Source organism: Cavia porcellus, unplaced genomic scaffold (assembly GCF_034190915.1).
Source record: "Cavia porcellus strain 051 isolate PalLab524CR breed Dunkin Hartley unplaced genomic scaffold, mCavPor4.1 scaffold_1, whole genome shotgun sequence".
NCBI classification, from domain to species: Eukaryota; Metazoa; Chordata; class Mammalia; order Rodentia; family Caviidae; genus Cavia; species Cavia porcellus.
Genome location: NW_026947484.1, coordinates 154,104,025 through 154,392,382, shown reverse-complemented (window position 1 = coordinate 154,392,382; position 288,358 = coordinate 154,104,025). Strand labels below are relative to the sequence as shown.

Below are 288,358 nucleotides of genomic sequence, written 5' to 3'. Positions count from 1 at the left end.
AAAACACAGTAGAAATCTCACTTGGTTTTGGCAACATTCATAATATTTTCACAAACAAAATATTTTTATTTCTGACTTTATTTTTCCCTCTCCCGCCCCACAGCCACCCATTTTGGTGGCTGGTTCCAGTCACATAGCAATTTCCCAACAGCACGTAAGTTATGAGGTGGCGACTTTCTATGCCAATACAGCCATGGAGACTAACTGTGAAGTGAAGTCTACCATTGCCCTTCTGATTCCACATGCATCTCCCCCAACCACTACTCCGAGTTGTAGAACATTGTACAAGATGAACCAAGGTGGCTCCCTTTCCTTGCTATCCGATCCAGGCTCCCCAAATTCAGTATACCAGTCCATGCACCAGGCAGTTTGCAGACTTAACAGATGGGCTAAGGCAATTCCCAAGAAGAGTTACAGATCTAGAAAAGAGCAAGAGGTTCACTGCCTTGGACTTTCTTGAGTGTTGAAGGGCAAGTTCCTTACCCTATTGGCTTTGGGTGCTATGATAGTTCCTCAAAGGTTTAATAAGGGGACCACTTCCCCTGAACCCTTTTGGTTTCCTCCACTATTTACCAGGGCTCGCTGCCACCATGGTAGCTAGCTCCTCTTTCAAAGGCCACCTTTCTGAAGTCTTGCAGTACTAATCTCTGTCTTCTCCAGAACACCACCCCTCCCACTCCCATGCCCTCCTCAACCTTACCTCATACATCAAGTTCCAAGTCAAATTCTTCCCACCACATGTGTAAACCAAATGGGCAAATGGGCTTTTAGGCTTCTAAGCCTCACTACTTATCAGAGAAAAGATGGGACCCCCCCAAGAAGACAGGCCTGAATCCTCTAATTGAGTCTTTCCTATACCTCCCCATTAGAATAGTAGTCCTAGCAGTGATCTGAACTGACACAGGTTCATCAAGCATTTTACTCCAAGGCAGGAGCTCTGTCCCTCCCCATTCCCCAGTGTGTAGAGATCTCATACTTAACTGACATAGAGACCATGGAGCCAAGAAATGAGTTGACAGTGGGGGGGATAAAAGAGACTGTCAAACACTGAATTCCTTTATTACTATTCAATGCTAAAGGGACAAAGCATAAAAGTTACAAAAGTTACATCCAAACAAAATATATTTGAAGGTCTAGGTCAGCCCACTGACCCCAGATTTTGAATTCTGATCTAAATCTAAATTGTACAAAATGGATTTCTTTATTCAACATTCAGGGCATATGTCCTAGAGTCGGAAGCCATTGGGGTAACCATGGGCTTCAGAAAGCATTGCTGTTTCTCCAGGAGGAGAATCCACCTGAATTATAAAAGAGTTATGTCGGCACTGATGGGGGCCCTCTCTGTCTCCCCGCTCAGCCCACCACATCTATCTTCACCTCTGCATTTTCTGTCAAGCTGCCTCTTACCCACAAAGACCTCATCTTCCTTTGTCTAACTCCTTCTCTATCTCCTTCGAGATCCTCCTACTTTTTCCAGAATATCTTCTCTCCCACCCTACGCATTTCTTCCCACATTTTCTTGTATTTACTGGTTTATGGAACCTTTCATAGTTGCAACTATCACCACTAGGCACACTGATTGATTAGGAACAATTCCAAAACAGGTGATATTTTTGGTTAGTGAGGTTGTATAGCAAGATGACTCTGTTTAACAGGGGTCGGGGTAGTGAAAATTTGATACCATGCAATAGCATCGAAATTCAATTCCCAGATATATATATCACAGAAAAATGATCTCTCATATATGCAAGGAGCTATAGATAAGAATGAGCATAACTGTTGTTCTTACACCATCATCAGAAAAAATGGATAATTAAACTGTGTTAAGTAAAGTGAGTTCATAGAATGAGCTGCTATGCAATAATTAAAATGAACGTATTAAACCTAGGTGTACTAATGGGTGAGTCTCACAAATAGTCAAAAAGAAAAAATCAAGCCATAGAAAAGATGATAAATTTTATATAAAGTGTTAAATATGTTTAAAAACTGTAGCTGGTTTAGGAACCCATGCAGATATAGTAAGTTGTATTAGTTTGCTAAGGCTGCTATAATAAGAAAAAATTATTGTCTCACAGTAATCAAGGCTGGAAATCTCAGATCAGCATGTGAGCAGCATCAGTTCTTTCTGAGAAATTTGTTCCTTGGTTCGGCACTAGGTTTGGGTACTGTGTTGGTCATTTCATGCTCATTCACTTGTGGGTACTTTACCTGCATCTCTGCCCCATCGTCACCTGCCTTCATCATCACCGTGTGCCTCTTTCTCTCTCTCTCTCTCTCTCTCTCTCTCTCTCTCTCTCTCTCTCTCTCTGTTCCTCCCAAAATTTTTCATTTTTACAAGCACACAGCCATATTGGAGTGGGCCCATGTCAATGATCTCTTCTTAGCTTGATTATTTGCCACCACCTTAGTTTCAGTAAGGTCATATGCACAGTACTGGGGTTAGAATTTAAACACCTTTACGGTGCATAAATGAGTTCCCAGTGTAAATATGTAAGGAAACATGGCTTCTGTGGGTACAGCTCTGGGAGAAGGCACTTGTCTTACATTTTCAGGGCCCCAGCTTTGATCTCCAGCATTTCAAAACAAAAACAGAAGAAAAAACAAAAAGGAGGTTAATGACAAATGCCAAATTAAGGAAAGTAGCTCCTTTCTGTGAGTGGAAAGAATGTGTTCAGGATGAGGTTAGCAGGGATTTCAACTGCCATGGGAACATTTTATTTTTAAAACATCATGAAGACATAAGTGTTGTTTATATTATTCTTTACAGTTATTTTGTAAGTCTAAAGTACTTCATACTAATTATAAAAACATACTTCCTGATAATCAAAATGTATTACACTGTAAAATGTCTGAGGGCAGGGCCACTGTATCACAGGCTTAGCACAATGCTTGGCACCGATAGGCATTTAACAAACGCTCATATCATGAGTGAGCTGGATCTGGTCATGGTTGCAATACTGAGTGTGTAACCATCAGAGTCAAGACCTTAATTCAAGCCCTCTAACCTTTCCGTGTCTCCACCTCTCTTTCTTCATGTGTAGAAGGAAAACAGGGACTTCAGAAACACAAAGAGTCAATGACTCTTTGCCTTTGTCATCTGATGCTCAATGATCGCAGGAGAGATACTCATTCACTCACAGAGCTGATCATCTTTACTCACAGATCCACGATTCATTTAGAGGCCAAGATATTAGCACATGAAGATCCATGGCTAGTGGAATTCCAGTGCTGCTGCTAAAAGACTCTGGCTTGGGTGCAGCTTGGCTACCTTGAAGAATGAAGGTGACCACGTCTTCCCTATAACAAAAGCTTCTAAATAATGACCTGGAAAAGCTGTGCTGTAGCACACCACTAGGAACGAGGGACCTAACGAATGTGTTCAACTCCCAATTATTTCTCCTTACTCGGGAATTGCATCTCTATGCACAGAATTAAGTTTTCTCCTCGAGTTTATACTGTATCTCTTTCCCTCTCATGGGGGTTGATCAGAGATAAGCCTCAACCTGAAGCTAACCAGTCAGACATGGCCAAGGGACTGTAACTGAGAATTGTCACTCTCTGCAGCTGAATGCAATTTTAAACGTGAATTCAGGTGCTTTTACGGGGAGAATAGGGAGACATTTCAACTCATGGGCAGTATATACCTAAAGCCTAGAAAAAAGCCCCTCCCAAAAAGAAAAGGAAAATCATGAGAAGATGAGAGAGCAGGAAAGGAAAGATCCGAGACTTTCTGGTGCCTACTCTAAATCCTTCGCAAGGCTCACTTGTTTTTCTGCCCTTGGGTTCTGAGAAAGATCCCCATATCCTTAAACATCCATTTGAGCTGAGAGGGGTCAAATTAATTCCTGTTATGTGTAACCAAGAGACTTAACTAATACAGCTTTGCAGATGGCAGAAACAGAACACAAAGGAGAACAGAACTGGATCTCGCAGCTAACAGATGGCAGGGACGATGTCCCGTCCCATTCTTTCAACCTCACCCACTTGCTACCTTCCATCCTACTCAGCAGACAAATTTTCATGTTTTTTTCCTTTTCAATTCAGAATGAGAAACAAATGAAACGAATCCTTCTGAATTATTAGTCTAAGCCAAATGGAGCTGGACAACCGCCAGCTACCCCCTCAGCCACCTTCAAGCAGCTGCTCCCAGAGCTAAATGGGAACAGCTAAGCCAGTAGGAATTCTGCTTTGGAAGCATGCAGAAGCTTTCCCTGGAGCCAGTGGACACTGAGGGACCCAGGAGGCTTGGAAAGGACTTTAGAGCTGGGAAGTTCAAATGACAAGGTAGGAAGTGGGGAAAGTACAAACAATCACCAACTACCTTTTTCAAGCTTGTTAAAGGCTATGTAGGTCACTGCTGAATGAGTGAGGCAGTGACAGTTTGCAACTAAGAGGGGAAATAAAAGAGGATGAATTCATTTGTTAGTACGTGTCTGTGTCTCCCAGTTGCCCTGGACTGGCTATGTATCTTACATAAGCAGCAGTATCTTCAAGGAGTCGCACGGAGCTGGATTGGGTCTGCACCGTGAGTAGGTGTGAGCATGACTTCTTAACTTGGTACCACCAGTACGCAGTCTCACAGCTGGTTCAGAGTTGGTACTTAACACATGCATGATGAATGCGATTGAACTGAACTGAATGTGCTATGGAGATCATCAGTATCAGTGTCACAGTTTGGAAATGTCCTCTTAATTATCACAACCCAGGTGAATATTAATACAAGGTGATATTGACATATGAAAAACCAGAACGCTGCTTCTCTATTCAACATATTCAAAAGGTTGTCTCCTACAACAGAACATGCCTGGACAAAGAAGGCCTAAAGCTTCCAGATTAAAAAGACACAGAGCTTGTACTTCTGGTCAATTCAGTGAAACATTCCTTACACAACTGGGGTGGGGTTCTCCACTATGTAAGTCACCCATGTTCCTTTCCACACTGCCCCCCACCTACCTGCATCAAAAGGTTTCATCACCTAAGAAGATGCAAGAGCTCAGAGGCAGAGCATTTGCCTGGCATGTGCAAGGCCCTCAAATGATCCCTAGTACCACACACACTTACAAGGAGTTGGTGGGTGTCCCAGAGTGATTGAAACATGAGGGGAGTGCCCCATTAGGATAGTTCAAAGCCACACTTCTGATGGACAAACCATCAATAGCAGGTGGCCTGGAAGTCATCACCACAATGACCCCACCAGCCCCCACCAAAGGCTTAGCTGGTAGATGCTTTACATAATGAGTCTGGCGTCCATGAGGCACCATTCCACCTGAGAGACAATAGTCTCTTGTGGCCCTCTCCATTCCCCTACTGAAGCAATCTTAGTGGAAATCCTTGCCCAGCTTGTTCCTTAAGTTCAAATTCTATTTTATCTTATTTATTTATTCATATACTTCTTTATTTTTATTTACTTTTCCAGTGCTGGGAATCAAAACCATGGCTTTGTGCATGCCAGGCAAGCATCCTATCACTGAGCTATTTCACCAAGCTTCCATTTTATACTTCTCTCCAGTCTCTTTTTCAATAAGGCATTCTGGCATGATTTTAGGTCCCTCATCCTTCAGAACTGTCCTTGGGCATCACAATGCCTTCCTTCCCTCCACCACATACACGTGCATGCACACACACACACACACACACACACACACACACACACATCCTAGGAAGTGAACCCAGAGCCTCACAGTTGGCTGTTTTTGGTACCAGGGATCGAACTTACGACCTTGCACTTGCCAGGCAAGCACTTATGCCATTGAGCTAAATCCCTGGCCCCTCTCTTTGCATTTCTGCTACAAAAATTCTCACCCTTTTCAAGGCAGTGTGGATGCCTCCAACAGCATAAGGAACATTCCAAGAAAATGCTGAAGACAGAAGTGTACTGTCCTTGACATTACCTTCATGTGCCACCTTAATAGGAAGCAGGAGACTTCTTACAAAATCTTTTGGAGGAAAAAACCTTAGTAATATTATTCTTAAAGATTGTTCATAAAGAAAATCCTGAACAGACACGTAAAGAGGAAATTTAAAAGGCTAATAGTTGCAGCCAAAGTTTTGTAACCAAGATCTGAATTCCCTGAATCTTGGCTCTCCTCTGAACTTCTGATGTACAAAGAATCCCAGGGGAGACATCAGAAAATGCGAATTCTTAGCCACTATCTGGAATTTTGCTCCAAGTTTTGACTTCCCAGATCTTTTACCCTGGTGAACTAAGCTAGTTGTGATAACTGTAAGAATGCTTTGGTGTTTCAGGGTAAAATCAAGGCTAGAGTCCTTCCCTTCAACTTGGGGTCCCCTTTGATTCTTCAGTCTTCTAAAAGATGATGAGTCTGATACTTAGGTGTCCTCCAACATTAGTGCTAAAAAAGATGAAAGGGAAAAGAATGTAAAGAAGAAAACCAAGGAGGGAAAAGAAGAAAAAGCCAGTCTTTAGCCCTTTCTCTCTCCTCCAACTCAGCTGCATCTCAATCAGAGAAATACCATTGTGCTAAATGTCTATGTTGTTCTTTATCTAATTAAAGTTTTTGTTTGTTTGTTTCTCACTATCCACTAACCACACGTACTCAGTTAAATTTAAATTTCAACTCAATTCCTACTTGGGGAATGACTTCTTTACCATTGTGTGCAATCTTGGAGTGCTGTCAGAAAGAAATCCATCTTCCTCTAGATAAGTAGAAAACCAACTGGATCAATCAGACCGTCCTTCTAACCTGAGACTGACAGGTGGGCCAGCCCAAACACAGTCTTTTGAAACAGTTTTCTTCCAGCTAGGATACTCCCAGACTGTCCTTTGCTTGCTGGGCCTGAATCACTAGCACTTTTAATTTCTGCCTTTTCTCAACTTGTTTCTCACCCTTTCCTTCACTTCTGAAGGTACCCTGCATCTTCCCCAAACAAAACAAAGCAAAAGAGCTCAAAGTAACTTAGTTAAATTAGACAAGTTGATTTTATTTTCATTAAACCAAAAAAAAAAAAAATTCAGCCAGTGGCTCTAAGGAACCAGTTACTTCTTTGCATACATTATGCACTTCACCACCACCATCCCACCCAGGGATGGCCACATAATTTGTGGGTACTTAGGAACAGAAGAAAATGCAGGACACTGCACACAAAACAGGGGAAAGTGTTAGAATACTAAATATAAATTATTTTCCTTTCTTCCATGATGCTCTCGGCACTCATCAAGGAATTTGTTTCTCTTTTAGTGTTCCAAGTAAAACAAATTGCAATATTAAACTATTATTGTAAATTTTACCATTTACATTTATTGTGCAATACCTGTTCTAAATGTGTCTATCAAAACTGATATGTATGATTTCCAAAATTATGCAACTCTTATTTCATACCTCATGTATGCATGTATGCATTTTATTCTTATCAGAATAATGAAAACACTGCACAAGTCTGAACTTTTTGTTTCACTTCTTGGTACATGAACATTCCACATGTGACTTATTGAGAATATGAAAGAAGTAAAAAGAATAGAATTATAGAAATTTTCCCTTTCATATCCTCATTATCTGCATAAGCTTCAGGGAAGTAAAAAGACTATGATACGTGCCCTTGGTTGTTCACATTTCTTAGAACATGTTTGTATTTCTTCTGTATTCAAAGCAAGTTCTGGTGAGAATTGGATATGATTTATTCAGTTGTAAACACATCTCAGCTGACTTTGTTGGCTTTGAAATTCACTTAATTTCCACACTCGTAATTTGTACCATGGTATTTTTTTCCTCATGGGGCATTAGGAAGGCTGTATGAGGTGGTAATTACAACAGCAAACACACGTTACATTTACTTGCTCTGCTCACACACCTATCCACATATCCCGTTGGCCTTTACTTAGAAAAACACACATTCAATGATAAAATTATTGAGAATTTCAGGAAAGTGACAGCAGCACTATCAAACTAGGACCTGTGCAGCTCCATGAGTCGGATACCATAAACTCGGTTTAATATTGCAACATGCAGCTAAACCACTAGCAGTAGAAATACCTACCTTCCCATCAATTTCTGTCCTGAATCCCTTTGATCTGTGGACACCTCATAGCAAGAAGACATCCTTGTGTGATAATTTACTCCAGTACCCTTGTTGTAGGTCAAGCAGAATAAAAGGAGACTGAGTTGTGGGTAAAAATTTTCTGGTTTATCTATTTAGGTGAGTTTCAGAAACATCTGTATAAACCACTTAAGAAGAATGGGGAGAAAAAAATCCCTGAACATTCTTAGTTTTCAAATAGAGGCAGATTTTTACATGTCTAAAAAGGTCCCAATAGTCTTCCTGCTACTAGAAAAGTGACAAACATTACAGGAAACACCCTCCGTGAGAATCCCAGACAGAGACTAACCTTCTTCCCTGCCAAAGCCTCGGCTCTGTTCACTGGCGGCAATTGAGATGCTCTTAACATGCATTGAAATCACATGGTCTTGACTTGTAAGTGCCCTCTGAGGTCACTGGTCATTAAACCTATCATTTGTAGGTGAGATAAAGTGGTTTTCCTAAGGTCACGGCATCAGTTAATAGCACCCAGCAAAGGCCTTAATTCTTAACATTTATTCTCACCATTAGCCACAGCTTTCTTTCTCCTGAAGATAAAAATTATGCGATTTTATTTATACCATGTTCTTTAAATGACAAAGTTTCTACTGATATAGAGAACAAATTAGTGATCAGTATTACAGTTATAAAAGAATATTCATTGGGGAACACTGGCAGGGTGGTCAGGGTCTCCCTGTATTACATTTTACAACTGCATGTGAGTCTATAATTACCTCAAAATTAGAAGTTTAATTTGAAAACTATTAATAAGACACAGAATTTAACTTCACTCACTTAAGAGAAAATAAGAAAAGTCAAACACCACCCTGATCTAATTAAATATTGATGCAAACCATGTTCTTTTACATGAGTGATTTGAGGTTTACCTGTACCTTAATTTCCATGCTAGACCAGATTTTTCATATCATCCTCATTATTAAACTTTATCCCTCAAAGCTCTTTAGCTTTGTAAGATGTCTGCCAATATATTTCCAAGCGGGAGGAAGCTGTAGGCCTAGGATGCACCCAGTAGAAGCCACATCACTGCCACTAGTGACCAAAGACCAAGAATGTTTGCATTTCTCAGAACCCAGAGAAATTATAAACATTAGGCAGCACATCTAGACAGCATTGTTTTATCTCTTCATGGTATTTCCATGCAGGAGAAGAGATATTTTTAAAAAACAATGTTGAATACAAAACCACCTAACAAGTTTATTAAGACCATTTGGGACCATTAGAACCCATCCTGCAAGAGGAGAGAAATTAGAGTGTTCCAGGTTATCGACCTGTTAGTCCATTTTCCTTTGCTGTAAGAAAATATCTGAGGCTATGTAGCGTACAGGAAAAATAGCTGTTTAGTTCACAGCTTTAATGGCTGTGTCAAGAGCAGGCAGACCCATTTGTTAGGCCTCTGTTATCTTTATTTGCCTCATGGAAAATGGCATGATGGTGTTACACATGCAAGGAGGATCCCTTAGCTAGAAAGAAAGCGAGAGAGCTGAGTCCCAGTGACCTAGTTACCCTGCATTAAGTCCTGGCTCCACCACTCTCCAACATCACCTCACTGAGGAGCAGGCTCCCAACACATAAACTCACTGGGGACACACTCATGCCATAGCAGCCAGTTTCATCTCAAATTGAATGAATCGTTAGGAGGCTGCCACTTGGCCCTGAATTGAGTAGGTTGAACTCAGCTATCTGTATCAACTGCCATCACTGAAGAATTATTCATTTCTTGATCAGATAGTTCCTCCATAATAGCATTTTAGAATGTAACTTTAAAGAAAGAGAGAAAGAATGGAGACATTAAAATTCACAAAAAGAATAATGAATTGACTTCAAAGGAAGCTCTTTGTTCTACAGAATTCCCAGTGGGTCAACGTTGATTGCATTTGGAGGTAAAGCTAAAGTGAACTCACTAAGAACCAAAATGTATTCAAGGGTGGATGTGAGCTGCCTATTCACAGACATGACTGCTTTATAAACAATCACGGAGCAGAACTAACACAGGCTAATAGAATCACTAGGATCATGAGTACCTAAACAAAAGATACCAGTGTGCCATTCAGACATGCATCCTCATTCTGCTGTTGGTCTAGCATTTGAGACAAAAATCAAGATAGTATGGAAATTTGGACTTAAGAAAAGAAATTTCTTCTAAAAGGAAAATGAAGCAAAACATGTGTTTCATTTATTTATCTACTCATTCCTTTCTTTCCAGCTACTTTACACAAGCACTAATGCTAAGTAATGAGGCTACAGGTGTGAAGAGTAACAATAGCCAACAAAATTTATGGAGTTTATATGGATATCAGACACTATTAACACAAACACTAAATCATGCAGTTTTGCTGTATGCTTCGGAGGTGGGTAATTACTATCATCTTCCTGCCTCCGGAGAAGGAACTTTTCCTTTCACAAAGATAAGTGTCCCGAAACTGGAATTTCAACATAGTAATCTCAGTTTCAGAGCCCAATTCTTAATGACTATACTTACGTAGACATTGACTGATACAGCCTCAGCTTCATGGACCTTTTCAGGTAATTGAGGGAGAAAGATAATAAATAAATAATGTTAATGACTATTAAGAGGGAACAAAAACCAAAAATGATCCAAAGGGAAATGATTCTCTCTCATTCTCTTTTCCCAGAGTAGCTTACTCTTCTTCTTTGGCAAAACTCCTTTAGTTTCATGTTTGTTTGGATTTTTTATTTGTTTGTTTGTTTGTTTCTCATTGATTAAGCTAAGTACCAAGCAGGAACTCTCCTTGTATTGAACATAGGACACACCAGCATGATATACCTGGAAATTTGCAAATTCTCCATAAGGAAAAATGATCTCTGGTTCATGGTAGATAATAAAGGTATAAGACATGCCTAGAAATCAGGTATCAATTTCTTAGCTGCTTTTCATGGGCATTGGGAAAATTCTTGCTGTCAGTATTTTATAATTTCCTGCTGCTGATAGCTCCCGGAAAACAATTCTATTAATGTGAGGATTCTAGAGGACAACATGAAAGGAGAATTAAATGTTTTCATATTATAAAAAACCTTCACGGACGAGCTGATGGTTAGAGTTCAATCTTTGACGCTCACTGTGGCCCTGGAAGCCTAATTAACGCTGGCTTGCAATCAAGGCTATTCTTCGGCCTCCACTTCCTCTAAGGCCTGCACACAGTACTTCTGACCCTGCTTCCTGTTTTCAAGTTCCTACAATAGATCTTTTCTAAAATGTCTCCTTTTCCCTTATGAGAATGAAACTAGTGCTATTAGCTCTCTCCCCCACTGCTTTTCTTTACATATGCTTTTCTTTTTTTTTTATTTCTAGGGTTCTCTCTGGAATGAAAGTACTTTTTCTATTTTGCAAAGGCTTCCTTTCACACCAGAAAAATTGGAGTTTGGTGCTAAGTAAAGTGGAAGCCCTCTGACAGGGAGATGATTGGAAAGCACTTTGCTCAGAATTCTAATCTCCTGCCCCACTGTGAGCCCAGGATTATTCCCCAGAACACGTTCCAGGGGCCCTGTAGGAAAGCAGAAGGACATTGGCCTTCCAAAGCCGTCCCTTTCTGGATATGACCTTGCATAAGTTTGCTGAACCCTTTGAGCCTCAGTTTCATCATCTAGAAGATAGAGATACTGATGTCTACTTTGTAAACTTAAAGATTTAGTGGCTATAAAACAATGTCTGCTACAAGCTGCCTATTTTTCTTCTTTTCTGGGGAGTTAGGTGTCAAGGTCAGGGCATGGGTAATCAGCCAATCAGAGGAAGACACAAGAGTACATTATAAAATGCTGAGATCAGAGAGTCTAGAAAACAGTGACCACAAAGAAAGCCCAACCACAGCACCCAGGCAAGACTGGGGTCCTGTCAGACAGACCTGGGCTTAACCCAGTCTCTTCTACTTACATATTTCCTTCTCTTGTAGTTTAGGGGAAAGGATTCTGATTCACAGAGTCATTGCGAGGATTAAATTGGGTAACATTTGCAAAGTGCTTAACCTAGAGCATGGCACACAGTAAGCTTTCAGTAACATAACTATTCTTATTACTATTGGTAGCAATTAGGTGTCATTTTTACCATAAGTGCATTTCTAAATCTTCTCAACCTTTGATTTTCCTCCCTGTAAAATGAGGTGCGTTGAGTCGCCTTACATGGCTACTGTAAGAATTGAGACAACCCACTTAAAAATCTATGGAAACATACTGGACACCTATGGGGTAATCAATAACTGTTTCTCTCCTGCCCACTGTGATATTCACTCCAATAGCTGGAACATACCTTCTTGACTTTATGAAAATGTATTTCCATGAATGAATATTGTTACTTGCACGTATTTCTCGTAAGTTCTCTTTGTATATCTTTTTCCAATTCTATAGCTCATAGCAACTCTTATTTTTTCTGTAATTCTCAGAACTGGCCATTGGGTGGCATGAGTGTAGGTGACCTAGAACTTGTACCTGAATTTTCCCAGAGGTGACCCTTCCCAAAACCATCTCTATCACATACTCCACGCTTCCACTCTTGGTGATTTATTTCACTATGTTCTCAGACAGAAGTATATTTTATTACATTAGTTGCAGTGGGTTTTGTCAAAAAAAGACTCTCTTTGTCAAAAAAAATTTTTGACAAGAAAACTCAGGAATCTAGAAGGAACTGGATGCTGGAATAAAGCCAGGATATAAACAAAGAAATTTTGCAAGGAAAAGCAGAAGAAGGGATGGTTCTCACAGAATTCACACGTCTTATTTTCACAGCATTTAAAAAATGGACCAAGATCTTCCAGAAATAGCTTCTGTACTTCCTTCCTCCCTTCTGTCTTTTGCATTGTCTCTCCCCTCCTCCCCTCTGCTTTCCTCTATACCTCCTTCCTTTTCTGATTGATATTTATTTTTGGCTACTTAAACATCTATATCTGACATCTCTCTTTCTACTCACAGTGTTTCAAACCATTTCCTTTCCCCTTTCTCAGCTTCAGGGACTGTTTTTACTGCCTTTCCCATCTCTGTGCTGATACAGCACATTCCCCCCCCCTTCCCACTTATATCAAATACTATGCAGAAAATTCATCCTGTTCAGTGTCAAATGCCAGGTCCACTTCAGAGAGGCCTTATTGTTGTTCTGGGTAGATTGTATTTTTACTTTTTCCTGCCATAACCTCTCACCAGTACACACACACACACACACATTACCTGGCCAGTAAATCAAGAAATTGTCTATCCTCCTGACACTTTAGAGCTGTGTGGAAATAGTAGGTGGTGAAAGCTGAATCATTTCAGAGTGAATTAGTGCCCAAAAGCTAGGAAAAATGGAAGCTTATCTGATCAGATTTTTTTCCTTGAAATTTATCCCATCTTTTGCATTTGTAAAGTGAATGAATAATTTGGTGAGAAACAGATTTCTCAGAAGGTTTGCATAGTCTCCAACTTCTCTGTAAGCTGAATTTTTAACTAAGACAGTGTTTCCTTCTGGCAGTTGGAGAAATTCAGATCCAGGGAAGCAGAATGGACTCACAACGGGAGGATGCGTAATGGAAGGTAACACATCCACTCTCAAAAATACTAGGTAGTGACCTTCATTTGAGTCTTATGTAAATCTAATACGTAGAACACAGTCTGCTCTGGCTTTTATTGGACTGAGGATCTAACATGTAATCAAAGACCAAAATTATTGGAGAATCCACCTAGAAAAACACCCCACAGCCTAACCTCAAACATGTAACTCTTTGGAGGCACCAGTAGTGAGGCACGTTGGTGTTTAATAATTGTGTTCCTGAGTCTCTGTAAGCCTACTAGTCCTAATCTCTTTGAAGAAAGGCTTTTGTGATACTAGTATTCCCTGCCTGGAGCACACATCATGGCCTTAGTAGATGCTCTTAGATAAATGAGCTGAGCAGATGTTAACTAAAGCACTGGTAATGAGTGACACAGTGATTGAACTGGTCTGTTCCACTGTGTGACCTCAGCCTAACTGAACACAAATCTAGATTCAGTTTAAAGTCAGAAACGTTGGCCAAGGAACACTTGCCTTTCACCCAGCATATCTTCCTTTTATTTTATTTTTTTGTTTTGCAACAGTGCTCTGCATGTTCATTTATTTGGCTGGTTGCATTTCTGAATTGTGTGTGCCATGCAGTGTCACCTGACTGTGAGTTGAGACAGTCAATTTACCTGTAACCAGAAAGGTCTTAGGAAGCAGTCACATAGCACTGAAATGGTTTTGTCCTGCCCAGCAGCTCCATTGCTCCCTGGAAAAGTTGCCTTTCTAAGACTGAGACATGGCTGTTGTCTGTAGCACTGTCTCTCATGGACACTTGGAGTGGAAATCAGGAGTCGTGGCTTTTATTTCTGCCTCTGCCCACACTTGGTTTTGAGATCAGAACTGTGAAAACTGGACTTGTCCAGTGACATTTGAATCTGTATTTTCGCGTGTGCTTGCTATCTCATTTTTCCCACAATGCAGTTTTTCAGATGAGTTGTTTTTACCCTTGATCTACAAATTCTATCAAGAGCACACGTTTGTTGAGTGCTAGCCAGGGGCCTGGCCTTGTTTCATGTGTGATGAAGGTTAATGTAAGTGGAGGCTCAAAGAGGTTTTATAGTAAGGCTACTCGCCTAGAAATTTCCTCCAGCAATCACAATCTAGATATTTTCAGACAAGCAACTGAAAACAACAAAAAAGAGGGACAGACTATAAAATGCCTTTTAAAGACACTTAAGAACTAACAACACCCTGGGAATGACTCAGTCACAATCTAAAATGAGCTGGGCACCCACAGAAGAAAACCCAGCACTCAAACTACTTCTGCCCTGAGCACAGTTACTGATTTGGAAGAAACTACTGCAAAATTAAGTTGTGGTTCTTGTGGCTTTGAAAGATGGGAGAGGAAATAACACTTCAAGCATGCGTGGTTACGTAGTCTGAAAACTCTTCCACATTAACAGGGAGCCCTAAAGAGCTTCAAGACTGATCCTGAAGTAAGTTAATGCTTGCTGGACTTGCAGTCCTGTACTTATAGCAGCTCAGAGTCAAGGGATCCCCCCAAACACAAACTCTGCTTAGTGCTCTCCAAGATTAGTGTTGCCCCCAAACTCAAGCAGAGATCAACAAAAGTCCCTTTTGGAGAAAAGATATCATTAACCTAAATCACCAGTAACTTACATGAGTATTTTTTAAAGATAGTATTGAGCTCACAAATGTAACCAGGCAGTAAGGAAACATGATATTATAAGCAAAGTGAACAGGAAAAAATGAAAAACAAACAAAAAAACTAAAAACAGAAATAGACTCTGCATTTCATTTTTTTAAGGGCTGAGGTTCAAGACTAGGGCCTCCCAGCTTCCCCAGGGCTCAGACTCACTACCTTAGGGTGGGGTTCACTGAGTCAAGGTTTTGGGAGATGGGAGGAGCCAGCAGAGATGCAGAAGCAAGATGACAGCAGCTAGTAAAGGCTGAAACTGGAGCTTAGTCCTGCTGGAGAACTCTGAGACCAAGAGAAACACCAGCCTCAGATTTATTTGTCTTCAGGAGAAAATAGCAGAGACAAAGCTATGCACAGAGGATGTTAACTGACCAGCATTTCAGGGCCGTGGATGTAAATCACTTGAGATGCAGATACCGGCCTAAGAGGCTGGGCCAGCAGGCAGTAAGTGGTAAGGACAGAGGCAGTAGGGGTGGGGCAAATAGAGTTAGTCTCTATGTCAGGAGGCGTTGACATGTGTCAGTCATCAGACATAGACAATAAAGTCATGCACTTTGCTTTGGACATGTGAAAGGCATGCTGCAAGAAATAAGAAACAATGAACAGACAAATGTAAGTTATCATAAATGAAATTAAGAATTCAGTTGCTGCATTTAAACCATGTTAGACTGAGCTGAAGAAGGAACTGAAAAACTTGAGAAAAGTCAAAAGATAGCACAGAGATGCCAAAAATAGACCAAAAAAAGGTAAAACCCATAAGAGAGACTACGAGGTTATCTAACGCACATTGGAATCCTATTCCCAGAAGGTGAGGAGAGAAATAATGGGATGGGAATGATTTTTGAAATGGCAATGGCACTGATTTTCCCTACGAGAGGAATCAAACTCCAGGCTTATAGCTCTGCCTACGCGTCATCCTTGTGTTTGGAAGAGACCTAAGGCTTCATCACAGCCTCCTGCATTGTCTGACCTTCACTTTTCTTCTCGTTCACTTACTCCTATTGTCTTATTTGCCCCATAAAAAGTTGGTAGCATCTCTAGGCCTCGGAACAGTGATGAGCTAACTTCCCAGTCTCCTACAGAAAGAAGGGAGTGAAGAACTTAGTGTGTGACTCTCAGAGCTCATTCCAAAGTCAAGGGATTGGTGCCATAGTGCTGCCCCTTTTAAATAGTGCCATGGGGAATACAGGGCAGGAAGGAACTGACACTGCCACTGGGTGCTTGAAAGCCTTCATAGGGAGAGGAGACCTCACCTGCATCACACAGAGTCTGAAGGGATGGGTAGTCAGCCTAATGAGGTCCCATGGATTTCCCAGGCAGAAGGAGATGTGTGCAAGCATCAGCACGTCCAGGGGACGTCCAAGGGCAGGGAGGCCACTAATGTGGCTGGAGGTTGGGTTACGTGGCAGATGAGGAGAGGAAGCCTACTGAAAAATCAATATGGCACTTCAGCGGACTGGGCACCTGTGTAAGGACTTAGTGTTAGTTCTAGTAATGCTCAGACTAGAGTCCATGGTCTCCACGGAAGAGGAAGTGAGAAACACTCTTGGAATGCAAAATTTCTCAAAGAAACTTGTTTTTCATTTTTTGATGTTGATGAGAAAGATGTTAAACAAACAAACAAACGAAAAAAAAACCCAAGAACCCTAGATGGAAGACACATATGCTCTGGATTATTTAATTGTTATCATATTTAGTGTCTGTGGTCCCCTGAGGTGACTGTGGATCAGTACGGGTGTTGTATACCCAGTAGATTTCATTCTGTGAAGAAATGAGCTCACTACAAAGCAGCCCAGAGTGCTAGGGCCCACACTAGCACAGACATTTTATGCTTCATTTTTAAAAACCATTCAAATCTGATTTTAAAGAAATAATTCTATGTGGTCCAAACAAAATACTACATGACCAGTTTATAACCCTGACCTCAAGAGACAGTGTTCAACTTCTAATGGGTTAGTAAGTGTACTTGATTATATGAGATTAGAATGACACTTTCAAATGGCAAGATGACAATTGTCCTACACTGAATTTGTTATATTCACATGGAATTACTTTACCAGTTATAATGACAAAACCTTTCTTTCTTGCAGTAATGGAAATAAAAATATATTTTATTAGAATGTGATTTTTGTTCCTTACAGTAGACAATAAATTGAGACTCTAATGCAAAATCACGGAAAGAATATTGTGCAGAGCAATTTGCCCTCCCTCAGTATTGCTGGCTTATACAAAATGAACTAAGACAAATTTATTAAGTTAAATGCTTTGTTTATGCCAAGTAAAGGCCAAATAATATCCTGGGACACTATATAAAGGGGGCTTCTTAGGGGAGCTGTGTAAATTTTCTTCTCAGTTTCAGATGTAAAGGAAACAATGACAAAAAATGTGATTTGTGGCCAAGCGATTTCAACGTGGTCTGAGGTGGTCACTTCCTCTGGCTCTGGGCCAAGGCTTTTGATATTTTACAACATGTGTAAGAAAAAAAGTAACTTGAAATATTATTATCCTGTTCACAAATCCAATAATAATTAGATTAAGTAATCATTTAATGCAGATTTGAGCATGCTATGACGATAACCTTATCTTCAAGTGAACAAGGTAGCTTCACAGGGACTGACAGACAGCTCATTAAAACTGGCAGATGATGATTAGACTGCAGGCAGAATTAGGGTACATGGGTGGTCTGAACATCCCAAAGTAGTAAATAAAATTTTGATGTTTCTCAAGAACATTATGTACAGCGTTCTTAAGTATGCAGCACTGACCTCTTTACCTTCTTTAGTATTTTAAATTTAAGATACACCAAGAGATTAAAGATAGAAATTAGAAGCATAGGAAGCTCAGCTTTGTCTTTCTGTTACTGATCTTTCAAATTAAAATAATGTTGTCCGTTGGTATTTTACTGGTTCCATAGTTTTGTTTATATTTATTGCAAGCAGTCCTGCACCACGTAATGTTTCCCTCAACATCAGATTCCTATAACACAGTGGTCCCCTAAGACCAGGTCAGCTAGTGGCATAGATGTCTTAGTGTGTGGTCTGTGACACTGGCATGATAATGCAGTTCCCTTGGGGTGCATACCTCAGACTGTGTGTGCCGATCACTAAACAACACGATTGCACTGACTTTTATATGTAGCTTTGTATATTATCTATGAAGAATACAATTGTTATACATAGTCATACAACTTCCTTTTTATTTAAAAGGGCAACATGGTTATCAGCTCCTTGTGCTGATTTAAAAGCAGAGTGTGGGTGATCTGGGTTTTATTTTGCATTTACCTTCAGAGAGTGTGCGAAGGTCAAGATGCAGACAGGTAAGCTCAGAGGCAGGGAGGCAGGGTCCATTAGGATGTTATTATATTAACTCACTTGGGAGGAAAGGAGGAATAATTATCCAGAGGCCACTTTAGGACTTGAGGAGGGGCTTGGAAAGTAGACTTCCGGTTGGTCCATTGGGACTAAGCCCCTAGTATGTACAATGAATTGAGATACATATTTCCAGGACACACGACAAGGGTTATAGAGTAGGCTTTATTGAAGAAGAAAATAACACACAAACAGGGTTAAAAGAAGTCAAGAAAGCCAAAGGTCCCCAGACCTTATTATTACCCTCCATTGAATTATGCTGGACACACCTATCCATTTGGAGTTTGTGTTCTAGTGGAAGGATGCTCCAAGCCAGCTGCGAGCCTATCTTTTTAGAAGATAAGCTTGAAAAAACAAACTCAGCATTGGAGAAATGCATAGGGTGCCTGGGTTGAGACTGTCTGAGTTAAAAGTGCCAGCACTTTTGGTACTGGTCTGAAATTCTGGCTCTTTAGAATCTGGAAATCTGAAAAATAGTGACCTAAGAGAAGGGAGGAAGCCACCTGGCCCCTGGGACTTGACCCCTGGGATCTGGGTGAGGAAGATTCTCCAGCTCGGGCTATCTTGCTGCTCAGATGATGGTGATGGGGGTGTTTCCAGCATCACTTTTTCACAATTCTTCTTATTGGATGAATAACTGAAAAGTTCTTCTATGGATATAATTAACCAGACCTGACTATTAATGGGACTTGAGCATGTATGTGAGACTAAGAAAGAAGAGGCATGAGTTACTCTGAGGATTACACCTTGGCTAATTTAGTGTGTGATGATTTTATTAATGGAAATAAAGGGTGAGGAGAATGAATAGGCTTTATGGGGGGAGGGAGATGTGGCATTCAAATTTGGGTAGAATCTGAGGTGTTCATTTGAAAGAAAGGCCAAGGGATACTGATTTGGAAGTCAGATTGATTGGTTAAAACTCATTGGGAGGTAAATGACAGTAATGTTGTTTTCCCTAGATTCAAAGCACAGAGAGAGGCATGTGAACCCTTAAAAGGCAATTTCACCACAGTGGATCAGCTGTGGAGTGAGAATGAGGCTGGGCATGGAAAGAGAAAAAATACAATTAATATTTCAGATCTTGGAAAAAGTATGATTTTAGAAGCCAAGGAGCTGTCAACCAAGTGAACCACTTAGACAATGTGAGAATTTTCAGGAAAGTGGTGAAAGCATAGTTTGCCGTTGCACGAGATACAGCTGAGTTGGAAAGAACGAGTTCTTAGAGAGTTTGCCAGGGAAGAGGAGACAACAAGGGACGCTGGGCTCGGAACCAAAAGGGAGGGAAACGTACTATTTATTTACTGTAAAACAGGTTAAAGAAATGCCTTTAGGCTTTAGGGTTCATGTTTTGCAAAAAATATGCAAGACTGTTGGGCCATATCTGCCTACCTTAACTGTTTCTTGTGATCATTTGTTCTTGAAGGTGATTACCAAAGAAGATGTGAAGCATGAGGTAGTTCATCAAAATAATTTATTTTAATACCTTCTGCTGCTTTCTTTGCCCTCCTTTGAAGCCTTCCCACTCCTCCAATTCCCAAAACCATGGGAAACTCCAGTCTCATCACTTGGATACTCACGCCTTATGCCCTGTATGATCTGGTCCCCACGCAGATTCAAACATCCAGGTAGCACACGTTACTTACAGACTCCTGTAAGCAGTCTATCATGGGAGAGGAACAAGCATTCGTAATACAGCGTGGTGTGGGCTGTCATGGGCAGGAGCCCAGGAACTACTTTTTGCCAAAAGCCTTCTCACATACCGAGGCTCCCAGGCTGGGTTAGGTGCCCTGGGATGGCAGAGCACGGCATACCTGATGCACAAATTGTAATCAAATGTACCAATCTATGACTGGCACGTCTTCTCTCTAATCACTCCCTTCTGAAATATGATAAATATTTGACAAATCGCTGAATCAATACAAATCGCTTGACAAGTGAATTATGTGTTCTAGAACTTTTTAGGATGGGGGAGAAGGATGCCACAACATCTTTGAAAACTTTATTTATCTTTCTGATCTTCTCTAGCTCTGTCTGTGGCTATTGATTGCTAACCTCCCTTAACACAACAAAATCCTATAACTCTATTTGACTCTGTGTCTCTGAAAACATAGAAGATTTGGTTGTTGAAGCATGCCTTCCATGGTAGGATCTGATGAATTAACTCATTTGACGTTCCACCAATATTTATCAAGGATTTATTCTGTACAAATACATGTCCGTAGTGCAAGGATCAACCACGCAGGTGAAGGTCTTATTCTCTTGGAGATCATGAGCTAAGGGGGAAAAGAGTGAAGAGTAAGCTCATATGTAAATGTGATTTGGCATTAAAGCTATAAAAAAAGATAAAATGATACAGCAAGAGAAATTAACACAGAAAGCTTCCTTTAGAAACTCACCTCCTGAATTTGAGAAAACCCTTTGACAAGAAGGTCCACGTATCCGAGTTTGCCAACAGAGGAGGAAGACCCTGCCGATGAGGTCAGTGAACTAGATAGTAGGTGTTATACTTGTGGGCCAGCCTAAAGAAAATTATTGAAGGGATTTGAATAAGAAAGCAATGCAGTCATATTTACTTTAAAGGATTGCTTGCATTTGACACAGGAAATGGATGTGTAGGAACAAAAGGGAATGTGAGAGACCAATAAGAAGCTATTGGTTAGGAATCTGAGTTTGGTTGCTCATCATGAAAAGCTCTAGAGAACAATGGAAGAACAGAAAGTTAGGAACAGAAAGCTCTCTCCTCTTATATAAGCAAAAGTCTGGAAGCTTTGGAGATGCTTGGGCTTGCTGGGACTGAGGTTTCTTTGGCTGTCTGAGTCACTCTCCCATGAGTAGTCAGTAGACAAAGCATCTGTGAGCCCATCACATCCCAGGAAGGAGGAAAAGAGAAGCTTTCAGGACCAAAATATCTGTCCTTTCCCATTTTGAATGCCTTTTCCCAGAGTTCCACACAACAATTTTCACTCACAGTTCACTACCCAGAAAGATGGGACCTGGCAATTTGTAGTGCAAGAAAAATTAGGACACGTGGATTTTTCTTTTATAAATGGATCTGTAACCAACTCAGACAAAATAGAAAGGTAAGCATGGTTTGCTTGCATGGAGGATAGCTGTGCTGTGTTAACAGAAGTGTTCTTGGGGGGATTTACTGGGAATCGAATTCAGTACCTTGTACTTTCCACACAGGCTCTTTGCCGCTGAACTAAATCCCCAGCTCTGTTCTTTATAAATTTACTCACAGGAAGAGAAATGTGCTTACACATAAAAGTGCTAAAGAGTAGTTTAGAAAATACCATAAAGTGACTCACTTTAAAACCATTCCTCTTTCTTCTAACTTGTTTTCTTGAACTGGATTCTTTTGCAGCTAGAATAATGGCTTATCATCTGGTTTACACCTATTATACAAAATGACTCCCATTTTGCCATTACTCACATTTTGGGTGCAGAAATCAGCAATGGGAAGTGTCATTATCTATATACATAGAGACAGATACAGGCTGACCAACTTTTCCAGCAAGCAAATAGCAGAGATGTATGGACCCCTGGTACTGCCAGAGTCCTGTATTTTCCATCTTAAACTTAGTAAGTGCCAAAGTGTCCCGGAGTGGCTGATTATTTTTCTGTATGTTGCTTCTAGCTGTGTTGTTCACAGTTATGAAATATTCAAAACTAATTCTCTAGCTCTGCTATAGTTTGAGTTCACCAATTTATGTAATTACTATTGTAATGCTACAAATGGCTAGAGTACATTCAATTGTCTGCAACTAACGATCCTGATCAATATAAGAAATACTACCTATGGCACAGTATATATGCAGTTTCTTATATTGCCATGGCTACATGTATTTATAGAATCTGATAAATACATGTGATTTTATTAAAGGCTATGCAGCAGCTACCTAGTTAACTCTCTTCTTGTTATCACAAAGATGCCTCAAATTCCACATCAGACAAACAACACTTTTGCTATTCTACATTGTTTTTGTGTCTTTGGGTTAAACAATCCAGGAACTGGGGAGGATTTATAGACATTTCCCTCCATGCACATGTCTATTCCACAATCAAGTTCTTCTTCCTCCTAAATACTTCTGAGTTTTTCACCCTTTTCTACACTTCCACCACCTCTGAATCTTCATTTGAACTACCGTGGTATTGCTCCTGAACTACTAAATTAATCACTTCACTAATCCCATTGTAACTTGCTTGGACTTGCTCTGGTCTTGACAATTTTTCCACAGTTTTCAATGTGCAGTATCATCATGTTCTCAAATGGTAAAAGTCTTCAAGGGCTTTGCATTGTTCTTGGGATAAAGACAAGCTCACCCAAAAGTCCCTGCATACCCTGGCTCTTGCCCTGCTTTCCGGGCACCTGTTACCCTGCCACTGGCTGTCCCTCTGCCTTCATACTTGACACACGCAAGTCCTCACACACCAGCTCCTCCTCTGGTGCCCTCTTTCCCTGAGGAACTTGTATACACCCTTCAGGTCTCAGCCTAAGCACTTCTTACTTGACTAGGATCAGAAAATCATCCATTTTTAGTGTTTAGTACAGCAGCAATTTATTTTTTCTTCTTCTTTTTTTTTTCTTTCTGAGACAGACTCTCACTATGTGGTTCAGGATGACCTTGGGATCACTTTGTAACCCAGTCTAGCCTCAAACTCGCAGCAATCCTCCTGCCTCAGCCTCCTGAGTGCTGGGATTACAGGAGTGCGCCACCACACCCAGCTGTGAATTTTAGTTTATTACTTAATTATTAGTTAGATCTACTAAACACTTAGGTTCTATGTAAAAAAAAAAAAAAAAAAGCAGAAGCTGCAAAGCAGGCATTATCCCCAGATTTACAGATCGATCCCATGAATAGTTCAAAGCATAGTGGGAATTCAAGGCTGGAACTGTCTGAATCCAGAGCCTGAATCCCCCAATCTGGCCATGCTGATTTCCCCCCCAACAATGAAACAGAGGGTGAGAGAGAGCACTCTGTGAAAAATATTACTCAGGGCTGGGTGTTATGTTATTATCATTCAGGTTGGAAGCACGAACAAAGTGCAGTACTGCAGAAAGGGCTCACATTCAGTATAAGATGCCAAATAAGGAAGGGAAATCCCTGCCATCCCTCCCTCTGCTCAGCACCATGCTGTCAAACACCTTCGTGTTTTGCACTAGGTACTTTATTAGGTGTCTGTGATAGCAACCATTTTAACACAATGCATCTCGGTTATTACTGTCTCTTCAGCAATTCTGTAATAGATACAGAGTTCTGGTCCAAACCAGATAAACTAAAACCCGAGTCACATCACCCCATCTCAAAAAGCAGTAAAAAGTCATCAAGGACTGATGTTAGAGACCAAGAGCTAAAGGTGGGGAGGGTGAGTACAGACGGAGCCCACGCATCATCTCCTCCCTGCGCTTTTGACCAACTCCAGCCGATGACTTTGACCTGTTGCTGGGAGCTGGCAGTCTCCAGGTAAATGCACTGTCTACTCCCTCTAGCAGAATATAACAGGAGGGAAAACATGGCATTTCTTAGGGTCTCAAGCGGACCCCACACCTGAAGACAATGTAATCTGTTGCCAAGAACGTTAGAGACTCTTCATACATAAAGCTGTCATGGCTCAATGATGACCAGAGACTTCAGTCCTTCATGTCAAAAGAGGCCAGGAAAGAAACAAAATCAGGACGGTTTTTCCAAGACACACTACATGGCTAAAATACCTTGTAAGTGTCGATAGATGATGCAAAGAATGCTCTGTGTACCATCTTTTTAAAAAATCATATTTATTATTTTTCTATTGATGATTCAAAAGAAAAGAGTATAAGAAGTAGAAAAGATGTCAAGTAAACATCACTCAGGAATGATGAACTCTGAAAATTTCTGACCAGACAGATTTACTTCCAGTTTTTATATGACTATCTTCACGCAGCTGTTAACAGTCTAAATGTATGATTTTGTATTTTTGTAAAATACAATGTTTTCATTTTACCGTATCATTAAAAATTCTTTTTAAATATAATTTAAAAGCCCAGTAGTTCATTACAGAGATGTACATATTTTACTTAACCCTAACCGTAATGTAGGGTTCTATTTCTTCTATTAAGTACCATCATTATTAACATTTTTGTTGTTAAGTATTTGCCTATATATGTCATTATTTCCTTAGGCTATATTCCATCAAGGAAACTTTTGCATAATAAGATATGAAGAATAAGGTTTTTAATATAAGTTTCCAAATTGCTTTCTACTGGCACATGAATTTATTTCATAATATCTTCATTGGTTCAAAATACCAGCAATTAAAAATCTTTAATATTCCAAAAAATATTAATAGTTTTATTGTAATTTAATTTTCTTTTATTATGAGTGAGATAAATTGGGATAATGTATTCATTATTAATATTTCTTCTTTTATAAAATGCATTCACATACACTTTGTGTTCATTCTCTATTGAATGGTGTTCATTTTCTCTAACACGTACGTCCCTTATGTATGTATTTTTATTATTTTTAACTCATTGATGCTTATTGAACAAGCAAAGGTGAATGCAGTCTTCAGAGAAAGGCAGGAAATACTGAAACAAAGCCAAGTATAGCTCTTTCTCTTTGTCATTTTGGAGCCCTGTTTGATATCAGTTTTCCTCTGGTGGATTTCCATCAATAACCAAAATACTAGCCCTGGAAGACATAGAGACACATGCCTGTTATCCCAGCACCTAGGAGCCTGAGGCAGAAGGATCCCCCAAGAGTTTGAGGCCAGTCTGAGGTACAAAGTGAGTTCAAGCCAGCCTCAACTACATAGTGAGACCCTGTCTCAAACAAAAGCAAAAGACGAACAAACAAACAAAAACTGGTGTCTAACTGATTCCCCCATGGGAATGTAAAAGACTAAGTTCTAAAAATCACAAAGTTTGCTGAAATCAATAGATTTTGGCAATATATTTGACTTTAATTCACATCAATTACTACTAATATTTTAGAAGATGCCAAAAAGATCATGAAAATTGAAGAGACTAAACATGATTATGTTCTATTCAATCTATGACCAGTGATCTTTAGGTAACCAGGACTCCAACAAAGTAGACATTATTTTTTTTTTCAGAAGGAGAGGAGACTTTCAAAGACTCTTATGGACTGGAGGAAATTACAGAATTTGCTTTAAAAGATAAAATTCCCTATCTAGGTAGTAATCAGTTATGAGTCTTAACACAAAACAGATCAATGGGTAAAAATAATAAGAGGAGAAAACTTGAGGAATGCCTTTCATGATGCTTTATATTGCTAGGATGGTCAGTTACTAGACAAAATAAATTTCCAGGAGATGAACAGTAGAAAATACTCCAAATACACAGAAAACAATAAAAAAATCAAATATAATCAGTGGCCTAGAAGATAGATATGAGGGTGTTTTCTATCTCTAGTTTATTGCCTTTATAATTCTTTCAGTAATTCAATAATTGCTTACAATGTACAATTAGCTAAAACAATAAAGCTATGGGAAAAAATCTTAGATTATTAGCAAGTTGAACAAAGTTAAAATAAGGAGGAAAATTATACCATGAGAGCTATAACTAATATATACAGTCATGTATAAAGAGTAAAGTTTCAGTAGCATCTCTGTTAACACACACGAGAAAGGAGACATGCATTAGTGATAAGGTAACTTCTCTGAAGTTTTCAGAAGGAATAGCCAAGCCAGACCTCGACCCAGACACCATTTGCTGCTTTAGTTGTCTAGAAGATTCCTTCACCTCTGAGCTTCGGCTGACTCATGTTGAAAGGGGTTAGTGATACATCCTCTTGCAGGATAACTAAGAAAACCAAGGAAAAGCTAGGAATCACACTTAGCATATGATGATACAAAGCAGATGTTTAGTTGGTGGATCCATGTTCAATTTTTATTATTATCACTGTGATATGAACATAACACTATTTGACCCAACATGGTGAATCTGCCCAATATTCCCTGACTTCCAGAGGGAAACCCAAGATAAGTACCTAGCAGCTAGCACAAGCCTAGTGTGTCTGGTAACCATGAATGCTCACTGTCAGCCAAGCACCAGCCCAAGTACTCTTTGAAGAGTAAAACTGGAAGCAGCATCCCTATTAGCAAACATGAAAAATTGCATCATCTTATTTCTCAAGCCATCATCTGAAATCCTTTATGAGCTCGCTTATCAGTGTCAGATAGAGACCATGATCCTTAGTGTAAAAACTTGGACAAGACTAGGGAGGTTGGGGAATGGAATTTAACCAAAGTATGTCTGACTTCTTAGCTGTGCTCAGAAGCACTTAGGACTCTGATGCATGAAATTTGGATGAAGAACTAAATACAAAATGCAATGGGAACATCCCCAGAGCTAGTGGTACCACCAAGAGAAACCTGAGTTTTATCCCTGGTGAATTCAGAGTCCCAGCTAAGAGACAGGAGAACCTGGGACTTCTAATGCACTTTAATTCATTCTTTTGATAAACATTTTTCACTGCTTAAGAGAAAGAAGCACCTGAAATCTGGTTCCTCAATCCAGGATTCAGCTGTCAAATGGAACTTCTGACAAGAGCTAGGATACACACCACAATGCTAAAAGAATTTATTTGGAAGACAATGCAGTGACCTAACTGAGAAGGTTTTAAATTATGATGTGGGCAAAGGACAGCAAAATAAGACCACCAAGCCATAGCCAACAGAAGATGCACAACAAAGAAAGCTGCTCCCTTGACGGCAGAGCTGACAATTGTCAAGGCAAGACTGTGAAAAGCGGATCAGTCACAGGTCTTACCACACCACCCAGGGAGGTGGTGCCTGGCACCAGGAAAGACAAGCAAATGAAGACCAGAGGGAGCTGAGTGCACGGTCTAGCAAGGGAACCATAAGGAACTCGATACAGCTAGGAGCCAGATTGTATACAGGGAGAGATGGAAAGGTATCTCTCCTAACATGTTTGAGTTTTATCTTAGAAAGCAAGAGGCGATACTGTCAGATTTTATGCAGGGCGATGATATGACCAATTCTGTGTTTTTCTATGGAGTCCAAATGGAGAAAGACCTTGATGGTCGGAGCAGCAGTTCAGAGGCGTGAAGTAATTAAGCAAGAAAACATGGTGACCTAAATGCAAGACCAGGCAGGGGAACTGAAGCAAGGAGCTGATTCATGAGCTGTCTAGGAAACAGAAGCTCGAGACCTGGTTTGCGTGGGAGGTAGGACAGTGAAGCATTGCAAATGACTCTGCGTGCTTGGAACATCTGCACTGGGTGCTTTTCTCTCGCTGCATCTCAGTTAAAAACTCATTTCATCGGAGAAATAGTCTCTGATCACTCTCCTCAATTCCTCAATTTCTATCCCGTAGCCCTGTTACTATTTTTCATCACAACAGTCTCAGTGTGGAATTATCCACCAATTAGTTCTTTAGTGGTGTCTGTCTCGCTTCTCCCATAAATCCAGGGAGGAGGGAAACTGTCTGCAGTTTTTATCGCTACAGGGGCAGATGTATCCCGGGGACTTGTGTTAGTGCCAATGACTGAATTAGAAAATAAAAACTAAGTAAGAGATTTTTGTGGGAATGAAGGAGAAAGGTGAGGCGTTCTGCTTTGGAATTGAGCAGTTTTAGGAGTTGTAGAAATTACACATGGGAACATCCATCGGGCCAAGGTCATGTTAGCTGTGAAACTCAGGACAGAGTTGTGCACTAGAATGCAGATTTATAAGCCAAGTATATAAAACAGCAGTGGAACCATTCTTGTGACAAGCTGCTGTGTGAAGTCATCAATCCAAGAGGGGAAGTGGAGGCGTGGTTATGCCTTGTGCCCTGAAGTGGACCTGAAATTCCAAGAGAAAATGATGTTTGTTACTCTTCACCAGATGGAGAGGTTTTCTAACAAGCCAAAGAAACTGTGACACCCACCAGAGCAAAGAAAACTTTTTTCTAGTTAGGACGAAATCACAGTCTAGGCAAACAGCGCTTCTGAATGTGGATGAAGAGTACCTAAGAATAAATCAGTAAGTGCTTGCCTAGCATGTGCAAAGACCTGGGTTCAAGCCCCAGCACTGTCTAAAATTAAAAGAAGAGACAAATAAAAATGAGAGTAACCAAGAAGACAACAGAATGGACAGGAAAGGGCCTACTTCAACTCCTACTAAGCGAGATAAATTTCAATGTGGGAAGGAATACTTCAGGTGACCAGAGGAGGAAGGCTGAGTGTAGATTCCTGGGTGTTATGTTAAAAACTTTGTGTGCTTACCATCCGTCATCCCAGAAAAACTACTTTAGCTCTCTTGGCCTCACTTTTCTCATATATAAAATGGAAAGCATAACAATAGTCCCCCGTAAGATAGTAGGAAAGGTGCCATGAAATGTCAGTAATGCACATAGCACAGTTCTTTGGATAGGCAAAGGCCTGCAATACGCTGATTGCCCTTATCACAACTTCTGGTAGATCATGATGCAAAATATGCAGATTCTTCAGGAAAAAACTGTCCTGTAGTAGAGACAACTGCCAATGGAAAGCTCTCATCTGTCAGCTTCTGCAGAGACAGCCAGGCCCTAAGCCACCTTTGCCTGGATGTATCTCTCCAGCATCCAATGGCAGATCCACATGGGACCTAAAAACCCAGCTCCTTCATCCCAACTCACCCCAAGTTTGTACCACTCTGAAGGCTCGCCCCCATTTAGGAATTCCCCTTAGGGTCAGCTCAACCTCCTCTGTGACTGTATTCTAGTTCAACTTCTCCCTCGGCTCTACCAGGGCTCCTTCCACAGTTGCAAACATCCAGATATGTACAGATCACGCACATCAACCTTCACCTCAGAATCTGCTTCCCAGGAAACCAAACCTGAAATACTTGGTGCTGGGAAAGCTAGGAGGAAGAAGTATCAGAACAGGATCTTGGAGCCTTGTCATCCACCACCTGCTAGTGATGAGAACCCAGTTACTGGGGGCAGCGGGTATAGCACAGATAGCGGCTGGTATCTGATGTGATTGCTAAAATTTTCACCAAGGGCAAATTGAGAAAATACAGAAGGTAAAGCATTGGCTGGGTGATATACTGAGTTTTAGAGAGCTAGGGAAGAAATAATAGCTACAAATAGAATGAAATCAGGTGGCTAAACCAATTGCTAAGCCTAATTGACCTCAAGAAAAAGATAAGGAGAGGCTAGGGATACTTATTCACCAGTTAAACAGTTAGTATGAAAGCCAGAGGATTTGTTTTGAAGGATATAAAGGTAGTCTTATCTCTTACACTAAGAAGGCAGAGAAATCTGAGGGCAAAACCAAGGACTTCATTGGAAGAGAAGTCAGGCTCCAATGAAAGTTAATTGTGCAACCAAGGAAGATTTGCTGTGCCCTACTCAGACAATGGCTGATAGATAACATGACCCTAGATGAGGACATCCAGGTTTACACATCTGAAAATATTGAACCCCAGATTCCCTGAGCCTATAGCTACAGCCCAGTCTCTAGGAACCAGCAGGCCTGCTTGGCTTAAAGATGAGGAGAGGCCACTGCGTTTCCCACCAACATTTCCTCCACCATCACTTGCAAATAACTGTGGTACACTGCAGCATAACATGTTGGGCTTGATATGGAGGAAAGGGAGCATAACCCAAAAGCTGGAAGGTACAGAAGGGACATAAGAGCAGGGCCTGGGAGTGTGCACACAGGACTTGGTTCCAAGGATGCTTGGCCAGTAGGGTTGAACACACTGTCTGCTAGAGAAGGAAGAGCTGCTGAGTTTGGGAGCCTTCTCCCAGGATGCCATATTTAACACTCTGGCGAGGATTTTGGGAGATGATGTGAGAATGCTACTAGATTAACACCTAGAAGATGGTAAAATGATGATCCACACAAAGAGAGCTAAAATAACTATGACAGATGGTAAAATAAAAAAGCAGGAGACTCAAAGGAGTGGGCTGAAATAAAGTGGGTATACTATATAAGGCCGAACAAATAGCTATGACAGCAGTTCACACCACCAATGTAGTAGGGGAGGCTCTGTGAGATGGGTAGTAGTGTCACTTAGAAGTGAGTTGTGTGGCCCTCCTCCACAGCTCAGGGCTGACAAGTGTACACTGGATCACAGCACTTGGCTCACAAATAGCATGGGTATGACAGGACCCTGCAACATTACAGGGCAGGTAAGTTTGAGTATGGTGAATGACCAAGATGGAAAGTCCAGCAGGGGCACTGGCCCATGCAGGATACAGAGATGGTGAATTGTGCATTGCACTCTGGAGAGAAAAATACATGGGCATCCAAAAAGTGGTGTTCATCATGTCAAAGAAAGTTACATAATCAAAGAAATCAAGGGTACATGAAGTAAAGAGAATAGTCACCTCTACAAAATATCGCAATTCCTTGCCTCCTTTAAAGGTCTGTCATAATTTATGTCAGTGGCCTCCAAGCCTCATGCAGTTATGCATTTATGATTGGTTCATTGTCTAGCTCTTGAATTGGTGGTGAGTGCTACACCTGCCTAGGGCTGGAGCCAGGATATGATGTAAGGGCAGGGAGAAGGTATGTCTCTCTCTCTTGCTGGTTTCTACCTTGCTGTTTGCAGCTACCATGAACTCAGTCTAGCTCCATAGCAGGCAGGATGAGCATATCTTGTCCAAATATAATATCAGGCTTCTGGTTAGTTTTAAAATCTAAAATTTTGCTCACACCTTCTCTGCACATGCTACCCTCCCAGCGTCTCATGTGCTTACCAACTCAAAAGTTCTTTAGACACTTTAGAGTTTCCATGGAGATTCTATTACACAGACATGGTCAATTCAATCATTGGCCATTAATGACTGTACTTAAACTCTGCTCTTCTCCCATCCTGAAGTATGGGAGTAAGATTGAAAATTCCCATCCTCAACTACACACCTGATTTCTTTAGCAGCATCTTTGGCCAGAAACTAGGGAGAAGCACGCCAAGAGTCACTTCATTAGCATAAACTCAGTTAGGGTTTTAAAAAAGTCTATTATCAATAACAAAAGATGTTCCTCTGTCCCCTAATATTCAGCTAATTATGAGAGCTCTAGGATCCCTCATGATCCACTCCTGGTGAAGGGAAAGACTCCCAATCAAGGATAAAAACAACTATTTTTTTATTATATCACAATGTAACACCCCCAAGGAGACCCTCAATCCCTTACTTTAGTAATCAAACACTGAAGAAAAGCTACTACCCAAATGCTGAGAGGACTCTTGGACACCGGATCTGTGTTGACACTGATATCTGGAGAACCAAGGCAGCACTGTAGTCAACCATTAGCACAAAGAAATAGAAGTACCAGACAATAAATGTATCCCGGACTGGGCTCAAGTCACAGTGGGTCTTTTAAGTTCATAGCCTACCTGACATTTATTTCCTCTGTCCCCAAATGCATAATTAGCATGAACTGCCTAGTCTTTGGCTTAACTGATATGAGGAAGGCTTAGCCTATAGGGAAAAGCTAGCATAGGAGGACAGCCAAGGGCAAGCCTCTGAAATTGCTGCACACTCTAAGTCCAAGATAGGAAATTTAAAATAACATCATATCTCAAGAAGAACAGTGGAAATCAGTGCCACTTCTAGACCTAAAGGATGTAAGGCTAATGATCTCCATCATTACCGCATTTAATTCACAAGTCTGGCCTTCAGAATGAAGCAGATGGATCCTGGAGGAAGACAGTACAATAGACTTCTGAAAACTCAAACAGTAGGAGCTTCAATGGCAGCTGCTATGCTAAATATATTATCTAAACTGGAAGAGAGTAACACAGCCTCAGATATATGCCATAGCAGCTATTGATCTGGAAATGAATTCTTTTCTACCCCTATCAGAGAAAGAGGATCAGAAGTAACTGCACTCACTTGAACAGACAGAAATACATATCTGTAGTCTTGTCCTCCTAAGACTTTGTGGAAAAGATAGACCACAAGACATCAAATGATCCCATGGCCAGAACTACACATCAGGACATGAGTTCTCTCAGATTCACCAGCTCATAAAATTGGGTGGGCCCAGCAGCAAGCATCTTAAATTAGAAGTGGTACAGCCAGGATGAGCAGGAGCGATTCCTGTGTACACAAACAAGCCACACGGGAAAGTAGGACAGACCCACACATCAGCAGCCACTTTTCTCCCTTATCTGCTCTTCAGCATCTCTGGAAGATCCCTCTTGATCCACTCCTGGTGATGGAAAAGACTCCCAACCTTGGTTCACAGCTAGGCCAGCTAGCTCAGTACAGGAATAAAGTCTGAAAATGCAAAAGGGCACAGTATGCCCTTTCTGAGGGTTGTCCCTGATAGACGGTCATGAATGAAAATCCTCTCTGGCAGCACATTGGCCAGTGCAATGGGTCAAACAATTTGTGCTAAAAGCAGAGGGCTGCAGGTGAGAATATAGGCAAATGCATGGATGCTGGTGTATTGCTTGGCTGGCGAGATGAGTCCTGAGAGGAGGAAGACACGATTGTCAGGAATGAGGAGATCCAGATGGGATTTGAGCAGTGATTTGAGCTGGTTATAAACCACCGAGGTGATAGTGTAGCTCGCTCTCTGCACAATCTGCTCTGCCCTTCTTGTCTGTACTTGTTGAACCAAAAAAGCAACCTAATAAGTCACATCTCAGAGTCTGCTCCTGAGGGAAACCAGTCCTCAAAAATTACCTCAAGCTTTGAAATCATAGCTCTGCTCTCTACTGAATTCCCAGTGCCTAGTTCTGTCCAACACAAACAAAGATTCTTAATAAATATTTGTTGAACAAATGATTGAACCTCAAGAAGGTTGATTCGATAGCCCCCCAACACACACACACACACACACACACGCACACACACACACACACACACCCATACACACACACACACACACACACACACACACACACACACACACACGCAGTCCCTACAGAGTCACCTCAGAGCTCTTGCCAAATGTAACTTCTTGCTTCCTTTGCTCTACTGCATGTTCAGTAGCCTGAGCAGGGCATAAGAGTCTCATTCTTGCTTTATTTTGTCAGGCCCAAACTCTCAAAACTGAAACTACACATACACATGCATAGACAGACACACTTCAACAGACACACCAAAACATGCATTTTAGCATGCAGTTTGAACAGCCAGATTGTTAATAATTTGTAAAGTCATCTATAACATAACAATATCATAAAAAAGTTATTGAACTCCTATTCTTAGTAAATTGTCTTAGAAAACAATATTTCGTAGATTTTGGCTGGAGGTTGAGTCCAGAGCCTTCACACTGAACTACATCCTCAGCCTTCCTAAATTTTTTAAAATTTTGAAATAGGTAGGGTATCAATAAATTTGCAAGTTACCCACACTGGGTTTGAACTTGCAATCCTCTTGGCTCAGTCTCCTAGAGCATTGGGATGATAGCCATGCACCACTATGCCCAGCTTACATAATTAATTTTTAAAATTATTTTTGTTAAGTATTTACTGACTTATAAAATTTTCATAAAGACTCCAGAGCAATACATCAATTCAGTTTAATATGTCCTACACATTGTAAAGAGAGAGCATTTTAGTTTCAAATATTAAAAATAGTAGTAACATAAAATTTTTTAAGATACACATAGTGCTTGTTGGAAGAGTAGCTCCAGAGGAAAAGCTGGAAGGCACCATGGAAATATCCTTGGTGAGGTGGAATGTCATGCACAAGAGTGCCCTTCCCAAGATGCAAGAAACTAAGTACAGGCCGTGGTCAGGTTCACTCCCCGCATCATCTCTGCTCTTCTGCCTGCCCACACAGAGAACCAACTCAGAGTTCTGTTTGGACTATAGCTGGTGGGATAACAAAAAGTCTAATTTTTATTGAAATAATTTCCTATATAGATTTCCTATATAGAGACAAGATGGGGTCTACATTTTTACACAACTCCATAGAACTGTGTGATCCAATCCAGGTACAGGAAGTACTGGTGCTCCTCACAGCATCTGGGCTCCGCTGGGAGTGGTGGCAGCAGCCTGTCCTCCTTTTCCAATATGTGACCGAGCTATGGGAACCTTAAGGAAATGGGCTTTTAGTAATTAATCACACATAGTGGGTTGCATTCTTATATCCCTATATGCAATATATATATATATAATTTTTTTTGGTCTGAATGTTTGCTAAAATTCTAAACTAATGCTTATTGCTGGTCCATTTCTTTTTTAAATATTTGATTGTGTTTATTGTATTATACAAATAATGATTTGCACTATGAAAAAAATCAGGAGTAAAATTCCCCTTCCGGTCCTCATCCAATCTCTATGTCATCGTTATGAACAGGTAATATGGGGAAGTAGTTACATAAATATTTTATGTGCATTCATTTTTATGTCACTGTGATTATAAAAAGCATCTCAGTGTTCATGCCTTTTCAATCTTTGGCTAGATTGTCTGTATCTTGAATTTATTTTTTCAGTAAATTTTCGTTTCTGATCTTTTCCTTTTCCCAGTGTTGCCTTGGTACCTATATGAGATGCGCATATGTCTCTGTCTCTTGATTTAACAATTTCATATTAAACCCTGGCCTCATGCTTCTCCAAACCCCTACTACATAACTTCTTCACTTTTGCCAGTTGTACTATTATTTTTTAATTGTCAAGTGTAAGATCGATTACAAAGCTCGCTAGGCCTTTCTTTCTTGCTGTGACTTTCTAATAGCAGAGCTCTTTTTCTGGATTCTTACGAATGGCTTGATTTCTTCATAGACTGTAATCAAATATTTGAGCATACTTTTTGATCTTTATTCATAATTAAGTTGGATTAGTACAAATTCTTGGCTTACCTTTTATTCTATCTTTCTATACCTCTAAAAATATTCATATAGTATCTCCAACTAGACCCAAGTTGATATTTCCTTCCTGAATACCATTTACTCTTTCTTCTTGGATAGCAATGGAGAACTTTATTTCCTTTATGGTCATTGCTTCAGCCAATCTTGCTTTGGTGTTATTTATTTTTCTTTTTTTAATGTCTTTTTTTTCTTTCGATGGTGGTGCTGTTTCTGAAACAAACTTATGTGACATTGTAACACACTCTCCTAGAGATCAGAAGACCCAGGCTCTAAAATTTAATACGAATGAGTGGTCTGGATAAGTCACTGAAACTCTAAGACTCAATCTCACTATAGTATTGTAGAGTAGACATTATAGTATCTCCAAGGAGTCTTTTAGGCTCCAAAGCCAATGATGTGCATTCAGATTCACGGCCTTATGCAATATTTATTAAGCTACTGCAACCTATGATATGCTGAGAGTATTAACAAGAACTTAAGTTCATTACAGTGAAGAAAAGAGAATAGATACGGGCATCTCCTTAGCTCTTCCTCCTGGCTTCTTATTCAGTGAATTACATTTCACATAAATAGACATTTGTATGCGGGATGCTGTAAAAGGTAAGGGAGAAAAAGTAGGAGAAGAAACTCAGACTCAGGCTTTATTCCTACGGCCAAGGCCCACGGGTGCTCAGAGGCATCACACAGAATGCAAAGAGCACGGGGCTATGAGTGTGAAATTCTGGGTTCTGATTTTAATAATTAACAGCTTCATTGAAGGGAGCTGGGAAATAAAATCAAGTAAACTGAAGTTTTAGTACTGGCTTTTCTATTTCCTGTGTGAAGTTAGGTAAATTACAAAGCTTCTCTGAGGCTCGCATTTCTCCATATGTAAGATAACAAGAATTATTCCAACTTTCTAGTGATGTTGTGAGTACTAAATGAAGCATATTTATTTGAATGGATGTTTAGTTCTCTACTTCCCAGCCTCTCATTCTCTGAGCTCTCTTCCCATTTTAACATTCTATGAGTCTAATTCTAATTAAAATTGAGATAATATAGTGTATTATTCATTTCCCCCTTTTTCTCTGTAATGTTTTTGTAAAGCACTTGCTATTATAGCTTGGAAATAGTATTTTTCTATTACTTGGAAGTTTCATTTTTAATGAAATATTTGCTGAAAATCCATTTATAGTCCCTAATTAGGCATGACAGATGGATGTCCCTGAGATCACCACTGAGTAATTACAAAATAGATACCATAAAAATGCATAAAGAAGAAAACTGCCCGATAGCAGCCAATTCTTCTCATTCCCCTACCTAGCAGTTTCATTAGATTTGTGGAATTCTCTGAGGTCAAAAAGAAATTAGATGCGTGAACAAGAAACTTGACATTTTATTTCTAAACAATCCATCCACAGAATCTGAATTTGACATGAAATCGTGCTCAATTAAAGAAAAGAACAAGTTAAATATGGCATTTTGCAAACAATAAACAGGTGTTGGTGCATCTACTGTATTCCAGTTCTGTTAGAAGAGCAAAAGAGAAATAAAATATATGCTTAACTGCTTTAACTATTTTAATTTTGTTTCCTGAAGCCATGCATCATCTGGCTAGGTGATTGATGATATCATTTAAATTCCATTCTCAAAAAAATTAGTCCATTAGTTTGCAAATAAAATTGTCATATTTTCCATTTACAAAAAGAAAAGGTAGATGAGTAAATTAAAAGTCTGGCATCCTCCCTTAGGGAACTCACAGTAAGTCTTTTTAAAATGATGAGCACTGGGGCTGAATCACCCTTGAGGTGGAGAGCAATCAACACTTTGCCCTTGCAGTGAGTCAGCCTCAGTCTCTTCATCTGTAAAGTGGGACAAAAGCAAAACTCAAAGAAATCCAAAAGATTTTGAGAGAGCATTGTAAAGAAAACTGCCTTATTAAGAATTATTAACTGATAATTATGATAAAATTATGGCAGCCTGAATGTTCTCTCAAAGCTTCATATAGATGGAAACGTGGGCTTCTAGAGTTTGTGAATGACTCATGGTCCAGTGCTGGAATTATAGGGTGTGAGTGCTACACCCAAGTGGGCGAGGCCTGCGTACAATATAAGGGGACAAAAAGAGTCTTCTCTCCATGCTTCTTGCCTTTTGCTCTTGTTTCCTATGCTGTTTTCTACCACCATGAATTGTTGCCCTCTGCCATGTGCCACTCTGCCTTGGAGGCAGCTGATTGTGGACTGAAACCTCCACAAACTGTGAGCTTTCCTTTCTTCATTTTGGGTGTCAAGTATTTTGTCCCAGCAATGAGAGAAATGTAACCAAGACAGTTTTTCATTTCGTGACAACCCACATTGAGAATAACTTTATATCTTCTCTCTCCTGGTATGTAGGGGGAAGCATGAATTTTGAGACTATAATGATTTTAGCCTCCAAGGTACAGCCTTAGTAATTATCTATCAAACCAAATCAACACATCTTTGCTGAGGCTGTCGTGTGCAGCACATTGCTTTAGGTCTATAAGAAAAGGAGGAACCTAGGGGTTTGTTAACATAGGGACATTATGAAGCAGACTCAAACTGAGCAAAGTGTGCCTTCGGCACAGATGGAACTAAACAATTGAGGAATTTTTGCAAGGACTTCATTCCTAGTCCTTTCTTTCACGTATTCCAAGCCCCTGTGCCAGGTATCTCTTCTGGAGCTGCAGACCCATCTCCAGGCTTGACCATCTAGTTCTCTGTCCCCAAAGCTGACCTGTCTGCATGGATCTGCAGACTTCTTTGCCCTGATTGAGTTCAGTCAATGAGGAGACCAGAGCGGGAGGTAAGTGAACATAGGGTGTTTCCCGGCCCCAGCTGAAGGACACAGCTTCTGCTGTGAGAAGAATTGCTCCTAGCTCTATTCTTACTAGTTAAGACAGTATTTTGGTGTCATATGACCCTCTATTGTTTTCCTACACCCTGTGAGTCTTGTCAACAATCACTTTAGTAGATTTCCTCAGATTACTCAGTTTGCATGTTCTCTATTCGCTGGTCAGTCCGTCAACTGCCTCTTACTTCCAATTCCAGACACAAGTCCACCTCCACTCACCCACTCCCAACGTCCTTATGTGAAAAGAAATATTTCTCCTCTACCCTCTTGGAGTCTCTAGCTGGTCTCAAGAGTTAAACCAACATAAGGCAGAGTCACAAGAGAAGAGCATACAAGCTTCAGTTGCTTTTTATGTGGACATGAGAGTCTGCATAAGAAAAAATGAACACCCAAAGAAGTAGAGCTGAATACTTATTATGTACTAGGTCAGACAAAGAGTAGTAAGCAGTGAAAGCAGGAAAGGCAAAAGGGCTTGGGTCAAGGTAACTGATGTTGGGGAAGTGACTAGGAAGACAAGGGCTCATTTAGGAAGGTTTGTTTGGAAGGATTTGTCTTGGCTTCACCATCTCACCCTGGGTGACAGAATGTTTCTTTCCTTCTGAGAGAAGGAGGGTGCTTTCAGAGGGGAGGTTCACGTCCTTCTTTCATGAAGAAGCAGGACGCCCTGGATGTCCTTCTTGCATCTGTCATTTTGTCAAGTGTCTTTAACTAAAATAGTCAGTTTACCAGAGTGGCATCTTTGAGCGTGATTTGCTCTAGACTACATCAAGTCTGCTTTAGTGCCTCTGCTCCAGGGGACTCAGGAGTTTGCAAATGTCTGAGAATATACTATAGCCTCTCAAGAGTCTATGAATACCATTCAGAAAAGCATTGGTTTACAGTATTCCACCCACATTCCTCAACAGGAGAGCTACGGCGAACTCTTTTTCTATTTAAAGGAATTTGACCTTTTTTAGAAAGAAAGCAAAGTAATGATTGTATATTTTTGTTGTTTTGCTTTTACAACATTACATATTTTTAAATCTCAATAGTCTATGAGACCTTACATTTTAGCACTAAAAATATAGCATTTAATCTAGTGCTTTCATTTGTTAAATGAATAAACTGTGATTTAGAGAAGTTCAGTGATTTACGCAGTGCCATTTTGCTCTTATTGATCAAGGCTACAATCTGCTTCCTGAGTTCTAATCTAATGCTATTTTCTGCCCAACACCTGCCAGCTTACACTTCTCTTACAGAGAAAATAATGAGCAAATGATGTGTGCCTGAATAGGAAGGCTTTTTAAAGGCTATGCTCCTCAAAGCAGAGGAGAAATTATAGATTTATGAGACATTAGGGCTGAGAGACACTTTCAGAGCTTATAGATGGGGAATCGGAGGCCTAGGAAAGATCAATGCCTGTCCCCTGCGCTCCCATATTTCCTGGAGTCCTACCCCAGCACGTTCTTTATCACTTTCAGAACCTCTAAGGGGACCCTGAATAATTTGATAACCAGTGTGTCCCCATAAATCTGTCATCGTCCTGGACGCTCTGATTTTCAGGCTCAAAGAGAAGCACAGGAGGCAGACACAGATTTGAAAAAGCAAACGAGGATATGGAATTGACAGCTTCACAAGAGCTGACCTGTAAGGTGAAATACGGGATAGTTAACAGTTCCCTGTCTACCCGCTTAACGGCAGCTGACAAAATCCTCTAAAACGGGTCATCACTGACCAGTGAGCCCATGAAGGTGAGGTCCCTGGCGGTGCAGGGGTCCATCAGCATGCACTCTGGCGTTCGTGCCTGCGACAGGCATTGTCACCAGGGCAACGCACTCAGGACAAAGTTTTCAGTCACCAGCAGAAGTAGCCGCCATTCAGTCCTCAGGGACACTTTCCTGGTGTCCAGAGACGTTGCTATCAGCACTGAGCAGGCATCGTTTTTCATCTTACCAGAGATATTAAACAAGCACGGTAAATTCACATAGGTGAACCTACATGTACAGGCCCTAAAAAGCACGGTGTGCAGGTTGGATTCTTGGAGGAATGCTCTTTCTTTGAGCAAGTTGCCAATAACTTTGTCCCATTGTTAACATCTTTACTGAGGAAGGCCAGGAAATCGAGGTCCTGTGGTTCCCACTATGTTACCATCAGCTCTAATTTTCTTCTTCTGCCATCGTCAGTGGCTATGCTGGGATTTGGACAGAGCACCTTGAATTATGTGCTTAGATGAATGACCCTTTCCAGACACTGTGAGGCACTCAGTCCTGGAATTTAGCCATCATCCTTTTCTCACTTCGGGTACAGAAAGGCCTTTTTGTTTCAGTCATGTTAGATCGACTCTGCTACATCAAGAGATGAGGGGTGTGAAATGTCTCCATGTCACTTTTGATCACCTGGTATTCTATTTTTGCATCACGTGCTATGCCCACCCTTCTGTTCTAACTGACTCTGTTTTGCTTAGTCACATTTGTTTTTATTCTCTTCAAAAAAGTAGTAAGAATCGTGAGAGTAATAAAACCCTAAAAGTCTAATTGTTACTGTAAAAAAGAGAGGAAAGTAAGGTGGACTAAGGGATATAACCGCAGGTATGTTCGAGAGTGTAGGATGGACAACCATATAACTGAGCTTTTGTTGGATCATTGAACGGAACTGTCTCCAATTTCACTGTATGAATGTTCACTTTATATGCTTTAATTTAGTGATATGGACAACTGTTTCTGGGAAGATAATGTATAGCCTGTTAACTGGTGATTTCGTACTGTATATATTTTTTTCTAGAAATACTGTATTATTTGTACCCTTTTACTGCATTGTTTTTTTATGTCCTTTCTTTTTTTTTCTTCTCTCTTTAAATAAAAAAAAAGAAAAAGAAAATGAACTAAGACCAAAAAAAAAAAAAAAAGAAATGTCTCCATGTCAGAGATGCTATTGAGGAAATTCACAGGTTATAAAGATAGATTGGGTGATCCCCAAGGCCCCTCCCCCAATCCTCTAATCTTCTGGTTTCAAAGTATATTTTTGTTTCTGTTATTTGCAAATCAAGTACGCCTCAATAGCTATATTATAATTGAATACTTCACTGAAAGTAACCTAGATCTCCTCGGCTTCACCTTCAAACTTTTCTGCTCCTTTCCCCACTCTATTCTCCGTTGCTGTGATGCTCAGACTTACCTGGTCAAAATGGGGCTGGGGATTTAGCTTAGCGGCATAAGCGCCTGCCTTGCAAGCAGGCGGTCCCTGGTACGGATAAAAAGTGAAAAAAAAAAAAAAAAAAAAAAAAGTTGGTCCTCCAGGGCTGCAGGGTTTTTCCCAGGCTTTGCCTCCTGTGTGAGTCTCCCAGACTGACAACTAGCAAGAGAAGGGCCCAGACAGCAGGCCAAGCAGACAACCAGAAAGCTTGACCCTGATTAATGCACAGTGGGATCTTTGATTCTGGATTTTAGGTCTGAATCCTGATACAACTCAGTCTCACTGACTAACTTCTCTGAAAATCAAAGCTCTTTCTGTCAAGCTGAGTAGTAGTATTCATCCACATTCGCCTGGAAGAGACGACAGAGGTAACACGTGGGATTGTGCTCATGTTGGCCAAAACCTGGTGGTTAGCTTCAGCTGCAGCCATGCGTTTGGGAGGCAGATGACGAAATTTACCTACTTCATCATCGTTTCTGCCACCCCCTCCTTTGCGATGGATCAATGATTATGTGTTCCCATCAGTTACACAAAGTCAATACAATGCACAACAAGATTGGTAATAAGAGCGGAGGGGTTCTAATCAGATTCATCATTAACATCTTTATAATCACCTAGCTTTGCTTGCTTTTTCTGCCTAGTTCTATAACACCATCCAATTTCATATTTATTTAATATTATACCCATATTAGACCTGACAATGTAACACGCAGTGTTTTCTCTGTGTTTCTAGCTTCTTAAGTTGTACATAAACCATATCATGGCAGGAACTTCATCATTTCTGTTTATTACAGTATCGTGAATATCTAGAACAATGGCTGTAGCATCATAGACAGTAAATTACCAATGAATGAATATGAATGAATGAAACAAATATGAATGAATGAATGAAATGAAGCAATATGAATGAATGAATGAAATGAAGCAATATGAATGAATGAATGAAATGAAAGAATATGAATGAATGAACATGAAGGGATGAACGAAAGGAAGGGGGAAGGAAGGAAGGAAGGAAGGAAGGAAGGAAGGAAGGAAGGAAGGAAGGAAGGAAGGAAGGAAGGATAAGCAGCAAACCTTGATGGCTAGCTTCATCCTCAGGTATGAAGAAAAATCTCTGCTCCTCCCTTTAGCTGATCCTAGCTGCCCCCCACCATGTCCACAGCAGAGTGGGGTTCAGCCTTTATTCCTATGGAGGGGGACTGTCACCCATATGGTCTGGAGCCTTCTACAGTGACAGCATCACAGAGCAGACACCACAGCCAGGCTACCATTTCCCCATGCTGACACCCACAGAAACATCCTCTCTGGTCACGACTGTCACTTCTCCTAGTCCACCAGATTTCTGCAGGGTCCGTGACTCCTTCCCTGCTGTTTTCAGGACACTCTGGGTCACCCAGGAATCCTGTGGCCACTCCCACCCCACAGGGGATCTAGGGGTTCTGAGTTTCTAAGTCCTGTCTGCCGTACTCCTTGGGCTCTCTTCTTCTCGGGCCTGAGGACTGCAGGGCCGTGTGAGGAGAGGACAGAACTCAGGGTCGCCCTAGGTCGGACCTCACGTCCCTGAGGGTCCCTAGTGGCCCCTCCTCCCTGACCCAGGCTGGACCTGCCGTACAGCACACTCAAAGTTTCTTCGTCGTGACTCCGGGGTGTCATCTCTCCAACCTGTCCTAACCCCAGGAGAGATGGCTCCTCCGTTCTTGCTGGGGCGGTCTGGGGATCCTCTGAGTCCAAAGTCAGGAAAGCATTTTCCCCTCCTCTTCTCCACATACTCCCTTCTCTCTTTAGAGCCAGCAAACTCTGACTGGTTTAGCTGGTGAAATATAGGAAACACATGAAGGAATAAAAGGAAATAGGAGACAACATGTGTTAGTATTTCCAAGGTATCATGTCTCACACTCTCACACTCGCCCCTGAGTCAAGAAATGAGAGAAGCAGACCGATTTAGGCCGGAGCTGGGGCCCTCCTACTAAACTCGCCCGGGGCGGCTCACCCTGTCTCTCACAGACTCCTTACGCAGCTCCCTGTCGCTGGGGCCCCTCCAGGCAGGCTCTTAAGCCTCTTAGGAGTTTGGTGTTGCTGCCTCCAAGGAGCCTTCCTCATTCCTCTAATAGAAAGCCACCAGTCCCTGTTGGTGTCCCTCGATGTGTTCGGATACATGAGTTCAATCAAGGTAGGTTGGAAGCTGCAGAAAAATCTAAAAAACAGTATTTTAGCCAAAAAATGCTTATTTCCTCTTTCCTTGGTTACTTTTCTCTCATTGCTGATACAAAACACCTGACACCCAAAATTAGGGAAGAAAAGATTTAGCTTACAGTTTTTGGAGGTTTCTGTGCATAATCAGCTGGTTCCAAGGCAGGGTGGCATAGCACTAGGGCAACACTTCAAGGCAGCAGCCAGAGCTAAAGGGGGGAACAAGCCTCTTCTCCTCTCTTGTATTGTACCCAGGCCACCCTCCCTCCAGGGCAGGTGTGGCACTCACAAGATCTCTGTGCCCTCCTCTTGCACAGGATGAGAATATTTACAAAGTAAGGATCTTGGCTCCCTGCTGAGTCTCTCAGTATAATTTCTAAACTTCTCAAGTTGACACAATGTATCAACCATAAAATCTCTCTAGTAATAGTAAAATTTGAACATAAGAAGCTCGGCTGGTGGCTGACTACTTCATCACCAGCAATCTGGACTTGGTGGCTATGCTAAGCAGCTACAATATTCTCTCTTTATGAGACTTCTCACCTCAATTGAAGGTAGCTGCTCAAGCTCCAGCTATCATATCCACATTCCAGATATGAGAAGAAAAAAGAAGCAATAAATACATGTTCACTGACGTTCAAGAAACATTCTAGATTTTAAGCAAAGAATTTATGCCCATTCTGGGGACTATAAAATTGATGCAATTCCATGTTTAGCTGTATAATGCAATTGAGAAAATAGTATTTTAGCCTAAGGACAGTGTTTTCACAAAAATTAAGGGCTCTTATTTATAAGAAAAAAGATAAGATAGAAAATGTAATTCATCTAGCATTCTTCTACTCCCTTTATGAAATTGTTACCACTGTTACTGTACCTGCTTACCCATGTTCTCAACCAGAAAATTCTTCAACAACAGAAAAAAAACTATCAGTTTCACCTTTGTCTCCCAGATTCTAGCACCAGATTCTAGGGCCTAACTGGGGTGACACTCAGTGTGTTTTTCAATGCAGGAGAATTTAAAATACCTAAAATGTACCAAGTACTTGATATATAATCACTAGTTCTTAGTTAAAATATAATACAAAAAACCAAAAATGTAGCTTAAAAGAACCTATCTTCATTATATTTAAGACAAGCTACAAAACAGGATCAGCAATACCAAGTCATTTACACAGTATTTCATGTCCCATGAGTGGCAGAGGTTGGAGTTGAGGAGGGCAGTGTCTGACGCCCAAGTCACCCTCTTTCCATTCAGTGGCGCCCCACGCCACTGCTGCCGCTGCCAGGGGTCCCATCCACATCACAGTGGTGAGGGCTGGAGGGTTGGCACGTGGTTTTCAAACCTTGGTTTGTTGACTGTGCCTGAGCACTCCAGTGGGCAAAAGGACTGGTACAAGCAGTGCCCTCCAGATTTTGAAGGTGAAAACTGGGGCATCCCTTTCATTTGCCACAAAACCCTTCCCAGTTGGAGCTCACACATCACCGCCTGCTCCAGTCATTCCTTCCCTCCATCTCCAGCCCTACCCCGAGGACTGTCTGAGAAGACCGTGTTCTCCTCTGCCTTGGTGACTTCATTTTCTTGGAGTTTTGTTCATCCCAGTATCTTGAGAAGGGTTCTGTACTTAGACCAAGATTCCCACTTGTAGATTCCCATTGTAGAGTCCAAGATTTCTGCCTCACTTGATGAGACTTACGATTTCAATCTACCATGGGCCCCAAAAGTCTTATGGGCTCAAAGGTGGGGCTTTGGGGATGGGATGGGATCACAGAGGTGGGAGGGTCATTGGTAAATTAACCAACTGGTGCATTTATGACTAAATGTGTTCTTAGGAGGTGGGGCCAGGGGGGCCAGTTGGGGCAGATGGATCACTGAGCGTGACTGTGAATTTTTTCTCTCTTGCTCTGCCTCTTCCATTCTCTGTTCTGTTTCCTGGCTGATGTGGGTTGAACAGCTTTTCTCCCCAAGACTATTACTGCCTTGGCACCAGCTGACCATGGACTGAAGCCTCTGAAACCGTGAGCTAAATAAACTTTCTCCATGTTAGGCTGTACATGTCTGGTATTTGGTCCCATCGAAAAAAAGTTGACTGGTACACAGTCTCTGATTAATGACCTTGGTTCTCATTTTTGTGGACACAAACTCAAAAGGAAGGCCCCCTACAATCTCCTGCTCTGATTTGACAGTGCCCTAATTAAAATAGCTTATGATTCAAAATCTATCCCCCCCCCAGTTCACTAATTTGTTACATTCTATTTCCATTATTGTAGTACAAACTACTTCCAAACTATGTAACCACACAATTTTATCTTTAGGAGTCCTCTAACCAAATATGTTTATATGCTAAGTAATTAAACTAATAAAACTCTCAATAAAGTTTGATATCCATCTATATTACACATCACAACACATGATGTTGGCTCTCAAATGGAGAAATTCTTAAATGGGTTTAGCCTATGACTATATAACTAGAATCAGTCACAGATCAAGCAGAGTGTAAGGTATTTCAAGGAAAGGACAATGGTATATCTCCAATGTCCCTTTCTCTGGTACTCGCTCTCCTGTGCCTCAGCTGAACTGTCACTTATGTCTCAGGATGGTCCATATGGGCTCTCAAAGTCTCCAGCCAATGATCACACCCAGCTGTGAATGCTCTTTGCCTTCTCTATAAAACAATCTTTTCAAGAAATCAGTTACATTTAAGAAAAGGATTTTGGCTGATCAAGGGCAGACATTTCTCCTTCCCTTCAAGGAGTGTTTCTGAAGGTCTGGCCATCACTTCATTTTTAAATAAAATTAGAGGTCATTGTTTTGGACTAGACCTCCAACAGACCAGACTAAAAATCAAATGGAGCCTCACATATTACAGTTCCATGTCACTAAACCAAGCTAAATTGTTATCTGATCTTGCTAGAAATCAAGAAGAGATGATAGCCGAATTTCCCAAACAGACCAGTTTCAGTCCGCAGGACCATAACATTCCCTCTGCTTCAAGCTCTACATAAACAATGGTAATCAGGAGTGAACAGGCCAATGCTTTCCTGCCCTTCTCTTTTCCCACTCCTGCCTTACAGAGAGAACAACGCTGAAATGACCAAACCCTCTCTGCTCTGTTTCTACTCACCTCATCCTACTGAAACCCGTGTTCTACTTTATGGACTACAGGGTCATCGGATTCGAAAACTACAAAGAAAGCCAATTAAGATATTGAAACTAACTTGCAGTTTTGTCATTGGATATCAGGAAGCCTTTCATCACAGCCAAAGAGGACAAGTGCAAGTCCTGCAGTGTTTCCTGGAGATGGGCTGGGACACAAATTCCAGGAGCCTCAAGGGCCCGGGACCCTGGATGCATGTGAAAAGCCTACATTGCAAAAGAGTATAGCCAGGTGTGGTGGTGCATGCCTGTAATCCTAGGACTCAGGAAACTGAAGCAGAAGAATCGTTTGCAAGGTGGAGATCAGCCTGAGCTACAAAGTGAGTTCAAGACCAGCCCAAAGAGCAAAGTGAGACCCTGTCTCAAAAAAAAGACCATAAATTCATAAAAATGATTATAACTAAATTTAATAGATGTACATTCCATGCCTACTACACACTAGCCACAGCAGTTTTAGGGACGAGGGAGGCAGACTAAGTACCACATTGCCCTCCCTCACACGCTGTGTAAACTGCAGAGGGAGATCGTGGTACACACAGCCTTGTCACACTGTGGTGTGCATTCTAATAGGGGCAGAAGACAATTTTATGAATCGGGAAATAATACAAACACAAACACAAACAGAAGAACGGCCAATATTTGTGAGGGCTTAGTGTGAGCTGTAAGTGTATTAGCGTGTTTGTTCCTCCCCGCGCTAACCTATCAGCTTGACATCCTGAACGAGGGAAGGCCACTGGGATGAGCAGAAAGGAGAAGCAAATGCTGCCTCCAGGCACTGTGAAAGTCTTTGTGGAAAAAGTAACATTTGTTGGAATCATCAAATCTGGTTTCTGGTACAGTCTCCAGGAGGCAGCAATGCAACTTCATAATAAAGTCACTGCTAGAAATTACATACTGGGGGATTTCCAGTGAAATTGCTAATGGGGAAACTGCCTGAATTAGATGACTAAATATGTTGTTCAGGGTCATTAAAATTGTATTATGCATATGCTGAGTCGGGATTGGCTAAAACAGCCCAGAAAGCTACTAATCTGATCACTAGACCATGCCCAGTAAATTTGCTCAGGGATGAGTCTGAGTTAAAAGTATAAATCCAGCTATAAATAAGGAAATAATTGGACTTTCTCAATCGGTTGATGACAGTCTGGGGCAAGCTGGAAACTTTTAAAAAATTTATTTCTCATAAAGCATTTCATATTTTCAAAAAGCATATCTATAGTGAATAGTGGAGATATAAAAATAACTAAATAAACATTCATGTGCCCAGAGCCAGCTTAGATCATAGGAAATTACTAATTTCATAAAGAAATTGAAATCCTTCTCCATTTTTTATTTCCCTCCTTCCACCAAGAATTATGGGTCATAGAAATCATTTTATTACATATGTATGTAGCCCAGAAATATAAAGTGATCACTTTTGTATATTTGAAATTGACTTAAAGTGTAATCATACTCTGCATATTTTTCTGTAATTTGCTTCCTTCACATTTTCAGTTCTTATCCATGCTGAAGCATTTAACTGTATTTGATCATCTTCACTACAGTGGAGCATGCAACTTATTATGGAGCCTCCCCTCGACAGACATTTAGCTGGATACTTAAGTAAACAAAGAATGTACATTTGAATACACTGTGCACAGAACCAGGAAGTTCTTGACCATGTACATCTATGAATGAAATTACCAGATAATAAAATATGCTTTTCTTCACATTAAAAAAAAATATCATCTGGGTATAAAATAGTGAGTAGTTAAGGCTGGAAAAGAGAAAGGGAGGCAGAGAGAGATTGGGCAATGGATACCGACCATTTACAGAAGTAATAAATTCTAGTGTGCTACCTCACAGCAGGGGTCTACAATTTGCAATAACTTCACAGGAGCTTTAAGAGCTCTGAACACCAAGTAAAGATAATGAGTCTGAAACATTACGTACTCTACTTTGGTCTATAAATATCATTTTCATGCATTGAGGAATCACTCTGTCTCCCAACCATGCATGATTCTTTTATGTTGATCACCATGTCTTAACAATATCTAAAAAGAAATGCTAATATGTACTGACATGATTACTACAGATTGTATAAATATATTGAACTATCACACTGTGTCCAATCAATTTATACAGCTAAAATAATAAATAATAATATTAGATAATTTTCCAAAGTACTAGTACATTGATATTCCCATGAGTCTGTCTCACATTCTCACTAAAGTAAGTGATGTTCAACTTTATCAGTCTGAAGAGAATAAGATGGTGAATCATTGTCATTGTAATTTGTTTTTTTTCTCTGATTAGTAATTAAACTGAATATTTTCTTCACACATTTAGGAGCATTAGAGTTTCTCATTTTATGAGATATGTTTTCATGTTTTGTGCTCCTATGTATATTAGGTCTTCTACCTATACAATTTTGATGTCATCTCTGAATACTCAGTTTTGTTTATATCCATTCATGATAACTTCAAATTCTTTTTCTTGTCCTACACCAATGGCTGGAGCCTCTAACCCGGTACAATGTTGAGTAAAATTAACAACTGACTTAAAAAATTGAAATGTTTCAAAGACGTTCTTACACAGGAACCTTGTTAGCATTCTCTGACTCATTGTAAGTATATATGCCCCCAAAGGAAGACACAGCTAAATTCTTCTCTCCTGGGTGGCAATGGAGCCTCCTAGATAGACAGGCAGGGACTTAAGGGGATGATTATACAGGTGAGCACTGCTTTCTGAAAAGAGAGAGATTGATACCAGACAATCAAAATTATGGTGTCTTTGACCAGCAACTTTTCTTAGCGTCAACCATATGATTCACCTTGCTACAACCACCTTGAAGAAGGAGCAGCGTCTCTGTCACACAACGAGCAGGAGGGTCCAGCCAAACAGATGATGGATCTTCCCAAAGACCAAATTTGCATCTGGTGTAAACACATTTGGTTATCTTGCAAGCCCTAGACGTGTCATCTGTATTGCCTAAGTAACCAAATCAGTGGGTCTTGGAGAACACAACAGTCTCTTACCTTCTTCTAAATCTCCATGAGATAACTCAGAACCGGTGCAGGCAGGAGCAGGTTTTGGTTCATGCTGCTCTTTCCTGGCAGATGAGAGTAAAGTTGAGCATTTCAGCTTCACTCCAGGAGCCACATAGTTTATGGCATAAACTGGAACACTTCTGAGAGTAGGCAGGGCTGCTGAATAGACCGAAGCCTAAATACAGGTGTAACCTGGAACCACTCTGAGAAAAACAGAGCATGTAGGCACGCCAACTAAAAGACTCCCATAAACGCCATTGCTTCTCCGGCTCTTCTCCCAGATGTTTCTTCCTGTCCTGTTTCATCCTCGACTCTAATATTTTTCAGTTCTATTGTATGAGGGATGCACCTAATCACTGTCTAACCTACCAGTCCACTTGGGAACTGTAAAACACCAAATGTGGTATCCCTTAAGTACTTCATGCAAACTGATTTCACAGAACCTCTGACTGACCTCACATGCTGCTTCACATCCTTGTAATGCTGCAGAGGATGAGGCTCTAAGCTTCTCATCTGCACTTTTCTTCCCAGCTTACACTCCCCAGAATTCCTGTTACCATGGAGGGCAAACGTTCCTTAAATATACATGCACACTATAAAATAAAACATAAGCGATGGTTTTGTCACTGAGCGAGGAAGCTTGCTACAAACAGCCCCACATCAATATGCTCTTTGGTTCTGCTTTTCATGCTTCATCGGTGACACTCGGGAAAGCATTTCAGTTGTTTTCAAAGAACATTTAAGTGGGTTTCCAGCTTATTCCGCCAACACGACAGGCCTGCTGAGCTGCTCGTCTCCCAACGCCTCTGCTGCAAGCCAACATCCTTCTGCACTGGAGTTATCACTTATTAATTGCATTTTAATTGGTCTCCACTACTGCCAGCTAACAAGAGGAGGTGACCATCAAATGTGATAGATGTGAGACTGAAAGAGAGGGGAGCAGGGGTGACAGAGAAGCTGCCAATTGGAGAACTGGCTTATCTGAAAAAGGTAATAAAATGTCCACAAACCACATTTCCTGATACTGTAAATGGTCTCCTGATGGCCTCCACTTTTATACTTGTGTAAAATTATAATATTTCTCTGCCAAGAAGAATGAATCCAGAGAACTACAAAACTAGCACTGGCTCTGATCTTTTACAGATATATGGAAAACAACAAAATCACTAATGAGAAAATGGCAATATTAATATACAGTAAATTCCTACTAGGTACCCAGTAGTTATCATGTCAGGAGCTTAATATTTATTATTTTAGTTTAATCCTCAGGACCTGTGATGTAGGTACTATTGTTATTTCCATTTCATAGGTAGAAACTGAGTAACTGGCTTGAAGTCATAGAGTGGTAAAGCTAGAAATTACTTCCTGGTGCCTTGGTATATAGTCTTGCTTGTGCAGTCTACCGTGTACAGTAGAAGGTATGTGGTATACAGTATATGTGGAGTGTCAACCAACTGATTCTTCAGAACCTTTTGTCACCTTACTCTGCAAACTCACACAGCATACCATGCTTTATGTCTGGTAAGCTAGAAATTTATGTTATGGTTTATATCTAGATGTGCCCCAAATCTGATGTGATCATAGGTAGGACCTTGGGGAGGTGAGTTGACCATGGAACAGAATGATACTCATCAGCAAATTAGTCCTCAGATGAGTTTAAAGCTGATTGTGATATTAGGAGCCAAAGCTTGATTGGAGGAAGAGAGTCAAGGGTCTGTCTCCCTCCTTCCCCCTTGATCCCTCTCTCTGCTTCACTGGCATATCATGAGCTGTTTCTTTTCTGTGATGCCCTTCTGCCTTGGAACCCACTGACTATGGACTGAAACCTCTGCAAACTGTGTCCCAAAACAAACCTCCCTTTCTAAAGAAATTGTGCATGGGTATATTGTCCCACTAATGGTGAAACTAAGACAACTTATTTAATCATTCAAATATCCATCCCTTGACCAAATACAGACTGGTATAACTATGCAAGGAAGGGAACTTTGCTTTCAGACTATTGTAACACAGCAAGATTTCAAAAGTGAAGTTATAGTTAACCTGTGTTTCCTAAAAGTGCAGATAGGAATATTTCTAAGTAGAGGAAATAAAATGTATACAACACAGAGGGAAAGCACAAAGATTGCTGAGGAAACACGGTGGCTTGATTGTATATAGTGCAATGTGCCATTTTAGGAAATTCATTTGGAAAGATAGTTCAGGGCCAGATCACAGAAGTTATCAGACTAAGTCAGGCAGTCATGCATACCTCAGAGTGGCTCCTAGTGCCTTAGGGCTATGGATCGTGGTGTCATGGTAGTGATTCTCTTCCCCAATGGAACATTAAATGATGGCTCATTACAGGCATTCATAAAAATACTAAACATATAAAGGAATGAAAAGCTAGTCTTCTCCAGGCGATATGTTTTATTAAAATCTAGATGAAAACCATAAGGAAATACATTCAAATGATGTAGTTGAGTATCATAAGAAGATAGAGACGAATGTAAGGAGTTTGTAGTACTTCACTAGAAGCCCTAAAATTGTGGCCAGGGATTTAGCTCAGTGGCATAAGTATCTGCCTTGGAAGTGTGAGTTTGTGAGTTTGATCCTCAGTACCACAAAAGAAAAAAAGACAGCAGCCAGAAATCCTAAAATTGTGTGAATTAATGATGACTAACAATTTACATGCTTGAGCTGTGTGCCAGTCAATAAACTTAGTGTCACATTTAACATCTTATTGTTCCTCCACAAGCTCTATAAATGCACAAAATTATTATGGCTAATGTCCATTCACAGGTACTGTTGAGTCATTAATAATCTTTCTCACATTCAATTAAAATTAATGTGTAGAGTTTACATAAGCTTCTAAATTTGCATGCAACTAAACCTGGCCTAATCTCAGGCTGAAACATTCTGTGTGGATTACAGTAGCTAAAACTCATACCTCATAAGAAGAAGTTGTTGTGAGGGAACCCTTAGTATTGCCCTGATTGACCAGGGTTTGCAAGAGGCATTTTTCCTGCTTTTCCAGTCTGGTTCCTTTAGTCTCATTGTTTTTACTTTAATTTTTATGGGTTAAATTCCAAAATTGGCAATGACTGGTTTGGGCCTATAACGTTTCAATAATAGCACTGAAAACTTAATGGTAAGTTTCATTATTTCATTCTTCTCCAATTTTTGGTCAGTCTAGAATATTTTTATCCTGGACAGTAAGAACACATTAGGTGAACTGAATAATCTTCTGATATACAGGTGTAGGACTCATGAAAGAATGAAAGGAAAGAAAGGAAAGAAGGAGGAAGGGAGGAAAGGGTGGAGGGGGAAGAGAGGTAAAGAGGGTTCTCTAGAAGACGGTTAGTAAATAATTACTGTCCATTCCACTTTCTCCTTCCACATCTGCCATCTCTGATCAGTGGTGGATTTCCTTCCCACGGTCTCAGAAACCTTCCTTACCTAGCATTCCAGGTAGTACATGAGCAATCATTTTAAATCCTATTTGTAATCTCTATCCTATAGCTATTACTTGAAACATTGATTGGAAATTTTTGCATCATATTTATTTTTTAGAAATTATTGTTTTCCCAGTAACTTTGGCACTGTCTAACATAACCAACATCACCACTAATATAGAGCCATGTTTGGGGATCAGGCTGACAGCTTCCTGCATGATCTATCTCACAATAAGCACATGAGGCAAGTACAACCAACCTTCAATTTGTGGTAGTTTCACAGTGTAATTCTTAGAGGTCAATCACATTCTGAAACTATTTACTCCACTGTAGTCCTCAGACTCTATCAGCTAAAGGCACACTGGCAGTTGGGCAAAAGAAGGAATTCCTAGCAGAACAATGCAGAAAGACTTTAGATACACTATGTTTTAAAAGTCCTGAAGAAATATGAATGCAGATGCAATCAATAAAGAATATTTGTAAAGGTAAGATGCTAATGTACTAGAAATGTCTCAAGGCTGATAGCATTAGAGGTGAAATTAAGCCTCAAGAAAGAATACAAAAGCAAAAATATTCTTAACTGGGGTGCATTACATCATCACATTTTATTTCCACAACTATCTGGGAAGTGATTATTATTAGCACCTATTACAAAGAAGAAAAATAAAATTCAGTGAGACTATGTTTTCCTTCAAAGTCTCCTCATTAGAAACCAGCATTTAATTTGGGCCACTTGAATTCAAAGCCTGCTTCCACTGTGAGCAACGAACTGGTGCCGTTCCTAAATGATTTTTGACTGAGCTTAGAAAGCAATGATATTAACATTTATAATCACTGGGTCCTGTGGCTTGAGACTGGCTACAGTCTGTGACAGACTGCAGAGCAAGATCTAAATAATCTTTATGGTTAGACGAAGAAAAAAAGAACAATCCACACACTTGAACATTGGCTTTCATTTTAATTAAATATTTCTTCTGTTAGAGCAAATTCTTATCCTTTCTCACCAAAGTGTAGGTGCCAAGGGCTGTCATCATTCATTTTACCCCATTGTGTTGTCATCAGACAAATAACGCTAGTGATTATTTCTGCTCAAGTCTTGCCAGGAAAATGCATCAGAAAATGTCAACCCACCATTTCTCATCCTAAAGACAACAGCATTAAATAAGAACAGAAATTCACACAGGTGCATCCATCTGTGCTACGCATAAAACCACACAATCTCCAGGATGAATTATTTCAGCCTATGAGCTCCTCGCATCAAATGGCCAAGTTTGCAAAACTATTAATGTCTTGGGTGTTTATCTCTTCTCTTAGGTAAAGTCTGAATTCAGAATCTGGACACTAAAGGGTTTCAGTGGCTCTGGTTTTCCTGGCATGTTGGAAGGAACCTGAGTTTAGAGCCTGCACTCTTATTTTCGTGCTTCGCTGACTGCTGCTCTCTCCTACTAATCCACTCACCACTGGCAAGTTCCCAGCTCTTATATGCTTCCTTGTCTCTCCTTAGAGTAGCAACATAAACCAAACCCATTGACATCTCTTTTAGCTAATGTCGCACACATTCCAGAGATGTAAGAAGCCCATAAAGGACAGGATTGGGAATCTGTTTGTCTGGGAGCTCACTGTGTCTTAATTTTTTTTAATTGAGAGCAAATGTCATTCTCTTCACAAAATATTTCTCTAAATGAAGTAGAACTTACACATTAATTAAAAGCCTTCATTTGTTCCCCCAAGAAAGCAAATTAAAATATAGTTGCTTGTGTACTTATTTAGAGAGTGAGCTCTATTTTCTCTTCACCTCTTATCCCCTGTGTAAATAAATAATTTTGCTAATTATTTTTGCTATCACAAGAGCAATACATGCTTCTCTAGAAATGTTTTGCTAAAAACAAAAAATTAAATAGACCACAGTCTGCTATCTAAAAGTAAATGCTGATTGCATTCAATGTAAATGTCCCTCTCCTTTCATCATGGAATGAATTAATACCTAGATGATGAATTCACTGGAGGTGGGCAAAGGAAGCTATATTGCAGTAACTGGAACAAAAAGAGGATTTATAATGAGGATGCTTGGATGTCCCTGAACTCATCAGTGACGATGCATCAGGCCTCAGAAACAGGCTAAGGCACAGCGGGTACTGGGAAGAGCTGCCCCTGCATCCTTTACCTCTGTTCTTTCATCTTGAGACAGAAAATATCTAGTACCAACGTCTTATGATGTTAAATCCCCTCTATTCAGCGTAACAGCCAGGTGGAGACTGTATGAGGTATAATCAAAGATAGGACAGATGTTTACAGTTTTTAAATTTATTACAGTAAAATACATTTTACCCTTAGAATACTCCCCCTCAGTTCAAGCATACTTTGACATAAATTTGAAGTGGGCTGTTTAAACTACTTTAGTGATAAACACATTTTCTCTTTGCTATATTAAATTCTTTATTAGGTGTATGAGGTATGATCAAAAATATGGTGAGTATCTAAATTTTAAACGCTTATTATGGTAAAGACACATTCCTATTAATCCCCTCCTTGTTTCCTACACACTTCTCCCACCATTCTTGCCACCTTCTGGAGCAGTTCTGAAGTCGTCTTTTGTAAATGTCTTTAATTATGGCTATCATGGCTTCACGGATGTCCTGATCCAGTTCAAAACACCTCTTATGGTCATTTTGACTGTGGGGAAGAAGTAAAAGTCACATGGTGACAGAAGATGGATGAGACACCCAGTAATGTTTTTACAACCCTGCCTTTCCATGGGATGGCACTTGGTAGCAGCGTTCACTGAACTTTTGACTACATCACATGCAGACACTCATGAAAGAGGACTTTCAGAGCTGCTTCAGAAAGTGACAAAGATGGTGGGATACATGTGTTTGAAGAGTAGGGGAGTATTCTGAGCAGGGTCAACAACAATGTGTCTTTTACTTTAGTAAGGTTTTTAAATTTCCACATTCACTTTACTGGTTGATCACCACTTATACATTCTTGGTCACAATCTCAAAGCCCCGAGGAAAGAAAGTGCATGTATGAGTGTGTTCTACAAACACAGCTTTTCTGCTGTTAACTGTGCATTTGGGCTGAAGAATAACCACACAGAGACATGAGACACCGTGAGTCAGGGAGAGAGCAATGCACACCCACTAGTGTGCTTCCTACTTTTACTTTGCAAAAGTGAAATAAATTATGCATACAGCTTTATATTGTCCCCCTTTGCTTAAAACACAATGGCTAGTGTTCAGATAGGTTTCCTTTGTTCCCTCTTTACTTCTGGTAGAGATGACATTTTCTCAGCATATTTATTTCCTAATGTAGTTTTTCTAACCTCTTAATTACTTGCTAGTAAAAGTATATAGAAAATAAAGCTTGAGTTAGCACCTCCCCACCCAAAATTAAACTGGAGGAAATAAGAGCAAATATATATATATATATATATATATATATATATATACACACACACACACAATATCTGTGTATATATATATATATGTCTTAGTGTGAAATATGTTTTCTTCATATTATAAATTATGACTAAAATATAAAATTATAGAAAGTAACATTGGGAAACACTGAGTTTATGTAAAGTCTCCCGTTAAAATAGTCCCAGGATGGTTAATGAAAAGGTTAGCTTGCTTCCACACCTCTAACTTTTATATACATTGGGTTTTATGTCTTAAATAATGACACAAAATTTCTGATGAAGATTTTTTTGTGATGGCTTTTACATCCTTCTTAGTCACCATCATGAGAAACTTTGTTTGAACAGGCAGGCAATAAAAAAATGGAAATACAATAATTCAATAGAATACAATAATTCAAAAATGTACACGTTAAAATTATGTTTAAAGAAAAGAACAGCTCTTCCTTTTTCACCAATTACTGCTATATTGAAATTTCTTGTGACAATGTAAATGGATTTCAAATCCATTTAAATTTGCTCATGGTTGATAATTCTAAAACAATGAAAATGCTCTTATTTTCAGAATGAGTTCAGATTCTAAGAAAGACCATCCTGAAGCTAGCTAACTGGTCACTATGAAGGCACCAGGCTCTCCACCTTTCCCAGAGCCCCAAATGAGGCAGTAGCCCCACAACCCTGGTGCTGGGGCCAGATGGGGGTCTCCTGCCATGCCTGTAAGCCAGTTACACGTAGCAGCCTTGTGAGTTGAGGAAGCCCAGGGGTTACAGCCCTGAGTTCGCTTTCTTTATCTCAGACAGCGAAGCCTTCACTATAACCTCTTCTATATTCAAGAGTGTGGGAGTGTGCATGGGGTGAGAGGAGAGTTACCATTGCCCAAAACAAAAGGATTTCAATATTAGTGCTCATCTTTCGATCTTTTCAAACAAGAAGATGTGTATATTTCTATCAACATCAAGAATCAAACACATACACCCTCCCTAGCCCTTGGCTTCTGTTTAACTCATCTAACAATTTAGATCTCAGTTTTTTTTTATTACATTATGTACCTTCTCTTTCTCTGTATTTCTGACATTTGCAGTAAGTTTCATAACTACATTAGCAACAGTAATCTAAATTTAATGCTATTTTGCTGGTTCTGTCTTTTACTACATTTTTTTTGATAAATCTTCCCAAGTTTTAAATTCTTTATTATGATTAATTTCTTGGCTCAGTGGAGCACTTATTCAAATAATTTTTTCAAGAAGGATACACAAATTGTATACTTTCTGAAATCCTGCACAATGGAGATTGTTTTTCTTCCACCCTTCTACATGAAGATAAATGTGGGTAGAACTCAGATTCTAAAAGCATAAAATTTTGCCCCTTGAAATGATACAGACAATAGGATATTATTTCCTGCTTCCTGAAGAGTTTTGACGTCAACTGGATTATCTTTCTTTATACTAAATCCATTTATATTTCTTCAATCTATAATTACTTTAGAAGATTTAGAAATCACTGAAATTTTAAAACCATGCCTTGAAATATCCATTTTAATTATTTTAATTCTAAGATTCTAGTTTTCACCCACTTAAGAATATTTTTCTTTTACTATTTCTCTGAGTATTTCTTCCCTATATTGCATCCTCTCCTAAAGGTGTTTGCATTATAATTCATCAGACCCCAAAGATCACTCCCCATTTCTCCTTAATCATTGTTTCCACTCTTCTATCCTTTCTTTAGTATCTTGAGATAAATTATCAAGTTTATTTCTCATTCTTTAATTTAGTTTTCTACTGTGTTTCATTCACTGCCTGCTTCCTCTATTGCATAAATTCAAAATTTATGATTTTCACATCCAAGAAATATTTTTGGCTTTCAGCTTCTTTTTTAGGATTGCCTGTGCCTGCATTGTAAATGCAATACTATTGAAACTACAAAAGAGAGATTATCTGAGAGGTTATTCTGTTCTTCTCATGATTTACAGGGTAAAGTTGCCTGATCTGACTCACTGTTTCTTTTGTGATCTTTGTTTGTCATTTTGTAAAGGGACAGATGTGTTTGCCCAGCATGAAGAGTTCAGCCATATTGGTCCCTGATATAATAGTTCAGCTTCAAGACAACTAGAAAAGGAGAAAATGTACACTGAGTATAATTTCACTTGCCCGCAAAAATCCGGAGAAAACTGTAACTCCAGGATAGTCACCCCAAGGAGGCTTTTCTCTCTGTCAGTGACTCTGGTTCTTTTCCATATGAGTGAGCAGCCAAAAAGCAAGCCACAGCTCCTGCTTCCCATCTGTGATTGGCACAACTACCTTCATCAAGAGACTGCACAGTTTAAACAGTTGATCCAATTACAGATCCTGAGTGGGTACTGGGGTGTCAGTTTCCTTTATCAATGTACAGGGTGAGTACTTACTTTCTGGTCACAGTGTGACAGCGGAGTGAGTGAAAGTGTGTAAGGCTGGAGGAGACTGCTCCTGTGTGGTCAGCATGTTACAGTCCGCTGTTTCCATGTTGGTCATACTCTTGCAAGTCCAGTTCCAGTTCCTTTCCTTGTACGTTGTTATAGTTTTCGTCTAGAACATCCCCAAAGGCTCTTGTGTTGAAGACTTGATCCCCAGCTGCAGCACTATTGTGAAGTAGTGGAAACTAGCAGTTAGTGCCAAGTTGTAAGAAGCAGATCATGGGTCATGTGTGTCTCAAAGGATACATTGGGATCCTGGGATTTTCCTTTCTTTCTATTTTGGTTCATGGTCAGTGTGAGGTAAGCAATTTTCTCTACCATGCACTTCCTGATGTAATGTTCTGTTGTGCCAGAGGCACACAAAACATGGCCAAGATACTATGGACTGAAACCTCTGAAACTGTAAGCCAAAATAAATCTTTCTTTCTTTAAATTGTTTATCTCAATATTTTGATCACAGCAGCAGAAATCTAACAAGGAAGTAGAATGAATAAAGATCTCACACACACACACACACACACACACACACACACACACACCACATGTGGAGTCCTCTTTGCATACACAAATGGTGCTGTGGACTCCTGCATGTCTTCTTCTCTTGCACCCCCATATGGGCTTTGCCTCCACCCACAGCATTTTCAAAGCTAGGCAGCATTGCCTTCAGTCTGCACTTACAATAGCTTCCAGTTACATTAATCTTCTCTTTCCGGTGAAAATTTGCAAAACACCAAGTTTTTATCGCATTCTGAAAGTACCTAGAACTGAGGCAGATCTTAATTTAGGCCTGTCGAATGAATGATTATCCATAGCATCAACACTCTTTAATTCTAAAATTCTCATGTTTATAGTGTGAGGAGGTGACCTAATGTCACCTCCAGAATGTCAAAGCTTACTGAAAACAGTTTTATCACAGTTGGCAGCAGCTGACACCAATCAAAGTCCAATTAGTCGATGAGAATGTCAGAGAAATGATTTCAGACTCCTTCAGTGCTGGGAACTGGAAAGGCAATCGGTCACTTGTATTAGACAAAAGGCTTGGAAATTTACCTAACATTTTTTTTTTAAAGAGTTGGAACACCTAAATGAACATATCATAATCAAAGGTAGCTGCTGAAATCTGTTCAAAGGCTTTTAAGGCTTTAACACCAAGCTAACTTTAATCAACATCTTTAGATAAGACAGAGATAAGCAGGTCACTTTGGACCATTTAGAAATGCAGTGCGAGGTTTAAAACTGAGAGGAAAGAGGCAGAATACCTGATCTAAATATTTCCCCTTACTCCAATGTTTCAGAGGTCCAAATATCTCTCTGCATCATGCCCTGGTGCAGTTTCTGGAATGAGTTCAAAAGAATATTGATTTGGAAAACAGAATGAGAATTCATTTTGGAGCAACCAAAGTAATCCTTCTTTAATGAATTAAAAACATGGTGCTTCCAAAATCAAAACAAATTTCAAAATAGCAAGAGTCAAACTATATAAGCAAATCCATGAGCTTTGGTGGGCAAGGGAAAGAGGATTTGAAGTACAAGAAAATAAAAACAGCAATTTAGGCCTTCATGAGGTCCCATCCTGGTGGATTTGATTAAATGTGGTACAAACAGCAATTGGTCAGGTAAGTTCAAAGTCATAGCTGTTCTTGACAGTTGGTCTAGCAATGCCTTAAAGGAGGTCATACCCTAGAGAAAATAAAGCTGTATATACTCTACTCTAATGAAGACTAGTAAACTCGTCATGCTAAACTACTGAGATTTGGAGATGTGTTTATTACTTCAGGGTACTTTAGCTGTACCAGTTAGCTTTCAATAATTTTTTTCCATCAAACACAAAAGCCAGAAAATATGGGTGGTTTATAACACTATTAGATGTTCTCACCACATCAGATGTAAACTGACTGGCTTTTATTCCAGGATTCAGGGTGAAGAGGCAGCTAGAGTTCCGTCCTTATGTGAGTGGCAAGACAGCTGGCGGAACCAGCCTCTAAACCTTGTCTTCAGAGGTGCCACATAGCACTTACGTTCCCATTTCATTGCTCAAAGCAAGGTACATAGCTTAGTCTTAGCACAGTGCCCCAGAGACCTGTAATCCTTTCACAGGCAAGGGCGCAAATGACTGGAAACAAAAATACATTCTATGTGGCATTGAGCTTGTGGCAAAATGTTGAGAACATGAGAAATGAAGTTGGTGAAATAGAGATCTACATTTAGTGAAGCCATCTTCTGAGATACGTCATGTGCCTTCTGGGCAGGCATCTTAAAAGACAGAGTTGAAAAATTGAAATTCAGAAGTCTATGTTTTTGTTATTGGTGGTTTTGCAATATTGCCTCATGAAAGAATTGAGCAATTTCTAATAGAAATGAAATGATTAGAGAATTAGTGTGAGGTCTTCCAAGACCAGAATAACAGAGTTCTCTCAGTCCCAAAGGATAGATGTGGAAAAAGAGTGTTGAGTACTATGCAAATTAAGGGAAATCTGGTCACCTTTGGTGCTGGACTGCCTACTGCCTTAAGCATGGGGTCACCTACCTGGGGACATTTACATGAAAGACAAAGGTCTATCTTCTTTCAGCTGCCTGGTTTGGGAGGGTCTGTCTGCTACAGCAGCTTATCCTGTGCCCTGACCAGCACATACCATCAAGTCACTCTAAATACCACTGCTTCCAATTTGGATGAGTATAGTAGAGTTCACAGAGCCCTGAACAACAATCTGCTCTTATTTGATGTCTGATCTAAAATAATTTCTTGTTCATTTACCCTTTGTAATTCCCCAAAGAAAGATTCTTACCTATTTCCTACTATGAAGAGTCAGTCATAGGAAACACCAAGGAATTTAAAGGCAAGTTTGATGTTGCATGGAAAATTATAATCTCACACAGAATTTACACTGAATTTGACGATCAGAGAAAATGCAAAGTCAAATTTAGGTACTGACATTCTCACCAATTCAGTTCAATTCTTCAAATATTTATTGCAAACCATACAGAGAGAGCTGTGCCATTTTTTTCTTATTTTAATATATTTTGTTCTTAAATTTTTTCAAATTGGTTGATTTTTATTAGTATGTGTTTATGATGCAGAATACATGCATTATTCATGAATAATGGACACATAAATATACCCTGTCTTGATCCTTTTTTTCCCCTTAACCCTCCCTTTCATCTTCCCCATCACCAGGTCCCTTTCCTATCTCCACAGAGTCTTGCTTCCTGCTTCCTGTCATCAAATATCTTACTCTTTAAATTAGTTATACTTTGTTTTCTTGTGTACTATAAGGGAAACCATGCTATTTAAGTTTCTGTATCTGATTTATTTCTCCTATTATTATAGTCTTAAAGCACATACATTTCTTCAAATAACTGAAAATTATTCCTCTTTATGGCTGAGTAGCATTCCATTGTGTGTATTTGCTACATTTTTTTATCCATTCATCTATTGATGGGCATGTTGGTCACTTCCAAGATTTACCTATTATGAACTCTGCTATTTTAAGCACATGCATGCATATATGGTTGTGATATGCTGTCTTTAACTTTCTCAGGATGATACCCCGAACAGAAGTATATGTTAAATGTAAAATTGACTAAGAGAAACATCAGCACACCTATGACTATGCCACAGAGCAGTAAGTGCTATCCCAGCACAAAGTAAACAGGGTGCTGTCGAGTTCAGCTGTAGGTGCTTATCTCAATTAGAGGCAAGGGCAGGATTTGCAGAGGAGATATACTAGAGTCTTTGAGGAAAAAATGAGGGAATTGGCCTGGAAAATAGGGAGAGATATATAATAGTGTCTCCATCAGACAGAGCTTTGGGAGCTAAGTATATGAAGGAGAAATCTCTGCCCTCACCCCAGAGTCTCCAGTAGTTTTTTCTGGATTTATCACTTTGTGAGTACCAGGCCATGAGATTCTGCAAGCTACTTCTTGTGCTCACCTTTCTTTCCCTGGGAACCATGCCAGAATGCTAGCCTTATACCATGGCCTAAGAAGTTGCTAATGGCTTAATATTCTTTCTATTACATGCTGATTGACAAGTCTTTGTAATGTTTTACTATCCATTTTTGTTCAGCGGTATGTTTTCAAGGTTGTCTGCAAATCAGCCTTGAAAGACAAAAATGGTGTCTCCCACCTGGTTGAAAATATTTGTTTCCTGACCCAGGATAATAGCATTAGATAATAGTATCTCTCTCCAGGGCAGAGGTTGAGCATGTTAACCAGAAGCCTGTTTAAAGATAAGTATTTCTGATTACACCTCAGAGGTGGCCCAGCTGGAAGACAGTGAGTTTGCATCTGGGCCTCCTGCATTGCATCCCAGAGGGCGGCCATCTGCAAGAATGTAAGACCAATGGGAACCAAGAGACCCAGGACAATAGCCTGGCACACAAAGGCACACACATCTCTGGAGGGCAAAGTACACAGCAAGGCCAATAACGTGGAAGCATCTGAAGCAGCAGTGAGGAGACAGTATTGCACCCTGGAGAACTTCACTGACAAAAGACAAGTCCCATCTCTACATTACAGTGACCAACGTTGGCTCCATATGCAGCACATCTCTGGGAAGCAACATGGACATTATCACAGCACTGTAAACACCAGAAGAAGGTGGGTTCTTGGGATAGCTATAAAGGACCAGCTACATCTGGAGGACATCCCGGAGGTATGCTAGTGGTAGAGCTGTGTATCATGGGGGTTGGCGGGCATCAACATAGAAGGTAAAATAAAAGAAAAAAGAGAAGGTGGAGAATGGCCAGACATAAGAGGGGTGCAGCCCTAGACCCTCAGACCATGCAGGACAGGCCTAGAACCCAACAAGAAGGATGAAGTTGGAAGTCAAACACTGGAACTTTCTGAAATGATAACAACAGAAGTGAAAAAAAATGGAAAAGGCTATAGAGGAATGATCTCTCAGGTACAAAAAGAAAGGATGCAAAAAATCAAAGATATTAGAGAAGACACAAAAGAACAGATGAGTTTAGAAAAAGATGGAGACAAAAAATGTGCAACATAGTAGAGAAATGGAATCCATGAAACATACAAATAGAGATCCAGGAGATTAAAATTGCCAATGCAGGTGTATTCAAGAGATTAAACAAAGGAAAGGATAGAATTTCAGATCTTGAAGACAAAATTGCAGTTAGTGATCATGAAAAGAAAAATACCTTAAAAATAGCAAGAGACCATGAGAAATCGATCCAACAGCTACAAAATGAAGCAAAGAAGAATAACACAAAATTGACTGGGATCAATGAGAAAGCTGGAGACAGCACAAGTGCTTTGATAATCATAAATATATATTCACCTAATACAGGAGCACCTAACTATATAAGACAGTTATTGGCAGACATGGAAAATCAAATGAGCAATAACACAGTTGTAAAGGGAGACCTCAATCTCCCATTGTCACAGAGAGACAGATCAACTAGACAGAAAATTAACGAAGAAATATCAGATCTGGACCAAACCTGTAAAGAAATGGAGTTAACAGGAAGAAGCTGTGCCCCAAGGCCACACCACCATTGGAGGAACATCAGTGAACCACCACTCTATGCCTCCCAACCACTCCAGGAACCTCAGATTAGAGGAAATCAGGTGCCTGGTCCAAGTGCCTACCGCCAGCCAGTGCAGGAGCACCTGGGACATAGCAATGGCTGATTCAGAACATATGAAAATGTCAAGACAAAGGAGCAAAATACAATCTCAGACCTGCAGCCCACACAGAGCAAGTTCAGGAGACACAGACATAGTAGAAATTAGAGATCAGATACCTGAAATTTCTGAAAAGATAGTAACTGATGTAAAGAAGCAACTCAGTTCTCGTACTGATTGGTTAATTTTACATGCCCATGTCTGATGGCCTGGACAGCTATTTTAAAGATAACAAGAGGCATCATGGTAGTCATTGTTAATTTCTTATTATCTTGTTTTGAAGCTCTGTATCATTTTCAGTTTGGTTTGGTTTTATTCTACTTTGTTTGGTTTGATTTTATTATGTCTGATGGCATGGAGTTATTTTAAAGATACATTATGTAGCCATCGTTCACTTCCTATTATCTTGTTTTGAAGTCCTGTATCACCATTCATTGTTTTATTTTGATTTGCTTTATTCTGTTTTATTTTGTTTGGTTTCATTCTCTTTAAAATAAAATTTTTAAGAAAAGAAAAGAAGATATTTCCTCATCTTTGATGCAAAACCATCACCTAGGCCTCTTCCATATCTTCTTGGTGGGACTGAGGAGCCCAGGAAGCCAGCGCTACTTGGCTTAACGATTGTAAAGTCCCTTGTCTCTGAGCCAGGAGTCTCGTGATTCCTGCTGTCCTCTATGAAGTTGTAACTAGCTAATCTGTCAGCTTGCAAGTGAGTAACATTTCAGGATCTTCACAGTTCTGGACAACCAAGATATATTTTCACTCTGGAATAAGAAACAGTCCCCTAAATTGAGGGAATGAATCTGAAATGAAGAATTTCAAACAGCAGGTGGACATAAATAAGTATTTTTTTAAGCAATAAGTTCCTGCATGGTGTCCCCATGTTGTCCAGCTCTGTGTTAGGACAGCCCTGGCTGAGTCCTTGGAAGCTTGCTCAACCACTGAACTAAAGGACTGGGAAAACAGGGATGAACAGAGCCCTTAGATGACTACTGGTACTTCTCCATGTGTTACAGTAAAAAACCCCAGAAGCCTAGCAATTTCAGATGTGAGGGAACAACCCTGCTCATGCCGTCAAACATATTTCAGCAGCATGGTGCCCACTTCCAGCCTGTGAAAAAGCAGAAAATGAGCACAGAAAAAGCAAGCACATTTCTCAAGCACAAAGGAAACTAACAGGAAACTAATTCCCTTCTACTTAGACCCCTCTGGGGGGACTTGGACGTACTTAGCTGTCTTTAGCAGGGTTGCTTGTATCTATGTGCCCCATAAGATGTGGCAGAGCTGAACTAGGGCTCTATAAATGCAGAGAGGAGGGGAACGAGAACACTGGGAGCAAGTTAGCTATCTCTTTCATGAGCTAAAACACAATAACCCACCCTACTGTGCATCCTTGCACTAAATCCAAGGACTAAAACTGGTCTGGTTGAGTCCATTCCTATGAAGTCCAGCCACTATGTAGGTCCTCAGTAGATACCTCTTTCTCCTTCTAGATGCACTGATTGTGACAGAACCCAGAAGTGTCCATGGTAGGCCCAGGGAGAGGGTCAGAGCTGGTAGATGCCCATGTAGACATGAAAATCTCACCAACCAAATGAATTCAGCAAAGAGCAGTCAATATCATTCATTTTAGAGGGTTAGAGATGTCTGTCTCACAGCATTTCCTTAGACTAAAAAGCCACCAGTGGGGGAGGTGTCAGGGAGGGCAGGACTAATATCCCCTTCCAGTCCATGTGAGCCTGCATGGGGGAGGACAATGAAAAAGGGAAGATGAGGGAAAAATCTTTTCCTAGACTCAGGTTGTTCCCAAATAAAACAGATCAGTGATGTCCACTTAAGACTGACCTGTTTTCTCTCTCCGTGAACTACCTAAATAATTCAACAACATATTTTCTTGCTTGGTGCAAAGGAGGAAGTTAACGAGATGCCAAGTAACATTTTACTCTGCATGTGAAAGAATTTTGAAATGACTTGCAAAATTAGTTTGGCTCTCAGGAGGAATTCAAAGCCAAGTTTGAAAAAAGAGACCAAAGAATCCTCCGTCCACTTAACAATAGCAACACACTCCACTACAGGAAAACCAAGCTAGAAAGCAAGTATCTTCTCCATCAGCAATTCCCAGCCTGGAGAAAAGACATCCCTAGGGTGTCCCCTTCCCCAGGGAGTGCACCCACTATCGGAATCTGAAATCTGCCAATTGCTCAGTGTGCTCTTAACCCATGCCACTTTGGTGGTTTGCAGGGGCTGTCAATTCTGAAGGGACTCTGCCCTCTGTGCCTTCCTTGCCATCTGTATTCTTGGCTGTACATTTCTCTTTGCCTTGATTCTTCCACATGCTGATCACACAGCATCATCCTTCCTCTGAGTCTTTCTAGTGTCTTCTCACAGTCAAAAATAGTAGCTGTCACTGCTTTCCCCACTGAGATGCACAAAAGGAACGTAATTTAGATGCACAAACTCACCCAGTGTTGACTTAAGTCCACTTCCCACAAGTTATGGAAAAGAAGTGCAAACAGCATCACAGATATTTGTCAGGGAATCTTTATTTATTTGTAGGTTTGAAAGGAAGCAGATTCTAGGATGGGGTCATAGGGAGGGAGTCAAGGGGTGCAGGAGAGAGGGAACCTCTCATTGAAAAGACTAGGTTTCCCTCATTGTATGCTCTTGGTACTTTTGCCCACAGTCAACTTTAGATGCATGAATTTGTTTCTGGTAACTCTATTCTATTCCATTGGTCTGTGTGTCTGGTTTTTATGCCAATACAATACTGTTTTGATTACTACAGTTTGTAATATATTTTGATATCAGAAAATGTGAACTCCACAGCTTCGCTCTTGTTCAACATTGTTATGACTGTTTATGGTCTTTTGTGGACCTATATGATTTGAGAAATTGGTTTTTTTCTATATTTCTAGATAATATCATTGCAATTTTAAAAGGATCTCATAAAGTCTATAGATCACTTTGGGTAGTATGAATATTTTAATTATGTCTTCCAGTCCATGTACATAGTATGCCTTTACTTGTATATATGTCTTCTTTAATTTCCTTCATCAATATTTAATAAATTTCAGCATATAAATTTCATTCAACTTGGGGCCGGGGATTAAGCTCAGTGGCATAAGCCCCTGCCTTGCAAGCAGGCCATCGTGAGTTTAATCCCTGGTACCGATAAAAAACGAAAGAGACAAAAAAAATTTTTCATTCAACTTTTTGCTAAGATTATTCCTTATTTTCACTTTTGTGTTAATATTATGAACAAAATTGCTTTCTGCATTTTCTCCAGATCATTTGTTGTTAGAAAGTCAAGTGATTTCTATACATTTTGATTTTGTAAGCTGTAACTTTATTGAATTAATTTATTAGTACTACTAATTTTTGACTCTTCAAGGTTTTTTACATATATGGCCTATGAGTGTCCATCTGAACACAGTGATGTTTACCTGTTCTTTCTTATGTGTGTGCACTTGTGTTGTGTTTTTGTGTCTAATTCTTCTGACCAGGGCTTCTAACAGTACTATGTTGAATATAAATGCTGTGGACAGTCATCCTCAATCAAGACTGTGCTATGAAGTTTTCATGAATGTGTAAAATTTCCTACTTTCTTACTTTTTTGGGAGGGTTTCATTCTGTTTTGTTTGGTAAGTGCAATCAGAATGATTTCAGTCTTTTTTAATGTGTCATTTGTTTTATAACCTAATATATAACCCATCCTGGAAGATGTTCCTTGTGGCTTAACAAAAATACATGTTATTTTGCTTTGGGGTGGAAATGTCTGTATATGTCTCTTAGTCCATCTGGTTTGCAGTGTCGTACAGATACGTTGTTTCTGGCCAGTATTCTCTCTAAATGGTCTATCTATTTTTGGTGTGGGGGACGGGAGTTTTCTGCTCTGACTGTATTTCTGCCTGTTGCTCACATCAAGTTTATCAATGTTACCTTTACATATGTTGATGCTTTGATGTTGTGTGGGTATATATTTATAAGTGTCCTACCATTCTGTTCTATTGACACAAAATATAATGACTTTGACATGAAAAATAGTTATTTTGTTTAAAGACTATTTTATCTTGTATTAATATAGTTATTCTTGTTCTCTTTTGGTTGCCATTTCTAAGGAATAACCTATTTTATTCCTTCACTTTCAGCCTACCTATGTCCTTCAAACACTTCATGTGGTTCTCTAGTAGGCATCAGTAGTAACAATTATGTTCTTATCCACTCAGTCACTTTGTGTCTTCGGATTAGGTAATTTAATCTATTTACATACAAAGTAATTGTTGATAAATAGAGACTTATTCTTGCCATCTTATTAGTTACTTTCTATTTTGTGGTTTCTTTTTTCCTCTCATATCTTCCTTTGTAGTTTGATGATATTTCTTGTAGTAGTATGATTCAATTTTTTTCTCTGTATTATGTATTTGTCAGTGATTTTGCCCTTATGGTTACCATGAGGAAAACAGACAACATCATATAGTTACAATCGTTCATTACAACTTAACTCTAAACACATATAGAAATTCCACACTGATGCTTCTCTCCCGTCTACACTTTATGCTGGTGATGTCACACTAAACTTCTTTTTATGCTGTGCCCTTCTTGTGGGCTCTAGATCTCCAGTTGGACTCGTGGGAGGCATTGTCATGAACTCTGGGTCTTCATCTGGACTCATGCAGGATATTGCTGTGGGATTCAGGCTCTTGGCTGAATATTCTATGTCTTTAGTGCTGTGGATAGATTTCCTGCATTTTCTTGTGTTCTCTGGATGACCATCATAAAACAATATTAAAAACTCCATGTCCTGATTCTAATTGTTCTCTGCACAACCCCTGACTACAACAGAAAGCTTTGAGGTACACAATATTATTAGTTGGCGGGGCTTCTTTGCCCTATCATCACTTTGAATATACCTCCCAGTTCTCTCCCAGTCTGCAAGTTTTCTGTGGAGAAATCTGATAGCCTTATGGAGGTTCCCTTTGTACCAATTACATTTTCAAATGAGCACATCTTATTATTTTTTTATTTTATTTTTTGATCACATCTTAAAAGTAATAGGTTATTGCCAGAATGAGGACAGCCACACCCAAGCCTCTCTCTGTGAGTCAGTGCTATTCATGGACTGTGGAGGGAGATAGAGAACCAGGCCTCGCCAGGTAGTGATCCCAGCCTGGAAACCATAACATTTTCATTGTTTCGTGGGTTGGGTTTTATTCTCTTTTGTTTTGTTTGATTATGTTAAATCTGATGGCATGAGCAGCTGTTTAAAAGACACAGACACATTATGATAGCCGTTTTGGATTTATTATTAGCTTATTTTGAAGTCCTTTATTACATTCACCTTTTTGTTTTGTTTTTTCTAATCTATTCTGTTGTTTGATTTTTACTATGTCTGAAGGTATCTGCAGATTATTTTGATGACAACAAAAGGCATTATGGTAATTATAATGTGATTTTGTAAGGTTTTGAAGTCCTTATCACTTATACTCGTTTATCTTGATTGGTTTTATTCTGCTTTATTTTCCTTGGTTTTATCCTGTTTAAAATAAATAAGTTAAATGAACATATTATTACTGCTAATTTCACCTCATTCTTTTTTACCTCTTGAAATGCAGTTAGAAAATTTCAAATACATAAGCATATGAAAGGAAAATATATATGATATCTTAACACAAGAATCTTGAGTTGGAACACAATTCTAGAGTTTAAGAAGATAAATTAGATAATTAACTTCAACCTGGCATGACACCTGTTTGTTTTATCGTCACAGAATTCACCCTGTTCTTGCTGTTAATTCATTCATTCATTTATTTAAGCATCTCTTAAAGTATGGGGTTCTTAGTACAATGCTAAGAAAATAAAAAGATTATCCCTATGGTTGAGGGCTTCCCAATTTATGATAAAGTGAGTCTGTATGGTAAAGGGATGTTTTGGGATTTCTGTTGTGGTTGCTGCTGTTGGGTTGTTTGTTTGTTAAGACAGCATCTTGCTGTGTAGTCCAGGATGGCTTTGAACTCAGTATGTAGCCCAGGCTGACCTTGAACTCATATCCTCCTGCCTCAGCCTCTGGAGTACTGGGATTACAGGTATGTGTGCCACCACACCCAGCTGTGTGTTAAATTTTATACCAAAGGTATGTTCTGGGGACAGGACACTGCAGAACAAATCATGTGCATTGAATGTTTTTCCATTGTCCTTCAAGCTGTCCTCCTCCATGGTGGTTAGTGCTCCCAAGAAGTAGACCTTATGGATACTTCAACTGCCTCACTTTCTGTTTCCAGACTGCATTCAGGCTCAGAGGCAGAGGGTGCAGAGATACCGAGGACAGGATATTCATCCCCCACTTTCTCCTTAGCACATAGCTGCAGGTTGTAAAACAGACGATGTTTCCCATTAGGTGAGCCTCTTACAAGGCACTGTCTCCTCCTCCCCACTGGGATAGGGGTGGTAATGGTTCCCAGATACTGCCAGCCCTGGGGCTTCTCACTGTGTTTGTGGGTTCTCCTTAATTCTATCTACACGTTGGCAAGGAAACCCTTAACCCCTATGCTAAACTCTCCTTAAATTTCTCAAAAAATAGATAAGTACATGTATTGAAAAAAGTCATCCTACAAAGTACAAGGTCAGTAGCATTTAAAACCATCATGGATATAAAAAAAGACAGACAAAGAATTGTACCAGATTGAAAGAGACTGAAAATAGAAGACTAGAGACCCAGTCCCTCACTCTTTGTTTGTCCAGTGTTTCCTCAGAACCAGACTCTTACACGCACTCCTTGTAAGCACAGTATATCACTGAAGTAAATTCTATATGATGTGTATCATTATAATACTTGCATATTGTTACATACCATTATATTTTTTTATAAATATATACATGACTTATGACAGGATGTAAGGTAAGATTGCTAAGATGCTCATTATTGGAAAACCTAGGGGAAGATAAATTGGAAAATATTTGCATTCTTCCATCAATTCATGTAAGTTTGTATTTTTAAAAATAAATAATAAGTGTTTCCATGAAAATGAAAAATAGGAAGTAACGAGGGAAGTAAAACTCAGAAACAGCGTAACAATCCACTGCCACTACAATCATCAGGGTCACCTAAGTACTAGCGACTCACTGTGCTCTGGGATTGAGACAGGATGGATGGCAATTTGTGTGCAATTCTTGAAGCAGCGGTTAAAATTCCATTCCATTCTCTCCCATTCAGGAAAGCAAATCAGAATGCAAGTAGACAAGGCAGATTTATAGAAAGGACAGCTTGAATCTGCTCTAATTTATAAAAGAAGCAATGTGCCTATAAACCTTGACATTTCAACTAATATTAGTATCAAATCGTGCCATGACAGGGAAACACGTTAACCACTTCACAGGTGAGGGCTGCGGACTTATACTAGTTGATCCCTACACTGTAATGATAAGACCACTTTAAATTCTTCTCAGAATACAACATTGTGGTAATTTCATAGATTTGTTTTCAATCTATAGACCAGGTTTGGGCACATGTAAATGTTACAGGCTTTGGTTTTTAGGCTATGCAATCACTAGGGATCCATAGGCTAACTATTGGGAACCACTAAATAAGAATAAAACCCCTCACTTAATTGATTTTCTAACTTGGGGTCATTCAGACGTATTGAGCTGTGTGAAACCATCATGGCTTTTCTTGCATCTTCCTTATACCTGGAGTACTTGATTCTTCTTTTCCTGTCTTGCTTGCAAAGTTTTTCCATTCCAATTTAGGTAGAGTGGTTAGATTCCAAGTTTCTGATTAATACACACAACACAACATGAAATAAATGTTCTGGCAGGAAATTGGATGGCTCACAAGACTGAAGGAATATTAGCAGAACCAAGTTCAGAAGCGGCAAGAACAAGAGCAGTTGCTGAGGCACTGGTGGAGAAGCCAGTCATGGTGCTGTCATCTTGGGCAGGAATCCACTTCAGCCAGATTTGGTTTCCATCTTGGCATCAGCTGTGCAAGCTCTCCAGGCTTGCGAAGGAGAGTCTGGTTGGTCTATGACTCATGGACTGTGTCACAAACCCACTCATTGACTAAAGGAGGCAGAGTCCCTCAGTTGAGAGTGACATCTGGCATGACACACTGGGACAGAAGTCATTGTTCAGAAGAAAACCAAGAAAAATGAATTCTAAGCAGCAAGAAAACTAACAAAACTTAACTGTAGAATCTTACGGCTTAATTAATACCTTTATCATGTAAAATAATAATACCATGCCAAGCTAAAACTGTATTTAGTCTCCTAAAAGGAAGAACGCATCATTGTAATGTGATTTGATTTTTGATTGGTTCCTGTGCCTCACTCAGCCTGTATCCTAAAATTGGGCTAGACCAAACTTCTTATCTTCCTGAGAAGAGTTAATGTAAGTGTCAGGTTAGAGTGACTGCCTTACAATTCTTTCTAATTTGATTAATCCAGTGCACAAAACATATTCCATGCATAATATTGATGTATTTTCTGCATAACTAATAATTTAAAACACAGCCTTTTATTTCCTAGGTACTAAAAGACCAAAAAAAAACATATTAATTTTTCACTAACTCTATAGTAGCACAATATTTAAAGTATTGGGTTCCACTTTTGATGTTAGGATAGAGCTTTACTATGGATGGATGGATAGATGGATGGATGGATGTGTGGATAGATGGATGAGTGTGTGGATGGATGAATGAGTGGGTGGCTGGGTGGGTGGATGGATAGATAGATGGGTAGGTGGGCTGATGGATGGATGGGTTAATAGATGGGTTGATGAATGGATGGGTGGATGGATGGATGGACTGATGGGTGAGTGGGTGGGTGGATGGATAGATGGATGAGTGGGTGGGATGATGGATGGATGGATGGATGGATGGATGGATGGATGGATGGATGAGTGGGTGGAATTATGGATGAATGGATGGGTTGATAGATGGGTAGGTGGATGGATGGATGGGTTGATGGATATAAGGAAGTATGAATCAGAGCTACAAACCTACAGTTTCTTGCTTTAACCATTAATTGAATCATTGTGGTTCTTTGCCCATTTCCTTAAAGCAGATTTTCATTGTCTAGGGATTTAAACACCTGACAGATACATCTATGAAGGGTGGTAAGAGTTAAGGTTCCATGAACACTTTCTGCCTCCATTCTTACTTTTTACATTTCTCACTGCAGTCAAGGTCAGTCAGCCAAGCTGAAATAGAACTTCTTTTTGTGTGACTGACCAATGGCATAAAGAATCGGCAAGAGCAAAACAGCAACAGCAGTTCCTCATTCAAAGGCATAATTAGTGTCTCCTGGTAGAAACAGAACGCAGAGTCATGGGAACAAGTAGCACAAATGTTGCTAAGGTATTAGATATAATCGTACGACATAGCTCTCCCCTCTACCTATATGCTCAGATGTCTGTATCTTACTCAGGGAAAGTAGAAGGAGGAAAACAGACTACATACTGATTTCGGGTCCACAGCAATAAACAGAGAACTCTGACTTCAGAGAAAGTTGGCATCAACTACGAACAGCAGTCATCTTGGTTCCACTCCTCTGTTTTAGAAGAGGATCTGGCCCCAGATATGGAGGTTTGTGTTGGCAACAGTGAGTTCCCTTGCATCATCCTTTGCCCTTTTTTCTTCTAGGAGGTGCCTTTCTTGGTCCCCCACTGCATACCATCATGACACTGCACTAAGCTCGGGTATGCCCAGATTTGTCCAGGGGCATGAGATAGGGTGAAAAAATCCAAATCCTCTTATCGATACTATGATATATGTTTTCTTGTTATTTCAATTTTACACTTGAAGAAACAGAGAAAAGCTAAATAACTTGTATCTGGTCAGACAGTTTGTGACAGGGTCAGAATGTGCACCAATTGTCCGGTTCCAGGGTGCAGTCTGCATCACTGGACCTCTCCCTAGAAAAATCAGATGACTCCAGCAATGCCAGAAACAGGACACTGGTCTTCTGATTACTGGCTTATCGCTCTGTTCTCCCTGCTACACTACTTGCAAGCTGCATAGGTGCTGGAAAGAGAACACCAAGGATTTATAATCCCCAGGAAAGGCAAAGTAAACATTCTTTACACAACCACTGAAAGTACTAAACACATCACGTTGTTTATCTTACAAAGATGAAATGTGAAACCTCATTAATTTTTAAGTAGCATAGATTTAGTAGCATAGATTTTCACAAAACAGAAGTAAACTAAAATCATTGTCACCATCCTCCTCCTCCTCCTTCTCCTTTGGCTATCCCTACTGTCTTGCAAATAAACTGTAACATCCTCAAGCTGGTAAACTTCATAAACTGGCCAAGCCTCCAGGACACTCACTTCCTGTTTGGTCTCTTTATTCATATTGCATTCTTACCACAGAGCCCACACATATTTAACACATCCTTTTTTTTTCACATACCTAAACATTTGCACAAGTTGAACCACCTGCCCTGCAGGCCTTTTACCATCTGGTTTAGGTCCCTCTTTCTGGTTGCCCGAGCCTCACTTGGTTGTATTTGCTAAACTTTTTGTTTTGCATATTTTTATACTTTGACATCTTGAGCTTTGCAGTGCTGAGGGTTAGGTAATTCCTAGAGACGGCCAACAACTCCAGAGGAAGCACACATTTGGTCAGCCAACTCAACAAACCAGAGCCCATCCACTCCCAGATACCTCCTGTATTAGCTTGCGTCCATCTACCATAATTACCCAGTCCCAGCCACCAAACAACCAGGGACAGCCCTCATGCTCCAGAACGCACTACAATTACTCAAACTATCCTGTCCTAAACCCACTTACCCTGCCTCTCCCAACCATAGCACAGGCTCTGACTCATAGTGTCCCTTCCACACACACTCTGCCACCTCCTGACCAGCCCTGCTCCTTTCCCAGGTGGCCCCCAGAGCACAGCACGCCCCTGCTTTGGAGATTTCAGAGCATAACAAAGCATCATGTCAAACATCATCTCAAGCATTCTTAGTCTCATTGTACCTAAATAATAACAAAAGCTACACTGTAAAACCTGTGAGTTGATTGCTCCTGGTTCTTTGTCCCCACCAACCCATGAACACCCCACCAGGCTACACTCCTCACAGCGCCCTTCCTGGAACCATCTCTGCTGACAGCCTCAGGGACTCTCACCTTTGTGTGATCAGCTCCTGGCCTGACCATTTCCTGAGTGTGCCCTCTCACTGAATGCTTGAGAGAAAGACAATCAATTAATTAATTGATCCAGAAGTTGCCACATGTGAAAACACTTCAGTGCGAATCTCATCGCTCCTTAATTGGCCCTTCCACCCACAGCACATGTAAATCCAGCCCCCCAGATCACCCGTGCAAAGCCAAAGCTCTCTTCATCAGTCTACACAACTAGTTAACGTAAGCATGAAGCAACACAAGCACAGCGCATCAGCGAATGCCCAAACTGAAGATAAGTTTTCCAACCAGAAGATATGATTAGGTTACAAAAAAATGTGTGTGCAAGAAGTTCTGAGCGCAAGTGTGGAATGGAGCTTTATTGCCTCAATTTTATACTATTCATCCCACCCCATGAATCTGAGGGTTCATAAATTCTATTTGATGATAACTTACAAAAGGAAAAAATGACCTCCATATATTTAAGTCCTTGATGTATAACAATGCATAAATTGTGAACCATCACACAGTATTTCATGCCAGCTACCACATTCTTCGGGAAGAATGGAAATCACATGTCACTGCAGGCGTGCTCGGGGTCTGGGCCAGGTGTGACCTGAGTCACTGAGGCCAGGCCTCATGAGACTCCAGCAAGGGAGGAGCCATGGCAGCACTGTCCTTCAGAGAGGCCCTGTGAAACAAGAGCCCAGCTTCCTGCCGGACTTGAAAGGGGACAACCATTCATATGAGGAGTCAGCCATGGGGAGGGGGATTCTGAAGGGAGCAAATCAAACACCAGGTGCCTTGGGTAAAAGATAGAAGATTCCAGAGTGTAGAAAGACACATGGGGAAAGATGGCAGTAGCTGGCTTAAGGAGGTGCAGCAAGGAAGAAGCTGTCCAGACTGCACATGGGATGGGGGGTGGTACAAGGGACAAGACCAAGACAGAGGGGGTGAACGCACGTAGGGCTGAACTTCTGCTTTGGTATTTCAGGCCAGTGCAAGAACCATGTCCGATTCCTACTTTGCATTCCATCAACATTTGTTGAATGACTCAACAAACGAATTAACCATTTTCAAACAGTTTAACATGTTATTTTAGGATAAACGGTAATACTAAACCCTCTGAATGTGGTATTGTACCCACCTTTGGATCTCATAAAAGCAGATCCTAGACACACGCTGTTATGCTCCTGGTCATTGTCCTAAAAGACGCTGGAGTTTATTTGTGGAATGACAGGCAAAGAAGTATCTAGTCCATCATAGGAAGCGCAACACATGACATGCCAGATAGAGATCCATCAGCCTGTCTTCATTTTCTGTTCTTTGCTTTTCTCTGCTGGCCTTAAAAAGGCCAGTGGCTTATGCATGGTGTTTGTCTCCCAAGGGGCTGCTTCAGTGGTCACTCCAGAGGTATCCAAAGAAAACTGGGCTTCCCACTTCTGTGCATACCAGAGCTGCACTAATTTGCATTCACAGGTAAGAGCTTCCAGGTAAGATTTTATGGCAATGGCGATGATAATTTATAAGACTTTTGTGAAGTTTATGATGTGCTGAGATCCCAATACCAGCACTACCATTTAGAAACTATGCAACTTGGAAAAGCTACTACACCTGTGTGTCAGTTTCTTTATGTGTCAAAGGAAGAAAATAATGTCACCTAACTAAAAGGACTGTTACGAAAATGGGTGCTTTGGCTAAGGTTATGTTGTCACAGGTTTGGTCCCCAACATGGTGTTCTTCCCAAGTGAGTTCTTACAAGAGCACGATGTTATTAAAGCCTAAACCTGACCTGAGTCTCTCCCTCTGGTCTCCTGTTTTGAGATACAAACTTTCTCACGGGCTTCCACTGTGGTGGCACCAGCTACCATCAACCATGAAGGCCTCACCAGGGCCCAGCCCATGTCAGCACCTTGTATTTGAATCTCCAGTATTGTGAGCTGAACAGGCCTCTTTTCTTTATAAAGTTAGCCTGCTTTGGGTATTTTGTTAAAGAAACAAAAACAAGCTAGTACAACTAAGTAAAGGAAAAATGCTACACATATATGGGATACACTTACATGATCTCATTGGATGTTTATATGCCGCCCTCCCAGGAAGGCTGCATGACTATTGCATAGCAGAGAGAAAGGAATGCACAGAGATTCAGTACCTTGTTCAAGGTCACTGTTGACAGGTGGCAGAGCTGGGATTGAGTCACAAATCTGGCCAACAAAGGAGCCTGTATCCTTAACCTTACACAGAGGTGAAGTAGAGGTTCCAAGATAAAAGAGAATGTGAAAATCACCAATTTAGGACTTCCAATGAGAAGACAGGATTCAAACTGACTTTTAAAAAAAAATTGTCCTGTAAAAATTTAACATTTCAATGCTACTTTAATGAAATCATCTGTTTTAAGTGAAATATGCAATATGTTCAAGTAAAAGTAAGAAGACATGAGAATGATAAAAATCAACATGGGGTGAGAGGCAGAAAGATGCCCGTGTATCGAGCAGGCCTTTTAGATTAACCAAAGTAAGGAAAAGATGGCCAAGAGGTCACTCAATTCATTTTGAAATCTCTAAGGGGTCCCCAGTTGCAGCTGCTCCCCTGTATCACACACTACATGAAGAGCAGAGTGCAGTCTTCCTCCCGCTATGTGGCCAGCACACCCTGTGGCTCCTTGGTCCTCCAGGGGACGGGATGCTTTACCTCATGGGTCCTCATTCAGCTTTCCCTTGCTACACGGAGCCCTGCAGCAAGGCTTCTGTAATTTTTGGAGGGAAAAATTTTCTCTTCTGGGAGGCAGAGGTATTGATTCCTGGTTTTCTTTCACTATTTTACTTTGAGACCTTATAAATATAAAAAGGGGGGTGGTTTAAGGGTTAAAACTTGCCCCAGCTCCCCCTAGGGGAGTTTGGTGGTCTTCCTTTGTAGTCACTGATCTACCCCCCCCAACTTTCCCTTCAGGTAGGGTCAGGAGCATGCGTGTGTTGTTTAACTAATGTCTTTTCTCTCCTGTCTGTCTCCCCTGTTCCCTATCTGGATAATGTTAAAGTAATATCATAATAGAACTAAATAATAATGGACATTGTTTAGTGATCCTGGGCTCTGAGCTGAGTCAATAACTAGCGAGACACAGTTGGTGCCCTGGGGAAGTGAACGCATTGTTTTGGCATTATTCCCGACTACTCTGCCCCGGGTGTATAAACCCCAGCTGAGATTCATGAAGTCACCTTGCTGAGCTGCCCTGCAGTTCAGGAATCCTGGAGGGGAGGCAGAGGACATGAGTTCCAGTCCTTTCAAAACTGTTGTCTGTGTGACTCTGGGCAAGTTGCTTAGTTCTCTCAGCCCTTAGGTCAACAAAATTAACATGGCCCTGACACAGCCATTCACTTCTCCCAGTTTACTAAGCACCTACTGTTTTCTAGGTGCAGGTGACTCATACAATGGAGATCAGGCAACAGGTGTTTCAGGGAATCAGCAATAAGGAAAAGAAGAGGGACTGTACAACCCATGTGTCCCTCTGGAAGAGCAGCTGTGTGACAGGAGGAGCTGGCCATTCATAAGCGCCGCATAGCTTCTCCTTGTGCTGCTTCTCAAGGTTATGGGGAGGTTCAAGTGGCTAAATGAACTTGAATCTTTTGAAGACTCTGAGGAGCAATTTCCATGTGCAGCAGATGGGGCGTACCCACCCACGTTCCTGTGCCTTTGCCACCTTGGCAGAGAGGGCAAAATCAGCTTATCTGGAGAGGGGAACGCTCCAGCCTGTGCGTGCCAAGGAGTCAGAGCCCTCAACCCATCCACCTCACCACCGTCTCGCCCCACAGGAGGAGTCACTGAGCCCAAATTCTGCATTGGCTGCCAGGATGTTTTCCAGCAGAACTCATCTCTGGTTGTTTCAGCCACCACTCACTTGTTAACACCCCAACACACTATTTGCTGGCACCTTTCCCTTCCTGTGCCTCTCCCTTCTCCCCCTGCCCTGAGAAATTTCCCTCATCTGTGAAATGAACACTTCCCAAGGTCCACTGCTGAGAGAACTCAGACCAAGACAAGGCTTACACCATTTTTATTATTATTCTACGGCATGCTTAAATGTGGCCAGAATGCTCCGCACTATTTTGCATGGGAAAAGCAATGCTTTCTCTTTATAAATCCACTTATGAAAAGTTAGGATTTGATCCACATTAGCCATCCTAGCATAACAGCTAAGAATTTTCTGAATCTATCCCAGCCAACCGTGCTATGGCCAAAGTCTTATCTCTCACTAAAATTTCCGCAGCAGTCACTTAGCTGCTCTTTGGCTCCACTCTTTCCCTCCACAAATTCATACTTGTCTCGCTCCATCTCCAACGACATCTACCTTGAAAATCACTCTGAGCTGACTACTTCCTGCCCAAGTAACACTTGTATGCACACTTGTAAAGACTCTGGCTACTTATAACATTCTCCTTCTACCTACTGGGAAATTGTAGTAATGTTCTGAAATGTGCAAAGAAAATCCTTGTTGGTTATTCTCAGAGAAAATGAAAAACTACACATGAGCTGTGCACTTCTATGATAAGTGACACTTGGATGTGTATCTTCGTGTATTGTACCCAACAACTGTAACATCTGGTTCTTATAACTCCTTGTCTTGTTCACCATATCCTGTTCCCCAAGCTTACCTTGAGGTCCATGAGATTTCACCTAGCATAGTGGGCTGGCGGTGGGTTTGTCCTCTGCAGCCGGACCTTACTCCACTCTGCAGCCCCAGGATCTAGGAGACAGCTGGGTCAGAGAATTTTGAAAAGAATGGAATATGGAATGTGGAGGTTGTCAGCATACCTCATCAAGTCTTGGTCTGTCACTTTTCAGCCCTGCAACCTTGGACAAAGGGCCTCACGTCCCTCCTTCTCATTCTCCTTGTTGGTGGGATGGAGATGACACCATTACCCACCTCAGTCATCCTGAGGGCTGAATTCGCTGTGGCTCATACGGAGCACACTGCCTGACAACAGGAACAAACACAGAGAAACTACTTTCTCACTCTAAGCTCAGTAAATATTTGAATGATGACTGCATCTCCTTGCTACCCCACAGGCTGTCCCCTGTGCAAAATTAGCCTTACACAGATCCATCTGTATACCCAGAAGAGTGATGGGCACTTTACAGAATCAGTACACATCGGGTACATAGCACTCTGCTGGAGAAGTTAGACCATCAACCTGTTAGGATCAGAGTGCTGAGAACAGCAATCAGTGGCTCTTCCTGATCACTAGGAGTTACGTGTCTGAAGCAGGCCACATTTGGTCTGAGTCCAAACTGTGCTTGAAGCATAAGTAAGGAGCCTTATTTTCACTGAGAGGTTCAGGAAGCCAGGCTGATGGGAGGAGTAAGGCAGAGATGTGAAGGAACAGGAGACAGAGGGACTTCTTCAAAGACTGAAAGAGTGGCTGTAAATACTATAAATCCAAAGACCTGTATTTATGACTTGTTCCAAGAACAGCTGTTGGCAGGTCAGGGGGTGAGCTTAAAAGAGAAAGCTGAGCCATGCTTGGGAAGGACCCTAGGTGCTAAGCAAGGATTTCTTACTGTATCTGAAAAGCTATAGAAGTCTTGAAAAGCAAAGGATTGTAAATGAATAACTGTAATCCCAGAACTCTGGGAGGCTGAGGCAGAAGGGTGGCAAGTGTAAGCCCAGCCTGGACAACTACTGACTTCAAATGTCCTATTTCAGAGTAAAAAATAAAGAGTTGGTGTAGCTTTGTGCAAAGATCCTAGGTTCAATTCCTAATACTGCCAAAAAAAAATTTTTTTTAATCTTGTCAACTGCTGACAAGAATATGCAGAAACTTAAACTCATTTACTGTTGGTGTGGCTATAAAATAGCACAAACAGTTTGCAAAACCATCTGCTACTTTCTTCTGAAGTTAATCATACACCTATCATATGGCCCAGCCATTCCACTCCACTTGTAGGTATTCACACAAGAAAAACAACAAAACGAGAGCACACAGCTACAAACAAACAAACAAAAAAAAACTCTATGCAAGAATCTTCTTAGTAGTTTTATTTATAGCAGCTTCAAACTGGAAACCATTCAAATGTTCATAAACCAGAGAATGGGTTGAAAAGTGTGCTCTATCCACTCAATGGAATAGCACTCAATAAAAAGGAACAAGCTATTCGTATATTCAACAACAGAAAAAGAAATATCATGCTAAGTGAAAGAAGTGATACTAAAAGGTATACATGCATGGTACCACCTACATTAAGTTCTGTGTAAGCAAGGCTGGTCTATATTTATAAAAACTAGCATAATATTTCCTTACTTGCTTTTTTGGGTGAGGATGGTATATCTACAAGGCAGTAGGAGGGTGCTTTCCAGGCTACCAGAAATGAGCTATGTCTTGATAAAGATGTTGGTTAACAGATGTATGATTCTGTCAGAGCTCATGAAATTGCACACCAAATATTATGCATTTTATTATATGTATGTATTTTGAAAGATTAAAGTAGCATAAAAAGCACATCATGGATTTTAACGAAGCTGTAATTTAGTGTTGAGTAAAAGAAACTGATTGTGGGACTCGTACAAAGCTTGTATTCATTTGTGTTTTTAAAAAGATTAAACACAACGGTATCATTACTATCTTGGGTGACTCTCTGACTTGAAGTTCATTCTTTTGCGAAATAGAGATAGAGATAGCACCTAACTCAGGGGCTGTTGTAGGGAATAAATGAGTTAATACACATAAATCTCTGAGAATAATGCTGGCACATAGTAAGGAGTAGATAAACGCTAGTGATTAATATTATCATCCTCAATTTTGTGCTGGGTTTAGTATATATAGACAGTAATAAGACATAGTCCCAGTTCCAGAAAATTTATAGTTTAGAAGGGAGGATCAACAATAAATAGAAAAATAAATGTGACTAAATATGCTTTATATGATAATAGAATTTGAAAAGTGCTTGGAGAACATAAATGACTAACTGCCTTGGCTCGCAAAATCCATTCAAAATGAAAATAATCAGCCACCTAAATCATATCAAGTTCAGATCGTCACTTACTGTTATCCTGAACTGAAGCTACTATTCATTTTCTTGGCATCTGAAATTGGAGCATCCGGGCCTCAGGTCTATGACTTCTCCTTTTCTGTGCACTGACTTGTTTCTGAGCAGTCACATCCAGACCTCCTTGTGATGCCAGTTCTGTACCCAAGCTCAACACTGTCTCTGAGCAGCAACTTCCAGATACCTCAGGCTGAGCAGATCCTCTCACCACACACCTGCTTCCCCTCCCCGCCCCACCCCGAGGAAATTCAGCCACCTCCTCCCAGTTGCCTGATCCAAAAGTCTTGCACTTTGGCCCACCTCTTCTCTTCTAGTAGCTCATGCCCATCAGCAAGTCCTCAGATCAGTCCTTTACAAAAGCAAGATGACTGTTCTCATCTAGCCTATTGCAGTGGCCTAACTGCACTCCCTTTTCCACTCTTGCTCCACCAAAAGCTGATCTTAGCACAGCGTTCAGGAAACCTTGCTGTATTAGTCAGGGTTTTTCTAAAGAAACAGATACAACGCAGGATACACAGAGGTATAAGAAAAGACAAAATTGGCTTATGATGGTCAGCTAGAGAGTGGGGTAAGGAAGCGTGCAGAGCGTATCTGCTAGCCGGAGGCAGAAGGCTTCAATCCAAGATCGGGAATTCACTGCAGTGTCCCGTGAAAGCCTGCACCAGCAGCTGATGGGTCTGGGAATGAAGACTGAAGAGTCTATGCCAGAAGTCTAAAGGATCCAAGGCAGAAGCTGGAGTCTGCTGCCTTGGAAGATGACATCCAAATCAGAGATGATGACTAGAGCTCTTCTGAAGAATAGAGCCTCATCCGGCCTTCCTCCTTCCCTTTTAGACTGTCCAGGCAATGAGCCTCCCTAGGGTGGGTCTTCGGGTGTAGAATTGCTAAGCCAATTTAAACTTCTCAATGTCTCAAATTGACACAATCAATTAACCATTACACTTGCCAAAACATTAAGAACCTGTGGTGATCTTCACCTACATCAAACCTGACGTTTCCTTTACACTGTCTGCTTCACGGCCCACAGGTCCTAAGCCTTCTACTCTTCTCTGGCTTTATCTACTGCAGGAACACCAACCTCTTTCCTGTCCCTTCAACATGTCCAGCATGCTTTTTCTTCCCTAGTGGTCTCTGTATGAGCCATTTCCCTTGCATGGAATGCCCTTCCTCCAGATAATTTCATGGCCCTCTCCATCATTCACATTTCTGCTCAGTTGTCACCATCCTAGCTAAAACAATAAACACACGCACCCCACTCTGTAACTACTTCTGTGTTTTTGTTTAAAATTCTATTTTATCAGGCTTTGCCCTTACTTGAAGGTCAGCCTCACAAGGCAGTGTCATGTGTCTCTGACATTCCTAGTGGCTAAAATAGTGCCTGGCATATAGTAGATGTAGAATTCTTACTTGTCAAATGAATGAATGGACAACTACTTTTATTAGTCAGCTTTCTATCACTGTAACAAAATGCCCAAGACAGCTGACTTCATCAAAGAACAGGTTTATTTAGCTCACAGTCATGGAGGTAGAATGATCTGTTGCCTGCACAGGGCTCAGTTCTGGTGAGAACTTCATGGAGAATGGCAGACAGCTGAGTGTGTTAGGAGGCTAAGCCAGGAAGTAGAGAGAGTTTGGATCCAGCATTCTCATGCAATCTTGTTTGTCTCTTGAATTGCTGACCTAGCAGTTTCATGGAAACATTTTTAAGGATCTACTCCAGTTTCGTAAGTGTCTGCCATTAAGCTTCACCTACTATGTGTCCATGCCATCTTCTGGAACCACTATCCTGGAGTCCAAATTGCCTACATATCTGCCTTTGGACAGACACAAACCATATCCACACTGCAGCACTATTAGCTTATACAAAATTTCAGTTTACAAAGCATTCACATATACAATATTAAACTCTAACAGTTTGTGGGACAGGCTTTGTTATCTCCATTTTATAGAGAAGCTAACAGTCTGCTGAATATATTTTAAGTCTCTTGCTCAAGGTCATACAGCTACGGGATATAAAGATCAAGCCTACAAGTGTTTTGCCTGCAAGCCCAGCTTATTAATCACAACCATAAAATACTATTAACAACCTGTAAGTATCACTGTAGACACAGGTAGTATCTCACTTAACATTCCTACCAATGCTTTGAGGTAGGTGTTACTTTGCAAGTGAGGAAATTATACACAGCTAAGTTAAGATATCCAAGAGGTAATAAGTGGTAAGATTAGAATCAGTGTATATGTACCCCATTTCCAGGGACTTAATCTATGGCTGAGTCTCACCTCTGAAATGCCAACTGAAGGGCACAAATCAAGTGGATCTGCTATTATTTTATTTCATGCTTTCACTACATTTCGCAGAACTTTCTTCTTTTTCTTTAAAGCCACCAGGTGAAAAGCAAGTGGATCTTAAAGTGAGTTTACATTGTGTTGTTTTCTGCTTTCCTTCCATCTGTGAGATGTGTGAAGAGTTTATTTCTGATTAGAAGTCACATGGGATTCAGGCAGGGCTCGAGAACTGCCAGCAGTCTGCCTTTTTTCCTCCTCTAGTGGCTTCATGCTGTCTGTGGCCATGTGCATGGGCCAGTTTCCACCTGCCCCCTCAGCACCCCACCATAGGCTTTGTTTGATAAGTTCTCACTTCATTTTATCACATAACCTACATTGTAGAACACTCAATTTCTCTTCCATTCCTTTTTTTTTTTTTTTCAAAAACAAGAATCCATTTGATTGGATGTGATAGCACGAAGCAGAAATGTGGCAAAATTTTAAATGGTGAGAAATCCAGCTCCATTACCTGGGTTTTGAGAAGCAATTTGTGATTCGTGGACTCACTTTGTATTGAACTGTGCAAAGTAGAAACTAAAAATACTTCATTGACCTGTCTTCCTCTCTGCTCGTGTCCAAGTCAATCAGGGATTTGTGAATGTTACATACTTTCTGCTCTTTTTGGCTATTCAAATTACTAACTTAAAGATGTGTACGAAGAGACAGAAATAATGGATGGATACCTTTGAAATCTTAGACCCCTCAGACTGTAAATAAGCAAGAAGTCAAAAGTAGGAAAACAAATCAGACCTGTCTTGGTTCATGACGCTTATCTGGGAATAGACTGGGAACTCCTTGTAGGGCTCTAGTGACACGGGTATCCCCAGTGCCTGCTAGAGAGTCACTCAACAGGGTAAGTGATTAATAGAAAAAGTGCATGGGTCCGGGATATAACTCAGCTGAACCGCACCTGCCTGGTAAACATGAAGTCGTGAGTTTGATTCCTAGTGCCAGCAGCAACAAAACTACAGTAGGTGCTTCATAAATATTTGTTGAATATATAACGTTCTGTCATTTATTGTCTGTTCATGAATTTGTCTCAACACACACAATACACACACACACACACACACACACACACACACACACAAGGTTCTGTTTCTGTGCCCTTACAGGAAAAATGTCTGTTTTATTAATCTCTATGTCTAACTATGCCTAATACAGAACCATCTAATAATGGACAATCACTAAATGATCAGATTGGATTAACTTCTGTTCCTTGTTTTATTTATCTTCCCCCATTCTACCCTGTCCACTTGGTTCTCAAGCTGGGTGCCTAAAATAGTTCCATTAATCAAATCAAGTCTTTGAAAGCCAGAGACAACTTGAAGTCATTTCCACAAAGCTCAGAATTAAATGTTTACATTTACCCTGGCCATCTCATCTCTTTGCAGCTAGCTCACTACTTTCCCAGGAGGGAAAAAAGCATAAGCTTAATGAATCTGGTCAGACATATCTCAGAGCAGATGTCCAACATGCCACCATGAGCTTAAGTCATAAATATGATGGCTCTGTTTGGGATGGCAGAATATATTAGAAGTGTTTATCGGTCACTGGGCAACTTGCTAGATAGAGTGAAAACAATTCAGAAAAACGCAGGCGCTGCCTCTAGTAGCATCTCAGAAAGAGCCCTGGAGAAATACAGATAATCTGCTCCCAATGATTCATCAAGTTGGTCCTTCGTTTCATTAATTCAAGTGTCAAGTGCAACCATACAATAAAGAATTGTCAAGACCCGATAAGATTCTCCTCGGCTGCTGCTTTTCCTGCCCTAACAACTGGTTCTATTCATGCCTAAAGCACAAATTGAATAAATAGCTTCAAGGCTGGCAATGTTGGGCACTGTTTCCAATTTTTTGTTTTTCCTTGAAAAGCTGAATCACATGGGTTTCTTGCCCTCTCCAGAAAGCCTTGAACTGATATTCATTATTGAGCTAATCATTTTCACTTTCTTAATATAAAGTATGGAAGGATGCTTCATAAGTTAAAAATAGTTCCTGTTGTATTGCCAGTCCAGCAATAGATTAGTGAAGATTAAAAAAGAATCGTGATGCCTTTTTTGGCCTTGAGGAAGCTCTTATTGTGCCCATGGTTCAGTTGTCCTGTTGATTGTTTCTATCTTAATGTAATCTTCAGCATCACACTGCTACAGGTGTAGAGGTAATACATTAAGACAACTATTTCCACTGAGCGACTGCACAAGAAATATGTTTTTAACTAAATTAAACATTTAACAAATGCCATTTGTAATTAAATGCATGCAAGACAGTATCCTTAAAATAGGCTATGGGTGTGTATTACCCAACACTGAACAGTGGTTATGTTTTTTTAATTTTAATCAAAGTTCTGAATGTGAAGTTGTATGCCTCCGGTGCAGTAGACCAACATAAAGAAAGCCGCTGAAGGCCTCACAGTGCTTCTGAAATAAGCCATGAGCAGTTTTCTCTGTAGGAGCCACAAACTCTCCGTTGAAATTAAAAAGAATCTACAAGTCCAGTTTGTCCCTTGGCTGTGATATGATGAATGCTTTCAGAAACTCTAAAATCCTTTAGATGAACCCCAGGAACCTCTTAGGCTAAGTAGAAATGCAAATTGTCCTCTCTGAGGCAATTGGCAAGTTAAATAATTTAAATGAAATATTCTGATCTAAGATTGCATGAAAAATAACCCAGTTTGGAGAAAGTAAATTAAGGGGAAGAGGAAAACAGGAAGTTCCTACTCCAAAACTGCAATGATATTTTAGGAAAAATAATTTTATGATCGATTTCTCCAGAACATGAACACAAATGCCACGTCTCTAAGTAGGTTTATGGACATCTGAGGGGTTCCCTTGTTTTTATCAAAAATCACAACCCAGAAATCTTAGTATCCAGATAATCAAATGGCTATCACAAGCAGGATCCAGTTGGGCTTTCCTCCCTTTTTGCATGATGACTTCATAAAAGATAAAAACAAAGCTCTCCAACCCAGAAGTGGAAACATTGGCATGAAACTTCCTCTCAGAAATTTCACTCCGTGGAAGGGATTATTATTTGGGGGCGGGGAGGGGGATGCAGAGGTCTTTAGGACCCAGCAGGCGGCGGCAGGCGGCGGTGGTGTAGATCGCTGAGAGACTACGAGGGTCCGGTTCAGTTTTAATTCTGTCTCTAATCTCTGCTACGGCGGCGCTTCCCGGGTCCCGCGGCTCCCGCGCCCGCTCCGCCGGCCAGCGACCGGGCCACCACCCTCACAGCCCCCGCTGCCCTCTCACCCACCATGGAAACCCTCCAAGAAAAAGTGGCTCCGGAAGCGCGTGCCTGAGGATTCCGCACAAAAGAGGTGCCCAAAATGAAGACCCTGGTGGTGAGTCAGTTGGTGCAACTCCACTGGGCACAGGGGAGGACCCCTGGGCTCATCGGCCCGGGGGAGCTCCGAGGGGTGTACAGCCCTGAGCCTGGAGGTCGCCAGCTACAAAGGGACAACTTTTCAGCTGCTGCGCGTCCCCTCGCGATCCCCAGCTCTGCCTGGCTGGGAATCCTGGATTGGCGTTCAGGTTGCCTAGGCTCCTGGATCTCCAGTGAGGGGTTCAAGGGACCAGGGAACAGGTGGAGGATCCGGTAGACTGCTCCGGGGGAAGGGGGTGCCCCAAAGCAGCAGCCTGGCTAACTAAGAAGGGGAAGAGCGGGTAACCTTTGCAGACTTTCTCGGTTTCCTAGTTGTATTACAAACTTGCGAGGGTCGCCAGGTTAGAGCCAGGGGGCTAGCGGCGAGCGAGGGTGGCGCTTCCAGCTGCGCGGCTAGGCGGAGGCCCCCTCCTGAAGTGCGCGCCTACCCCTGCCCTCTGCGGGGCGCGCTCGCCCTGTCACCCCCACCTCCACTCCCCTGGGGCACTGCGCGCCCCCTACCCTCTCCCGCGCGGTCCGGGCTGCAGCGGTGGGCGAGGGCGACGCGGCGCGGAGAGCCTCCCCTGCCCGACGCGCGGAACCGAGCCACCCTGGCCGGGCACCTGAGCGCCGCGCCCGTGTCTCCGCCGCCGCCGGGCGCGCTCTTCCTCGTCCAGCTCAGCCGCTCTTTGCTCTCTCCCGCCCGCCCGCCCGCAGCGCCATGGTCTGGCAGTGTGTTTAGCGCTCACCACCATGTGCACCAGCTTGTTGCTCGTGTACAGCAGCCTCGGCGGCCAGAAGGAGCAGCCCGCGCCACCGCAACCCCCGGCGCCGGCGACCGGCAGCGCGCAGCCCGCGGCGGACAGCAGCCCCCAGCCGCGCCTCGCGGCCCCAGCGGCACCGCGGCAGCTGGACGGGTATCTCGGCGTGGCCGACCACCAGGTGACAGCCCGGGGCCCCGTGCACCTGCGCCCTTCCTTTTCCCCTGGCCGGGAGGCGCGCGAGTAGGTGCAGCACGCGGACTGGAAGGGGGAGTGGACCGGCAGGGGTTAGGGATGGGGGTGGGAGAGAGCAGGAATTGCTGTTCGAAAGGGGTTCCTGTTTGGAGAGGGGGCAAAGTTTTTAGGGATAGGCACCAAGTAAGTGGACCCCCAAAGCCCAATTCGTTGATAGCAGCTGACCCTGCAACTGGAATCTTTTGAGCCCCAGAATTGCAGCTGAAGAAGGTGGAGGTCCGGTTGCTTAAGCCTTGGGTTTGGCAGCCAAGTCGCGCCCTGGAGGCCGGGAAGCCCGGATAGCTTGGCGACCGGCACCACGGTTCTCCGACCCAGAGCAGGAGGATGAGAAGCAGCCAGCCCGGCCCTGCACAGCCCCGCAGGTTCGCCGGCCTCCGGGCTCTGTGTGATGGCTCTGGGCTGAATTCCCTCGGCCTCGGGGAGCGAAGCCCAGGCAAACTCGGAAGGCTGGAGGCGCAAACTCAGCTTCCATTGGCTTGAAAGCCTGTTTTCCTCTGCCTTCCGGGAAGCAACCGTATGGCGTGGCTAATAATTAATAAGATGAATTTTTAAAAATTGAGTCTCCTTTCCCTGGAATATTAAATCCCTGATTTCAGTGTATGAAGCCTCTGGGAGAATCCTAATCAGGTTTCCTGATTCTGAAGATATTTTAGTGCAGTTTAAATGTATCTCTCATTATTTGAAGCTGCTAATAAGCTTTTATTAAAACACACTTCCACTCTATTGGCTCTGAGAAGCGAGAGGATTTGTTGAGCTCCCCCAATTGCTTTCCTTTTTATTTTACTTAATTTTATGGTTGTGGATCAAAGTAATATTTTGCAATTTCACCTTGTGTGTGAGAAGACCACTATTTGAGGCATGAAAAAGACAAACTTTGTTGGCAATCAAAATATTGCCACTTACTATGCAATGCATAATGCTAGGATTTGGGGAGGTACCAAAGAATTTAAGGTAGAACCCAGCCTTTTGAGATCTCTGAATTTCTGGGGGATAACAAGACATCATGAAGTGGATATAAAAAGATAAACTGATACATGCAATGTATATGAATTATTCGTCATAAACAGTGAAAATAAGGTGTAGAGAGGAAAAAGACACTCTCTGGGCAGCAAGGAAAGTTTCCCTGGAAAGATAAAACTTGCACTGGGAAGGTTTCAGGGAAACAGAAAGGAGGGGGCTGTGTCCTCCAGGGCAGCTTTGGAAGTTGGGTGGAGGATGTATGCAAGACTATGGAGGTGTGGCCCTGGTTTATACACCAGGGAGGCTGACATCAATTTCATCCCCTCTGCCTAGCAACTTGTTTGCCTGGCTGGCTTAGCGCCTTGCATTCTGGGAGCTGAACAACTTGTTTGTGCTGGCCTCTCAACCCCGTTCTAGAGCCTGGCCTTGCTTTAGTGCTGCAAGCTGGGGCGATTTGATTAGGGAGTGAGCTTGGTGCTGGGGCAATGGCCAGAGCAGAGAGTTAAAGGTTTTACTATTCCACCTTCAGTTTTCTTCCTTACCTCCAGTTGTTGATTGATGACATTGGATCTACATGTGAGGGGACCAATAAGAAGGGCTGAAGTTCTAGGAAAGTTTAGAAATCTTGCTATGGATGGATGTAGTGTTTATATATACCTGGGGGTCTTATGAATATTTTGAACTTGTGAATTTCCCTGGCTATTGTTAGTGGAAATGGCTACCTAACACTCGGGAAGCTATGATTAATAGGGATGTCAAAAGATCAATTTACTGAAAGCTCCAATCTGCTTTTGGGAAGATACTCTTAATATATTTTCCTTCAAATATTCTATTGTTGGACAGAGACTAGCTAAGAATATTGATAGTTTAAGACAAGGCATAATGACCTCCCGTTTATTTTCAAAATGATGTTTATTTGCACAGATATGTTTGATTCCATTGTCAATGTATTAGTGCCTTGAATAATTAAAATAAGGAGGCAGCTCTTGCCTATATTGGAGGAAAGGTTGAATCTTCACATAAAAAAACGAAGTAATCTACAGTAAAAGGGTTTTATAAGCTATGAAGTACTATGTGAATGATAAATACTGTATGAAAGCCCTTGGGACTCCTGTCAGGGGATCTTCTTTGTAGATAATTATCAGTGTCAATGAAGTTCTTTCACAAAGAAAAAAAAAATTAACATCTCACAGAATTCCATCTGCACCCCAAGCCAAAGAGCAAATGTAAATCTTAAAATTTGTACCTTCTCTTCATGGAACATCCAGCAGTCTGGCAGGACTAAACATTTTGTAAACTAGAGAGAAAAATGCAGTCTGACCTTTGTTACTGCTGTTCAGCTGACTGGAGACTGGGCAGTCCATTTCAGATGGTCACCAAGAGGTGCATGTGTGAAATGTTTGCGTCCTCTCAAAAAGCTGCTACTCAATTAGGCTTTGTTTGAGATCTTCCTGTATAGTCTTGCTTAGACAGAGGTGGAAAATATTGCTGGGAATCCTCCCCCATTAACATAAAGGAGGTTAAGAAGTGGAAACATTTGTATTCTTATTGCCAGATGATACTCAAGATTGTTTTTTTCTCCCGTATCAGGCCTGAGAAAAATTACAGGCTAGGCTCAACGTGATGACCATGAAGCCATATGCTGCTGCATATTGAATCAGAATTTCAACAGACTTTTTATTTGCCACTGATTTACAGAATCTGGAGAGAGTTGCAGATAACATTTAGAATACGGTTCACATCTCCATTGCTGGAGGTCCCAAAGACTACTAAATATGTAGTGTTATGTTCAGTTACACGATAGTATTAATATAACTCCAAGATTAAATTCAACAGGTGGTCCTAATCCCCAGCACTTGAATTTCACAAATTACAGCCCTGTCTGCAGTGATGGTCTCTTCTCATGTGACTGCAGACTAATTTAATGTTGAGATTCAATCGCTATGTCTTTTGAATGACAGGCTGCAGGTCAAGTCAGTGATGAGCAGTGTGTGTTGAAGCTTCAAATGCCCCTTTCCATGGTCACATTGCCTACTGCTGCTTTCGCAGTGGATGTGGGCTACAGTAGTGACTCCAGTGTGGGCAAACTGAAGGTCACTCACAGTTGTTTGTGCTAATAAAGGCATTTCATTTTCTGGTAGTCTTTATCTTTTTCCCAAGCCCTCTTTGCAGATCTTGGCCCACAAATGATCCACCAACTCACCTTTCCCTACAGCTAGAGTATCTGCATTCTGTCCTTAGACACCTGGTGTCTATTTTTGCAAGCCAGTGATTTCTAACCAGATTGGCCAGACCACAAAGAGGAGACCAGTTTTCATGGTGATGGAAAACTTCTGCATTTAAGATACAGTTTAATGTGTGAACCAGCTAAAACACACACATGCATACTGAGTCAAGCAACCTTCAGAGGGAAGCAACTTGCATTAGAGAGGAAGGGACCATGGAATGCATGTTAGTTTCCAGTCTGGATCTGGTGGGTGTAGATAAAGTTGTCTGACATCTGGTGCGCCTTGTGAAATGAAACTGTGAGCAGATTTCCATTACAGTGGACAGACCCTTATCACAGAAGGCCCATTGTCACCTGGGCTGCCCTTTCCTGGATGGCCTACGAACAGACAGTGAGTGATTGCTATGCAGCTATCTCTTCACTTCAGGAGTAGCCCCCAGGGATAGACTTTACCCATGCCAACGACATGGTGGTCCTTGGTTCTTTCCTTCTTTAGGCATTCAGTTATTCATACAAATTAAAGCTGTTTCTGTGGAATAGTACTATTACTATTAATTTGTGGATGTCCAGTGGAAATCAGCCAAGTTAGTATGAGAACTGAAAAATAACCCAAAGGCAAAATAAAGGGAGACTTTGTGTAATTTATTTTGAAATTGTATTCATCCTTTAGAAAAGAATATACAGTCTCACAAACAAGTTTCCACCAAATGCTTATTATACCCTATTTGATGATATGTGAGTAACCCAGTGAATGATAAATCATTTGGTTCTCAAGGAAATCCAAAGAGGACTCATTTTCAGCCCTCAGGTGCTATAAAATATCTGCCAATGCTGATAAAACCCTGTTAGGACAAAGAGGTAAGCAAAAGGAAGCATAAAATGAGCTACTTTTTTGTGGATAAGGAGTTGCGATCATTAGGTTATTTCTAACAGTGTCTGTATATTGTATTTTCCTGGAAAGCTCTTCCTCCAAGGTCTTTGCATGATTAGTTCATTCTGGTTGTTCAGGACCGTGTGGTCCTTAGATTACCTGTCAATTGATGGATCAGTTCTTTAGTTCCCTCCTCAGTAGTCATTCTCTGTCTTATTCACCTGATTTGCCTTTCCCTGCAGCACATTATAATATCTGAAATAATCTTCAACTTTACTTGTCTGTTGTTTACCTTCCCTCAACTCGAATCTAAATGCTGTGTCAGTGAAGTCTATATTTTGCCAACTAGTTTAGCTCGAGGGCCTAGAATACTACCTGACACTTAGTGGGTAAACATTTGTTTTTTGAAAGAAAGAAGAATGTGAGGTTGGAGAGAAGGATAGAGCTGTTTCACCTTGTGTCAAGTTATTTATCCACAAAAAGTCGGTTCAATTCCAAGACCTTGTGATGTCTTACTTTTTCTAAAATTGTTTTGCCAAAAAAGAGCAGTGATAATAATAGTAGAGAGAAGGAGGGGGAAATGATTGAAAACATTAAAATCTTTGGGAATGAAACATGGAATCTGCATTTCAACAAGCTTCCTTTGACTCTTGTGCACGTTAATATTTGGGAATCACTGAAATTTTTTGTTTGCAAGCAGTGGTTGTATAGCCAATTCACTTGAAGTTTTTGAGCTAATAAACCCTTAGTAAATATGCATGAAAGACCTAACACTTTCAGAACTTGGCAATTCTGGAGAAAAAACACAATTCCTAGCCTCAAAGAAACTTTGATGTAATTAGAAAGAAAAGACAACGCAAGAAAAGTAAAATAATAAAGCAAGTGCTGAATAATAAGAAACCCAGGAAACAATAAATCAAGGCCGACACTAAAAAGGAGACATTTCTGTGATCTTTGTCCAACTATGAAGTGAATTAAACACTATTATTACTTTAGAAGTTTGTAAAGCTTTCGAACTAGAATTCCATTAATTTTTTTTTTAGCTCTGTGTGTGTGACTTCCAGTTAATAAGTAATAAACAGCCAGAATATCAAAGTGGTTTGACTTTTAATTTTAAAGTATTAAGTTCCTTTATGATTTTCCTTTGGTATGATATAGGATCTCCTGAACTTTTATGATAGACTAACCTGGTTTCATTGTCTTCCTAACTTGATAACCTGTACATCTACGATGAAAGTGAATGTGTTTTTCACCACACAGAGTATTTGCAATCATATCTGACCCAGAAATGATGCTTACTGCAGAGATGAGTTTCTATGACCTCTAGGGTCAAGTGGCAGTGCACTATAATTCCTGTCCTGCATATATTGAGATAAAGGAAGATAAAAAAAGACTTTGACCAGTTAAAACACTTCATTAATCGGTAAGGATTACTATATACTCTTTCAGAAGCTGGGTAGGGTCTTGGATCACAGACAAATAATGAATACATATTTCTTAGTGCTAATACCCTACCTTTGCATTTGTTCCACCAAAGAGTTCCCTTGGGAGTCAGTGAATTTGTGATCAAATAATTGCTAAAACTGGGTGGAAGGGAGGCTCATTTATGAAAAGCGTTCAGTTTCTTTTCAACACATACATTTTAGTCTTAAACGCTTAGTCTGTGCCTAAGACAAATAAATACTTTTCTTACATCTGCATTCAATGTGATTTCCCAAATAAAAATCACAGAGATGCATGTTTTCGGCTTAGACAGCCTATCCACAGGGAAGCCTTCCCTGACATGTAACCCAGGTTAGATCTGAGCTGTACGTTTTGTCTTCATAGCTGGAATCCCATGATAATACTTATTCTGGCTTACTGTTATTTCTTGTCTAAAATAGTCTGCCTTTTCTGCTAGACAGCCAGCTTTTAGAGCTGGGGATATGTTTTTTTCCTCTCTTTTTTTCATTGTATGCCCAGGATTTACCATAATGCCCGCATCTTCAATAAATATTTGTCAAATGAATCAGTATCATCTATATAAGATTTGTTTCTTCTAAAGGAAGCCCACATCAAGAATTTCTGACCATGTGGGTTACTGAAAAGAAATAGTAGCTACACATCATAAATATCAATTTCTCCTTCCACAATTTGTAGTTCTATAACTAATTCATTTCTACCTTCTTGCTCTAATCAGATCTCTTAACACATACTCAGAATCTGTGAGCTACACGAGAAACTTAAAAATCATCAAAAGGAATTCACAAGTGGTCGTATGATTTGCCCAAGGTCACGAGTTAGTGACAGATCTGGGAATAAAATATGAGTCTCTGAGGTGATGTCATTAGCATAAGGAAAATTCAGAGCCAGTAACTTCTAAGTAGTGACTCAACATTATTTGGACTGAATTTATTAAAATGAAGAACTTAGGCCTCCCCAGTTATTGGAAAGAAATAAATATTTAAACATCTTATTATGCTGAAATGAATATGAGAATGTGCCTCTAGATAGTTAGAAAGCGACTTCCACCAATGACTAACTTCGCAGTGCTACTCAAAAAGGAGCATAAAATGCATGGGACTAATGTAATTGGAACAATTTGCAAATCAAAGTAGGCATTGCCTTTAAAAAGTCCATCAAGCCAAAGGGGGTGTCATGTTTAATTATTTCAGGAAATGTCACGACCAGACCACTCATTTAGCTGAATTACCTTTTCCATGGTGGGAAGAAAACATCACCAGGAGACGCTGTGAACCGTTCTGCCGTTCTGCAGTTAGCACTGACTCCCTCTCCATTCTTAGATGGAAAATTTACTCAGAATTACTGGTGGCCGATAAGAAACCATTTTGCCTGTGGTAGAGAATATTAACCTTGATATTTGCAGCTCACATGAAATGGAAACACTACATTTTCTCTTTTCTTGGTTAAGGAGATTGTGTAGTTCCTGGGAATTTGGGACACCTTCTCTAGCATCTGAAATGCATTTAAACAGTTGTCTTTATGAGGAAGCATATTCTGGAAATCTAATTGCAAACATGGAACACCTACACTGACTGACCATCAGAGATCAGGTTATGCTCCTTGAGTGCGTCCAGCGGCTTCCCATTGCCAAGAGGATGAGGGTCAACAGAGCCTGCCTGGACCTCACCTCCCACTACTCCCATTAGCGCTGGTTCTAGCACCCTGAGAGCAAAGCTTTCTGTCTCACAGGGTACCTCTTTTCCTTTGTTTCACAAGAACTAACTCACTGAAACCTGGTTCAGGTGTTCCTTCTAAAGCTTTTATAGGTCCAGCCTCCATGCAGAGTAGATCTGACATTTACTTAGGCCACCCCTGCATCTATCAGCCAGTCACATTGGCTGAGTCTCTGTGTGTTAGAAATGCACCAAGGGGCATGTGACAAAAGATTTCATCCCTGCCTATGACAAACCAGTAAGGAAATAAATATACTCATGCATTACTCAACCACAAGGATGCATTCTGAGAAATGCATCACTAGACCATTTTGTCATCCCATAAACATAGTATGTACTTAAACCTGTGTTACTCTGACATCATTCGGACAAAGCCTAGTGAGACTGTTACCATATATGGGTCTGTTGATCAAAATGTTATTATGCTGCACATAACTATATTATAATAGCTATACCTTGGAAAGTGCTAAAATTTTCTTTGTACACTATGTACACCTCCGTTCATGTAACACTGCGGTTATTTGTCCTCTGCTTGACTCCATGAGGAGATTACCTTCTTGAGCCAAGGACATGACTTGTTCGTCTTGGTATCTTCAGATCTAGAGCTGGTTTTCGTGTGTGCAGAGCTCAGTGAACTTTGCTGAATATTGGGTTGGCAGAGTCCTGTTGTGATTATGTACAATATGAAGAGATCTGAGCAAATCTATCTAGTAGACTCATTAATCATAAGAAAAGATGGGAATGATAATGAGAGCAGAAGGAATTCATATATGCCGTGTGCCTATCTTTAGTTTATGTTTCCCCTTTAAATACAGAGCAGCATTGGATGACCCTCCCAGAATGGTTGATCAGCTGTGGAGATGCAGTGATGCATATTTCAGAACAGTATAGTATCACAGGAGACAGGCAGGTGCTCACACTTTTTCCTTGTGAACTCCTTGGTAAATGACATACCTTTTAGACCTGAAGTGATCTGAAGAGAAGGTTAAATGGTATTTATTCATTTCTTCATTTACTAAATAATACTGTGTTCATACTGTATATCCAATGCATTAATTTGCTTTTTGTTGCTGATGCAAAATACCCCAAATGCATAGTGATGAAAGTGTTCTTAAGTGATGAAAAGTGTTCTTTAGCTAACAAGTTCTGAGTCCATGGTCAGTCCATGGTCTATTGGTTCCAAAACAGAAACATGGCAAGAGGGCATGATAGAATGGAGCTTATCTCATGGCAAGTGGAAGTTGTAGAGGGGGGAAAAGAGCGAGGAAGGAAGGAACCAAGGACAATGGTATACCCTTCCAAGTTACACCTGGAGTGGCCCACCTTCTCCAACGTGGTCCCACCACCTAATGACACATTTCAGCTAAGATCTCATCAGTGATTAGCCCAGTGATGAAGTTACTGCCACTATAGTCTAAAGCTCTAAAGGTCTTACCTCAAAGTACATGAACCTTTTGGGGGACATTTTAAGTCAAATCTCAGCCTTGTGTCCCAGAGTCCACTGACTGATTGCCCCTATTTGAAACTTATATTTATTGGAAGTGATGGAGAAACAGACATCAAATTACAGTGCAGTGCAGATAAGAATATTTACATGCTATGGAGGTTGGATGTTGTCCTGAAAATTTTAAGAAAGCTTTGAAAGAGTAAATTAGAAGAGTATCTCTATTAGATGGGAGTTTCCATAGATCATCCTGGCTTTGGCATGGCGTGAGTTGGAGTAGCTCCAGTTTAGAGGAAAACAAACCACATAGTAAACTCTTGTGATCTTGAGTAGTGGTGTCAGGAGATGCATCTGGTTGTCAGGAGATTCAGAGACCTAAGATTTCTGCCCCCTCTGGTTTCTGGGATGGCCACCCCACTGTGTCTGTGCAGAGCTGAAATGCAGCTTCTCTAACAGCAGAAGGTTTGTGGTTGAAGATTGCTCTCAGTACTGGGTGACAAGAGTGTGAGGCTGATCCCAGATGGCACTTCAGCTTTGTCTAATTTCAAACCTTGCTGTGCATCTTAATACCACATCATGACTTGAGCAAAGCAGGAAACAGTGGTGTTATGGTTAGGACTCAAGCAAGCTGTTCGTGGAGACATTGTCATGCATGATGGTGACAACAGGAATTAAGTGTTCTACCTGCAACAGAGCTAGTAGGATGTGGAATAAATGTGCTGGCAGGGACTTTATTATGTAACAGCTCTACAGTGGGGTGGGCAGACTTTATTCTAGGCTAATCTTGTCAAGGGAGACTTTGTTCCATGATAAATCTTACCAGGTACAGATCTGCTGGAATTTAGCGGAGAAAGTGGTTTCCTCTCTCTTCATTTCCACATAGCTATAGAAAGAGCAATTCCCATTCTTTTAAATCACTTAAGTTTGTTAACAACTTTAAGGAAAGCTTCCATTCCACTTGCCTCAGAAGGAAATTGGCTATAAAGTAATGTAAAATTTGTCAAGAGGGAACCTGGCTCCTAATTCACTCAAAAGTATTTGACTGGGAACAAAAAAAATGTACATAGTATATCTAAATGAACTTTAAGTTTATGGGATGCATATTTGGAGTTATTGGTGGTACCACACTTGCCACATGGCTGTCAGGGACGTATCCAAGTTGTCTCTCATTACCTGACGTGGCGTCTGCTTCCACTCTACTGAAAATCATAAGAGCGCATGCACTTCATTCTTATTCCACTGTGTAAGCTTTGAAGGATGAAAGTGTGGAAAGTGAGCATTTGCCAATTACGTCCCGGAACACAGAGGTAGGGAAATGGAAGATAGGAATTTATGTGGTCCCCACTCCCAATGCTCCAGCCACATGGGGACAGCTCTGCAAGGTCCCCTAATGAATCTTGCTTATTGCTTTTATTAACAAATGTGGGTGCTTTGGGACCCAGCTGAAGATGCAATGGGTTTTTACTCTCAAAGTTCAGAAATCAGTGTCAGAGAAAGATACCACAATGAACAAGGTATCCTGACAGAATGAGCTTGTAGTAGTGAAGGGATTATTTTTTAAGTTTATTTTATACGGCTATTACAGAATTTAAAATTTATAAAGGACAGAAATTTATTTCTGACTGTTCTTGAGGCTGGGAGTCAAGATCCACCCAGCCCACTGAGCCTTGGTGACTGGTGAGGGCTGCATCTGGAAGGGAGCGGAGGAAGTTTCCGGACAGAGCTGAAGGCATCGGGCTCCTTTGTGTGGTCCTCTGATCCCATTCATGGGGGAGCGTCCCACAAGACCTGCCTCTCACAAAGTCTCGACCTCTTAACACTCTCACATGGGCAGCACCCAAAGTTTGGAGGAGACACATCCAAGCCGCAGCAGGGAAAGATACTGTAATTAGACCTAGGACCAAGAATAAGACCCAGAGTGAGAAATTATTGCACCAGTTGGTGAAGTTGTCAGTGGCACTCGTTCATCAGACAGAGGTGAAACGCTGATTGGGTTCCCGAAAGGTAGCTGAGGCCGAATTGTCACGGGCTCTGTAACTGTCTGTGAAGAGGTCATAGTGGACATCATAACATTTGAATATGTTTGATGCCCAGGTGATAATAGAATCACAGTGTACAGAAGAATCAGTGAAAAATAAGTTGCTCTGATTAGGACTCAAGGCAGCAGGGGAAGAGCAGCTACTGGGCCCATGTCTGGTAGTGCTCACCATCACGCTGGTCCCTGATGAGCACACCAGGCCACTGAGGAGACATAAACCTTGACATGGACCGTTCTCTGCTCAGGGACCATTTGCAGCCCACAGAGCAGCCAAACCTTTGGCAGGATGGAAGGATAGAATGGGGCCAGATGTTCCTTTATGTGTTTTCTGGGGTTCAGTGCCACTGTATAAACTCCAGAACTCATCAGTATTCCCTGCGGACTCTGCCTGTGGGCCACCTCAGTGAGCTCCCGATGAGAAAGGATGAGAAAGCTTGGCTGCCTTCCTCTCACCTCAGCAGATCAAAAAGGAAGTGAGGACCAAGACAGCCAGAGTGTGCTGGCTTTGAAAAGTAAACATCACCTCTTTCCTAACTGTAGCTGTGCAAGTACTCATTGTCTTCTTCAAATGACAAAAGGGAAAAGTAAAAATGAGTCTTTATAAATCTCCACTGGAACATAGTCACTATTGATACCTCTTTAGAGGTCTGCACATAGATCAAGATACACACAGACACACAGAGACATTTAAAAATAAAGAGGTGCCTGCTACTGTACCGACTGTATTCCTTAGTCTAAAAATTTCTAAAATTTTTGAAAAATACAAAAAATAATAGAAGAGGAAAAATATTCCCATTATTTTATCAGTCTGGCTTTGTTTTTGTGTTGTGCCACATTGAATTATTTTAAACCATGACGTGAACATACTACATTTGTCTGTTTGTTTGTTTTGGTACAAAGAGATTGAACCCATAACTTTTGGCTTGCCGTTGAGCTATATCCCTGGTAAGACTTTGTCTGTTTTATTTTCATCTTGATGATATTAAAGTAGCCATTAAGTTTTCCACAAACACTAGTTTGGTTTGTACTTTTTTTTTTTCCACTTCATAGTTGTCTGTTTTTTGAGTTTGGTATAAACCAGGGCTGGACCCTTATAACTTTCAGAGTCTATGCAAGAGCACAAATGGAATCCTGTGTATATATCATCCTTGTTTTATGCAGTGATTGTGCCTTCATTTAGGAAAGAGTCATTTTGAAGGTTTTTTTTTTAATGTATTCAGTTATGGATTTGATCACAATAATTCTCTTGCTCATTTATATTTCTGAGTAAATAATTTTCATTACACAAAAATGTGTAATCTGCTGCTCAAGAATTTTTGTGGGTGTCACTGGACAGATATCTGCTGGGTTTCATTACTGCTAGTTTTGTTGTTTATATCTTTGTTTTATTCCCCATTATTTCCAGTATTTAAAGATGTAAGCAGATAGTTTGTTTGTCCTTTTTTTCTCAAACATTTCCCCTAAGATTTCTTTTTCCAAGTTCTGTTTTACCAGTCTCAGATTCTAGTCATTCTGTTCTCATTCCTGAGAGACACTGAAGCAGTGACTGCATTTTCAGGAGCACAGAGCCCACAAACCACAGCATCTGAACACAGGAGACACGGGCTCAGGACTCTGGGAACACTTTTTTCTGGAGCATGAGCCATACCAAACACAGCAGCAGAGGTGTCTGATTGCAGATGGTTCTGGGACAGAATGACACAAGTGCTTTCCCTCGTAGTCTTTAATAAAATTCATGTGTTTGCAATATGCTGAATGTGGAGCTCATGACAATGCAAATCTGAGAGTTAACAATTCTGCCAAGGTTGTGAGTGATGCTGCCGTGCCAGACTTTGCACGGTATTCTAATTCTCAGAGCACAAACAAGGACCTCTCTGACCTGATATGAACAGTAATAACTTGTGTGTTCCCTATGAATAGTACATAGCTGGAATTTACACTGAATTTACATTAGTACAGCAATCATTTTCTTTGAAGAGTGATATTTATGTCATTTATATTTATTGTGATTTTTGCTATGTATAACTAATATAGTGGGGAGGTTTCCTGTCTTTTAAACATTTCTGTATTTTATACTGATTTTTGTTTTTCCTTGAAATACCTGGGTTTGAACCCAGATAGCACTGACCTACGTCCAGCTTTTTAAATTTTATTTTGAGACAGTCTGGCTTGAAATCCTCCTGCCTTAGCCTTTTGAGTAAGTGGGATTATAGGTGTGCGTCACCATACCCATCTTGCTTTCTTTTGTTCAATCTACTTTTCCTCTTTCCTCTGACTCTACCCATCACTTTCCCATTTTTTCCATTTTTTTAAAAACCTATACTGGTTTAGAAATTAAGATTTTGACTTCTATTTTGTTAATACCACTCTAGAAATTTGAACATTCATACCTACAAAAGTCTTAATGTTTCAAATTTATTTTTAAATTCATAAATATGATTGTACATGCCTATTAGGAACAATATAGTACATTAATCTTTTTATGTTGTTAAATAGCTAAATCAAGCTAATTAACATGTATAATCTCATATCATTTTGAAGTAAGAACACATGCAACCTACTCTGCAATTTTTAAGTACATAAGATATTGATATTAGTTATGTCATTGTGTTGTATAATCTCTTAAATTTATTATTATTATTATTATTATTATTATTATTATTATTATTATTATGGTAGTGGGTATCGAACTCATGACCTCACACTTACCTGGCAAGTTCTTGAGATTTGAGCTAAATCCCCGGTTCCTTAAATTTATTCTTGTACAAGTTTTATATTTTTACCATCATCTCTCCATCTTCCCTTCTCCCAAACTACCTCAGCTTCTGGTAAACACCATTCTATTCTCTACTTTGTGAATTCAAATTTTTAGATTCTACTTTTAAGTGAGTTTATTATTTTCTTTATCCTCCTTCAGATAAATTGAGTATCTTAGCACTCAAACTCTGACCAACCTGAACAGTAATCTGATATTGCCATTTAATAGTAGCATTTTGTATCAAACCTAACAAATTGGATATTGGCATTATTATTGCTGTCTCACCAAGATAGATAGTATTATTAGAGGTTTACTTGAATGTTGCTTATTTCTTTGGTATGGTTTTAGTTTATCTAAACTTTTTTATTGTTCACATCATTTATTTTCTGAGTATTTTAAAACCATTGCTTTTTTCTGTTATCGATACTGAATTGCTTTATACTATGCTAACTGGAATAAATTTTTAGTATAACAAATTATTTTCTAAGTACATTGTCTCTTATTCTATCCTTTATTGTGTTGTATCTGTGTCTATTTTGTTATATATTCTGCTGTTTCCTATAGTTCACTAATTTTATGTTTAGCTGTGTCTAATATACTATTTAACTCAGTCAGTCATCAATATTTTTCCTATGCATTTTATTTTAATAATTCTATTTATAATTTCTTGATTTTTTGAAATTGCTTTGATCTTCCATGTTGTCCTCTTACATATATTTTATTTTTGTACCTGACAACTTCATTATTTTAAGTCATCGCAGATTTAAGTACACTTTTTGTTTCTGTCTTGATTTTGTCCAAAGGAACTTTCTCCCATGTATTTTATTTGTGTGTGTATGCGTGCTTATTGTTACTCTATACTCCTCTGGACTATGTCTTAGGAAATTTTAGTGACCTAAAATTTATTCCTCCTAAGAAAGATTGCATTAATTATTCCTAATGGCTATTACTCCTCCTGCCTCCTGCCTAACTAAGCCCTTCCATTCTAAAATAAGCTCAGATCCTCTGCACAGTTCAGTTGCATGACTGTAACCCATGAAGCTACATGGTTTGAGGAATTCTAAGTTTTATGTGGGCAGGAAAGCATTTTTCCTTCTTCATAGAAAAGCACAGAAAAATTTTCCTTTTACTTTGTGTTGGCTGGATTTTCTTTTTCTAGTTTGCTTTTGCCTTGATTTATAAACCTTTGTGACTTTCCAGATCTCTTATGATTTAGGCTCAAAATTATACCTCTCATCAATCCACTGATTTATTTATTTGTTTGTTTGTTTTTTGGTGTGGTGCTGGGAATAAACCCAGAGCCTTGTGCATACAAGGCAAGAGCACTATCACTGAGCCATAGCCACAGCCCCATCCATTGGCTCTTGAAACACAAAGCCCTAAATTAAAGGATCAGCAGTTACTCTTAGATCAGCAGTTGTCTAAAGATTTGTACTCCAAGGTTTTTTTTTTTTTAATATCAGGGATCTTCCTTAATTGTCAACTCGCATAATTAAATATTTAAATATTTTCTGTTACATTTAAGAATTCTTTAATGTGATCACTTAAATCCAATATTGTAGATTTAAAAATACTACTCTAGACTGATAAATGATTTTATGGTCAACTTGAAAATGGAGAAAAGTAAAAGAATCAAATAAAAATCTTTAGGAATTTTTATAAGCTAGAGATAGTATAATTATTGTGATAAATGAAAATTTTTCTTGAGGTCTTTTTTCTTTCTATATTTATGTATATATATAAGATCACATCATGTATCTATTCTCTATATATTATATACATATATATGTCAATTTAAGTATCAATAAAAGATACTCACAAGTGAGAAGGTGGAGAATTTATAGGCAGTTTGGCAGCAAATAAGTGTTTCCAAATGGAAATGTCAAATCTCAGGTCAACATATACATTTTAAATGTAGTAATAATTAACTTTTTATTTTTAAAAATAAACTGCCATTATTCAGACCTCTATTTGTGTAAATGCCAGTTTTTGTGTGGGACACATGTTTTTATTTTTCTTGAATGTATACCAAAGACTACAGCTTCTAGGTCATATGGTAACACAGTTACTTAGTCTTTTAAGGAACTGCCCAATGATTTTCCAAAGAGGATGTACCATTTGCAGTCTCATCAGCATTATGTTAAAATTCATCTGTATCCTTGTCAACACATTATCATATCTTTTGCTCTTTTAACTATACCAGTGTCTTGTGGCTTTGATTTCCATACCCCTGTTAAAGACTGACATTGCCACTGGCCACTTAATATACGTTTTCTGGAGAAATGTCTATTTAGATCCTTAGCTCGTTTTAATTGAATTATTAGTATTTTCATTGTTGAGTTGTGTTTTTATATTCTACCAGTCCTATGACTTGCGAATTGTTTTCTTGTATTCTGTGAATTGACTTGTCTTTGTTTTGACAGTGTTTTTGAAGCAGTAAGATTTTTTTTAACTTTCCTGATTATGATTTATCTAATGTTTTTCACTTGTGTATAGTTAAAATAAATATGACCTAGTCAAAGATTGTGAAGAATTCCTCTTACATTTTCTTCTAAGAGTTTTATAGTTTTGGCTCCAACATTTAGGTCTGTGATCCAGTTTAGATGAATTCTGTCAAAAATGTGGCACAGAGATTCCACTTCATCTCTTGCATGTGGCAATCTGGTTGTCCCAGCCTCCTTGTTAAAAAGACTATTCTCTCCCCTCTTCATTTGTCTTTGAATTGAGAGAGAGAGACAGAGACAGAGACAGAGACAGAGAGACAGAGAGAGAGAGAGAGACAGAGAAACAGAGGGAGAAAGACAGAGAGAGAGAAAGACTGTTTTTACCCAAGAATTGTACAGCATTACAAATTTAAAGCATGTGTAAACAATGCTTAACACTAGCCATAGAAAAGAAAAATCAGGAGTCCAAAGAGCTTATAATGATGCCTGTGCATCTGAAAATTTGTTTGCTTCATGTAGATTAAGAATAGGTCTACTTTTCACCTATTGAGTAACAAGCTAAAAATTGCAAAATATCTTGTCTCTTAAAGCTCATATTCACAGCAACCTTGATTTCACAAGTTGTACATGACAGGTTCGAATAAAAGCATTCCCGTGAGAGTGTTACTAGGGACAGAGAAAAAGACCACAGTTTTGTTCCTGCTGCTGTATTTAGGGCTTGCTTTTTGATGCTGCTGTTTCAAAAGATTGCATTTTGCAATGAGCAGAAGCACGTCATGATAGATCTTAAATAGACAGGGCCGGGCGAGTTTACAATTGTTTTCCCCTTTCAGCCGCTGATTCTCCATTTACCCTGAAGGCATTCACCAGTACTTGTGAACAGTGAAGATGAATATGATTCCTAATACCTATCTTTGTGAATACAGCCTCCTTAGATACGGATATGAATAAGAACAGAACTAAAACATTGAACAAAACCTTCCATTCAATTCTAGAGACATCTAAATGTATTTTAAGTATCTCACCTAAATTAATCCCACTCCTAAGTAAAACGCTACATATTTGAGGTGGAGCAAAGAAAACTTTTTGGCCACATCACACATGAGTATTTTTATAGAAGGTGAGACACTTGTAGCTGATACAAAAGAAATATTGGAAAGAAAGGAAAAATTCCCTGTACCGGGAGTCCTTTAAGCAATAAAGGAACCACTTAAATTACACATATAAAACCTGCACAAGAAATCAAAGCTATTTAAAAAATGTTGGTATCTCAATGTGTCTGGTTGTACAAAGAAAGAGGATTAAGCATGCAGTTTAGTAGCTAGTGCCTCTAGCAGCTTCTTGGGCAGCTTCCCCACGCGAATCAATGCTTGTCCCTTGATCTCGTCACGTGTTTGTCCTCACCAACAAACATGTGCTGGAATGTCCAGATTTATGACTTTATCCCCAAGTAGCTGAGGTTCCTAGACAGCAAGACTTTCTTTTAATATCATTTATACATTCACTCTATAATTTATACCCACAGTCTTGGCAGGCATAAGGAATTTAGCAGTAAGAAAATCATGTAGCGCCTACCCTCCGGATTCTGTAAGTGAAGATCCAGTGCTTAGAAGATAGCTTGGCATATAGCAAATGATTTTCTAAAAGTGTATTAAGAGGGAAGGAAAGAAGAGGAGGGAAGGACAGAGAAATGGACAGACTTGGCTTCCGTCCTTCATACCAGAGTAAGATGGAAGTAGCACATTAAGCCATAGAAATGGTACAGAAGACTCAAGAGGAGATGAATTAAAGAATGTGTCAGAAAAGGAAAATCATAGTAGTGAAGTGCGCGAGTGTTGACTTTGGTGTAGACCATATTTAAATATTAGATCTGCTAATCACAAGTCATAGTGTTGGGTAATTCACTTAATTATTTGTGACCCTTAATTCCCTCTGTAATGTAGACAAAGTAAGAGTAGATGCTTTGTTAGATTATTGAGATGATTTAATATGGAAATAATTGTTATAAACTCTTGTCATACACTACCCAGTAAATAACTCCTGAAATAGCCATTAATAGAAGATACAACCTGAAATGTGACTGTGATACCAAATGCAAACATTTTCAAATCTATCCAGTGTAGTGTGATTCAACACTTTTTTCCCTTATTTTGAAATAGATGCAAGAGAATACTTTCATGGAAAGTCAAAGAAGGAGGAGATAGATAATATTACATAGATATAGATGGGTGTACGGATAGAGAGATGATAGATAGACAGACAGGTAGTACTCTTTGCCTTTCTAAAATCTCAAATCTCTAAAGATTATCTCTGACATTCCTAGAAACATGAACCAAAACTGGATCAACAGAAAACATACTGACTCTACTTTGGCACTGCCTGAAGTTTGCTGACTGACCCAGTCATGTCAGACAACCCAGTTTTTCATGGATTGGGTGTACACTTTCTGTCTACCCACTGTGGATGCAGGGTGCAGGAGCCTAAGAGGTTCACATGGGGAACAGTGACAAAACCCAGCCAACTGTAGGTAATGATACCAGGTGACTTGGCAGTTCAGAGCACAAGAGCAATGCAGGGGAATCTTCAGGCAAGGAAACTTTGTATCCAGCTATGCCCAATGAGCCTTCCCTGTGAACTTGATGGGCACTCCGTTGTCACCTGTCACTCAGTAATCGAGGTCACATGGAGGGAGAAAATACTCTTTCTTGCATGATGTCATCTTTCAGCAGTGCAGCTGCATGCGTAAAGATAGTGGCTGCTCCAAGAATGAATCCGATTTCTTTAAAATGTTACCTAATTCCTTGCAGGTGCTAGGTCTGTAATAAAGGTTGGTGTGGGACCAGCATTGAGATTTGCTTGGGGTATAAACACTTATACAAGTATGTGTTGGTGTTTTTATGACAACCATTAGTAATAAGCATTACTGGAGATTCTTAACTATGCTTATTAGAGGCCACAGGGGGTCAACATACTAGACATATTTATTTCTCAAAGAGGCCTTTGGTGTTCGCCCAGAATTAGAATACACTTTTGCAAAAGAAAATGCTTATCAAATCTGCCATATAGAGAAAACCAATCATTTCTTTGTAGAATTTTAAAAAATTCCCTTCATATCTAGTTGAAACAGTTGAACATACATTGAACAAAATTAAAGGAGAAAAGTGGTCATTCTCATTTCAAAGTGAACAAACACAAATATAATTAGCACTTGCATTATGATTTCATTTTTATACTTTCCAAATAGGAATAACTTGCCTTAAGTATGTTTCTTATTTCTTCAAGTAGTTTTTAAAAATGACATGTAGATACATTTACTGCTAATGAATATTTTCATAGTTTAATTGGTTTGTTAAGAATTTTTTGAATATATAACTAGCACAGATAATGAATTTCTTGTGAACAGTGATATGGGTTGATGTTTGCACAGAATATCAGTATTGTAGCCAATGAGATAATACTTAGAGTTGGCACATTGTTAGCCTCATTAGATGTCAGTGATGCCCTCACTTCAGTGTCTTACAAACTTCCTCATTAGTCTTGAATAAGAAAATATTCTATTTTAGAGCATGGAAGTAGAAGAAATGGAATATTTAGAGTAATTATTAATCTCAACATCCTCTTTGATGAAAATATATATAATTGGTGAATTTTATACATTCAGCCTAGGCCCACAAAATATTTTCAAAACAGAAAGAATCATGGATTCACATGATAGATTTTACTTTCTTAGTTCTCTTTGGTAAAATATAAGGTCTTTCTCTATATTGAGACATACTGGTCAGCCTCTTCGGATTCTGCCCATTTAGGATTTGAAGGAGCCTGGTTACTTCTGCGGGCTCCCTGTGCCTTCCCAGCACCTGCCACAAGAGGGAGGCATGGAGACGGTCTCCAGCCCGGGGACTGGCGGATGGATGGTCTGGAAAATGGTTTTTGTATATGGAGTAATTGAGTCAGGGTAGGTGATGCATGTTCTTGTAGTATCATTTTGGTGTTTTTCTTACAAGTCCTCAAACACTATACCTAGTAAATTTAAGAATATGCTGTGGTACACTTTAGAAACTGAATCAAATAACTAGAAACAAGAACAAGGCATGTTGAGAATACAGTGTTTTTTTTTGGATGAGAAATTCTGTGTTCCTGGCTATGAGTGAGTTTTCTACTTGGAGAAAGGCACCATTTCATTGGTCGTCTGACTTATCTAACATTGTGTTGATCCTTTGCCTAGAGTATAAACAAATAAAATATTGTTTAGGCTTTTTGAGAGTTTCCAAAATATCTTTATTAATTTGAATTTTACTTTTTCAGCTTAATTTAGCTGATTTTAAATTTATGTTAGGTGTATTCATGAGGTACCCACGTAAAGTGGAATACACAAATGGAACCCGTTTCTATTAGCAAATATCACACACTTTGATTTTGTTTCACTGTATCAGTTGTACAGTCAGCTGCGAATGTACAGTGTGTCACTTTGGCCCTGAATTCTTTTGCAGATAACAATTATGAGTTAGGTAGAAAATGCTATCTTTTCATCTCCAGAAAATTAATGTAAAATGATACAGTGAGGTAATCAGTTTCCTTCTTATTGTGACTACGTTTCTTTAAAAATAAAAAAGGTAGCTTCTGGGAGAACATGGCGGACAGAGAGCAGCAGCTATGGAGGCTCTCTGAAAGAATCAGCTTGGAATTCAGGAATGGTGCGGAGTAAGGAGTCGTGAGCAGGTGGAAATATGCCCTGCTGACCCAAGAACAAACTGGGCTGAGAGAAACCAACTTGGAGTCCAATCCTGGTGCTATAACAGGAACAGAAAAGCCTCAGTGTGGAAGCTGGAGCCCGTGGCATTGGAAGCCGCGATTTGGGTTTCCCGCCATGCGGTGGCTGTGTCTACATTGGCTTGGCAGGGAGAGAGACGTGCGGAAGCTCTGAGAACGGGAATCGGTGAACAGAGTTGAGAGCGGGACGGGCGGGGAGCTGTGCATTGACTTGCAGTGAGGTGAGTGAGAGAAACTGAAACTCTTCCATGGTTTGGGAGACTCCAACAGAGGACATTCTGGGACTGGGCAGACTTGCGGGAGCAGGGCGCTACGGTGACTTCAGCCACGTAGCTCCCTCTCAAGTGGGATTGGTGAGAAGTGCCTAGCCTACGTGATACTGCTGGCTGAGACCCAGTGGGCTAGCACAACCCAGATCCCAGAGCCTGAGGGTGACCTGGAGGGGCAGGCCCCGCATAGGCTGCCTGATCTGCAACTTCCTGGTGTGCTGCAGTGGGCAGGAACACCTAGCCGGTGCAATTCAATCAGACTGTGGCTGACAGGGAAGGAAGCTGGGCCTCCTATATATGCTTGCATATATAAGGAACAAAGAATATGGGAAGAGGGAGCAACAAGAAAGGCCCTTTGGCCCCCAATCCTGAGAAACAGGCAATAGCGGACACCACACCAATAGACATAAAGCGCCATCTAGAGAGCCTCATAGATCAGTTCAGGAATGAAGTTATTAATGACCTGAAGCTAGAAATAAGCAGAATAGTTAGAGAAATGTTAAGCACCACCCAAGAAAAAACAGATGGTGGAATGGAAGAACAGAAAAAGAGGGGAGAATTGTTTGATGGAGAAAATAGAGAAAGCACAGAATACGTGAAGCAGGTTCAAAGAGACTACCAGGAAACTAAAAACTCTATCGAAAACTGGCATAATAGCTTGAAAGAAACTAAGGACAGACTATCTGAATTGGAGGGTAGATTTGTAATACGGGAGAATGAAATGAAAAACTTCTTAAAAGTAACAAAGAAACAAACAGCAATAATACAAAGACTAGAAGATGATAAGAGGATCCATAACTTAAGAATTAAGAACATAAAAGAAGAAGTAGGGACACAAACAAATGAACTACAAAAGCTACTCACAGAAATAATCCAGGAGAATTTTCCTAATTTAGCAAAAGGCAAAGATACTCAGTTGTATGAAGCATACAGGACCCCAGCCACCTACAACCCAAACAGAGCAACACCTAGGCATATAATAATTAAAATTCCAGAAATACAATACAAGAACAGAATATTAAAAGCTGTCAAAGACAAGAAACAGACCACTTACAAGGGAACACCCATCAGAATTACAGCAGATTTCTCTGCACAAACCATCAAATCACGTAGAGTGTGGGGGGAAATAATTCAAGCTTTGAAAGATAATAATCTCCAGCCAAGATTGATATATCCTGCACAACTATCCCTGGAAATTGATGGAAAAACAAGGTGCTTCCAGGATAAAGAGGAACTAGGGGAATATGCAACCACCAATTCAACTCTACAGAGAATACTGCAGGATATTCTAAAAAAGAAAAATACAAAGAATCCAGAAATAGTAGCAGAGAGGCCACAATGAATGGAGCAGAAAACAAAATGAAGAAGACGAACTGACAACTAATGACAGAAAAAGAGCTCAACAGAAATGAGGCAGAGAAGATTGGATGATAGGAACAGCTATTTTGGAGAAAATGACATCTTAATAGGTAATACTGATTTAGTATCATCTTGTTTTGAAGTCTCATCAAGCTTTTGTTCTTCTGTCTCCATTGGTCTAAACAGGTTGTATCTTATTGGATTTTATTATGTATGATAGTATAAACAAAAACTTTTAAAGACAAGGAGATTATACAGAAACCATTGTTCATTTTCTGTTAGTTGATACTAAATACCCTGTAATGCTGTCATTCTCTTAAATGGTTTTACATTGTTTTGATATATTTGATGCTACAGTATACGAAGTTATACTCAAAGATTTCAAGGAAAGAGACAATATGGTAACTACTTTTATGTCAGGATTATCTTGTGGTGAAACACTATTCTGCTTAAATGATTATGTTTTGATCTGCGCTGTTTTGCTGTTATGCCCTCTTTTATCTCAATCTCCACTTCATTATTTACTTTTTTATTTTTATCCTTTTAATTAAGGGAAAAATAAATAAAAAATAGCAGGATATATTATAGTAACCCACTTTGACTTTCTATTATCTTGATTTAAAGCCCTGTATTACTCTCACCATCTTGTTTTTGACTGATGTCCCCCTATTCTGTTTTGCTTGATAGTACCAGATTCGAAAGTTTAAGCAACAGCTGTGAAGATAGTGAGATTCATTATAACGCCCATTCTCACTGACTATTATCTACTTTTGAAGACCTATAATGTCTCCAATGTTTTGGTTTTGTCGGTTTTGTTCTTTACTGTTTTGTTCAATTTTATTATAACTGATGATATAGGCTATTCTATTAGGATAGCGGGAGGCATTATGGTAACCATTGCTGATCACCTTGTATTATGCTTTTACATTATCTATTATGTCCACCCTTTTGATTTGATTGACTCTGTTCTGTTATGTTACATTTGGTTCTACTCCCTTCCAAAAAAGTAATAAGAACTGTGGGAGCAACAAAACCCAAAATGTGTAATTGTCATTGTACAAAAGAGAGGAAAAGAAAGTGCTCTAAACGTTATAACTGCATGTATATATAAGCGTATAAGATAGATAATGATATCACTGAGTTTTGTTGGATCATTGACCAGAACTGTTTGCAGTCTCACTGTTGGAATGTCCACTTTACAAGCTTTAATTTTGTGACTTGAACAATTATTTCTAAGATGACAATATGTAATCCATTAACTAGTGATTTCCTACTGTTTATTTTTTTCTGTAAATCTGTATAACTTGTACCCTTTCTCTGCTTTTTTTTATCCTTAAATAAAATTTTAAAAAAATAAAAATAAAAAAGGTAGACACTGGCTTATAAAGAAAGTCTTAAAAGATACTCTAAAAATGAGCTTAACAAGGTTATAGGATGCAAGCTCACTCTACAAAAATCAGTTATATTTCTATAAACTTGCAGTGAACAACTTGAAAATGAAATGAAGGAAACAATTTGATTTATAATAGTATCAAAAAGAATAAAAAATTCAGGGATAAATATAACAAAAGCACAAAATTTATATTTTGAAAGCTAGAAAATATTACAGAAATAAGTTCTAAATATGCATAAATAGGAAAACCACCCTATATTCATGAGTCAGAAGACTTCATAATATCAGCATGCTAGCACTCCTCAAATTCATCTATATAATTTGATATAATAGCTTTCAAGAATCAGTGCTGTCTTCTTTATACAAATTGACAAGTGGACCTCAAAATGATATTGGATTAAGAATAAGGGTGAGTTCAAAATAGTCAAAATAATCTTGAAGAAGAATACTGTTTGGGGCTTCCAAATTTCAGCACTGTCTACTTTTAAAATTTGTAACAAAGTGACAGAAATCAGGATGTGTTACAACACAGAGATAGATACAGAGATCAACAGTATAGAATTTTGATTTTAGAAATAAACATGTAACTGTGGCCAACTGATCTAAATAAGAGGGCCAAGACTATTCTTTATTTTTTTAATATTTTTATTTTTAGAAAATAAAATCAAACAAAATAAAATAGAATAAAGCCAATCAAATAAAAACAGTGAAAGTAATACAAGACTTCAAAACAAGATAATAGGAAATCAACAGTGGGTCATATAATACCTCTTTTATCTTCAAAATAGCTGTCCATACCATCAGATATATTAAATTCATATCAAATAAAACAGAAGAAAACCCAGTGAAACAAAACAGTGAAAGTAATACAGGATTTCAATACAAGATACAGAAAATCAATAATTCCTAACATAATACATCTTGTTATCTTTGAAATAACTACCCATGCCATCAGATATAATAAAATCAAAACAAACAAAACAGAATTAGATCAATCAGTACAAAATAATGAAAACAATACAGGATTTTAAAACAAAATAATAAGGAATTAACAATGGCTATCACCTTCCCTTTTTAGATGTTTCCTCCCCTTAGACTTTCCCAGTATCTGTTCTACATTTTGGATCCCACTGGTGCCCTCAGTTTTTTATACTAGGGAGGTAACACGATGTTCACCCATGTGAACCATTTCGCCTGACTGCAAGTTGCATCCATTTATCTACGAGTGCCTCATGATTTTCCTTCCTTATAGCTGAGTAGTTTTTCATTGTATAAAAATGCCGTATCTTTGTTACCCATTCTGTGATTGATGGGCAAGCTTCCCCTACCTTTTTCTGGTTCACTGTCATGTGGAGCATTGTTTTCTCTCCTTTGACTTTCAATCTATAAATCTTTCAAATTAATGTGTTTCTTATATGCTGCATATTGATGGATCTCATTTCTTGATCCACTCTGCCTGTGTTTCTTTTTGTTGATGAATCAAGACCATCTACATTATTGGTTATGGCCAACATGCACTAGTTCATCTCTGACATACTTTTTTCCTGCCTTCTTTTTTGACTCCCTACTTTGCTCTTTCATTCAATTCTCTGCCCCATTCAGTGATCCCACTTTGCTGCTGTTCCTGGGACCATGGTCATTTTTAGTTCTCTCTACAATATCCTTCCTCTTTATAGGATTGGTTTGGGGGTCATGCATTCCTTTGGTGGTTCTTTGTCATGGAAGTATCTTATTTCTTCATCAATTTTGAAAGATAGTTTTGCAGGGTACATCAATCTGGGTTAGAAGGGTTTTTTTTTTTTTTCAAGACTTGAAATACTTCACTCTAAGCTCTTCTTCACTTGATGGTTTTTGTTGAAAAGTGTGTTGTGATTCTGATGTGTTTTCCTTTATAGCTAACCTGTTTCTTAACAGCCTTTAATAGTCTGTACTTGTACTGAATTTCTGGGATCTTGATTATTATACGTCTGGGTATAGATTTATTTTGTTTATGGTTAGTTGGAGTTTTATATGCTTCACTTATCTGTATGTCAGGTCCTTTTCCTATGCTTTGGAAGTTCTCTGCTATTACTTTTGTAAATAGTCTCATCATGTCATTTGTGTTGATTCCTGCTTTTTCACTGATGTCTATCTCTCTTAAATTATGTTTCTTTACGTCATTTTGCAGTCATTGAATTGGTATTTCCTGGCTCCTTGTTATTTTTAAGGGATCGTTCCTTTCTTGTCACTAACTACCATCCTGTTTTCAAGGCCTGAAAGTCTATCTTCAGTTTCTTTAGAGCAGTTTTGCCAGCTTTCAATGGAGCTTTTCATTTCCTAGCTATCTCTCTGAATGTGTTTCATGCATTCCAATTCTTTTCTATACTGTTCATTCAAGATTTTGCTCATTCTCCTATGCTCCTCTTTTTTTTAAATCTATGGCTTCTTTAGCTCAGCAACACTTTCATCATTATGTTTGTCATTTCTTCTTTCCCTGAGTTACTATATCTGATCTGATTTTTTTTTTTTTTTTTGCAGCCTCATGTAGTAGTTTCTTTGCTTCTGTTGCAATCCTCCCAGAAATTTCAGGTGTGTGACTTCCGCTTTCTCCCATGTGTAAGTCTCTTGGGGTTGTTCTGTTTGGGCTGGAGGCCAGAGACTGTCTTTTGCTCCTTTGTCTTGACATTCTCCTGGGTTCCTCTCAATGAGTAGGTTGTGGGGTCCCAGGTGCTTCCCAAGTTGGATACCCAGCCACAGTGTAGAGAGATAGGTCAGGCACCTGGGTTTCCCCAGGAAGCAGTGGGGTGTGGACTGAGCATCTCCAGATGCTCAGGGCTTCTCCAAGGTACAGCAGGCTGGTTTTCCTGGCTTACACTGGCTACACACAGGATGGAGTCCAGTGTGCATGTGGAGACTGGGCTGCCAAGGCTATTCTTGAAAGAATAATCTTTTCCATAGATGATGCTAAAATGCTACATATCCACATGGAAAAGAATGAAACTATACCCTTATCTCATGTCATGTAAAAAAATGGATCAAGGATATGAATGTAAAGTATACATAGATATAAAAAAAACTCTATGAAGAAAACTTCAGGGTAAATCTACATGGCCTGTGATTTGGCAGTAGATTCTTTGGTATAACACAAAAAGTATGAGCAGCAAAAGAATTAATAAATTGACTTTTCATCAAAGTCACATTTTTTTCTATGTTTTAAACACTAGTACCAAGAAAGTAAAAATACAGTCTACACAATGAGAGAAATTACTTGCAAATCATATATCTGATACATGACATGTATGTAAAATATGTAAAAGCTCTTGTATAACTCAGTAATGATGAAAAACAATTTGAAAGTAAGAATCAGAATAAACATTTCTGCAGAAAGGCATACAAATAAACTGTAAGTACATCAGGAGATTGTTAATATCATTAGCAATCAGAAGAGTGCACCTCAGGACCACAGTGGCTACTGCTTCACACTCCCTAGGATGGCTGAGTTCAGAAAAACAGAACAGTGAGTGCTGGAAAGTATGCAAACAAATCTGATCTAGGTGGAGCAGGTGTGACATCCCTGTGCCAATATCAAGTAAAACAGAGGAGGAAGAGAAGCAGAAGGTAGAGGGAAGGAGGATGGGGGAAGGGAGAGGAAGGGAGGGAAGAAAAGGAGGGTAAGAGGGAAATGGGAAAGAAATAGCAGGGAAGGAGAAAGTTAGAGAGGGAGACAGACAGAAAGACAGAAGAAAGGAAAAATATTAGATCCTTTATGCACTACTAATAAAAAGTGGTACCCCTCTCTGAAAACTGTTGCAGTTCCTCAAATGATTACTCCTACAGTTATCGTTTGTCCCAGAAATTCCATTCCTGGTATATACCAATATAATGAAAAAATAGAAAATAAAAAACAAACACCATGCTTATAGTGGGATTACATCTATTAGTTGTATATGAGTAAACAGTGACATGTGCACACAATTTATAAAAGGAATGATATACTATTAGATTTTACAATATGAACGAATTATGAAACCAGGAGACCATTATGCTAATTTTAAAAAATGGTCACAAAACCCCCACAAATTATATGATCCCATTTGTATGAAATGTCTAGAGGAGACTCCATAGACACAGGAAGTAGATTAGTGACTACTCAGGCCTGGTGGGTGATGAGTATGCAGAAGAGTGATAAAATCTAAAATTGACTTTGGTGACAGATTCATGTTATCTCTGAACTTACAAACAATTCCATGGTGCATTGCAATGGGTGAATTGTATGCTATGGGAATTAAATCTCCATAAATCTGTTATAAAAATCAAACAAAACAGCAATGTGATACTCTTAATTGTCTTAGACTCAGACACCCCTTTGTGAAGGAGTCCCCCCTGCAAGTAGGCAGAGGGTAATTTTTATGGCAAAAGATGAGTAAATGCCAGGCAGTAAAAAGAGTAAACGTCTACTGAACATAGCCTTGATGTCATCAGGAACATTGGCCGTTATAGAAAGGTAATGTTAGAGTCTCCAGCAGGAAGAGGATGGGGAATGAGGGAGTGAGAAAGGGAGAAGAGGAAGAAAAAGCAAAGGAGAAGATTGGGTCCCTCATGCACTACTAATAGAAGTGTAAAATGGTACCCTACTCTGAAAACCAGCAGCAGTTCCTCCAGTGGTTAGTTACGGATGCTGTTAGAACCATCCGTGTGTTCCATTGGAAATCGTGTAAAAATGTCCATAGCAACACCAGTTCTTAGCCCAGTATCCATCAGTGTTTGAACAAATGCACTGTGCCACACTCAAAATTGAATCCTGTATGACAACAATAATGAATAAACTTCAAAACTTAATATCAAATGAAAAGAGCCATTCACGAAAATACAAACTATGATCTGAAGCTCAGAAATAGACTAAATGGATCTGCTGTGAGAAGGTGGGTTAGTGTTTCTTCTTGGGGGGGTTGTGGGTGCAGGTCTTGATGGGAGAGGGTATATTATGTGCTCACTTGCTGAAAATTCACTTACACATCTTTGCATGATAAAAGGGGAAAAGCAAAGAAATTCATTTACTCTCTGAGGAGATAAGCAGCCAATTGTGTTTATCTCCAATCAGGGTTAGAGATGACCATTTACAATCTGAGTCAGTTATGGGGCGTTTCCTAGGTACGGGAAGAATGGTTCCCCTTACAGCTCAGCCATGTCTCCAGCGGTTCTCCATGATGTCAGGTTAATGATGGTCGTGGTCATCCCTTGCCACTTTGCCATCAGGCCACTCTGAGTTTCTCTCTTTCACATTTAGATGGAGAAGAAAGGTTTAAGCATGGGTACTAATGTGACAGGGAATCAAGTATATCTCCTGTGGATACATGACCAAATCAGAATCTAATCGCTTTTTTGCTTGTTTGTTATTGAGAATTGTTAATTACTGAAAATTGTTCTTCACACTGTGACTGACAGAAGGGCTCTTTCCTTGAATTCTGTGAAAATACTAAAAAAATTCTGTGCCTTGATAATGAATAAAAATAAGTTTTCCACTTGGAAAGATAAAACTTTGTATTGCAGAGTTATTTGCATAGAATAAAACTCAGTTTCTGAAGTCAGTTTTTTACAAATTGGGGTTCATGGGCAGGTTATCAAGAAAGTCTTCCCAGCAAAGGAAGTAGGATGTGTTCCAGTTGATTTGATGCATACAGCAAAATTTGGGCAAGGAGAGTGATACGTTCATCTCTTCCATTTGCTGCAGTTTTTCCCTGCAACACAGCAGTTCTTTGAGCTAGTGTCAAGACTGAGAAAGATGCTGTTATAGACTGGTGCTCTCATCAGGACCGAGTTCGATGACCTAATTGCATGAAAGAAAACAAAGTGATCCAATCTCAAGCATATTCATCATTCTGGGGATAGAAAAACCCTAATGAGTCCTTCCTTTTCCGGTGTCTTTCTTGAGGAAGAGCAAATGACTTTTAAGTTCTCACATAACAACAACAAATTTTTAGATAATATTTTAAAAACTGGACACTTTCTTTTCTACGGGGCAGTAATACAGCCAAGTTAAAATCCTTTCAAGATGGAGAATGTTGCAAGATTAGTGACATGACCTCGAAACAAAGAGGGCTTTCCAAAACCTTCCAAAATAAAGCCACTTGGTTTCTTACAATGTTGTTTGTTGATAGAATGTCTCTAAAATTACTTCTTCCTTGGGAAAAATAAAGTGGTGATGTTTCATTACTGTTGGATAAGATGAAGAGTTTGAATTGAGAAAGGCAGTTAAAATAATACCTGAACTTTTAAACTTCCTAGTTGGATAATTATTCTTGAAAGTATGTAGAAGATGGGAGATGAGAATTAATGCCACTTAAAATGTTGAATTCTGCAGGAACACCATCATTAAATGCAGTACTTCCCTCATAATTTTTTGATAGTTGAATACAGACATGACAAGAATTATAAGAAGACACTGATGATTGATAAGAGAATATAAACAGGAATTCTCTTAAGAAGCAAGGTGTGTGTTTGGAAGTTTGACTCGTCTCTTTTGGCATAGCAGTATACATGATTGACACAAGATGACTAACGTATGTTAGACACCTTCATTCCTCCACTTGACTCCTTCAACGTTCTCCTAGCTAGTTTTCTTGTGACCATCTTACCTTAAGCCCTTTAATCCAGTATCAGCAAGGGATCTTTTTAAAATTCAACTTTCATCATATTATTTCTCTACCTGTTATGGCTTAGGTCTAGCTGTCCCCACAAAGCCAGTAAGCACTCATAGGTGGGACCTTAGAGAGGTGGCTGGATTTAGGATGGTGCTTCTGAGATTAAGGTTAAGTGTAATCCCCACACTACATGTAGATGGCACCAATCAGTAAGATTGTAGGCTGGGTAGAATATAAAGGACAGAAAGAAGGCTAGTTTGCTGCTGCTGCTTGCTGCGTCATTGCCTTCTGCCTGCCATGCAATGAGATGTTTCTCTTCTGTGATTCCCTTCTGCCATGCCACCCTGCCTTGGAGCCAGCTGGCTATGGACTAAAGCCTCTACAAACTGTGAGCTGAATGAAACCTTTCTTGCCTTTATCCTTATGGGTTTCGGGTATTTTGTCCAAGCAATGAGAAAAGTAACTAAGACACTACCTAGCCCATTCACTGGGTTTCTATTGTTTTAGGATAAAACCTTCAGCATGGCTTTTATGATCTATATGTGAAGTTGAGGTCAAATCAGGTGAGGTTACTGAAAAAATTTAAAATCCTTTAGAAGACACAAAATGTTTTGAACCAAGACAGATGAAAGATACTATGAGGTAACCTTAGGAATAAGCAAAACTGTACCTTTTGCAGGCTCAAGCATACGAAAGTGTAAACCTTTTTATTTGAGGAGAGGTCCCCTGTACCCCCTACTCAAGGAGAGCCACTAAGGGAATTGTTTTCCCAGGATTCACTTCACTGTGGTCAGCTATCAGAGCACTCAGAGACTGCTGCAGCCATGGGCCAGGGGTCCTGACTACTGATTGAGCTGATTACAGACCTTGCACCATCCACCCAGTGGTGGTGGTTCAGGCTTGTAGAGTGCAAGAGTTGTGGGGTTATGGAGGCTTCTACCCAGATTTCAAGGGTGGGCCTCAGAGGCCAGGCAGTATACCACTGACAGGCAGGTGTAGGAAGCTGTGAGAATGAAATCAAAGATGCGATGGAGACCCAAGGAATTTGCTGGAGAAGCCATAAGCAGTGAGTAAAGTCAGCCCACGCAGACTGCAGTCAGCAAAGGAGTAGGGATGTTATAACCCAAGAACCCTGGAAATGTTTTCTTATCACTATGTCCCCTGGAGGTTAGACATGGAACTACAGGACTTAATGTTTGCTTTCCAGGGTTTTGGTCTTTTTTATCCTGTTCTTTTGTTTCCTCATATTCCTCATTTTGAGATGGGAATTTTTATCCTGTGTACCATTATGTACTGGGATTATGTAACTTGCATGTTTTAAAATTTTCATGAGTTCATAGCAAAGAATTTGCCTTGAATCTCAAAGGGCAGCAATGCTGTAAGCTTTGAGAGTTTGGGAAGGCATCAGAACACTTTTTGGTTGTACACAGGCTATAGATATTCCTTGTTTGATGACTTAACTGTTAAGATTTATGAGTGAGGTGTGCTATTTAGATTTACAGCCAACTGCTTGGACTTAGAATTCATCTTTTTTTCTGAACAGTTCTGTACATTTTGTTTATGGAGTCTCTATCTTTTTTACAAAGAATACCTTACTTGTCTAGTACTGTAATTTTTGCTGATCATACTGTATACTACTATAGTTTTATGTTTTGTTACACAGTATATTATAGTACTACATAAATAGTTATGCAAATAAAAGCAAAATCATCAAGTTGGAGTTCCCTTTGACCATTTCTTTTTTTTAAACATTGTAATGTACATACTATATACACCTCATATGACAGCTAGTTCATTTAACAACCTAGTCACAGTAAGAGGGCTCAGTCATTCAGCATTGTTGTTTGTAGCTATCTTGTTAGGAGGAACTATGTCCTTGTGTTTAACTGGAGATTCAATATGGTTTAAGGAGACATGTTTGGGTATCAAACTGATCAGGAGTGAGATGTATCACTTAAGCTTATCAACTGGATTGTCCTTAGAGCTGCATAGGGGATTATGCACACTCTCGGGTATGTTTGCGTGGGTCATGGGGGCATGGTCTTGGGGTCTGTATCTAGTCCTTGGCTTCTTGCTGTGTGGTGCTGTTCCCTTGCCCTGTGTCCTGGCCATCATAAATTAGCACCTTGCTCCACCCCACCCTTCTGCTATGACGTCTTTGCCATGCAACCAGTCAGGCATGGTCCGAACACATGAAACTCTAAGCCAAAATAAACCTCTCCTCCCTGAAATTGTGTGTCAGGTATTCTGGCCCCATAATGGGAAAGCTAACTGATACCTGGTTACTGTGCACTTCATCTACCTGAAGCTTGCTCTTTAGTAAGTGTGAGAAGGGAGATTCCATAATCAGAACCTTGGGAACAAATGCTTGTACAAAATTCTTGCCTGTTTCCCTCTAGCTGTACCCTTGGGTTACCTTAGTTCTGAAATCATCCCAACTCCCTACTTTGTACATTGTCTGTATTTTCATTGACTGTGAAAGTTAAAACATCAATTTAGTGTATGCCACATTTCTATTACAGTGAACTCAAACTATTTCTAGCAGGCAAGACCACCTGCAGGAGCTCTGAAAGGGCTTATTTCCCAAATGCACAAGTAAGCCAAACCCTTTTAATGCCTAGATTTTCTTCTGTTTGTGCTACTTTCTGCTCATTACTTCTTCATTCTCATGCATTGCTCCAAGCAAACCAAATTTCTCTTGAATTGTTTTTGCCACACTTTGTTTTGGTCTGTCTGGTCTGTATTTTAGTGTTGACATTTTATATTGGCAATAACATAATACCACAGAGCTGATTGAGTTTTAAATAAAATAAATTCATTTAGGCTTCATGTTCCAGAGATCTAAGGTCGAGAGCCTGCATCTGGCACAACCCCAGTGTGGTGGAGGCAATCATATGGCCTGGGACACAGAGCAGACCACGTGTTGAGATCTGGCTCCCTCTATAAAGCCACTAGTGCTCAGTCACCGGGGCTTTTCCTATGAGCTTTCCCAATCCCAATCACCTCCTGAAAGACCCCACTTCTAAACACTGTGCCTGGTTGAAGTTTCCTTTCCCTTAATACTTCACAACAAGTATAAACCCCAACATTCAAATCATATCCAGTTGCTATAACAAAATATCATAAACAGGGTATGTTATAAATAACAAATTCATTTTTCACAGTTCTGGAGCCTGAGAAGTCCAAGATCAAGGTGTCGGTAGATTTCAGTGTCTGATAAGGATCTTTTCAGTGTAACCTCACAGGGGAGAAGGGGCTCAGGATCTCTGTTGGACTGCTTTTATAAAGACAGTAATCCAGTCCTCTGGCAAAGGCACCACTTACTAAAACTGGGTTTCAACAAATGAATTGGGCAGGAACAAGATGCTTTGGCCATAGTGTTACAGACAACTGAGCTAGATAGAAATACTATAAGCAGTCAGACAGGGCAGCCCGGGGCAGGAGCCAGTGCAGGAGCCCAGAAAACCTTGCAACTGTGGGAGAGACAGGCACCAGCTATGAGCCAGCCCTCAAGACAAAAGATCAAACCAATAGACCCACATCCTAAGGACTGATATTCTAAATAGGTCTCTATCACCCTGAGAAAACCTGGAGTCAACATCCCAGTCCTTCCTACAGGAAGAGTCACTGCTCTAAGCATGCCTGCTTGCTACATGACTGGCTTCCCTGTTTTTCCCCCATTTAATCAATTTTACCACAGTAATTAACACTTAACGGTTAACCGTAGTTCTGTCCCACCTTTGCCCACCTTGCGAGTTCCCATGCTTTCCTCACTTTGGACCCGTCTCACCTTGTGGTTTTGCTCCATAAAAGTCCCTAAAAAGTCAGAGTCTTTGGCAACCCATTGGAGACTCTTTGGTCTGTCTCTCCGGCAGAAGCTTTGTTTTCTTTCAATAAATATATGCTGCTCTTAACCTCTATTGTTCTTACAATTCATTCTTTGATTTTAGAGAACGTGAACTTGTACCTGAGCATCTACTAAGTTGAGAGTTTCACTCCCCTACGTCAATAGCATGCTCTTTCCCGACGAGGGTAGCACAGCAGTTTCCCTCCACACGCTGCGATCTTACCCCTCCTCTTTGCTTGGCTACTTCATAACATCTGCATAGATCTCTTTCTCTGGCACATCTGGCTCAGAGACTTCCTCTTGCCTCTGATCCCCTTTCATGTAGCCCCCGATGGGCCCCGTAGCTGTGTACTGAGCGCTCTGAGCCCCAAATCTGAAGGGCGCTTCTTTTCTTTATCCATTCTTGCATCTCCCAGTCTGCTCTAGCACGTAACCCAGTGCCAGTACTTCATACTTCTCTGTTCCTGAGTGAATGCCTAGATTACTCTTCTGATCACGTCATCAGTGAATTAACAAATTTACAATTTTGTGCCATTCATTAGTGCTCTAAGAAACTGAAATTTTATTTTCTGAAATGACACGTTAATTTTATTTCTTAAGGAATGGGCTTTATCTGGTAGTGTAGAGCATCACCACACAGTGTGTGCTGGAACTGCGGTGTGCTGTATGGTACAATAACAAAAAACCTAATGCTGCCTTAAGAAAGTATCCAAAACAGCTTTATTTCTTACTAAAACTCTTCAGGTCTCTCTGCACTTTCCATTTTATACTGAATCTTTGTTGTTACTTGTAAGACATCAAGGGCTAAGACACCAAGTAGGGAACAAGTCGTGTCTGTGTTTGTACCCTCACAACCTCATTTCTGGTGCAGAATTGAGAGTCAGTCATTAAATGCTTCAACTATGCCAATTTGCATGATGGTTCAACAACTTTGTACTCTCTGATAACTCTCTCCATACTCACGCTGTCCAACCCTCAAGTTTCTGTATCTGTGAAATGGAGATTCTGCTACTAGAAAAGTTCATTTCACAAGGTGGTCCTGAAGTATTGTGTAAAATCAGCACAGTATATTAAAACTACAAATACAATAAAATGAACAAATATCTGAGTTTCTTTGTCAACTGAGTTTCTTTCCAGTATGTCAGGTTGGTAATTAGCAAATTGTGGCCTCAAATCTAACAACATAATTGCAAAAAGAAATAAAAGAGGCAAACTTTATATGAATGAAACTTGCATGAAATACAAGACAAAGTAAGAAATTGGACTATAAATAAAATACAATATGTAACAATTTATGGGGGAACCAAATGTTGTACAATTTGTCCTACGGATATTTGTTCCTAGAAGGAAAATAAATCCTACAAACAAATTCTCACACTGTAGTCCTTGAAAGTGGGAGGTACACTTGAAGACAACTTACAGAAAACAGGATGAGAAAATCATAACAAATCCTGCTCTTCCATAATTAAAAATCTATACGGGTGTTTGTGTTTAGTTATCTTAGTAATTTTCCTTCCTCTTTGAAATAATAAGAATTTACCATGGGAAAATGTGCCATAGTCATAATATGTTTAGGACAGTCATGTTGCTAAACATTCATGTTATTCAACCAGGAGGAAAATTTGAAAGAAAAACTTTTTAGGACTTCAGTTTCCCAGTAAAGCATCATTCAATTTGCTAAGACTAAAGTGTTTTCCTAGATTGTTTACTGTTTTATGGCTGGGTTCATCTTAAAGCATTTTCTTCTCTCCTACTGTTTTGTTTGATGATTTTCATATCTTTTAGTATTCTCTTAATGGAAATTTGTAGTTTTTTTCAATTGTTGCCTATTCCTCTGTGATTATTGTAATTGCATCTTATTATATAATTTGTGTAAATATATGCAATCATAGAATTAGTACATGCGGGTGGTGATAATGCAGTGTCACAATTGCACTGGTTAAAGATGTATAATTTTTTCAATCTTTGAAAAAAATTTAAAAATGGAAATGTAGTCATTTCAGGAGAATTTTAGCTGTCTAAATTGATTGCCTAGAGAATTCAACCAAACTATTTTAATTATATATAGATAAGAGGTTTTGTTTTGTGCCTCTTTCTATAACTACCAGTTCAATCCCTGGCAAAATGCTCTTAAAATTCCAATAAAACATAAAATATTGAAGATCATATGTTCCTAATTATACTTTTACTATGGGTTGTTCAAAGTGAAAGTTTGAAAGAACATTTATTAACCCCGTAAATTGGGCATACATTAGCAATATTGATGCCTATACTTAAAAAGTTACAGATGTTAATGATGAAACATAAAGACATAGATATCTAGATAGTTGAGATTTATGTGTTTTCCAAAACCCCTGTGCCTATAAAATCTGACCACACACTAGGTAAATGATGTATTGAAGAAGGAATAGCATGAAGTTCAGTGCCCACTAGAATCCTGGCTGATTGAAACCAGGCCTTAATCAAGCTAATCCTCGTACTAGGGAATTCCATGTGCACCAAGAGTCTATGGAGCCCCATTCATCTTTAATTAAAGAACTGCTGTAACTGTGAGAAGGCCCTAGGTGCTTCCTGGGAAAGCAGAGGCTGGTATGCATCTGTTAAGATTTTCAGCACGTTTGTAAGACTTCCCCGATGATAATAACAGTCATTTTGTGCATTTGAGAATTTGGAAGGTGAACATCGTTTCTACCAAGGAAAAAGCAAGACTGATGCAGTGATCTGCATAAAAACAAAAATCAACTCACAGAAGCGTTTGTGGAGAACAGCTCTGCACCCATTCACACCGTATACTGTGTGTGGAGGAGAAAAGTATCCTTTACCTTTGAACCAAGAAGAGAATTTAAATTTTGATGGAAAGCATTCCCTTCCCATGTTCTGTGTATCTCTGAGACACGGAGTTTGCAGATGGGAAGCTGGGACAGACAGCATGGAAAGAAGGGACAAGACTGAGCCGGCCCCATACAGATGTGCACAGCTGTTCCACTTTGTCTCTAACAATTCATCCCTTGTTCAGCATCTTAAAACAGCCTTGCATTACCAGAGAGGCTCTCTGTCTTGTTTTCTCTTTTATTCTGTTAAAAAAAGAAAAAAGCAACTTTATGCCCTATTCAAACACCATACAGTGGTCACAGGGACTGGAATTAAAAAACTTTCATGATAAGGAATGTTCTCTTCCACTTGTGATCGCAGTGCAAATTTTATTTTTCAGTGAATGGAAGTTTCCTGAAACATCAAGATTTTGGTAGCCACTGGAAAGCGAATGATTCATGGTAAGAATTGCCTTGTGTGACAGTGGAATCTGAAATGTCTCACGATCTGTGTTTGGCAGGCGTTAGCCCCAGTCAGGCCAGCAATGTAGATTCTTACCAGAATCGAGCAGATTTTTGGTTTAGGCCAAAGGCAGGGGTTCCTTCTTACCAGACATCTCATTCCATTGGGATCTTCAGCTAATCACCAGTAATCCACTTACACTGGGAAGGGTAATCTGCTGTGTCAGTCTGTTAACTCTGATGATGTATCAGTTGGAGTTCACTAGAAGAACAGATTTAATATGTGTTATGCAGAGGATTTACAAGGTAGGCTTGTAATGGCCACCCCCAAAGTCAGGTGGGGAAGAATGCAAAATGGCTGCCTGTGCACTAGAGAGTTGAGGGACCCAGCCAAGGCCTGGAGCCCACCGCATAGTTCTGTGTGAGTCTCTATGGGAAGGCTGAAAAGTTTTCTGTGCTGGAAGCCTGGAGGTGGATATCTGAAGGCAGTGGCAAAGACCGAAGTGTTCTCAAAGTAGCAAAGCAAGGCTTCCTCCTCCTTTCCCGGTGTATTCCTTCCAGGGTAGAAGCCTTCTGGTTGGTGCCATCTGCACCCAGGGTGGGTCTTCCTTCTGGTAAATCAGTCAACCAGACACACCCAAGCTGTGCTAAACTAATCTTCTAGGTGTTTCTTATTCAAATTAACACCATTAATCCAAAAATGTTCATCTCATCAGAGACCCTCACAGTTACAAGCACCATAATGAGCCAAATGTCAGTACCCCTTGGCCCCATCCACTGACACATGAATTAACCATCATACTGTACAACATACAAACAGTTAATTTTAAAGAAAGCTATTCAGTTGGGTAGAAATTATCATCTTCCTAAAAAACAAACAGAAGAGAGGCAAGCTGACAACAGGCCTGAAATCTCTTTTCCAGCTTTTGTTACAAACTGAGAAGCTAGAGGAGAAGAGATGTTGGCAAAGTATTACTAGTATGTGGATCATTTTTGTCACATCATTGCTGGAAAGTTAAAAGAAAGGGACCCCAGGTAGGGCCCCAGACTCTCTTCATCCTTCTGCGATCATATTTGCTGAATATTTGTATTAGTGGATGCTTTCGTAAGGGAGAGAAACATGAAGAACTCTGTTAAAAGAATAGTATTTTGGAGAGAGAGACTGATTCTGTAAATGACAGGCTGTGAGAATTGTATTTGGTCACTTCTGTTTTCGTCTCCACTGAATAGGTTTACTGCACTATCAGCAGGACACTTTTGTACAGCATCAAAATCCTACCTTTTCATTTTCTCACTAAGCACCTGAGTGTTCCTTTTACCAATTCTCTAGCCCTTAGGCTATCAGAGGTGTCTCTTTAATTTTGTGTACAGAAAGGTCACTGCCTCTGATTTTAATCTTTCAAATTTGCCTTCCTATGCAGTTGACTGAGTGATCCCTCTGAGGAACCAACATGCCCACCTCTCTGTCAACTCGCACACCTTTCAGATTCCCTCAATAACCCGAGGATGGCATGAAAGCACCTCCCATGGCTCGGGCACCTCCATCTTGCCCACTTACCTCTGAGCCCTACTCCCCCAGCCCTTCTAGTCTCTGGAAACAACAGGCAGCTTGCAGTTCTTCGCTGGCACCACAGTGTGTGCTGTTGTTCACTTTAGTCTCACTCCTGGACTCCCCTGTGTCCCTCAAATCCACACCCCTTCCATTGGTGACTTTCCAGTGATTCTTCAAGGTGTGGTCCAGGCACCTTGTCTCAAAAGTTTTCTCAGAAACTCTCTTTCTTTAAGCACAAGATCCCTTCTTCTGTCTCCCAGAGGAAACTTAGCCATGGATGCCACATTGGACGCACCCTCAACTGTCTCTTCATCCCCCAGACTGCAGGGTCTTTGACGGTAGAAACCATATCAGTTCATCATAATGACTCCAGTGCCTGGAAGTGCTGAGTAAACGTGGGCTGAACTAAGCTAAATTCCCAAGATGAAGCCGAGAGTTCGTAGTTACTTTTTTTAAAAAAATAAACTTCTGACCTTTCCTCATTATAATCTTGCCAAATTCAGAATACCTTTGCCCTAAAGTAACTTGGTAATTAAGGAGGTGAAGTGGGGTGAGGATGAGAATTGGCTGGTACCGCACATGAGCTCAGATAAGTCCCATGGGCAGTTTCCCAGAGGACTGCTAATAAACATTAAACAAAACGTCATGAATATGGCGTTAAACAAGCGGGAAAGCTGTGCTAAAGGTTGAAGACGGAAATGTTTGTGGAAAGTCAAGGCAGTGAGCAGTAATGTCCTTTATCACGTTTTGACACGCTGTATTCATCTTTCTGGTGATGACTTTATCTTACATGTAAATTAGAAAAGGGGAGGTAGGATGTATATTCCTATTGTTCACTTCCAGGAACAGAGTCAAGTATCTTGGAACAGTGTCTTGAATCAGCACTGCACATCTGAGCTTACGAAGTTCTAGTGAATTTTTCAGTCTTTGCTACAAAAGAATAATGAAACTTAGAAATTTTAAAAATCAGCTACTGCTCAGCACAGAAAGACACTGCTACAATTCCAACTCCAAGGGGCGGTTGAAGGAGGAGGATCACGAGTTCCAAGCTAGTCTGGGCAACTTATCAAAACTCTGTCTCAAAATAAGATTTTTAGAAAGGCTTGGGAATGTTGCTTAGTGGTTGGGTGAAATAAACTGACTATAAATGTCATAACTTTCCATGAATCAATCTCATTATTTTTTGACTTTGTAAAGGAAGTCAGATGACTTCTTCGATGAATTTTGGCTACATGTGCAACAGATACTGTGAAAAAATTTAAACTTAAAAGTATTAATATGTAGGCTTTTTTTAAAGCTTGCCAGTTTCTAGGTAATGTTTATCCTTCAGTAATATACTTAACTCTTTTACTAAATATGACCAAAACCCAAAACACACCGGAAGTATACACAATGTGGAATTTTACACTGTCGATCACAGAGAGTGTTAGAAGCAGCCTCCTGCTGACAAGATTCTTCTGCTTGGTCCTGGGGCTAGGTACAACACTGCTTTCCTGCGCTGGACACAGCTGATTAGATCAGGGAATGACAGCCGTTCACAGAGGCAGCCAATGGGCTATTGTTTCAAATAGATATGGCCAATCAGCTATTTGTACTAGAGTGACTGACCAACCAATCAAATACCCTCACGTGGAAACACGAATACAGAGTAACGTTTAAGGCAAGATACAGGTAACAAGCATACTGTGAGCGGAGCTACCATAAACAAAAGGCATAGTTGGAAAGAAGAGAGAAGTCGAGTTAGTTGGAGAATTCATAACCACCATTTTGTGGGCTGTTAGTATCAGTAGAAGGCAATTAAATTCAGGTAAACTGATTCATGAAAGTAGATAGAAGTCAATGAGGAGAAAAATGTCAGTGGCAGAGTGTGTGGAAGACCTGCTTAGAAGTTTGTTGTTTAAAAAATCTATAGCCATAGTTTAGTGGGTATTATGCTGGAGAAAATTTGTTTAGCTGGAATGGGGGTAACAAATTTATCAGCTACTGAGTAACTTAAAGATGAAAGATAAAGTTACTGAATGTGACAGCTGAGAGAGAAAAGTAAAATAATTGGTAAGGGAGTGTCTAGCTTTTAGAAAGGAGGAGAGAAGAACTTTCCTTTAATGCAGAAGGGCTAAAGAAAGGATAAAAGAAACCAAGGAAGAAAATGACTGAAAAAGAGTCTTTTTTTTTTCCCATTTTGGGGACTTGGTGTTCAATATAAAGAAGAATGAAAAATATAAAACAAGAAAACAACAGAGAAAATCAATGAAACAAAAAGCTGGTTCTTCAACAGAAGTCAATAAAATCGATGAACTTACAGCAAGATTGATGAAGACACAAACCAAGAAGACACAAATCATCAATATCAAGAGCAAAATACAGATACAGCTACAAATTTTGCAGCCATGTAAAGGAAAATAATGGGGTGCTTTGAGCAACTTCACCCTCATAAACTTGACAATGAGGAAGAAACAGACCCATTCTTTAAAAATCATGCACTACTAAAAATCATGCCCCCACCTGAATAGCCTTGGAGCCATTAATTAGATTGAATTTGCAGTTAAAACTTTCAAGTGTACAGACTAATTCACCACTGGAAAGTCCATCCATCATCATGTTAACAGGCTATTAAAGGAAAAACATCATATCAACTTACAGAGAAAAGCATTTGACAAGTTGTAACACTCATTTGGGATAAAAAAAACTCTCAACAAACTAAGAATAGAACCCATCAACCAGATAATAATACAAAACAACAGCAGACTTAAAACTACCATCAGTGGAAGACTTGACTGCTTCCCTTTTAAGATCAGAAACAAGGAAAAGATGTCTGGCACCACATTTACTAGGCATAGTACTGAAAGTCCCAGCCCTACAATTAAAAAGAAAAAAAAATTAAAAGGACACATGTATTGCAAAGAAAGAAATTAAACTGTTATTGAGGAAACTTCAAAGAATCTGCTTTAAAAGAGTAGAAAAAACTTTCTGGTGTTGAAAATAAGGTTGAGTGGTCAAAGATATAAAAAAAATCAGCATACACAAAGCAATTGTGTTTCTTTTGAATCTCAAAAATGGAGATTGAAATTTAAAACTCAAGTATTTACAATTTACAATTAACTCTGAAGTAAATGCATACTAGACTATAAATCTAACAAAAACACATACAGAATCTGTGGGCTAAAACCACGAGGTATGATCAATGAAATTTAAAAACTAAATAAATAGAAAAGCATTTCTATTAATGGGCTGGAAGAATCAACATAATAAAATGTCGATTTTTCCCAGATTAACTCATTGATTTAATACAATTCCTATCAAAATGGAGCAAGATTTTTGTTTAGCCATAGATGTGCACATTTCAGAACGTAAAAGGAAAGCCATGAGCTCTAGAATTTTGTCTGAAACAATCTTGAAAAAGAGTGAAATGAGAATACTCTCTCTAATGTAAAGCTACAGTTATCAGCATGCAGTATGATACTGCCAGAAGGAGAGACACATAAATCAACAGAGTAAGACAGAGAACCCAGGAATAGATCCACACAGATACATGCCATCTTTGATCCCCGGCAAAGATGCCATCACAGCTTTGTCTAGATGTACCCCCAAAGCCTCTTGTAGTCATACATGGGTTTTTCAGGGGTGGCTGGATCTAGAATGTGTGGTGCTGGGATTAATTCTAGGTACAAGGGCATTAGGATTAAGGGTGTGAGTGCTACCTGCTCTAAATAGCCTGGGTAAAATAAAGGGACAGAAAGAGCTGTGATCACCCCTGGCTGCTTTTGCTACCTTTGCCTGCAATGAACTGTTTCTTCTTTGCAATGTCACCCTGCCTTGGAGCCAGCCAGTTTTGGAGAACACCTCTACCAGCTGAGCTAAAATAAAGCCATCCCCCTTTAACTTTGAATGTTAGGTATTTTGTCTCAGCAATGAGAAGAGTAACAAGACAGATGCCAATGTTTTTCAGTGAAGAAAAGACAGTATTTTCATCAAACAGGGCTCAAAATTGAACATCCATGGGGCAGAGCTGCAAACCTAGTAGTGGATCCCGGTGATGAGATAGTTTATATCTTGGTTGCATCAATGTTCATAACATATGCAAGTTGTTACAATTGGGGAGTATTGTAAGAGGCACCCCATCTCTATTATTTAACTGCACATCAGTCTATGGTTATTTCAAGGGAAAAAAGGTTATTTTAAAAAATTATATGACATAATGAAAAGGAAACAAAACAAAAAGAGTGGCAGATCGGGAAAGGATATTAGAGACGTAAAAGCCACAGGTTGGGATTTGGAGCAAGCCATGTGGAAGGTATTATTTTTTTGCCCAGTGGAGATGAATAAAAGGATTACTCAGTTTGGTCACCAACCCCGCAGTGGACAGATGTCATGAATGTGTGGCAGAACATTAGACATTTAATGGGTATATTTTGGAAATACATGATCCAGGATATGCCCATCTCTTAACATCTAATAAATATCACACAGGTTTTCCCAGGAACCACAATGAATCCGTTTCAACTCTTTAAAAATATTGCCCCGTTTCAAAGAAAAGTTGTTCCTTGTTGCACTCCAGGGCTTTTGTGAATGCATCAAATGAAAATCCTATTGAAAACATGGCCAAATAAACACAGCGTGATGGTACTAAAATGAGCATTAGAGCCAAGTAGGGGAAATCAGCCCTGCTGTGATACCAAAGAGTGGGAGAGACAGATTGCTGTTGAGATGACTTAATTTATGTGTGTGGGGGAGGGGGCAGGCGTGTATGTGTGATTGTGTCCACATAAGCCCAGACCTGAATAAAGAACCTTTACTTCTAGACAAAAGAAGATTATTTCTAACTTCCAAAGCCTTCAAACCAGGATCTGTTTGGTGACTTTGGCTTCTTATTCTCTAAGTCCTTCCATGGCAGTTACAGATGGAAGAGCTGAAAGTGGAACATGGCAGGACTAGTCTATTATCTAAGTGTCTAGAGACAGTTTTTGTCTGGAAGAGTCATTCAAACAATGCTTCTGAAGGCAGGTCTGCTTCATGCCTCTTGATAAATCAACCACAGTTACTTTTATGTAGATGCACATGAGTTATTTGTTGAGTAGCTGGATGAATCCACACATTAATAAGATCAAGCTTTGTGTCTGATATTTATTAGACTTCATGCAAATAGCGAGGCATTTAACATGTCATCCTTTTCCTGAAAGGTTCGTAAGCAGAATTTTGCACGTCTGCTTTTCTCTCAGGGGGCAACTTCACTGATGGGCAAGTTCAAACTTATTTGTGTCTTCCTCTCAAACTTTGATTTACACAGCCAAGCTCTTCTGTGCCCTACCTGTGGCACAACAGTGGGAGGGTGTCTCAAGCTCCCCGAACTCAAACACCTGAGTTTTAACCAGGGATGATATAAACTAAGGGCATCAAGAGAGTTCGAGAAACATTAAAGATAGTCCAAACACTTCCTGATCAACACAAACCCATCAGCCATAATTATGTACTTTATCTACTCTTTTTGAAGCTAAATAAAAGTAATTGTACATAGTCTAGTTTCTCTGTAAAGATTCCGGCAAACTATTTGCACTTTCTTGTGTAAAGCCAAAAGCACATTTTGTGTTTGCCATTGGAGAAACTCATTCTGGAAGGTCGCAGGGCCAAAGACAGCAGAACAGAGTCCATTTTTCTGCCATTGGTCAATGCTGTTCTCAGATTAATTCCAAGTAAGAGTAATCTGATGTTGGCTTTACATTTTCATGTTTCTGACCCTCTCTTGGAAATGCATTCAGAAGTTTTAAACCATTGTCATTAAACTATAATCAATTAAGGCAAATATATGCTACCTGAGGAAGAAAGGCAGTTAGAGGGATGTGTGGGTCTCATATGTTACAGAGGATCAGTAGTTAATGTGCTTTAAAAGCAAATATATAAATATAAATCTAGACCCTTAATTTTTTTTCAGAAGTTCTGATAATAAATGTGAACATTTATCTTCTATTCTTGCACTGTGCACATTGTCATTTCAAAAAGTTTGCATATCTTGCACTTGGCAATTTTAGAGAGACAATTTTTAAAAATAATAAATGATAAAACTCTGTAGAACGATAACAGAAACCTAGACTGGCCAGTGTGATTCGTACACCAGCAATGCTTTAACCAGGACAGGGAAGCAGCTCATGACAGGACCACGCAGAGGTCCTGTGGGCGTCTGGTGCCCGTGGAAGCTGAGCCAGTGGGTCTGCTACATGGCATCAGGGAAGCAAGCCCCAGCAGTTCCGTGGTCTTGTCCTTTTATTTTTGTGTTGGAAAAACGAAACAAAAGTAACAGTAAAATCCAAGAATATTTGAAAGCATTAAAGCTGTTACCTCACTATCCACTGATAGCCACTTCTATCTCTGCACAGAAATATTTCTCTAAAATTAAAGCATATGTTGAAAATCCAAGCAGTATCAAAATAAAGGTGCCACAGCACCCAGAGGCAACGATAGTGCATATTATTTGTGAATACTCACTCATGTTTTTATTCATATGCAGTTATTCCTGTAATTTATGGAAGGGATCATTCTCTATATCATGCCCTGCTTTTTATTCCACTGAATTTATGAGAGACCTTTCTGTACTAGGAAATATAAAAAAGCATTCCTTTTAATGACTATAAATAATTCCTTTAAATGAATAGAGATATACTGTAGAATATTATGTAAGTAATCCCTTATTTTTTAATGTGTACTTTTGTTTCTAGTTTTCTGTTCTCTGAAATAATGTTTGAGTGAGATTCTTGTATATATATTTTTATATGTAATTTCATCTAACAGCTCCTTGAGATAAATTTCCAGGAGAAGAATTTCTAGGTTGACTTTGATATTTATTTTAGAGCTGCCAGAAGACAGGCCGCTAGAATTTATGTTTACACTAGCAATACATAAGAAAAGTAACTTCTCTAAGCCTTTACTAATATTATTAAATAATTCCCAGTTTAATAGGAAAAAATGGAATATTTACTCCACTTGTTGGATAAAAATGACTAACATTTTTCTATCATTAATGTAAACAGCTTTTAATATATTCACTTGTCATTTTATTTCTTTTGCAAATTTTCTATTTCAAATTTGGGGTTTTCATCTAGTTCAAAATTGTTTTCAAAAGATTTAATATGTACTATAAATGCATACCTCATGCCTATCACATATTCCAGATATTCTTCCAGTTTTTTGTCTGTCCTTTGACTTGCTTATGATGTTCCTAATGTACAAAAATTTTTAAGTTACACATGGATGTTAATACCTTTAAATAATACCTATATATTTTTACATGTGGCTTTGGTCTTTTTTGCATTGTGTTCGTGTATGTGTGTGTGTGTGTGTGTGTGTGTGTTATTAAAAATTTTGTGAAAATATTTAAAGAAATACACAAAGTACATTTTAGGCCTATATTATTTCCTGGCTACTGGCTTGTTTATACCTTTTCAGTTTCTCAATAATTGTGCTGGACTGCTGTATAGTAAGATGGTGAGCAGAAGAAGAAAAGTAAAGTACCACTGGTTCTCAAAATTTTAGAGAAGGGAGATGAAAAGCAAAGTGAGACTTCTTCACCCCTTATTCTTGTTAGAAAAGGACAGAGATTTAGCAAAGGTCCAGTTGTGAGGTCTTGAAAAAGATTCTTGTTAACACAAAAATTGGGATTTTTATTAATAGACAAGAATTTAATTTTTCCCCCTGGGGGGGAGAAATATTTTTTCCTTGTAAGTGACAGAGACTGCAGCACATCTAACCTGTGTGTTTTGTAGACTTGGTATTTTAATTGGGCCTCAAGGTTTTTCTTTGTGCTAGTCCCTTTTGTTTTAATGGGAAATGAGATCTTTTCTTTTTATCCTTAACTTTAGGGTCCCTAGTGATCTCCACCACTTTTGTTACTCTTGGCAACAATAAAATGCAGCCTTTCTCTTTATGTTGTCTAATAAATGTCATTGGTGCAGTATTCAAGCATTTAAATGTGATTGATGAGTTTGTCCATAGAGATAATTCCTAAATCTGTTAAAGCCATTTATTTGTGATTCTGCTATCATTGTGCACCTCAGGACTTCTGCTGATTTCCAGGACATTAACCATATGTTGTAGGGCCCAACTTGGGGTTCAGAGTGGAAAGTGGTGATCTTCTCAATATGTGGCTTATTGGAGGACAGCAAAGTTTGATGGGAACATTCTGGAAGAACTCCGTCCCAGAGGACCCCACCGAGGCCCCAGCCTCACTTTGCTGTGCTTCAGTGATTTACACTGGGGGACTTCAGTACCAGCGCAGCCTCATGGTTAGATCTGTTGTTTCGCTTTCTACTAAGGAACAGAACGGAAAGGGTGACAGCTTAAAATGTTTTTCATTCCGTACTTGTATTTTCACCCTTGATTGATTTTTAATGTCATGTAATGCATTACAGCATTGCCCTGTACCACACCAAAATCCCCTCTGGAAACGGGGCTTTTACCAAAAGGCAAAGTTTGTGATTATTGACGCCATATCAACTGTGTCAACACTCAGTCCCTAATGTGGCTAATTCACTAGGGGTGTTTTTGCCCAGTTCCATAACAATAAATGCAGCATATTGGTTCCACTGCATTACCTAGGTTTTAGAGTTGTTTTTCTTGTCATTTGTATGACATTTCACCTAAATCAGACAGGTGAATCCACTGCAACTAATCTAGGGCCAAGGACATAATTGCCCAGCTATAGTCCATGAAACAGACACCATGCTCACAGGTTTCCATGCCTACCTTGACCTAGCCTCATCATCTGTCATCTTTTCCCTTCAGGATATAGCCTCCTGCTGTTCATGCTTCCTCGCTCTCCTCTCTCCAGACTCAATTAATCTCTCCCAAGGTTGTCCAGGTTCTGTTCCACACTGTGCTATTCAGATACCCATTTCTCTTCTGTGCATCTTAAGGGCAGGTTCTGGATCTGTCATCTGTACTATGTGGACCTATCCTATGCTCCAGCACATGTGACATTTGATGAATTCAACTGAGTGAAGCTGATTTTGTTTTCTTACTGTAATGAGCAATTAATGCATGCAGTAGATGGTGTAAATACAAAACCCCTCAAGACTTCCTTTCAAAAAATATCTGTTGAATGCTTACTATTTGGTGGACATTGTTACTGGCACAAAGAACAAAGTAATGAAAAAGGTAGAAATAACCCTTGCCTTTGGGGGTCATCTGATGGGATGACTCAGTAGTCTCATTTGTCCAGCTCCATACTTTCAAGCTTCAGGTTGAATAAGTGAATCAAGTATCCTCTCAGATTACAGAAATAAATTAAAACCCATACCTCGAGCTCTGCTACTGACAACACAGGACCCCAGGAAAGCTTTGCTGCTGTGTGCCCATCAACCAGTGACCATTTGTGGCTGCTAACACAGGCATGCGTCTGAACGGAGATGGTAAAGTTTACACCAAATTTGGAAGATGTAGTATTTTTTAAATGTCAGAGTCTCAGTAATTGGAAGATCCATTACTTTGAAGTAATATTTTTGACATTTTGGATTTAATAGCATGTTATTAAAATTAATTTTGCCTGATTGTGTTCAGCTTTGAATATGGCTGCTAAACTATGCAGCCCTCCCTGGTGGCTTGCGTGACAGTGCCACTGAATGATTTCAGGACAGAATGAGACTCAGCATAGAGTGGAGGCTGACTGCTTCGTTTCATGTCCTGAGCCTCCTTCCTTCCTGGCTTTGGAAATTTACTTAGTATGTTTTGATTTCTTTTGTCTTAGCATCTTGTAAAATCAAAGGATCAAGGGATCCCTAGCATACTATTGTTTTGGCAAAAGCTTAAATCCCTCGGAGCCCCACCTCTGCACAGAGTACCAGGTCTTGATCTGTTGTGTACCATAGTAAATCCACTGGCCACTTGCATTTTCACCCTGGGAGGCAGAACTAGTAGAGAAGTAATGTTTTTAAATAGCAGCCTTGTAAATAACCTGTATTTTTCAGGGAACAGTAATAGCAATTGTAGTCTGAGGAAGTGAACATTTCTAGTGGTTTATTCATCTAATTCCCTTCTACCCACCCTTATCTTCCCCCTGAGAACAGATGGAAGAAAAGGGATGAAATTCAAATGAATTAATTACATGACTCTCTAGCAGGCTTCTTGGGAGAAGGATGCTGAATGAATGGCAGATCTACAAGTTGTGTGATTCCTGTTTCTTTGTGTGGCTACCTTGAAAGAAACCCAAAGTATGAAAACTCAAGCTTCTAACCTTTGGATGGCTTCTTTACAAAGCTAATCCACTGAAGAACTTTGTCATAGGCCACTTATAAACAGGCATGTATTTCTTAATAAGAAGAAACACCTTGCTGTCAGTCAAAAATTAAGATATTTGTGATGTCTGTATCTAGGGCTGCCCTTGTGCATATCCTTAGGTGAGACTTCTCGAGTGTAAGCAGAAACTGTTGCTCCTAATCAGTGCAGCAAGGCGGAAGTGTTGGTGATTATACCTGTATGATAACATGACAGAAGGTAGTAGAGCGTGTGTTTCTGCAACTTTTCATGCACTTGATGGTATAAGGTGGGCAGTTTTGCTGGGCAACTCCTATAGTAGAAATGCTTGCAGCATCTAGTAGCAAAGCTCAGCCTTCCCCACCAGCCACCAATGCACTGCCAAAAACTGACTTTTTTGGACAACTGGCTTGAGTTTAGAAGTAGCTTCTTCCTCCATGGAGCTTCTGATGAAACCCAAGCCCCATCACCACCTTGATTTCATGCTTGGGAGATCTTATGCAAAAACAGTGCCAGACCCCAGACCCACAGAAACTAACCTATTTTAAGCTGCTGAGTTATGGTAACATCATTATTCCACTGTAAATTACATACTGACTTATGCAAATTTAACTCACAAATGTATTCTGTGGGTAAATCAAAATATACTCACTGCAATTGCTGGGAGTTATTGTCCCTTCATTTAGTAGGATCTGCCTGGCCAAAGGATTTAGGCGTACGATACTTAATGATAAAAATTAGTGACTGTATTTCAATCTCATCACTGTTTAAAAAGTTTACATTTAAAAGATCTTGGGTTGATGGATGTCGACTCACTTTCTCATACATCGGTGTGACATACTGTGTGCCTAAAAATTGCTACACATACTGTGTATCGTGTGAATAAGGTTCCAAAAATGGCTAAGGACCAGAGTGGGGAGAATTCAAGTTATTAGCCTCTTCTAGATAGTGATTGGAGCTATTGAGATACTCATCCCCTTGATCAGACACTATAGGAGGCAAAAATGACAAAACAGAACCAAGGAATGACTTAACATTTCATAGCCATGCAGAAGAAACCACAAAAAGAAAAGGCAATTCAGGAAGGTAAGCAAGATTAAGAGAGTGATGGCAGAGATGTGAGAATTTCAAGACGAAGAGAGTTCAGAAACAGAGGCAAAATGAAATGGGAGCTGATAGGATTCAGGGTTAAAAAGGAAGTTTTGACTTTACTAGATGGAGCACAAGATACAAATTTTAGTAAGATAACTAGTTAGAAATGAAAAAGTGGAGGCAAATATTCACTTAAATGACAGGTACAGGGGATGATAGAGTCTAAGACAGGGCTTTGCTTACATGATGGAAGAGATGTTTACATTTGTGGGCTTCGTGGACCTTCTCGAAGTTGTCAGCATAGGACAGGAAGTGAGCATGCATCAGGGGCTCAGTGTATGAATTATCGCTAGAAGGGAAAGAACAATTGGCTTTCTCCCAGGCCAGGGGGAACTGCAGTGACTCTTCCTGTAGGGTGCTGGGATGGTGGCTCCTGACTTCATCAAGGCGAGGTATACTTATTTAGAATATCAATCCCTGATGTTTATACTTGGAGTGTGGGTATGTTTGTTTTGCCTTTTGTCTTGAGATCTGGTCCACAGTGGAAAGTGTCTGTTTCCTCCAAGTCTGCAAGGTTTCTAGTCTTTTCCACTGGCTCCTTTGAGGGCCTATCCCTGTCTGGCTGCCTATAATATTTCTATCTAACTCAGCTGCCTATAACATTATGGTCCTAAGAGCCATCTATTTTTCTATGATGGACTGAAATACTCAAATTTATCCTTTGTGGCTATGTAATATCCCATTTTATATATTTAGAGTTTTGTTTATCCATCATATATTGATTAGCCTGTAGGCTGCTTCCATAATTTACTGTTGTGAATGATACTGCTGTAAACATACATAAACATGTATGACTAAAATACGGTGACTTTAACTCTCTCTGGAAGATACAGAGAGGTACTGATGAGCTAGACCTCACAAACGCAGCTGAAAGATAGAAGGCTCATTTGGGCCATGGTTTCAGAGCTTTCAGTCCATGGTCATCTGGCAGAAGAGCATGGTGAAAGAAATGAGCTGAGTCATGGCAGCCAGAAAGCCCAGAATGGAGGAAGGGTCAGAGGACAAGGGGGCAGGTGTATTCCCCAGGTGCCACCCCCAGTGACACTCCTGCACACCCGAACTGTGCTTGCCTAATCTCCTATGCTTCTCTCTAGTCCATCAAGTGGCCATTCAAGAGTACCCCACCTCTCCCTTCTCCCAGTTTAAGGGAAATAGGGTAAGAGTCATCCTTCATCTCTCTTGGACTGGCTTTTCTGAAAACCTTGTATGGATTACAGTTCTTTAGGGGCAATTTGTGTTTTTGGTTTTGCTTTTGAGAAGCATAAGAATGTGAAACTGGAGTTGTGTTCCATTCCAGTTTTTGAAGAAGATCCTAAAATTTCTTTCTCTAGAGAATTAGACTCTAACAAAAGCATCCTCCTAATCTAGACCATCTGTGTATAGAAGGTGCCCTCAAAGTGGCTACAGCCAGAGGCAACATCTAGGTCTTCTGAAATGATTCTTCTGCTTAGCATAAAAGAAGATTACTTCTTTTCTCTCTGTGTCAGTCTCATCTCCAGATAAAGACCTTTGTCTCAAGGAAAAGCATGCCTATGAGCATGTTGCAGGGTGAGGTATGGAAACAAATGAATTAGATAAACAGGTAAAAGGGAAAAGGTATTTCAGACAGCGATGAGTGATCAGCTTGAATAAATTAACATGGAGAAGAGTGGACAAAATCTGGGAAAAGCCTGGCTGAGATATACCGAGTCTACACAATTGAGATTTACAAGTTTCAACCAGACAGTTAAACAGTCTGAGTGACTTGACAGGAACATAAATAGCATAATACCTGCTGTGCCCACGTTTGGGGGAAGCAGAAGCTAAATCAGGAAAAATCACCCTCTCCATGAACCCTTGAGCAAGCTGCATCCTTGACATCAGCTGAGGCTAGTGTAACTGGTTCATCAGTTCCTCTGCCAAAAAAAGAAAAGTGCACTGGAAAGCCAGAAAGGGGACAGAAAGCCTTGGAGATGAGATGAGTTATTTGTTAACACTCAGCCCATGGTCAGGAAAGGGTCTTGAAAGTGAAATGGCATCCAGGGCTCTACTGTTATTGCTTCTACTTTATCTTAGATTTTAAGCTATCTTAGTTGATTGCAGGATGCTAATAAATAATACATACAATGCCACTGTCTCTGTTTCCCCCATCCTCTTATGGATGGTCTGAAACCTCCATCTTTTGTTTCATATTTGGGTTCAGAACTTGGAGTTCCTTGACTGCATTCCAGCTCTGAAAAGTGAAGGCTTCTGAGGTTACATTTGAAAGATCTCTGAGTGACAGGCTCCCTTTGGCCAGACTGCAATGCAAGAGAGGAATAAAAAATGTGGATTTAGTTCAAACTTGGGCTGCTTTTTTCTCCTCCGAAATGGGATCTGGCTGTGGCTAGCCCCAGGGAATGTAAACAGAACCTTACCTGTAATTAACCTAGGGCCCCTCTTGTTCTCAATGCAAATGGAGTTATAATTGTATTTCCTGTGATAGAATAAAAAGCCCTTGTTTCAGAGGGGAGCTGACTGTTGAATAGAGGACAAGCTCTCTGTCTCACTGTGACAGCTCTCTCCTATCTCCTCCTGGAAAATCTGAATGATAATAAAACTGGAGTTGCATTTGATGTAAGGCATATGGTAATTACTATAATAATATTATCATCCAGCTTCTGCAGTGGCTTTGTCAGTGAGGTGCAATTTCACATATTGTCTGCGATAAAAATCCCCGTTTTTGGTTATTGATAGCAATGCCTTCCTAAAATGGTATAGGTGTTTTGTGACAGCTGCTAGGTTCCGGCTTCATATCCAGGTAATTGGGTTGAGAATGAGGTCTGCATGCTAAAACCTGCCGATCTGAAGAGCAGGGAGTACTGTGAATATTTTGATAGTTATTAACAGGCTAAACGGGAAGTCTTTGCTAGTGCGTTCTCCTCAAGCAGTCTTGAAGGGAGAAAAAAAAGGGAGAAGGAAAAGAAGGAAAGGCACTCTTTTTTAGAGAGTCTGAGTGAGGGCTTCAGTTACGATTTTGACATTTTTGAGTCCCCTAAGTGTATTACAAATTTGTAGGAACGACTTAAAACCTGTATACAGCATTCACAGACTAGGCTGTTCTTACTCTTAGGTCATTTGCTGTCAGTTGTTTCATAAGTCAAATTTGACTTTGCTTAATTGCTGCTTTAATAGAAGTTATTTGAGCAGAATAGTATGTGGACATGTAATAAACACTTTTATTTATTTTTCACAGAAGGAATTGGCTCTGTAGTGGGTTAGCCAGGGCTTAGCTATATATATTCAATTTCACGGCTGTTTCTAGGGAACCAAATTGTGAAACTCTTACAGCATGTTAAAATGGATACCCTAAATCCTTTTTTGGAAATATGTGTAAAATAAATAAGAAGTAATGACAGTGTGTCAAAGTGATTTTATTGCTTAGATTAATAAAAGGAAACTAATACAATGTCTGCATAGGGGGAAAATCAGATTATGGGGATTTTTCCTTTTTAATGTCATCCCTTGTGCAGAATTTGTTTTTTAAAAATCCCACCAAAGACCCATAAAGTAGTGAGTTCTATTCAAGAGTTATTATTTAGCTACAAATCATCAGTAGTAGTGATATTCATTGAGTATAGCAAAGCATACTCTCATATACTCTCATTGAATTGAATAAATACGTATGTGTAAAACGGAGTTTAGCAATTTACTTTTGCTATGAAGTGCTAAATAACTAGAAGTAATGTCATTAATTTGGAAATAAAATTGGCATCATATTAGTTGGTTGCTATGATTTAAATTCTTGGCTACTTCTAAGTTTTTGTTTTTTTTTTTTTTTTTTTTACTTGTAAAGGGGAAACTTGTCCAGAATGTCAAACAACTAAATTGCCAAGTTAGCCCAACAATGAAAGGACCTTTGGCTTTAGCATTTATAGAAAAACATTTGGGATTTCTGTAAAAGACCTACAGCAAGGTGGTAATTCTAATCATTTTGATGCAATTTAATTCAAGGGTTATATTTATTATTAAATGTCTGCAAAGTCCAGACTCTCTCTAGGCTCTAAAGATGCAGCCAAGAACAAAATTAAATCCTGCACTATGAGCTCACACTGATTAGGAGTGATTTCCAAGCCAGACCCTGTGTGTAACAGCTCATGTATACTTGATCAGAACTTTTTGAAGTAGCATAATTTTTTACCAGATGAAGTTGAGAATCTGAGCTGTCATTTGTCAGTAAGAAAACAACCAGGATCGATTCTTTGTGAGGCCCCAAGCACTCTGGGCTATCTTCTAATGTAGTCAAACAGTTAAACAACCTTTACGGTAATGAAACATCATTTTAGGGTAGATCGATATATTCAAAGAATGTTCTGTGCATGTAGGATTGCGCTTAAATGAAATCTAACAGTCTATATAATTAATATGCACTAAGAAAATTTTTTTTAAAAATGCTCAGTCAAATTTTCAAAAGAAGTTTGATAATATAACAAGCAGATAGCTCTGTGTGTTTTTACACATAGTTATTTGTTCTTTATATTATTTGATTTCTTTGATTTTTGCGGGAGCCTATTTTTGCATTCATTTGTACCTTGTTACACAATTGGTGTGTTACACTCTTCATGTGGACTATGTAGCGTACTTGACTATCAGTTTATTTTGTAAGTACACAGATTTTAAAAACAAATGTCTGACTCATTGTCTTTAATTTGAGGGAACATATCCATCCTTAGATTAAACTAAGAACTAAATTTGCAATTATGTAGACTAATACATAATACATAGTCTAAAATATACCAAGAAAAACATATAAATGCACACATCCAAAATGGTTATAGAACTGCCTAGGACTTCTGAGGGCCTAGATTCAAATTCTCTAGTACAACAACACAAACAACAACAAAAGCTGGGTTTTGTTTTGATTTTGTTTTGTTTTGTTTTGTTTTGTGAATCATCTTTTTTTCCTCTTGGAACAGATTTCATGGGTAAGTTCCATGGAAAAATGTTCTTCCTCTGAGCTATTATGTACGTATGCCACTGAAGTCTGAGGTAGAGTTTTATTTATAGGTCAACTTTTAATTTAAAAATATTATTATAAGGTAATTCAGTAGTATTTGTAAGGTTTTCCAAATGTAGAAAATTGTATAATCACTTAACTTTTGAAACTGTGTTAATTGTTCGACTATGAACAATGAATCTTGAGTACTAAAGTAGTTTTCTAAAGCCTGCATCAGCAGTTAAATAGTCATGCTTTGAGAAGAGGATTGAAATTTGTACCTGAAGATATAAGTTTCACTTACAATTACAAACATGAACTGGATAATTATAAGTGCGTTTTAGAATTTTACAATTTTGAGACCTTTGGAAAGTTCTTTTAATTTTTAAATGGGTGCTTTTCCCCTTTTTTATGACTCTTCTTTTTTGGACTATTTAGCGCTCAAGTATTAATTATGCATGTTGAGTCTCAGATATTCTTTAAGTTATGTAGGTTTGGAATGCATATGAACAACTGAAACTGAAGTCATATATGTGAAGTTTTTAGTAGATACCTGTTTTTAAAGTCATGAAAATGAATAATGTGAGAAATATATGAATTTAGAAAGATTAAGGACGGAACTCTGCGAAGTGACTGTGTAATCGTCCTAAGGAGGAAGGTCTGGCAAAGGAGACAATGTGTCCCTTGAACAAATGTGCCCAAGCCTCAGTGGTACCATCTGGTTCTAACAGACACAGAGTTAAATAAAACATCATGGTCCATGTCAAGAAATTAACACAGATAATAAATCCAGAAGATAAATAACTGCAATCTTAAATAATACAACGATCAAGGTGTTATTAGAGGTAGTCCTGCCACACACCTTTAGAGAGGACATTAAGGTCTGAATTCCTGTGTAATTGGGATTTCAAAAGAAAGAGAACTCACCATCAGTTTTACAGGGGAAGGAGACCAGGAAAGGCTCCATGAAGGAGGAAATAATTAATTCGAGCCTACAAGGATGATGAGAGAAGTGAAGGAGAAAACCTATCAGACAGAGAGAGGTAACTAAGCCGGAAAGGAAAAGGACATGAAAAAAGTAGCACAGCCTGAGCAGCGCCTTGCAGGCCCCACGAAGGGTGAGGGCCAGAGAGTGGCCAGTTACTACCTGGTGCCTATCACAGAGCGCCCTGAACTCCTACCTGAGCAGCTTATGCTTGGCCAGCAAAATCAACAGAAGTTACCAGATGACTTCAAAATAGAGAAATGTGTTCTGCACGATCTTTTAAATCAGACCTTTAAAAATCAGAGAATGAGAGAAACGATATCTAATTTATTTTTAATGAACTAACACTTCAACACCTGTCAACTCAAGCTTCCTTTGAGTAGAAACAGAAAGTACAACTAGAAGAAAAAGCAAAAGAGGAGAGGAGAAAGCTGCCTTTGTGTTTACAAGGGCGTCTCCGTGCTCCCCCATAGGATTCCTGTGCACCTCTGCGAAGCCAGACTTCTGCCAAACTAAGGACCAAATGCCTGACACTTTCCCCTTGTCGTCATCAGTGGAAGGACTTTAAAAACAAGAGTCTGAAATGAGACAAAGGTGTGCTGGAGCTTGTCAGGAGGTTCCTAAGGTGCTCAAAGTGTGTTGTCCACCCTCCATTCTACTGATATCTACCAATCTACACGTCAGGTGCTTAAATGGGCTAGACACTGACAGTCACCCGGTGGAACAATTCAGATGAGTCTCAGGATAGTCTGACCTCCTCTCCTGCCCCAGCTGAGCTGTGACATTTGTTGTCACAGTCTCTTCCTCTCTTCATGGGCCTTATGGAACCCTGCTGCTTCCGATCAGAATGTAAGGTTGAGAATGGTTGAATTTTTGTCTCATCAGCTTCCCTGGCTCTGCATCCTCCATCAGTCTGAGGGCTCATGGTACAAGATTCAGGGGGCAAGAAAGAATGGAGCTGGCCCAAGATCGGTGGCTTTCTTCAGCCTAAAGATGAGGTCATCAGGCAGGGAAGTGATTGCAGATTTAGATACACGGGGTTGGATGCCAAAGCTCTTTCAGAGGGAGAGGGGGCCTACTGAAGGTGTAAGGTAACAGAAGAACAACTCAGAACTAAAAGTTGTGGGGGGAAGAAAGTTGGTGGGGCAGAAGAGACTTACTTTGGACAGCTTTCTTTGCAAGTAGCACATGGAGAAGTTTTGTAGAGAATGAATACCGTCAACTTTTCTAGAGAGTGGTCTAGGCTGGAGGAGTTAGGTCTTGGGGTCAGGAACACAGCAGAGTAGGAACCAAGAGAAGCAATAAGATCACTCAGGGGAGGGATGGAAAGCAGAGGTCTTAAACTGGCCCTGCAGGTAGTTTCTGGCTTTTGCCTGTCATTTCTTTTTGCTTTGTTCTAGTGGGTTTTGTGGTAGTGGTTCTTATTTTTATTGTTGTCATGGTGTATATATTTAGCTATGTAGACTTTTCTGGGAAAAATAATGCACTAAAACCAATGAAATTTGAGTAGTGGCAGACTACTCAAGTTGCAACCGTAACACTAACAAAAGTGACGTTTATTAGCTCAGTTAAAAATAAGTGAGATTCTCAATTGCTTTTCAAATATCCAAACTGACTGCAAGGCCTCTAAGTGGAAGAGAAAAGAGCAGAAATGGAGATGCAGTAGGCACTGCCAGGCGAGTTCCTGCCAACTCGGTGGAAGAATGGGGTGAATGCGTCCAGCTAGCCAGTACGCCTTAGGATCAGCTGCTGTTTACCTTACTGCAAAACCTCAAGGTTGCAAGAAAAAAACAAGGCGATGCCCCACCTGAGGCAGTTAGCTCTGTCATTACGAGAATAGAAGCACATGTACAAGGAAGAAGCATATCCCCCCGCCACCCCACCTCTGCCTACCTGGCCCATAATAATTTGCACTTGTAGTTCTTTGCTCATAGTAAGATCCCTGAAGAGATCAGATCTGTCTCAAGTCTCATTCAAATGCTTTCAAGAACAGGGCCATTCTATATCCGTGAGCCACAGGCACCCCCATTCCATTGTCCCATAACCCTCAACTTCTACCCTTTCCCACATTTATGTCTCCTGGCTATTTCAGTTGATTTTTAGTTTGCAGGCACTTAGATAGAGAAGAAAGAACTTATCAGGCAAGATCACAGTGAAGGGCAGGCCAGGAACTAAGAACTAATCATTAGCAAGGGAGAAAGAACATTAGATAAAAATTCTGGGGCTGAAATCAAAGAAAGAGAATTTCAGAAGAACAGAGCTGTGAGTGTGAGATCTTGAGAGAGGTCCCCTGAGGCCAGTGAATTAGACCAGGAGGGCAGCACTGGTCAACTTAGTAAGAGCAGCTTTTGCATGACATGGGGACGGGGCCCAGCTGCCCACCCCAGAGTTAGGGAGCTACTAGGGGGAGGAGGGGAGGTGCGTTTGTCTTCAGAGAGGTTTGATGTGGGAAGAAAGAGGGAGAGGAGACCCGCTGCTTCTGTGGGGAGACATGTTGAAAGAATTCTCTTTGTCAGATGACAAATACTTGAACTTATTATTTTTAGACCGAAGGGAAGTAGCAATTGGGGAGGAAAAGGGAAATGATTGAAGATGAGAGAGCAAGTGGAAAAGAAGGAATAAGTGAAACAGCTCTCCAGAGAGCCAATTTCAATTGCATAATTCACTAAACAAATGTGGATTCATCTTTGTTTCATTTCGAGCTCCTTCTGGCTGCAAGTGTTATTTCTGGCAATGTATTTCTAGAATCTCCTCTCCCCTCTTCAACCACCCCCGTAAATCTCTGTGTGGCTCCTCCCTGTAGTAGATGCCTGACTGTAGTAGTTCCTACCCTTAGATGCATTCAGGGGTTCACTAAGCTGTGACACGGGGGTCAATCTGGAACAACTAGAAATCATTGTAGGCTCTTGCTGCTTCACAAGGCCCTGAACGTCCTTAGCAGAGATTCAGCAACACTGGACCCTTTATTACTAATAGATTGCCTGCCTAATTATGCTTAACATTTCAAACATTTTTAATTTTTAATTGTTTACATTTAATTATCTGCATTACTTAAGCATCCAAATTCCACAGCTAATGTTCTTGATGAAATATTTACTAAACAATCAGTCCTCTTGGATCCCACAGAACTACACATGTTTGATTCACAGCGAGCATTTCCTGCTTTGCACACCTGAGTGCTGATGGTGGCCGAAGCCTGAGTGGCATCCTTTTCAGCTCAGGGACATCCTGCTGACTCTGATGGGGTGATTCATTCGGCTTGGCATTAGCACCAGCAGGCAGGGTGCTATGGGACTCTCTTGAAATCTCTTCCCTGTTCTCTTAGCTTAGGGCTGGAAAATGCACTAAGCGTTGGGTCCGGTGACTGGAGAGCAAAACATTGTTATTGTGTGGTCAAAAGGCAGAGGCAGGATGAAAACTCTTCATCACGCCTATAAGTGATAGTTACTCAACCGACTGATGGACCAGAACAAGCACTACCAAAGCTGAATTAGGACTGCCAGGGAGAATGCCTTTCTAGTACTAGCCTAGAAGCCAAGGGAACAGGTATCTTAGTTTTATCATCTTTTGTGCAGTAAGCAGGGCCCCTGGTGAGAAGAACATGAACTGTTTACATTGGTTTTCAGGCAGGAGTAGAAGCAGTTGTGCTAATCCACCTGTACTCACTAGCACTGTTCCTTTGTCACCAATTGCAAGATCATCAAGAGGGCCGATTATGTGATCTGTAAGGCATGTGGTGATAAAGGATGAGGGCTGTGAATTAGATCCGAAGGGACACCCCACGTACTTACTGATCACCTCCTGTGTGCCAGACACTGGGCCTTCCCCCTGCAAGATAAAAGCAAACAAGACAAATGTGAAAACTGTCTTCATGGAATTTGCAGTGCTTAGCTACATGACCTGGGAGAAGTCACTTAACCACTCCAGACCTCAGTTTCCTTCCCTCTGCCATAAGAATAATCCTGGCACCTCCCTTATAGGATGGTCATAGCTATTTAATTGTTCATATGCAGCTGCACGTAAAACTCAGAAATCACAAGACCCAGACTTACATCTGGCTTCACTGGGGTGTCACAGCTTAGTTATGCATGTATGGTTTCACTAAACACTCGTATTTGAAGCCTAACAAAATTAGCATTTTAATTATGAATGTTAAATAAGAACTGTCCTTCCTGAGCAGAGCTCTAGTTTAAGCAGCAGTTGGAGACAAAAGCAGAAGATATGCCTGGGGTGACCAGATGTGAAAGAACACAGCTTTTTGAGTTCAGGTAATGATAGTCAGACATACTACTGTTACATGTGATATGAAATAAGTATTCAATAAATGCTAGTGACTGTTAGTGTTGTGATCATTATTAAGCTCAAGGAACTCTATAGTAATGTGAAATTCATGATGAGCTTGTGCTGAGTCAGTCATACTAACGGAGTATTAATGTGATGCTTGAATGTATCACATAATAAATGTCAGTGGCACACATGTACACACATATACATAGCTGTATATCATGCTGGATAGCAAAACATTGTATTTTTGATATGTATTTTTTTATTTGTTTTGTTTTTGCAGAGCTGGGGATTGAACTCATGGCCTCGTTTATGGTAGGCAAGTGCTCTCTCACTGACCTCAGGCCGTCAGTGGACATTCGTAGATGCCCTGAACACTTTTGTTTGGGGTCACACAGAATTGGCATTCTGATTGGAAATATTTATTCAAATTTGCCATTACTGGGCACAGCTCTACTTAAGTAGCTGCTGGAGGCAAGCCATAGCAGATAACTATTTTGACCAGAGGTCAGGACTGGCAGCTCTGCTCTCTTGGGCTTGGGTGATTTTGAAAGTCCTTATCTATGCAAGAGCACTAAAATGCTACTGTATTTTCTTACATAACTGGTACTGTGCTCAGCTGTTCATGCTGGACACACAACAGGCAGCACATAAAAAAGTTAGCAGGCAGTGCCTTCTTGAATGGACTGAATTTATCTGTCTATCTCTCCAAGGAGTTCACATAATGGTCATTGTAATACACACTTCATCGTCTTCCCGTGAGGTAATGGATAGACTTCTGCTTGAATCCCACACAGTGAATTCAGTAGCCTGACTGCCATTATGGGTTGAATGGTGGCTTCCAAGAGGATATTCCAACTCCCACCCACAACGTGTGAATGTGACCTTACTTGGAGAAAAAAGAAAGATTGTAATAGATATAATGAAGAGATCATCCTGGATTATCCATTGTATTGGTCAGCTTCTCTTCACTAGGACAGAATACCTGACACCCACAACCTAAAGGAAGAGAAATTTGTTTGGGCTCTCAGTTTTCAATCCATGGTCAGCTGGCTCTGAGGCAGGAGCATCATGGTGGATGGACATGGTGGAGCACAGCTGTTCACTCCTTGACAGCTGGCTTAACCCTGCTGACCCATCTCCAGTTGCGGTTGCCATCTCCTGTCAGTACATTCAGCTAGAACATCAGCTCTTCAATCCATTGATGCATATAGCACCCCCAGGATCTAGTCACCTCTCTAGGGATCTCTTCACCCAGTCAAGCTGACACTTATTATGAACTGGCTCGCCCTGGTAGACCCAAAATCCAATGGCAGATGTCCCAAGAGATGGTAGGGAAGACTCAATACAGACGAGATCTTGTGAAGATGGCAGCAGGGACTGGAGTTGTGTTAAGAATGCCTGGAGCCACCAGAAACTGGAAGAGACAAAGGAACATTCTGCCTCCCTGACAGGGGCACCTGGAAAGTACACTCACCTCCTCCAAAGGGAGGTGCTACGTGGGACAGTGTCTCAAGTTGGTTCTGAGAACAAACACTGGCATGGAGTAAAGAGATGGGGTGCCTACGAGGTAGGGGTGAGCAAGATCAAGCCTGGAGAGGCCTGACTGATATTCTGAGGTGAATACTTACATATTCTTCCTCACAGCTACTTTGCTTCAGAGGAATTGCCTGATGCCCTATTTTCACACAAATCCTTCTTCCATTTTTATCTCTCCTCACACGTGGAACAACAATGGAGCACAACGGAATGACACCCCAAATTTGACATCTGGAGAAGCTCATCCCACCCCAAGTCAAGACAGAACTTTCCTTGAGATCCACAGTGGCTCACTGCCACTGAATTTGTCACAGACTACTTAGCAACCTGACCACCTACCCCCATAGAAGTGGATTGTGACTCATCGTAAATCCTATAATTAACAACTCGATTTCTCTCCAAGGGGAAAGCAGCATTAAAGTAGAAACGGTCACTCACCAAGAGCCTCATTAACCAGTACTAATTGTTTTTCACAACTAGCACACTCCAGTCACAGCTAACATTGATGGAATCTCACTGCTCTAAAGATATTAGGGGATTGATTTATTTGTCCCTCACAGTATCCTGAGGTTGGTGCTGTTATTCCCATTTTACAGATGAAGATATCTGGCTAAAGAGAGGTTAAGTAACTTGCCTGATTTCCAAGACAACTCAACAGCAGATATGGGATTAAAACCAGGATAGTTCAGTCAGTCATGCTAGATTGCAGTTACTCGTGTGCATGGCTAACCTGTCTATAACTGAAGGCAAGTTAGTTTAAAAGTAACAAAACTGCAAAGATTCCGGATTCTTTGACTAAAGGCATGGATCTCTCCGCTCAGAGTTAAATTTTTCAACTTGCAAGAAGTGGGAAATGCACTAAGGCACCACGGCATTGCACTGAAACTTGATGTATGGTTGACATTAAAGATCAAAGAACATCCTTTTCCCAACCAGCCTTCCACATCCTGGAAGATGACACCGAGCTGGGTTGACTTCTGTCACAAAGTTTGCAATCCTGAAGCATTTCCAAAGGCAGGCAAGGCACTCTCAAGCCAACAGGCCCTTACAACAGTTTGGGGAGGAAGCCATCAAATTCGCTATGCCAGCCATCAGAATCTAAGGTAGCTTGAGAATTTCACCAGAATTTTTTTCTTTGCTTTGCTGTTGTCAGTTTGTAGTTTCCGTTCAGTGTTATGACAAGGTAATGCATCTAATTCATGCAAACCACTCATCAAATATGAAAGTACGTTAATAAACAAGATTCGGTGAGTACACATCTCTAATGGCATGAGAGACCTTCGGTGTACAGTACCTGAACATTGCATCCTATGAGCAGAATTGGGGTGTGGATATGCGCATAGAAGGAGCAGGAGAATTGTGGTCCCAGAAGTTAATTTATTTAGTGGTTTTGTGTGAAGTGGCACCAGGGTCCAAATGGAGACAGATCAAAAGAGAGGAGGTCTGTGTATCTCTGCATTGATTCTCTCACCCCAAGACTGCCCAAGGCAATAGTTTTCATCCTGGTAGGCAGCAGTGCTTCCCTGATATACAGAGCCAGAAATCTAGAGGAAAACGTGTCCTGGTTCTGTCTGAGAACACGGGGAACAATTCCTTCGGAACTGCTTACATTTTGTAAAAGAGAAAATAAATGGCTGAGGTGTCACATCCACAGCTAATAGTTTATAAGTCACGACGATCTGGGGCTAAGAAATGTGACATGAATTATGATGGAAAGAGGGTTTTCTTGGATAAAGAATTTTGTTTAGTCACAAGCCCCAAGGGGATGAGTACAGAGAGGTATTTAGTGAACTGAGAATAAGTGAGATTAACCCCTCCTCTCTTATGCCAGTGATTATTTATTACCTCTCCCGAGGATGGAATGCATATAAAGGCAGAGATTTATGTCTATTTGTTTCCTTTGATAGCCCCAATGCCTTGAACAAAGTGTCATTGTTAAGTCTGCCGGATTGTCCTTTCAAACTACGGAGATACGTGCATACCTGTGGTTACAGCAGTTGCAATTTTTAATAGCTAGGTTCTGAAAACACCCTAGATACCCATCAGCAGAAAGGGGATAAAAAGGATGTATCCGTGCCCGATGGACTATTATTCAGCCATAAAGAAGACTGAAATCATGTCATCTGTAGGAAATGAATTGATCGTGAAGCCATAATGCTAAGTGAAATAAATCAGACCCAGAACAGTACATATCAGATAGTTTCCCAAAATAGAAATAAACTGATTAAATAAAGGAGACATGGTAGGAAACAGGCAAATTTTTTGGAATGGGAAAAGGCTCAAAAACTATCAAAATTTGCGATACCTACATGTATATACAGATACAGATGTACATTCCAAAACTAATACAACTATTGTGTACCACAAGAAAGTATTCTTATGACTCAGTTGTTAAGATATGCTGGCACACATCTGTAAAACAGCTTCTAAAAGGGGCAGGCTGAGGTAAACAGGAAGCAGTCTGCAATTTCCACATCTAGCCTAGAAAAAGTGCTTTCCCCTGGAAACCTTTTTTCTGGTTCTTTTTCAAAGAAAAAAGACATTTTTTCACCAGTATTTATTTGGAATCCATAATTACAGCTTGTACTATCCAGAGCTCACTTGAGGAAAAACATATTTTCCTTACCTTTGAAGCTTAGCAGATGGAGTAACACCAGCTTACACAAAGGCTGGCCATCTGTTGAGAGGTCAGAGGCTGGAAATTCAAGTCTGTTGTTCCCAAGGCTGGTTTGGGGACAATGGACAGCTTGGCCCTGATATGGGTTGGTTCTAGTGGAAGTTGGGGTGACCCTGAAGTCTGTTCTAAGATAGCGCCAGAGTTTCAAATAGCTTTGGGTGGGGTACTTTAGACACAGTGAGGGTGTGACAAATCCTCCTCTGACCCTGGCTTCTTGCATTCATCTAAACCCTCCAAGAGGTTTCCAGAGGACTGGGTAGAGGGCAAGTTCTTTAAGAACAAGATAATGGATGCCAATGAATTGCATTTAAGATGCTGGAGATGTTTGTGGCAGGAAAAAAAAGGAAGATGAAAAAGGCTGTGTTAAAAAAACTGTTTTGATTAGACTTGAAGAATAATTTTAGAAAATGGAAAATAGTGCTGTGTAGTAGAAAATGTGCCAGGGCCCTGCCACCTGGGGATAAACCAAGGTTATAAATCACCCCCCGCCCCGCATTCCCTATTTTTCCACTGTGATGTTTCTATGTTTTGTAGACTTTAATTTCCTACATGATGAAAAATAACCAATGCGCAGTCTCTTATGTTTGAGCCTGTATTATTATATTTGCCATCTTTTTAAATTATGGAGGGTAATTAATTTCCTGTTTCTAGGAATATATGATGTTTCTATGCATTACTCCCTTAGGAAGGAAGAAATGTCAAGGACTGTGCTCCTTGGGTTAGGGAGGACTAATTGGTAAGTTTCTTTCCAGTTCTGCAGGCTGTGGCAAATGACTTTCTTCCTAAGAACTGAACTTTGCATCTCAGCCTCCATTAGTCTTAATAGGAACCACGCATTCTCTCCCCCTTACTGTGATGCAAGAATAATTTTTCCTCTGAGTGGAATAATGGCTGTGAAGTCATTTAGGTATTCGTAGAAAAAAATAGCCCTTTACTGTTGTTTTTTATTGATTCTAGGAATGAGGCTGAGAGAAACCCTGTTCCATTTTACTGTAAATACTATTAATCCAGAGATGAGTTCTTAGTATACAGAAATGATTGATTTGAATTTAAATGAGTTAATATTCTGCATTTCTATCTAGACACAGATAAACAACAAAATTATCCAGTGACTGTGGCTAAATTTTAGAATTGCTGTTTAGAATGTCTAAATAAAAGCTTGCATTTTCTGTGCACTAGAGAGAGAGTGAGAGAGAGAGAGAGAGAGAGAGAGAGAGAGAGAGAGAGAGAGATAGAAAGACTAAAAGCTATGTTCCGCTATCCTGATTAGATTCTGAAAGTGTATACTTCACCAACACTCTTTCTGATTTATTCATTCCTGACCTCATTCCCAAGGCAACTCACCCATTTCCTCCACTGAATCTGGGACCAATATCTTGTTTTAAGATAAAGGCTTCCCCTCAGAAAAATCAGGTTGGCTTTTCTAGTTGCCAAAGTAGAGAATAGTTATGGTACTGTTTGAAGAGAAGCATTGGAAGGTCTGATTCCCAATCTTCAAAATAAGTCAACAGGATTTAAGGCTGTCTTTAGCACTTTGCATTAGCAGCAAATAATTACCTCCAAGCAGAATGAAATGAGGGTCAAGAATGCAAGTAATCCAATGAAAGTGCCACTTACTTTATTGAACATGCTAATTCCGATCTGTATTTGGGAGAGTCAAGGAAGAAAAATGTCCCCATCCCAAATTTCCTTGGGAGCTTTCCAGGAGAATGGTCCAGAGCACTTTGCAGATAATAAAAATTTGAAGTTGGAGTTGCTTAGTTTTAACACTTGAAGGAAATTCACCTGCGGATTTAAATGGTTTTGGATTTGTGCTTTTGTATTTAAATTGGATGATGTTTTCCTGGATACACAAGGGTAAGCATACATTTAACTCTGTACCTCTGACTTAATTATTTTCAAATGGATGTCTGTTGCTGAATAGATAGATGTCATCCTAACACATTACCAGATTAAGAGATACTGAGTTATATAGTTTTAGTTTGTGGAAGTATTGACCAAGCTCAGCTTCCTTTTGTGAAACACTGATCTGGTAAGACATACCAAAACTCAGATACATTTTTATTGGCTCATCATCACCCATAGTTCTAATCTTCATGAGTAACAATTTAAACTCGTGACAGTTTATTTACTAGTAAACTAGTGGGATTTTTTTCTTTTGTCTTTTTTAGACAGAGTCTCACTATGCAGTTCAAGATATTCTTTAACTCGCTTGTAGACCTCAAAAACTTGAAGCAATCCTCCTGCCTCAGCCTCCTGAATGGTGGGCTTATAGGTGTGCACCACCATACCTAGCTTAGTAAACTAACTTTGAGAACAGAAATGCAACCAAATTCAGAATTTACTTGTCTTGAGCCAAAGTTTAGGATGAATGTGTTTTATATGTATAGGTTGATAATAACATGAAGAATGCCAGCCTGAAAGCAATAACTTCTAGACTTTTTTAAAAATGTCCTCTATCATGTAACAGGAAATAAAAAGAAATTAAACTCTTTCAACTAAAAAGAAATTGAAAAGTTGAATTGTTTAAATTGAAGATAAATTATGATTATTAGAAAAAGATACAAAAGTGCCAAGCATTTAGAAAAGCCATCTAAAAATATTTATTTTACTCTGGAAGTTTTAGTTTTTGTCTTAAAAGCTTTCCTAGTATATATTTAAACAAAACAGGAACCTGTAAGAAAAGAGGACTTTGGAAGGCGTTGAGGCAAGAGAGGCTGGAAGCATAAGCCTGTGACTTCCCCTCCAACCTCATTACCCTGTGCCTGTGTATTCACATTGGTAAGCGCAACAGCAGAGAGGATCCCCTGCAAAGTAATCTGCGAAAGTCCCCTGCCCTGCGTTCTTGCCTCTGTGCTATCCTCAGATAAGGTAGGTTTGATGGATCAGAGGCAAAAGGATAGAAGAGGTGATGCTTCAGTAACAAACAGACCCCGAAGAGTGTTTGGCATACAGAGCTTCTCTGCACAAAAATCCAGAGTGGTTCTGATAGCCTCTTGCATCGTGTATCCTACCAGCTTGCTGTGAAAGGGAGAGCTAAGAGCACTGGACACATCAGCAGGGCCAGGGCCCGAAGTGCCAGTGACACCCCTGCAAGTTTCACGGGTCAACCATGGGATCCCACTCAAGGAGGGGGAGGGTGGAGAGGGGTGGCCAGCAAGACCACCAGACGTGGATTCAACAAGTTGCCCCACCGGGTGTGGTGTCCTCACTCCCTGGCGCTCCTTTAGCCTTAGCAGGGAGCTCCCTCCTGTACTCTTTTAGGCTTGCACTGGGGCCTCTGATTCCCCAGAACAAACATCCCTCCCCCCGAAAGGAAGCTTGCATCCTGTTCATACCTTCTGAAGGCATCAAAAGAGAAACACAGAAGAGAGACTACTGAAATAAGCATGCGCATTGATACTGTTGAAATAAGTAGGACCATAATAAGGGAGAATACATTTCTCCCTTGTCCTTCCTTCTGCCCATGTAGCACCTCCCACGAGAACAAACATGACACAGCGTGTGTCTCATGTCCTTATTCCAGACATGTGTCAGGAACCTTAAGCTGCTTTCCTGAGCCACTCAGGATCAACCTTACCCTCGCTGCTTGCAGAATGACTTGCTGAGCCGCTGCTCCCACATACTCTCGTGGCATTGCAGTTAGTAACATACATGACACTTTCTGGACTCCTCTTGTAACATTTAATCAAGAACTAGGGCAGGGAGAGGAGGATGAGCTGACTTGTTTGGGGCTCATTTTGTCATCAGAGCTGTCATCGTGGTCCAGTGCGGGTGGGACCAGCGGAAGGAACAGAAGTCCTAAACCAGGACTCTGGGATGTCTGCACTCCACGACCTTGGAGGTGTCCCCTGGCCTCCCTAAAGTTCCAGGTTCCTCATGTGTAAAATTGAATGTTTGGACTGGACAAGGGCTCTTCCATCTGTGACACACTGTTATCCTGGGCACCTATGTTCCCGCCTCTGTAATTGAGGTCACCGACCTTGTGGCCTGTAAGGTCTGTGGAGAAGATGAATTTGGAGCAGTGTCACCAGGTTGATCAACTCAAGAGGTGTCCCACTGCAGGACTCGCTGAGAGGAAAAACTGCAGCGTGTCACCTCTGATGGCACTGATTTTTTTTCTTTCCCTCCTATAACTTTCAAACGGTCACTGTGGTCATAAACTGAGAAAGGTAATAATCCTTGTCCTGTCAGTACAGTGACCAAAGCAAAATGCTTGGGTATCTTCGTACTCACAAGCAGATCACCAGGACTGCACCGGCTCCCCAATGAGAGAGATGGTGTGGGCACAGAGACAGGAAGTTAGGAAACCAGAGCACTGCTTGTCACTTGGAGCCCAGCCCAAGCGGACTTGTCACACAGCACAGTGAAGTTATAGGCCAAGGAGCTCAGCCTTCTCTTCAGGATCTAACACAGGTTGCAGATAAGGCAGCTGAAGCTCAGAGAGCTGAGCTGAGTGGAGAACTTGGGTCTGCCGACCCCTGACTCAGCTTAGGGCTCTCGGCTTAGGGCGCCCACATTGCCCTGGACTCTGTAACTTCTGCACTGAATCTGGGATCCAGAGGTCACATGACAGTGACAGTGCCAATAATGGGACTGAGTATCACATGATTCCAAACGTGAGCATGAGCCTCGGATAACAGGTGAGAGAACCGAGCCTAGAAAGAGACCCATTCATTCCACTCAGCCAGAATTTTTAAGTTTTTGTAATGTACAGACAATAAATTAGCCACTGTGATTAAATTTAAGCTAAGTTAAATGTGATGTAAGGTAGATATATGTGACACAGATGTGTCACAGACAGATACATTTGACAGTAATGTCACAAGCGAGATGTGGCTGGTTTCTGGGGGAACTCAGAGAAAGGATGTAGTATTTTTCCACACTGAATGGATTAGAGAAGAAAAGCTACAGGAAGCCATAAAAGAACTGAACCTCAAAAGAAGAGCAGATTCTGGGTACTGGAATTGAGGGCAAAAAGCCAAAACAAGCCTGAAAGTCAAGAGCTACACAGAGGGCTAAACCACAAGTTGAAGCTTATCTTTGACCAGTTACATAGTCACAACAAAAGGAAAGTGACTGTAAAACATGGAGTATAAGATAAAGTCCAGACACACTCCATCTCATGAGCCACCTGCCACGAAGCAGTCTTGCTTTCTGATTTCATTATATCAAAGGTTCACTCCTGAACTTGATGTGTAAGTCCAAGCAAACTGGAACTGACCCAGAACACTGAGAATGAGGAAAGCCTAACGTACTTTCCTAGAAAGCCAGTGGGGGTTACAGTTGTGATAGGCCATTGAGTCTAAAGACAGAGCTGGACATGCCACAGGTCAAACCAGACTTCCATGGAACATGACATTTGCAAAAAAATAAAAGCCAGATGCAAACATAACCTACAGGAAGCTGGGCGTGGTGGCATGCACCTGAAATCCCAGCACTCGAGAGCATTGCCAGGAGTTTGTTACATGAGCACTTTAAAAAGGGCAGAGCTGTGATCTCTCCACTGAGGTAAGAACAGGGAAGACTGGGTATAAATGAGTGTTGTACTGGTAAACATTTGAACACTGAGTCCCCTTAAAATGTGCAGATTGGTTAAGCTTATTATTAACTTTACTAATAAAAAGTAATGCAACTCTGATTTCAGATCTTATAAATCTTTCCCCTTTTGCTAAAAACAGTAGCACACATACAAATAACATTAAAATGTATAATTCTCTTTTTTGTGGTAAATGTAGCTGATCAGCTCTGGAAGAATATTTTTCTTTTTATTTTAGTCAGATATCTGCAGTCAACCTGAGCCCATATGAGTGACTATAAATCCAACATGATCGATACTTTTACTTTACTCAAAAGGAAATGAAAGGAAAAAAAAACTTGTATTGGAACTTGACAACCCCTTCAATAAAAGTTCTGCCAACTCAAAGAATTTTTTTTCAAATAATAAAAACCATCTTTCCAAATTTATACCATTCTCAGTGATGTAAAGGCTACAAATGTGAGACACTTTAAAGTTTGTAATACATACATTTTGTTCATCCATTTTTCATTTGTTTGTCCTTACTCTTTAATTTTATTTTACTTTCAGTTTATAAGTTTGCACATACTAAGGGATATGTACCATGTGATATTTCAGTACATCTACACATAGTATACGGATTGAGTCTGGATCATTAGCGTATACGTCCCTTGGCCATTTATTATTTCTTTGTGGTGAGATGATTTAAAATCCTTCCCTCTGGCTGTTCTGAAATACGTAATACATTATTGTTAAATACACTCGCCATACTGCACAGTAGCACACCAGGGCAAGTTCCTCCTGACTAATAATAATATTTTATCTGTTGATTCTCCATCAGGTTCTTAACAATCAACAGTACAGGGCCCCAAACCCTGATTTGGTAGTGTTCATTTCTGTAATAAACTCTATATGGCTCCTTTCAAGCAACCAATGAGCTGTTATTGAAGACATATTTGGGAAAAAGCCCACTAGCAGACCTCAGAAAATATTTCCTTCATGGAGGCCCAAAATTCATATGTTGAAACCCTAAACACCAATGTGATGGTATTTGGAGACGGGGCCATTGGTAGAAATTTAGGTTTAGATGAGGTTACAAGGGCGGGACCCCATGAGGGGGATTAGTTCCCTTATAAGAATCAAGTTCAGTTATTAGTATATGACATCTTTTTTTGTGCTTATTTCTACCTATCTCTCCTCTGGTGAAATGTCTTTTGATACATCATACCACTTCTAAGTAAAATATTTCTTTGTCATTGAGTTTTGAAGAGTTCTTTATATATTCTAAATATCAAAATTCGACAGATATGGTTTACAGATTTTTCCTTCCAGCCTGTAACTTCAATTTGCATCCTCTTAAAAGGATTTCACAGCATAAAAAAATTTTAATTTTGATGAAATACAATTTTTTTCTGTTATGGATCATGCTTTTGGTGTCATGTCTAAGAACTCACCTGGGTCTAGATCCTAAATATTTTCTTCAATGTTTTCTTATAGAAGTTTCATAGTTTTACATTTACATTTATATCTACCATCTAGTTTGAGTTAATTTTTTATATGGCATAAAATTTAAAACCATGGCTCCAATTTTTGCCCATAGATGATCAATTGTATCAGCACTGTCTGTTGAAAAGATTGTTTTTCACTGAAATTTACTTTGCTTTAAGTGTGTTTTATTACTTTATAAGTTTAACTTTTAATTAAACAGCTCACAAAAAGTTTTAAAGCTTAACAATAGATCTGATCCCAACACAGGCTGTCTTCCACATACTAGTGTAGACTTTGATCTATTTATGGATTAGAAAGGGAAAACAGATTCATAGGCATGACTACGGATGATGTTTGCAAATACTGAACTACTTGGCACAATACATTATGAAAGTAGCAAGACCCAGACGTGGCTTTAGCCTGTTATGTAGGAAACTGAAGGTTAGGTTTAAACCTGTGCTTTTATTCATCTTAGGTGGAAGGGAAAGGAATGAAATGTAACAGTACAACTTGGGCTTTGTGGTCAATTGGAAATGGGTCTGAGTTTTACAAGCTTTGAGGAAAGACCTTATTCACCCCTAGTTTCCATTCAAGTTTTAAAAAGCAAGAGCATGAAGCCTCAAAAGCTGGGCTTACTAAGTAGGACTTACATGGTGAACTCTCGGTTCAGTAAGAAGGCAGTGTGAGAATGGCAGTAAGCGAGGCAGTGACACTTTTTGCCTGTGAAGAACTTTGTGGTCACTAGTGGACAGTGACAAGAGAAGCACGCTAGAAAATCGGGATTATGGTTGTTATCAAGCATAAAGGATGGAAAGCATGCAGTAGGATTCAAATCTCTGCTCTGTTCCTAGCACTCGTAGGTGGCTGCCTAGGGGATTAGCGTGAGATCTGTGTGGCACCGTTGGGGACTTGGAGATGTCCCCTGGGGCTGACACATTATAACAGCTGCTCTGCATAGAGAGCTCAGTGGGATAGCCTTGAGCTCCGCCTCTTATTCTAACAGCCCGTGGCCACCTCGTGTAATTTGATGATGTGGTGTATTGAATGTTTTTTACACAAGGATGTGGGTTAATTCAGCAATGAATATGATGCCATTGGGTCAGATACTATGCATATTCATATTTTGATACTATTTTCTAGCATATTTTCTACTCATTGTAATCTTTTTTTACATGGGCTAAATTAGTTTAAAAGTTTAAGGAACTAGAATCTTCAAACCTAGACTACCACAGGTTGATTTTACTCTCAACTATTGGTACACATCAAGTTTTCTCTGGAAGTAAGTTATTGTTAATCAATGCTTTTTTGTAATGAAGCCCATAAATCCACATTAAATAAACATCAGAGTTATTGATGCCCTTTTGCTTTCCTGCTCGGCTTTGTGTATTTTCATCACAATAATTCACTCAATTTAATCTGCGGGTTTTATTTATTTATTTAATTCTACTTTTCATGGCTTCCCACTGACTCTCCCAGAGCTTCCTGAGCCCCCAGCTGACTGCGGGCTTCCCAGGCAGAGACGACCTGTGCAGGTCTCTGATATTTCTGCTTCTTGGCTGCTGTCTGGAATCTTTCCTCTTAACCACTATCTCTATCAGCTTGGTTGTTCAGTGGAAAGATGAGGCATAAAAGGGATATGTTTTCTGTTTCTCTTCTTTCCTTCTGATGGTCAAATTAATTCTGCCTTAATGTAGGAAATTGGAGAAAAAATAACCACAAGGAGGAATTGAGGCTGGAGATTTAGCTCAGCAGCATGAGCACCTGCCTTGCAAGCAGGCGGTCATGAGTTCAATCCTCGGTACCAATAAAAAAAAAAGTTGGGACTGGGGATTTAGCTCAGCGGCATAAGCGCCTGCCTTGCAAGCAGGCAGTCGTGAGTTCGATCCCTGGTACCAAAAAAAACGAAAAAGACAAAAAAAAATTTATCTAGGTGGTCCCAGTAGCAGTCTCCTCTCAGACCTTAAAATTGGGTGTGGTACAGCCTCCCACATCCTCCTCTGTGTCCTCTGGCGACTCGGCATGGTGGCCTATTTCTGAGAGCATCTCCTCCAGCTGTGGCTCACTTGGGTCTTCACCCATATTTCAAGGGCTCCAAAGGTTTGTTCTTCAGGTTGTGCCCTGAAACACTTGCTCCTGCACACCCCCACTTTCTGGTTCTTGCCAATCTGACAGTTTCCCAGGGGCCTCTGTGGTTTGACTTGCATTTATCCTATTAAAAGTGGGGTGGAGATTTTACATACATAGAAAGACCACTCGTGTTTCCTTTTATTTTACTCCATGTCACATCCCTGGCCATTTTTTTGTTTACTTTTGTCAGGCCAATATATTCTTAATAGACAAACCAAGTGCTGCCAGTGAAGTATTGCATGAAGATATTTGTTTAAAACAAAAATGGAATGAGGGGGAAAAAAGCATAATAAATTTGTAAAAGAAAAAATTGGATGTGATGATCCCATAATCTCAGGGTTAAACTCTGCTAAAATCACTACTCCTGCCTCCGAAGTAGTTTGGAACTAATGAAAGAAACCATGTGCCTTACTTAGGCCCAAGACTCAGAAAAAGGTGACACTTATAGATCGCTATTCTGTAGGAAATACTCCAAATGCTTGGAAAATACATTGACTACAGCAACCCAGTTTTTATACACACAGTGACAGATAGAACTTGAATTCAGGCCCAGAGAGACTGGTTCCAAGAGTTTACAGTCCAGCCACAAAAACTAGTCACCACTTACAACCATTCCCGTTCCCCACTGTGTGACACCAACACTCTTCTGTGCTTGTTTGTCTCAAGCCAAGCCCAGTATTGACTGTGTTCATGGTTGACTAATTATAAGATAGTGTCTGTCACTCCTGTTTTGTCCCTTTGTATGACCAGCTGCATTTTGGTGACTGAGCCATCACTCCAGTTCTGATCTCCTGGCAGTTTTGCACGTAACAGTCACATACAGTGCTGAGCATAGATTTGGGGAGGAGGCAGGGAAACCATTAAGTGCACTTGTTTTCTGAGGTCCCCATAGAGCCAAGGACTTCTTGAGATCACCAGGGAGACAGTCTCTCTTAATTGGTATATTTCCTTGAATTTCTCTTTTCTATATATCTAGTTTTTAATGTTTTTTTTTTAATTTCTATTTTACTCAGTGTGTGGTTTAAAGGGGGAAATTCCTACTACCATGCTGTTTCTACCTGGAGCAGCTGACTATGGACTGAACCTCTAAAACCCAAAAGCTCAAATAAACCTGTCCTTAAAAAACTTAAATCCACAGAAAAAATTAAAATATTTTTATCTCTTTGCCTACTGTATCAGCTTTCTAAGACTTCTGTAATAAGTGACCACAAACTGAATAACTTAAAAGAACACATTCATTCTCTCAGTTTTGGGGCTGGAAGCCGGAAACAGGTTTTGGTAAGGCTGTCTTCCTGTGGGGAGACCCTTTCCTTTCTCTGCCTAACCTGATTCTTGGCGGAAGTTGCCCCGTGACTTCTGGATACCTCACCCCTTTCTTTCTGTCACATATGGCCTTACCCCATGTCTGTGTCTCCCATCCCCTTTTCTCATAAGGAATTCAGTCATACTGCATTTAGCCCCCTCTCCCAATCCATCATGACTTCATCTTAATTTAATGACACTGACAAGGACTCCATCTCCAAGTAAACTCACACTCTACGGTTCTTGGTGGGCTTGAATTTTGGAGGGACACCATGCAGTCCTCTCGTGACTTAGAGCTAGAATGAACCTCACACCTCAAGCATTCAGAGACAGAGCTTTTGGAAGGTAGTTGGATCAGGGGGGTGCTGCAGTCATCAGGGGATTCACCCATTAGTGATTTCAGCAGCAGAGTATGCTGTCAGGTGTGGCCTGGAAGAGCAGATCTCCTTTCCTACTCTACCCTTTGCCCTGTCTGCTTCCTGGCTGCCATATGTGAGCAGCTGTCATCTGGTGCAGTCCCTACACCGAGCTGTTTCTGCCTGGAGCCAGCTGACTGTGGACTGAACCTCTGTAAACCATCAGCCCAAGGAAACCTATTCTTTAAATTGTGGAGTTTGAGTCTTCTGTCCCAGCAATGAAAAAAAGATTAAGGCAAACCCTGTACACCTGCAGTCACCAATCATTAACATTTTGACTTTCATCTCTTCATCCACACATACCTGAAAGTTGTAGTAGGAGACATGAAATTTCATCCCTGATACTTTAGCCAGCTAATATCACCTTTAAAAAAGGACATTTTCTATATAACCATAATACAGTTATCACAGCATCAGTACTGTGGTATCACAATATCATGGAGGCAATATTCACATGTCTTGATTTGTTTCAAAAGTACTCTTCACAGTGAATGCGTACATGGAATGCATGGACAGAAGCAGTATTTCCCCCCAGTCACTATTGGATAAGGAGTCGCATATTGTATTTTATTTAGTATGTCTCTTTAGTCTCCTTTCAGCTAATCTATGCCCTCCCTTTTTGTTTTTTTGTTTGTTTGTTTGTTTGTTTTTTCATTTTACTGCCATTTTTTCAAGAGGCCAAGCCAGTTGTCTTTGAAAGTGTCCCATATTCTGGATTGGTCTGATTTCTCTTTATTGCATTCAGGTTCAACATTTTGGAAGCCATGCTGCATAGGTGGTGTTGCAGAAGCCAATCACATGTCTGCTTGTGCCTTTGTTAGTTTTCCTGATCACTGACTGAGTGCTGAGAACTGCTTGTCTTTATTCCAATGAGCATTGTTTCCTGATTCTTTCAAATTCCCATTTCCTAGCTTCTTTCATTTTGCCCTTTTCTGTTGTAGGCCTTAGAGCTCCAGTGAGATGTATTTTTAAAATATCCGAAAGCTCTTTTTTAAAATAGACATTTACTTCAGTTTGGGGGTTGTGGCACAGTTTACTTCTGCCATGGCCTTTGGAGGAGGACTTTTGCCTACCGGAATACTTTGATTTTCATTGTCTACAGGCTTAGAGTGGCTTTATGCGAGATATTACATGCTGTTTTAGCCTTTGTCTTACAGTTGCTTGGATGAGCAAAAACAAGATGGTTCTAGAGAGTTTGCAGTAGGTTTTAGGGAGGCTCGCTTAAAGTTTGCAGCTCAGGAGCGTGGTCTTCTATTAACACAGAGAAGTCTAATGTCTTCACAGTGGATGGTGGGAGTTGTGTGGTGGCTGGAATACTGTGACTTCGTACTCTGAGGACAGGTCTGTGACTCTGAATACTGTGCATTCTTCTTCCCTTGCTCCCCCCCTATGTCCCTAGAGCCTCTCTGGTCCCCCTGAGCTCCCACCCCTCCTTTTGTGTCCCAGTGGCAGTTTCTGCAGTCTATAGGGTCCCATACCTTTCTCCCAGTTCATCCTTTTAGAGGGCGACACTGACCTCAGTGCTCTGCCACCCTGAGATTCTGTGGCCCCTGCTCATTCCTCAAAATTCTCCACCTAATTTCCCACTCCATCTGGTTTCTCAGAACTGGCCCTCGGAGTTTGAGGCTATTATTTCCCTGCTTTTGTGCAAACTAAGATATGCAATATTCTGGTTTCTGATCGAGCAGTACACAGGACTCATGGGGTGGTTTTATTTTCTTTCGTCCTTCATCTCTGCAGGCTTTGGAGGATACATGTGGAAAGGTTTATATTTACTAAACGTCCAGAAACAGCCTGCATATGTTCTTAGGGGTGTGTGTTTATGTGTATGTGAGTGTGTGTGTGTGTGTGTGTGTGTGTGTGTGATTTAATGTAAAAACAGTTGTGTATTTCAAGTTTTAAATTTTAATATTGTAATATAACTATCATTGTCCTCTTTCTTCTATATTTTGCTTTTTATGTTAACGCTTTAGTTTTTCTGGAATCATTACCTCTTTTTGGTTTATTTTTCAAGACCCTCTGCTTTTGTCTGTTGGCATGAAAAAACATAAGGAATCTCTTCCTTGTTTGCTTCTAACCAGACAAATACTTAGAGAAACGGGGGCCATGACAGGGTCCGGTCCAAATGTAGCTGATGCTTTTTGAAGCACAAAATGGACAGGCACAGCGGAAGGCTCGATGGCAAATTTCTTAGAAAAGGTTATGTTGCCAGCCACTTTACTCTTGAGTCGCTGACTCCTGCTACCCTCCAAATCTGGCCACTCATCAGAGTCCTCCGAATATTATAAATCACCACAGTCTGAGTCACCTGCTTGTGTCCCCAATTGTCTGTCAAGGCTTCTCCTGAGAGCTGTTCCATCCTCCTCTCTCCCTTGGCAACAGCTGGAACCTCGCCCAAAGATCACCTTAGAAAGCTCTACCTTGAGATTGCAAGAGGTGTTACATCAAACTCAGTTTATTTTTCTCGAAGGCCAGTTAAGAAAAGGAGAAAAGAAAAGAAAGCTACCTGAGCATAGTTAGTACTTGTGAGCTGTGCAGCCTCTGGGAAGCCTGACTCAAGAACGTCTTTGGGCTTCTTCATTTTGTCCAAGGAGTAGGAAAGGAAGCTGCCAGGGCATACCTTTTAAATACATATTTTACGGGTATATTCAACAAAGCCCCTTTTGAGAGGCCAAATTATGAATCCAACTCAGACTCTGTACTGCTAATTCCAAATGTCTCGCTGAAGTTCTGAGTGAGTGATCTTGTTGACAGTTGTTGTCCCTGACCCACACATGTCCCCGAAATGCAAAGAAAGCCAACAAAGACAAGGGAAGCTGACAGCTGCACAAAGTCATCCTTCCTTGGATGAAGGCCTGCACTGGTGCTCCTTGTCCTGGGGCGTGGAACCAGCCCTTGCCAGGACCTGGAAGTTCTCCCCAGTCTGCCCCCACATACTCCAGGGCGCCTCAGCATGGCAGCTCCGTCACCCCACGCACCCCTACACTGCCTTTGTTCAGGCTCTCCCCTGTCCTGGCTTCTTCCCAGGAGGTTTGCAGGTGCTGTTGAATGGACCTATTTTATTCCTTTTCTGAGTTACTGCTTGGATGTCACTCAGATCCAGGACAAGCATCACTTCAGACAAGTCTTCTTCAAATGGCCCTGTTACACAGCCTCGTAGCAATGGGTTCTTGCAGGGTATTTCTGCCAGCTGTAATTTTACATCCTTTCACTAATAACGTTCCCTTCCCCACCCCTGTGAAAATCTCCCTGCATGTGGGCACAGCATTGAATTTCACTTGCTTAGGTAAAAGCTGACTCATGGGAGAGCTGAATAAAATTCTGGTTATATACTTAAGTGATTTAATTAACATACAGCAACCAATGAGGGCTAAATATCCAAAGTAAAGCAACCACTGGACAGCCACAAAGGCAGATTCACAGTTAGCTGATTTTTTGAAGTCATCCTTTAGTGATCTCTGACAAAGTTGCTGGGGTGACCGTGTATACAGATAGCCTGAGAGACAGATGGAATAAATAAGAGGGCAAGTCGAGGAACAAGGTTGAAGCAAACATGATAAAAAATTCAGAGCTATTCGCTGGCCGTGTCTGGAAGCAGTGTTTATTTCTAGTCACATCGCTGCCGCAAGGAGTTGAAAGATTCAGGAGGAGAGGATTCAGGAAAGGGCGGCTTGGGTGATCCCAGATCAAATGTCAAGCAGCTCAGAGGAAATGGAGAGACTTACAGGGCTAGTCAAGAGGACTTAAGGAGATGTAATGACATATTCAAAGCTCAGTGCCTGCATGCGATAATGTCACCTTTTTCACTTAAACAAATATCTGTTTACATAGCATAGATTTAAAAGTGGAGACCTGGGTAACTCAAAGCAAATATACTAGGTGTTTTTATTTTTGAAAGCAACCAAAGGACCTAAAGCATAGGGTTGTGTGTGGCTTTAAAAGTTGCTGTTTAAGGAGAAAGCATTGTTGTTTCTGTGAATGAATTCTGTACTCTGTTGCATGCACAAACATACACATTGGTTTTGAGAAAAGCATTTTTTAAAAGCATGTAACAAAAAGATGGTGTTAATTTGGAGCTTTTAAGCCAAAATGCTACACATTCATCTCTGCATTTTAATCAACCTCTGTCTTCATTGTCTGAAAGAAACAGAAATATGGTGGTTGTTTTCCACTCATTAGTGTACTCTATTGACTCCTGAAGTGAAGGGAGATTTAAAATTCCTTGCTGTTTACCAACAGCATGAAAGGAAATAGCTCAACATTGTCTTTTTTAAGACACGTCACACTGGCAAGGATATGGAATTGGCTTCTTAAAGCACAGTTTCCTGAGATGGATCCCTCCCAGCCAGTGGAAATTTTGTGTATCGTATCATAGAGACATTTGTGAAAGATACAGTAAGAATAAAGAAGGGTATTGGTAAAATGACTGGGGACACAACAGAGGAGTCCTGATAGGATTTTGGTAGCAGAAAAATATTGTGCATTAGCTGGACCTTATCTCAGTGCTTATCACGTTAAAGAAGGTGGCTGAAGCTCAATTATTAGCTTCATGTATTTTCCAATTAAAAAATAAATTTTATACAACCTGTTGTGGTTAACAAGGTTGCTACATGGTTACAACCACTGCTATTAAAGCAGATGCACTTCTGCCTGCAAAACAACCACGGACGTGCGGGCACAGAGAACTGAATTGTGTGACTATCTTTGTCTTTGAGAAGAAGAGATAAAGAAAGAAATTCAGGACAGGGCAGAATTAAAGAGTGACTTGGGGTTAGCGATCATCACAGACAGTGCAGGAAAGAGTACTGCTGAGCACACAGAGGCTGCTAGAAGCCTCCAGAGTGCTTCTCAAAGGCAGTGAATACTTTGTGCCCTTTCCTCTCCATGTCTTGCTTTGTGGTAGGAAGAATAAATTGCCAGAAAGATGTCCACATCCCAATCCCCAGCTCCTGGAATACCCTACTGCACCCTACCAAAACAGACTTTGCAAATAGGGATTACAGTTAGAGGCCTTGGGATGGGAGACTGTCCTCTATTGTTTAGACCAGCTCGCCTCCTCCTACTTGTCTTTAGAAAGGGAGACCTCACTAAAGTCAGAATCAAAGAAAGATGAGACTGGAAAGCTGGTGATGTCATGTCATCACTCCTTTTGAAGCTGGAGGTAGTGACGCTGAATCAAGGAACTTAATTGGTTTCTAGGAAATGGAAAGAGCAAGGAAGTGGATTCCTTTTTCAAGTCTCTGTGGCTTTATTGTAGTGAGATCTGTGCCAGACTTTAACACAGAGCCCCATGAAACAGGGAATTGAGTTGTTTTAAGCCTCTGCTGGTATAACAGGAAGGGAAAGCAAATACAACCCTCAATCCAAGCCACAAACACTGTCATCCATCCACACTACTTGCTGCAGTCACGGCATACTGGGTGGTCTCCCTGCATCCACAGCCATGTGTTCGGAGTCTTTTTGAAAAGTCACAGGCCAATCAGATTTGCTGGATTGAAACTCTTCCACGAGACCATTGTCCTCATGATAAGTGCCAGAAACTTCGATGGCTTCAGTCGTGTGTCACCTCCATACTCTTAAAGTGTTGCCCTTTTCTCTCAAACGCCCAGAAGTTCCTGCTCAGAGGTAACTTTTTACTTTTGTAATAATTGTTTTCTTGCTTTTTCTTCATAAGTTGTCATCCATGTATATGTCATTAAATTGTATGGTTTAGTTTTGTTGGCTTCTGCAACATTATGTAAATGAACAGTGCCTAAGTATTCTTCCGAATATGACTTTCATTGAGCATTATCATTGAGAATCATGCTTTGCATGTAGCAAATTTCTTCATTTGCATTCTAGCATCTCATCTTAAATTCTTCTGGATTTGCTATGTAAAATAACCACATCATTTTTTAATGGGGAAGTTTTTGTTTTTTCCTGATAAGGTTTTTTTGCCTCTGCAGTGTTGGATATGTAAGAAACTTAATCCTGAGATTCACGCTGATGGTTTGTGTTTGGAGGCAGGACTTTGGAGAACTAATTAGAATTTGATGAGGTCATGAGGATGGGGCCTCCATGCTAGCATTAGTGACTTTATAAGACAAAAGTTCACTTGCTCATACTTACTGTGAGGTGCTATTTGCTAGGCTGTAATGCAGTAGCATGATGCCCCCTACCCCAGAGGCTGCCATGCAAATGGTGACTCTGCTTTTGGACATTTTAGACTCCAGACCATGAGCCAGTTACACTTCTATTTTTATAAACTACTCAATCTCAGGAATTTTGTCATACCAACAGAAAACCAACAGACACTTTCCAAAAACACTTTTTGTTGTTGTTTTTCTTCTTTACTGATTATACTGTTAGGACCTCCAGTACAGTTAGGAATGCTGTAATGGCAGCCAGTAATGTTTTAATTTTCAGTTTTACAAAAGAAAAATTTCAGTAAGTCATTAGTAGGTGTGGTTTGCTGAAAGTTATTTTTTGCTGTATGGTATGAGTAGCATTTATCAGATTGAGCATGTTCTCTCCTATATTTAATTAGCTAAATATTTTATATGGATGAATGTTTGACACAGATTTATATTACAGTTATTCTACATTTATTAGGATGATTATATTATTTTTCACTTTTTGTTGTTAATAGATAAATATTGTCAATTAATACTTGAAAATTAAACCAACTTGAATTCCTGAAATACTTAACTTGATCATGATGTATGTGTGTATGTCAATAGATTCAGTTTCTACTATCATATTTAGGATCAGAATTTTTATAGCTATCAAAAATGAAATTTTCTCCTAATTCTCCTTTCTCATAATGTCGTTCTGAGATTTTACTGTCAGTGTTATGCTGGCTTTATAAATCAGGTTGAAGGTTGACCTATCTCTGTTCTGCATAAGAGCATAATTTCTTCTTTACATATCTAAGATAAATAATTTAGGCTCATATTTTTTTATGGTACGAGGAATCGAACTCACAGCCTTGTGCTTGCCAAGTAGCTACTGTGCCACTAAGCCATATCCCCGGCCAAGCCTCTATTTTCCTTACTGGAAAGTTTTAAATTTGGGATTCACATTTTCATAAGTTGGGTTTTTCTAAAACTGTTCTCATAATGCTTTTTAGTTCATAATACCTTTACTTAATTTTATCATCTATAGTATCTGTATTATCCATGCCATTTTGCTCCAGCATAATTAATTTTATTAGTCATTTCAGAGAACCAGTTACTGATTCCTTCTGTTGTGTATTTGTTTGTTTGCTTAATCCTGTTATTATTTGATTTTTAAATTTTTCTTTGAATTTTCATTTTTTTAAATATTAAAATGGGTAATACAAAGTAACAAATATATTTTTATTCTCAATTAAACATATTCCCTAATTACTAATATAATTTTCACTTTGATTTCTTGATTTAGAATAGTATTTCTTAATTTCTCAATATGTATTTTCTCATTGTATTTTTTGTTAATGATTTCTACCTTAATTGCTTTAAGATGAGAGAAAACGTACTATATTATTTTGGTTATTTATGCAACCACATGTGGTTGCTACTCATAAAGTCTCATATATTTCTATAGAATACACATATTGCAGTTATTGTGATTTAGAATTTTCAATCATAAAAAAACTGCCATATCATTTTATCAAATTTTCTATGAATTTAAATAAAATTTTTGTCTGATGTTTTTATATTACCAAGACAGGAGCATTATAATCTTTGAATATGTTACTGATTTATATATTTCATTTGGTAATTGTGCCAAATTTTGTTTTACATTTTAAAGCACATTATTTGGAACAGACAAATTTAAAAATTTGTATTCCCAAGAGATTTATCCTTTTATAATCTGGTAATACATCTCATTCTATTTCTATTTTATCAGATATTATGTAAATCTGCGCTGGATTTTTTTTCATTTATATCTTACATACTCTTTTCCATTTTTGATTTGTCACATTTTTGTCTGTATTTTAGAAGTATCTCTAGCTCATACTTTAATTCAGTATGCCAAGTATGTCTTTTAAATAGAGGAATATCCTTGGTCTAATTTTATTGTACATACATATTCATATTTATAACAACACAACTCATAGTAGCTAAATCTTGGAAGCAGCCTATATGTCCACCATCATGAATGGATTTTTAAAAAACATTCTATTTGTACATGATAGAATACCATGACTATGAACTGGTATAAAAATGTTTAAGTTGGTTATAAAATGGTTATAAAAATTGGTAAGTTAGAGACGTATGTAGGAAAATGGATGCATCATCAGATCATACTGTTGGGTGAAATAAATCAGGCATTAAGCTTAAATATTTTGTGGTTTCTCTTATATAAGAAATCCAAAGAATAAATAAAGATCAAAATAAAAGATAGACAATAGGGATTATAGAGTAGGTCTTTTGCAAATGGAAAGGCCCAAGAGACAGAGAGGGGCTGGGAGCCCAGAAGGAAATGAAGGCAGAATTAAAATGTGTTATAGGGTCTGCAATTTAGTTCAACAGCATAAGTGCCTGCCTGGCAAGCACGAGGTCGTGAGTTTGAACCCTGGGACCAAGAAAAAAAGTGTTATGTTCATGCACCAACACCTCACAATGAGTGTGATTAATATGTCCTACATACAAGTGCTAATAAAATAAATACTTTTCAAATTAAAAAATAACAGTAAAGTAGAAAATTTTAAAATGCATTCTGTTTTGTCTTTCCAGTTGCACATTCCTTTCCTCTACATTTGGTCTTCTTTTGGATAGAAATTGCTCCAGTGAGCCTCTTGGCTAATTCAGAATGTGCATACTCTTTCATTACTCTTTTACTGGTTGCTCTAAAACAGTGATCCTAAATTGAGTGCATATTAGAACCTCCTGCTGGGCTCTTTAAGGTGCAGTGTCAGGACCTCCTCCTCAGCTTTTGAACTCGTGAGTTTGGAGAGTTTCTGAGTATTTCAAGTGATGCTGCTGCCGCTGCCTCAGAAATCTCACTTTGAAACCACTATAAGACAGGTTAAAACTAGCATCCTTCAGCTAATCAAGGTTTGTGCCAGTTGGTCCTTTAACATCTTTCTGGACATTATAAGGACCTTGGAATACTTTAACTGTGCTACCCCCAGTCCAGAATTATGTGCAACTGCTTTCATATATCTTAAAGCTCTACAGATTTAAAAAATCCGAAAGCATTACTCTTGCTGTCTGACACAGTTCAGATTCTTTTAAATTTACTCAAACAATTTTATTCCTCTTGCTTGTTTTTTCTTGGTTTCTACATTTCCAGCCTTCTGTCTGGAATCATTTCATTGTGCCTGAAAACTCATTTCATATTTTTAGTGTTGCTCTGCCAGTGATAAATTCTCTTCATTCTTGATTATATGGAAGCGTCTTCATTTCACTTTCATTTTAAAACCAAAGTTCCTCTGAGTATAGAATGTTACTTTCTCTACCATGTTAAAGATATCATTCTATGGTCTTTTAGCTCTGGTTGACTTTATTTTTATTGAGAAGTGGCTTGTCAGTGTAACTGTTGCTCCTTTGGAGATAATGTCTAGTGTTTCCATGCATGATTTGGTTTTGTTGTTCCTTGGTGTTCGTTTTACTTTTGTTTTGTTTTGTTTCATTGATAGTGCTGTAAATTTAATCCAAGATCTTGCATCTGCTAGACAGATACTTTATTGAGCTATATCTCCGACACACCTTCTAGTTTTTTAAACTTTTTGCCAGTATAACTTACCATAATGTTAGATGGGAGTGTTGTCTTAGTTACTTTTCACATTGCTGAGACAAAATACCCAACACTCATAAGTTAAGGGAGGAAAGGTTTTAGAGCTTTCAGTCCATAATTGGCTGAGTCCAAGGCAGAGTGGCATATGGCAGAGGCACCGCAGAGGCAGCAAAAGCAATAAGGGCCTCTAGCATCATGATTCTGACCCTTTTATATTGTATCTGAACTGCTGAGACAATCATTGGACTGATGTAGTAATCACACACCCTTAATCTCAGCATCACACACTTAGATCCAACCACCTCTGAAGAAGCCCACCTATGACTGCATGGGGCTTTGGAGGGACATCTAGACCCAAACTGTAACAATTACCATTCTGCTTTTGGTTTTTGAAACTTCAAAAACCTGTGGATTGATATTTTTTTTCTTTGATGGGAGAGTTCAATCATTATGTCTTCAAATGTGACTTTGACTTTTACTCTCTTTTTTCTTTTGGGTTTCCCTCTTGTATGTGCTAAGGTCAGTGTAGTACTACATCTTTGTATCTTTCATGATATTTTATTTTGATTTGTAGTTCACAAATTATCTTTTCCACCTATACAGTCTGTTGGTAAACCTATTTATTAACTTCTTAATTTCAGTTATTGTAACTTTTTAATTCTATAGGTCTTTGTGTTTTTTTTATTTTCCCAGTTATACATTAAAATTCTCAATCTTACACTTATATATTCACAGTATATCTACATTTATTTTAAATTCTGTATTAGATTTAAATATCTTACTTTTCTGTGGATCTGGTTCTATCGTACTTTTGTGCTAGGTGGTCTGTGCCACGACTCTTAACACCAGCAAAAAGCTCTGGAAAAAAGTAATCCCAAAAATTCAAGTTGTACCTTCTCATTCTCTTAATTCCTCTAGATCTTAGTGAGTTTCTCTACTTTGTTAATTCTCCAATTCTTCAAAAATTTATAGTTTTTTTACATTTTTAAATTGTAAGTTACTGAGTTCTCATTACTCAAACTAATTCAATTATAAAACAATCCCTATTTATTTTTAAATGAGTTAAATGCATACATTATTTAAATAGAACAAAGTATAAAACATTATAGACTAAAGTCTCCTTCCTAATAAAGGTCTTCATCTACCCAATCTGCACACCTCTCTCCATTGGTGTATAACTGTTTCAAACTGTATAGATCCTCCCAAAAATATTTTATGCACATATAAGTCAATAAAAGGATATCCTGTTACCCCTCCATTTTTACAGAAGTGGTGCATACTTTAAAATAATTCTGCACCTTGCTGTTTAAATCTTGCATTTTTAAGAGCTTCTCATATCATCCATACAATTCTTTTTTCTTATTTAATAAAGTGTAGGTTTTTCTCATCTGTGTATACCACCCTTCATTCAGTCAAAGCCTTATTAATGAAATGTTTGGTTGTTTCTTATCCTTTGTTTGTTTAAACTTACTAGCATGTGCATATGTCACTTTGCACATGAGACTATATTACATGTAGAATAGGTTTCTGGATGCGCAATATTGAGCCTGTAAATAGATGCATTTTTCATCTTGATAGATATTGCCAGTTGCCTTCGTATGAACAGTACTGTTTTTTACTCAAATCATCGATTATTCATGCTGTCTCCTCCAGCTGTTCTCAGCCACAGCAGTCATTCCTTTAAGGTTTTGTTACTCTGGAGGTAAGGGTGCTAATTCTGTGTGCTTTTATTTTTTTTTATTTCTAATTATGCATAGTGATTATCTTTTCAGAAGTTCAAGAGCTTTATGAAATTGTTCATTGCTTTTCGTCTATTTTTCTATTGCTTCGTTGGCCATCTTAGAGTGTGTAGGAGGAGCTCCTTCTCTGTTGAGGACAGTAATGATTTGTCTGAACAAATGTTTTATCCAGGTGGTGAGATATATATTTTATGAGTCTATGTTTCCAGCACACAACGTTACATTCATCGTGAGGAATTGGTAAGTGCACATATCACATCTAGATTCTTTTTTCATCTGTTTTCCTCCTCCCTTTCCTTCCATCCCTTGGTCTCTTCTCATTTGCAAAACATCTATCTCCCTGTTTCCTATTATCTACTGTCCTAGTTACTTTTCTCTAGTTGTTTGGACAAAATACCTGACACTCAAAATGAAGGAAGGAAAACTTTATTTAAGCTTACAGTTTGGGGAGGTTTCTGTCCATGCTCAGCTGGCTCCAAGACAGGGTGGCATCGCTAAGGGGCAGCTGTTCCTGGTGGCTGCAAGCAACAAGAGCAAAAAAACAAAGCATAACAAGGGAGTGGCAAAGCATGCCTCCTTCCCTCCCCTATACTGTATGCTAGCTCCCCACCCCTGGGTGGTTGCAGCACTCACACTGCCAATCCTAGCACTAGACAACCAGCCAATCACAAATGCTAGATTCTGCTGCCTTAATATCTGCATGAGTCTTTGGGGGAATATCTAAACACAGACCATAACATCTACCTTCTATTTTGTGCTTTAACTTATTTATATTTTGGGTTTCTCATTTAAGAGAAACCATGCACTATGTAAGTTTGTGTGTCTGATTTATTTCACTGAATGTTGTGGTCTCATGATGCATTCATTTTCCTACAGATGATAGAAATGTATCCTTCTTTATGGAAGAATAGTACTCCATGGAGTGTAAATGCCACATTTTCTTTCCACTCATCTGTTCATGAACATACAGGCTGTTTCCAGGACTTTGCTGTTATGAACTGTGCTGCTACAAATATGAGTGATCATGCATCACTGTAATATTATATGTTTATCTCTTTTAGGAAACTACCTAGAAAGGTAAAATGTATGTTTGCTTATTTAGTTCTATTCATTTTGGTTTGGAATAATAGCAACCTTTTACATGTGGTAGAAATTTTTTTTAAGATTTTCTATAATGGTCAGAATTCTTTAGCAAGATAGAACCAGTAAATTGTGTATAATTACAGAAAGTCATACATTTAAGAGGAATTAGCCCACACAATTAGGAAGCCTACCAAGCCCCCCAGTCTGCAGGGCTGGCTGATGGACTAGAGATCCACAGAAGAGCTAGTGTTGCAATTCAGGTCCAAAGACTGAACTGGGAAAATTCTCTGTTGCTCAGTGGTAGTAGGTCATTCTTTGTATGCCAGGCCTCCAGTAGTAGGATGAGGCCCACCCACCTTACAGAAAACTATCTACCTTACCTAGACTTCAACTGTGTGAATAATAATCTTATCCAGAAACACCCTCACAGAACTGTCCAGAATATTGTTTAACCAAATATCTTGGCATTGTAGACCCCTGCCAAGTTGACAAAAAACATTAACTGCATACTTTCCATTATGGGTTCTGAATTTTTTGGTCATAATTAGAAAGTTCTCTTCCATTCTGAAATTATAAAAGAATCCTCCTATTTTTGGTTCATTCATTCATTCGTTTGTCTTTTCGAGACGGTTTCGCTATGCAGTTCAGGCTGGGTTTGAAATCACTTTGTAGACCAGGCTGGCCTCAAACTCGCAGCAGTCCTCCTGTCTCAGCCTCCTGAGTGCTGGTATTATAGGTGTGCACCATTATGCCTAGCCAGAACCTTCCAATTTTTACCTGTAGTGCATTTATAATTACATTCTATTTAGATCTTTAATTCCTCTAAAATGCTTTTTGTGTGTGTGTGTGTAAACAGAAGGTATAAAGTTGTCCCAATATCATATATTGAATATAATATTGTTCCTGTTTTCTTTAAGATGCCAAACTTTTACTAAAGCTCTACATGCATTTAAATCTTTCTTAAACTTTTTTTGATTGATTTACTTGTTTTATGCAAAAGAACTGCACAGCTGAATTTGCTGAAGCATTATAGAATATTTTAATTAATGAAAAGCCAGTTCTCTTCCTCATTTTTTAATCGATCTTATTACAGGAGAAAACATGTTAAATGTTTTATTATACTTTAATTAAAGTTATAAGTTGTGGAGATTCAAGTCTTTGTCATTTTGAATCTTCAATTTTTAAAAAATATAGTATGTCATGTCATTTATGTGAGTCATCATCTGTGGTCTATCAGTCTGTTTTAGAAATTTTTTTCTTTGTGAATAAATCTGCAAATTTTCTTGGTAAATTTATTGATTTGTACTTTATTGATTTTTTGGCTGCTGTAAATGGGGTCTCATTCAAAGATTGATTTTTGCATGCAACTAGTATATAATCTGACATAATTACTTTTATGTCATATTAATAAGGATTTTATGTATAAAATCTTATGCTTGTTTTTACTTTCTGATGTTTTATACCCCTAATTTTTTCTTATAGTTTCTTGAGACTGTAAGGCTAGCACTATTTGTAAGTCTGTTCATATTAAATAATAATGTTAATGCTTGGTATTCTTCTCGTGAAACTGCTTCTATTGTTTCTCTACTAAGAATGATGCTTGCTTCGGGACAGAACTTGAGACATGATCTCACATTAAGCACCTTTCCACTGATTACTGCTTCACTGAGTGTTTATCAAGCATCGTTCAGCTTTTCAAGTGGTTTTCTGTATCTACAGAGATTATCATATTAATTTCCCTGTTCACCTATTAAAATGATAAATTTTATCCATATATTTTCTACTTTTCAACCATCTTTTCATACCTTATTCCTTTTAATCATAACGACTCGTTTTACTTCTGCCAGGCAAGAATGTTTAATGCCACATTTTATAACATTTGAAGATTGAAAATATCTCATTCTATCAATAGACCAACAGATAAATTGGTGTATTTTCATATGTGAAATATTATATATGAATATACTATCAACATATGCACTAAAAGGGATGAATCTTATAAATACAACCTTGTACGTTCTATCCCCTACCTCCAAAAATGACCAAGGCACACAAAAATATGTATGGGATAATTTCATATATAAAGTTCAAATGTGGTAAACATTAAACTATAGTATTTAGAACTATAGTTTTTAGTTCTATTCATTTTGTAAGGAAATGATTACCTTAAAGGCAAGGATAATAATTACCATTTAAAGACAGAGAAAAGTGATCAGGCAAAGGGAGTAGGTACTTTCCTCTGCTGGTGTGTTTGAATTCTTGTCCTGAGTCTAGTTTGCTTCGGTGTGTGCCTCATGATAATTCACGGAGCTTTACATTTTTGCCTAGTGTAGTTTTCTCTATATGTACAGACTGGATTATGATAAGACCTTTTAAATTATTTGCTAATAATTTGGGGGGGGTTGCATCACAAGTCAGACATCAAGGTGTCTATAGTTTCTTCTTGCTTTTATTCTTTTTTGAGTTTTCATGTGCTGATCACAGAGACACGTGGAGATTTCCCTTATTTCTTGGCTCTGGAAGTGCTAGTATCTCTGCACATTACCTGTTCTATAAAGATTTAGTAGAAATGCCCTGTGGATCCATGTGAGAGTGTTGTGTTCCTTGATGAAGAGGAGACAACTCTTTAACAGCTTTCTATATTTTTTTTCTATAGAAGTCAATCTGTTTAGGTTTTGTCAGTTTTCTGGCCACATCTGATAAATTTCATTGGTGTAGAATAATATGCATTTTATCTAAGCTTTGTATTTTGTATCAAAATAAAGCAGTCCCTCATGTCCTTTCATTCTCTTATATTTCTATAGTTTTCTCCTGTATCACTTCCTAGTTGTGAATTTGTATTTCCTCCTTCTGAAGCATAGCAACTGGAGTACTTTTTAAAGGGTGATTCTTCTTCAGTAGATCTGCACTCACACCGGAAATTCTGCATTTATAACAGATTCCTCATGATACTGATGTTGCTGGTTCATGGCCCACACTTTGAGTATTAAGGCACTGGAGATGAAATCCTGGGCCTCCTGAGTCAGCTACTTCTCATCCTTTTTATTTTTATTTTGAGACAGAGTCTCACTAAGTCGCTAAATTGCTAAGGTTAGACTCAAACTCTGCAGTCTTCCTGCCTCAGCCTCCGGAGTGCTAGAATTGCCCATGACCCAACATGTCTAATGAAGCAGATGCCTAATACACTTATTTTTGTATGATTTTACTTACTAAGCAAAACTAGCCTGTAAAATCACTTAATTAAATTAATAACATACTAATAATTTAATGAGAATTGCTCTAGTACCATTTAGTAAATTTTGGTATATGATATGCTTACTGTCCTTTTTCTAAATACTTAGTTTCCAGTATTTGCAACAGGTTTGGTCTAACAGTTGCATAATGAAATTTTTAACATTTAAGTAATATTGACTTCCATTTTCTAAATTTTAAGAATTTCTCAAGTTTTACATTTTCATCAGAAATGATGGCTATACTTTCTCCTTTTTAGTGTCACTGTTTTTCTTTGAGGCTAGTCTGCAGTTAGCTTTTGTGACTGGTATACAAAGGCGAATTCTTCATTTCAGAGTGTGTAGTTTGATGCATATTAGATTAGATATAAGTACAAATGTTATTTAAGTACTTCTATGTCTTGTCTAATTTTTCCCACTTAGCATGAAGAACAGAAAGATTATTAGAGTATTATTTAAATGGAGAGAGAAAAAAATCCTTTTTAACAAATCATGAGAGGACAACCGGGTATGCATGTGAAAAAAAGTTGGACTCAACCACAAAAAAGTTAATCAAAGACCTAAATGCAATAAAAAACTGCAAAATTCTTTTTTTTTTTTTTTTTTTGTCTTTTTCGTTTTTATCGGTACCGGCGATCGAACTCACGACTGCCTGCTTGCAAGGCAGGCGCTTATGCCGCTGAGCTAAATCCCCAGCCCCAAAACTGCAAAATTCTTAAAAGACAATACAGATACAAATCTTTATGATCTTGATTAAGCAGTCCATTCTCAGATTCAATCAAAAAATATCAAAGATTCAATAAAGAAATTACCAAAATTAAAAATGTTTTTGCACTATTAAGAAAGTATAAAGACAATCCAAATATTGGAAGGGAAAACAAATTATGTGTTTGAGAAAATTAAAACTATTATATTTTAACGAAAAAGGCAAATAAGTCCATTTAAAATGTGTGAAGATTTTTAATTTCTCCAAAGATTTTATTTCTCCAAAGAAGTCATACAAATGGTCATTAAATACATGGGATGGTGCTCCATATCCTGGAGTTAAGGAAACATAAAACTAGACCACAGCAAGATAGCACTTGACACACATTATGTTGACAATATTCAAAAATCACTATAATAAACAACAGGTCATGGTGAGGATGTGGAAAACTGGAACCCTCATTTACTGCTGGTAGAATGGAAAATGATTTGGCCACCATTTTGGAAAATACTCTGGCAATTTCTTAATTGTTAAGCATGAAGTTGCCATGTGCACCAATAATTCCACCCAAGAAAAATGAAAATATGTCCTCAGGAAAGGTAGTGTATCAGTGTTCATAACAGCATTATGCATAACAGCCAAGCATAGAAACACCCCAAATGTCCATCAGCCAATGACTGGATGAAGCGAGTATGATTTATCCACGCAATGAAGTAGTACTCAACAATAAATAGAAAATAGAGCATGAGTACATGCTAGAATGTGAATAGCCACTGAAAGACATTGCATCAAGCAAAAGTCAATGAAACAGCCACATAGTTAACATATAAATCATTTCCTGTGTATAGAATGCTCAGAAGAGGCAAATCTGTGGTTACAATAATAGAGTAGTGATTGCCTGAGTTGTTGAAGGGGCAGACACAAAGAGCATGGGGCTAACGGTTCTGGGTACAGTATTTTATTTTAGGGTAATAAAAGTGTTTAAAATTGATGATAGTGATGGGTGCACAACACTGACTACACTACAGGCAGGTGAGTTGTTCGCTAAATGAGCAAAATGTATTTTATGTGAACCATACTTCAGTATAGCTGTTAAACACTTAAATACCCCCTGTCCTACAGTTGTTCTGCTTATTTCCCATTGTAAATGTCCCTTTAGATCTCACTGTGTCAATCCTTATACTACTTTCTCGATGCATGTATGATGTATAATTTACATTCTGAGTTACGAATCCACTAACATTCTTGGGGTTTTTTCCCCCTCATTTAATGCTTTGTTCCCTGGATACACTAGAAATGTTGTCATTATTCACAAACTCTTGATTGACCAGGTTTAAATTGTGGTATTACCACTTACTGTTTTTGTATGTTTGTGCTACCATTTATCTAAGGGGGAAAAATGAACACAGTGGTAGTAATTAAGCTCCTATCTGAAAAGCGTTTACAGTAATACCTGGAATATGGTAAGTGCTGTATAAATGAATGCATCTTGAGACCATAATGTTAAGTGGAATAAATCAGACATAAGCGTAAATATCATGTGGCTTGTTTTAGATGAGAAACCCACATTATAAATAGCAAAATAAAAGGTAACAGGAAGTCAGAATATAGATCTTTTTCAAATGGAGAGGAGATCAAGAGATGGAGGGCAGGAAGAGAAGGGAAGGAAAGGGAATAAAGAAAGGAATTAAGATGTGTTATGTGCACTCACCAGCTCCACACACAGTTAGAGCTGTGTGCAGCATGCATGTCCTAAGTGTCAGCTTAGGTGCTGTCAGTGAGCTGTGCTAAGACCATGACTCTTGCAGTCTTTCTGTTTGCATGCACTTGATATGTATTTGATTTTTATTTCCTTTTCTGAATCACTCTTTTAAATATTTTCTTTTTAATACTAAAGATCCTGTCTAAAATTTGTTTTTATCTACTAGGTAATTTTGACCTCATTAAATATTTTGTATCAGTTCTATCACTTCGTCTTTATGTTCTTTTATTCCATTTTTAAATTTAAATTGTTCTCTGGGTGTGCGGGTTGAATTTCAGCACACTGGGAAAACTTGGAACTTTGCTCCCAGCTGGTAAGACCATGCCTTGCATCTGAAATCATCCCAAGACCCACAGGAAGTACCAGTGGGCCTAACCAGGCCATGCCCAGCTAACCTCCAAGCAGCAAGCAGGCCCAGAATCCAGTCCCGGGCCCTGACTGCATGGCTGGGTCGAATTTTAGCACACAGGGAAAGCATGAAACTTTGCTCCCAGGGAGTAAGACCACTTGTGTCTAAAATCACCAAAGGACACACTGAGTCCTGGCGGGCCCAACTGGCCCACACCCAGCGAGCTGTAATGTAAGTGACAAGCAGTTGCCAGAAGTCTGCCCCAGGAGCCAAAAGTGGGCCAGGTGATTCCCAGTGCACCGAGGGATCGCCCAAAACCCAGCAATAGGCACGACTCCAGCCGGCACTGAGGAATGCCATGCCGCCCTGGGACCTTGGCCCGCACCCAGGGAACATCTGAACCCAGGACATCTGCTGGGCCTTAAGGGACACACCCTATCTCCTAGGCCTAATACTGCTGTTGATGTTCAGCTCCCATCCTTTCTCCCAGAACCTTAGAATCCAGCAGATTAACTGTGCTAGCTTGAAGGGAGATTCAGTAACAGCTTCACCCAAACAGAAGATCTCAGCAGGCTCCAGTCAGTGTGGTATGCCCCTAAAATAGAGATGTACAGTGGGTAAATAGGGCCAGTAGTAAAGATCCCTCCCGCTAACTGAAGGACCTTGGTGAGTCTGGCAAGAGTGTGGGTGACCCTTCCTGCACGTAGAAAACATCAGGCAGATTGAAGAGTATGAAAATAAGGACTCCCCCAACTTGGAGAAAATCAAAAGGGCTTATGAGACACACAGGCACACAATAGGGACAGGGTAGGGCCTCAGCTGACACAAACACTATAGACAGGGAGATTTGCTGACCTGGGACAACCTGCAGATAAAGTAATAACAGGAACTAAAAGTTGACCTATATCAATACTACTAGGCCTGTCAGCCCAGGAAGAATATAGGTCTCACCCAACAGGCCCTGCAGGGGGAAGTCAGGTGACTGGCCCTCTTCATTGAGGGACCCAGCAATTGGACAAACATTAAACTTACAGTAGGACCTCAAGATACACACTACCAACAGTTGACACTAGTGGGATTGAAGGACCAAATATCAACTTGAAAGGGGAAAATGGCAAAATGAAAAAGCAAATGCAATCTCAAAAATCTAGTCCACCAGGAGCAAGTACAGGAGACATTGAAATAGAGGAATTCAAAAGTAACATACTGAAAATCTCTGAAAAAATAGCAAGTGAAATAAAAAACAACTCATGAGGCTATAGAGGAAATCAAATTAGAAGTACTCTCCTGTGTAAAGATAGAAATAACAGCCTTAGTAAAGGAGTCGCTGAGCACAGCTAAAGAAGAAATAGAGAAAAACGTGCAGGAGCATGGGAAACTGATTGAAACCTTGAATGAACAATACAGAAAACAAGCAGAATTCATGAAACAAACTCAAAGAGACATCCAAGAAACAAAAAATTCTATTTAGAGCTGGCAGAACCATTTAAATGAAGCTGAGGATAGGATTTCAGACCTTAAGGACAGGATCGCAATTAGCGATCATGAAAGGATAGAATTCTTAAAAATAACAAGGCAGCATGAAATGACAATCCAGCAGCTTCAAGATGATGCCAAGAGCAACACTGTAAGATTAATAGGCATCAGTGAAGATGCAGGAGTCAATACAAATGACATAACTAAAATATTCACAGAAGTAATAGCAGAAAATTTCCCAAACAGGGGGAAGAAATCTGATATGCATATAAGTGAGGCATATAGAATGCCAAACAGTCACAACTAACATAAATCTACACCCAGACATATAATAATTAAGATCTCAGACATACAGCATAAAAACAGAATACTAAAAACTGTTAGAGAAAAGACACAACTCACCTATCAAGGAAAGCCCATTAGAATCATAGCAGACTTTTCAGTACAAATCCTCAAGTCAAAACAAGCTTGAAGTATTTCAAGCCCTGAAAAAAACCAACTTTCAACCCAGACTGATGTACCCAGAAAAACTTTCATTTAAATTTAATGGAGAAAAAAGATACTTCCATGACAAAGAACAACTGAAGAAATTCACATCCACCAAACCAACCAAAGAAAGAGTATTGAAAGACATATTAGATAGAGATAAAAATGACCATAATCCCCAAAACAACAACAGAAAGAAACCACCAGCTAGGACAAGTGATTAAACAATAGGGAAAAACAGAAAGCAAACAAGTGGAACATGGCAAAATCGAGCCAGTACATATCAGTGATATCCATAAATGTAAATGCCCTCAATTCACCTATCAAAAGAAATAGATTGAAAGAATGGATCAAGAAACAAGATCCCACAATATGCTGGATACAAGAAACACATCTGACCCAAAAGGAAACTCATAGATTAAAAGTCAAAGGATGGAAAACACTTTTCCATGCAACAAGAATATGGAAAAAAGCAGGGGTAACTATTCTGTTTGCAGACAATGTAAAGTTCAGACCTAAAATGATTAAAAGAGATAAAGAAGGTCACTACATACTCATTAGTGGAAAAATTTAAGAGGAACTAACAATTATAAATATATATGCACCAAATACAGGAGCACCCAACTATATAAGACAGATACTAATGGACATGAAAAACCAAATACACAAGAACACAATTACAACAGAGAACCTTAATAGTATTTCCAATTTTGTTCCCTCTTCTTTTCCTGGTTTTTTAGTTGTGCTGTGACTCTAGTCTGCCCACATGTCTTCTGGATTTAACAGAAGTGTTAAATATATTTGGTCTTCTCCAAACTTTTCCCCTAACTTTTGACTTACCAAATTTTGTACTCTATTAATTTCTGCAAGAAGAGATTAAAAAGCAATTTCTCCCTGTTTTTCAACCTCTAAAGATGTTTGTAGCTTTTATATTTGAAGGATTTGCATATATGTTCCTTTTCTTATATGCTTTTCTTTAGAAATGATGTAGGTATTACATCTAGCATTCAGTATTGTTGTATAAAAAACACCAGACCAGCTTGGTTATTATTTTCTCTTTACACATCTAACTCTCTCACCTCGCCTGTCTTTAATCCTAGAAGCCCAGTAACCTTTTAATGGTCATTCTGAGTCATTTCTGATCGCTATTTTATGCATTAGTGTTTTCATTCCTATCCTTTAAAGATCCATAGCTTTTGCATACAGAAATCTATGCTCCTTTAGCTTTTATTTATTTAATCCCATCTTTTTTCTTACACACTTTTTCTAAGTTCCGCCATCTCATCCCTTATCTCCTCCTCCTGTCTTAACACATTTCCTGGTCTTCTGTTTCTGCATTATTAAATCTACCCTTCTTCATCTGAGTGACCACTTTATTTTTATTTTTCACTTCCAAATTCATGCCAGAACATTTATTTACAATATTCACTTATCCCATGATAGTATTTTAGAGAAGGTTGCAGTTTGTTAACAGATTTTGTACCTTTTTTCTCTTCTTTTCTTTCTCTTTTGTCTCAGAGTATTTTTAGTGTGATCATTTCTTTTTTATTATTCATCATTAGGTGGTTTTTACTTTCCCAACTTTGATAGTTTAGTATGAATTTTCTTGAGACAGGGCCAATCGGCATTCCTGTGTGGCATGGTTACACATTAAAGGCTTTCTTCTGATTTCATTTGGTTTCTTCTTCACTGAACTTACTGTCATTCTACCGAGATGGAAAAATTACCTCGTTTTTCTGCCATACTTTTGCCAACAGTGGTTCAGTTTCCACCTCCCCAGAAGTGAGTCTCTCACCTTCAGGAAGTGATTGGGTCATGTCTGGAGACTTCAGGGCTCTTCTCAAATCCTGAGGTTTCTCCTCAGCATCTATTTCATTCTGAATGAACTCAGTTCCTACTAAAAAAAAATCTTAAAAATATATGAGACTTTCTGTAGAAGTTTTATTTAAAATTTCACATTCGCTTTGGTTTTTTTCCATTGTTCCTTTGTGTTAGGGTGGTTCCCAGGTAGAGAAATCTGGGAAGGCTGTGTAGATGTGTCGGGAGTTTCTGTCTCCCCACCTCCACCACAAGGATGTTTTCTTACGCTTTTGAAGATTCCTTGTCCTGCCACTTTAGTTTCTCTGTACAGTGGCCCAAAATAGTACAAGAATATCTTCTTTGTAACTTCGGGCCTTGCTCATGGTATTGCACGCTGATTTATGGAGCTTCTCCACCACAGAATTGATGGTTCAGAGCATAAGCTCAATAGCAGTTAACCTGAATATCCAGACACAGGAGGTTTCGTCCCCCCATCTGTCATCTCTGTCAGGGTGAAATGTGTACCTTCTGAACCTCCGCTGTCTCTGTTGTTCACTGCTAAGTGGCTAAGGAGAAATGCTCTGGAAATGCTCTAAATGATGTTGGCGTTGGTTCCTGTGCAGACAGGTGAACTCTGAAAGAAGACAGCTTGCTCTTTCCCTTGACTCATTTCCCACCCAGTCTTCTCAAGCACCCTCCTCAGTGCTGGTCCATGGGAAAATGAGTCACTGAGAAATTACCATATAAAGTAATCTTTCCCTGGCAGCAACCTACTAGCTAGCCCTCGCAGTGTGGGTGATAGAGAAACTATTCTTTACCCCGGTGCACCTCTGAGCCTTCTTCCAGGACTTGAGGAAAGCAGCCAAGGGAGAGTGCTGAGAGTCCAGAAATGCAGGGGGCCTTTATTTCCTCTAGCTCCAAAACAGCCAAGAGAAAGTGTGGTGCAGGATACCCCAGGAGGTGTTGTACAATCTGGGCTTCCAGAAGGGAACTGTGGGCTGTAGTATGAAGGAGAAAGGGGACAGGAGAAAATCCCAACCTCTCTGGCCCTCTCTTTTCTGGCTCCTGCCAGTGACTCCCTTGGACAAAACCGATTTGAAAGCCAGATGACAAACACAGCCCCTGGAGCCATCTGTGAAGGTCAGCCTCCCTGGATGGAGAGAGGAGGATTCCTGGAGCAGCTACAAGGAGATAAACAGCACCCCAGGGAACCAGCAGTGGACAAGGCAAAATTTGAAAGGGATCTTATTCCATAGAAAACATGCTGCAAAGGTTGGTAGTTTGCAGAAAGCAGCCGATGATTCTGAGGAAAATGTCAATTGGAGGCCATATCACATGTCAATTACAAGATGAGTAGGACCAATAGGAGGTGTCATTATGTTCAGTGAACAAATACCTAGATTTGAAAGCTACAGCATTGAGTTATCTAAACACATACTCTGAGAATTGTCTGAAAAGACAAACTGTTCTTTACCATTTTATCCTCAAACCGCCCCCCCCCCTTTTTCAATTTTCATAAACTGTCCTCTTCCCATCTTTATTTTGCTTCTTGGGTTTCCTACCCTTATCTTCTTCTCTGGTAGTTCCACTCTTTCTCCTGGGGAGGCCTTCCTTCCTTCCTTCCTTCCTTCTTTCCTTCCTTCCTTCCTTCCTTCCTTCCTTTTTGTCTTTCTTTCTTTCAATTTTTTGACATCTTCTCAAGTGAAAATCCAAACTATTTCTCTGGGTCAGCTCTTTGTTGTAAACTCCTACCCCAAAGCTCTAGCTGCTGACTGGATGTTTAACTAGCTGTGTTGTGAGCATCTTAGATTCACATGTTGAAGACCTAAATCATTATTTTAAACCTTCCCACCTCCCCACACTATCCTTTCCTGAATTCTCAAACTCATTTACCATTTTATAGGCTTAATTTTTGTTTCCTAACAAATTGTATATATTTATTTGGACGGTATCATTTTTGGTGGCAAAATAAATGAATATTCATAATTTTTAATCAGCACTTCTTCCAAGAAAAGGAAAATCAACAGTATCTTCTTTTGTGTAGGAATCAGTTTCTCAAAACCATATTCCAGTAGGAATCGTCAGCCTTCTCCCTTGTGTCTCACATCCAGGTGGCCCTAAGTCCATAGTGAAGATGGGCAGTTCATCATTCCCTCCTTGGCTCTGGGTCCCCAGATGTGGCATTGAAATTATGGTTGCTGGAATGAATGATTCAGTGTCTTTCAACTCTGCCTTCTAACTGTGTCCAACTCCAGCCCTTCCCAGCCCTTCTACTGCCTCCGGACGGAGGCCCCCATTATCCTCTAAGAGCCTGAAGAGCCTCCCCTATTCCTGTTAGTCTCCAGTTGGACCCACTCTCACGTTTTGTCTTCACTGATGCCAGTTATCTTTTCCAGAGCACAGTTTTGCTCTTGCCATCCTTTTAAAAAATAAAATATAGTAAAACTCTCACTCCCTCTCTCTTCTTTGGTGGGTGCCCTGAAAGCTGTTACATGTTTCCCCCTTGTGCCTTGAGTTCCAGTCTGCATGCCATGTGGCGTGTCATGGCTTCTCTAGATATCTGCTGTCCCTGAGCCACCTTCAGATTGCTACCTGTCAAAAACTCAGCTCTCCTGCTCTCAGTTGGCTACCTCCGCCTTCCACAGCCATGTACTGTGGCCCCTCTTCTGTCTCTAAGGAACCCCCACTTACACCTTAAGAAATGTCTCAGCTAGCTCCCTGCCATATGCCTTTGTGAACTCCAGCATCCATTGTTCCGTGCTCGTGATCTCACAGGACTCTTTCTACCTCTGCACTGCACGGTAATTACATCTCTGTATTTCCCTGGCCAGTGTAAACCCCAAAGGCCCAGATTGTGTTGTACTTTTTCTTTATCATCTCACTTCAGTGCAAAATTGGAAACAGCAAGAACTCAATCAGTGGCTGCTAAATTAATGCGCACTTTATTAGCCTGCATTTGTGGTGCCTTCTCAGTACCATAAAACATTACAATCTCTCCCACATCTCTGAGTTATGCTTCACTGTAGCCTTCTCTAATGAATTTTGTGAGTAGTGTGGAATAGTGTTGCACTATCGTTTGGTCACACAAGGCCTTGCTTTCTATTTATACTTTTCTTATACCACTAGCAATAATGGTGGTGAGTGGTTATCTTGCGAATCCCTGAGATTTTTGTTTAAGGAAGTTGTTAAATGTTGAAGGAATTTCCAAAGCCTGATGCTGCCAGGGTCCTACTGCTTGTATCTAAGCAGTTAATTCACCATTGTGTTATGTTTAGCTTTCAGCTCTGGAAGACCCTCATTGCTTGTTGCCTTTGTGTAGATTTATCTGACGGCCTCCTCTGCCTTTCATGAAAGATGCCCAGGGAGACCATCTTCCTTCTGGTTCTAATTGTGAATTTCTCTCCTCTGGAGCCTCCTGACTTAGAATCTATTTGAGGAATAGGATAAAGAGAGGTAAAGGAACAGTCTAAAAATTTCCCTCTTCACATAATATTAGAAGGAACTTGTATAAAATGATGCCTACTGTGAAATATACATACAACCACAATGTGCTTATAAATATATTTTTCATATCAGTGAAAGCAACAGGAAAATTGGCCTCTTCTGCAAGCTCATATTTCACAGGGACAGCTGAATTTGCCCAGTGTTGAATTACGTTATAAAGCCAGTGATTTAGCATTGTCATCTATTTTGATTGACACCAAAAGGCTTCCGGGACAGTAAATGTAAAAATGTTACCAAAAAATTCACTTATGAAATACCTTGTTAGGCCCCATTAATGAGTTTTAAAATGTAGTATACCAACTTAATCAAATCCGACAGCTCCATGAAAGAATTAATTTGGTCATTTTCTTTCTTTCCAAAATGACTTTGTTGAGCTGGTGAAGGTGAGAATTTCTCTGTGGCCAAAACATTCACAACTACATGCAGGATGACGTGACATGGGCTGAGGTTATGGGTTTCCCAGAGCCTCTCAATAGCTGCTGGTATTGTGACCAGTTGAATAAGATTCACACTTTCATGAAGGAGAATGTGACCTATGTGTTCATAACTGTGAGTCCACAAATAACATCCTCCATTTGAGGCAAACTGAGTATTAAATTTCAGCAAGTGACACTGAACTGCTATATTTGGGATCCAAGAACATTATTACATTGTCCCAGACTATAGCAGTCATTTCCAGGAATCTAAAAGAAAATTACACTCACAACAACAACCAGCTGATGGCGACAAAGTCTTGCTTTGTTTTCTGGAAGACTTTGGGCCCAAACTCTAGAGGAGATTTCTAGAAAGGTGTCTTGACCCCTGCAGAAATGTGAGCTTTTGCCCAGAGTAGAGACCTAAGGAAATTCATGTCTTATCTACTCAAATGCACATCTCAAACTCTTTTATGTACCTCAGCACTAGGGTTGGTTTTAAAGTTAGCTTTAAGAAGTTTACGTATAGTCAGAACTATGGAAATCCTTGTTACAGATCATGCTCCATTGAATGGAGCACCAGATTTAGCAATCAGCTTGCATTTTGGTTTTTGCAATATCAAAGTTAGTACTTTTAAGTGCTAGGAATCATAAGCTGCAATGCACTGAGGGACAGAGGGACAGACCCTTTGCACACTGACCTGATGAGGGCGACTTAGCTTCTCTTCTAAAACTGTTACTTCCCTATTTCTCTCTTGTTTACTTTCCTCTGATCCCCTGTCCCCAGTCCCTCTTCCTTGTCCCCTCCTTTTCCCTCTTCTGTCTGTCTCTGTCTCTCTCTTCTTCTCTCTCTCTCTCTCTCTGTGTCTCTCCTAAAGTGTGTGTGTGTGTGTGTGTGTGTGTGTGTGTGTGTGTGTGTGTGTCTCCTAAAGTGAAATTTTTCTGAAAGAAACATTGGGAGTGGGCACATTGTAACCTCCATTTTGGGTACTTAATGTTTACCTCCAACGCTAGTACGTTTATTAAATTTTTATCACCTTGGCTCTTGGCTCCATGTGAGAAGGGAATCTTTATTTCTTCCTCGGGATATATTTGCTGTCTCTAATAAATACATTCATCTCTGGGAGTTGGTACTCGAGCATATGGCATCTTAATCCTTTTACTTCCCGTTCCCCTCTCTCCCTGCACTCAAGATCCCCTTTACATCTCCAGAAGGTCTACCTCCCTTTTACTTTTCATATATTTTTTATTTTGCTCTTCATTATACCAATGAGAAGCTATGTGACATTTAACTTTCTGTGCCTGATTTATTTCACTAAGCATGTGGTCTCAAAGTACATCAATTTTCCTACAGATGCCTCAAACTTCTCCTTTTTATGGCTGAGTTGTACTCTATTATGTGCACACATCATGATTTCCTTGTTCATTCATTTGTTGATGGGACCATGGCTCTTTGATTGGCTTATTCTCAGCAACCAGCACAGAGCACACAGGGAGCTGAGTAAGTGTTGACTAGTTGAGTACAGAAACAGAAGACAGAGACCACTAGCAGTCAGTGTCTTAGACGATGTGGCTCCGTCATGCTGAGTATCACCTTCATGAGGTACAGAGAGCTTCCACAGTCATGTCCTTACCACAAATCTCACATTTTGGAGAAGATATGGAGGCTTGAAAATACTGAAGTACTTCGCCAAAGTCACACAGCTGACTTGTGGGAGCACTGGATCAATAACCACTGTGTTCTAATCCCGAGCCAGAGGAGATGCAGTTCTCCAGAACAGCTGGCCTCTCCCATGTCTGGGGGACTCCTCTCTATCAGAGCCTGCAGATTTGGTGCCCACATAAGGTCAGAGTCATTCCTCACTCAACAAAGGAGAGTCAGTATGTACTGAAGACACTGCACAAGGCAGCCAGGCGGCAACTGTGGATGAGGGATGGTCCTCATCCTCCGAAAGCTCACCTTCTGCGCCAGCAGCAGTGCTTTGAACGTGCAAACATCTAAGCTCAATCACTGAATGTTTTCAGGGTTGAAATCCCACCCTGCCTGGAGCGGTGATACTAGCAGGTGGAATGGGAGGAAAAGCAAGGATTGGTGGCTCATGCATACATTAACAACCATCGCTTCAGGTTTGGCAGGAGATTTTAACCATTCCACACACGTGCTTGCAGAGCTAAAGCCAGGAGTCTTAAATTTTAGGAACAGTTTGAAACTTCTTTCTGCAGCATGTACTGTTGCAATGAGCCTGTTGTTTGTGGCAGCTGATGGGAAAGATGCAGCCAACAAGCACCTTTGTCTTTTCCCTTTCTCCAGGGTTAGTGTCTCTACGGAATTCCAAGTGTGAAGAGAACCTGCCAAGGCGTGAGGTGGAAAGCATATTACACTTAGGCAGGTGAGCCGGTCAGAGAGGACAGAAAAGGGCAAGGAGCCTCAGGCATGAGAGTAATCTTCTGAGATTTGTACCAGGATATGTTATATTTTAACAGAAAGAGTGTCCAGAAGGGTTGGCCTGAGGTTTGTCACCTGAGTCTCCAGAGGAGGAGAGATGGTCCATCAGCTGTCACACGCAGAGCTTGGGGATTACAGCTAAAGCAGAGTGAGGAAGAGGTGAGATGCCACTGAGTGAAGATTACAGAATAAATGGATTTTTCTGTCTTCAAAGTAGATGACTTTAAAACACAATGAGAAGAATAACCCTGCGCATCAGTAGAAACTCAGGAAGTAGAATCTGAGCGAGAGACATCAATAAGTACACAAGAGATTTCGTGTGGCTCCTGATTGTAAGAAAAGGTAGGAGGCTTGTTAGGAACAGTGGCACCGAGATTCGAGCGAAGGTGACAGGGTGCTGAGGGATGCCAAGGGGGCGTCATTAAACGGAGAGGATGGCAGCAATCATTAAGCTGCTGTGGTCCAGGAAGCCTGAAACCTTCCGCAGGAAGCTTCTGACCACACATGCATGGGAGACCCTGCCCCATGGAGTGGAGATTTCCTAGGGTGCTGAGTACCTGACCCCTCAGAAATAGGATTCAGGCAACTAATTACCCCTGGTTGAAGATGGCAGAACTCAGAGTTTTCTTTCCATCTATAGAGAAATAAGATCAGGTATCTGTAATCCCAGTTACATTGGAAACTAAGAAGTATAAGTATCACAATAAAAACACTCTAGAAATGACATTTTAAAGGGAAAAAGAGGGGTTAGAAAAATAATGTCGTGTACTGAATAAAACATATTATTCTTTTAAATCCAATGACAATCTATTATGACTATGAATAAAGCATTAAATTATGTTCACTGCTGAGCCAAATGCAGAGTCATTCTTCACCAGAAAAAGAAAATTTAGTTCACTTTTCTGTCACTTGTGCATTGTTTTTGGTTTTTTCCCTCATTGTTAGAAGTTAAAAGTTTTAAAGTTTAGAGTTTAAAATTTCCGAGAGACTTCTGTAAAACCTGAACCATTTTGTTGGGTAAGCTATCAAAAACCCAGAGGCATTAAAAGTTCCGTGACTAATAGGTGTGAAATGTTTGAAGATGAAACTCTCTTTTGTAATTATACACCACAGAATGTGGAATAGTTTCTGCGCTGTGAATTACCTACCCGAGGATAGTATTTGAAAGTTCTCTCTTGTGTAAGTAACAGTCGGTCTCTTACAGAAGAGAGACAGTGTGTTCATATCTGGAATGGAAATTATTTTAGAATCATTTCCATGCAGCATTTTTTCATTACGGCTTAGATCTAGTGTCTGTGAAAGGAAAGGAAATTCACACAGCTGGCTCTTTTCAGACATCGTGATTCAATTTATTCTTGCTCCAGTATTGTGGGGGGAAAGGAGGTTAGAATTACCTTTTGGGTTGAATGTGGTTTTCCCCTAGATGCCTAAACAAATGGAAGTCAGGAAGATTTCCCAGCCTCGCAATAGAGGATAGGAAGGCATTTTTCCTCGCAGTGTGTTTTATCTGAAACATGGTGCTTTTCCATAATTAAGTAAGGGATTTATGTGTGGAACTTAATGCTTCAAACTCAGCCAATAACTCGACTTTTCTAGGTACTTCCCTGGTTCATAATGAGGCAAGACTTACCTTCATTCTGATCTGGCATGTACATGGCCTTTGAATTATACAAACTCAGTGTGGGGGAGTAGGATGATCTAGTCTGAACTTTCCTCTGTGCTGAAGAGTATGACTTAGATGGTCTGGGGCAAAGGTTTTAACTGTGGTTAAAATATACACAGCATAAAGCGTACCTCAATCATGTTAAGTGTGCACTTCAGCAGCATTAAGTGCATTCATACTGTTATGAAACCATCCCCACCTCGACACTGAGAAATCTTTCGTCATCCCAGGGACAATTTCTGTACTTACTCAAAATACCTATCGCCTTCTTCCCCTGTGTCCTTTAACCACTGTTCTACCTTCTGTTTCTAAGAAACTTTTCTAGGTACCTCTATTAAGTGAAATCATGGCGTTTGTCCTTTTTTACTGAGGTTATTTATGTCGGATGCTTTTAAGGATTGTACACATTGTAGAATGTAGTAGCGCAACATAATTTTTATCTCTTCACTCACTTTGGGCGGTTGAGTTCTTTCCACCATGAGGCTATTGTGATGGCTGTTTAATGATCAATTTGACTGGGTTAAGAGATTCCTGGAGAGGTGACTGGACCATGCGAGTGCTGTGCTCACCACTGGATTAATCCACTTATGTTTGCAGCTGAATGTGCTGCTAAGAGCTGGCGCCCAGTTGCAGTGGTCACTGCCCATGGGCCTTTGAGGTGATTCTCTTGTTGGTGATTCTCTCTTGCTATACTTCCCAGCCACCATGAATTGAGCAGTTTTGCGCCATCTTCTTCTTCTTCTGTGGTGCTGCTGTATTGCAATCAGCCAACCATGGACAGAATTCCCTGAAACCCAAATGAGCCAAATGCACTTCTCCTTTAAATTGGGAGTGTCGGGTATTTGTCCAGCAAAGTGGACCAGTACATCCACTGAAAGAGTGCAGGTCTTAATATATCTTCAGTCCTCGCTTTCAATTTTGGGTGTGAAGATCTACAGGGAACCTTTTTGGATCATCTGGTAATCACATGTTTAATTTTTTGAGCAACCATCATGCTGTAGGAATACATGATTTTTGTCTTGTGATCATGGTGGTTTTAGGGTCAGGAAATCTGAAAAACCTTTATTTATCTGTTACTTATTGCTATATAAACAAATATTTAGTGGTTTAAAGTCACATCTGTTTATTTTAGCTCACAGCTATACTGAGTGGCTCTTGTGGCCTGGCGTGGGCTTGTGTAATTTTGGTTGTTTGTGTTTCTGTGCTCAGTTGGCGGGTCAGTTGGGTGCTGACAGGTTCCAGATGGCCTCATTCACATGTCTGGTGGCTGTCTGGCTGGTGCAGCAGAGTGACTGAGTTTCTAATCCCTCACTGCCCAGAAGCTGCCAGGGTTTGCTCCCAGGGTTAAAAAGTACCAAGGGCACCAATGCACAAACACCTTCCAGTCTTTGTGTGCCTTGTGTTTGCTGGTCCCATTGGGTAAGGCAAGTCACATGGCGAGTGCAAAGACAATAAGCAGGGTACTACCAAGTAGACAAGACACCAGGTAGCAGCAGGAAAATAGAGACCATACTGTTACCAGTCCCCAGCAAGATTCCTGCTGAGTTTAGTATGCTGCCCAAAGTATGCAGAGCATAACCATGCCCAGAGTTATCTGCCTGCCTCAGAACTACCTGTCCCCACAGCTCTAAAGTGCTTTCCATTTGTGTGTTCATTCAGTCATTTGATAAATACTTACTGTGAAGCTACTGTCCCTGGGACTCTTCTAGGCCCTCAGGATACAGCCATCTGCCAAGCAGTCCAAGCCTCTGTCCTCTTAGGACTCATACTCCGCTGCAGATGGAAGTTTAGGGAGTGAGAGGAAGTGTTCAGATCTCTGCTCCCAACTCTGCGCATGTCCAGAAGTTGGTGCTTTATTTCATTTAAAATGAATCCTGTATAATGTTCTTCACTTCCCACTCTTCACCCCTTGGTGCTACTATTAATATTTGAACATAGAGGAAAAGAGTTTGATTAATTAGAAGTTTCAGATATTTGAATATCAAGAAGCAAAAGCCAAGGTAGACACGAGAATTGGCCATCAACTTGTAATCCTTCTGTAAGACACCTGGAATTGCTTATCATCCCCTTCACACTTGGGCAAGGCATGGTGGCTAAAATCAGTGTTCCCATGGCTGCCTGTGCCACAGCCCATCACAGCTCAAGAGGAACCGATGAGGCACATCGGTGGACTTAGATGGATACCTAGGACAGATATTTTGGAGGGCACTTTTCTTTTGTTTTGTGTGTGTTTCATCCTGTGGGAGTAGAGCAGAATTCTTTATCTTTAAAGTGGCACTACTTCCACCACACACCTGTAATCCCAGCACTGGGGAGACTGAGGCAGGATTGCCATGAGTTGAAGGGCAGCCTGGGCTATATAGTAAATTTAAGGCCAGGCTGAACTATATAACAAGACCTTGTCTAAACACAAAACTACAACAACAACAACAACAACAAAACTAAAGTAGCACTCCTTTGTTGAGATAATTTTACAAATCTCACCTGAAGATGAGATCAGCTTCATGCCTGAGTGGCAATGTCCTGGAACACTCAGCACGGACGACTTTGCCAACTAAAACTCACTTTGGGCACCAAAACTTTCTCTGGGTGCCAGTTGAGCTTCATGGGTCCTTGTTACTGGGCATTGCAGCTAGGGGTTGGGGTTAGGAGGTAGCATATATGACTGTGCAAAGCACATCCTTTAGAAACAGATGCATCAATCTCCAGCACTGACTTTGGACAAATGACTGAACCTTTCTGAGTTTCAGTTTATCTATAAAATGGGATAATAACGTTGTCTCTGATAGTGAATTGGAAATGCTGAGAACCCACTGATAAAAACATTAGCTAATGGCTAACTTTTTTTCTTTTGTTTTTTGAGAGTACTTTTACAGTTCTTACTTTGAGACAAGGTCTTGCTAAGTAGCTGAGTTGTACAGGTAGGGATAGAAGTTGCCATCCTGGTATCTCAGGCTCCCAGTGCTCTAGTAGTACAGGCTTGTGCTGCCACCCCCAGGTTGCTACCCTAATAAATGCTGCTCTGACCCACAGTTCCTTAACCACCAGTAGAGGCATTGGGCCTGGCTCTCAGTGCTCAGATCTAAACTACAGGGACAATACTCCGTGAACTGCCTGAGCATCCACCATGCGAGATACCCACGAAGCTGCATCTTGCTGTTTGTGTGCAGCCAGCCAGGGGTTATTATTTGATCTGTTGCTCACTGTGTGAGCACTCTCTCTGTGACATGGATTTGCCTCCTAAGCAGTCCTATGATGGCCACAAAGACCAGCACGTCAAATGTTAACACTGGCCTTTTTTAATCTTAGGACTATTAGAAAGAGACCGCCAAAATATCTCCTGCATCTTTCATGAAACTTCCTGGAAAGACCCGCCATCAAAACATAAATGGGTCGACTTCTTCTTTGGACTTAGCTGAAAGTAGCAGCCCAGCCAAGCAGGAGATTAGAGGGGTGTAGACTTGGATGGGCAAAAACAGAGGCTTAGAAGATGAGAGGAGATGAGTTTAGTTTTGGACTTCATGTGCAAGAGCCATGCAGTTTGTGTGATTTCACCAAAAGCATGGAAATAGAGAAGGAGTCAAACACTACCTCTAGATGATAACCAGGAGAAACTGCACGGTTTTGGTGCTGGTGAGAGAAGACAAATAAAGAAATTGGGATTGGGGTTAAAGAGGATCCAGAGAGAATGAATGAGGCTGAAATGGAAACTTTGAGGCAGAAATGTATGAACAACATTAATTGTAGTAAAATGCTATCTTCCTGTCCTCATCAGTGTGACAGGAAGTTGATCTGCCTGCCCAGAGTTATGTCCCTTTAGGGCTGTATTTCTCTCCTCAATTTTAGTCTCACCTCTTACTTTGCTATCGGTGATCCTTGTGCCTCTGAGGAAATCATAATTCTATCACTGTGAAAATTGAGGTCCCTTTAAGTTTCTTACTACTCTTAGAATTTTTCTAGGACAAATTGCCAATTCCTTTTTTTTTCCTTGAGACAGTCTCATTATGTAGTACAGAGTGACCTTGAACTCTGTTATGGAACCCAGGCTGGCCTTGAACTCATGGTGATCTTTCTGCCACGGCCTCTCAAATGCTGGGATTACAGGTGTTTGCCTCCATGCCTGGATCCTTTTTTTTTTTTTAATAGAAAATACTAAAATATACTTTTAAGTGATCCTTCCCCCTTTGCTTTTCTTCCTAATTTCTGCAACTAGAAAAGTTGAATGGCAAGGTTGTCAACTTGGTGAAAGCATTAAAAGTGTACTTATTGCTTATTGAAAGCATTAACTTGTTTCCCCTGAGTCCCTGGATGTTACCGGGGCTCTCTGTGAAGTGACGGTACTCTCTCTACACAGCAGGCTGCACTCTCTGTCCTACCCAGTGCTCAGTAAGTATTTAGCGACTGGAAGGATGATCTGGGATTTAAAACAATAATTTCTCCAGGTGTGGCTGCAGACTGTCAGGGATTGCAATTTCAAGCTGCCCTTGGCCTCTCTGGAAAGGTTTCCCTCCTTCCTGGACCGGTCGCTGGCAGCCTGAGAGCCTGTCCCTTGAATGGGTGGCTCAGGGCGTCCACTCTCAGATGGTTCATTGTGTACCAATCTTTTCACCTGGTGACTCTGGGACAGCTAGGGGGTCTGGACTGAACCCCTGGCTGCTCTTCTGCTTAGAGATGTTAAAGATCATGCTCTAATTACTTGGGAAATTGGATTTTGTAGGCCATTTCTCAAAGCAATTGCAGCCTGAGGACAAATTGATGCAATTCACCAGTTCTCCTGAAGATGATATTTGAAAGGGAAGTTTAGCTGCCTCTGTCTTCCCCAAAAAATCTACGTGTCAGTCAGATGTTGGAGACCCTTAAAAGGCAGAAGCTTTCTCACCCCGATGTCTCAGTGCTGATTAGAACGCTTGATCATTTTCCTTTAAGTCTGACGTTTTTGTGTTGATTTCTGCAAAGCAGGGAACAGCACACCCTCCCACTTTCTGGCAGGTAGACAGATCCTCACTGGAAGGAAACTTCAGCCTTCTCCCAGACCTGCTAGTAACCTGGGAGTGTCACTCAGTAGGACAATGACAGTTAGAGCTAATTAGAGTTCTTTTGCTACGAGAAACACTGATTTTTCAAAACAGAATTAAGACACATAGACTAGTTTTGTTTTATGCACCTTGAAACCTTTGCCTCATGCAGGGTCACCCACACACTCAGTCTGGAGTGGACTTGGCAAAGCAAAATGTGATTGATGGAACCAGCACCCCTAGCGCCTCCATGTCCACTTGCTGCAAGGAGACAGAAAGCCATGGAGATAGGCTGTGAGGAGATGGCCTAGTTATTTTTTCTTATAAATACCCCCAAATGATTCTAGAGCATTTTGAGGTTTATGAATTACAGTGCTTGTGCACAATCTCCCTTTTTTATTCACATCACTCTCTTAGATTACTTGAGTTTAATTTTGTTATATAAATGTTTTATTTTTGTTTTGCATAAACAATAGTTTTATAATTTTTTATTTTGTACATACAGCAACTAATGCAGTATTGAGTCAGCCCTCCAAATCTGCTCATTCCACGTCTGCCAGTTCAGCCAGGAATCCCGAGTTCTTTAAAGTACGTGGCACGATGAACATTAGTTACACTGATACTACACTATTCACCACAAGGGGCTTCAGTACCTGTGTCTTTCTATACCCTGGGGGAGGGGTCCTGGAACCAATCCCCCATCCCAGAATCCCCCACAGGTATAGAGGGATGACTGCAATTATTTCATATAAAGTAGCTTCATCTTATATATAGTGATGATGACAGCAATGGATTAACTGTGCTTATAAAATCACTACTAATATACAAGACACTGTTCTAAATACATGTATATATGTTTTGACAGAGGAGTACTTACTCATTATTATCATAGTTGGCATGTGGCAAAGTTGAGATTGCTCCCCAAGCCTGGTGATTTTGTGTCTTTGAGTGTTTTAACTACCATGGCACACTGACCAAGTTGACCAGACACTTCTGGAAATTTCACTGGACACAGCTGAGTCACTAGGCAGGAGAGAGGTTTAAAAGTCTGTGGGAACAGGGGGAAAATGTCCTCTCCACACAAGTAACGTTTTGGAATTTTTGAGCCGTCAATAAATGAGGCTATCTCTTTGTGGCCCACAGCATACTTCTGTTATTAATGTCAAGGGTATAGAAAAACAGACTGCAGAACCTTAGTATTTTCCAAGAGGAGCGTAAGAGTGCGTGGACTCCTAGCTCAACACCTACTCTGGAAATGAAGAAGGAAAAGCGTCCTATGCAGCAGCTCTTAGGCTTCATGCCATCTGGGAATGAGAAGAGAGCTTGCCTCTGAATGCCGGTAAAACTAGAGGCCATGAGAGAAAGGGTACAAGCCTTCGCATATCTGATTCAAAACTCTGGAAGCCTTTCTATTGTTCTGCTCTAGTAGGAAAAGCTAAGAGGACAAGTCCTAGTTGGTTGGACTGGACTCTTGTTGGTGGGCACCCCTGGGCTGATTTTCGCAGGTGCCAGGGCTTTTATAATAAGCTGGTGCAATTTCTGAGCTGAAGTTCCAGAAAGTCATGAGTGCATTAGCAGAGATTTGTGATAGATTTCAGACTTACAGTGTTCATTCGTAAATATTATGGAGTGCTTTTGATGTACCAGACAGTACTCTGGGAGATACAGAAAGGGAAACAGTGGAAGGGAATGCAGAAGTGAAGGAAGAATCGTCTCTATTCAAAGCCAGCAGCAGCTTGGGGAGGTGTTTCCAGGAACACAAAAATGGAACATCCCTGTGGTATCCAAGAGCAAGGGTGCTTAAAGTTTCATACAGGTGGGAAAGTCACGCCTAAGTAAGTCCCCTAGGAAGGAGGTCTTGCGTGCGTCATAAAGTGTTTGCAGGCAGCCAAGCTAGTGTGGGAGCACATGCCCAGCAGAGGACAGTGCCAGGAAAGTCAGGAGCCCAAGGCAGCCCATGGTCTGCAGGGGCACTGTGAAAGCCCAGAGTTAGCCCACTGGTTACAGCTCTCTGGACAGGGCAGTGGGCTCATTCACACCCAGACCCAGAGCCCCCAGAGTCCCAAGCTGAGTCTGTCTCTCAGTTTGAACCAGACTCCCTGTCTAGAGCCTCCTTCTCAGTCTGTGTAGATGAATATTCCTTCCAGGCAATGAATGACAGCCATCCAGCCCCTTTTGGGGAATTAGTCTTGCCAAGAGGGAAAGTAGCTAATACTTCCTAAACAGGCACTGGGACCTAAACACAAGGTCAGGCGCTGTTTGTTTCTAGGGTTTTATGGGGTGAGGGCGTTGTTATTTAACTGCCCTTACCAATAGTTCTCACCAGCTGTAGCTACTTGTCCTCACTGGCCATTGAGAAGCATCCCCTAGACACAGGCGAATTGTATTCTTCTGGGCTTCTGTTTGCCTTTGGATACATTTCCTTCCTTTGTGGAAAAGGCTTCCTTGAATCCTAGGGCAATGATGTTGTTTCTCGGAGTGGCTGGTTGCACTCCCAGCTTCGGTTCATCCCTTAGGGATGATTGGCCTACATTGACAGCCAGTTCACACAGTGAATATCCCAGCTCCTGACAGCAGGCTGGCCCTTCCAAGATGCCATTAGGACTTTCTCTTAGAGAGGGATGAGCAAAACATCAGCCTAGACTGAACTTTAACTAATTATTCAATCAACTATTTGGCAGATCAGTCAATGGGAAATGATATACAGTGGGCTGAAATTGATCACACTTCATTTCCCATCTATTGTCAAGCCAAATTGTGGAGAAAGTCGTAAGTAAAGGATCATTGCCTGTCACACTCAGGCCTGCATTTCCCTGTCCCTTCCACTTATTTAGACCCCAGGCTAATCTATAAAAGCAAAAGTCTATTCCTCTGACAGGAGAAACCAGGATCAAATGTTTACCACCTTCTGCGAAGGAAGGGGTAGGCAGAGCATTTCTAATCCATGATGGAAGTGGCTGCAGTCATATATAATCCCCTAACCTTTCTGGGCAGGTCGGATGTGGAGGTTGGATTTTACATCTCACGATCCATTATGCATCACTTACTTCCACATCTATTACCCGTCCATTGGCCAAATGACAGGTTTCCCCATTCGGGCCTCTGACTGTGAGGGGCCCTTCCACTTTATGCTGGTGGAGAGGCTCGTGGAACTTCACACCTGGGTGATTTATGGGCAATTAGCAACAGGCAATGGCAGATTTAGTGTCACTTGTCTGGGAAGTTATGAATAAGGAATGTAAGGAGAAAGACTCCACCCCACCCCACAAAGTGCTAGTGTGGTATAAGCAACGCATTTTGGGACATTAAAGCAAGGTGTATCTTTGACTAAACTGACTGGCAGCTTCTAAAACCCACCACTGGTTCTCTCTGGAGCTCTGCCTGGTGGACTAGACGATCTTGAAGACAGTAGGGACACATACTCAGGTTATACCCAAGCTTCTCAGCCCTGGTACCAGGTCAACTGGGCTCTTCCAGTGCATGCTGGGACAGGTGGATTCTTACACTAAGATCTCAGGAATATGGACTTTTCTAGAAAACATGGTCATGTGCAAAATGATCCCATTTGTTTTTCACAGTGATTTGTGAAATGTGAAGGATAAGGTTTTAAAGTCTGTACTTTATACCTTAGAAGCCACAGGATAGAAATTTAAGTGACCTGCTTGGAATCACATCATTACTTAATGATAAAGCTGGATTTAGACTGAAGATCTCCAGGACCAGAGAGATTTTTCCTGAAATTGTATTATCTCAGTCAGTGAGATAGATTTCCCAATTTGCATATATATATATATATATATATATATATATAGAGAGAGAGAGAGAGAGAGAGAGAGAGAGTGTGTATTTTACATATAACATATAAAGTTATAATATAATACAATATATCATAGATGTGGGAATTTTCTGAGGAATGGCTTATATCATTTTGGAGGCTGAGAAATTTTCCCATCTGCACCCTGCAGTTTGGAAAGTAGAGGAAGGCAGTGGTGCAAATCAGCCCCTGGACTGAGAACCAGGGGAGGTGATGATGGGATGATGATTTCTCCCCAGTCCAAGGGCAGGGGAGAAATCAAGCCCTACCAGTACAGTGGTGCCAGGAAGTGGGAGCTATGGAGAAAGCCGGCTCCTCCTCCTTCACCTCGGTTCTCCTCAGGTCCTCATGGGTCAAAGGACACCATCGCAGTAGCGGGCCAGGTTCACTTCACCGCGCCCATGGATTCACAAGCTAACCTCATCTGGAAACAGCCCCTCAGGCATCCCCAAAGTGATGTTTCACATGGGCACCCAGGGGCCCGACCTGCTCACCCACAAGGAGCTCAGCCAAGGGAAAAAGATACCAGCAAGCAGGGGAAATGGTTGTGTGTCAACAGCAGCAAAAGGTTGGAGCGGGGTGCTTCGGAAGCACAGAGGAGGGGCACCTTGAGGAAACAACCGAAGCCTCCAGGATGAGCAGGAAGTGAACCGATCCCGGAGCACGTGTCAGGTGGAGGGAGCAGGCGGGTGACCGGAGCATAGCCTATGAGACAGCAAAGGGAAGAGGTGGCTGGAGTCTCCAGGCAGGTCTGTGGGGGAGCCTGTGGCTTCCTTCTCCAACCAGGCAGGCCTCGGCGGTCCTGGAAAGTAGAGCAGAGCACTCAGCCCCAGCTCCAGCATCACCCTCTCCTCATTGCTAGAAGAAAGGAGGATTTGCCTTTGGTCACCATGAGTACTGCCCAGGGAATGCCCCTCCTGCAATGGCTACACTCGCAGACATTCCGGGCCACCCAAAGGAAGGCAGGGTGAGCTAAGTGACCATACCAAGATGGCTGGGATGGGGGCCTGGCTTCCTGTCGCAGCCGTTTCCCTGAAGAATTTAAATTTTTCCTTGGCCTCTTTGTGTGTCAGTCCCTTCATGCAACAAAGTAACTGGGATGTGAGACCTTTAGAATCACAGCTCTATCTCTTCCCCATGGTTTCATATTGGGGAAAATAATGCACCTCTCAAGCCTTTGGGCCACCCTACATCTGCACGAGAGAGGAAGGACATCGTACTGAAATCAGGATCTTCAACAACTTCTTAAACATAACCTTTGCTAATTGGGTGAAAGTAATGTTCGCACAATTGCTTCAAAAACACTGTGGTAAGCCTGGTTATTAAGACCTCTTGCTTCTGAATGACACAGGCAATTTCAAAGGAAGGGAAAATAGCAGTGGCGAGAATGGTCCATTATGTGCTGCAAGTCTGGGTACAATCACTGGAGAGAGAGAGCGATACAGAGAAGAGGCTTATGTGTGACAGGTCAAAGCTGGTGACTGTAAAGGGACAAGAAGCCCAGTTCAAGCTTGCGTGGTATATTGTGTAAGCAGGAAAAGACAAAAAGGAAAAACATGGAGATGAAACAGTATCTCCCATTTCCTCTGGAGCATTAACCTGGGGGAGCACTTGGAGGCCAATCTGATGTCCGTCTCTATTTCCTTCAGCATCAGAGAGGCAGTTTACACATGATATGAGAGTAACACCACAGGGCCTCACTATGGTTGGTAGAAGGGTTGGTAGCTCCCCAGCTAGTACGTTACCAGAGGGTGCAAGTACAGATTCCTTCAGGAGCCAGCAATCAGTTCTCATGTGCTGGGTGAGTCAAGGGCCCAAGGACAAAGTCCCTCTTGGAGCAGCAGCCGCAGGTGACAGTGAGCATGAGGGACTTGGAACTCAGGGACACAGAATCAGAGTTTTCAAAGGCAGCTAAAATTCTGGGTTTTATTTTCTTTCTTTTACATCTTTAACTGGGGAAAAAACATTTCAAAATGTTGCAGCGTTCTTGTATTAAATAGGATATGTACTTCTATTTGGTAGAAGGAAAAAAGCTGTGTGCACCATGGAAAGCTCTTAATGTAAGACGTCAGAAGCCTCAATAGCAGAGAAGTAATGAATGTGAGATAAGAATTTCATGTTAGATAGTAAAACGCATGGTTTCTGTACTTTGAAACCACAGAAGTTATATGTTAAAAGAAGTATTAGGATACAATGGAAAGAGTGGTAGGCATGGCATAAATATTGCTAAATCTCAGTGTTCACAGGCAGAGGACTTAGCCCAGTCCCTGTTTCTTCAACTGTAAAACAAAAGACTTGATTCATATTTATTTAAGCTCTCTTCTTCCCTTAACCCTGATCACCACTTTACATACTCTCACACACATGCTCTGAAACCCACATGATTCCTCATCAGGAATCCCCCATCAGCACTGAGCAATTTTCATTTTATTCTAAGTGATAGAGTTCATTTCCATCACACAACTTCAGACAAAAAGAAGAGTCTATTTATCAGAGTGTGTTTGTCAGAATCCCATTACTATAACAAAACACCTAAGCAACCAGCCAAGAAGAAAGGTTTATATTGCCTCAAGGTTTTGAAGGTTTCAGTTCAAACATTGGTCAGCTTTTGTTGCTTTGGGACCTGCAGTTATACAGTATCATGACAGCGGGGAATCAGAAACAGAAAATATCTGTATTCCCAGGATCCACTTCAAGGGCTGGTGGCCAGGGACCTAACTTCCTTCCACTAAGCCTTAACTCCTAAGGCTTCTGCCTCCTCCAGGAGTATCACAGACTAGAGACAAGTCTTCAACCTATGTGCTTCTGTGACACATTCAAGACCCAAACTGTAACACAGACATTCATGGAATAGAAAGAGAAGAGTTCTAGATAAAGCCACTGTGGGAAAATTCTAATGTGCCATTGGGATTCCTCGTTGTTTTGTTTTGTTTGCTTCTGTTGCTAATCACTTTATAAATCACAACTCAGTCTGCTATCAACAGTTAAGAACCCTAACTCGGTCAGGAATTCCAAATCCTAGCAGCTGCCACCATCTACTGATCACTCAGGACACACAAGAACCCACAGCAGGGACGCTCGTGTTCGTATTCCTCCTGACCAGCCAGCCTGCAGGTTTCTGGAGAATTGTTTCCACACGTGTTGCAGTTGGGAGGCCTGGGGTTTAGGCAGGGAAACCAATTCGTGCAAAATCACACAGCCAGGCTCAGGCAGCCCGGTCACCCAGCACTCTGACTCCCAGACCTTTGACCACCATCTCTCCCAAGAGCTCACACTGAGCTACACCAGCTGCTCAGGGAGTCAAGACTCACTTTCAACTGTGCACTGGCCCTCACTGAAAGTCCCTGGGATACCAGTTGAACCTCTTGAAAGCCTCAGTTTTCCGCTCCGTAATTGGGAAGAATCCAGTACCTACCCCAGCTGCTGGAACCTGGTGATCTGTAGATGTGGTTTGTCAGGTACAAAGCCCAAGCCGGGCACAATACAATATTCAGTGAATGGCTCTGGTTGATATGTTTTTTATCACTCTTTGATGTCTTCCTTTTTACTGAACTGTCAGAAAAAGCCTGCAAAGCCATCCTGTCCTGAAAAAGAGTGAGGAAGTCACTTAACAGATGAACATGACATTTCACAAGGGAGCCAGAGACTGAGAAAGGACCAGCATAGCCATGGCTCTGCCAAGTGGACAGATCACCTCCCCAGAGCACTGGGGGAAGCAGTGAAACCCCATTCATTTTCCTAAGCTTCCAGGAGGGAAAAATGCCATCCCTGCTTAAACAGTTCCCTTGTGTGGAAATCACATCCCCTCAGTGACAGGGCAGAGCAAAAGTACCCCAGATCTTCCCAGCGCCATTGTTACAGACGGAAGTAGTATTTCCCATAGCTTGGTGGCCTCAAGCATTAAGAAGCCTTTGTCTCTGGCTAGGACCCGAGAAAAGAAAAGGAGCTCCTGCTGCCAGCCAAGTGGAGGGCTGGGCAGTGCTGCCACCGCGGCAGCGCCTGGCAGCCCAGGCGACGTTGGACAGGAGACAGCTCTTCAGTGCTAGGCTTTTTTTTTTACGGCTGTGTTCTCACCACATGGCAGAGTGCAATGCGTAAAACCAGGAGCTGTCACCATGGGAGCCTGCATCTTCAGTGTTACAGGAAGAAGGCAGCTTGAAAGTGGTTCAGACTGGCAGTTCCTGCAACAAGTTCCCCAAACTATTCTGGAGTACCATCTCGGTTCTCCAATTCCAGTTCATCCTGAAGGCTGCCGTGCAGGAACCTCTCTGCACAGAATTCATAATTAGCCTACTCCTACGGAAAAGTCAGGCCTGCATCTTTCATTCTTAATATCCTAAATAGCAAAAGGATTCCAGAAAATTCCTGCCCAGTTGCAATTACAGTGTTTCAAAGGTTCAGCCTTCTAGAAAACCCAGGTTGGATGTGCTTATGGCATTGGGCCATGTTTTAAAAATGTGCTTCCCTCCTGCATGTGGTAATGCACAGCTACAACCTCAGCTACTGGGAGGCTGAGGCAGGAGGATCCCTTCAGCCCAAAAGCTTGAGACCAGCCTGGGCAACATATGGAGACACTGTCTCAAAACTAAACTAAACAAAACAAACCTGTGCTTGGTCAAATTTAAAGATTCATGTTTTGCCCCTAGCTATGGAAATGTAGGAATAGCTGATGTTACACAAAAAAGCTCCTGAAATAATGCAAAGTATTAGACCAAGTATCTGTGTTATGTTAATGTTGGAGGAAATTGATTGTACTGATAACTCTAAAATCCTTAAGAGACAATTCAAAAATATAAATGGAAGGGTGATTTTCAACCATAGAGGGGCAGGGCTGTAGCTTAATGGCACAGTGCTTGCCTAGAAAGTGCAAGGTCTTGAGTTTGATTCCCAGTACCAGTTTTTTTTTTTTAAAAAAAAGAGGCAACTGTAGAGATTCGTTGTGGGCAAGAAGCGCATTTGAGAGGATGCGTGTGTTTGACATTTTTAAAGTGCCTTGAATGTACTGAGAGACACTGGGGCTATGGTCTTATACCCATGGGGCAGTTCTATAGTACTGTCAGCCCCTTCTCATTTAGATCTATAGTTTTGGGGGGCAGTGGGAGGAACAGTGTTTCTGTCATGTCTCTCTACAGTGATAACTATATAAACAGTGTAAATCCCTGAGATTCATTTACTCTTACTTCACACAATCTTAAGCATTGACCAAATTCAGCCAGTCAGGTGCCTATTGAGATCCCTCATACACTGTAATTCATCAGTCTGGGGATAGAATAACCAAAGGTTCACTTATGTCTCTGAGGACTGATGGTGGCTGCTGATGGGGACTTTACCCAAACTTTTGGCCAGAACATCTACAAATGCTACTTGGGCTTCCTTACATCATGGCTCCAGAGTTACAGAGTTAAGTGATCCAGATGGAAGCCAACTCACAATTTTTAGCCTCACCTTGAAAGTTGCAAAGTGACATTTTCCATAGTACTCTATTCGTTGGAAGCGGAGAAGTAGGATCAGTCCATGTTTAAGGTGAGAGGAAATGTGACTGTTAATCTTGTCAACCTGGCACCTAGGAGATTAGTATTCATTACCTTTTTTTTTTGTACCGGAGATCAAACTCATCACCTCATGCTTACCAGACAAGTGCTTGAGCTGCAGGGCTAAATCGCTGGCCCTCACCTAGATCAGTAAAGCACATTTCTAGGTGTGTCTGCCTAGGTTGTGGGGTCATGACGTTAGGCAATATACCTGGTCCGTCTCCTTCCAGTCTGGCTCTTCCTGCTCTCTCTGCTTCCTGGCTGCCATGAGTAGAGCAGCTTTCTTCTACCACAGCCTTCTGCCATGATGTTTCTGCCTTAGAGACAACCATGACCTCAAGCCTCTGAAACCAAGATCACAAATAAACCTGTCTTCCTTTAAGTACCTGGGAGTCAGGTATTTTTCCCAGCAAGAAAGAGGTGACAACTGCAGTGAATTAGACCCCACCTCTTGATCAAAGAATTTGAGGACATGAAAAACTTCAAATTAGTCTTTAAAAACACAGGGCATGGTGGCCTATACCTGTAATCCCAGCACTTGGGAAGTGAGGCAGGAGAGTTGCTCTAAATTCAAAGCCAGTCTGGGCTACATAAATGAGTTCAAGGCCAGACTGCACTACATAGCGAAGCCTTGCCTCAGAATAAAAAAATAGTCAAACTGCCACCTTCTTTCAAATCTTTCCTTCCTCCCAGGTTTATCAGCTCACATTTGCAAAACTAATTACTCAAATAATTCTATCAGACTTTAATAAGCCAGATTGGTTGAGACTGGATATGTGGCTTTTTATCATTTCCAAAGTGAAGTTATCTGAGAACCTGGAGTACCAGCTTCTCTTTTAGAAGTCTCTGAAATTAGCAAATGATTGTCAAGTAGTGCAGGTAAGACTCTGAGTAGTAATGACTTCATTACATCCTGGTGCCCCCATATCTACAGTCAAGCTGTGAGATGTGATTGCTCTGTCTCCTCCATTCTCCTTAAGATAAGCAATAGGCAGTATCCATTGTATGAAAACCTGCATTGTTCACACATGCCTTTGTCCCGGATAACAGCTCCTGTTCATCACCACGATACATTGCACTCTAATTTTCTGCTTCTGTCTTTCTTTGCAGATATTCCTTTCTCCTCTCTGATTGCTTTTTCTTCTTAGGCCATTACTCTAGTTGATAGTGCCAAGTTATCATTGGATCCCATCTCCCTCTCCAACAAGCCAGTGATTGATACTAATCTTCCTCTTGGGACACATTTTATAGAATGCATGGTGGAAACCACTCTCTAAATCTTAGCTTTCTATGTGCTGACAATTTACAAGGTTGCAACTCACACACATCTCTGGAGGCTTAAGGAGAAATTTGAGAACCATGTAATCAGACATCCTAATAAGAATACAAATGCCTTTCATCCAGAGATGCTATCATGCCATTCAGTAGTTTGTGCTACACCCTGTCTGTAGGTTTTTTTGTTTTTGTTTTTTTTTTCCCAGCCAACAAATGCGCATCTAGATAAGTGCTATTTGGGACGTGGCCAGTTCCTAGAAGCCCAGCATGCATCGTTTCTCTCTTTTGCGGAGAGTGGTGGTTTAATTACCCTAATGAAATCTTTCACTTGCCATCAAGTCCATAAAAACAGAAAATTAGAAGTGGTTGCAAACACCTCACTGAAACAGAAGCTTTGCTTTATGATACACCTGAACCTTTCCCAGGAAAGCTGAGCTCTTAGGAAATTTATAAATACAAATGTTACCCTCTCAGGGTAATAGATAATTCCAGATGGAATTTTTTTTTCTAGACCAAAGAATATTTTGTGAAAAGTTTTGGTTTTTTTATGTGAAATGTGTGCCCTAAATGTGCTGGCCAAGGAAGCCGAGGCAATGCACTGTGTGCTTACAGTAGCAGTATTGGATTCAGCGTATTCTTGCAAGGAAGGCTTGAGTCCAGAAAAGACAGGCCTATGAGATTCAAAACTTTGAAGCAACCCAGTCTATATTTATGATTTGCTAGCTGCATAAAAGTCGAAGGAAGAAGCTTCTCTCTTCTATACTTCATATGGTTACACTGCAGGCCAGTAAAACTTGGAGTTACCTGATTCTGGTTTATTGTTTTAATGTACAGTTTCAGATCCAGTTATGTCTCCTGCAGAAAATAAATACACAAGAACTATTTCTAACAGCTGGATTTTGCCCTCCTCCTTCTACCTCTGAAATTTGGGTTCTCCTATGGGTTGGCCGTTTTGGGAGAGATAATACTTCAGAATCTGCCTTTGAGGGGGGTATCTGTAGGGGTGTTATAGATTGGAAACTGGTGATCAACTTAATGTCAGCTGAATTAAATCACCATGGTGCTGAGGGTAGATGTTTCAGCTGAGGAAAGTTGCCAGCATAGAGACGTAGAGGAGGAGGAGCAAGGCACTGAGGCATTGTGGGTTTCACTGTGTTGCTGTTTGAGCCATTGGTTCTCTTGGAGAAGCTCTGGTCCTCACGTCAAGCATTGCTTCCTGGCTCTGGAGGATGTGTACTGCTTAATCTCTAGGACAAACTCGCCATGCTGGCTTTCTAGCATGTACTCATCTGTGCTTATTGTCAGAGAAGCTCGGGGTCTCCATATCATTGAGGACGGCTGTGGTGTTTTTCACGACAGCCCTGGTCTTTTTTGAGTGTGACTTCTTGGCTCCAGCATAGAACCCTTAACCTACCAGCACGACTCCTTCACCCTGCTGGTATAGACTTCTAGGTTCCACCGCTGACTGTTGGGCCTTCCCAGCACAAATACATAAAAGAGACTAATGTGACTTTTTCTTGTGATTCTAGACCTCCAGTTGGACTTGTGGGAGGCATTGTCATGGGCTCTAGGTTTTCATTTGGACTCGTGCAGGACATTGCTGTGGGATTCAGGCCCTTGGTTGAATATTCTATGCCTTTGGTGTTGTGGATAGATTTCCTGCAGTTTCTTGTGTTAACTCTGGGTAACTATCATAAACTAATATTATAAATTCCATGTCCTGATTCTAATTGTTTTCTGCACAACCCCTGACTACAATACATTTTTTTGTTTTTGGGTTTTTTTTTTTCTTTTTTGGATAAGTATGTCTGGGTAAACTGAGTACTAGGAGTTGGTTTGTGTACTCTACTCTCAAGAGTTGTATGTTGAGGTTGTAGTTGTGATATCCTCAGATGGTGACTGTATTTGATAATAAGCCTAAGCAAATAATTAAGTCAAAATGAACTTTGTGGGGGGAGGCACTAATCTAGCATGACAGTTGTCCTCAGAAAAGGAGATTATGGTTCAGACACCATAGGAGTGATCACAGAAAGATGCAGCGAGTTTGCAGTTTGCCATCTGCAAACAGAAAGGTCTCAGAAGAAACCAACCTTGCCCACACCTGGATATTGAATGGCCAGTCTCCAGGAAAGCAGGAAAATAAATTCCTGTTCTTTAAGCCTGTATGTTGTTAGGACAGGAAGCGTGTGCCTGCCCATACACACCAGAAACTCGCTGTTTCTAGGTAGCTGAAAGTGCCTTGCATGGGTGACACTCCACCAGGGAACAGTAGCTCCATCAACTGTGCTGGAGCTAACATTGTGGCACTGCTTCACCCAACTTCAGAGTCCCTAGTGTCAGCCAAGTGACCCAATGAATGCCACTTTGAACCTTCCAGCCCGGCCCCCCAGAGTCAGGACAACTTGCGGGAGGTCTGTGATGTCAGAGCTCTCTACTATAGCAGAGCCCCTGAGTCACCCGAACTGTGGGATGACACAGTCGATGAGGAAGTTCCATACAGGCAGACTGGCAATCTGGGACAGTCTCAAAAATCATGGACAGAGGAGACCGGAACTGTGAGGGCTGTTCTTTCTCAGCAGCCCCTGCACTGTGTTCTCATGTGTCTGCACAGCAGCATGGTCAGTACCACAAGAGGCCAAACCTGGTAGCCAGGAGACTGAGCTTTGGAGAGGAGCTGGAGAGCATGGGCTCCTGAGCAAGTGGAACAGGTTTTCAGAGAGGCCAGAGGAGGAAGTTGTGGATGCCCTGGCTGATGTCCTGTGCTGTTGTTAAGAAAATCCACTAGCGTGAGCCTCTTACATTTGACCTTTAAAACTCAGACAGAGTTATAGGTAGTTGGAGAAAAGCTGACATGAGGAAAGGGGTCCCCGCTGGGAAACAAGTTCAATGCCAGCCCAGGTGACACATTGCAGTCTAGGCCCAAGACCACAGAGACAGGGCACCCTAGTTTATGTGGACCAGGGAGCTAGGGAGGTTTTCAGAAGCCAAGCCCCCAGCTTCTTCTGGCACCCCACTAGCAGACCCCAACAGCTCCCCTAGAAAGGGATTCCCCATAGCTCCATATACTTTGCTTTCATTTCATTGGTGATTCTGGATTTGCAAGATCAGTTAATTGCATCTGTCTTTGCTGCCATGCTACACAGTGGTGAAGGGAGCCCTGTATTTTAGTCTACTGCCCTGGTCCCTGGCAAGAATAGGCACTCAAGAACTATTTCTTCAATAAGTAAATGAACTGATTCATGTTGATAGCAACTTCCAAAGAGAGGCTCATCCCTGGTGGGGAGCACTGGGGTCGCATGGAGGGGCAAGAACAGAGGGATGATCCCCCAGGGGCTAAGCTGAGCAGCCTGTGCTCGCCCACCTTCAGGACCTCAGGGACCCCATGCAGACCAGAAGAGCATCGCATGACTGCGGAGCACCAAGTGCTCTGGAAGGCTGGAGATGTGCCCAAGAGCAGGGCTCTGGGGACTTACAGAAAGGACTTTGGCATGTGAGGTCCAGAAATGGCACAGGAGGAGACAAGACTTGCCTTGGATCAAGATATAGTGTAGGCAGGAGAAGGTGGCATGCACAGCTGCCAGGGCCTACAAGCCTTTCCAGGAGCAGACAGAGCTTTATTCCACAAGATTTTCTGCTAGGAAGCAGGATCACATGATGAAAAAGAATCTGGTTGGAATTTTAAGCTAAATTCTAGTCCTGACCCACACTGGTTGACCTTGGGCAAGTTCCTTCACCTCCCAGGGCTGCTCCTTCTCCCAGAGTTTCTAAGGTGGCTTATTTGAAGGGTGATGCTTGCCACCTTTGACCTATGCACTGCTGTTTTCATGGGAGAGTGCCCTGGGATGTGATTCGGCTGAGGCTCCTGGCTCTCAACCACGGGCAACTTCCTGCTCAGCCCCTGCGAGTGCCTGGAATCCACCTGAACCCCACTTCCGTTAATGTCCTCTCTCTCATCAGTCCTGCTGTCTCCATGTAAGGGCACAACATGGACTGCTGCCTTTAAAATTGCTTTCTAAAAGGCATGCAGGGCAGGCACAGTGAAGGCCAGATGCTGGTTGGCACCTTTTGCAATTCCTACCGTGAGTGACAAAACCTTGCTGGCAGGGGAGTGGAGCTCTTGATGCACAGCCGAGGCCTTGAGTCCATCTCTGTTCACAGCATTTCCCCAGGTCCGCTTGTGCACTCGATCTGGGTTCTTGCAAATGCCACGTGTCCTGGTGTCCATGCTCCCACTACACTCAGCTAGCAATGCTCAAAGAACTCAAAAGACCTGCAACAGGAAGTCACTTTTCAGAGTGTCCTAGCAAAGTTTTGTCTTGGGACCAGACATGGGACCTTTGCCCTCAGCAACCAAGAGCTGCCACATTACTACTTTGGTTTCAAGGGGTTCTCAGAGGGTCATCAAGATAAACTCCACTGAATCAGCAATGTGGTCTTTATATTGTCGCGCTGGTTTATGGGGTGAATATGGCTTATATAATAATAGCCGCTTCCACATGTGCTTTGGAAGTTGCAGCGCTACTGAAGAGCCTCTGTCATGCTCCTTAGAGGTCTACACTGGGGTGAAAGTTACAGCTGTGCTCAAAGGAATCCTGAGAATGAACAGAGACCCCGACCAGAAATGCTCTCCTGCTTCACAGTCCTGAAGGCTGAAATCCAGAAAAATCCCAGCTGAGTGCTTAAAACCCTGGATTTGCTTGTAGGAAATGGATCTGATTGGTCTCAGCCTTGCCACCTGAGCAACCCTCTCCCTAAAAGTCTCACTACTGCAGTCATCGGCTGGAATTTCCATCAAAGTCAATGCTCGGTAACAACTTTTACGAACCAAAGCAAATACCCAGCACTTCTGAGCAGTCAGGGCCCTAGTCCTGTCCACCCCACTCTACTCTGTGGACAGCTAGATGCTGGGAGTCACCCTGGATCTGAGCTCCACATCCTGCCTCATGAGGCTACCCTGGAAGGGGCTGCTGTCACCTCTCCTGGGGCTGGGGAGCTAGAGCTGATCACACAAGCCCATGCAGGCCTGACATAATAAAGGCTTCCTTAGCAAAGGCATCATAAATAAAGGGTGGGGCGGTGCATGCTTGGTTGCCAAGGCTCCCAGGCAAGTGGCTGCAGAAAGGTTCCGCTCCACAGGCCAGAGCGCCTGCACTTCACTGGCCAGGGTGGCTGTGTCTTAGTCATCCTGGTCTCCTCCTATCATGTTCCTGCGGCACCCCTGGGTGCCCGGACTCCTCCCCTGGCAGCAGTTGTGGTTATTGGTCCTGGTGACTCCGTTTCCAGAAAGGCACTGGATCCTGCCGACCACCGATCCCCCAGAGCCCACTGAGCCCTGGTCTTTGCCTGATGTCCTGCCGGAATTGCCCAGTGCCCTTACTGTCCAGCCAAGGTCGAAGGGCTTTGGTAACCTAGCATCCTCTGCTCCCTCCCAGGGCTTGGACCCACCTCTAGAATCCCCTGAGCAAACTGGACTTTCTCAGGTCCATTTGAAAACCCAAACTCGAAATCGAGAGACTGTAAAGGTCCGGCCCTCTTCACCAGACCAAGAAGCCAAAGATCAACTCTTGCAGCCCCCTGAGGAAGCCGAACCATCTCTAAGCCAGCAGGACACTAGCTCTCAGTATGATCTTGGTCCTGAAGAGGTCATAGGTCAACTGTTGCACCAGGAGGCAAATACTTCATCTCCAGGTATAAGTCAAACGCTTCATTCAGACATGCCGTTTGTCACAGTGAAACATGTGGACATGAAGGCTACCAAAAGGATAGGGAAGGAGCCACAACCTACTTCAAGGCACCACCAGGCCCCAGGCCAGGCCCTGGAGAGTCCTCAGGAGGTGGACCTTTCCTCAACCCAACAAGAGGACCCACCTCAGATTCCAGAGCTCTCTGAAGAGGTAGAAACCTCCCCAACCCAACAGGAGCCCCCAGCTCAGCCTCTAGGCCCTCCTGTGGAGGCTAAAGCTTCTGCCCCTAAGCACACACAGCCAGCTCAACGTTCTAAGTCTTCTAGGACTAAAGAACTTTCTGGAAGCCGGTTAAAAGCCCCGGCTCAGCCCTCAGAGTACAGTGGAGATCTGGAAACTTCTTCAACCCAGCAGGAGCAACCACCTAAGTTTCCAGAGCATCGTAAAGAAAGAATGTCAACTCCAGGTCATCCCCATGCTAAGCATCTGCATTTGCCCCGAGTGACTGGTAAACCCTCACATCTGCAACTCGCTATAACTCCAGAACCCACCAAAGAGGAAGGAATCTTTCCAAACCATCCCAAGGCTCTGACTCAACCCTCGGCTCCAGTGATTGACATGGAACCTTCTGTAAGTCAGCAAGAGGCCCTGGATCCATTTGGTGAGTCCTCAGAAGGGGATGAGCTCTCATCCCTTCAACAGGAGGCTCCAGCTCAGTCAGAGACTACCGTTGGCAGCTTGCGGACATCTGAGGCGGGCGAGCCCTCTTTGACCCCTGATCAGCCCCCAGAGATCTCTGATGAACTCTTAGCTCAGCCTCCAGAACCACAGGAGGTAACAGTTTCTCCTCTGGGTGATAATCAAGATCTATCACTTGATCACATTGCTAATTCAGCTGACCAGGAGACCTCAGGCCAGGCCTCAGTGTCTCCCGAGCAATTCGAATCTCTCAGAGACAATAAAGAGCTTATAACGCAGCAGCCAAATCCTGCCTCAAAGGATGAAAGCTCTCCATTTGATAGTGGGATCCTGACCCCACATGCAGAGCTCCCTGGGGGACATTCTCCAAGCCATCTCAAGAGCTCACCCCTATCCCTAGATGACTCTCCTGGTACAACAGCATCACCAATCCAGCAAGAGTTCTCAGATCACTATTCAAGATCCCACATGAAAGTGACGGTTTCCGTTTCAGTGACAGATAGAGTAACATTTTTAGGCCACCCTTCACAGCCAACTGAAGACACAGAACCATTTTTAGTCCCCCAGGAACATGCCACTGTCCCTTCACAGTCACCCGATGAGCTGGAAGCTCAGAACATGACCCCATTACAGCCTGAGGAGCTCTCTGAGGAGGAAGAACCATATCCTGCACAGCCACTAGAAATGGTTCCTACTGTAAAGCCTGCTGAAGAGGAGGAACTTTCTCCAACCCAGCCCCTGGCACCTTATGATCTTCCAAATGACTGGACACCTCACCCTCGCCACCATCATGAGAAGACAGTTCTCACACCAGTTCAGGGTCGAGCTCAACAGCCGGGCGTCACATTTCATTCTTCAGACCTAGGAATCACTTTTATTCCAGAAACTACTATGGAGGATGAACGTTCTACCATCCTGAAGAAGACGCTAAAGCACCACGTGGAGATGCTTCCACCTCCAACCCGGCTTCAGGCTCCATACCCAAAACTCCGTTTGCTCACAGTTCAACCTGTGCACCAGAAGTTTATCAAAACTTCACAAATTGGCACAAAAGTTAGACTCTCTTCAACTGTGCAGGAGAACCTGTCTCAGCCCCGAGAGGAGGCTGAGGAGACTGTCATTCAAACTCCTGTGTCTCGTAAGGTCAAAGTCATGACTCCAGGTGTGGAGCCAGCTCAGCATCCAACATCATCACCCAGGGTCACAGGCCAACCTTTGAACATGGCAGCCACAAATTCAGTATCTGTCATAGAGACTCAGTTTTCCATAGCTCAGCAAACAACTGCATCCCCTCCAGAGCACTCTGAGGCAACACCTGCACACCTGGAGCACACAGAGGCTCAACATCGAAGGCTGAATGAAGTCACCATCCTTCCTTTGGATGTGGAACTTAGCATCACTGAGTATTCTGTGAGTTACTCTCCAGGACAGACTTTCACTGGACAAGAGAAGCAGAGTGCCAATATATGTGAGCTCTGCACCTGTCAGGATGATACTCTGTCATGTACTGGCCTCAGCCCAAAGCAGAAGCTCAACCAAGTGCCTGTGCTAGTACCAAAAAAACCCTTCACCACCATAAATTTCCAAGGAAATGCTATTTTTTACCTTGCTGAGAATATTTGGACAACATACAGGTGGGTTGAGAAACTAAATCTCAGTGAAAATGACCTGACTGAGTTACATAAAAATTCTTTTAAAGGCCTGCTGTCCCTCCAGTATTTAGATTTATCCTGCAATAAAATACAGTTTATTGAAGCACGGACATTTGAACCACTACCCTTTTTGCAGTTTATAAACCTTCGTTGCAATTTACTCACACAACTGAGCTTTGGAACCTTTCGGGCATGGCACGGAATGCAGTTTTTACAAAAAATCATCCTCAGTCATAATCCTCTGGCAACTGTTGAAGATTCCTATCTTTATAAATTGCCAGCATTAAGATATTTAGACTTGGGGAAAACACACGCGCCACTTCCAGTGGTCGAGAACATCCTCATGATGACACTCAGACTGAAAATGCTGATCATACCAAGGCACATGGCCTGCTGCCTCTGCCAATTTAAAAGTGATATCGAAGTTGTCTGCAAAACAGTCAAGCTGCATTGTGATAATACCTGTGTGGCCAATGCTACAGAGTGTCTTCAGGAAGCCCCCGTAGGGAACACAGAGGGAGTATTCATGAAGGTGTTACAGGCCCGGAAGAAGAACGCCAAGACTGAGCTGGTGATCGAGCCTGCAGGGTCATCTTCAGAACAGAGTGACCTCAGCTGGTCAGACCTCATGAAGGAGACGTTTAACTCTAATGATGAAAGCGAAGTGATTGAAGCGCTCAATTACGTCTTACCGTATTTCTCAGAGGGGAATCTGGAAAATCTAGACTCATTATTGCCATTCATTCGACTGCTTTTTTCAAAAGTACAAAATGAAGCTAATCACCAGGGTGATCTGAACGACCAGAGCCCCTCTCATCAACAATCCGTGTCCACTGGCTCTGTTTACAGAAATAAGCTGAAGAAGCTACATTTTCTACAGAGTTGGTTAGATGCAGAAATTCAGGGAAAACTCCAGGAGGTCAGAAAGAAAGAAAAAACAGCCATGTTTATGCAGCCCAGCCCTTTAGGTTCCAAATTTCAAATCATTCCCAAGAAATTGGCAAGTGCCCAAGCACAGGAAAACAGCCTGGCAGAGAATCAGCACAGAAGGAGAAGCCTGCGGACTGTGAATCGGGTCCTCAAGGGCCCGAAAGGCACATGGAAAAGACTGCTCAAGGAAAAGCAGAAACAGAAAGTCAGGGAGAAGCAGAGTACCCAGAGTACAGATGAGCAGAACCTCAGCAGCCCCAGCCCAGGGCAGCCAGGGCAGAATGGGGAGGTGCTGAGGTCCAGGGAGTCAGCCCGGAGCCAATCCCACACAGAACAAAAGGCATCCGTGTCTTCCTCCCTGCAGAGTACTCTGCTGAGCAGTGGCAGATTATCCACCCCCACCTCTGCCAGTGCCCCGAGTGGGGAGAAAAACAGAGCAAAAGACCTCAGCAGCAGCATTTTGCTTTTAGAACACGCCAGTGATAGAGTTAAAAGCCTGAAAGCTGTGAAACCAAGCTTAGAATACAAAAAACGTCATCACTTTTCTAAAACTTACTCTCCCATGGCCCTAAAAGTGCCCCAGCCCAACCCCAGGGAGCAGCTCCTGAAGGAAAAGGCACGCCAGAGACTGAGGATTGCAGAGAGGCCTCTGTTCTGGGCCCTGAGGAGTCTCATCCACTCCCCACCACGAGGCCTCTCCTCCTCCTCTTCATCTTCTTCCTTGGAAGACCTGCGCCTTCAGGAGAATTCTTTCTCTGAATTACATGCTCCTGCCATATTCTCTGTAGAAAACACTGCTGCAGAAAACCAGTCCGCAGGAAATGCCTCCGAAGTAAGTGCTTTTACCACAAACGCGCCTGATTCTGCCACAGGTTCTCCCATAACTACACCCAGCCTAGCGCCCACCAACATGATTACACCGGGCCTGATGCCCACTGATGTGTCTCCACGTGGCCCAACATCCAACCCTGCACCTTCTCAAAGCCTAAAGTCCCTCAGTGACTACCCTCGCACTGACTTGCCCCTCAGAGACCTCTCTTTTCCCATGCTGCCTGGCGATCAGTTTGAAACCCAGCTAAACCAGCAGCTTCACATGCTCATTCCCAACAAGGAGGTGAGGAGGCTCATTTCCTACGTGATTCGCACTTTGAAAATGGACTGCTCCGAGCCCCATGTGCAGCTGGCCTGTGCCAAGCTCATCTCTAGGACAGGTCTCCTGCTGAAGCTGCTCGGTGAGCAGCAGGAAGAGAAGGTTTCCCAGGCCCAGTGGGACACGGAGCAGTGGAAGAGCGAGAACTACATCAATGAGAGCACAGGAGCAAGTGGTCAGAAGGGGCCTGGGCGATCAAATGAGTCCGTGCAGGATGTGCCTGGGCATGGCTACAACAACAAGCTCATCATTGCAATATCCATGACAGCAGTTGTGATGCTTCTAATCATCATTTTCTGTCTCATTGAGATTTGTTCCCACAGAGGCTCAGAGGAAGATGGAGAGTCCAGGGGCTTTTTCGGTCGGAGAAGGAAGAACTTAAAGGATAAGGACAGTGAGGAAAGCTTCTTCTGGAGACCGCTGTGGCTCAGGGACATGAACAGACCTCTCAGTGTCACCCGCCAGCAAAGCATGGCACAGAAGCTGCGCGACAAGGATTCCTCTGACGAGGATGCCGCAACCACCAAGGACACAGAGTCATCCATCGCTGACGCCTCCCCGTCCAAGGATTCCGAAGAGGCACCCGGGAAGGGCAAAAAGGGCAAGAAGGGCGAGAAGGGCGAGGACGAGCAGGGCGAGAAGGGCGAGAAAGGTGAGAAAGGCGAGAAGGGCAAGGGCAAGAAAGGCAGGAAGGACGACAAGAGCGAGCAGAGCTCGGAAGGCGAGGAAGGCGAGGTGGGCGCAAAGGCCGAGAAGGGTGAGAAGGGCAAGAAGGGCAAGAAGGGCAAGAAGGGCAAGAAGGGCGAGGAGGGCGAGCCGGGTGCGGAAGGCGAGAAGAGTGAGGAAGGCGAGAAGGGCGAGAAGGGCGACAAGAGCGAGCCGAGCTCCGAGGGCGAGCCGAGCTCGGAGGGCGAGCCGAGCTCGGAGGGCGAGAAGGGTGAGAAGGCTGAGAAGGGCAAGAAGGGCAAGAAGGGCAAGAAGGGCAAGAAGGGCAAGAAGGGCGAGAAGGGCGAGAAGGGCGAGCCAAGCTCCGAAGGCGAGAAGAGCGAGGAGGGGGAGAAGAGCGAGGAAGGCGGCGAGAAGGCCAAGAAGAAGGGCAAGAAGGGCAAGAAGGGCAAGAAGGGCTAGCAGAGCCCTTCCTGAGGCAGTGGCAACAACAGAGTGACCCCTGTGCTCCCACACTTGGCTGACCAGCAAATTTTATTTTGGCATTGCTTATGAAATAATTACTTTTCTCAGATTACAATATATTAAATTCAAAATAAAGTAAAAGGTGCACACGTGTGCACCCTGGGCATGCTGACTTGACACGGAGCTGGCACAAGTTTGTCGCAGGGGCCGGAATCCAGCCATGGCACCGGCTTGCGGCGATGTCACTGAAAGGGGTTCTGATGGCCAGGCTTAGTGACTCTCTGGGGGCACGTAGAGCTCTGGCTCCACGTGTGGCAGAGCAGTGTGACCCTACGAGGACAGCAGGTACCAACCGTGGGACATGTTTTACTTACTTATCCACTTACCCGTACAGCTCCCCTGTGTGTATGTGGGTAGACAGGTAGATGGACTGGTGTAGATACAAATGGAACCGTAGGAAGCATACTTTGTGTTTGTGCGCGCTGAGGTTCAATCCCAGTTCTTTCTGAACTACATCTTTAGCTCTTTTCAATTTTTTTCTATTTTGATACAGGATCTTGCTAATTCACTAAATTGCCCTACCTCAGTTCATACTTGCAATGCTCCTGCCTCAGCCTCCTAGAACACTGAGATTACAAGTGTGCACCACCACATCTAGCTGGACCATAACTCTTGGAGTTGGCCCTGACCCCATGGCTGTGTGCACCTAAACTTGATCACAAGCAAAGCAGACAGAGGTCCCAGCTCATGGGCCTGGTGTTTTGCTTGATCAGCCTTTCAAGAGCTCTTTGCCCCAGATGAGTGTTTCCCTAGGTGATGGAGGAGTCTGGGGGGTTGTGCTGATGGAAGAGGTCCTCCACCTCTGCTCTAGACAGAAAGCAGTGATGCAAATCACATTGAGGCAAGCTATAAGCACCCGTCCAGTGCTCATGGCCCCTTTCACTGTTCCACAATGTCATTAACTCCAAGAGATATATCCCCTGCCCCCGTCACTCACAATAAAGATCAGTGTCATCCTTTACACTGAATGTGGATTGAAACGTGTTCAGGTGCCTTTATTCTTGAATGCGAGGCTATGAACCAGACTCCAGAGGCTCCACTCCTCGGATCGAGGATGAGGGCTGCCTTGTCCATTGGCCTCTTCCAATTGCTCAGAGGCTGAGGTTGGGATGGAGTCATTACAGAGCATTTATTGCAGGTCAGATACTGTGCTACCATCCCCAAATCAGCTAGAACCTAGCAAGGAGTGTGGGCAAGAAAGCCACCACCATAATAGAGCTGCAGGGAGTCAGGTGATCAGGGGCAGGAAGCTCGACTGAGAGGTTGGCTGTGGGAATGGAGAGAAGTGAATGGGGCACCATCACTGAGGATGGAGAAGAATAGGGTGTGATGGAGGCAGGAGGGGCAGGGTGGGTGCCGTGTGACTGACTCTCGGGTTTAGGGTGTCGGTATCTGACCAGAGTTGGGGCCCTTGCTGCACAGCAGGAAGAGATGTGGATTTGAGGAGACTAGAGATGGGGTCAGCTTTACATGTGTACGTGGTGAGGTTGCCCTGCAGCTTCCAAGGGGGAAGCCCGTTAGCTAGTAGAATAGTTTAATCTCAGATAGCACTTAAAGAAAAGGGGAAATAAATCAGACACACAAGCTTAAATATTGCATGGGTTCCCTTACCTGAGAAACCCAAAATATAAACAAAGAGCAAAATAAAGCTTCATAGGAAATAAGGAGATTTTTCACCAAAGGAAAAGGAAGCAAGAGATGGAGGGAGAGAAGGAAATGAAAAATGCATGAAACTGCCTTCTGTGCATGGACTCCTTTTGTGTGATAGTGTGGGACACAGAGATTCCCAGGAAAGTGACACAGGAATGGTGGGGACTGGTGACAAGATGTGCTGTCTTTTTACCACTTTTATAGATGATAAAAATAAGAGCCAAGGAAGTTAAACTATTTCTCCAAGGTCACAAGTTGCTTAGTGAATGGATTAAAACTAAGAAATCTTTATTACAGGTGACTCTGTTGGGTAAGTGGCCTTTACGTAGGACCCACAGTGGCATGATGGCCCTGGAGCTGGAGTGGGGGCAGCTGGCAGTGTGTTCCAAGTGGAGACTCTGCCATGGAAAGGCCAGGTATATTTGGAGACATGAGTGGTGGTCCAGTTTGGGAATAAGAGTTCTTGAAATAGATCAGCTGTGAAGGTTAATTTGAGAAACACAGTTTTCTTCCTGTAGATCAGTGTGATCAGAACTGTATTCTAGGGGGAAAAATACCACCTGCAAATTAGCCTCTTAATGCAATAAATAGACAAATTGTCCAGAGTGTCTGGTATAATAATTACAGTTAAACTATTTGTTGTCACACATAAATGCTCCCAGAAGTATATATTAGCTCAAAAATAGGATAGTCTTTTCTTGTTTATGTGCTCAAAATGAGTGGGAGCTCCTGATATCTCTCACCAAAGCCATAACTCATTGACTCAGTCTTATCTTTGTCCAAATTCGCTCTACCACATAGATAAAGGCATCTGAAAAGGAAATTCTTGGCTGTTTAACTCTCCCAGTGATCTCTGTTCTGTTTCACTGGAAGGCACCTGGCTCTTCCTAGGGGAATGGGGACTGGAACTGTAGTCCCTGACTACATCAATTGGCTTACCTCTTGCTAAATATAATACCCAGTGCCCACAGTTTAAAGGAAGATAGGTTTATTTGACTTACAGTTCAGAGGGTTCAGTCCATGGTCAACAGATTCCAAGCTTGTAACATCATCATAAAAAGGCACAGTGAAGCAGAGTATCTTGAGGAGCAAGGGAACAAAGCCAGAGAGGAATAGGAAAGAGACCGTGCCTCCGTGACCCACCCAGATACACCCAGGAGCGTGCTTTACTCCTCTACTGGGCATTTCTCAAACCAGTGCAGTTGACAAAGCAGGATTAACAGTCCCAGACTAAGCAGCCACTTCTGTCTGACTCTGCATTTTCGTGGAAAGTTAGTCGTCTCTATCATGCCCGAATGAGGGGAAAAAGGGTTATTTTCCCTTCAGCAATAACTTTTCAAATAGTCTAGCACCTCATTTTGGAGCATGGTTAAAGAATGAGTTTTAAGGGCAAATGAAGCTTAAAATGTAGGCACAGTCCCTTTAAGCATAAGATCTTATTTGTCTAAATTATTTTGGAAGGTTCAGATTGATTTTATACTTCCCTACCCATGTGAGCAAAGCTTGACTTCTATTAAGCATTTCTTGATGGCTTAGAATGACTGTTACGGGTGTCATTTATTGTAACACAGTGTGTTGTGTACACCAAGCACGTGGGGTGCTGGGAATATTCACTCTTGCACTGAACACTTCCTGAATTACAGGCTGTTCTGCTAAGGTGCCTCTTTGACCTTTCCAAATCACAGGTTTTTGTAGTCACTGTCTTCTCGGTGCTTCTAATTTTTCTATATTCAGGATAATTTCTCCTGCCATTTGTATTACCCACTAGTCCCTTCTTCTTTAGGTTTTCTTTTACCTACTTTTAAGATTCTCCAGTCTTTCTTTCTGCTGAATCCTTCCACTCACTTTGCTTTGCACATTGTGTTGGAAAGAATGTATCCACGCTTGGGACTGGCCTTGTCTGAATGCCCACACAAGCCATGCCTCAGAAATGCTAGAGCCTTGAGAAGTTTATCTGCTCAGCCCGTTTCCCCAAATATAAACCAAAGTGGTAATACAGCTCTTTAAGATTTGCCTTAGGACTAAAACAGTAATGATATTAAACCTTTCTCTGTAAAAATTGGTAGTTTTGGTTTTGGGTTTTTATGGTGCTTGCTTGCTTTATTGAATGAAACCAGGGCCTTCGTACTGAGCTAGCTCCCTGACCCTTTTTTTATTTTTTATTTTTTATTTTGAAACAAGATCTTGCTAAATTATCCAGGCTAGATTCAAACATGCAGTCCTCCCTCAGACCTCCCAAAGTGCAGTCATTATTTTTATGTGAGAATTTATGGGATTTGGATTTTATTGGCACCATCAATACAAATAGAACCAAGCCATAGGACTCCAGAGAGCTAGAATCCAGGTACAGACAACGGAAGAGCTAAAATAAGGCAGATGCCTCCGTGGCATTGGGGAGCTGAAGCCAGGAAGCCAGACCTGAAGGTCTCCATGGAATTACAGATTTGTGACTGTGCTGAGCAGAATTTAAAGATAGCTTGAAAGTACATGGATGAAGCTAAAAGAAGAATAGCAAGGAAAGAAGAGAGGAAAAATCTTCCGTGTTTCTAAAAAAGGAAAGAAAGAAAAGGAAAAGAATAAAAGAAGTTTTCTAAACCTTAATGTCTCCCACTCCGCTTTGAGATAGGGTCTCACAGTATAGCGCAGGCTGGCCTTGAATGCACTGTACAGCCCAGGCCGCCCTGGAGCCCGCAGTGGTCTGTTTCAGGGTTATTTCTCTCTCTGTGATTTTGTTGTTAGTGTATAGGAATGCTATTGATTTTTGAGTACTGATTTTATATCAAGCTACATTGCTGAATTTATTATATCTAGGAGTCTTTCAATGGAGTTTTGGGTATCTTCTATGTAGAGTATCATGTCATCCACAAATAATGATAATTTAACTTCTTCTTTTCCTATCTTTACCCCTTTTATTTCTCTCTCTTGTATAATTTCTCTGGCTAGTATTTCCACTACTATATTAAATAGCAGTGATAAGGGACATCCTTGTCTTATGCATGATTTTAAAGTAAAGGCCTTCAGTTTTTGGCCATTTAGTATGATAGTAGCTGTTGTTTTGTCATAGATGGCCATTATTATATTGAGATAAAGACCATCTATTCCAATTTTCTGTAAGGTTCTTATCATAAATGAATGTTGGACCTTATCAAAAGCTTTTTCTGTATCTATAGAAATGATCCTGTCATTCTTACTTTTAGTTTTATTGATATGGTGGATTACATATGTTGAACCATCCCTGCATGCCTGGGATGAATCCCACTTGGTCATGATGTATACTCTTCTTGATGATTTGCTACATCCTATTTGCCAATATTTTATTGAGGATTTTTGCATCTGTGTTCATTAGGGAGATTGGCCTGTAATTCTCTTTTTTAGTTTGGTCTTTCTCGGGTTTTGGTACCAGAGTAATATTTGCTTCCAGGAATGACTTAGGCAGGATTACTTCCCTTTCAATTTCAATGAAGAGTTTGAGGAATGTCGGCATTAAGTCTTCTTTGTATTTCTTGTAGAACTCTGCAGTGAATCCATCTGGGCTTGGGCTCTTCTTTATAGGTAGGAACTTAGTTACATTTTAAATTTCATTAATAGAAATTGGGTTAGTCAGCAGTTTTACATCTTCTTGACCTAGCTTTGGTACTTCATATGTTTCTAAGAATCTGTCTATTTCTTCTGTGTTATCAAACCTATGAGAGTAGAGGTTTTCAAAGTAGATGTTGATGATCTTCTGTATTTCTAAAGAGTCTGTAGTGATTTCACCTTTTTAATTCCTTATTGCATGAATTTGAGCTTTTTCTTTCCTTTTTAAAATAAAGTTGGCAAGGGGCTTATCAATTTTATTTATTCTTTCAAAGAACCAACTCTTTGATTCATTGATTCTTTGGATTGTTTTCTTAGTCTCTATTGCATTAATTTATGCTCTGATTTTTATAATTTCTTCCCTTCTTTTGGCTTTGGGCTTGACTTGCTCTTCTTTTTCTAAATGTGTGAGGTGTAGAAATAGATTATTTATTTGTATTTGTTCTGTTTTCCTGATGTGGGAACTCAGTGCAATAAATTTTCCTCTGAGGACAGCTTTCATTGCATCCCACAGGTTCCGGTAAGTTGTATTTGTACTTTCATTTGCTTGTAGGTATTATTTAATTTCTTCTTTAATTTCCCCTGTGACCCACTGATTACTCAAGTGTGTTATTCAGGTTCCATGTGTTTGTGGGGTTTTTGTAGTATCTTTTATCATTAATTTCTAATTTCAGGGCACTATGATCCGATAACATGCATGGGACAATTTTAACTCTTTTGCATTTATTTAAATATGTTGTGCGGGCTAGTATATGGTCTGTTTTAGAGAATGTCCCATGTACTGCTGAGATGAATGTATATTCTGATGTTACTGGATGGAACACTCTGTGTATGTCTATCAAGTCCATTTGTTTACAGGTGTGATTCAGTTCTGTTATTTCTTTGCTGATTTTCTGTCTGGTTGATCTGTCCCTTGGTGTCAGTGATGTGTTAAGGTCTCCTGTTATAATTGTGTTATTGCTAATTTGGTTTTTCATTTCTATTAATACTTGCTTTATATAACTGGGTGCTCTGGAATTTGGTGCATATATAAAATTTTTATCTCTTCCTCTTGAAGTTTTCCCCTAACCAGTATGTAGTGACCTTCTTTATCTCTTATGATCATTCTTGGTTTGAAGTTCACATTGTCTGCAAACAGAATAGCAACCCCTGCTTTTTTGGGAGGTTCCTACTGCATGAAGTATTGTTTTCCATCCTTTGACTTTCAGTCTGTGAGTGTCCTTTTGGGTTAGATGGGTTTCTTGTAGACAGCATATGGTTGGATGTTGTTTCTTGATCCATTCTGCCAGTCTGTTTTCTTTTAGTTGGTGAATTGAGACCATTTACATTAATGGTTTATAACTGTTATATGTTGGTTTATTGTTGACATGTTATCTTTCTGCTGTTGCATCTTTATCTTTCCATTCTGTTTAATTGTCTGCTTTGCTTAGTGGTTTTTTCTTAAGTATATCTAAACTGTCTTTCAGTATTGTTTGTAGGGTTGGCTTGCTGATCATGACGTTCTTCAGCTCTGCTTTGTCATGGAAGTATCTTATTTCTCCATCAGTTTTGAAGGACAGTGTTGCAGGTACATCACTCAAGGTTGGAAATCATTTTCCTTTAGGATCTGAAATACTTCATGCTCTTCTTGACTGTATTGTTTGTGCTGAGATGTCTGCTGTGATTCTGATAGGTTTTCCTTTATAGGTGATCTGTCTTTTCTCTCTGACAGCTTTTAATATTCTATTCTTATGTTGGATTTCTGGGATAGTGATTATTATATGTCTGGGTGTGGTTTTATTTTGATTATGGCTATTTGGAGTTCTATGTGCTTCACTGATCCTAATGTCAGTTTCCATTCTCATGTTTGGGAAATTTTCAGCTATTACTTACTCTAAATATCCTCTTGACATCCTTTATGTTGTCCCCTTCTTTTTCATTTATCCCTATCAATCCTATGTTGTTTTTCTTTGCATCACCTTGCAGCTGTTGAATTGTTATTTCATAATTCCTTGTTATTTTTAAAAGATCCTTCCTTTCCTGTTCACTAGCTGCAATCTTGTCTTTGAGGTCTGAATTCTATCTTCACTTGCATTGAGGCAGTTTTTACAACTTTCAATGGAAGTTTTGATTTCCTCTATATCTGTTTGCATCTGTTTTAGGTATCCTGTCTGTTTCTTATATTGTTCATCCAGGGATTCTACCTTTTTGTTTAGTTCCTCCAATTTTTTAACTGTGTCTTCTTTAGATATGTTCAGAATCTCTTTCATTTCTTTTATCATTTCTTCTTTTACCTGAGAGATTATTTCTAGTTTGAATTCCCTTAAAGCTTCCCGGAGTTGCTTCTTTATTTCAGTTGCTATTATTTCAGGTATTTCAGGTGTATGGCATATATTTTCTTCTATGTACATAGCTCCTTGTACATAGGTTTCTTGGGATGGGCTGGAGGTTTGAGATTGTATTTTGGTCTTTCATTTTGTCATTTTCCTGTATTTCCATGTTTCAAGTGTTATTCCAAGGCTTCCCCAAGGGCCTGTTGGCAATTGTCTTCTATGTCCTCAGCTCTTGGGGCTCTGGCCACCCAGTTCCCTGGATTGAGAGAGAGTCACTGGGGGTGCGGCAGGCAGGCCCAAGCCCTGCAGGGCAGGTTGAGTGTGGCAGGGAACTGTGAATTTCCTTGGCTGGTAGGAGCAATGATCCCAAATTCCCAGGTTCAGGATGGTGCAGGGACATTCACCTCAGGCCGCCCAGTTTCCAGAATTGAGGGTGCAGGCAGACCCAAGTCCCAGAGTCTACTGAGCATGACAGGAAACTGCAAAATTGATGCAGGCAGGCCCAAGACCTGCTGAGCTGGTCCAGTGCAGCAGGAAGCTGAAAAGTTCCCTGGCCTGGAAGGGAGCAAGGATCTTAAACTTCTGGGGCTTGGGGGATGGTGCGGGGATTCTCACCCCAGACTACCCAGTCTCCGGAATTGAGGGTGCCAGTAGGCCCAAATCCTCAGAGTCCACCGAGCTGGGCAGGAAGCCAGGAAGTTGGTGCAGGTAGGCTCAAGACCTACTACTCATGTGTTTCTAGGTGGGGTGCTGAGTTTTCAGGGTGCTGATGACGGATCTTCCACTCCCAGAGCCCCTAAACTAGACAGTTCATGAAACTTGCAGAAGCTGGAAAAGCAGTGTCCACACTGATAGAATCGCGTAATGTGCCAGTTGATAGTCATTAGTTCCTTCATATAGTCACTCATACTGGGAATTTCTTTATGCTTAGATAGCAAAAGGACTAGCTAGCAGGTTATAGTGGGCTGAGGTTCGTGTTACTCTGCCTTCTATGAGAAAAACGAGTGCTTGCCCTAAATTAAATACTCTGCTTTGTGTGAATTCATCTCTTGGTCTACACCCAGGCATATCAACTAGAAATGAAATGGGGAAGGTTCTGATTCTCAAATGAACCCCTAATTTGCATTAACTAATTTTCTCTTACAGCGAACAGTGGGTATCTCTATGTAGCAGGTCTGGACATACTGTGGTGACTTCAGCCCACACACACACACACACACACACACACACACACACACACACCTACACGAACTGGTTCAGAACTTTTGAATGTTTAGGAAAGAGAGACTGAATGAGGATTATAGATACTGGAATCAAGAAAAGACACACAGGATGCTAAGTTAGAGAGCAGGGAATGTTCCCTGATGATGCTTTGAAGGAGAGATGAAGGAGTTACAAGTGTGTAGATGGGGAGGGAGGTGTGGAAAGAAATGTTAACTCTCATCATCTCAGCTGAGTGACAGTGGCACTCTACAGAGTACATGTTACCATTCTGCTCATGGTAGAGCATACTCAGGTTCCAGAAGGCGCAAAGTCTGCTAGAGCAACAAGGTCAGAGTCAGCATGGATAAAATATTAGACAAGTAACAGGTGGGAGATACAGGGGCACTTGGTATCAGTGCCCAGAGAGCCACTGGAAAGACCACATCCTCAAGCAACAGGAGGCTTCTAAAGATATTTAGAGGATGAGGGCTCCTAATTAGATGTGCATTTTAGGGACCATGTACCTCTAATTAGGAGCCCTGTCCTCTAAATATGGAGAACATACCACGGGATGTGACCTGTCTGGCAGTGATCAGCTGAAGGCATGGAGGGTTGAACCGGGGATTAGGTCCGCAGGAAGCAGTGTAGCAGGAGAGAGATGGCTAAAATGATCAGAGACCAACAGTGCAGTCAGAGGTCATCGAGAGACAGAGCTGAAGCAAGAAGCTGTGATAGGCTTTCGGGCGGTCTCTTTTTACAGCTGTGAGAGCTGTACCCTGATAATGCTAATGCTTGCTCCTCAGTGAGTGTCTATCATGGTCATTTTGTAGATGAGAAAACTGAGGCTTGGAATAGGCAATACCCACCAGAAAGTCACTGAACTGAGATTTGCATCCAAGCCCACTCCCACAGCAGTGCCCTTTCTTCAATACCATAACATCATTGCTCTGTTTACTTTGACTTTTTTCCCATTTGGTCAACTGAAACCGGCTTCTCCCCACATTGATTCAGTTTTATATATCAAATTCTGCATTCTCATAATTCCTGGGCATTTGAGCCTTGGTTCACCATTATCTTCCCAGATTTGGGACCAGGCTGTGTTTAGTTTAGGCCTCTTTCAAACACAGCAGAGGGCAAAGGCACCAGTTCTGTGGAATCAGGCTCATCTGGGGAATGATGCATCTGCTTCCTGTAAGGGTAGTGCAGCCTTGAGTTTGTTTTCATGAACACATGGGGCCTTTCTGTCAGTCTTCTCCTAGAGGAAGCAATTGCAAATGAGGGACCCTTTAGGAACCCTCATCAGGGAGCTAAGGGAGGTGGTGAGGTGAGCGAGAGAAGAATCTGGAGGAAGAATCATCTCATGCAGGCTCATCCTGCAAATGGCATGCCTGCACCCCATGGGTTCTAGGCAAGTCATCTGCTTGCAGGGGAAGCAGGTGCCGAGAAAGCAAGAAGTGTCTCTCTCAAGCACCTGCCGTGTCCGTCACTATGCACCCTCCGTATGCTGGCACAGTAGTTAAACTTTTCATCGACATTTTGAGTGCTTGATGTCTTTGTCATAGCCTAGGTGGGAGGGAGCTCTTGTCTTACAGATAGAATTGGAAGGGACCTCTTGAAGGAAGTGACTTTTGAGCTGTGACAGGGACTAAGGGACTAAGGAGCCACATATGTGAGTATCTGCAGAGGCAAAGGCTCTGTCAGGAGCACAAGGGAGATGCAGGGTCAGGAGGCCTGCAGCATGAGGGGAGCATGCAAGGCAAGGAACCTGGAGTTCACCCAGGTGGAGGAGGAGAAGCGGCAGGATTGGGGGTTGGGGGGTGGGGACAGGCAGAGGCTTCCCAGTGGCAGCCAAGTATTAGCATTCCAGGGCCACCAGAACTGAGTGCCATGGAGGCCGAGCTTCCACCCACAGGAATTCAGTCTCACAGACCTGGAAGGTAGAAATCTGAACACAAGGTGTTGACACAACCCTGTCCCCTTTGAAAGCTGCAGCCAGGGACTCATTCATTGCTCCTGGGCTGCCACATCTGTTCCGGGTTTCCATGTCTCCTGGGCCCCACGCTAATCCAGGATGCCCTGTCGAGTCAATGTCCTTTATATTGGCAAAAATCTACTTCAGTATGAGGTCACTTTCGTCAGTCATAAGAAGGGGCTCCACTGGCCCCCAAGAGTCTCAGTTGCCCTACTGATGGAGCAGGAGCAGCCTGCATCTTCCTGTAGCTGGGAATTGAAATGTTTTCTAGCTACCCCTAGTTGCTTCTCTTGAGCAGGCAGTGGCCCTACCAGCTGAGGGAAGCTGGTCAAGGCATCTATCATTCAAACATCTCCACAAAACCACTTCCACATTTTGGTTCCATCTCAAGTGTACCATTGACTCATGGTTTGTTTTCAGGGAGTGCCCACTGGCTTGGAAGAGTCTAGGAACATAGAAGGATCTTGGTCAATTTTAAGCAGTGAAGGTTTTCAGCACGTTAGTTTTTAGCAGCCCAGCTGCTGCTCTCTGTAGGTCAGAGCCTAGAACACATCCCATCATGCCTTGAGCTTCAGCTTCTGCTGGAAGACAAAGGCATGCATGTGGCACAGTTGTTTCAAATGTTGAGGATGGGTCAGAATCATCTGCAGGTCTCTTCAAAACACTAATTGTGGGCCCCACTTGAGACTATGCATCTCTACCAAGTTTTCTGACCTTGTTGCTGCTGCTGGCTGAAGAACCATGCTGCGAGTATCACTGACCGAGGTCCCTGGAGATTTCTGCCAGGCCTACCATTCTGTGCTTCTACAAAGTGCATTTCAGTGTAACATAACTAGCTGATGTGGCTCATCTAATTTTCATTAACAAAAATTCAGATTCAAAATGGAAATATATCCTACCCACCTTATTTTTCTCTTTGGATTTACCTCTCTAGTCTCAAAGATGTTGCTTAAATGACTCTTCTTTCTATCTTTTGTCTTTGTAGATCATGCACTCTTTTCTAGCTACTGGGTTTGACACACAAGGCCTCTGTAGAAGAGAACCAGATTTTGACCCTGAGTCCAATGGGATCACCACTTCTTGGTGGCACTTATTTAGAATGGAAGGTGGGGTGCAGAAGGTGAAATTAGAAATCTCAAAATATGGCACACATACATTAGACCCCAAACATACACAACATTATTAGTCATTAAGAAAATGCAACTCAAAAGTATAGATACTTCTCTCAACCACCAGAATAGTTATGATAAAAAAGAAACAGTACTAAGTGTTCACATGGAGAAATTAAAACTCAGTTTATAACATAGGCAGAAATGTAAAAGGTATAGCAACTTTGGGAAGCAGTTTGGCAATTTTCCCAATTGTTTAACGAAAGTTATCCTGTTACTTAGAATATTCTAGATATCTACCCAAGAGCAATGAAAATGTATTTCTACATAAATATTTGTATGTCAATGGTCATACTACTATTATTCATAATAATCCATAAGGGAAACAACACAAATGTCTATCCTGTAGTAAATGGGTAAAATGTGGTACATTCATGCAATTGGGTATTATAGCAATAAAAAGAAACACAGTACTAGTGCATGCAGTAGCACAGATGAATCCCAAAATTATTATGCTAAGTGAAAGAAGCCCGATACACAATAATCAACCTTTTTGCATGGGGGATACATCTCCAGGGGGATTTCCAAGTAGCTTCCTAAAATCACACGGTGCCACACCTTATATACACTACACTTTCTCCTATACCTGCTTACCTTTACACGTTTAAACAAAGTTTAAGTTCTAATGTAAGCATAATTAGAGATTAACAACAGTCATACTAAATTAAAACAGTTATAACAGCATAGAACAATAAAAGCTTTACGAGTCTGATCTCTCTTTCAAAATACCTTATGTGAAGTATCCTCCTTGTGATGTGACGTGATGCACAGTGTGGGTGTGAAGTGAAAGGACGGGGTAGGTATTGTGCTGTAGTTTATTGGGCAGGATCACTCAGACACAAGCACCACCACACCAATACCAGGACAATCAACCTGACGACCAGCTAAGACAGCTAAGTAACTAGTGATCAGCTGGGACACACGTTGTGTCTACCCTGATAAAGAGAGGATTCATATCTCAGGCAAATAGCAACGAGACAGTACAAGATTTCATGGGGTGACTCACAAAGACACTTGGTCTAACTGTGTATTTGTGGAGCGTTCCATTTAGTATTTTTAGACTGCAGTTGACCATGGATAACTGAAACTGCAGAAAATAAAACTTCAATTGAGAATGACTATTTATCAAATGTCGTAGGAATCTACTTAAGTGAAATACCCCCCCACACACAAAAAAAACAGGTTACATCAGATTAGGGGTAGAATCAAGAGCAACTAGAAATGGGTGTGAGATTTCTTTCAGAGATTATAGAAATAGTCTAAAATTAGATTATGCTGATGGTTTCCTAATTCATGCTTAAAATGGGTCAATTTTATGATATGAAAATTATGTACCAGTAAAACTATTGAAAAATTAGAATGCAGTTAAATGTTAAAAATGAGATTTCCTGGGCCTCTCTTTCAAGGTCTGTGGCTGACAGTGGTTCTGAAATGTCTACAAAATTCCAAATACTATGCTTTAGGAAATAGCATCTAGTTACACAGTCAAAACGGGTCCAGGAGTGGTTACTGGCACACTGGAGATCTTTAAATCCAACAAACACGTCTATTTCACATCCTTTGTGTACTCAGCACCGTGGTGAGCCCTTTTTGTGCCCTATCGTTCAGTTATTTGTTCGAAAATATTTGTTGAATTCATCTTTTCTGTGTTGCACACCATTCTGGAGCTGACAGTCTTGTGTGAATAGGAAAACCCCTCCTTTCGTGGAACTTATATCCTAAGAAGTAAACATGTGGATACCCAAATCAATCATTAAGATTACTTTAGATAGTGGTGTATTTTTTTAAAAAGTAAAACAAGGTAACAGGGGCGAGTGATGGGAGATGGGAAAAGAGGACAGAGTAAGTGGATTGAGAGGTGAAGGAAGCCGGGGCTGGCAGGGAAACAGGTTGAGGTCACCTCAAGCTGTGAAGGAAGAGATCTGTGCAGGCATCAGGAAGAGAGACTTGGTGGGGCAATCAGTGACATGATAGTTCTCCAGGACAGAGGACAGCAGGCACTGCAGATCCCAGGGCTATGCTACAGAGTTTGATGTGGAGTGGATTTCCTGTTCCTGATACAACAGGAAGCCACAAGAAGATTTAGGCCAGATTTCCATGTTACAGATGAGTCCAGACCTGAAAGATTTGGCCATGGGGAAGGGAGGGGGTGAAAGAAGGAAAGTTAAGAGCTCTGAATGTTGTAGGAGCCAAGGAGAGATAGCAGTGGCTTATGGGAAGGTACTTGCCATAGGGATGATGAGAAGATAGGATTGAGGGGGTAGGTAAGAAAAAAACCTTATTTTACATACGGCTCAGTACTCACTATTGCCCCCTGCAGGAGGAGTTTGTGCTTACCTAGCTCATGGGCAGAAATCAGCCAAGGCCATTGTCATGGTTTATATCTGGATGTCCCCACAAAGTTTCATGCACTCACAGTTGATGGAACCATGGGAGCATGATACCTGTCAGGGCACTCATCCACTCATGAATTTGTCGCTAAACGTAATTTGGAGGTGGAGCCTGGTAGAGGAGGTGGGTCACTGGATGTGGGCTGCAAGGGTAGACCTCCCTCCTCCTCCCTTGATCCCTCTCTGCTTCCCACCACCATGCCGTGATCTGCTTTTCTGTCATGCTCTTCTGCCACGCCATGGACTGAAACCTCTGCAAACTGTGAGCCTTCTTAAATTGTGAGTCTTAAATATTGCGTCCCCACAACAAGAAAGTAAAACAGTGGGATTGGATAGAGAGTGGAGGATTTCCTGGCCCTAAAGGCTGGTGTGTACATTTTTTACTAAATAAAAGGGAGGGGAGCTTCTTGGAAAAGTAACATTTTTCTAGTGAATCACATTACATAATCAGCATGGCTTACATCCAAGTGTCAGCCTGAACTGAGATTGACAGCTAATAAAAACCTAGTAATTACAGGAAAACACCAGATTGGAAAATGCAGAGATTCTCAAAACACCTGAAGCCATTTAGTATATCTTATGTTTGCTCCAGACCAACAGGCAGCTCCCAGAGCAAGAAGACAGGTCTCATTATTGAGCTAATGGGCATAATGCTCTGAGGTATCTTTCCTTCTGCCAAATAAATCAGAATTTTAAGAAGTGAAGCCTGATACCGCCAGGCTGCAAATGTTTGCAAGGACATCACTGGGTGTTTTAGGTGTCAAGTTTGATTTGACTTGGCCTAGTCTATTCTCTTAAGAAAAGCTCTGGAGGCATCCAATGGGTCACAAAGAGAATTCCGTCTGCTCTTGCTTCTTGGGCTGTGACAGAAATCAGACCTTGATTTCCTGAGCGCACTGCCCCAGTAGGAATTGCTTCTGTCACCACAGCCCGAAGGGGTTAGTGGTGATGAAAGTTGTCAGGCTTTCTAAGCTGGGGGATTTGTTTGTTGGTTGTTCTGTCTCTTTTCAAAAAAAAAAAAAAAAAAAGAGGGGAGTAGAAAGGAGGGAAAAAGGGGGATGGAAGAGAGAATCATTCACACAGTCTAAAATAATCACGAACCCCACTGCCTTAGGTTCTGGGGTAAAGACAAATGTTTACAAATTGTAGCAGTGTGAAAGGTTTGACCAAACCAATAAGTGCCCCCCCACCGTGTGTGTGTGTGTGTGTGTGTGTGTGTGTGTGCGCGCGCCCTGCACAGCTGGCTGGCTTCCTGCCAAGCAGCATCCTGCCCACTTGTGGGTGGTTGAATGGTGGCTGAGTCTTGGGGGCAGGAATGAGGGTAGCTCCTTCATGCACTGTGGATTTTCCTGTGCATTTTTCACCTCACAACAGCTCTAATGACCTTGGCATCAAGCGCTTACTGGGGATTAATAACTGGCTGGGCTTAATGGCCCTTACTGTGTCCTGGGCCATTTTCCCAGCTAGCCATTAATTCCAGGCAGTGCCCTGGCCTCTGGCCATTCCAGCTCCTGGGCTGAGAGGTTGCCCTGAAGTAAATGGCCACAGCCTCTTTCTCTGGGACAGAAGTCTCCATAGCTCAGTCTCCCTCCTCCCAAAAGCATCCACACCCAGAGCTGGGCTTGCAGACAAATTACATTACATTGACACTCATTGTCTTCGGAGTTCATTTTCCTAGAGGACAGGAAAAGCAAGAGGCTGGTTTTAATTCACTCACACCTCTGCTGTGGTCCCTCCATCAAGCACTAATCCCCGTTTTTTACGGGGAAGAATGGAGTGGCCTACTAGGACATTTTCTAGCAAAGAAGGAGCTGCTCCTTCCATTTAATGGGACTTAGGGGAAATGTCCCAAAGAATCTGGGAGGAGGAATGTAGAGAGGAGGGGAGATCGTGCTAGGTGGGGAGTCCTCTGGGAGCTACCTCCTCCCCCAGGTTCTCCTCATCAACATGGGGTTAAAATTCCTATCCTCTTTAGTGACTGCTCATCCCAGGGTCCTCAGGCGTAAGGGAACAACATGAAAATACTGCATCAGGAATCTTAACCCACCAAGGCATGAATATTTTCACTCATGATGCCAAGGAGTCTTAATAGCACTGAGAGCTGGAGGGACGTGGCAGGTTCAGGTGACTGACAAATCCTCAGAAACAGGGTCACATGGGTTGTACGAATTTAAGTCCTTCTGCTTCCAAAATGTCATTAGTCCTTATGAATGCAGCAGAAGGACTCATCTCCTCCTTTGGAAGTGATCCCACCTTCAGTACATGCTCCTCTCGGCTGCTGGAGAGAGAATCCTGTGTTTGAAACTGCTATCATCACATTCTTATCAGCACTTACCAAAAAGTCTTCAGGCAAAATTCAGATTCTAATCTCAGTTTTGCTTGGGCATCTGCATGACTCAAAGAATCAGTGTTAGTGGCCAAGATGACAAGCACCAAGCTCCTGGTGGAGGGACTAGATTGAGTGCAGGGTGTTCCGACAGTGACCAGTGATCACAGAGAGCCAGAATAATATGATCAGTGGAGAACTTTCAGCTCCCATGAAAGGCTGTGTTTCAGGGAAAAGAGGAGAACAAGGTCTTGAGCTGTGTTTTACCCACCAGCCAGCCTGCTTCATGAAATCTCAGCAGAGCAATTTATTACAGGAAGAAAGTCACTCCTGAGGCCCTTCCAAGGACTGTTTCCCCAATAACAGTGAGTACCAGGTCTGGAAATGATCAACTGGAAAACTCAGGATAATTCTAGGTGATTCTAATGACAAAAGCCAGGTTTCCACAGCCTTAGGTCCTAGCATGAACTTACAGTGTAGCCTTTTAAAGAAAATGCACTGGGTCATATAGAACCTCGGGGGATGAATTAAATGCTCTGGAAAGATCTTTTGAATGAGTGAATCCATCAGTCAATGTCATCTCACCATAAGTATCTAGTTTGAAACCAGTAAAGTATATTAAACATGTAACAAAGTTAATTACCTCATTTGTGCAAATGTCAGATTTCAACTCTCTATCTTCTGACCCTACTCATTATTAAATAACAAACTATTTATAAATGCTTCTTATTACTTCTATGGAAATACTTTAATGGGCTTCTCCATTAGTAGCAACCATTCTGGCTTATCTGGGACCAAGGAGTTTCCCAGGATGCAGGATTTTCAATGCCAAAACCCAGACCACCCCGACACCCCATCTTGGATGATCACCTTAAGTGTTAGTCAGTCCTGGAGATCTGACATTCTCCACCATTAACCCTCTATCAACCTTTTTCAGTCAATCTTTGGCCTCTACTGCCTTACTTTCAGCCACAGTTAGTGTGTGTCATCAGTGGAGACTATGGTGATCCAAAGTCATCAAATTCAAGGGACACTTTCCAAGTCTTATTCCATCACGGTTTATGGTGCCATGAACATCAACGATGGTTGGTTGGTTTCCACAGCATACTCCCTAGTCATCTGCCTATCTTTCTCACTCTTCTGGACAGGCTTTAGTATTCCCTTATCTTTGGCCCCACATCCCAATGTGCTAATTTATAACCACACTTACTATGTGGCCCTGAACTGTTTGTCTGGGAGCTTATTCGACCTAGACTTCGCTCCTAGAGCAGGGAGTGTTTCCCTGAACTTTCCTTTGTAGCAGCAGGTTCAGTGCCTGGAACATAAAAGGAACTTTGCCACTGATTTAAACTTCCTCTTCATCATATTTATGCACGGGATGTACCAGGAAAATGAGAAGGAAAGTATCTCCTCTACCCTTTGGGCACTGAAATTGGCCCTCACCCAGGGGTTCACCCTGAGGATTCAGAAGGGATCCAGTTAGATCCAGTTTCCAGCAATGTCCTGGTGGAAATAGGGGCCACTTTCTGAGAACCCAGAAAGTGCTCTTCCTCCAGACAAAGGACAGGCCTTGGCCACATTTTAGCCACAGACTGAAGAAAGTTCCAGTTGGATGAATGTGCTGTAAATCTAAGGGATGGGAGAATTGGACAGAAGAGCTCTGTCACCCCTGCACCCAACCAGTGGGCTCCAGGGAGGGAGGAAAGGGGGCGTGCAATGAGGTTAGCAGCCCTCCCACAGCACCCTACTCATCCTGTGGGATCAGGCTGGCAGAATGGTTAATCCCACCAGTTTGAAGCCACGTGGCCTGGGGTCAAATCCCAGGTGTCTCACTTCCTAAGAGTATGAGAAAATAGCTTCACTTTTGTATCCTTCAGTATTCTAGTTTGTAAAACAGGGCTGATAATATCTACCTGAAGGAAATATTTGAGAGATTAATACAGTGATATAAAAAGCTCAGGGAGTGGCTGGTACATGCAGATATTAGCTATTTAACCACACTTTTACATGTCCAGCCTTGTTGTGTTCAAAGCAACTTTGATTGCTCATTCTCCATCAGAGTCCCCTCTCAGGCCCTGTCCTCTCTAGTGCCCTCCTTCACTGACCCTCCATTCCTCACTAAAATGCAAACTTCAAACCCTTCCATTTTCCCCTGTCTGCATTTGTACTGTCTAGCACAGTGCCTGTCCTCTGCAATTCATTAGTTATGAGAATGACAAGTTTTCTTGATTTCACAAGCTTATAAACGCAAGGTGTTCAGTGAGTACTTTTGATGTGTGTTCCACACTAATCTAAAACCTTAACAGCACCTGCTATGTATTAAATGATCACTATGCCAGGTCACAGGCTAAGGATTGGGCTCAGCCCCATGCAGCTTCTTATGTTTGCAGGTCAAACAGAGGCAGCTTCAGGTGACTTCATCTGATATAACATGTATCTTAATTTTGATCATTCTACTGAGATAGAATAGGCTGTTTTTCCTCAGAGATACACAAACTTAGGTTTGTGAAGATGAGCAACTTTCTAAGGTTCCATAGCCATTAGTTGCTGGTAGAGACAAGACTCCGAGCCCATGGTCTTAGGCAATGAGGGAAAGTGACCACCCTCAGGTGCCCTCTGCAGATCCCAGGCTCAGGAAGCTGCTGGAGGAAATACCAAACTGAATATCTGCAGTGCTGCATGAGACAGCCTTTCTGAAAGCTGCACAGGGAACCAGGGTGACCTGTTCTGAGCTAACAGAGGGAGGCCAGAGACTCTGGGGGAATCAGCAGTGCAACTTTTCATCTGAATGACTTGGTTGTCATTTTCTTTTGTACCTGTTGGCTTTGGCTGCAAGCTCTCATTGCATTATCTTCTAGTGGCCACTAAGAGATATTTCTTGTTAAACAAGAACAAGAGAATGTTGTTTGTCAGAATGTAGGTGTTCAGAAAGCAAAGCCTTGGTTCAAGGGGTTGAACTGAGCCCTGCTGGTTGCATTGTCCTTGGTTCACCCCATGTGACCAGGCACATCCACCGCCCTCCAGGCACGGAAGGGAGGACCAGGCTGCACTTCCTCGATGTGCTCCATGGCTCTGAACTTGTGGCTGCCCTCACATTTATGAACATGGGCCAGTGCAGCCTGTCTCTGCCCCTAACTGGGAGAAATAATCCCAATTCTTCCTTCAAAATTATGGCATTGAGAGGCTACAGTCTGCAAGCCTCTTCTCATCTGATTCTTCCATAATGCTTACTTGGGGCTAAAAATGAATCCAGTATACTAATAGGTGCTTCCCTCGTGAGGTGAATTGATAGGGTCAAAAGCAGAGTCCTGGCAATTTGTTGTATAGTTCTGACTTTTAATTCAGGAAACTGGATTCAGAAAGTCCTAGCTTTGGAAGTGTGACGCCATCACTCCAGCCACTCATCCTGGGGCAGATTTCTTAGCGTCTCTAAGCTCCAACAACTTTATCCATAAAACAACCTTGATGTTAGGTGTCTAGATGGTTACCTAGGAACAGCAAAGACCCCAGCCATTGTTCAGCAATCAGCGTCAGCTGTCTTTCTCTCTCCTCCAGTGTTTCCTGTCACTGCTTTAGAAAATAATGTAGGGATCCATGAAGTACAACAGCTTTAGTGGGACAGAAAGAGGGACAGAGGCCCTTAACTTGGGGTTGGAAGTAACCCCCTGGGCCCAGGGGACAGGTGATCCTTTTTCCTGACCCTCCCCTTCTCCTCCTCCTCTCCTCTGCCTTCTAGCCCCTGAAAATGCACTGCAAGGACTGTGCCCTTGTGACGAGTTCAGGACACCTGTTGCGCAGCCGGCAAGGCCCGCAGATTGACCGGACTGAGTGTGTCATCCGCATGAACGACGCCCCCACCCGCGGCTACGGGCACGACGTGGGCAACCGCACCAGCCTGCGGGTCATCGCGCATTCCAGCATCCAGCGCATCCTCCGCAACCGCCACGACCTGCTTAACGTGAGCCAGGGCACCGTGTTCATCTTCTGGGGCCCCAGCAGCTACATGCGGCGCGACGGCAAAGGCCAGGTCTACAACAACCTGCAGCTCCTGAGCCAGGTGCTACCGCGGCTGAAGGCCTTCCTGGTCACGCGCCACAAGATGCTGCAGTTCGACGAGCTATTCAAGCGGGAGACAGGCAAAGACAGGTGCAGCAGGGCGCCGCGGGCTGGGCTGATGGCTGAGAGCGCAGCGCTGGGAGGGTTCGAGTTGGAGCCCCCACCCCACCCTGCACTGCATGGGGCCCCGCGGGGTCCCCAGGGCCCCTTCTGTTACAGCCTTGCTCTTCTGCATTAGTAAGAGAGGTGGTTGGCATATAGGGTGAATATTTCAATTCTTTGTAATGCAGTAGAATAAAAGGCACATTTCCTTTAATCCCCTCTAAGTGCTCCCCCTCTCTTTGCACGCGCCGATCCAGCCCTTCTTCCCACCTCCTGAAGCAGCTTTTAGTTGGGCTGCTGTGGCCCAGTCAATGTCCTGAGTGGATTCAAAATGTTCCCCTTTCATGATCGTCTTAACCTTTCCTGGTCATTTTGACTTTGGGGACGGGCCAGGAGTCACAGGGCACTGGATCTTGTGAGTGACACGGAAGGACGCTGTCTGGTGTGTTTAGCAGCCTGCCTTCACGTAGGCTGGACTCTACAGCAGCGTTGGCTGTATTTTGGATCACGCCTTGTAAAGACTGTTAGAAAGAGGATGTGCAGAACTGCTTCAGAAAATTGTGAGAATGGCGGGATAAGTGTGTTACAAACAGAGGGGAGTTTTTGAAGGGGATTAATGACAAGATGCCTTTTACTAGGGCAATGTTTTTAAAATGTAAACATTCACCATATATCACACCTGATAGCAGCCTTAATGTGTATCATTTTCCCCTGTGAATACTTACTAAAAAGGAGCATGTGGGTTTACTTTGCCCTTCAAAAGGCAAACATTCATTCATTCATGCATTGAGTACCTACTACTAGCTCTGCGCTGTGCTTGGTGCTGGGGACATAGTCAAAAATGAGACCCTGCCCTCTATGAATGTAACTTTGATTGCTCACCCTGCAGGGCCAGTGTGTGGAAGATCATTGGAGAGGATGCTCCACCGTAGCAAGGTCTCTGGCAGTGGCTCCCAAACTATTAACGAAAACATGGAAGCCAGTGTAAAGAGGCATGGAAGGTCATCCTCCCAATGTACTGGGAAGGATGGAGTGGAACAGAGGTGAACAGGCAGCGTCAGCATCCATTGCACATGATAGGCAAGGCAAAGTTCCACTTCAGACACGTTTATTTCAGATAACAAGTAAATAAAGGTCCTGTTTAAGTGGTGCAAAAGGAGCACAAATCAGTAGTGCTAGTTTTATAACCCGAGGCCCATAGTAAAGACTAATGAATTACATACTTCAGAAAATAAAATGAAATAAACACCCATACATCCGTGTGTGTACGTATGTATATACTTTCAGTCATGCTGTAAAATGTATTTTTGCTATAAATTGAAGATCTTCAAAAGCTACTGCTATAGAGAAGGAAAAGGCTTTGTCAGAAAGGTAAACAGAGGCAGACAGCCAGGCCAATGAGTATTTATCCAAGCAAAGAAGGTGCTCTTCTGGGTCGTAGGAATGAGATGTGAGAGACCAGCAGGAGTTGGAGAAAAACCCAGGGGCTTCACCCCCAGGAGGACGGGTCATCTCGACAAGATGAGGGTCCCAAACCAGCCAAACCCCAGGGGAACGAAGACAGAGACGTGCAGCGCAGCAGGTGCAGTGGGTGTGAACACACAGCTTCTGGCTGGAACTCTGGCTCCAGCGTGCTCTGCTTGTGTAGACGTGGCCAGTTTCTAACCTTCCAGGGCTTTGGTGGCCTTCTGCATGGGCAGGGGTCAGAAGTACCAATCGCTGGGCTGTCCTAACAGTTAGATGTCCTTTGTTCTCAAACATGTCTCAGTTACTTTCATATCTAACAGACATTTAGTGATGCAATGTACCATGTTAAGTGTCGTGGAGCCAATTTCTTACCTTCAAACTAAAGAGATACGATAGGTGGAATAAAGAATATAAAATGCCAAATCCATTATTTGGCCAGCTTGAGCAACATATTATTAGAGAGCAATCTTAAAGAAAAACCAAAAGCCAGGGTCCAATTTTTTGTGTGTGGAAGAACTATCATTTTTAATATGTTTGTGATACAGAGTACATTCCTTTAGTGAATTGGTACGGACACACACACAGGGCATCTGGGTCATTTTTATTCCCCTTTCTCTTCCACTACTCCCTCATCTTCTTTCCATCTCCAAAAAGTTTATCTCTCTATTTCTTATCATCTCTCCTTTATTTTACTCTTTAAATTATTTATATCTTAGATTTCTTATATAGGAGAATCAATATAGAGATTCCTCAGAAAACAAAAAATAAAAATTCTATTTGACCTCTTGTGGAAAGAACTATCTTTTTAATCTCTGGATAACATTGGACCCAGGGCTGGTGCTGCAGGGTGAGGCTTCAGTCTGGAAAAGGAAGGGTGACACTGCTGCTTTGGCACCATGGGTCCTTTGCTGAGCCCTGGTGGATGCAGGTCAGCTTGGCCAACAGTCACACCAGGGTCCTGACCACCACTGCAAGCCACCCGATCTCCACCGTGTGCCCTTTACTCTGCCCATAAAGAGCTGCCACTCACTTCTGTGAGCTCCTTAACCAGGAAAGCACCTTATGAGGGATGAAGAGGGAGAAAGCTATTTAGAGTTGAATGTCACTGCTTGGAAATTTCAAAACAAGTAGAAACTATCTCTTCCATAAAACAATGCCCTTGATTCTTTAATGTCTGCTACATTTAAGAATCCCCGAAATGCTGGTGCAGGATAACCCCACCTTGCTCCTCATCTGCTTATGGAAACAGGTTAGTAGGTGACTTGGAGATGAAGTCAGCCCACCTTTTAGCCACTTAGCATCTTTAAGAGACAGTCGAACACCAAGACCTCCCCCACTCATCACTGAACTGTGACCAGTGAAGTTCTGCAACCCATGCCCACCTCATGGGCAGCTCCAGCGGGAAAAAGAGTGCCATGGCCTCGCAGTTGACTCCTGGCCCTCTCTGCAGGCACCCACATTCCAGGGCCACTCAGTCCTCACACAGGGGACTTAACACTCGGAAGAGCTCAGTGCCAAAGTCCATTATCCTTGCAAGCATCTTTGTGCCGCCTCCAGATTTTAGGAAACTATTGTTGTTGTTTTGTTTTGTTTTTGTATTTTTTTTTGAGGCAGTGTCTCACTATGTAGTTCAGGCTGGCCTTGAATTCACTATGTAGCCCATGCTGCCCTGGAGCTCACAGCACAGCAATCCTCCTGCCCCAGCCTCCCGAGTACTGGGATCGTAGGCATGTGCTACTGTGCCTAGCTGGAAACTACCTTTACAAAACTATTACTAATTCAATATTCTTCTGTGTCTGTATGCTTAACCCGAAGCTTGCTCCAAGCTAGAAACCAAGTCAAAAACAATACCTTCAGAACAAAACCATTTCTGTCATTTGAAACACAAAACTTTCAGGCTGCGGTGCTATTTTCTCAATGCCTGCATGTCTTGAAACCCAAACAGTAGCATGCTCTGAAGATATATGCAGGGTAGACTATCTAATTTTCAGATCTCATGATTGGGACATTCATTTCAGGCTAATATTTTGAAGAGGCGGGGAACTCGGTAGATTTTGATTTATAGAAGTTTCACTCTACTTAAAAGTAAGGGGAAAATAGTTCATAAATAGTCTGCAATTAAAAAGCATGACAAATGACATAGATGGCCAAGTGGTATTCTTTGATATTAGAAAGTAACTGTACTTGAAAATAACTTTATAATTGAATAAGGGTACATTAGGAAAATACGATTCAGAACCAATATTATAGTAATTAGATAAAGGAAGCATAAATGAAATAACTGCAGGAAGAATATTTCCATAGAGATTATAAATGAGTTTCTGGTAGAGCAGAAAGGCCTTTAATTGTAATTTAGTGTGCACTATAGAATTATCAGCTCAGTGTGTTACTTCATCATATAAAAGAATATCTGATAATTTTCCCTAATAAGCACATGACAGCTCTTCATATTCTTTCATTACAGCTGATTAAGTATAAAAACAGTAGATATTCCTTTGTTGGAGAAAGAGTTGAAATCTCTTTGGAAAGACAGTACAAAGAAGTTGTATTTTTCTATAGCATGTGATCCCAAAAGGCTATTATTTAGGAAGTCTGGGGAATTTTAAGTGGGTCTTTAAAGAACTTTTCACTTGAGTTTCTTGAGTCATCTACTTTGTATTCTCCCCCATTTTTACCCGCAAAGCTTTTTTATGGAGATCCATATCCTCCTGTCCTCTAGGCTGTGGCTTGTGTGCTGCACTGCATCACATGAAAGAGCCGAAATTCGGGAGAGGTTTTGGCACCAGGCTTTGGCACCGGACAAAGCCCCAGCTGGTACTTCCAGCAGCTCTTAAAGCATTAGGGGATGCAGGTGTGATTTCCAAGTTAGGATCCTGGGGATGGAAGTGAGCACCCTTCTCATCCTGGGCTTCTTTGATCAGGGATAAGTGGCATTGTGTTGTCACAGCACAGCAGGGAGGACAGGCTATAACTCAGGGGAGGGGACAGAGACTGCTGATGCCTATGGAAGCTGGAGGGTTTCGAATTCGGTACTTACCACCCTGGCTGCTGCTGATGGCTCTCACATAAGATCCCACTATTGGAAGGAGTTCTTCTTAGGTACTAAAAAGGCACCCAAAGGAATGGGTGAATTATTGACTTGCCTGCTCAACCTAACAACCAAGAGGGGAGGAAGGATCTTGATGATCTGCACAGCACACAGGATGCTTTTCCTGGGCATGCTCTTATTGAGTCCTCAGGTCACTCAAAGGATGGCTTCCTGCACCTGCTTCAAAGGTGGGCAGTCCAGGGTCAGAGATCAGCAGAAACTGGCTGGGGTCATCTGGTGTGGACAGCCGAGGCAGAAAAGAGTTGTGCCCCTGGTATCCCATCTTTAGGAGCTGCTAGATGTGCTTAGGGGGTGTGACTGGCTCCAGATGGAATGAAATGGATGCAAAAGTTGAACAAAAAGGACTTAAGAGGTAGAAAGTGGGGGCCAGAGCATAGGGATGACTAAATTACCCATGCCCATCAGGAATCTGGTGAGACAAAAGACTCTTTTAAACACTCTTTTATGGTGTCCTTCTGTGAAATGGAAATAATGCACACGGCTTAACAAAGTCTCCCTGTCCTCCAGGCGGGTTCTCTGCAGGGCCAGCACAGAGCCCTTCCACAGCTCGGCGGTGTGCAGCCCTCATGGGGCTGGGCTACGGCTGGGCGAAGTCAGAAGTCTGACCTTGGGGATAAGGTGTTTGGAACTGAGTAATGAGGCATGCCAGGGGCACTGACAGAAGGAGAAGCAGCAGCCCCCGAAGAATTGAAATTAATATCCACAGAAGCATAGCATGGTAGACTGGCCAGCAAGTCGTTCTCTCAGGGTCAAATTAAAGCTGGATGCTGTCTCCCCCGTTAGCGTGGGCCTTGGCACATTGTTGAGCTCAAGACAGAATCCCAAAAGGGCAAATAAATGAATAGTGGAATATTCAGATCGATGCCCTAAATTCATCCACTTTTGGCTTCTAATAAAAACTTTCAGAGGCCCCAGAATGTTCTGAAGGAAAATAAAGCAAATACTCAGTAAAATAAAAGCATTTTTCCATAGTCGGTTTCATAGGGTCATTAGTACTTTCTCAAATGAGCACAATTCCTCGAAGGAAAGTTGTGCAGTCAAGATACTGGTGTTAGTTCGTGAAAGCAAGTGTTGACTTTAAGATCAAACAGTCAGTGAACAGGTCAATAGACACATGATAAATAGGTTGGTAGCTATAGATAGATGGTACATCTACATGTTTAGTCATATTTAAATTATTAATTTATTATCTAGCTTGTGTGGGGTAGAAGGAGAATTTATAGTTAGCCAAGTATTCCAGAACTGTCAACATTAATATTGTCATCATCAAGAAATTGAGCCATAACAACATACAGTTAAACACTGAAAAAATGTTAGTCATCTCTTTTGGTGATATAGAGCTCCCATATCCCTACATCCCAGATCCACCATGAGGAAGCATGTGTATTGGCTACCATTATGCAGTTTGTTACAGTGAGATACTGGTGGGAGAGCTGGCTGTGAAGAGGGTCCAGATACTGATCAAACAGACAGAGAGAGAGAGGATGCGGGTGTTCCTGTCTGTGTCTGTGTCTGTGTCTGTGTCTGTGTCTGTGTCTGTGTCTGTGTCTGTGTCTGTGTCTGTGTCTGTGTGTCTGTTCATGGTCAGGCGAACTCTGGAAGGGATTTCAGGAGGTAGTGGGTGCCATCTGACTTTACCTCCTTCCAGGAAGATCTCCAACACGTGGCTCAGCACTGGCTGGTTCACCATGACGATTGCGCTGGAGCTGTGCGACAGGATCGATGTGTATGGCATGGTGCCCCCAGACTTCTGCAGGTAGGAGTCATTCTGCAAGCATAAACCATCAGCAGGCGTGTGCAGGCTATGAACAGTCCCATTCTGAGTCTCACCCAGGACACATGTCGGACTGTCTTCCTAAAGCGATTAATTAGCATGTCCCTAGTTCTGGCTCTGCTGGCTCTGGGAACAACAAACAGCATTTAATTATGCGATATAAAATATTGAAAGTTTTGTTTGTACTCTCAGAGAATTAATTCGTCTTATGGGCTTCATTCATCCTCTGAATATTTATCAGCCGAAAGTAATGCAGTAATTGGCATAATATTAACAATGAACAAGCATTAAAAATATTAATTTTATTCTCACTTGAAAGCTGTGTGGTAATTTTTTAATGAACTAAAGAGGGCATTTCCTTTGATGGTAAAGCCTGTTTTCTAACATAAAAATATTCCTCTGAGCCTCTCTGTCTTGCACATGAATAGCCTATCTCTGCACTACGTAGGCCTGAAGGTCAGGCATGGTTACTAGGCTTTAGCACTGCACAGGCAGCTTGCACACCTCCCTGCTCCTGCCATGCCCACGTACAGAGTGGTGAGTACCAGGAGATGCACTGAGCAGTACTAAGGCCTGGTTTCTAGAAACCCACTTGAAAACTGATGCGCAGATTAAGTACTGATAAACTCAGAAAACATCTCAGGTTTCAGGACTAGCTCACTCCTGGCTTCAGGGACATCACAAATTCAAGCCCAGTCCGGGCAACTTAGCAAGTGGACAAGACTGTGTCTTAAAGTTTAGATAGAAAGACAGATGAGAGAGACAGACAGGGCCAGAGATACAGAGAGAGAGAGTTAAGGATGTAACTCAGGATAAAGGCCCTGAGTTTAATCCCCAAGACCTCAAAAAATGCTTTTAAACCTTCTCAGATTCAAAACCTTCCTGTGCTTTAAAACTTAACAGTTCGAAAGCCTTAACTCATAAATCAAAAGCTGCAATTTCAGTGTTTAAAGCAAAGATGAGAAAAGGTATACTCAATCATGCAAGTCTTAGTCTACTTTATGTTGCTATTACTGAATAACACACACTGCTGTACGTATGAAGAATAAAGAATAAAGGTTTATTCATTTTAGGGTAATGGAGGATGAGAGGTCCAAAGCCAGCGGGCTGCATCTGGTGAGGACTTCTTTACTGCTGGAAACTGGAGAGTCCTGACGTAGCACAGGGTGTCACGCAGTGAGAGGGGCACATAGAAGGTGCAGAGCCAACTGGCTTTTATAACAGACTGCCCTTGAGATACCCCATCCATCCCTTAATCCACCCGCAAGAACAGAACCTTCATGACCTAACCACCTCTTGAAAGATCCCTGTCCTCCTTCTTAATACCTTGCAATCAGGATAAAATTTCAGCGTGGTTTTGGTGGGTGCCTTCACACCGCAGCAGTGCTATGCTATGTACCACTTCACCTTTTCTAACCCAGACATCCAACCCAGCAAGAGCCTGGGCTGGTGTGCAAGGGCCAGGTCACAGAGGAGAAGGAAACATAGGGATGCAGATCAGCGCACCTCACAGAGAGACCTGTGCGGGGCCAGACTGCAAGGTTAAAGCTTCACATCTGCGTCTCAGCGCCTCGTGTATAGACACAGATGTGACGATGGTAACAGACTGCAAATTGAATAAGGTCACACATGTGACAGGCTTGGAACAGAGACTGGAAGGTGGCAAGCATGAGGGACGTAACTTAGATCCTCACCCAGTTCCTCGCCACTTTCTTGCTGCTGGCATTGTTTCCCTGCTTAATACCCTGTGTGTAAAAATAGGTAGAATGCTTTAGAAGAGCAAATGGCCTCCCCTACCCCCGGCGTGGCAGAGGCAGTGGGAGAGGCACTTACCAACATCAGGTGTGATGGCTGTGGGGCAGATATAATTGGACCACACTGCCATTAGGATGCCAGGAATAGAAAGCATGAATAAATTGAAATGTTAATGACAGAGTGTTCAAGGAAATACTCCATTTGTTATGAAAGGCGAGTTAACCTGTCATTTCTCTTGCTCAGACTCAGTTCATCTTGACTATGTGTACAGTAGGATGGAAACAATTTATGGAATGAGTCTAACCAGGAAATTAAGATAATGTCCCTGTGCCATATGTTGCCACAGCTCCAGGTTTCGGCTTGTCAGCTGCCATTGCCAAAGTTCAGCAGTTGTCTGCCCGAGATCTATCAGCAGGAACTCCTCCAAAGGGTCCCCCCTCCAAAAACAGCATCCCCTGTGCCCAGGGATCTATGAGAGAGAGGGGGAGAGCTGGGTGTGCCCTGGACAGAGGACTCGGGGCCAGGGAGACCTCGATGCTCTCTGTCCTTAGGGAAGGCAATGAGGGGACAGGAGCACCACAGAGCGATCTCCCAGTTCCTCTTCTCTCTGTTTCCAGGACATGTTAGCTGAGCCACTAGAGAACGGCTGCTAACTGTAGGACCCCACGGCTTGGTTTGCTCATCTGTAGAATGGGGTTAAGAAAACAACAGAAAGAACAAGCAGAACACAGTGCAGGTAAAATGAGATAGTGGGCATGGAGTGCTTGACCCAGTGCCTTGCACACGTACATGCACAGGAATGATTATTTAGTATCACTAACATTGCTGGTACAATATAATAAAAGATATAAAATGATTCCTGTGATCTCAAGCATTATTTTAGATCCTTACCCAGTTCCTCAAGAGACTAAGAATTTTGGGGCCTGGGATAATGAGCCAGCCCTTCCCTCCCAGGGGCTTAGTATAAGCCGTACTCATACCAAAACAAGGGATGTGGCAAAGCCACCTGCTACGCGACTATGAAAAAGGCAGCTTTTGCAGACCTCTTATGAGCATCCTATATCAATACTGTTTGCCAAAGCCTCAGAGCATGAAAAGCCAACCCATGAGTTCCTCCTGCAACAGTCTGACTTCCAGGCTTGTTTGCCTCATTTTGAAAATAGCTGAGAAGTGCGAGGCGTAGAAATCACAGCTTTGTGTGTCACAGGCTCCAGGGCTCAAGGTGGGAGGTACAATAGCTCGAGCACCCACAGTTGCTAGGGCTGATTCTGTGGGATGGCAAATAGTGAGCAGGTTGAGTCCACAGGCATGGGACCTCCGTGAGGCCAGAGACTTGTGTGCTTGGCTCACATGTTGGAGGCTGGGGCACAGGACAGATGCTCACTACCCCAGCACAGAGCAGACGCTTCGTCCAGCTCCTCTGAGGAACAAGCCTGACCTCACTCTCTGGAGGGCTGGAGGTAGGTGACAAGAAGCATTTCTGCCTCTAAAGAGTATGTGTGCCAACTTTAGAAAAGTTATTTGGCCTCACTGAGTCTCGGTGACCTTGGGCAAGTGACTCAGGGGACTGTGTCCCAGGAGTCTTACTTTCTACATCTGGGAACTGGGGATGACAGGAGAGTGGCCTTGAGCATTCCTAGGGCGGTTCCACCCCGGTGAGATGAGGCCTGCTCAGCCCAGTTCCAGGATGGGGGAGCCCGCAGTGAGCTTTCAGGTGCAGGGACTCATGTGACAGGCAGGATCTGCCAGCCCATTTGATGAAGACGTCCAGGGCAGGAGGGATGGGGCGGGGTGGGGCTGCTGTGGAATGGTATGCATGGCCCTCACTGTGAAGGGCCTCTCTGTCACCACTGAAAATCGCCATATGGCCAGCATCTCTTTGCAGAATGTCACACAGGCTACTTGCAGTGTACCTAGTCATCCTGTGGCTTCCAGAAGGTTCCCAGTCTCTGAGTGTAGCCACGTGGAGCCAGATCTCAGCCAGAAAAAAAGGACAGCTGTTCATTTTCCTCAAATCAACCATTTCAGACCATAAGGTACAATTAGGACCCTCAAAAGAAGTCATTCACTAGATGAATCGGAGGCTTGTTATTGAACCTCAAGTCCTAGGCCCCAGCAAGGTGTTCGGAGGTGAATGAGATGGGGTCTCTGCCCGACAATGCCTCAGTCCCACCAAACCACAGTTCAAGGAGGAGGGACAGGGTGGCTGTGGAGGAAAGTCCATTCTGCCTGCAAGGCATCTGAGTCCCTGACCGTCACTGAAATGTCCCCCTTGGGCCTCCAAACCCAGCTGTGTTGTGGCTGCCTTGATGTCTCCGACTGATTCAAAGGGTTTGCCTTTCACTGCCATTTCCACTTTGGAAAAGAGCCAGAAGTAGGTGATTCACTGCCTGAGGCAGAAGAGGACACACTGAGATGTTTTTATGAGCCCGCTTTTCCCTCAGGTGGCCCTTGGCAGCAGCAGTCCCCGTGCAGTACTGGGGCTCACAACTCACAAAGACTCTCAGGAAAGTGGACTTCAGCAAGTAGCAAGAGCAATGGGATGAGTGCTTGAGGCAAGGGGCGGTACCTAAGGGAGCTGATGTCTTTAACTGTAATACTTCTTTATGTAAACATTCTCTGTGTATTTCAATCACATCTGCTCTATTACTGGTCCTGGTGGCTGATGAGGGACAAATTCAAGACCTGACAGAATAGAACACCTACTAAAACAGGAAGCAGCCTTTCCTGTTTCTCTATTGCTCAGCCCTTCTCCAGACATCACAGAGCAGCTGGCCACCGACCCAGCCATGCCACCTGAAGCCCCTCTGAGGCCCCTCTGAGGCTCCCCACAGCTGCAGAACTGAGTCGCATCCCTGGTTACACGGAGGCCTCTGGGACTGGGCTGTACCTAGGACAGCTCATCCTCTCCAGCCACATAGATTTCTCTCGGCCGGCCGTACTAAACCTCTGTCAAAAAACTCACCCCACACCCTGTTGTCCCCATGCCTGCAGCTCTGAAGACCTCGCCCCTGCTTTTTTCATCCTACTGGCTTCTGTGGGTTCTTCCCTTTGATTTTTTTCCTTCCTTCCTTCCCTCCTTCCTTCCTTTTTTCCTTCCTTCCTTTTCCCCAGTGCTGGGCATTGAACCCAAGGCCTTCACTCTGAATTATATCCTTGGCCCTTTCTTTATTTTTTATTTGAGGACAGGGTCTCACTAAGTCACAGAGTCCCTCAGGCTGGCTCAAACTTGGGGTCCTCCTGCCCCTGCCTCCCATCTGTGTCTTCAGGACTTGCCACCACGTCTAAAACACAGCACATGTTCGGGATGGGTTGGTTCAGGGATAAACGAAATGAACTTCCTTTGGGGGTATTTAAGAGATTGATTCAAAATTTTTATTACCCCCAAAAAATGTACCAGGCGAATGAAAAGTGTCATCAGCAAATGCCAAATTCAGGCTATGAGAGGGGCACAGTAATCACTGGTGGCCACACTGTTTCAGTCTCAGCCAGGGCCAGTGTCCCGTTCTGACAGAGGAGCTCGGACACCAGCCCCTCCCTTTCCACCTCACCTGACTTCATGCTCATCAGTGTTCAGAAAGCTGGAGAAAATTAATGTCACGTTACACCAGAGACAGCATCAAAATATATTATTCTCAGGACAGTAGACCCTTAAATCATGCCCTATGCATATAGGAAGCCAACCTTTCTCTCTCTAGGTGGACTATAAATTGCACTGAAAAGATCTGTTATCATTGCTTTCTAAACTAAGTTATGGTGTGTATTTTTAATCTCCTTTTCCACTGTAAATTATTGCAATAATTTGGACCGAGCATTTAAATTTTATCTAATAGTCTTATTTCCGGTTATACTTAGCACATAACTGAGTTTACAACTCTCTGTTACCCATCATTTCTTGAGTATTAATTAGTGGGGTAATGATTCAGAGTGATCACTGTCATGGAACTAAATTAATATCTCATCCAGAATGTGAAGGACATCTCAAAGGTATCGTGAATACCAAAGAGTTGATTCTGCTAGAATTATTAGCTATGAGCATTAATAAAGCTGCCAGCGTTAAGTAACAGGAACAGTTCCTCCTTGGCAGCAGTCCATCATGCAGAATCAGACACCCACAGCAGACAGGTGTGGAATGGTAATGCTATCTGTGTGGCTGACATTTTATGAAGTAGAACTCAAACATATTGTGCTGTTTCTTCCTGGAAGCTTATTGTTTCTTCCAGCTTTGCCATGAGTTGACCAATATTTGCCAATCACTAGGTGTTTTCATTGCGTTCCATCTCACATGGTACAATGATCCATTCTGAGATGTTACGGCACCCTCTGAGAGGGACTGAACTGGGAGGCAGGGTGAGGTTCTGGGGACTCATGTGGCTCTTCATTTCATCGGAGCTGGGCAATTGCAGCTTCTTGATGTTCCATGCAGACCTACAAATGTTTATGCCATGGGCTTCCAAAGTGTGCAGCTGGAGTCTTTCTAAAGAGGCCACAAAGACAAGAAATGGGGACAGCAGAACATAGGTGGCTGGATAGGACTCTTAGCTCTGAAACAGATATTTTGGAGGGGCTCTTGTAAAAGTGTTTTCTTTTACATGCTTTGTGGTGTCCCCAAAAGGTCCCTGATGGCAACCAACTGCAGAACAGCCTAGACACTGGATAGCCATTAATTTAACTCTATTCTTCAAACATTTCCTGAATATCAACTCAATGCCAAGAAAAGGAGTATGTTTAAAGGTTGAGAGCTCTGGAAAAAGGCAAAGGCAGTATTCTTTCTTTGGGGACATTTGTGGCCTTTGGACAGAACATCCCCAAATCCAGTAAACAGGTCAACCTAGCTGGTTCTTGTCCTAGTTACAGTTTTTATTGCTGAGACAAAATATCTAACACCCATAATTTAAAGGAGGAAATGTTAATTTTGGCTCACAATTTGTAGAGGTTTCAGGCCATAGTTAGTTGGCTCCATGTCAGAGTGACATAGCAAAGGGACATCACACAGGAGAAACAGTCTAGGGCAGAGCAGGCAGGAGGCAGTGAAGCCATGAACTTGCCTTCTATCTTTCCCCAGGCTGCAAACCTGTTGATTGGCACCACCCACACCCATGGCGTAGCTTCCATTATCCAAACCCAGAACTATGCTAAACCAGTTTAGGCATCACACACCCCTAATTCCAGCATCACACACTTACTCCCATTATCACACACCCTAGATCTAATCCCCTCCAAAAAAGTCCTTTGGACAAAAGGGAATGATTAATGATGATAAAGGGGAGAGGAGAAGACTTAGCGAAGTCTGTTGGTTTAGATTCTTCTTGACTTCTCTGGGTCTCTGGATAAGAATTTTCCTTTCCTGGAATGAAAATTTTATGATTTACTTTACTGGAAAGTAAAGAATTCTTTTATGACTTGCTTCAGAGATGGCCAAGGGGAAATAGGAACTTCCAATCTCTGTTATTTCCTCACCTGCCAAGGTGCCACACATAGGGTAGCATCTGAATCTCATCAGAACCTAGAAATGGAAGGATCTACCTTTATTTGTTACTACTATGAGGTATTCCCCAGTTGTACAGTACAGCTTTACAAAACTCACAATGTAACATTGCAAATCTCTAGTGCATTAATATTAGTGAATAGAACTGTGAGCAAACCTTTGGTCACTGCTTAACACCCTGGCCAGATGCACAGAGCAAGCAGCACACATAGGGTACAAAGGACTTGGGGTGAATGCAGCCAGGACAAATGCCCCAAACAGGTGCTGTGCATCCCAGCAGAGCCTGGGCTGTTCTTAAGACAGAGACCCCCCACCTGGGTCTCCAAGACACAGAACCTCTCTCTTAAGAGCTTTGAATCCAAATCTTGGCTCTGAATCTTCAGTTTTTCTGGCCATGAATTTTTCATCTGTAAAACAGGATTAATGATAGTACATCTCTTATAAAGGCATCATGAGGATTAAATAAGTTGGTGCATAGAGTGCTGGCTCTGCTCTGTGGGCTGAGACAATGGCCCATGGCTGAGGCTGTGTGCACAGAGCCAGACCCCTGAGTCTACCTGGGTGCCCATGCTCACCCTTCCCACAGGAGCAGCCAAGCCTCCCAGCAGGCTGTTGGAGACAGAAGGGAAGAAGGGAGACCCTGTAACTTTCCTCAGCCTTTAGAAATCTGGCCGCCATTCAGAACCTGCTAAGGAACACCATTTAAAATATATATATATATATATATATATATATATATATATATATATATATCATATTATTTCAATTTTTTTGGTTTTAAGTAATTTTAGATTATACACAAGTTGTGAAAGCAGTACAGTGAGTCTGTATACCATTTAGCGAGTTTCCTCAAATGCTGGCTTTTTGTGTAGCTGTGTCCAATTATGAAAACTAACAAATTAACATGGCATCTGCTCAACTACATTAGAGGCTTTATTTAAATTTTAGCAATTTCTTTGTTAACATCCTTTATCTCTTCCAAGATCTATTCCAGAATTCCCTTACATTTACTTACATTTTTTTAGTCTCTTCAAATCATTCCTTGAAGATACTGATTGGGTATTTTGTAGAAGTACTTTGGGTATGTCTGATATTTTCCTCATGAATATATTGCAGCTATGCATTTTTTCCCAGGAAGGATTCCATAGAAGGGATAAATTATTTTCCACACTTGATGTTAGGAGTTACGTGGTGTCATGTTGGGGTTTTATTTGTTTGTTTGAGACAGCATCTCATGATATAGTTCAGACTGGACTTGAACTTACTATGTAGTCTAGGCTGGCCTCAAACACATGGCCATCCTCCTGCCTCAGCTTCCCAAGCGACTGGGATTATAAGCATGCACCACCATGTCTGGCCATAGTGTCAACTACTAGCTCAAGCTCTGTTAACCTGAGTTGTTTGATGGATTTACCCATTCTGAAGTTACCACTATTTCTCCATTGGTCCTTAGACCCATCATAGACTTGGGGACATTTATTTCATTTTCTGGGTTTTATTATCCAGTATTGCATGATTCACTTTGATGCTCAACCTACTTTTGAAACCACTGCACTGGTCACATGGTGGTGCCTGGCTGTCATCCATTTACTCCAGAGGCTGAGGAGGATTGAAAGTTCACAGCCTGCATAGGCAGCCTGGAAATACTGTGTCTCAAACTAAAAAAATACAGGCTGGAGCTGGAGCTCAGTGGTAGAGCATTAGCTTAGCATGTGTGAGGCTTTGGGTTCAATCTTCAGTACTGGAAAAAAAGAAAGAAAGGAAAGAAGGAAGGAAGGAAGGAAGGAAGGAAGGAAGGAAGAAAGAAAGAAAGAAAGAAAGAAAGAAAGAAAGAAAGAAAGAAAGAAAGAAAGAAAAGAAAAGAAAAGAAAAGAAAGAAAATGGATGGATGGGGGAGGTAAGATGTGGCAGAGCACACTTATGTCTGAGACCTAATTTAAACCAGAGTCTATGAACAGCACACCCACCAGCAATAGCATTTCCTTAAATCTCCCTATGTACACTAGATGTTAATTCCTTCATGCTCCTTCTGCTTCCCCTACAATGAAAAAGGAAAACTTCCTCATACCACTATGCAGGGCTCATCCCCACAGGGGCTGCACAGCACAGATGGCCGGCTGCAGCCAGCCCCAGGGACTGGCTTGGGGCCCATCTCCTCCCAGTCTGCTCCTTCAGCTTCAGTGGCCCAAACAGGAACTTGGGCACCGAAATCTATCCTTTTTCAGAAGCTCCTACAGGTATAAAGTTTGTGGAATTTCACTTGGGTCAGGCAAGGAAAGGGAGCTATGGAAGCTTTCAGAAAGTCACGTTTGAGAAGACCTGATGGATTAGAAGCATAAGCCAGGAAGGGCTTTCTAAAGAGAGGTGGAATCCAGCTGAGAGCAGGCTCACAGCCCAGAGGCAGCTCTGCCTTCTAAGTCACACAGAGCTCTTCTCTGCTGCTTGGACAGAGTGTTAAAACACGGGAAGAACTCTCCCTCCAATGGATGGCCCATTGGATACCTCTGGAATCAACATACCCAAATATGTGAATTTAATTCTCTTGCTATGTGATCAATATGAAGTCAGATAAGTTTTCCTTCAGAGAAACTTGTCTTCTGAGCAACAAAATTGATCTCCTAGCATCCTTTAGCTGGGTTCCAATTACCCTCGATTCCTGGGTGCCAGATCAATCTCACGATATTTTTAGAAGCCTAATTGTTTCTTTAGCCAGATTGATGCCAATGAGATGTCCAAAACTTGGATGAGTCAGACTTAAAACATGAGATGGAATAAAAGCTTAACCCTGAGGGTTCATGGCAGTATGGCATGGTTCTCCAAATTACACTACATAAATGTGCATAGATTTCCCTCACAGGTTTCTACTCCATTTTGTTTATTTTTCCTTCATAGTGGTCAGTTCCAACCTAAATTGTCCCCCTGGTAGACATTTTCTGTATTGAAAACATCTTCTATTAAAGTTTTAAGGCATTCCAATTTCTAGGGTAAGCAAATCAGTGAAATCTGTCACAACTAGATAGGACAGGACCCAGAGTTTCATTCGGCCACATGTCCTTCAGACACAGGCATATGAGGGTTGTACAGGTTAATTCAGGCAGCAGCCACCAGCTTGAGAAATGTTTAGACGCTACATGATGAAAGTAAATCTCTCTTCTGGAAGAACTTTAACCCAAGAGAAGGAGCTGCCCAAAGGTTTATTGCTGTCAGAACCACAAACTCGACACCTCTCTTGATAAAAGACTTTGATCCCTGACCCCTGTAAAGCTGCAACTCTAAAATCCATTTGTGTATTGATCTCCTTGGAAGAAAACAAGTAGGTGGCTAGCAGGGTGAGTATCTCTGGAAACTAAGCTCTTGACTGGAAGGGACCCCAGAACCCCCGAGCTCTCAAAGAAGCTGGATTGTGTGGTTTTTTCACGTCCTCATTGTCTGCAGAGATCTCAGTTGGTGACTGAAGCTCAAGGTGGGAAAGTTTATCTGCTGGGAAACCTGGACTTTATCACCTACACTTCAGAAAACAGATGGGATGGATGGTCTGGATGGAGACTAGTTTGAGATTAGCTCTCTTTAGTGACCCTATAATGGCACCCCTTAGCCCCCCATGTTAGCTCTGCGCATAACACCTTGAAGAGATGAGCCAGCATTTCTTATTTGAGGCTGAGATGGGCAAATGAAGGCAAAACAGTGCTGGAACTCTCAGGCTACACAGTAGGGACTGAGAATTTAGAATTTCTGGACCAAGGAGCTCCAGACATTGAGTACACAGGAGGTATAGAGCAATGAAAGGGAAATGGTGACATCTTACTGGATGATTTCCTTTCTGTCCCAGAGGATCAAAATAGGATCAGCAGCTTTCCCTGCTTGGGGGAAAAATGTCTTTAGAAGCTTTCTGTTCCCTACTAACTCCATACAAAGTTCTTTCAGCAATGGACACTCAAACACTATTGACTGAGCCCCTTGCAGGCACTGTTCTAGGAATAAGACAAATCCCTGCCCTCACATGAAGACAATAAACAAGGAAACAACAAAGCCAGTTCAAACTGAGCTGAGCACCATAAAGAAAATGAGGTGGCATGCAGGGGGCAGGTATCATGTAAAGCCTGTGAAAAGTACTTATTTGAGCTGATGGACAATGGTGAGAAAGAGTAAACTAAGAGGATGTGTTCTAGAGATGTAGTCAACCTCACAGGCAAAGGCCGTGAGGCAGGAGGGGCTTGGAGTTGACAGTGGGGCAGAACGGACAAGGCTGAGCAACATAGGAAAAGACCTTGCAGGCTTTGGCTGTAGGCTCTGGCTTTAATTAGAAGTCTGCAGAGGCTTTGAGATGGTTCTGTGGAAATAACCTGGTTTTGTTTTATAAATATCTAGCTATTTGTACTAAATCCTTCATATGTGAGCACGAGTAGAAAGAGTACAACCATAACTACAAATGGGTAGCACCTAAACCTCGGAACATTCTAAGAACATTTTTATGTCTATTTAATAATGTTAGTCATTGCATTTAAAAAACCTTACCACAAGGGGCTGGGGGTTTAGCTCAGCGGCATAAGCACCTGCCTTGCAAGCAGGTGGTTGTGAGTTCGATCCCCGGTACTGATAAAAATGAAAAAGACAAAAAAAAAAAAAACCTTACCACCTGCTTTCTGAATAAACACCAGAAAAACAATTTACTAAAATTCATTTGGCTAGAAAGTAAGATTTGTGCTTGTCAGCTTATTAAAAGTTACCATCTTACTTGAATTAGTCAACAACAAAAAATTGGCTTTGATTGGTTATCTCATTTTTTTTTCCTACAGGGATCCTAATCACCCTTCAGTACCCTACCATTACTATGAACCTTTTGGACCTGATGAGTGCACCATGTACCTCTCCCATGAGCGGGGGCGGAAGGGCAGTCACCACCGCTTCATCACGGAGAAGAGAGTATTTAAGAACTGGGCACGGACATTCAATATTCATTTTTTTCAACCAGACTGGAAACCAGAGTCGCCTGCTGTAAATCATCCGGAGAATAAACCTGTGTTCTGAGGAATGGGCATGCAAGATCATTAAGCCCAGACCATGTAATACCTGGTACCCACAGCATCAGAGTTCTGGAGCCACCAGACAGAAACTGGAAGCAGAGAAGCAGTCTCTCCTTCAGCACCATGGACAGCTGCCTAGCTACGCGCCCAAGGCTCACTGTAGCTGGCTTGTGCCAACAAATTCCAGAGTTAAGGCGTCCCAAGGAGTGCTGCCACTTTCAAAGGAGTCACATTAGTAACTGAGCACTCATTTCAGCGACGCTACTGTGGCTAAAAGCAGTTTGGATCTCTTTCCGTTGCCTTTGAAACAGAAACAAGCAACTCAACAGTGGTTGTATTCCTTTATAGAAACACCTCATCAAAAGACATTTTTCTACCAAGTTGTATTCTATCGCCCAATCTATATAACATTTGTCCTTTGTTGGACTGTTTGTGTGATTTGTAAAAAGCAGCCTGAAAGTACAGACATGGTTTTCGAAGAGCACATCACCACGGACTGACTTTCATAAGGCAAATGTCCAATATTTATTTATTGAGAGTTTTTTAGTGCACACTAGGCCAGTATTTTTATACAGTATGATTCTGTGGTAATTTATTCCTCCTAACTTGCCTCTTCACTGATGGTTGGAAATGGCCTGGAATTGGGCTGATGAGCCTCTGTGTTCACAAAGCTGACTGTTAGCATGCACTGGTATTTGACTTGAAAATGTTGTGTAATGTGTTTCTGAACCCCTAGGCTTCAGGCAAATTGCTGTGTCATAGCGAGAACATCTATAACATTTTCTAATGTATAGACATGCTCCAAAAGGACAAAATTGAAAACTAAAAACTGTTATTAAAGCAAAAAGATGCTAACAAGAAACCTTAAAGATAGTTTTCTTTAGTAACATCTGTTTTTGTTTTTTTGTTTTTTTTGGTTTTTTTTTTTTTTTTTTTTTTTTTGGTTTTTTCCCTTTTTATCGGTACCAGGGATTGAACTCATGACTGCCTGCTTGCAAGGCAGGCGCTTATGCCGCTGAGCTAAATCCCCAGCCCCTAGTAACATCTGTTATAAGTAACTTTTCTTAAGCCCTCTTTTCCTCTTCTTTAAAATGATGTCGCTGTCCTGGAAGATCTCTTAGGTTTTGTTCCAAATCTAAAACTCTGTATGTCCTTCATAGACTTGTTTGAAGACTCTTTATATTTGGAACAATAGGATTCCAACTTTAGTGAGGACCATATTCTGGGGACATTTTATACTCCAGTAGTACTTATCTCCCTCTGTGGGTAAAGCCCTTCCTCCTGGACAGACCCCATTGACTAAACCTATCCCCTGCTTCTTTGGAAGCAAAACACACTTTTCTAAAAGGTTCCCGGACTGCAAGGAGCTGCCCTTCTATGAGGAGAAAAGAACAGGAAATGTTTCTCTCTCGTATGGCTCATTAGCTTATGTGCTGTTCAGACTCGCTGCAAATCTTAAATTATATTCACTAACTCCTTGGTCTGAAACACGAGGAAAGACTGAATTTATACAAAGTAAGATCAGTTAGCATGATAGATTTTCATTTCAATAAGTAATATTGCCCAAAAATAGTCTTTTAAGAATATACTAGTGCTTTTTTTTTTACATTGCTTTGGAGGCATTAGTTCTGTAAAGCAAAATTGGAAGGTGCCAGCAAATACTATGTATGGAGACTGCCATGACTCAATTTGTGATTTAAGGTCTCTCCCTTACCAGTTCTTTTTCCTCTTCTTAGAACAAAGATTCCACTCCCTTTCACTAACTAGTACTGTTAGCTATACGGAGTGCTGAAAGGCAGATACAGTCCAAGGATTCACACAACAAACACAAAGTTCATATTATTTTTAAGGTATAGATTGAATTGTCAAAAGACAATGAAATGCTAAAATAGCTGCCTAAAGCAGCCGGAATTCATGTTTTAAAATTTCCTCATAGTTCTGGAACTATGAATTTCACTCCAACACAGTGTGTTTACTGTATGGAATCTGAACATATAATGTTTCTATCAGCATAAAAAGGATATAAATTTTATGCAACTGATTTATAGGCCATACTTAGGATCACATGAAAAGATTGTTTTGCTCAGATGTCAACTCTTTAACAAGTCGTATTCTTATGGCAATGTGGAAAGGCATAGTTACAAAGACATAACAATGTTCTCTTACCTCTTTGTGGATTTTTAGGTTGCTCTTTGTAAAAATTATTAGGATAGCTCCATATTTTTGTAACTTCTGCCTCTGAAATACTCAAAAGAGTAGAAAGCAACACACTTCAAAAGTTTTGGCTGCACTAGGAAATGTTTCAAATCCACATGGAACTAGAATTTGTGAATTAATATAGGTTTTTAAATATGGTACCAATAAGTATAGGAAATTATCACTTGGGTGGTGGTTTTTATTGCAACATTAAACAAAATGCCTAGAATCCTGATGGATTGTACTGAGGGACCTGCTTGTGGGCGACTGAATTCTTGTCTTGCCACTGTCATTTCATGACTGCTGGACTTAACACCCATGCAATAGCATTAAACATAACTCTGATATAAAAGATGATTACCAAACCATGTTTACAGACCTCAGTGGTTTCAGTACATTTGAAGCCTAAGTCAGATTGCTTCTGTAACCCACCTTTCTCTCCCCTCCCTAGCTGTGTCATCAGCTTCTTCCTAGATTTTAAGACCCCAGAAATCCAATGCCACAGCTGGCCGACCCCTGGCTTCTGTTATTTCAATGCAAGAACATTTGGCAGGGGCCATTACAGTAGATAGCCATTACGGGCAAAGTTACAGGAATTCACAAACAAAATCAATCACTTCAAATGGCCCATAAAAAGAGGAATCTCACATTTAATATTCTACAGTAAATATTCACCCAAGAAAGCGTACATTTAAAGAACATTAGGAGGTAAATATTCAGCGCACTGCGTGGGGACTTTCTGTGTGATTTCCATTACCGTTAATGGGTGTTCGGCAACTTAAGTCCCTGTGCTTCGCTAACCCTGGAATGCACTCCTGAGGGCTAGACGTTAAACTGGCGCAGTTTGGGAGCTCCAAGGTCCTAGGCTTTTAAAGTTCAGTGTTTCCTTTTAACAACTTAATATGAAGCACAAAGTAGCATACCTAAAAGAGAAATCTGTGCAGCCTCTTGGAATTCCAAATGACGCCTCTTATCAGATGACCTTTGTTTTCCAAACGTTTTCTCCATTAATGATCTTTCTAAATTACTTTAGAATGGAGAGGAATGGTCTTGTTTTTGAGACAAACACTCCCCCTCCAAGACTAAAATGATGATTTAGAAGCTAAATGGATGCTAAACAAAAGTGGAAGGAGAAATTTGAACCTTAGTTAGGTTTAAGACAGTGCCATTTAAATGCACATGCCCTAGTATTTTTCCATGTGTGAGAGTGACCTTATTCCAGAAAATGCCCGGACTCCACAGGGGAGATGATTACAGTTCTGAAATCAACCTCCTCCTAGAGAAGATCCACCGTCCTCTTCTATCTCTGCATGGCTCCTACCTGACCCAATCATTTCTTTCATCTTCAAGTTTTCCTCTTAAGCAGCGCTCTGTCTCTTTGACATCATTCTCTCCTGACTTTGTTCCTATGTGTTGGTGTGATCTCAAACCAGCCGCCTTTGGGGCTGCCAGGGTCTTCCTCATGTTTTAAAACTAGAGCCCTGCCTGGGGACAGGTTTGGAGCAGAGCCTGCCGCAGTGACGACCTGAGAAGGTGGAAAGAGTCCATTGTGGCTGCAGGATGAGCTCCTTCAGGAGCGCCCTCCTGGTGGGGACGGGGCTGGGAAAGAGCAAAGAGAAGGGAGTTCCATGGTGCAGATTTTCTATGCTAAAGCCAGGGCAGTCCTGGGGAAACCAGGATGTGGGCTGCCCTCTGAGAGGCTAAAATCAGAAGCAGGGTGTGGGGGAGGCGGGGAGGAGTGAACCACTCAGCACAGAGTAGGAGATAATGGGAATAGAAAGAGGTAAGAGAGTCCTAGGACGAAAACCAAACAGATTGTTATCTCTATTCTAGCCCACTCACCACCACCCCCCACCTACTCAGGGTATTGAAAAGCCAGTGCAAAATACATAAGTAAATAAAAGACAAATCCTGTTTGTTTCTATTCGGTGCCCTAATATTATATACTACCTTGTACTGTCTTTTGTCTTCTTATATATGTGTCCTATTAGACTAGATTGTAAGCTCCATGAGGGTAAGGACTGTTTCTCTTTTGTCTTTGTAGCCCCACACCTAGTACAGTGCCTTGCATACAATAGGCACTCAATAAATGTCTGTTGTTGATCATAACCTCTTTAATGTTGACCTGGTGCTTGGGTATTGAAAGAGTCCAGGAGATTCAATAGGTTGTGATATAGTTAAATTCGAAGGGGGTTTTATTTTAATAGGGTCAGTACCTAAACCTGTAACATTTTTAATCAATGGAGCTGACCTAGATTTGGGCAGGATACTGTTGCTGAATTTATTGGCTTTGCTAATGCTGGCTCTACTGAACACACAGGTGGAGTAAAGTTCAGCAAGCTTGTGTTTTCACTCTTAGTGACCGGCTCTTAGCGCAAATTAAATTTAATATTGACAAATGCTGCACCGTATGCAGGAAGGCAGCAAAGCAGCTGGGGCTCTGACTTCTGCAGTTGGACTACAAAAGGAAGGCTCTGCTGAGAGCGGCTCTGCCTGCCCCACCTCCACAGCTCCCAGCAGCTGCCAGGATCCGCTGGTGGTTACTGAGGGTCTATCAAGAGGAAGTGTGTACTCGCCTTAAAAACAAACTGAGAAAGCACTGCCGTGTCCATGAAGCAGATCCCGAGGGAGAAAGGGGGAGCAAGAATTCTTAGGGGAATGTCCTTGGATTTCTAATTCTCTTACTTTCTAAATATTTTTATTAGATTTGGGTATATTGATAAATACTAAAGCATTTAGTTTTGCATATTTGTCAACACTATAAGATTGTTATAATGTGGCATATCTTTTTCTGAAACTTGCTATTTTCCAAGATGTGTGCATTTTTCATGTAATTTTGGTTTATTTTCACTATTGTGTTAGATCATTGTGTGAATATATCATAATTTATTTTTATCCCTTCTTCTCCGAATGACCATTTGAATTTTCTGGTTGTTATTCATATGTGCAGTTCTTTTATGGAATTTTTTTTGAGACAAGGTCTCTCTATGTAGTGCAGATGGACCTTGGACTCACTTTTGTAGCCCAGGCTGGCCTTGAACTCACAGCACCCTCCTGAGTCCTGGGATTATAGGTGTGTGCCACCACAGCCAGTTTATGGACATTTTTAGAAAGTTCTTCTAATACATGTATGCAAGAATTTTAAGTGTATACTGACTGATGCATAAAACTGCTGGGCTACAGGGTGAAACTGTTCACATAGGTACAACACAGCCTAACTGTTTTCCCAAGTGGTTTATACCTCCAGCAGTAGCTTTGATACCCTTGCCAACATATAGTACTTACAGACTAGACATTTTTACCCAGCTTCTGGTGTAAATTATATCTTATTGTGATCTTAATTTGTATTTCCCCAATTCCTTATGAGGTTTATAATTCTTCATGTTTATCCATTAGTTACCTCATCTGCAAAATGATTACCATCTTCCTCTACTTTTTCTACTGGGCTATCTTACTTTTTCTTTTAAAGAATTATTATTATATTCTATATAATAGATCTTTTTGTCATATGTGTTGCAGATACCTTTTCTTGTTTGTGGGTTAGCTCTTCTTTTTCTCTCTGATATCTTTTAAGAAACAGAAGTTTTAAATTTCAAAGTAGTCATGTTGTCTATCTTATGAGTAGAGCTTTTGATTCCTCATTTAATAAATATTCCACAGTTTCTGGTCAATAAGTATTTTCCTATATTTTAAATTTTCCTATATCTAAGAATGTCATAGTTTTTTCCTTTTGTACGGTAGTCAAGAATTTACTTTTTTGTGTGATGGCAGATAAAAATCACTCTTTTAAAATACAGGCACCAGCCACCCCAGCACCATTTCTGAAGAATTAATTCTTCCCTAAGAATCTGAAGTCATATTTCCATAATTCCATATATGGGAATTAATTCCTGCTCTATTTATCCTGTCTCTTTGGATCAGATTGTCTGACAACACCATAATCTTAATCATTAGAGCTTTTTAAGTTTTGATATCTCACAGGGCAAATTCCCTTCCATCTCACAGTTTTCCCTGAGGAACGCTTTATCTTTTTAACATATCATTAATTTTCATGGAAATACAATTGTTATTCAATAAGTACACAATTTACATAGATAGACTGATGAAATTGTGTATATCTATTCACTCATGAAATGTACCCATGAACAAGACACATATGTGGAACATTCCAGCACATAGAAGACTCCATCCAATCCATTTCCCCGACATGAGTAACTACTTCTTCAGCATAGATCGCTTACACTTGACTTTAAATTTCATACAGATTGATTCCTGTGGTACATACTGGCTTATGTCTATCTTTTCTCAGTCAAAATTATGTTTATCAGATTTATCCTTGCCCAGGCACATAGCAATAGTTCTTTGTTTCATTACCATAGAGTGTTGCCATGCACTGGAATTACTAATTCTAATGTTGATGGTCTTTTGAGCTGTTCCTGCCCTAGAAACTACTGTAAAAAGAGTTGTCATGATCATTCTTATAAACGTGTTTTGCTGAACAACCTTAATCCATTCAGGAGGCTGTAACCAAGCGCCATGAAATAGGTGGCTGGTAAATTAGATGCATTTATTTCTCACAGATCTCAAGGTGCTCGAATGGCCAGGGTCTGTTTCAGACATTCTTGCACACAGAAGCTACTGTCTTCTTGGATGGAAAGTGCTCTTTGGGGTCTATTAACAAGGCCACTAACCTGCCCAAGAGCGTTCTGGTCCCTGAGTTAACTGCCTTTCAAAGGCCCCACCTGCTAACCTAGCACCATCACATTAGGACTTCACCACACAAACTGGGCATTCAAGGGTACTAAAATTCAGCCCATAGTTCATTTCTGCTGGCTGTCTGGCCCACAGCAGAACTGCCAAGTCCTGGGATATACTTGCTGCAGATCTTGGTAGCTCCCCACCCACAATTTTCCAAGATACTTACACCAACTGACAATTCCACTCACAATAACTTAGAATTTGGTCCTTTACGTGCTTGCCAATAAACTTGGTATTATCTTTTCTCATAAGCTTAATACTGTTGCTGGCTGTCTAGTGATATCTCCTAGTAGTCTTCGAGCTTTATCTCTTTGATGAATAATGATGCTGAGCATATTTTCATATGCTTATTGACCATTTACATACTGCTCATTTATATCCACTCAAAGCTTTTTGCCCATTCTTTTAATTGAGTGGTCATGTTTTCATTTGTAGGAGTTCTTTACGTACTATGGATTCAGATATCTCGTTGAACATTTATTGCAGTGTGTGGCTCACCTTTCCATTGTTTTGATGGTATATTTTGATGACTAAAAGGTCTTAATTTTAATAAAGTCCAATTGAGAAGTATTTCACATAAAATGTGTGCCCTGTTTAAGGACTCTACGTAGTCTGCGATCATGAAGGTAATCTCTTGTGCTTTCTTCTAGATACATTATTATTTTTCCTTCCATATCTGGATTTATGAACCATCTCAGATTGATTTTGAGGTAGATGTAATGTAGGGATTAAGGTTCTTTTTCTTCTAAGATGTCCTGCGCTGTTACTGTAAACCCCACCCTTTCTCTACTAAGTTAGAGTGGTGTTTTTGTGGGAAATCAGGTCACTATGTACTGGGTGACTGCTTGGCTCTGAATCCTCTACCATTTTTATCCTTTCACTGTTACCACATAATTATCATAACCTCATGGGACTCAACATCTAGAAGTAGAAGCTGTCTTCATCTTCTTCGATACTGCTCTGACTGTCCTTGGTATATTATACTTCCACGTACAGTCTTAGAATAAGAGCCTCATACTTCATATTAGTAAAACTTGCTGAGATTTTTCACTGTGATTACACTGACTCCATGGATCCATATGGGGAGAACTGATATTTCATGGACATCTGTGTTTCAAGAGTACTGAAAATTTTTACATTTAGAGGACTTCCACTTTTCTTCATCTCTCTATTCCCACTAGGGCGCCTCCACTATCAGCTTCCTGGTGGCCATAGTATGAGCATCTCCCAGCATGCCTTTCTGCCTTGCAATCAGACAATTATGAATTAAAGCCAAGAACTAAAATAAAAATCTCTGTCTTTAGGTTGTTGCTAAGTGTAACCCTGTCTCAAAAAGATAAAAGATGAAAAAATTAAAGAAAATGGAATGACCCTGGATAAAGAGGCTCAATATTGTCAAAATAGCCATATTACAAAAGATGATATATAGCTTTAATGTAATTTGTATCAAAATACCAGCAAAATATTTCACAGAACTAGAAGAAACAATCCTAAATTTTATATGGGACTAGAATAGGCTCAGAATCCCAAATCAATCCTGAATAAAAAGAACAAAGTATGAAGCATTACAATCCTGGATTTTAAGTTATACTTTAAAGCTATAGTGATAAAAATGGCATGGCCAAGGCTGGGGATTCAGCTTAGTGGTATAAGCACCTGCCTGGCAAGCATGAGGTCGTGAGTTCAATCCCTGGTACCAAAAACCAAACAAAACAAAATAGCATGGGACTGGCATAAATACACATGTAGACCAGTGGAGTACAATGGAAAATATAAAAACAAACCCAACCGGCTTTAACCGCTAGTCAAAGGAGCTAAAAATAAAGGCACTACGAACATGCTGGAGGAAAAAGAGCCTTTTTAACAAATGGTGTTGAGGAAACAGGTGATCCACATGCAGAAGTATAAAATTAAACCATATCTCCTACCTTGTATGAACATAAAATAAAAATGGATCAAAGACCTAGATATTGTTTCCATTTTTGAGGGATGTTTTTACTGACTTTCACATTCTACTTTGACAAGTTTTGTTTTTCTTCAGCATTTGATGTCATTCCATTCCACTGTCATCTTGCATCACTTTGTTTCCAGTTTCATTTTTTAAGATTTGTTTCTTGAGGAGGTGGTCATTAGTTGCCTGATTTAGATCAGGGAAAGTTGAATGTATCAGCACCATGTATGAAGCTTCTTAGGAGAACCTTACAGACCCTTGCAAATTGAGAATGAATCTTCTTTCTTCATTAGTTTGATTAGATATTTGATTTTCATTAGTCTTCAAATAATTAGCTTTTCTGATTTCTTACTTGTTTTCTATTTGATTAATGTCTATTCCAGTCTTTATTACACTAGTGCTATTTTATTTAGGTTCTAGTTTTTTTTCTAATCTTGTGTTTTGAAAAGGTTACTGCATTAATGTTTAGCATCCTATTTTCTATTAAATATGCAATTGTTGTAAACATTTCTATTTCCATTATGAGAGAGAGGAAGAGGAGACAGAGAGAGAGAGAGAAAGGAGAGAGGAGAAAGAGAAAAGAGAGAGAAATGATTGGTTTTTTCTCCCTGGACCACAGAGCAGTACTGGAAACAGAAATGTCTTAAGTTTCTTCACTGCTGTTACTATTCACCCCTTTACAACTATTAAGAATTTTGCAGGGCAATATGTTCAAAAATGCAAACATCATGCATCTTGTCATACTTTTACCCATTAATTGTAGGATTCATTGACAATTCTTGCTACAATTATTACTGTGGTATTTGCCAAATTACTGATTTTTTGCTCTTTTCATCATTTATTAATATACTTACTTTTTTAGAATTTAGTACCATAAGGATGTCAATTATATATTATTAGATTTACTAATCTTTTTTGTGATTACTAATTTAATTGCTCTTGATGAGAGAATATGACCAGTATTATGCTAATTCCGTGAACTATTTGGCCATTGTTTGATACAATACATTGCCAATTATCTCAGTGTTCAATGTGTACTATAGCCAAATGGGTGCTTTTAATGTTGGAGATCTAGATTTCCATGTGCACCTATTTAATCAAGCTTGCTAATTTTATCATTTAAATGATAAAATCATTTGATAAATGATCGATTGATCATTTTATCATAATTTTAATGTGCTCAAATAACAGTTGAGAAGTATTTGTCTTGTCCAATGTGATTTTGAATTTGTCACTTACTTGCAGATATTTTGTTTTAGCAATTCTGAAGTGCATTCAGGTTTATAATTATTATATCTTTCTGGAGGAACTAATTTTTGTCATGTGGTGTTAACTATTTTTTCTCCAATAATAATTTTTTTCCTTAATATTGGTATTCGTCTGCTATTAACTATTTCAGGGTTTCTTTTGTTACTATTTTCTGGGGATATCTGTTTGTTATTGTTGTTGTTTTATTTTTTTCATTCTTTTACCTTCAATATTTAGGTCTCCATATTTCAAGTATTTCTTATATACAGTACAATTTCCTTTCTTCCTCAAATCTAACAATGTCTTTTATTAGAGAACTGAGCACATTTCCAACATTGGAGGATTAATATTTGTCATGGTTTATGTCAGTGGCCCCCAAGCCTCATGCAGTTATGGGCTTGACCAAATCTAGTGTTTGTGATTGGTTTGTTGTCTAGTGCTTGGATTGGTGCTGTGAGTGTTTCACCTGCCCAGGGGGTGGAGTCAGGCTACAATACATTGGCAGGAAGAAGATGCATCTCTCTTACCATTTTGCACCTTGCTGTTTGTGGCAGCCATGAATGGCAGCCCCACCATGCCACTCTGCCTTGGAACCTCCTGAATATGGACTGAAACCTCCAAAAATTGTAAGAAATAAACTTATCCTTCTTTCATGTTGAGCATTGGTTATTTTGTCTCAGCAACAAGAGTAAAAAGTAACTAGGACAATATTATATTTAGATTCGTTATTACAGTCTTTCTTTGCAATTTCTATTCATTCTTTTTTCTAAGATTTTCTTTCCTCTATTGCCAATTTCTTTGAATTGGTTATATTTATTATTATTCTAATTTTTCTTTTTATCCATTTGGAAGTGATATATTCTTTATTAATGGTTACTTTTGAATACATTTTTATCATACATACTTGTTAGGAAACTTTATGATTAATCAACATCTGTAAAAACCTTCCTGCATTACAATCAAGGACCTCAGATCCTTTAATTCTCAGTTGTACCTTTCACACATGCAATCTATTATCTGCCTCCTTTATATAATAGAAATATTTTGCTACATTAGAAATTTTTGTTTGGAATTTTATATATGCATTTATATGTGCATTTTTATTAAATTTATACTTCTCCACATTTTTAGCCTACCTTTATTTTTGCATATCAGAAATTTTCTCTAATTTCTTTCCATTCTTTAATTCCTTACATCCCATTAGTGAAGATATATTTGTAGAGAAACAACACCAACTGTGTATGCACAGAAATGTGTTTATTTCATTCTTGTTTTGGGGATGTACAATTCTAGGTTAATAATGATTTTCTCTCACTTATTAAAAGATATTGTTCAACTATATGCTGATTTATGTTGCTGCTGAATATCCTTCAGCCATTTATCATTTACTTGGCACAGTCTCCGGTTCCTACATGGATTTTTCTGTCTGTGGAGTTCTAAAGTTTGTTCCAATGAATCTAGACATGGATCTTTTATTCTGCTGAGTGTATTAGGTTGCTTCCTACACCTATAGATCACAGCCTTCTATCAATTATGGAAATTTTAAAACATTGTCTTATCACAGCATCTTTCTTATATCACTTCTATTCTCAGGTTAGATACAGAGTGGACCTTTTATATTATCCTCCATGCTCTCAGGCATTCCCTGTTTTTTCATCTCTGTGTCTTTCTATGACACTTTTTGCAATCCTGCCTTCCAATTTGCTTATCTCTCATCTGGCCTAATCTGTTATTTAATCCAACCCACCCCAAGCCAGCTGACCAAATCAAAGTTATGCTCTTTGGCCCAAACCTATATTTTGATAAATGTATTTTGTGGAAGCAATGTTTCTTTGTAGGTTCCTCATCAGACATCCATCTTTATAAATTATATAAAATCACCAAATATCCAAGGAAATATGCCAACTTCAATGAGATTCAGTAGAAATAAACTATGTTATAGAAATTTTGATCAATTAGCTACAAAACATAAAATAATTATACAAGGCATATGGAAAATATTTTAAATGGACTTTTTGGCAATGGTGGGAATTGAATCCTGAGACCTTCTGCTTACTGAGCACACTCTACCACTGAGCTATACCCTAGTTCCTTAATAAATTTGAAAAGAAGCACTTATCCAAGGATCAACTACAATAACTGAGAGCATCTTGGTCAATCCAGGATGCCATAGCTAGTTATCCCAGGCTGGGTGGCCTAAGCCACAGACATTCATTGTTCTGAAGAGCACACCGCCCAAGCTCAGAGGTGCTGGGAGATCAGTGTCTGGTGAGGGGCTGCCTCCCACTTCCGGGCTTCCATCTTTCTCACTTCCTCACATGGGAAAGGGCAGAAAGCACCTGTGACTTCACATGGTTTCATAAGGGGAAAATCCCATCCATGAGGGCTTCCCTTTAATGACTTATTCACCTCTCAAATGTCCTACCTCCAAAAGCCATCAAATTAGGGAATAGGATTGAACATGGGAACTGGGGCAGGAGGGACATCCCAGCTATGGAATCCTATAGCCACAGCTTCCTGTAATCCTGTGTAACGAACGTATCAACCCCAGAAAAACTAAGAAATAACCTGAAGACCTTAGTGTGTGCCTATGTTAAAATTATCATATTAGCCTCAGCCTATCACAATAGTTTTAATTCTGTCATCTCTTATACATCTAATACCTCATCGTTTGTGCCAAGCATAAAGTTGACTGCCACATTGCTGGGAGTTGGCATTTAGGCCACAGTTTCCTTACCTGGAAGCTAATGGAAAGCTGTGAATTTCCCTGTGACAGACCCACCTGGTATTCGTTACCTTCATCCAGAAGAATCAGGCTTTGCAACTTTTTTTAAATAAAGATGCAGTAGAAGATTCTGGCAAATGTGGTGCTGAAATAGAAGCACTCACTTACTATCCCTTCACCGGCCTGCCCCCAGTCTAGAACACGAAGTAAGCGGGCCCTTGGTGACAGCTCTTCTCTTCCTCCTCCTCCTAAGTTCTCACTTCAAATATAGAATTTTCTTTTTTTTTTTTTTTTTTTTTTGTCTTTTTCATTTTTATTGGTACCAGGGATTGAACTCACGACTGCCTGCTCGCGAGGCAGGCGCTTATGCCGCTGAGCTAAATCCCCAGCCCCCAAATATAGAATTTTCAAAGTCCTTTAAAGTGACTCTCAGTTCAGGGGCAGTCCAGCCCTTCCCTGCAGGAGTCTGCCAAGGTTTCAGCTTTGCATTTTTGCTGTGTAGCAGTCATGACTTTCCACTATGTGGGCTCACATGTCTGTTTCTATCCTTGTCTGGATTTCAAGACACACATCACCATCTTTTTAAATTGGCCTGGCATTTTCAACAAAAGATAAAATGTTGGAGGTGGGAGTAAGAGTGGATGTCATCAAGAACACAAAAAATAATATTGGTGAGGATTGGGGATAAAGGAACCTTCCCATGCTGTTGGTGGGAATGTAAACTGGTACAACCACTACAGAAATTGGTATGGAGATTCTTCACAAAAACTGGCGATATTCCCCAAAGACACCGTACTAGAGTGACACTTGTGTACCATGTTGATAGCAGTGCAATTTATGATAGCTAAACTGTAGAAACAGTCTAGATGTCCATCCACAGATGAATAGACAAAATGTGTTATATGTACACAATGGAATATTTGTCAGCCATAAAGAAGTGTGAAATCCTGTCATTTGTAGAAAAATTCATGAAACGTGAGAGTATTGTAAGTGAAGGAAGCTAGAATCAGAAAGTTAAACATTGCATATTTTCTCTTATTTGAGAAACCATAAATGAATAAAATAAAGGAGTCATGATAGGAAACTAGACGATATAGACTCTTAGAGATAGGGATTGTTGTAGTTAGGGGTTGTGAGGAGAACAATTAGAATCAGAACATAGAACTTATTGTTTTATGATGGTCACCCAGAGTTAACACAAGAAACTGCAGGAAATCTATCCACAACACCAAAGACGTAGGGTATTTAGTCAAGGGCCTGAATCCTACAGCAATGTCCCGCATGAGTCTAGGGAAGACCCAGAGCTCATGACGTTGCCTCCCATGAGTCCAACTGGAGGTCTAGAGCCCATGAAAAGAACTCCCGCCAGTCTCTTTTATGGATCTGTACTGAGAAGGCCCAAAGGTCAGCGGAGGAAGCTAGAAAGTCTATGCCAGCGGGGTGAAAGAGCTGTGCCAGTAGGTTGAGGGTTCTACGCTGGAGCTGAGAAATCACACTCAGAACAATGACCAGGGCTATCCTAAAAGTACCACAGCCATCCTCAGCAACACGGCGGCCCTAAGCTCCTCTGATGTTAAGCACAGTTGAGTACATGCCAGGAAGCCAGCATAAGTTTGTCTTGGAGATTAAGTGGCACATGTCTTCCCCTCCGGAGCCAGGAAGCAAATGCTCGATGTAAGGACCAGAGCTTCTCCGGGAGAACCAATGGCTCTAACAGCAACAAGTAGGAGAACCCACAATGTCTCAGTGCCTGCCTTGTCTACGTCTCTATTTATGCTGGCAACTTTCCTCAGCTGAACATCTAGGCTCAGCACGGTGGTAATTGAATTCTGCTGGCGTTAAGTTGATCGTCAGTTTTTAATCTGTAACAGAGGTCAAGGGGAAAGGGAGGAAATGGAGAGTAGGCAAATGGATTGAAAATGAGCAAGCTATGTTTGTGCACATTCAGTTTTCCAAAATTAACATCGCTATTCTCTAATATAAATATATGCTAATAAAAATTGGTGGGGGTGGAGTGGGAGGATCACTTTGACTTGGTTTTGTGCTTGCCTTTTCACTGTTGGTATCATTGTCTTTTGAGTTTTTAAGACGATGTGGGTTTATGGGGCCCAGGATATAGTTCAGCAGCACAGTGCCTGCCTGGCAAACACAAGGTCAAATTTGATTCCTGGTACCCACAAAAAAAAATAATAACAAGATGTGGGTTTGATGGTGTCCCTCTATGAGACTGGAGCTAGACTTCTGCACCAAACAAAAGGCCAGTAGGGGAGACACCTCCAGTTAGGCTCATTTGCAGGGTGAGACCTTAGATATCTCACTGGCCAGAGATCTAAACCTACAATGTGTCAAATCAGGGCTTTCATCCTTGGAAGTCTTTGGATTTCTGCCAGCTCTATTTTAGCAGAGACAGCAGTGTCAGAAGATGAAGAGAGAGGATCATAGCTGAAGGCAAGCAGAGAGAAGTGGGCACACACAAAAAAGGCAGAGGAGAAAACGTGGAAATAATACTTGAATCATTGCTTGTGATACCATGACATTTGACCTTGGTTCCAAGTTGAGGGGCATGGACTTGGGTGCCAGCTGGGTTATCACTAAAGCCATGACATCTGGAAGTCACATGACCAGAGCAGTATGCCACAGCATCCCGGGAATGGTAAAAAATTTTGTGCTCAGAAATTCTTTAAATAAAGACATCAAATTGGTATTGAGTATTCATGTTTCAATTTCTACAAGATTACTTATTATTCTCCAAGTAATTGTAAGTGGCTCTAATGGACAGAGAAATCTTGTTTCATCTTGTATGAGTCTAGGGAAGACCCAGAGCTCATGATGTTGCCTCCCAGGAGTCCAACTGGAGGTTTAGACAGAGAAATCTTGTCCACATTAAGGATATAGGACAAGATATATCCTTAATATCAGATATCTTTCCCCATAGATTAGTCATCACTCTTGCCAAATGTGTGTGTGTATATACTGTTGTTGTTGATGATTTTATCTCTCCATAATAGGATTGTTTGTCAGGTAGATGTCAAAACTGTCAGACTGATTGTAGGACCCAAAATGAAGCACAGGAATAACTGAAGGCAAAAAAGGGACTGAGTGCTCCAATTTTTCAAGCACAAAAGCAAAGTCATGCCAGCAGGGAGCAGGGTAGTTGCTGTTTAAGTGAAGCAAAAGACCCATGAGCTAGAACACCTCCAAGCCCACCCTCTCCTTCCTTGCCAGACTTGTTTCTCTCTGTGAGTCCTGTACAACCAGATTTTTCCTAGCATGTCTATCCCTCAGTGTTGTAGTTAGAGCTTAATAAGATTATCTGAATGGCTCATGTCAGGTATAAATCTGTGTCTTGATCTTCACTAGATAACTCAGTCCCAGCACGAGCAGACTCAGAGCCAATTGCCTGAATCCAGGAGCTCTGAGAGCCCTCTAAAAGGAGCACCAACATATTTCTAGGACATTCACAAGGCTCAGATTACTATGGCACCCTGCAAATATGCCCTTCCCAGTGGCTCTCCCAATTAATGCCCAATGAAAGCAGGGACTTTTTCCCTCCTCCTGCCTACCTTCTCTTGCTACGGGTCCATCAAGACACCATCATGTTGAGTGTTCCTCTAAGGAGCTACTTCCTGTTCTTATAACACACAGTTGACCTCTCCTCCCATCACCCTTTGCACAGACGTCTCCATCCTTCTTGTTAACAACCTCACTTCCCACGCTGGACCAGCACCTCCAGGGTTCAAGTCTGAGAGTCATCTCCGTATTTCTGCCCATATCACACTGCTTGAACCCAAGTGTTTGGGAAAAACAAAGACAGGAGAGAAATTATTTTGCTCAACCTAATGCATTTTCTACCCTCCCACCCATACTCTGTTGGTCATAAGAATGCGCCCTCGTAAGTTGGAACCAAGGTCTTCGGGGACACAGAGGGAGAGGGGGGCTCACCAGTAGGACTGGAGAGGCTGCTGGAGCACGTGGTGAGTTCAAATGTCTTCATGACATCTCTTGTTACGAACTAACTTAATGACTGATTCAGTGGGGTAGGCCTGTGTAGTGAGTTAGAGTGCACTTCTTTTTCCCACAGGTGTTTCTTCCTTTTTGAAACTTAAAGCTTCTAGGAACCATTTAGTTTTCCTTTGAAGCCAATTAAATATTAAAAGATCCTCTCTCTTTTGCATAAACCAACAAAATGAGACATTTCCTGGGGTCAGGGAACAGAGAGCAGAGAGCTTTGGAACCAGTTCCCCCTCTCCTTGCTACCCACTGCTACCCTGTTTGGCTCTCATTTCACTCTTGCGTGTGTCACTGTGATCTTCCGGGGTGTTTTCTCCACTTTACTCTGCCCAGTGCAAAATTAATCTCTCAGTGCCCGCCTGACGGCTGACCTGTCTCCAGCTGGCTACTGGCGTGCATCTTTGATCTACAGCCTGGAGTTCGGAATCCATGATCAGCCTCCTCAGCTCTACCACCATCTCCCACTGTTCTGGAAACTTCTGCTACACCAAGTGACACAGTGGCTTCCAGTGTCCCTCATACTGCTCCTTCCTCTAGAGTGCTGCTCCTCCTGGGTCCACCCTAACTCTTTCCCCACACTGCTCTTCGGGTTCCAGGGAGTAAATACTTGCATTGGCAGCTTGGCTTCTACTTTCTCCTTCTCAGGGCACAGCTCCCCATATTCTCCTTGGAAAGTCAAGCCCAGCACCACTCCTAACCCAGTGGTTCATGGGGCATTCACTGTCTATACAGCACCAGGAGGAGGCCTTGGTCCAAACCACTGGCATCTCCTATTTCCCCAGGCACAATAACTGGTTTAGGAGTGAGAGCATGACCCTGTGTAAGGATATACACTCTGTCCACCGAGCTCATGACGCTTTAGGGTGTGAGAATGCTGATACCACATTTGTTGTGGGAAGGGAAACCTCCTCGGGAACAGAGGCATCTTGGGGGAAGCACAGCTGAAAGATGGGTCACAGAACATTACTGAGTCCTGGACTAGCTGAGCCTGAGAACAAATCTCTCCTGGATATTCAGTTATATGAATACATCCACTTTAAAACTATGTCCAGTAGATACTCCAGTTCAGCAATATCATCTAGAAACTTGTTGGGAGCTTTCTTCTCCAGGATCTGGACCTTCTACGGTAAGCATTGGAAATAGAGGCTGTGTCGCACAGAAGGTATTTGTTTTTCATAAGTCATGGAACTAGGTCACAGCCCATAAATGAGATCAGCAATAGGGAGCGGTAAAGTGCTTTGTTAGTATGAAGACTGTTTCTGAAAATTCTATCACTGTGTTGGGCATTTTCCTTCACTGGGTTTCTCATTGAGTCAGCCCGATGAGGTGTGAGGTGCAGATACAGGTAGGTTTTGCTTGGAAGCCATAAAGCACACTATGATAGGATGTAACAGAAAATTAAAATCAGCATCAGTTCATAAATTTTTCTTTTAACTTTATAAATGCATACATAATGCAAATGTATTTCTTAGTGTGGACAGAGGCAAAATATTTTTGAAAATCACTGATTGAGCTTCTAACACAATGCTATGAGACAGTTACAGAAGAAGAGAACATCACAGGACATGCTGATGAAGAGGGCCTTGTTTTGTAAAATTTCTTTTTCAGCCGACATGTACATACTGAGTCACCATGTGAAGTGTATTTCTTACTCTGGGTAGCAGCCAAAAAGTTGGAAAATTACCAACTTCATTTCTAGATGCGGCCACAAATACTACAAAACAGTATGATTTCCTGAGCGGTAGCCAGGGCGTCTAGGGGAGGAAGGAGGGTCCCTGATAGCTTTGGTTCCTACAGTGACATAGGCAGGCAGAGTGTGAGGAGTATTTATCTCGGGCTTCCAGGCCAGTGGCGAAAGACAGCCCTGGGAACAGGACAGGGCTGGTGAAGAGGCTCCACCCTGTTCTAATTCCTCCAGGTCCTGAACTGAAAGCCACACAGGCATGGAAGACAGGAGCCTTGGGAGAGAGAGGGACTTGAAGCTCCATATTTTGAACTGCTTGCTACTTTAGCTTTGGACCAAAGGAACCACAAGGGGTGCTTTACAAAGGAGCTGACCTTGGGAGTCAAAGTTACAGTGACAATCTACTAGAATGTGTGGGTACTTGGTATCTGGAGAATACTAGTAAAAAAGCCAGATGTCTTTGAATCACAAGTGACTTGCTTTTTATTTAAAAAATACTTTGTTCTTCACATGTTTCAAATTGTTCATCTTGGGCTGGGGATAGAACTCAGTAGCAAAGAGCCTGCCTGGCAAGTACGGGGTTGTGAGTTTGATTCCCAGTACAAAAAAAAACCCAAATTGTTTGTCTCTTGTCTTCTATATTTATTTTTGTTCTATAAATGTTTAGCTCTTAGAGAATGTTATATTCCTTTAAAATGTTTCAGCTACCTAGTTTACTTTTTAGGTTTCATTTAATTTTCCCTCTATAGTTTTGTACTTTAAAACATTTTTATTTCCTTTAAGCTTTATTCACAAGCATATCCCTGACATTCTAAGCTTTTAATTTTAATATTTAAATTGTTAATTACTGTGTCGCATTTTTCCCTAGCTAATTTCTGAGCTTCTGGTTCTGCTTTTAACTGTTAAAAGTGTTATTTTTATTTTTTTCATTTCACTTCTTACTTCAATCTCATTTTTCTCCCTTACCTTTGATTTTATTTTTAAATATATTTTCTTATTTGTAATTTTAATTTTCTGTTCTATATAGTATGCATTTAACAGGCTGATAGGCAACAGAAATCTGAAGCTCAGACCCCAAACCTGTCTTTCAGCTGCTGTACTATTAAACACCTTTACACTGGAACATTCCCTATACCACTCTGCCCTTTACCTGTTTGTCCTCCATATTTGGTTCCATCTCTCCTGACTCTTTCCATTGATCTGTAGAGAAAGGAGGTACTGCCTAAGTTGAAAGGGTCCAGGGTTTGAAACTACAGTCAGTGAGCTCTTGCTGGGGGGCCTCCACATACACCACTGATCTGCCCGTCCTCTGCCAGCCCAACCACCATCGCTCTGCCCAAGGCTGGGGCTCTTCGTCTCAATGCCTTCAGGATTCAGGGGAGGTGATGAAGAGTGGGCTCTAACCCTTTGTTTGTCTCTTTTGATTAAAACTGGGCTGTTGTTGGAACCCAGAGACATAATCCTAAAAACGTAAATGACCGTAGCCATGAGTTCCACCAGTTCATCCTACCCAATTTCTGGGAGGGGTATTTCAGTCAAGTATCCATCAGGACACAAAAATCAAGTAGTAATTTGACCAAGGAATTCTCAGCATAAGGGGGAAACTTACTGCAAGTGAAAATGAGAACTCAAGAAATACAGAAAAGGCAGGCAACAGGAGGATCCCCCACTTCTAGAACTCAGATGGAGAAACCAAAGAAGAGATCACCTCTCTCAGAGCTGAGGCCCAGACATAGAGCATTGCTTGGCTCAAAGGTGGTGAAGAAGCTCTCAGAGGCATCGTGAAATTATTAAAGCCGTCAGTTCCAGGGTCAAAGAATGATAGCAAGGAGATTTGGAGGTGAAAGACAATATGCTGTTACCTGAGCAACACACCCCTTTAGCCTTTCAGCTTCCACGGTCACCCTTTTCACGTATTTAAGGTCTAGACAGTAAAACAACTCTGTATTTCCATCTAACAAGATATCACTGTTCTTTTATAAGTCACTAAATTCTCACCTTTCATTAAATAAAGAGATGCAGAATCCAAACAATCACTGTCTCCATTTCTGGCTCTGATGGTTATCTTGCAAATTTCATTTTAGCTCCAATGGATATCTTTATATCTGAAGATTGTACTATAAAGGACCACAAACTTGTATAAGTATAAAAATGGATATAGATACAAGAAAAAGAAACATTGAATCTGCTGGAAAATAAAATAGATAAAATTCATGAAGACAGGCAATGATTTTCTGAACAGAACACTAATTACACAAGAAATACATCAACAATTAACAAATGGGACAACAAAGGAAACAACCAAGAGTAAAAAGACAACCTACCGAGTGGGGGAGTGTTTTTCCAGCTACTCCTGGAGCAAAGGACTAATTTCTAGAATATATACAAACTAAAAAAATTTAAATTTTTTAAAAAGATGCAGCGAGATAAGCGCCTGCCTTGCAAGCAGGCAGTCGCGAGTTCGATCCCTGGTACCGATAAAAATGAAAAAGACAAAAAAAAAAAACAAAAAAAAAAAACAAAAAAAAAAAGATGCAGCGAGATAACAGGCAATTGAAACAAACAGACACTTCATGGAGGTACAAATGGGCAATTCGCAAATGAAAAGTATTCCACACCTTCTGCCTTAGCGAAGTACAAATCAAAATGCCCCAGAAAGCATGGCATTTATCAAGAATGCAAAAAAATAACAAATCCTAGTGAGAATGAGGAAAACAACACGTCTACAATGTTAGTGAGAATGTAAACTAGTACCAATGTAAGTAAGTATGGAAATTCCTCAAAAAACTAAATGTAGAAATACCATTGGACCTAGGTGTCTTCCTAGAAGAATTAAAGGCATCATATTACAGTGATGTATGCATACTCATGTTTATAGCAACACAACTCACAACAGCTAAATCCTTAAAGTGGCCTCTACGCTCACTAACAGATGAATGAAGAAAATGTGGTATTCATACACAGTGGAGTACTACTCTGCCATAAAGATGGATAAACTAGAATCATCTGTAGGAAATTAGATCCACCTCGAGTCCACAATGCTAAGTGAATTAAATCTGTGACAGAAGGTTAAATATCACATCTTATCACTCGAATGAGAAGCTCAAAGGCCAAATCATTTAAAGGGTAAAATAAAAGGTGGATGACAGGAAACAGGGAGACAGACTTGGTGAGGATGGGAAAGGAATCTGTGAAGAGAGGGAGAGGGGACGGGGAAGAAGGACCAAGATGCAATATGCATTGTGCCAAGTCCCACAATGAAGGGACTTACGATGTATCACAATTATATACTTATAAAAATTTTAATAAGTGAGATTAAAAATGGAAAACAGGAAAGATACAGCAGATGCACATAAATATATAACAAGGGAGAAGACACTGTGCAAAGCTGCCACAGCTCCCACTTCAGCAGCTGCTCTGTCTCCTAAGACCCTCGCCAACGCCAGAAGCTCGTCTGGTTAATTTTGTATCTGGTAGATATAAACCTCTATTTGGGAGGGTGAATCCTCAATTATCTTGCCTTTTTTGGTTATTAGAGCTTGTTTTGTTTTTGTCTTTGCAGTACTGGGGCTTGAATTCAGGGCCTCATACTAAACCATACCCACCAGTCAATCGATTGATTGATCACCATCAATCTCTTGATTGATCACCAATGATCGATTGATTGTAGGATTTCACTAAGTTGTTCAGCTGGGCCAGAAGCTTCAATCCTCTTAAACCAGCCTCCCAAGTGCTGAGATTACAGGTACATGCCACGGTGCCCAGCTTCAAGCTTTATATTAACTTTAACCATTAGCCGTGGAACTGCTAAAGGATTCTCTAGAATACCCTCTGGATTCCACATAATCCTCCTCATCCTTGGCATGTAGCAATAACTCCATTTTCCTTTGATAGCTGGAGTCAATCACTCCAGCCAGTAGAGTAATTCCTTATTTTGGACCTATAAGTTTAACAATAAAAATCCCACATGAGTAACTGTCAATCCTCTCTTCCAATTCAGAAAGCATTGCTGTGACCCTGGAAGAAGGCATTCCTTCCTCCCTGGGTACTGACTTCAAGTTAGCAAAGATCAGCTTGTCGGGTTCAGGAAGCCAACAGTCTGTGAATGGATTATTAGACATAGTAGGGACAGAACGCACTGCCATTCCCCTTGTTCCTATGCATCTGCCCATGGGGAAACGGCCTCTCTGGTGCTACACCCACAGGAATGTATGTCTCCTAAGTAGGCCATCAGACGGTAGTGGGGGACATTTTAGATCTAAATCATAAATTCTGTACCTGGTCTCCAAAGACTCATCTGTGCCTCATTATGAAAAATGCATCTACTTCATCTCCAAGAGTTTTTTTTGTTTTGTTTTTTGTCTTTTTCATTTTTATCGGTACCGGGGATCGAACTCACAACTGCCTGCTTGCAAGGCAGGCGCTTATGCCGCTGAGCTAAATCCCCAGCCCCATCTCCAAGAGTTCTAAAACTTTCAACATGCCTCAAAAGTCTAAGTCCAAAGTCTCCTCTGCATCCCATGGCAACACTTAGCTGTAAGCCATAAAAATTAAAAACAAGTTACATATTCCAAGACACAATGGCATAGGACAAATATTTCCATTCCAGAAGCCAGGAATAGGGGAATGGAAAGGAGGGACATAAAACAAGCAAGTCTGAAACCCACAGGGCAAACATTAATTCTTGTACAGTAGCTAGCTACATGTCAGGAACCGAGGATGAGTGAGGGGGTCACAGGAGCTCCATCCCCTGTGGCCATGACAGGAGCAGCCCAATTACACCTCTCTTGGGTTGACTTTGCTCACTGCCTTGACCTTCCTTTGACTAACATTTCAATCTGTAACTTCCCCAGTCTCTACTGCAGCTTCAGTATCACTCTTAGTTTCATGTATCACTTTCTTGGGGGCTATTCACAGGGACTCCACCCTGTTACCTGCAGTTGGGCCTCCTAGGACTTCCTAACTCACATTCCGCATGCCTGTAAAACCAGCACCAGGTCTGCTTCTAGTGGAAGCAGGAGCTGAGCTCACTTGAACCTTGGTCACAGAGGCTTCTGAGAGTCGAGCTGGCTAAGCACCGTGAAAGGAATCCTGGTATTATCCTTATCAACAGACTTCCTCGGCAATCCTATGGGAACAGTCCTGCACACCTTTGGTCTTTTTTTAAGGCAGACTCTCAGAGGAGTGTAGTGTAGGCCATGTGTGTATATCAGGGTGTTTTTATGTAATTCAGGCTGGCTTTGAATCTAAACCAGTCCTTCTGCTTCAATCATCTGAGTGCTAGGACTACAGTCTCAGTGCGAGAGTTTACATTTATCCCTTGGGCCTGTGACAGGTGGGGTCCGGCCAAGTCATGACACACCCTTAAAGCATCTTTCCTATTATCCTAGTGCAAAGTATTTGACTTTTTGGGGGTGGAGGGGTGCTGGGGATTGAACTCATCACCCCACATTATCAGGCAGGCACTGTGCTATTAAGCTTTATCCCTGTCCCTGGCTTCTTTTAATGGTGTTTTTTTTGTTTTGTTTTGTTTTGTTTTTTTTGAGAGGTCTTGGCTGGCCTCAAACTCCTAGTGATCCTTTTACTTCAGCCTTCTAAATGTAGGGGCTATAGGAAGCACCAACATACTCAGCAGTTACTAATTTTTTTAGCAACCACATCTTCTTTGCCCTAACTTTACAGGGGTTTCTTTTCTGGCCAAACTGTAATTTCTTAAAATCCTCTCCTGTTTTTGCCCAATTTTCATTACGAATCTGGCTAATGCACCAACAATACCCATGCCACAGCCTGAGTATTGTGCTGTCTCCTAATTAGTCTAGTTCTCCTACTAGACTATTTAGTGTGACACCTTTAAATCTGGCCTTCCGTGAAGGCTCAAGGCATGAACAAAATTTAGAAAAATTATTTGCTAGAAGGTAACATGAACAGCATCTAGTCTAATTCCCAGTATAGCACTTGTTCCCACGTGAAACCTCAAGGTCAGTTCTGACTGTCCACACTCCTATCAGCAATCTGGTCTTCTGGGCTCCTATCAGAATGGTGTGGTAAGCTCCATTTGCAGTATTCCAGGGCTTTTCTGGTCCACATCACCAAACTTTTCCAAACTTCACCAATTCTAAAGACCTCTGAACCATAGCCATGTGTATCACAATTCCACTCCTCGTATCAGCTTTCTGATGGCTGCACATCAGGCAAATGTGAAAGTCCTCTCAACTCACTGACACAGCAAGCAACATTGATAAGACAAGAATAACAGAAATACCTGCCTGTGTTTGGAAAAAATAAATTTTAATTACCAGTTTCTAGGTTATGCCTTCATTTGTATCAATCCCATTATTCTATGGTCCACAGAGTTAAATTAGACAAAGTATTTTATAGTTTTTTATAGTTATTTTATAGTATTTTATAGTTTTTCCAAAACAGTAAATTTCTTGCACCAAAAGGAAACAAAAAAAGCCTGGTTCCCACCTGGGTATAATGTCCATGGACTGAAAGCAAGCACAAGTACAGAGAGCAGGCAGCAGCAGAATCACAGTGCTGCACATCACTTCATCTGTGCTAAGTGCTCCTGGGTTTGAAATGTAGCAAGGAAATAATGAGGCTGATGCTACACAGCAAAAGCTGGACACTGACCTCATCATTTCATAGCGGTACCTGGTGGCATATTTTTAAAGTATTTTTTTCACAAGTTGCAACATTATCTGTTACAATGGGATTTTGGTAAAATCAAATGAAAAGGGTTCTATGTTCATGCAACATTTGTTGTAAACATTCCAGAAACACATGAGTAAAAATTTCAAATGATTCCCACAGTAACTGTAACTCTACAACATACATAATGGGAGAAATGCTATCAACATACACTGTTGGAGAAAATATCCAGTAAGCAGAAACAACCTGAGTTATGCTTGTTGTGGGAGTCATCACTTACAACTAGCTGAGAATACGTTAGGAATGGAAACCATAAATGCATGCGTTATTTTTTCACTTAATTCTAATTTTTCTGATCCAATTCAATCAGTTTCGCATCTAAACTCCATTTTTCTTTCATAAACTGCAAATATCTGTCTTTTGTAATTTTGAAATCCACATCATTTAGTTTCTTTCTCTCCCCCAGGCTGCCTTTGCAGACGGCATCATTATAACCCGGCCCTCCCTGCAATTTCAGAAGTGTCTGCCGGGATCCACTTATCTACGTCCCTTTTCTCCCCGAAGGGCACTAGGAGGAGGAGAAAAAGAACACCACAAGAAGGAGCATCACGCTGAACAGTTTAAAAAGGTAAGTAAGTGCAGCAGAGAGCAACACCATCACCACTACCTACCTTCCCCTTGGGATTTTCCTGGGCAGAAATAAGAACAATGTCACCATATATTTACAATTTCCAAAATGTTTAGTTGTAACATTATGCCATTTCATTCTTACCCTAGCACTGTGAGAAAACAAAAAAAGAAAATACTTTTTCATAGTTCAGGCCCTTGAGACCAAGTCAAATATATTTAAGAATGTGCTTTCATGTTATCACTGAAAGTCTGGGCCATTTAATTGTAGTTAAAGATTTTCTAAATATATTCATTTATTCATGGAGGAGATTTATTATTGAGGGCAGAATATACTTCCTGTAAAAAAAATTATGGTTCTGAGCTAAACTTTGACATATTTTGAGCTTTTTGCTGTAACTATATTCTGAAAATTCAATAGTGAAAGAGAAAAAATAATTGCCCTTTGAAATTCTGCTTAGGCAAAATTAATCCTGTATATTATATCCAGTATTACTTTTCCCAGTTTGGTTTTAACTAAGAAGGGCACCTTCTACAACCTCAGAAGAAGAATCTTTTTACTTTCCAGTGCTCTTCACTGTCAGGGTAT

At 41.1% G+C, this 288,358-nt stretch overlaps 2 protein-coding genes across 2 annotated transcripts; both read left to right on the top strand.

The window, feature by feature from the left end:
• The first annotated feature begins 88,267 nt into the window (after nt 1-88,267).
• On the top strand, nt 88,268-266,223 carry St6galnac5 (ST6 N-acetylgalactosaminide alpha-2,6-sialyltransferase 5). Its single transcript, XM_013143174.3, has 5 exons — nt 88,268-88,531; nt 89,269-89,493; nt 242,880-243,289; nt 249,526-249,633; nt 261,691-266,223. The coding sequence occupies exons 1-5, from the start codon at nt 88,517-88,519 to the stop codon at nt 261,920-261,922; spliced, it is 990 nt and encodes a 329-aa protein (XP_012998628.2). The 5' UTR covers nt 88,268-88,516; the 3' UTR covers nt 261,923-266,223.
• LOC134478074 (leucine-rich repeat-containing protein 37A3-like) lies at nt 215,814-222,788 on the top strand. The gene has a single exon (XM_063258092.1). It carries the CDS (start codon nt 216,441-216,443, stop codon nt 222,480-222,482), a length of 6,042 nt encoding a protein of 2,013 aa, XP_063114162.1. The 5' UTR covers nt 215,814-216,440; the 3' UTR covers nt 222,483-222,788.
• Nucleotides 266,224-288,358: the final 22,135 nt, after the last annotated feature.

Excerpts from the sequence above, each read along its gene's own strand:
- St6galnac5 (XM_013143174.3), top strand. Across the intron at positions 89,494-242,879 it reads TCGGCGTGGCCGACCACCAG|CCCCTGAAAATGCACTGCAA; the intron begins GTGACAGCCCGG and ends TCTGCCTTCTAG. Across the intron at positions 249,634-261,690 it reads GTGCCCCCAGACTTCTGCAG|GGATCCTAATCACCCTTCAG; the intron begins GTAGGAGTCATT and ends TTTTTCCTACAG.
- LOC134478074 (XM_063258092.1), top strand. The coding sequence starts at position 216,441 with ATGTTCCTGCGGCACCCCTGGGTGCCCGGACTCCTCCCCTGGCAGCAG.